The 288,358-nt window shown below is 35.0% G+C and overlaps 10 protein-coding genes and 1 long non-coding RNA gene across 11 annotated transcripts; 7 read left to right on the forward strand and 4 right to left on the reverse strand.

Annotated features, from left to right (window-relative positions):
* Nucleotides 1–39,649: 39,649 nt before the first annotated feature.
* On the reverse strand, nucleotides 39,650–43,837 carry LOC132552288 (uncharacterized). The gene is made up of 2 exons (XM_060216454.1): nucleotides 43,744–43,837; nucleotides 39,650–40,485 (listed from the first exon to the last, which is right to left on the reverse strand). Exons 1-2 carry the CDS (start codon nucleotides 43,835–43,837, stop codon nucleotides 39,650–39,652), a joined length of 930 nt encoding a protein of 309 aa, XP_060072437.1.
* Nucleotides 43,838–60,389: 16,552 nt separating this feature from the next.
* LOC132552192 (glutathione S-transferase P-like) lies at nucleotides 60,390–69,899 on the forward strand. Its single transcript, XM_060216344.1, has 8 exons — nucleotides 60,390–60,481; nucleotides 61,908–61,948; nucleotides 62,602–62,702; nucleotides 64,302–64,389; nucleotides 65,431–65,534; nucleotides 65,858–65,914; nucleotides 66,818–66,859; nucleotides 67,679–69,899. The coding sequence occupies exons 2-8, from the start codon at nucleotides 61,921–61,923 to the stop codon at nucleotides 67,865–67,867; spliced, it is 609 nt and encodes a 202-aa protein (XP_060072327.1). The 5' UTR covers nucleotides 60,390–60,481; nucleotides 61,908–61,920; the 3' UTR covers nucleotides 67,868–69,899.
* Nucleotides 69,900–77,995: 8,096 nt separating this feature from the next.
* Nucleotides 77,996–91,390, forward strand: LOC132552362 (uncharacterized). The gene is made up of 8 exons (XM_060216527.1): nucleotides 77,996–78,982; nucleotides 82,789–83,011; nucleotides 86,198–86,578; nucleotides 87,172–87,687; nucleotides 88,195–88,554; nucleotides 88,893–89,079; nucleotides 90,172–90,511; nucleotides 91,166–91,390. The coding sequence occupies exons 1-8, from the start codon at nucleotides 77,996–77,998 to the stop codon at nucleotides 91,388–91,390; spliced, it is 3,219 nt and encodes a 1,072-aa protein (XP_060072510.1).
* A 6,163-nt stretch (nucleotides 91,391–97,553) lies between these two features.
* LOC132552299 (uncharacterized) lies at nucleotides 97,554–98,562 on the reverse strand. Its single transcript, XM_060216464.1, has 2 exons — nucleotides 98,512–98,562; nucleotides 97,554–98,126 (listed from the first exon to the last, which is right to left on the reverse strand). Exons 1-2 carry the CDS (start codon nucleotides 98,560–98,562, stop codon nucleotides 97,554–97,556), a joined length of 624 nt encoding a protein of 207 aa, XP_060072447.1.
* Nucleotides 98,563–101,034: 2,472 nt separating this feature from the next.
* Nucleotides 101,035–111,697, forward strand: LOC132552310 (uncharacterized). Its single transcript, XM_060216474.1, has 12 exons — nucleotides 101,035–101,128; nucleotides 102,081–102,192; nucleotides 104,326–104,361; nucleotides 107,345–107,489; nucleotides 107,738–107,830; nucleotides 108,156–108,222; nucleotides 108,537–108,693; nucleotides 109,419–109,529; nucleotides 110,110–110,385; nucleotides 110,872–110,967; nucleotides 111,308–111,403; nucleotides 111,598–111,697. The coding sequence occupies exons 2-12, from the start codon at nucleotides 102,134–102,136 to the stop codon at nucleotides 111,695–111,697; spliced, it is 1,236 nt and encodes a 411-aa protein (XP_060072457.1). The 5' UTR covers nucleotides 101,035–101,128; nucleotides 102,081–102,133.
* A 1,186-nt stretch (nucleotides 111,698–112,883) lies between these two features.
* LOC132552082 (uncharacterized) lies at nucleotides 112,884–121,477 on the forward strand. Its single transcript, XR_009554318.1, has 2 exons — nucleotides 112,884–112,913; nucleotides 120,705–121,477. It is a non-coding gene; the product is annotated as an uncharacterized LOC132552082 (long non-coding RNA).
* A 7,999-nt stretch (nucleotides 121,478–129,476) lies between these two features.
* On the reverse strand, nucleotides 129,477–139,651 carry LOC132552088 (serine/threonine/tyrosine-interacting protein-like). Its single transcript, XM_060216233.1, has 10 exons — nucleotides 139,498–139,651; nucleotides 136,840–136,872; nucleotides 136,475–136,528; nucleotides 136,004–136,101; nucleotides 135,616–135,676; nucleotides 134,579–134,655; nucleotides 134,121–134,171; nucleotides 132,394–132,466; nucleotides 132,147–132,210; nucleotides 129,477–130,845 (listed from the first exon to the last, which is right to left on the reverse strand). Exons 1-10 carry the CDS (start codon nucleotides 139,540–139,542, stop codon nucleotides 130,769–130,771), a joined length of 633 nt encoding a protein of 210 aa, XP_060072216.1. The 5' UTR covers nucleotides 139,543–139,651; the 3' UTR covers nucleotides 129,477–130,768.
* Nucleotides 139,652–140,124: 473 nt separating this feature from the next.
* Nucleotides 140,125–149,236, forward strand: LOC132551987 (dnaJ homolog subfamily C member 18-like). The gene is made up of 7 exons (XM_060216136.1): nucleotides 140,125–140,177; nucleotides 140,993–141,119; nucleotides 144,626–144,746; nucleotides 145,577–145,707; nucleotides 146,931–147,161; nucleotides 147,523–147,577; nucleotides 147,740–149,236. The coding sequence occupies exons 2-7, from the start codon at nucleotides 141,052–141,054 to the stop codon at nucleotides 147,845–147,847; spliced, it is 714 nt and encodes a 237-aa protein (XP_060072119.1). The 5' UTR covers nucleotides 140,125–140,177; nucleotides 140,993–141,051; the 3' UTR covers nucleotides 147,848–149,236.
* Nucleotides 149,237–152,059: 2,823 nt separating this feature from the next.
* Nucleotides 152,060–186,944, reverse strand: LOC132552320 (ALK tyrosine kinase receptor-like). The gene is made up of 16 exons (XM_060216485.1): nucleotides 185,992–186,944; nucleotides 184,955–185,108; nucleotides 184,331–184,519; nucleotides 183,661–183,756; nucleotides 182,897–183,049; nucleotides 182,559–182,681; nucleotides 181,233–181,461; nucleotides 174,648–174,738; nucleotides 172,494–172,558; nucleotides 171,082–171,211; nucleotides 161,402–161,502; nucleotides 159,212–159,304; nucleotides 157,158–157,259; nucleotides 156,369–156,503; nucleotides 155,795–155,885; nucleotides 152,060–154,904 (listed from the first exon to the last, which is right to left on the reverse strand). Exons 1-16 carry the CDS (start codon nucleotides 186,166–186,168, stop codon nucleotides 154,254–154,256), a joined length of 2,580 nt encoding a protein of 859 aa, XP_060072468.1. The 5' UTR covers nucleotides 186,169–186,944; the 3' UTR covers nucleotides 152,060–154,253.
* A 9,789-nt stretch (nucleotides 186,945–196,733) lies between these two features.
* LOC132552331 (uncharacterized) lies at nucleotides 196,734–197,174 on the forward strand. The gene has a single exon (XM_060216494.1). It carries the CDS (start codon nucleotides 196,734–196,736, stop codon nucleotides 197,172–197,174), a length of 441 nt encoding a protein of 146 aa, XP_060072477.1.
* Nucleotides 197,175–197,181: 7 nt separating this feature from the next.
* LOC132552342 (keratin-associated protein 4-6-like) lies at nucleotides 197,182–198,336 on the forward strand. Its single transcript, XM_060216503.1, has one exon. The coding sequence runs from the start codon at nucleotides 197,182–197,184 to the stop codon at nucleotides 198,334–198,336; it is 1,155 nt and encodes a 384-aa protein (XP_060072486.1).
* Nucleotides 198,337–288,358: the final 90,022 nt, after the last annotated feature.

Consider the following 288,358-nt stretch of genomic DNA (forward strand, 5'->3'; position numbering starts at 1 on the left):
AAAAAAAAAAAACAAACAAAACACACAGTGTCAAAACACGAAAATATGCTAACAGATTGTCTACATGCATGGGAAAATGAGATCGTATTGAAATACGGGTACAAAATAGCGACAGGGAAATATCACACAGTGTCAACGACAAAGGCAAGATATACCACAGCGTCAACTACAAGAGAAGGATAAACCACAGCGTCAACTACCAGAGAAAGATATACCACAGCGTCAACTACCAGAGAAAGACACACCACAGCGTCAACTACAAGGGAAAGATATACCACAGCGTCAACTACCAGAGAAAGATAAACCACAGCGTCAACTACAAGAGAAAGATATACCACAGCGTCAACTACAAGAGAAAGACACACCACAGCGTCAACTACAAGAGAAAGATATACCACAGCGTCAACTACCAGAGAAAGATAAACCACAGCGTCAACTGCAAGAGAAAGATATACCACAGCGTCAACTACAAGAGAAAGACACACCACAGCGTCAACTACAAGAGAAAGATAAACCACAGGGTCAAATACAAGAGAAAGATATACCACAGCGTCAACTACAAGAGAAAGACACAACACAGCGTCAACTACAAGAGAAAGATAAACCACAGCGTCAACTAAAAGAGAAAGATATACCACAGCGTCAACTACAAGAGAAAGACACACCACAGCGTCAACTACAAGAGAAAGATATACCACAGCGTCAACTACACCGACCAATATTTATCATATAGATGACCCACATGTACACCGTATGTACATATCAGGCGACACTCTATCACAGGAAAGACCGAGGAAGAAATTTTAGTAAGTACGATACACGATATCCTCGATTTGATATAATGCATCATTCTGATGAGTCTTCGAGTAGTTTTTCCTGTCATTTCAGTTGTCTATATTTAAAGCCAGTTTTAAGTACGTAGTTTACAATTGTTTTAAGTGGGACTACACACGGTACAACGTTACATGTGGTACTGAAACAAGTTGAGGGTCCAGGAGAGGGAGAATGGTGGCGGGGGAGAAGCTCGCGCGCTTGCGTGTGTATGTGTGTGTGTGTGGGGGGGGGGAGGGGGTATAACCGAACACTTAAGGTTAATTGAATAACCATTTCAATAACATTTTTTCTCAGACATTGATTTGATTGATTAAATTATATCGATTATATCGTCAAAATCGAATGCAGCAGAATTTTACCGGATGTGTTAAACGATAAAAAAAGGCAATCATATTGAAAATTTGAGAAATTTAGACGTCCACTTGGCTTCAGAAAAAGATTACAAAAAATCTCGGATATAGTTATTACTAATTTTGAAATTTGTTGAAATATCACATCAATTTAGAAATGTCCTTGATCATGTCATCCAACGAGATGTTGAAAGACCACTTATTTACATATAATGTATGTTTTTTATTTACAAGAAAAAATCTTTCACTTTCAAAATTTATAAAGTACCGTACGTACTTCAGATCTATATATATAACATGTAATTATGATAATTGTGATGTTTATCGCTTTTTATTAATCATTCAGATCACTTCAAATGCACCTAAAAATAACTGATGATTGAGCACTGATGGGAGACAGTGTAAAAAGCATAATGAATTTGGCACAAATCCCCAACCCAAAAGTTCTGTAAACAGACATTTATTGTATACAATTTTATATGTGCATTATGACGTATTTGATATACAGTTTTTTTTTCAGGATTTTTCTCAAGTGTCCAGGATGAAAAAAATTGACAGCTTCCTGGAAGGAGATTACGGATACAGATTACGGGGTCAATAGAAGCAAAGTCATGAGGAAGTGATGATTATATCAAGAATTTGTAAATCATATTATTCTGGGGAAACCACATATCCATATCCTGTATAAACAAAACAAACTCACGAGGGCAAGATCTATACAACGTCTAGGTCAATGGATAGTTTACAAATTTTTGATATAATTATTAATGATATTGTGGAGTTTTGATTTTATAAAATATGTGTAAAAATTGAGAAGTTCTATTCGAAAATGTTACTTTAAAGTAACAAGAATCTTACATCGTGAATGACCATGTCATGATTGAAATGATCGATGAATGAGTTTTAATCATTTGATATGACATGATTCAGTCTTGTGGCCTAGTGTCATATCTAGAGATTATTGAAAGAGTTTAATACACTCACTATAACATTTACACGAGTGTGATATTCTATTTATCACATAGGTCATATTTCGTATTTAATATTCTCACAGTCCAAACGATACCATTATATAATGTGATCGACACTAGAGAGAGATTCTATTTTTCACACAGTTCACGTTTATTTTCCCACTGTCAAAGCGAATTTCAACTAAATATGCGGTCAACCATTGTTGTATCTCTGACGCTGCTTTAGACCTAATGCAATATCTAAACTTTAAGCGACCACAAGAATGCCAAGTTTGAATTGCGTGTAGTTTTAAATAAACCATCTCTATTGTATACGTTACTATAACATATCGGCACGCATACCCAACTCACGGTCCAAGTAGTTAATTCGTACATATATATATATGAATCGTGGGTTAGGAATTCTTGCCTGTGGTGTCGTTTATATGTCCATTAAATTGAAAAATAACTCAATCCAATTCAGACGACACAGAATGCTATACATGCGGTGAACACATACAATTCTGACTTGGTCTGATATACATGTGTATAAACAGCACATCTATGACACAGGTACGCTTCACTATCGTGTACATTGTTAATTCATTAGTCTGTCCCTATTTCATTACATGCCCAATGAGAGAGGTTTATATCTAATCGGTGTTTTTTTCCTTGTCGATAAAACTAAAATGAAACAAAATCTATGTAAAACCATATCTTTCTGTTTCGATTTTCCACATGTAAATATAACGCCGGAAGTAGATCATCTATCAGGGCAATATCTTTTATGAAAACGTCCTGAAATAAAACGGTAATTTCTGTCATGTATTATGACCCCGGACTAAATTATTTCATTGGTACCTTGAAATCACTCAAATCCAAAGTTCCCATATCTATCTTTATCCTGTTCCGATTTACACCTCCTCTTCACCATGACCTCTACCTGCCTAGCATCTGTCCTAACTCCGTATCCCTCTGTACCCAGACATTCCCTTTCATCTCCCTGTACATTGATCAACTGTCCGTCAACCTCCGTACCGATAGATATACTCTCCCTGTGCCTGCCGAGTACACTATACTCTCCCTGTACTGCCCAGTACAATATACTCTCCCTGTACTGACCAGTACACTATACTCTCCCTGTACTGCCCAGTACAATATACTCTCCCTGTACTGACCAGTACACTATACTCTCCCTGTACTGTCCAGTACAATATACTCTCCCTGTACTGACCAGTACAATATACTCTCCCTGTACTGTCCAGTACAATATACTCTCCCTGTACTGTCCAGTACAATATACTCTCCCTGTACTGACCAGTACACTATACTCTCCCTGTACTGTCCAGTACAATACACTCTCCCCGTACTGTCCAGTACAATATACTCTCCCTGTACTGTCCAGTACAATATACTCTCCCTGTACTGTCCAGTACAATATACTCTCCCTGTACTGTCCAGTAAAATATACTCTCCCTGTACTGACCAGTACAATATACTCTCCCTGTACTGCCCAGTACACATTATACTCTCCCTGTACTGCCCAATACAATATACTCTCCCTGTACTGTCCAGTACAATATACTCTCCCTGTACCTGCCGAGTACAATATACTCTCCCTGTACTGTCCAGTACAATATACTCTCCCTGTACTGACCAGTACAATATACTCTCCCTGTACTGTCCAGTACACTATACTCTCCCTTTACTGTCCAGTACAATATACTCTCCCTGTACTGACCAGTACAATATACTCTCCCTGTACTTCCAAGTACAATATAATCTCCCTGTATTGCCCAGTACAATATACTTTCCTTATATCGTTCTATACAATAAACTCGCCCGGTACCGACTTGTACAATATACCCTTCCTGTACCGTTCTGTATAATATACTCTCTTTATACCATTCTGTACGATAAACTCGCCCGGATCCGACTTGTACAATATACCCTTCCTGTACCGTTCCGTATAATATACTCGACCAGTACCAATCTTTACATTATAACCGCCCAGTTTACTCCCTAAATATCTGTTCCCTTTACTCCCTAGAGATCCGTTCCCTTTACTCCCTATTGATCTGTTACCTTTACTCTCTAAATATCTGTTCCCTTTACTCCCTAAATATCTATTCCCTTTACTCCCTATAGATCTGTTCCCTTTACTCCCTACAAATCTGTTCCTTTTACTCCCTACAAATCTGTTCCCTTTACTCTCTACAGATCTGTCGCATTTACCTCCATGTACATTGGCTTGGACCTTTTGATACCTAATGTTCTTCTACACCTCCATGTACATTGGCTTGGACCTTTTGATACCTAATGTTCTTCTACACCTCCATGTACATTGGCTTGGACCTTTTGATACCTAATGTTCTTCTACACCTCCATGTACATTGGCTTGGACCTTTTGATACCTAATGTTCTTCTACACCTCCATGTACATTGGCTTGGACCTTTTGATACCTAATGTTCTTCTACACCTCCATGTACATTGGCTTGGACCTTTTGATACCTAATGTTCTTCTACACCTCCATGTACATTGGCTGGACCTTTTATACCTAATGTTCTTCTACACCTCCATGTACATTGGCTTGGACCTTTTGATACCTAATGTTCTTCTACACCTCCATGTACATTGGCTTGGACCTTTTGATACCTAATGTTCTTCTACACCTATGTACATTGGCTTGGACCTTTTGATACCTTATGTTCTTCTACACCTCCCTGTACATTGGCTTGGACCTTTTGATACATAATGTTCTTCTACACCTCCATGTACATTGGCTTGGACCTTTTGATACCTAATGTTCTTCTACACCTCCATGTACATTGGCTTGGACCTTTTGATACTAATATCTTCTCCCTGTACATTGGCTTGGACCTTTTGATACCTAATGTTCTTCTACACCTCCATGTACATTGGCTTGGACCTTTTGATACCTAATGTTCTTCTACACCTCCATGTACATTGGCTTGGACCTTTTGATACCTAATGTTCTTCTACACCTCCATGTACATTGGCTTGGACCTTTACTATGTAAAACCATATCTTGATACCTAATGTTCTTCTACACCTCCATGTACATTGGCTTGGACCTTTTGATACCTAATGTTCTTCTACACCTCCATGTACATTGGCTTGGACCTTTTGATACCTAATGTTCTTCTACACCTCCATGTACATTGGCTTGGACCTTTTGATACCTAATGTTCTTCTACACCTCCATGTTTCTTGTAACATGAATTCTCTGTAGCTATGTAATACCGATACTAGCCTCATACCTTTCCGTCCTGATCTGGACCGATCTGAACGCTGTACTTCTATTTAACCTTCATGTATTCTGTGGCGATCTGTATTTTACTCTTTGTACCCCTACTCCTTGTTCCCTGTACTGTTCTATGCTCTCCCTGTACTGCCCAGTACAATATACTCTCCCTATACTGACCAGTACAATATACTCTCCCTGTACTGCCCAGTACAATATACTCTCCCCGTACTTCCAAGTACAATATACTCTCCCTGTATTGCCCAGTACAATATACTTTCCTTATATCGTTCTATACAATAAACTCGCCCGGTACCGACTTGTACAATATACCCTTTCTGTACCGTTCTGTATAATATACTCGACCAGTTCCAATCTTTACATTATAACCGCCCAGTTTACTCCCTAAATAACTGTTCCCTTTACTCCCTACATATATGTTCCCTTTACTCCCTATATAAATGTTCCCTTTACTCCCTAGATATCTGTTCCCTTTACTCCCTAAATATCTGTTCCCTTTACTTTCTACAGATCTGTTACCTTTACTCCCTACAGATATGTAACTTTAATCCCTACAGATCTGTTCCATTTACTCCTTAAATATCTGTTCCCTTTACTCCCTAGAGATCCGTTCCCTTTACTCCCTATTGATCTGTTCCCTTTACTCCCTAAATATCTGTTCCCTTTACTCCCTAAATATCTGTTCCCTTTACTCCCTACAGATCTGTTCCCTTTACTCCCTATAGATCTGTTACCTTTACTCCCTAAATATCTGTTCCCTTTACTCCCTACATATCTGTTCCCTTTACTCCCTATATATCTGTTACCTTTACTCCCTATAGATCTGTTCCCTTTACTCCCTATAGATCTGTTACCTTTACTCCCTATAGATCTGTTCCCTTTACTCCCTATAGATCTGTTCCCTTTACTCCCTATAGATCTGTTCCCTTTACTCCCTATAGATCTGTTACCTTTACTCCCTATAGATCTGTTACCTTTACTCCCTAAATATCTGTTCCCTTTACTCCCTATAGATCTGTTACCTTTACTCCCTAAATATCTGTTCCCTTTACTCCCTACAAATCTGTTCCCTTTACTCTCTACAGATCTGTCGCATTTACCTCCATGTACATTGGCTTGGACCTTTTGATACCTAATGTTCTTCTACACCTCCATGTACATTGGCTTGGACCTTTTGATACCTAATGTTCTTCTACACCTCCATGTACATTGGCTTGGACCTTTTGATACCTAATGTTCTTCTACACCTCCATGTACATTGGCTTGGACCTTTTGATACCTAATGTTCTTCTACACCTCCATGTACATTGGCTTGGACCTTTTGATACCTAATGTTCTTCTACACCTCCATGTACATTGGCTTGGACCTTTTGATACCTAATGTTCTTCTACACCTCCATGTACATTGGCTTGGACTTTTTGATACCTAATGTTCTTCTACACCTCCATGTACATTGGCTTGGACCTTTTGATACCTAATGTTCTTCTACACCTCCATGTACATTGGCTTGGACTTTTTGATACCTAATGTTCTTCTACACCTCCATGTACATTGGCTTGGACCTTTTGATACCTAATGTTCTTCTACACCTCCATGTTTCTTGTAACATGAATTCTCTGTAGCTATGTAATACCGATACTAGCCTCATACCTTTCCGTCCTGATCTGGACCGATCTGAACGCTGTACTTCTATTTAACCTTCATGTATTCTGTGGCGATCTGTATTTTACTCTTTGTACCCCTACTCCTTGTTCCCTGTAATGTTCTATGCTTCTCTTTAACCTTCCTGTATCCTGTACCCTCCGTAAATCCCTACATCCGGTACCAATATGGTCCCTATACCTTTAGTTAACCCCGTGTATCCCGTAAATCCCTACACCCGGTACCAATATGGTCCCTGTACCTTTAGTTAACCCCGTGTTCCCCGTAAATCCCTACACCCGGTACCGATATGGTCCCTGTACCTTTAGTTAACCCTGTGTATCCCGTAAATCCCTACACCCGGTGCCGATACGGTCCTTGTACCTTTATTTAACCCCGTGTACCCCGTAAATCCCTACACCCGGTACCGATACGGTCCCTGTACCTTTATTGAACCCTGTGTATCCTGTAAATCCCTACACCCGGTACCGATATGGTCCCTGTACCTCTAGTTAACCCCGTGTACCCCGTAAATCCCTACACCCGGTACCGATACGGTTCCTGTACCTTTATTTAACCTTGTGTATCCCGTAAATCCCTACACCCGGTGCCGATACGGTCCCTGTACCTTTATTTAACCCCGTGTGCCCCGTAAATCCTTACACCAGGTACCTATATGGTCCCTGTGCTTCTGTACGTTTTAAGCCCAAACCCCATCCAACCCCAACTACAGTACCCTTCATCATGTACCCTTTCCCCGAGTATCCTTTACCCTCTTCAGTGTGAACATTACCCTCTTTCGTACCTTTTGACCTCTAGATTCCTTGCAACACCTCGAGTATCACGTTCCCTGTCTGTACAACATCTGTCAGGACACTCTAACTTTCTGGGTTAGTGTGATAGTTATGGTAAACAAGTATTTCTAATTGCGAGTAGTTGCGTGTAGTCTATATCTATGTAGGGGGGTCCTGTGAAATCAGGTATACAGCCTCACGATATTTAATGCTTTTGTTTTGCGTTGGTGTCAGTGGAATGTCACCTGTATATGTTGGGCGAATCACGTGCAGATTATGTTTGATACACGTCGTTACACATTATAAATTTGCTTATTTTCTCTCTTGTTTTATAAGACTAATGATTATGTACCAAACATTTGGTCCGTGCATCAATAAATACGTTCCTCAGAATCAATAAATCAATAAATATGCGCGTCAGCAGATCAATCAATAAATCAATCAATCAATCAAGCAATCAAACAATAACCAATCCCCAGATTTAATCTGATAAGTTGTGATAAAATGTTTGAAATACAGACGCCAGATATGAACAAAATAATTGACTGAATTACCTACGTTCTATATATATAAACTTATTTGTAGGTTTCCAGAAGTATTGCGTCAGATAAGCAAGTCAATGATAAAAGAGTCGTTATGCTCTAACAACAGTGTATGTATTCACCACGTTAAGTGTAGAATAACTCACGAACTTGCTGCTTGCTGTCATTCGACAAGCAAATTAACATTCTTTATTGCATTTTTTTATAAATATTTCAGGATTGTGAGTAACACAGAATACGGTCAATGTGAAGGTTCGATGACTACTGTGAGGATATTTACATTTATTGTGAACGAAATGTCATATTGTAATAATACTTCGTTAACCCTGTGTGCCCCGTAAATCCGTACACCTGGTACTATACTTCAGAGTTGAAAGATCAACTATCGTGCTGTATAATTAATTTCAAGGATATACTGTTTAGTGTATATCTACACTCCCTATCAGACTCCGAAATGATACATATATTGATTGGAAGAAAGGTTAACCACAATATTAGCGAAGAAGAGTTGATCTATTTTAGATTAATATCAATCACGTATGTTTACAAAATGTGCAAGTATTACTATACCTAATGTATGAATCAATTATGTTAATTATGTCATAAATGAAGATATATCGTATGTGTATGACATATTTACATAATTTTGTGTAAATTTGTGGGTTCCCCATCCCCTGTGTGATACTGGCCCACAAATTTATGTAAACTCTTCCATATATACTCTATGATAATTTATCAATTTGATGTGTCACGTGCATGTGTACCTATATATACATGTATATACTATTTATAATGTATTTATGTTACCAAATGTTTTGTATCCATGTTCTATACTCTCTGTACTCTTCATTTTGGAGGCAATAAAGAAAATAATAATATTGTAATAATACTTCGTTCGCAAGCAACAGTGTGGAGTTTCAAATTTTTCGGAATAATATTTTTTTGTGTTGTGTTGGAGATACCAATTTGGGCAGTTTCGAATCTGTACACGTGAAAAACTAGCTTTACAGGAAGTGAAATTTCCATACTGTTTACAATCGGTCATGTTGTGAAGATGTTTTGAACTGGAATTTGCTGAAATATAAGTAGTTTGTTACCATGACGACAATGTTGTTGATTTTAAGACAGGTGACCAGAAATAAATTTTCTCGGCAAAATTATAGTGTTAGATTGGATTTGGTTGTATTTTTGGATTTTTATCATTTTTTGAGTTGATTACCATGGCAATCACATGTCAGGAATCAGGATTTTTTTTTCACACATTTTTATTTTTCTCTTCTTCTAGTGCAATTGTTATGATGTAAATATAAATACATATAACGGTGTATTTTTATAAGGAATCTGCTATACCTGTATATCTAAAATATGACAAATTATTTAAGGGGAAATACAAACTAAATGAGACTATAACTATAAGACATTGAAGATGTAAAATGTGCTATACTATCTTAGTCAAACTTAATCCCATTCATACTTGCTATAAATACATAAATAAATAAATAAAAAAACACACCCTGAAACTTGTTCAGTATTATTTCATTTTTATTTTATCTTGGGTGGGTAAAGGGAGGTAATTAGAGTATTGTGGTGAGAATTTTGACCACGTATCAGTTTGAAAACTGTTCTACAGTATGTAACAGGTATAAAATAGGTCAGTAACAACCTCAGAAAGACTGGATTGCAGGGAAATTGGAATTTTTAATATGTGATGTTCATAGTAACTAAGAAGTAAAATGTTAGTTTTTTAAATTCTGGATAAATTTTCTGTTATGATAATTTTTACTCAATGATGTGTGTGTATTTATCATAAACTGAGTATACAATCTTGTCAATATTGACGGTAAATAATATTTCCATAGTTACAGCTGTAAAAATAGTATTTGTCGAACAAGATTGGAATGACACAGATTCTGATAATCACAGTGGAAGGAGGGTGGGGGCAGTTAGCATAAGTGTTTGTGATCTCATATCCATTTCATTAAAGGATATGCGATGTCATATCACTGTTACTTCTAAAAAATGTGTCAGATGCTAACCTGAAATTTTTGCATGTAGAGGAATTGGCTCATCCAACTCATTAATATTTTCATGAAGTAATGACGTCAAAAATTGTTCATCATATAATTTTTCAAGGCGTTCAGAAATAGATTGGAAGAATTTTTTTTCTCCCTCTCAGGGGGCCTAGACCCCTTTCGACTAGGTGAGCAAAAACGAGATATCTGAAGTGAGATTGGTATATATCTACAACAGTGGCGATATCGGTATGGTTTTGAAGTTATCTGTAAGGTAACTGGATATCTGACGTTTGATTGGTATATTTACAACAATGGAGATATCGGTATGGTTTTGAAGTTATCTGTAAGGTAACTGGATATCTGACGTTTGATTGGTATATTTACAACAATGGAGATATCGGTATGGTTTTGAAGTTATCTGTAAGGTAACTGGATATCTGACGTTTGATTGGTATATTTACAACAATGGAGATATCGGTATGGTTTTGAAGTTATCTGTAAGGTAACTGGATATCTGACGTTTGATTGGTATATTTACAACAGTGGGGATATCGGTATGGTTTTGAAGTTATCTGTAAGGTAACTGGATATCTGAAGTGAGATTGGTATATCAATCGATATTTGAGATATCATTATGATTTTGAAGTTATCTGTAGGGTAACTGGATACCTGTAGTGAGTATATATTTTATATTGTTGAAAGTGTCTGTAAGATTCCTGAATATTTGAAATACATTCGGTATATCTGAGTGCTATGTTTGTATAGTTCCGAAGTTTTCGTTATATTCCCAGGTTATTGAGATGTATATAATTATTTGACGAGCACCAGTTCTGTTTTGTGTGCCAACAATGTAAAATAAGAATTCTATGAATTTGGTTGATTGATGTTATAAATACAATCTTTATTTTGAACGGTGACTGGAATATTGTAACAAGTAATAAATAAAATCAGATTATCCTATCACAGACAACCTTAAATCACATTTTGAAAAAAAAATGTATATTTATGAAATAACATTTGGTTTTTAAGGCACCCCAAAATCCTCAAGGGGGATCATTAAGAAATAATTCCCCACTCTCAACGATGTTTCAAACCAAATCTGGTTGAAATCCATTCAAGAATTAAGGAGGAGTAGTGTTTTGGGACCCCGCCCATCCCCAGATCCCTAGGGGTCAAATCAACCTTCTGAATTGAAGAAATGATTCCCCACTCTCAGTGATGTTTCAAGTCAAATTTGGTTGAAATCCATTCAAGCATGAAAAAGGAGTCGCGTTTTGAAGCAAAATATTGTCTTATTTTCACTTTTAGTGCCCAGCCCCGAAGTCCATAGGGATTAAATCAAATTTCTGATTTTAAGAGATAGATGCCTAATCTAACTGATGAACCAGGTCAAAACTTGTTGAAGTCCACCCAGACAGAAAGGAGGAGGGGTAAAATCTAGTTTCAGCACCTTCCCCTTTGGGGCACCATCCCTCAAATCCTAGGAGCAGAACCAAAATTCTGAACTTAAAAAAAGATATTATAACCCTCACCCAATGATGCATCAGACTAAATTTGGTTGAAATCCATCCAAGTAAGAAAGAGGAGTAGGGTCATAGAGAAAAAGTTTACGTACGGCCCACGGCACATGACTCTTCGGGTCAGATGACCTAAAAAGTGTGCTTCACAATACACATAAATTTTGACAATATTGACAAATAACGATTATTGTACAAAAAGCTTTTAAAATCTTGTATAAAATCAAGTTTGATAAATCTTATATTGATTTGTTTAGTCACAGTTTAACAATATAAAATTTTGTTACATTTATTACTATTGATATGTTAGTCCATAATTTAACATAAAATATAGTTTTGTGATAAAATCAACATATCAACATCATCAATATCACCGACCTATAGCATTTGAAGTAATTTCTAGAGCTTTCCCGATAGAAAGTTTTTTTTTTTTTTTTTAGTACTCAGATTTTGGCTCTATTTTCCTCTAGACGGTTGATATAGTCTATAATCATGTACATACACTTTTCTTCTTTCTTTTTTTTACACAATATCAGGGTTTTCTTTTTGTTAGTTTTGTTAATATTGGTTATTTTTGTGCAGTATTAGTGAATACATGTTTTTTTACATTCTAAACATACAGCATATTCGCTATGCTAGCCCATACGTCACTTCCTGTTAGTAACCGAACGAGCTGGTTCCAAACACTCTGAGAGCCCTGTAGCTTCATCACAGGTAGAGAGATGAGCCCCGTAGCGGGGGGTCAGATTATTGTCGCCATCAGTGTAATGAAGGATGCTCAAAAACAAAGATGGTGCAGTGTTTTGTTCCCGATTGTAACCAAAGAAGCGAGAACACAAGTTTCAAATTCTTCAGATTTCCTAAATATGACCGAGAAAGAAAAAGATGGTTGGACCTTAACATATAATCCTAGTGATATTGGGCTAACTGAACTACTACTGTAGTTTTAGTTGCCGAGCCATATCATCATCGTACTTTTTCCTTTTTTTTCCCATTTACTTCCCCCCCCCCCTTTTTTTTTTTTTTTTTTACTTTTTATTCATTCTTTTTTTCTGATCAGTATTTTATTACTCGAAAAATAAATCAACAGAGCACATATTGTATACAGTTAAATAAAATGACAGGTTTAAAGTGCAAAGTGAAAGATTAGTATCAGTTGTTCGGTTGTAAAAGGTGTACCAGGCTAAGCTAGTCCATAATTTGGTAATAGACTGGATAGCTTATCATTGAAAAATACGCGCACGTGCTCGAGTATATATGGATTATATTTGATGGAATCAACGATGCTCTCGTTTGGATATAGCGTACAGAAGGTTTTCAGCCTATGTATGCACGTGTGTATTGTATAATCAGGTAAGTAATCATTCAAAGAAGATTGCATCTGCTTTTATAAAAGGCTATAGGAGTAAGTTATTTACAGTTAGCCTACGGAGTACATTGTTTACAAAGGGGGTCATTTCAAAAGATTTATATTGTTTTTCATTGATAGTAAAAACGTTCATTTCAAATGTTGTCTAACTATGGAGGGGTCGTCTCAAAAACTTATAACAATTCTACTATTTCCTGAAGATGTATCCATTCGGGTGTTAGCTGTTTCATCCATTTCTTAACCTGCAGCCTGTATTTAACTTCATGTTTGAACAATGATAAAACATTTGTATTCTTTGTTCTTTGCTCAGTAGTGTAGTAGTTTTTGTAAATAGTGTAGGCTATAATAGTCATGAGGTTATTTATCATTATATACATGTGGTTATCTTTTGAAATCTTATAGCCTAGAATTATTGTTTTCAGCGATATTAAGGATTCATTTGTCACATGTAACTGTTTCATAAGTGTCTTGATCTTTTCCCAAAAGGGTTCAACATATTTACAACTCACGAAAAAGTGATTCAAGTTTCTTTACAGTAATTACAAAGAGGATTATCAGTTACATTCCATTTGTACAATAGTTGTTTACATGGAATTATCATATGAATCAATTTCCATCTAAATTCTTTCAGCTTGTTTTCTTGTATGTTTTCTTTTATAAATTCAAAAGTATCTTTAACTTCAGTTTTTGTAGCTTTGAACAATTCTGACAGTTTCATTAAGTTTAAAGGTTCTGTTATCCTTGTTGATAGTATTGTTTCGTATGTATCTCTACTTTGCAGTTCATGCAGCCTTATGTATTTGTGTTTAATGTTGTCATAAAAGTAAAATGGACAGTCAGTTTTCACTTGAGTCTTTCTACTATCTTCTTCTTCAAGAATTTTAAACTGTCTTTTCGGAAAAGCTCTTTTCAGTTTATTTATTTCTGATATTCAGTTTGTTTTTATTTCCAATTTGGTTAATATAAATTCCTCAGATATTTTTTTCTCTTGGTTAAGAATGTCTTCAACTGTTATTAAGTCATTTTCTATCCAATTATTGTAAACTTAACTTTTCCCTTTGTATTTAATAAATTGATTTCCCCATTATATTTGTTTTCTGATTATGTGATGTGTTGTTGGGGAAAAAATTGTTGTTGACTGTGTTTTATCCATGCATTTAATATGTCTCGATAGAACTGAGGTATTCTCTCTGTCCTTTCTATTCTTTTTTCAGAATCAAGATTCATTTTGAAAATTAGAAAATTTTTTCCATATTTCCCATAAACCCTGCTGGGGAGAGTCCTTCAGTTTCCTTCGTTGTTATCTGTTAACCATTTAACCTATTGAATTCTGAGCATTTCTATATGAGATTCAATGTCACACATGTTTAAGCCTCCCTCTTCAAGTTTTCTTACCAAATCTGTTCTTTTTAGTTTTTCCCTTTTTCCTTCCCATATGTACTCAAAATCAAATATCATAGTTTTTAACCTTTTAATTATGAGCTTCGGCCCGTGTATATTAGCTGCTTTATATGTTATTATTGGTATGATTAGTGATTTCACAATCTGAATTCTGCCTAGTATTGTAAGTTTTCTCCTTTTCCACTGTTGCAACTTTCCACTAATTTTTGATTCCATTTTTTCCCAGTTGAGCTCATCACAAAGATTCCTATTGGCACCAAAATATATTCCCAAAGATTTAATTGGTTGCTTCCAAAACTGAATTCCTTCATATACTGCTTCTCTGTTTTTCCATGATCCTAACCATATTCCTTCAGTTTGCTTTTTGTTTAGCATTAGCCTAGAGTATTTACCATACTCATTAAACAGGTTGAGAGCCAATTTTATTTCAAAATTTGTTTTAGGAATAGCGTAGTGTCATCTGCGAATTGGGAAATTACCTTATATTTTATATTGTGTTTTAATTGTATAGGTATTCCTCTGAGGTATTTGTCCTCTCTTATTCTTATTGCAAGAATTTCCACAGCTATGACAAACATCAAAGCCGACAAGGGACAACCTTGCCTTATTCCATGTGAAATATTGATTTTTGTTGATAACCAACCCTTATTTAATATGTAACCAGAGACATTTTTGTACAGAGTTTTTACCATCTAATAAAAGGATTATTAAAACCAAATCTCACTTGTTACTACTTTACCGTGTATATAGTACCTACGCTCGTTTGGGCATTTAATTCTGGGGAATTATACCCCCAATTCATTTTAGGTTTGTTTTTTGTATTTGCATTTGTTAACATAATTCAATTTCCATGTTGTTCATAAGTCTATGTACCTGTCAGGGCTTGCCCTGTAAGTCATGTGCAAACACTTTACTCGCAATGAGTATTAATTACACAATTCCGGGATCGCTCGGTGACTCGCAATGAGTTCTTACTTATCACAACTCCGGGATCGCTCGGTGTTGCAGTGGGATTGCCCACTTCACCTTATAACCTTCAGGGTCGCCTAGTGGTTGTGTTAGCTTTTGAGGTTGCCCGGGGATCGCCCCACTTTCACTTAATTATGTTGTAAGTAATAAATTTTGCTTATTTGTAATTAGATAGGTTTTTGTATCTTTGCTTTGTACCAGTTTATATTGTCTTTTTTTGTAATTTTAGTAAGAGCGTTAGATAGTGAGTAGCCCCTAAGATTGCCAAAACCTAGCTTCGACTTTTTTCCTATGTCCTGAACAAGGTAAAGTTAGCATTGATGTTGAATGAATTTTCATTTTCTCTGTCAACTGCTGTTTGTGTCATGTATAAACCCTTATTTGATATATAACCAGAGACATTTTTGTACAGAGTTTTTACCATCTAATAAAAGAATTATTAAAACCAAATTTTGTTAGGGCTTCTAGCATGAAAGGCCATTCTATTGAATCGAAAGCTTTCGAGAAGTCGAGGAAGAATAAAGCACCATTTGTCTTAATTTCTTCTGTATATTCTATCATATCTTGGATTTGTCTTATATCAAAACCAATGTTTCTATTTCTATATAACCAGTTTGATCTGAGTGTAGAACAGATTTAAGTCTTTGTGCTTAAGCTCTTGCTGGTATTTTATAATCGACATTAGGAATTGTAATAGGCCTCCACTTGTCTAATGATAGTGGGTCACCTTTTTTGACAATCAGAGATAAGAGTCCTTGTTTCTGTGTAGTTGACATTTCTTCATGTTCATAACCACTATTGAGTGGATTTAGTACCATGTCACTAACCTCATTCCAGAAAATTCTGTAAAATTCTATAGTTAATCTATCTAGGTCGGGGCTTTTATTTAATTTCATTTCAAATAATGCTTTTTTACATTCTTTGAGTTTTAATTTACCGTCGCATCTTTCTTTTTGTGATGTGTTGAGAAGTTTTCTAGTGCGAGTTTGCTGAATGTACTCTTTTATCTCATTTTCATTTAGGCTTTTGGATTGATACAAGTTTTCATAATATTGTCTTTCTAACTCTAGTATTTCTGTTTGACTTGTAACTACTTTCCCATTTTTGTCTTTTAATTGAGTTATGTTCTTCATACTCTGCTTTTTTGTTTCTAGTCCAAGAAAGTATTTGGTGTTTTTTTCTCCTTTTTCTAGCCATTCTGCCCTAGCTCTGATTTGAGCCCCCCTTGCTTTGTATTCATAAGCATCCTCAATTTCTTTCTCTTGTTCAGTCAGTTTTGAACTATCTGCTTCACTCAAAGATTTTTTTAAAGTTTTGAAGAAGTTTTGAAGTGTTTTCTCCATTTCTACAATCTCGTTTTTTCTTTTCATTGCCAGGTCCCTGCAAAATTTTATAGTGTACTCTTTTATTTCTTTTTTGCATGTGTCCCACTGTAGTCGTTTTTCAATGTTATGTTTTGCACAGTACTGCTTGTGTTTTGTTATTAAATCCTTAATTTGTGCTTTGTAGAAATCATTGTTCAAAATACTGTTGTTTATTTTCCAGTACCCACAACCCTTTTCTTTAATTTTACTAGCAATTTTTAGTGAGATTCCCAAGTGTGATGTAGATTTTATGTGTGCAGGTCTAATGTCACATGACTTTGTATACTGTATAATTTCTTTATCAGTTATCCATAAGTCTATTTGACTTGCTTCAACATTCAAATTTCTTTGCCATGTATATTGTGTATCTGATGGGTGCTTTTCTCTCCACAAATAAATTAGTTTGTTTGTTTTCAAAAGAGAATTTAAGCTATTTACTGTTGTTTTCTTTTTTGGTTAGGGTTTTTTTACTTTTTCTGTCTATCGGCTTTAGTGTGTCATTAAAATCTCCACCTATGATTAAAAATCCTGTTGCATTTTTATCAACATATTCTTTTACTTTCTTAAAGAATGCGTTACGCAATATTTTATTATTTGGTGCATATACATTACCAATACTGTAGCCCACATTGTCTTTTTCAATGTCTAACAAGAGGAATCTCCCATCCTCATTTTTCACTATTTTTATAGGTTGTATTTGTCACTCTTCATAAGAATTGAAATTCCTCTGCTGCTACTAGTTCCAAAATTATGCCAAACAGGCTCAGTCCATTCTGCACTTAAAAAGGGTTCAAGCTCCTTCGTGAAGTGTGTTTCTTGTATGAGTATTATATCTGCAATTTGGTTTTTTAACCATTCATAAAACCGGTTACGTTTTTCCTTATCCCTTAACCCCTGTACATTCAAAGATAATAGATGTGTTGTCATGTATATGTGTGTTTTTACTATTTTTTTTTATACAGATTTATTTTTATATAAAATATACATATATATATATATTTTAACTTTTGCATGCTCATTTTTTATGCCTTAATATTTTGTTAGTTATTAGTCTTATATAAGTCTTATATACTAGTAATGAAACATGCAAGATATGTCTTTACTAGAGCAATGATTGCCCCTGCATAGTCTTGCAAGATTTTCAGTAGTCTACTTTTTATTGCCAGTCTTTTTCTCTGTTTTTGAACGTTTATCATTGGCGTTGAGGACTTCTGAAGGTGTGGGAGGAGAACGCTCGATGATAGTATGTGCCTGGTTGTTCCCTTTGTTGCCTTTAGGAGTGCCTGTGACCACCTGTCCATGTCTGCATTGACCAGCTATTACTGATACTTCTTTACCTTTAGGTTTCTTTTCTTTTTCTTTTCAGTGATTGTCGTGAGTATTGGTATCGTGTGTCATATCTTCGTTGTCGTTACTTTCGTTGTCATCTTCGTGCATTTCGTCAGTTTCTGTGCCTGTATCACTTTCTGTGGGACTTGGACAGTCTACTTGTTTGTGTCCCGTTTTACCACAGTTTTTACATACCCAGTCGTTAGTACATTGTCGGAAGGCGTGTCCCTCGGACAGACATTTCATACATTTCAGTTCCATGTCACCCGTGTTGTCCCTAGGTTGTCCCCTGTAGGTAGCTATCGCTCTATATTTGCCGATCATGATAGATTTTGGAATGTGGGATGTCATTTTATCAACTACCACAAGTCTATCCCCAGGTTGACAGTTAGTTAACAGACCATCAACCCTAAGTCTCTCCCGATAGAATTGTAGTATATTGCAACCTCGCAGAGAAATTTCCCTTTGAATTTGACCGTTGTCGGCCGACAGTGGCACGTTTTTAACCCTTATCGCTGTCGTATCGTTCCTGTATTGAAAACGTGGATTTTGACTTTGTAGAGTAATATGTTTTTGCCTCAAGTCAATTCCAGATACAAGTAAATAGATCCATATATAATGTTTAAAATTTTCCCGAGACAGGATGCATGAATTTTCTGGTCTGTATACAGTGCACATTGATGAAATTTGATGAGCCATTTCAATCTGTACCCAAATTGTTTTCCCACCCTGGAATTCAAGATCATCTCTCCAGTATGATACACTAATGAATTCGAGACTAAAATACCACCATCGGTAAGACTCAATATATCCAGGTAGAACTCATTCAGGAGGAGGCACATCTTTGTCCAGTGAAATATAGACAGTTCATTTTCAAAAGGACATGAATTCATTTCTACATCCATGTCTGATATAATGTTAACTATGAACCCATCAGACACAGGATAACCAGACATAATTTACTTGATCCCATTTTATTAGGTAATTGATCCACATGTAATTTCTATTGGTTGCGGTATCAGTGATCACGAGCCATGTGTAGTATTCTTGTCTATTCCTGATAGCATTTCTCATACATATATCTGAGAAGTTTTAGCATATAAACATACTAATTTTAACCAGTTACTGTTACATTTGACTTGGTAACACTGTTTCGAAATTGTATTTCAGCTGATATGGCAAGTCTTAAAGTTACTGTATTTGCTGAGAATTGTATTCCTAGAACAAAAGGCCCAGAAGGGCTGTATCGCTCACCTGGATATTTAAGTCAATATTGCAAAACTTAACATTTCTTCAAAAGGAAAATATTTCCCCTGGTGAGCCTCATCCCACAGATACAGCGTCATATTCCCTAGCGGAAGGGTAAAGAAAGAGTTGTTTTAAAGTACATGTATAATTTTTTCCCTGATAACTAATTGTTTTATGAGAAATAGTCTGGTTTTATGATGCAACATTCCACTGTCCACCAATTGATAACAATGTATCATAACATATGCTGCTCCCTTGAAGAAAGAAAGGATACTTGCCTAACATTTTGTGACATATTAAAGGCATTTGTCAGGGTTTGGCACAAGGGTTTATTAATAAAATTGAATACATATGGCATGAAAGATTAAATTTATTAAAATGGATAAAAAAAATATATATCTGATAGGTAACAACAGGTTATTGTTAAAAAGGAACATTCAAATATAGGGTATACAAGTGTTGGCATTCAACAAGCAAGTATATTTGCACCACTTTTGTTTTTAATATACATAAACAACATTGTTGATAACTTGAATAGCATTTTTGCCTGTACGAAGATGATACCTCTTTGATAGTGATGGTCGAACGATTATTTATACCTAATTCTGAATACGTTCCACCTTTACAGCTCTTGTTTGGTGATAAAAAATTAAGATGTTGAAAGTCAAAGGCACATAAGTGGTAAATACATATATACAAGAAATTCAAAGATCATGTTTGAAAAAGTTATCAGTGTTACGAATGTTTTTTTTTCTCTCTGAGTAGGAAAACTTAATAATATATAAAGCATTTGTATTGCCTGTGTTAGAGTATGCATGTTAAGTATTGGATGGTTGCTCTCTGTCAACTATAACAACTTCAGCTAGAAGCAGCAAGAATTATTATGGCATGCCTTCTTTTCCTAGGAAAAATTCTGTGTATTAAGAATCCTAGCTTGAGCCGCTTACTGAAAGAAGAAAGATTAACATCCTATTCTTATGTATAAAATTCATAATAACTTTTAAACATAAAAAAGTAGGCAAACAAACAGCTTACAATGTGAGAAATGCTGACAACTGTTCCTAAATTCAAACGATCAAATTCCTTCCAATCTTTCTTCTACTATGAAGTTGTGGAACGATTTAACAAATAATGTCAGAGAGCAACCTTCCATCAACATTTTTAAGCATTGAATTCAACAAAATATCAATTCTTCACCAAATGTCTATTTAGTTGGAAAATCAAAATTAATTATGCAAGGTTATGACATTCATGTAGTAGTTTAATTATGATTCATTAAGAGTTGATATTATAAATTATCCATCTGTCTGTGAAAATGATTGTGAAGACGTACAATATTATGTTTTTGATTGTAGCCTGTATACAAAACTATATCAATCTTGGGATATTGTGATAAAACTTTTGGTGTTAAATTACATGTATGTGGCTCGTCAAATTTGTCTGATGTGACAAACTTTCATTGAAGACCGTAAAAAAATTCTAAGGTCAAGTCTATAATAAGTAACCTTCTTTTTCCTTTCTCCTTCTCTCCTTTCCTGTACTTTCTATTCCAGTTTTTTAATTATACATGTTTATTCATGTTTTCTTACTGCTGTCATGCACATTGTATCATGCATTACTAAAAAGAAGGTAATACATGTACTTAGGTGTGATAACTTAAACCAGATCTGATCATAATTGTACTATAAAATATGTTTAAATCGAACACCATTTTGTATAGTCATGACCGGTCTGAAGTAGGTTACAGTAAAGTTTGAATTGTTTTGACATATAAATAATATCATCTTCCCCTAATAAAAAAATCAATATCTTTATGAAAAAAAATGTTTTAATGATTACTGTAGACCTTGTTTCAAATGTCTGTTTATTTCCCTTTCCAAGCAATGAAAAAAATAACGAAAGTCAATTGTTATGACCCTGAAAAAATCATTTTCAACAAACTGAGACACATGCTCTCTGCATCAGTCACTAGGAACAGGTATGTTTCAATCACAATTCCGAGTGTTTAGTTACTTGTTGACTGCAGTAACAGAAATTATATTTCATATAAAATAATAAACACCTTTTTTTCATTGTTAAAACATATTTCCTATGGTCTATCATTTGTCTGAATAAATAAACCACACACACACTAGCTTGCACACGCAGGCCCGTTGCCTAATTGGATCTATAGTAAATTTATGGAATGAAAATTCAAATTATTTATATAGTAATGCTTTAACAATCTCACATCTAAAATGATACTGGCCTGAATTAAAGCCATAAAATACATTTTAAGATAAATTCAGATACAATAAAGAATGCAAAAAATTGAGCCTCAACATATATAATCCATGTTTTATGTTTCTGTTAGCTCGACTAGCCATCATTAGAACAACAATATATATATATTTACATAGCTTAGGAAGGAATTCTGCCCATGGTGGGGCTTGAACTAGCAATCTTTTGGTCCCTACCTGTACACTCTACTACTTCACTAAATGGAAATTCCCACTAGCAGTGGCTAGTAATTAATAAGGTGATCGATACTTTCTTCTCACCAGCAGAGACTAGTAATTTATCCAGTGACAGATACTCTCAATATCTACATTGATATGTATGAAAAATATGTTTAAACCTGAATTGTATTGATTGAATCTAGTCTTGAAAGCTACTTTTTTTTTAAATTCACCAATATATATATATATATAATGAAATTGCATGCTGCAAGAAAAAAAAAGAAGTTTCATCATTATGAAGCAGACATAATTGACTAAAGGCGCCACATTTCACTAAGCTTAACTATAGTTGTATTTTTTTGCAAGTAGGTAAGTCCATCACACAGATGTTGTCGATCTCTGATCTTGCAGCCCTGAATACATGAAGTGATGACATTGCAGGACTGTTCTTGTATGTCCTCACTGTTGTCAACGGAAATATTTTGAATAATTATTTCATCTAGACCAAAATATCGTGCTAGACTTTGGAAATTCTGCGTTAACTGTTTTCCAACCTCTCGTGCTTCACTTTTGTCAACCTTTTGTGTCGGGTTATTGATTTTATGCGGGTACTTGAAGTCCTCTCGTCTCGGAGCCTTTCTCTCCATCAGTTTTTTGGCTAGGTCTACACGACCCGATTGCTCTAGAGCATTGTTAATTTGAATAATTTTTGTTTCGTTATCAGGGTTCTTTTCGTACCACGACCATAAGATATTGAAACATCGTTCATGAGGATTACGTAAGAATCGATTTTTAATACTGTTCACTTCTCCTGGCTCCAGTCCCAGGTATACAGACATTTCTGATATATTATCAGTTACGTCTTTGGCCAGGCAGTCAAGATAGAACTGCCAACCTGCAGAAAAATACAACAACAATACAAAATCTTGATAATCTGACTATAACGACCTATACATGAAAGAGGCAAGATAAGCCTAAAATAAATTGCTAAACAATTCAACTGCTTACATAGAAGACATTCTTGGTTCATCAAGATATTTTCTGCAAACTTGAAATCATATTCTTTATACATTCATTACACAATTGCTTAAGCATTTCAACAAATTTGACACCAGTGACCTTGAAAGCTGCTCCAATATCAGCACCCTGGTCCTTTTAGTTATTGAGAAGAGGTAATTTCAACATTTTAACACTTTTAATACCTGTGATCTTGAAAATGGGGTCAAGGTCATTCATATTAACAAAATTCGTAGGCCTTCATCCTAGCATGCTGGTTATTAGGTTATTGAGAAGAGGTTATTTAAAGATTGTAACATATTTGATCCCTGTGACCTTTCAAGCGGATAAAAGTCATCCTAATAACTAGGGGTCAAACCAACTATCTGAATTTAAGAAATGAGTTATAATCCATTCAAGCATTAAAGGGACTAAATGGTTTGATATTCATTTCACAACTGATAAAAAACATTATAAAATTTAAACATCTGTTTAAAATTGTGTACTTTCTGTTAATGACAATATTTTAAAGTTTGCATAATCGTTTTATTAATGTCAAAAAATTAAAATAAAATAGGAGCGACCCAATATTGATTCATAACATTTTTGTTTAGAGAGTGTAAACAATGTCTTTGCGCATGCAATTTTAGATTCAGATTATTTCAAATTAATTTATTTCGTCCTGTCACATGTATAAAATGAAACAGCAGGTCATTTTACAAAGTAAGAATTGAAAAATGGCTAATAACATATTTATACTTCGTGAGAAATCATATCAAAACGGACCGGTTAAAACGAGGCTTCGAAAGGTCACATGATGAACTCAGTTATCTACAATCAAAACTACGATGGGTGGTAGACATAGTTGAGTAGCATTAGTTTGAAGCTGATAATCTTTATCAATTTCTTTATCAAAATATTGTCTAACTTCCCTTGTAGGGGCCCCGGTCCCAAAGTCCCTAGAGGTCTAATCAACTTTCTGAATTTAAGAAATGATTCCCCACTCTCAAAGATGTTCCAGACCAAATTGGATTGAAATCCATTCAAGCATTAAAAAGGAGTAGCATTTTGAAGAAGTTAAATATTTTCTTATTTTCACTTAAGTCCCTAGGGGTCAAATCAAATTTCTGAATTTAAGAAATAATTGCCTAACATAACTGATGAATCAGGCCAAAGCTTGTTGAAATCCACCCAGGCACAAAGGAGGAATAAGGTTTTAAATTTAATTTCAGCACCTCCCCCTTTGGGGCCCAGTCCTTCAACCCTGTGGGATCAAATCAAAATTCTGAAATTAAGAAAGGATTACCCACACCCAATTAGTTTTCATCATTTTGTGGAAAAATGAATTTGGATTAAAATTTAGAGTACCCATTTAAGAAAATAAATCCCGTCTAAAATATATATATATTTATTTTGTCTACCTTAAATTAAAAAAGATGTACACTGCATATTAACAATGAGGCTTTATCTATCCATATCAATATTTGTTGGACTAATTGTACAATTTGTATCCATGTATGTAAATAGACTTTCATCCAGGTGCTCATATCACATTATTAGTCAATTTGCCAGTATGATCATGTTGAGCATTTCTAACTGTGTATCATTACAACGGCAAAACATATTTTTTGTGGATGTTGTGGTGTTGTGATGGTTAGGCAGTTTGAAATTTCCTGGGAAGGCAATGTGGTGCCATGGATAGTGAGTATGTGCTGTTGTGATTGTGTCCTTTGGCCTGACAATTTACTCTAATTGTTCTGTTAGGCAGCAATAATCTATTACAAAGAGACCTGCCTCAAAATAATTCATGCCATTCAAAGAGTGCTAAACTCAACAAACACAGTGAGTTTAAGGTCAAGCATCAAACCCTCACCTGAGGCATCACAGGGTTGATCTCCTTGGGTCCTTTCCAATGCTGTCACTGATACAGCTAAAGGATGGGCACTACTGCTAGCCCCAGCATAATTTGTTATCGGCGGATCATCAGTTTCTTAAACAAAAAATGAAATCATACAATTCTTCACATCCTGCAATAATTCCATGAGGCATAAAATTTATCTCAAGTGGAGGTGGGGAAGGTGGGGGTTTCGTCTGCATGTTCATGTCCAAGGTAGGATTCCCGGAAAGGTAAGGTGTCAACTGCCTGGACATGTAAGTATAAGTTGAATTATTTGTTTTGCACATTTTGTAAAATTAAAAAAAAAAAATTAAACAATTCACCTTTAAACCTAATTCGTTTTTGTCAATGAAATCACAGTCAGAACAAGAGGCTCAAAGGGCCTGTATCACTCACCTGGATCTTAAAGCCCAGCAATGGTATTTATGCCTACAGGTTGGGTATTTCAAATATTTCGAAATTAAAGCTCAGTCACTTTACCCCTTTGATTGCCAATTTGTAAATTCTTATATTATGACTGTCTTTCTCTTTTGATGCCTAGTAAAACTTATCAGGTTGGTATCTCAACTATGTCAAAAATATGACAATAAAATAACTAAATGTATGCCACACCCAAAGGTCTGTTTTCACAAAACAAATGTGTTTATCTCTTGATGCCAAGCAATTCTGTATATATGGATATAGGATGAGGATTTCAACGGTTTCAAACATATAACACATAAATTAAGTCCCTTGAGATGGGGTACACCCCAGGGCCAACTTTACATCATGGTTGAGTTTATCTCTTAATGTCTTGCAATGCTTCATATGGTTATGAGGTTGGGATCCCAATGGTTTTCAACGATATAACCAAGAAATTAAATACTTAGTGAAGGAGCCCAAATCCAAGGGTCAGTTCTTACATTATGAATATACTTATGTCTTGTGCCAATCATTGCTTTATACGGTTATGAGATGGAGATCTCAACTTTTAAAAGATATAACACTTTTCCACTATTGAGTCCTTCCCTTCCTGCCCTAGGGGGCAAAGACCAATCATTTATACAAAATGGACTGCACTTATTCCAACCATGCTTCGGACCAAATTTGGGCAAAATCAAATCATTTCTACATGAGGAGTAGAATTTTAAAGAATTTGCGCTATTTCCCCATTTGGGCCCTGTCCCTCCCGTTTCTGGGGGCCACGACCCACCATTTATACAAAATTCATTCCCCTTAACCAAAACATGCTTCAGACCAAAATCAAATAATTTCTATATGAAAAGTCGGATTTTAAAGAATTTGCTCTATTTCCCATAGTGGGTACTTCCCCTACCATCCCAGGGGGACAAGACCAACCGTTAATACACCATTGATTCCCCTTTCCCAAACATGCTTCAGACCACATTTTGGCAAAATCCAATTATTCCTACAGAACACGGAAATTTTCCCAATTTGAGCCCCTCCCGTCAAGGCCTGGGGACACGGACACATCATTTATAAAGATTATGTTCCTCTTCCCCTCCATACCAACTTTGGCCAAAATTCATTCTGTCTTTCATGACTTGAAGTGTTAAGTAAACAAAAGTTGACAGACACCACTATTGCCAGGAGAACTAAAAAATATCACAATTAAGAAATTTAAACAAAATGTAATGTTTTATTTGGTAAGTAACAGGCATTCAATTGTTATTTCTATGGTAATTGTTTTCAAGTTATGGTCAAGAAACAATTTTGGCCATTTTAACTGTTTCCATGGTAACCAGAGAAATAACAGAAATCAGACGCACAAAGGGATGGACGGACCCCGTTTGTATATTCCCTCCAACTTACCGTTGTTGGCTGGGGGTAATAACCTACCAAGTACCACACACTTGAATGTGTGGTAATGTGGTTTGACCATATTTGATGTATTTAAATCAATACAACATATATTTGGTTATTTTCGACCAGTCAAGGAAATAAACATCTACGGGGAAAATTGTGGTCAGAATGGTGAAGTACGGTCTAAAGGTATATGTGTTAGATTACAGGATAAATATAATTTGACAGTGAATTTCTTGGAACGGAAAATAAATAAAATCAGACATTAATTTGAACAAAGTTGGAAGTACTTCATCCTAGCATACCACATGTCGATCATCAGTACCTTGTGTCTTTCAGTTAATGGGAAGACGTTGTTAACCTTGAAAGTGGGTTGGGGTAATTGATTTTAATCAACTTTGTAGCCCTTTATCCCAGCAAGCTACAAGCCTAATATCAGTACCCAGGGACTTTAAATTATTGAGAAAAAGTTTTTTCAAGATTTTAACATATTGGCCCTCACGACCTTGAAAGTGGGTCGAGGTCATTCATTTAAATATCTTGGTAGCCCTTTGTCCCAGGATGCTACTGGCACAATACCATTATTCCTGGCCTTTCCCTTACTGAGAAAACGGTCATTTGAAGTCAAAAAGTTGACGACGGACACTGCACCACGGCCTCTTTTGGCCTGGTGAGCTAAAAATTGAATAATTTTGTTAGGGGGGGGGGGTAAAAATGCAAAATGCATCTGGATATTCTTGAAAACTGTAGATCTCCAAACATATTTACGCGATGGACAAACAGAGCATAATACATTCACTTGTATAAGGATTCTTCCTGACAGGTTTGAGCAAAATACAAGAAGATAAGGTTTTAAAAATGTTGTCAAGGCACCAAATATATTTTTAAGATGGCTGCCAAATGTGTCTGTTTGTTTTTTATAGATATTTAAATGATTTTTAATCTTGGATATTTTCTCAAACATTTACATTTGCTTTGAAATAATCTTATGATGAAGAGAAATAAAAAACATTTGAATACATTCCATATATAAGACTCATTGAGACATCAGAAGTTAACAATGTGAACCATACACTAAAAAATTACTAGTATGAAATGTAGTCTCAAAAAGATAAAAATAAAACATTTTAAAAATTAAACCCAAGAGACCTTGATCAATAATCATTATTTGAATGAATTAATAACTCTCAACTTAAGTTAAAGAACCAATATCAACAGCATGGACTTTTTTATTGTTGAGAAGCAGTCGTCTGAAATAAATAATTGACACCTGTGACCTTTAAAAAGAAAAAAGTCGAAATATGAATAAAATTGGTACCCTTTAGGCCAGCATGCCACAAGCTCAATATCAGCATCCTGGGCCTTTTGGCTATTGCGAAGAAGTTATTTAAATATTTTACCACATTTGACACCTGTGACCTTGAAAAATTGTCTAGGTCAATAACATGAACAATCAATATCTCTTTCAGAATTGATATTTGTTTTGTCAAAACAACATCTTACCTTTCAAGCTCTTCAGTTCCTGTGCCATATCTTTAACGTGTCCTAACATAAACAAACAACACATATTTCACACAGTCTATATGGAATGAAAGGATATATAAACTGAATAATTAAAATCAAATAGGGACCAAGAACAAATTTGATACCTACAACCTTGAATTAAAGTCAAGGTAATTTCTTTTCATCAACTTTGCCATGTTTAATTGCAGCAAGATACCAGCAAAGTATGGTGTTATTTGGATTTTTGGTTAGAGAGAAGAAATCATTTAAAGGAAAAGGAAAACAAAATATCCGTTGGGCATGTATTTCTTCAGTTCCATTTACATTGAAGATACAAAATGGTTGTTTCTGTTCATCCTTGAGTGCGATGCACAAGACTAAATCTTTATTTGGACTATAAGAATTTGAAGCAGTTTATTCTGTTCCCCATTGGAACACAACAGCTAACACTTATGGAGTCTAGATCAATCTTTTACAATTAAAAACAATGCAGATTGAAATTTGACCAAATCTTGTGATAAAAAGGATATCTTATTGAGTCGAGGGTGCTAAACATTATTGACCTATGTAGTATGATGCAATGGTGTAAAATTAACCAAATGAGCACACTAGATGCAGGCAAAGTGATTACTATATAATCTTACCTACTGTAAAACCATTCATTTTTGCGGGGTTTTTATTTTTGTTGAATTCTAAATCCAGTATTTCAAACATCCGAAAGTAATAAACAGATACCAATTGACATGGATTATGATACAAGTGGTCTATGTGAGCAAGATTTATCCACAAAAAACAAGTGCCATCGAAAATGTATTTTTTCGAAAAATATATGATTTTACAGTAAGTGCGGTTATAATTATTTTGATAAATAACACAATCTTTACACAAAGTAATTTGTTTTGTGTTCATATGTGTAGAAAAATACCAACATTTTGCAATTTTGAGCTAAAACTATGAAATGCCAAACAATATTGCTTTAAGAATTCGAACTGATATTTCCTTTGTCAAAACATCATCTTACCTTTCAATTCCTTCATATCTGCAGCAATTTCTACCTGTTTCTGTGCTACAACTTTAACACCTCCTGCCATAAACAAACAATACATATTAAACACACTCTTTGTGGAATGACAGAGTATATAGTCTGAACAATTAAAATCAAATGGGGACCAATTTAAGGCAATTGGGTCATTTTGTTTCATCAATTTTGCTTTGCTTCAAAGCAAACTACCAGCTAAATATGGCCTTACTTCGCTTTTTGGTTATTTTTGGAAATCATTTAAAGGAAATTAAAATGACTCAATGGGCCTGTATACCTCAACAGCAAACTTGATCAAAATAATGTTAATTAATATTCAGTCTTTACCTTGATGATCCAAAAGGATTTTAACTGGCTACCTCATGAGTATATTGCACTAACTAAATTTTCATTTTATCTAAAAAAATCTTAGATTAGTGTATTTTGTTCCCTCCTGTTAACACCTGTAGTATCCAGATCAATATTTACAACTAGAAATGTTTCATTTTGCAAAAAAAAAATAATTGGCGATGAGGTATTGATTTTTATCAATTTTTCAGGCAACAAAAAAAATCTCTGATTATTTAGTAAAATCTAATTGAAAGTGAGCAAATGAACAGTGTAGTACTAGGTCTCTGACAGGCAGCCCAGGGCATTGGGGTCATCACATAGATGATTAAAAGAAAGATATCACAAGCATCCTACCAATTCTGATAACAAATCCATTTAACAAACACTTGGTTTAGAGTAACAAGAGGTACAGAGGGTCTGTATTGCTCACCTTGATATTTAAGTCAATAATGCAAAACTTCACATTTCTTTAGATGGAAAACATTTCCACAGAAGAGCCTCATCCCAGCTTCAAATTCCCTAAGGGTGGGGACAGAGATCAGTTGTTAATCTCTTGATTGCCAGCAATGTTATTAACTTATGGGATTGTAATCTCAATGGCTTCAATGTTACAATCTGTCCTGGGATGGAACCAGGCTCCAGGACAAATTGTTAGTTAGCTTGTGTTTGTTTCTTGATACTCAGCAACGCAATGCTGTTATTCAGTGGGGATCACAGCTGTTTCCAATAACCAAAGATCCAAATGAGTTGTTGATGGTGCAAAACAAGGATATAAAAATGAGCTAAGTCTACTTGGGGGGGGGTAGATCTTTTCTGCTTGGCCCCGCCCATCTGGCCCAATGGAGCCGAAACCCATCCTTATACAAAAGTGATTCCAAATATGTATAGTATCCAACAACTCCCGAAGAAGATACATTTTACAGAATTTAATAGATTTTCCCTATTTTCGCCCATCTGGTCCCAGGGGACACTTTATACAAAACAGATTTTACTTCATCCATGCATACTTCATACCAAATATGGACGATACCTCCACCTTTGGACCCGGGAGCCAGATATCCACACAAAATTAGTTCACACTTTCTCATAGAATATTTCAGACCAAATTTGGTTACCAAGTAAGACCCGCTCAGTTGTTCATGAACAGTTGCAATGTATAGGACGCCGCAGTATCCCTACAACTGCTTGGCCCTTCTGGCCAGATGAGCTTATAAAACTCAACAGCTCAATATAAAGACTTGCATCCACTAAGATTGTGTAACAAGCCTGTCGCATAAACTCACCTTCCATTTTCTTCATGGATTTTTTTATCTCTAAGTCATCTTCGCATTGTCTTTGAAGTGTCTCTAGGTACAACTTCGCTGTTTCAGGGTCCATACTCCTGTTCCTTATATCATCCAATTTTTTCACATATTTGTCTCCTTTCAGTTCATCTCTTTCTATTTCAGACACACACTGATACATGTCCTTCCATGTTTCCTTAAACAGATCATCAGACAGTGACGCTGATGGAAGGTGTCCATACAGATCATTACGCAGCAATTTAATCCGTACAATGTTTGCTGCTAGCGATCTGTCTGAGGTGTGTGGTGGCGCATGCCAACCTGAACTAGGAGGTTGAATTTTAATATCGTGTATGTGGCGAATTAGTGCACATAAAAGTGATGTATCGGCATCCTCCAAGGAAAATTCTCCTGTAGGTGGATACACAATCAGTTTCTGATGGTTCATTAATTTACCAAGGAAATCTCCTTTTTGAATTTTAAGAATGTCAGAAAGATCCTTTGTAAGGTTGGCTTTAAGTACTGGTCTGAGAATATCACAGCACACATCAAGAATTGCACAGGCCAATCGGTTAAAGTTGGTAGTTTCAGCTGAACAGGCGTTCATGGAGGCCATTTCTCAAGTGATTCAGGCAGAACTGGAGACAGGAGGAAGCGATAAAGCTGGAAAATGTAGTGTACATTTAGTATTATATTTCATTTCTTAAAGGTGACATATTATTGTCCGATCATTTGTTTGCTCCAAATAATTATTTAGTTATTTAAGCTGAAATTCTGGCAATTATCAAATATGATAAATATGACAATATAATATATACTCAAGGGATAAAGAAACGCAGGGTAAACTTAAAAAATGATACTAGACAAGATACTAGATACTAGATACAAGACGTCGAGTATAATTTTCAATATTTTTAAGTAATAAGTGAAGATTAATCCATACAAAACAAACTTAGTGATTGCAAAACAATTGAGTACTGGGGATGCTTCGTTCTCGATACTGGGATAAAAATATCTTCTTTTTAATCAATAAATATTTTTGATAAACTAATTCTAGTGTGGCAAGTGTTGTTTACCTTAATTGTTCATATTCATAATTATTGCAGCACTTCCTGGCTAAAACCAGAAGGCTGCCGATAATTTACTAGTGCTAGTAACATAGAGTGTTACGTGATAGTGTTGCAGACATGGTAGAATGTCATCTCAATGTTCAGTGTATCATCAGGTTTATAAAAAGTCACGTATTAGAGAGAAATCCAGCCATTCCATGAATCTTTTGTTTACCATTTTCTCATACATTTCCTGGTTTCAATCGTAATTCGCCAGCGACTTCCACATTAAACATGCAACGTACATATTCTATTTTTAGACAGGTGGTTCCGAATGTCATTAGTCATGTATTTTTAAATTGACAAAGGCGACGAACTGAAATACGAGCTCCGTCACAGTAAAGCTGTTCAAGGTCAAGGTCATTTCTTTTTTTACAAACTTTGTTGGGCTTCATCAAAGAAATCTTCCAGCCAAATATAACTCTACGCCTTTCGGTATTTCACAAGAAGTCGTTTAAAGGTTTTGATATATTTGACCTCTGTGACTTTGAGTATGGGTCAACGTCATTTCTTTTTACAAACTTTGTTCGGCATCATCAAAGGAACCTTTCAGATAAATATCATGATTCTAGGCCTTCCGATATTTGGAAGAAGTCGTTTAAAGGTTTTAACACATTTGACCTCTGTGACCTTGAATATGGGTCAAGGTCATTTCTTTTTCGAAATTTTGTTCGGCTTCATCAAAGGAACCTTTCAGCCAAATATGATAACTCTACGCCTTTCGGTATTTCAGTAGGAGTTGTTTAAATGAATAGTTGACTGACGCAGGATGGACGGACGGACGACGGACGCCACGCTATGGCATAAGCTCACTTGGCCCTTTGGGTCAGGTGAGCTAATAAAAAATGAATATATTTCAATCATGTCTGCATCGTACACTTATCGTTAAAAATGATTGTGCATGTAAGTATCAACGTCAACATACAATTGTAATATATACACTGTACACTTTTTCAATAATGTTTCAATGATGTGTCATTATTGTTTTATTTATTGTAAGTAAATCGGTCAGCATATATTTACTCTAATAGTCACAATTATCGGTCATAAATTGCACATATGCCTTTGAAATTGTATTTTATACAGACGACCGAAATATATAGTGATAATCTCATTTTAAAAAATACAGAGAGAGAAAAAAGAAGAAAACAAGTGGCGAGTTCTAAAAACAAACTCCAGTGATTGTTGACATTCACATACTGTGAACTATGTTTTGGTTATAACTTTGTCGCTATGTGAAAATGTCGTTTACATCTTATTATCCATTTCGTGAATTACATAAGAAAGCATTTATTTCGAAGATATCAAATGTATTTTGATAAAAAAAGTATTTACTTCATTGTATATATAGATAGGAATCCGTCTGAATGACAACTACAAGTACATTATGCCGTGTTTACCTGTACAGAAATGGGACAATTTCCGTGAACTGAAATTATGTACCATTTTCACCTCAAAAATCACAACTGGTTTTTCATTCAAGCTTGTCAAAGTTGTGTCAATATATACTTGATAATCAGAGGCATACATTTGGAGATTTTATATATAATAATGCTTTTATTCAACAGTGAAGTTGTCAAAATAATCGTTTTGTTAAAATTTAGGTAAGAATATGAAGGCGCTTCAAGTGCAAGTTCCATCTGAAAAATGTTACAACTACCTTTTCATCAATCACATATATATATATATATTTGTAACGAAGAAATATATTTAAATTTAAATTCAGAAGGCATATAGTTGGGATTTTTTTAATCTACAAAACGATATAGTAGTATTTATTCTGAAATGCCGCTATATAATCTTTAGTTTAAAAAGATCGTTCACCTGGAGCGAGAAATCTGCGCATGCGCGATGCGGTATGACCTCAATTATCTGAAAATGATTTGATGATTCATTGGGATTTCCAAAATATCTACTTTCAATTTTGGTAGATAAACAGTACGCCTAACTACAATTTTTTAACAAAGTTGTTTCTTAATAAATATACTATTTGTTTCAACAGGTTATAGCAAATGCAAGTTTTGATTCTCAATATTTGGCGAAACACGTCGTAAATTAATAAGTAATAAAAGGATATGACGGGGTCAGGTACTGAAGTAGGACGGGAGACGCCTTCGCCCGGAATGAAATCGCTATGGGACTCGTTCTTTGCGAAGCGTAACTAAGAAGTAAAATCACTGTTTGAATAATTTACCTATATTAAATATCTTGTCTTAATTACCTTGTGATATATATTTCTCCGAATGGGATCCTTCTGTTATACACCAACAAACTGGTAACGTTGACTGGTCAGTCCAAAAATTTCCAGTTAAGGAACGACAACTCTGTGAGAGATTGTAATAATCAAGGTATGATATCACCTTTTGTATATTGGGTGTGTTGAGTAGGCAAGTTAGCATGAGCACATTCTCACATTGTTTTAACTGATATAGCTGGTCCGTGTTGTTTTATGTCTACTTTATATTTTTGGCACGGCGTAGCTTTTCTTCGGCGTATGTTTCCTGTTGATCAGCTGCTACTAATCAATAGCTGTCTGTTTGTTGACAATGCCGTGCCACATGCACGGTGTAGGGCGTTTATCGGTTAGTTGTATCTTACGGGACATGTTTTTAAAAACAAGCACATTAGCACAAATTGACAAAAGTCCGTAAGGTGAAGCAATTTATGTTGAAGGGACAAATGGAAATACAGAAAGTCATAGACATTTTGGAAAGCAGAGCAGTTTGTTCGCAGTGTGGTCAGAAGGCTAAGCAGATGGGACGTATATGTATATATATTTATAAACTATATAACAATGAAATTATTTGTCATGAGATATACAGGTATAGCAGATTGGTTAGAAATGAAATTTGTGTAAAAAAAAAATTTCCTCTGATTTCTGACATTTGATTGTCATGGTTACCTACAGAAAAAATGCTAAAAATGCAAAAATACTGCTAATTCCAACCCAACACTACAACTTTCAAGGAGAAATTTAATTCTAAACACCTATCTTACAATCAACAACACTGTCATGGTAACAAAGTACTTACATTTCAGCAAATTCCAAGTCGGAAATTCTTCATAACATGACCACATGTGAACACTATGAAAATTTCACTTCCTGTAAAGCTAGTTTTGGTGCGTAGACACAGATTCGAGACTGCCCAAATAGTAATCTCCAACACAAAGCTAAAATATTATCCTGAAAAAAATGAAACCCCACATTGTCCACTTTAACATGACAGGACCAATTTTAGCAAGGATTTTTTTTTTCATTTTTAATTAAAACCTTTATAATGGGGTAATCTAATGAGCAAAAAAATCACCCATGGCCACACCGAGAAACTGTGTACTGCTACCTTATACATCACAATTAGTTTTTTTAATTTCATTAAAATCCCTCTGAGTGTCTAGAAAACGATCACACGAACAAAACGATATATCGCTTTACTGTGTATCTCGAATAGCTATCGAGTAATATAGATTTTCCCGCAGGGTGTGTTTTGACCAATTCTGCTCTCAAATTAGGAAGAAAGGGAGGTAATTTGAAAAATTAAAACCTCAATAAGTCTTAAATTTACTTGAATAAAGTTGCAATTGAAACTGAATCAAGTAGTTTGTGCTTCTGTGAATTTAGATAACTGAAAAGCAGATTGATACTACACATATAAAGTCTGATGTTTATTGTTCTATCAGCCTTGTTTATTGTTCTATCTGTCTTGTTTATTGTTCTATCAGCCTTGTTTATTGTTGTACCTGCGTTGTTGTCCTGTCCGTCTTGTTTATTGTCCTATCGGTCTTCTTTAATTTTCTACCAGTCTTGTTTATTGTTCTATCAGTCTTGTTTATTGTTCTATCAGTCTTGTTTATTGTTCTATCAGTCTTGTTTATTGTTCTTCCTGCCATGTTTATTGTTCTATCAGTCTTTTTTTTTGTTCTGTCAGTCTTGTTTATTGTTCTATCTGTCTTGTTTAATTTTCTATCTGTCTTGTTTATTGTTCTATCAGCCTTGTTTATTGTTCTATTAGTCTTGTTTATTCTTCTATCACCTTTGTTTATTGTTCTATCAGCCTTGTTTATTGTTCTATCAGCCTTGTTTATTGTTCTAATAGTCTTGTTTATTGTTCTATCAGTCTTGTTTATTGTTCTATCAGTCTTGTTTATTCTTCTATCACCTTTGTTTATTGTTCTATCAGTCTTGTTTATTGTTCTTCCTGCCATGTTTATTGTTCTATCAGTCTTGTTTATTGTTCTATGAGCCTGGTTTATTGTTCTATCAGTCTTATTTATTGTTCTATGAGCCTTGTTTATTGTTCTATCAGTTTTATTTATTGTTCTATGAGCCTTGTTTATTGTTCTATCAGTCTTGTTTATTGTTCTATCTGTCTTGTTTATTGTTCTATCAGCCTTGTTTATTGTTCTATTAGTCTTGTTTATTCTTCTATGACCTTTGTTTATTGTTCTATCAGCCTTGTTTATTGTTCTATCTGTCTTGTTTATTGTTCTATCAGTCTTGTTTATTGTTCTATCAGTCTTGTTTATTGTTCTATCACCTTTGTTTATTGTTCTATCACCTTTGTTTATTGTTCTATCAGTCTTGTTTATTGTTCTTCCTGCCATGTTTATTGTTCTATCAGTCTTTTTTTTTGTTCTGTCAGTCTTGTTTATTGTTCTATCTGTCTTGTTTAATTTTCTATCTGTCTTGTTTTTTGTTCTATCAGCCTTGTTTATTGTTCTATTAGTCTTGTTTATTCTTCTATCACCTTTGTTTATTGTTCTATCAGCCTTGTTTATTGTTATATCAGTCTTGTTTATTGTTCTATGAGCCTTGTTTATTGTTCTACCTGCCTTGTTTTCCTGTCAGCCTTGTTTATTGTTCTATCAGTCTTGTTTATTGTTCTATCAGTTTTATTTATTGTTCTATGAGCCTTGTTTATTGTTCTACCTGCCTTGTTTATAGTTCTATCTGTCTTGTTTATTGTTCTATCAGTTTTGTTTAATGTTCTATCTGTCTTGTTTATTGTCCTATTTCTCTTGTTTATTGTTTTATCAGCCTTGTTTATTGTTCTATCAGTCTTCGTTATTGTTCTATCAGTCTTGTTTATTGTTCTACCTTCCTTGTTTATTGTTCTATCAGTCTTTTTTATTGTTCTACCTATGTTGTTTATTGTTCTGTCTTGTTTATTGTTCTATCTGCCTTGTTTATTGTTGTACCTGCGTTGTTGTCCTGTCTTGTTTATTGTTTATTGTCTTGTTTATCTGTCTTGTTTATTGTTCTACCTTCCTTGTTTATTGTTCTATCTGCCTTGTTTATTGTTCTACCAGTTTTGTTTATTGTTCTACCTGCCTTGTTGTCCTTTCTGTCGTGTTTAATGTTCTACCAGTCTTGTTTATTATTCTACCAGTCTTGTTTATTGTTCTGTCAGTCTTTCTTATTATCCTGTCTATCTTGTTTATTGTTCTATCAGTCTTGTTTATTGTTCTATCAGTCTTGTTTATTGTCCTATCTGTCTTGTTTATTCTTCTATCAGCCTTGTTTATTGTTCTGTCTTGTTTATTGTCCTATCAGTCTTGTTTATTGTTTGATCAGTCTTGTTTATTGTTCTATCTGCCCTGTTTATTGTTCTGTCTTGTTTATTGTCCTATCAGTCTTGTTTATTGTTTTATCAGTCTTGTTTATTGTTCTATCAGTCTTGTTTATTGTTCTACCTTCCTTGTTTATTGTTCTACCAGCCTTGTTTATTGTTCTATCTGCCTCGTTTATTGTTCTATCTGCCTTGTTTATTGTTTTATCTGTCTGGTATATTGTTCTATCAGCCTTGTTTATTGTTGTACCTGCCTTGTTGTCCTGTCCGTCTTGTTTATTGTCCTATCTGTCTTGTTTAATGTTCTACCAGTCTTGTTTATTGTTCTATCAGTCTTGTTTATTGTTCTACCTTCCTTGTTTATTGTTCTATCTGCCTTGTTTATTGTTCTGTCTTGTTTATTGTCCTATCAGTCTTGTTTATTGTTCTACCTGCCTTGTTGTCCTTTCTGTCTTGTTTAATGTTCTACCAGTCTTGTTTATTATTCTACCAGTCTTGTTTATTGTTTTATCAGTCTTGTTTATTGTTCTATCAGTCTTGTTTATTGTTCTACCTTCCTTGTTTATTATTCTACCAGTCTTGTTTATTGTTCTATCAGTCTTGTTTATTGTTCTACCTTCCTTGTTTATTGTTCTACCAGCCTTGTTTATTGTTCTACCAGCCTTGTTTATTGTTCTATAAGTCTTGTTTAATGTTCTATCCGTCTTGTTTAATGTTCTATCAGTCTTGTTTATTGTTCTACCTGCCTTGTTTATTGTTCTATCAGACTTGTTTGTTTTTCACAGCTAAGTTATTCATAATTACCTCAGTGTTATCGACCTCAATGTGACAATTAAACAAAAAGACACCACTGGAGAGGTACCTGATGAACCCTTCTCAAATTTCATATGTTGCGGTTCCCTTTGTCCATAGATGTGCATTATAGAATACTAGTAGTGATCAGAAAGATGAAATAGCTTACGAGTGGCCACCGTTGATTTTGAAAGTAGCGGTAGATTTCTCAAGCCTAGCTATGTATTGTGCATAATGCGGTATCTGACTTAGGATTGGTCGGAAGAAATCGCGCCGAACGGAACACATCCTGGCTTTTAATGGTAAAAGTTTCCTTTCGCTATATCTGGAAGAGAATTGAATTGGTCATTCTTAAATTTCAAATGTGACTTACCCTTAGTCCCTAGTTGTGTATTGTGTATTTTGGGACTAAATGGAAAAACAAAATGGCCGGCAGGTAGCCATCTTGGATTTTGACTGTTATAGCTTGTAATCACTATTTCTTAAGGAATCTTTCTACTATATATGTAGGTTCCCCATTCTGCCTATTGCTCAAGTTCAGTGCCCAGACAAATAAGAGAACAAAAGAGAAAATAAAGACTGAAGACTTATTGAAGATCACACTATGTTGGGCACAAAAATGATTCGGGGATTTCTTGTTGCTCATTCAATTTGGTATTCTTGATCTTCCTACACATATTATTTAATGATTTATCTATAAATACAGATACATGTAAATAAAGTCGATAGTATCGATTCTGTGGTTATTTATTTTCGTTTGAGAGTACTGCACATTCTTTAATAACATACAGAAGCGGATGTGTATATATATGTATATACAATTATAATTGTCATCTGTTAAAATAAACGTAATATCAATAATTGTTCTAGATCAAATTTTCAGTCACTGATGAAACTATTATTGTTTTTTTCACGTTTATATCATTTGCTTTCAAAGACTGTATATGATAAAAAAGTAAAAAATTACAGAAGGTTAAATATTTGTTAAAGAATGAATATGCAGTTTATTAAAACATGAATGAAATATAATAAGTTATTTTAGATAAAAAAATATAAAGACAGAAGAAAAAAGAAAGTTATGTCCCTTCATTCGAACAAAAAACAACATCGTGAAGCAACTTCTTGGAATTATTTCAACAATTCTAAGTATAATGATAATTGTTATTTGAAAACAACAAGATAAATCGACTTTTAGCAACCAACTTATTGCAAAAACATTATAAAATGTAGCAGGGACGGATAATGCATACATTCCTGATATTACACGTGTCTGTTATTTGTTAATAAGGTGAGAGGGACCTCCCGGGGGAAAAAGAGGTTGGTGTTCTATTCTTGGGGAGGGTGCTAACAGACATAGGGCTTGGGGATTTTGGACGTTGTTGCTGCGACTGCGCACTAGAAGGTGATGGTATCATATAACTTGATCTACCCTTATTCCATGGCCATTTTGCAGGATCGAACGCATCGTCTCTCAATACCGTTCGGAAGTCTATACCATCGGTTTCCTGGTCAAGTATATCTATTTCCATTTTCAGATTCTGTATTCTAGATGTTATTGTCATTCCGCGTTTCATTTCCGGTGTAAAACAAATTTCAGGAGTCGGCGTTCGCTTGCGTGGTAACGTAGAAACTTCTTCTTCCGGATGAGCGTCCAGTAAGAGCGGATAATTTTTATTATAGAAAATATCTTGCTCTGTAGATGTGGCAAAGTTTTTTGCTTTCAACTCCATACTTTTTGTAAAATGTTTGAACTGTGAGTCCGTTTCTTGTACAGGTGGGGTTCGTAATGGTGTCGGACGCCTCAACAATGGTCGATCAGTGTTTGGCTTCTTTAGGGTTCCAGGGTACGGAGTGGGTTTATAAACGAAGGCGAGAGAATACCTCCTGTCGTTTTTATTCTTGTTTTTTCGACTGAAAGCTTCCAACCGATCTCGGTCTGTGAGTGGTCTTGAAGTCGGACTCATTTCAAGTTGAGTGTAAAACCGCTGGAATGGTTTATTTTGAATCAACTGGAGTGTTTTGGACCTTCGTAGAAAGAATGGAACCTGCTTCTGGCCCGGATGTGGATCTACTCCTTGCTTTACATAGCTGTCTACGGCCCATCGGTACTTCGGCTCTTTAATTAAACAGACATTAAATGTTATTAATATGAGTTTCGTATGAATTAAACAAGGTCATAAGAGAAAACAGATATAAAGAGGTAACAGATCTAGACTTGACTAAAACACTTGATCATCTAATGCGCAAAGTCTACATATTTATTACAAACTGTACTTAATTTCATTTTGTACAAAAGACACACAGGTGAGTAGCACCTTTTACTACAATCTAAAATTGTATCAAGTTATGAATTAAATGTATCATAATCAATGGTATTGTAAGTGAAACTGAGGGCGTAATATTTTGAGCCTAGGGTGAAACTGAGGAAAATCCGAGGTGATCAAAAATTAAAAAAAAAATAAAAGTCAAAATATACATGGGAAGGTGCATTTGTCCAATAATTCAATCAATTTAGTAATTTTGTATGTCTGATAATTTAAGAAGACCGACAAGTAAATGTGTATATTCTGAAACACGTCTCGATTTGAATTAATTCAAAGGTTGCCTGCAGGTTACGGCTAAATGTCCACCAGCATTGTCTAATACCTGTTATTTCGGATATTCATGCTTTGATATGCAAAGTGAAGGAATTTCAAACTGGATGATAGGCAAAGTTGTAAAACATTGTCTTCTTTCATATCAGCATGAAACTTTAAAAAATATTCCTATCAAAGCTAAAATTTCTTCTGTATGTTGCAAAAACAAAAATTACAAATACACATGAAATAAATTTGATAATTTAATGAAAGATTATTTTATGACAAACCACTACGCGTAACAACTTGTCAGACGTCATGTGACAGATAATTCGCGCCATTTTCTGCCAATCATTCATCAGTGTGTCTGTCAAATCCCAAAAGGACATGTATAGTGCCAGACATTGGACGGAGAGACTCCGAGCGCGGTTTGTTTACATCGCTAATAGGAAGAAAGATTACTGTTGAATTAAAAGCAGTAACGAATTGTGAGAGTGGTGAGTGAGAGCTGATGTCGCCTTTGCCGCAAATTCGAGTCGAATCTTATCTAAAATCATTTTCGGCATCAAAGCAAAAGACACCACCAAGATTGAAATCCATCCTGTTATCATATAGTGTATTCCGGACAAGAAATTTACAAACAGACGACGTTTTGATCTGATGGTGTAATACGACTTTCAGTCCGAAATTCAAAATGTTAAAAAAAATACATTGTATAAAATATCATATGCCCCACCCCTTCCCGATATACACATCAGGTGATTGTGTAAACATATTCCATTATACATGTACAAAAAAGGAGTTCCAACAGACCCGCCGATTTTGCCATTGACTTCTCCTATCAACATGAAGTGGGCGGAGCTATTTTTCTTTCATCAAGAAATGAAGAGTGAAAATCGACGAATCAAAAAGCTACATTTTGCGACGGAAAATTAATCATTGTACAAAAAGACTCACAAGAACAATCAAAGGAAAGCAAGATAATTTCTGTCTGAATATTTTAGTATAAAGTTAAGTTTCGAAAAACAAAATTATATATTGTAAGATATAAAGTTGACATGTCGATTCGTCCTGTTGGAGATGGCCGGATCGTAGGCTGACGAAGTATCTTATTTGTGATGTTAATCCGAGCAATTGTGGAAAATTCTATTTGTGTAAATGACAAACAATAATAAATAAAAGTTAAATTCAATTCATTTAACTGCTGCTATAAGATTTAAACTAAACAAGTTCTTTGGTATTCAGATGATTTCACTCTGAAAATCCTGAAATCGCCAAACACTACTCATGAAATAATTGGTAGCCGTCTTGGTCTAGAGCGTTCACCAGTTTATGATATAATGGCTGTTGAAATCAAAGACTTGTAAATTAATTCTGAGCCTACATTAGGAAATCTTTTCCGCATAGTGGCAGTCATTGTGAATATGCTGGAAAGTAAATTCGTCGAGGAAAATGGATAGAGATACTTTAAAAACAACATTTAATTGCTTTGACACATATACAAGTTAATAGAAAAATTATTTATCTTTCCATCGATGTATGATGTATAACTATCGCGTTGTTGTTTATTAAACATTGCTTGAATGCCGACCCTTGAATGGCGGCCATGGCGGCCATTTTGGATTTCAACAAAAATAACAACACTTGGTCAGGACCATTTCAGGATCATTTCATGCAAGTTTAAGCTCAATCCCACTTGTGGAACTTGAGAAGAAGTTTAAAATGTCAACATGTCAAACGGTGACGGACGAAGCTCGATGAGTTAATTCGTTAAAATATTTTGTGAAATTCGATGAAAAATCAATTGTAACCTGGCCAGTACCTGTGTAATAGTCTTTTTTCAGAACTATTAATATTACAGGCAGTAAGAATTAAGGTGCCAGCTGTTTTTGTGCCTCTGTTGTCAGTGCATCAAATACGAAAGTTCGGTTTTAAAAGGGACAATATGTTTCAGTATAAAGTACCGGGTTAAGTTAGTGCTGATTTTGTTTTCAAAAGCGTTAGTTGATATAGATATTTTTACATAGAATGTTAAGACGTGTTAGAAACCATGACAACCAGTACTTACTAGGTATGTAGCGGATAGTTACGTCTGAAATGAATACACAAACAATACCATAAACCAACAAAATACAGTGACGTCACCACAGAAATGACTATATACGTAACATCAGAACAGGGATAGCGTTTACCGTAACCAAGGAAACAAAGAAAGTCCTCAAAATCACACGTTCAAAAAATCAGGGTCTGCAACGTTTTAATAGCTACTGGATTTTTTTCGGTTTCATTTTCACTTCATGAATTTAACTGTACAGAATGTGTTTCTCCAGTAGAAAAAGGACACAAGAGAAAGCAGTTTCCTACCTTGTCCTGAAGTGCAACTATGCTATATATCATTTCCTTCAAATGTCTATCTGTACCAGAAAAGTGGACACTTTCCACTCTAGCTGTAGATAACTTCAGGAGGGACCTAAAAATTCTATTTCATCTTTTAATCTTTCGTTTGGAAACCAGACACAGTGTTCTTGAAGTAATACACCGGTAGAGCTTTCATCTGTTACATCTGTTACAGAATGGAATCACCACTGCATTTGAGGGGATACACCGTAACTCAGGTTCAACGCATCCTCTCATTATATGCACAAGATAAAAGTCCTCTAATCTCCGGCGCATTTGTGTACAGGTAAGTCATAAAATTTCATTTTATTTTACAAATGACCGAATATTAAAACGTTACTGGCCCATGAAGAAAAAAAATCAAAATTATCCCCATTAACCATCAGATTTAAAAACCTTACCTTCAAACTTCGGTCCCGTGGGTATAAACCCAGCCCTTCCCAAGCCACGCAGACACCGCAGACGGTGAAGTGGGACCTCGGAGTCATTCTCCATCGGCTTCGTACCGACATGGGGAGTAGGTGCTGAAACAATCAACCAGTCGCGTGGTTACGGAATCATGACGTCATAAATAACATGACGTCATAAAAGCACTACATGAAAACAAAAGTGACGTCATAAAAGTATTACATGAGGTGTCTTAATCTTGGATGAATTTCAGTAGTATTTTACACAAAATTCGAATTGTCTGGCGTAATGTTAGGAGAAGCCTTCCGATAACAAATGAATGGAACTGAATGTGTTGACGTGATAAAACAAATCAGTGCAGATAAACAGATAGAACAGAAGGCCGAATAGTGCTGTCTATATATTGATTCGTAGGCATGCTTTGTATTAGGTACACGTACTTTGGATTTTTCAGGTCAAATATTGCTACTGTATTTACTCGGGTTTCAGTCCAAATAAAAAATTCAAAGCATTTAAATACACCTATTTGATTTCACTTCAACAAAACTGTCGTCTATTGTTCATTTATTTCAAATTCGTTTAATTACCTCCGGGAGCAATTACGACGATTTTGAAATTGTTTTTAACTACTGTTACGTTTAAAGACGCACTTCTCTGGTCATCATACTGTACAAAATAAATCTATTTTATCATAATTCATATTGATTACAATATCATAACTTTGTAATAAAATAAACGCTTTCACAAAATAGAAAGAATTTCCTGTTATAGACTTAATGAAACAATAAACCACAACAGTATACAGTCCCGTAGTCTTCCTTAAGCTGACAATAATTGAGAACACTTGAAATAAAGGACAAGATTCTATCGTCTCGAATTTCGAACACGAGTTTAGAACAGTAGGGCTACTATAAAACTGTATCAAATTCCCTGTCACTCCAATAAATCGATTTGAAAACAAGTTAATCATGGTCTTAGATTGTGAATTGCCTTCCATCCAATCCAGTTTCTAGTATAATGATACTTCCATCATTCTTCATATTTCTCAAAGGGGAAAACATTTTCGGCATCTGTGAGATATTTTTTTCTACCGGATTTTATCATATATTTAAACGGCACATGAAGTGGGACCGCTTCCTTTTAACAAGTACACTACTGTATACTGAAATACAACCAAATCAAACCCATGATTTTAAATCTTAAACAAACAAGTAATATGTAGAACTCGTGGAATTTGGCCTGAGGTAGGATTAAACTCACTTCTCCAGACTTTCTGACTGTTTTTCCGAGATTTTTTCCGAGATTACCACACAAAATCAAGTTCACCATAATCTGTTCAATTCATACATATAAACTCCCCTCCCTCTCTCTCTCCCTTTCTTTAGCCCTCTCTCTATCTCTTTATCTCTCTCTCTCTCTCTCTCTCTCTCTCTCTCTCTCTCTCTCTCTCTCTCTCTCTCTCTCAGTGTCTTCTTAACAGCTGTCGACGTTATTTTACCTACCTTTTAAAACGACGCCTTTCATACTTTTGTGAGCAGACGACAACATACACGCTAGATATTACAGTCCGAACCATGACCCCTGATCAACATACTGGTCACAGGTGAGTCAATTTAATGTTCTATGAACATAACTGCATGTAATTGTAACCTCCCTGTCTCCTCGAGACTCGGCTTCCTTTCACTGCTTTTGCTGTTGTCACGCAGACGAACATTAGCATTCAGACAACGTTCAATATACGGTCTGTAGTATCTTATAACTTGCAGTACTCAATACACTCGAACAGGTGGGTGATCATAAATTTTAATGATACAGGAAATAACAAGACATTTGATTGGTCAATGAAAATAATTTGCGACAGAATAACCAGGATAAACTGTCACATTTGCATGTCTAGCCCGGATGACGATTGTTCATGACATCAACGACCCCGATTGACCCCCAAAACGTCATGAAAATGACGTCATGAACAATTGTGTGACCCCGAAAGGTCGCCAGATTTTGAAAGTTACTCGCTTCACGAATCCTGAGCAAAAAAAAAAACACATTTCTGAAATAATGTACAATAAACGACATTAAATTATAAATATATATATATTGTTAAAAGAAATTTCAAACAGGGATAGCCCTACTGTGTTTCGAAATTAGTGGCGATACATCGTGAATATACTGCGGTAAATATCCGATTACTATCTCCGATAGGCATATCGCAAGTGAAACTCAAATTTGCGGCAATTTAATCACGGTATATACCAACGCTAATTTGAAAACGCTGTAAAGCTGTCCCTCTAACAGAAATGAAGATGTCCTATATGAATAGTTCACGTCAAGTATACGTTGTCACTGACATCTGTAGGCTCTTTACTTTTTCTTCAATGGACAGAGCTTAGCTCAATTCTCTTGACATGTTCATCTAAGGAATCTTGTGACTGGCTACAACTTTCTTATGTCCATCGTACCAAATGATATCAAAATAGTACAAAAGACACAAGTGAATAACACATTTTGATACAACTTTAGAGCTAGAGCAAACCTCAACTAATTAAACTGCAGCATACAGCTGTTCCGTCCTTCTAGTGACTCGTCAGCGATGCTAAAGGCCTATATACATAATTAAAGCAGGGGTTCTGGGGCCGCCTTAAGGTCCCCAGTGGGTCCATGCGAAGCCCACTTAAGCTGGTGGGTTTTAACATTGTTTGGTTGCAAATTTAAAAGCTAAAATACACATAAAAACTAAGCATTATATTGAAAATGACAGAAAATTTGTTCCGCACTCTTCAACATTCGCATATGTCCGCTTCTGAAGGCCAGGAACTAGCGCGTGGTACTATCAAAACTTTTGAAAACATGAGGTCCGGAAAGTTTGTTTTGGAATTCTCTTTGTTGGGAGAAAGAGAAACTGTCTTTACCGAAACCTTGTCTACCGGGGAGTAGACGAACCCCGGCACGCTTTGAGACAGGTAGAGCCGAACCTGAAATTCCGTCATCTCCTGAGGATTAATACCACAGAATCGGGAATTAATCCTTTGACTGTGCAATAACAGGTATCAAAGATAGGTTTGATCAAACCAGTTATGGAATTCTATCGGACATGGAATTACTTGTGGCCAATGCTGCCAATGACAAGCCCTTCGACAAAGAGCTGTTAAGCATGGAGTCAGCATACTCAGATGACATTGACTCTACTCACTTGAAAGTCCTATTCTCTTACGTAAGAGTGTAACTAATTGAACGCCATGGAAATACTCAAAAAAAGTATTTTAGTGGAAGGATATCTTGGAAATGACACGGAAAATGACGCCAAATCAACGAGAGATTGTTTGCGAAGTTGTAAAACTTCTGAAATTGTTACTATTGATACCAGCAACCAATGCTGTGAGTGAACGGTAAGCAGCAGCATTGCGCAGAATCAAAACCTATCTGCGATCAACAATGACACAACAACGTCTGAACAACTGCATGCTACTTCATGTCCACAAAGAGGCAACTGCATCTATTCATTTATTTGATGTTGCAAATGAATTTGTAAACAATGAAAACCGTGAGAGGGTATTTGGAAAGTTCACATCAGGTGACAGATTTCGCATAGTTTCTTTGTTCGATAAGGTCAATTAAAACTTTTCATATTATGAAGAAATGAAAGAAATGAATATATACTATATTGTCACTACTTTCACGAGCAGACGACATACAAATACTCACCCTCACATCCATCATGCTTCCAAGAGCAGACGATATACACGTACTCATCCCTCACATCCATCGTACATTCACAAGCAGACACGATATAAACATACTCATCCCTCACATCCATCGTGCTTCCACGAGCAGAAAATATCTACATGTTTACCTCTCATATCCATCGTGCTTCCACGAGCAGACATTATGTACATACTCACCTTCACATCCGTCGTGCTTCCACGAGCAGGCGATATGTACATACTCACCTCTCACATCCATCGTGCTTTCACGAGCAGACGACAGACTCCGACTTGTGATGTCATCCCCAACTTCATCCGCTTGATCCTCTGTCAGAGGAATCCATACTCCAAAATCCATCCTGGTTTCACCTGGCGATCAATATAGCTATCCTCTTATACTTCTGCACCAAGTCAAATGATAATTGACCGTAATTGGCCGTCCAGAAATTGACCACTTAGCGGCAGCTTTTGGACCAAGATAACATTGTAATGAACCGTATGACCATAATCTCGAGGCTAAGCTTCTTTGGAATGTCGTGTTGACTGAGGAAAATTTGTCAAACCGAGGACCAAGCTAGCCACACATATCATATAAGTACTTTGTTTTACCTATATACATCTGCTATAGTAGACACCCTTATTTTAAAAAAATCGTAAACTCAAAACGCTTTGTTAACTTGCCGATAAATAAAACGTGTTGGTGATGTTTACCTTAACGCATTCGTGAAAGCGAAACGGAAAACATTCATTGATATTAAATTTGGTAAACGAATAATAGTTGTATTTTAAAAATCTTATTTCAGCAAAATATGTGTGCATACTTTTTAAAAGTATTATAAAGATGACAGGACGTATTTAAGAACAGTATACGTAAAACACTTCGAGTTAGTTATACCCTTAAAATGTAGAATATATATACAACTAGGCGTAGACATCACCATTGTTTTAAGAACAGACAATGTATATTATATTTAAATACGCGATTTTGAATAATAGAAGCGGTGTTCCGAGACGTCAAATCTGAAGGAGTATTCTTGATAAGCCGAGAATACAATATGGTCACGCTTGCCACCTTCAGGAAAGATGTGAACAAAACCTCTTGATATGGATTAAATATCTGTACTCGAGATTTAAACTAAGTGTGGACTGTAAAAACTCTAAAGTCCCAGTGACGAGATTTCAACAATGTCCCGAGAGATAGCTTTATCAAGACCAGATTTTTATTAAAAAGAACACGTGATAAATTTACATTTATTAATGTACGTGTGGAAGTGCAATGTGCGTTATACTGATATTCTCCAGATATCAGAGGTGATTAATCGTACTAGCAGGTTTAATAAATATATATATTCACCGATGTCAAAGCCGTATGTGTCATTATAATTCAATATCTCGTCTACTTTTGAAATTAAGAAATGAATCTGGCAGAAATGAAAACAATTGTCGTTATGATAGGTATAAAGAGTATCAGGAATCCGGTTTAGAACTTTTTTTCATAGGATATAGAATCCGTAAGTTGTAGTAACCAATGCTACACTGGAAGACAATAAAGATGTTGTCCACGTTACATTTATTGACATTGTACCTGAATGCACAGCAAAGGTACACCAGATCAGTTCATGTTCCATGGCGCCCCTGTAGAACATTACACATGATTTATGGCTCCGCTGGAGAACACTGTACATTATCCATCGAGGCGCCCTGGAATAAATTATCTATGGCGCACTTGGAGGTCATGATCCAAGGTGCCCCCAAAGTACATGGTCCATGGCGCATTGAAGTTCATGATCAATGGACACTTGGAGTTCAAGACCCATTGAGCCCCCAAAGTACATGGTCCATGGAGCACTTTAAGTTCATGATCATAGTGTATACATACGGATGTCGCAATATGTAATGCTACCTATAATAGAAGGACTCACGAGTTATTGCCCTTGGATGGATGAAAAGTTTTGAGTAGTTTGCCATCGGAAAGGGAATTACTGAAGCAATACAAAAATAGGCATTACTCCTTCACTGTGCAGGCTAGGAAGTACAGGATATTTTCTACACATAACCAACCAGAGAAGGTGAGTCAGTCTATGACAAAACGAACGATGCATTGCGAAAACATTTCAAGGGGAAAATAAACATTCTATATGAACGTTCCTGTTTTAGAAACATGTGTCAAAACGATGATAATATATGGCGATTCATCACGAGCAAGCTAAACTTTGTGAGTTTGGAACAACGGAAGATGAACAGATTAGAGATCAGATAATTTGAAAATGTACATCTCATCAAATTACTTGAACGGGGACATGATCTCACGTTAGAACAATTACAGAGAATAGACCAGTCTCTAGAAATGTCTGAAACGCAGGCTAAACGGATGGAAACTTCCGGTGTAAACAACAAGGGTTCATCAGTACACGTGGTAACCAGCAGAAAAAGTAAATCACAAACAGGCCCGGTATGTTTTAGGCGTGGATATACATGTCACATATGCAAGGACTGGCATTGTCCCGCGCGAGATAAGAAGTGTAAAGGGTGTGGTAACATTGGGCATTTTGCAGCGAGGTGTAAAACAAAACCGAAACCGAAAGCACAAAACAAGTAAAAGGGGAGTAACTCTAACGGAAATACAATAAATCAGCAAACAAGAAAAAGGGAAATGGGAAGGCACACGCTGTTGGACCTACACCCTATAGACATATTGATGATGACGATGATAGTGATGAATTTGCATTCCAAGTAAATTACAAAGTTGAGTCATCAGCTGTGGTAATCAGAATCAAAGTGGACGAACAATTTGTATACTTCATCATTGACAGTGTAGCACCAGTAAACATAATGGACAAAAAAACAGTGGAATGAGCTCAAGAAAAACAAATTAGTGTGTCAGTCTGAGAAAACACAGAAGAAACATTTTCATATGGACCCATTACCTCTCATTGGAAAATTCACAACATCACTTTGTACACAGAATGGACAGACATTAGACAGACAATTTTGTGTTAGATGGCAAGGGGCCTGCACTATATCACAAAAATACCCAGAATGTTTCGACGGTATTGAGAAACTGAAAGATTTCCAGTTAAAACTACTTAAGGATTGTTTCTTATTTTCTGTAGCTGCATCGAATTGTATTCACATTGGAGAAAGTACATATTGCTTGGTGCACGTTAGCGTAAGAAACAATCCTTATATTTATACTTGGTCACTTTGAAATTTAAAAAAAATCACCTTATACACATTGTTCGAACAGCCGCCCGCTTTATAGAACAGCCAAGTAAATTAAAAAACACTAGGTGGCGCTGCCTGTGACATGTACATTAAACAAAATAGTTCTCAAAGATAAGAGTACAATCAACATGTTTTATAATATTTATTTAAATATTTAGACATCTTCTTTTAGTTTTAAGAATCAATAGTTCATCATTTACACAATATTCCTCTATCATAGTACACAAATTCATTATTTAACACCGCGCAGGTATATCTATAAATATGTGATCACGGAGACGAAAAACTGCCAACAACAACAACAACCCGATCAGCTGATCGAAAGAGCGGGAAAACGATGAACATAACACGCCATTTCCTCCACGTTGATAATGCTAGTGCGTGTGTTGAATGTGAACGTGCATCCATGAAAGGAGGAGTTAGATAGAAACCCTGATGATATGTTTGACTGAAAGGCTGCAGCAGAATAATTCATATTGATGTAAGGTTGTGCATTTTCTGGCGACATAACTATAATGTCGTTTTGTAGCGTTCGCAACTTGGACAAGTAGTTTTTATATATTATTTGATATCTATGCGCAAGCCTAATCACCGTACGTAAATATCGAAAATTATTAACATTGGATTGGACTTACTTCATTTAGAGAGAATGCAACGCAAGTGTAAATATATAGATGGTGACATTCAACCTGTTGCTCAGAGTATGTATGTGACAGAATTGATGAGCTTGAAAACCTCAACATCATTGTGAAGCCTGTAGGTGGATACACCCAGCCAGTGGGTAAGTCCTGTCATAGTTGTACCCAAACCGGGCGGAGACATCAGATTGCGTGTAGACATGCATCGCGCGAATGAGGCAAATATACGAGAAAGACATCCAATTCCTACCCTGGATGAGGTTTTACATAAAATGAACGGTAGCAAGGTGTTCAGCAGACTAGATTTGCAGTACGGTTACCACCAGATTGAACTCGAGGAGAATTAACAAAGTATCACTACTTTTGTAACACACAAAGGACTCTATCGGTACAAACGGTTAATGTTTGGCATTAACGCTGCCCCTGAGCAATATCGACATGTTATCTCTCAGATATTTCACGACATTGAAGGTGTGCACAATGTATCCGATGACATTGTTGTCTATGGTCGTGGTATGTATGAACATGAAAGTTAGATGTCAATGAAAAAGACAAATGCATTCCGTTCGTTGAACACAAATGTGATCATTTCATTTTGTATTTTGCTCGTTATCAGTGAGTCTTTAATGTCTTCCGTATGGATTTAAGTCAACTATATATGTTTATCATACCTCCATTTGACGGGACCTAACACGAGATACAAAGATCTTTGTAGTCCATGTGAATTTTAATTTGGTGTAATAATTTGATATATGCTAGATCCGGTTTTGACACAACTACAACAGGTATCAAACATACAGAGGACCAGTGTAGATCCGGTTTTGACACAACTACAACAGGTATCAAACATACAGAGGACCATACATTGTCTTTTTGGTATAGTATTTACAGTCTACAAATAACTCCAAAATACTTGGAAATAACTCGTCGTCAAGGGTATTTGAAATATTGGCCTTTTGACCATAAAAAAACAGCTTATCTATTTGCTGTCAAAGTTGACATTCATTGTCGGTTTTTTAATGTGAAAATTGAAGTTTTCGCGAGAGTTGCAGACATCATCACTACTAATCTTAGTAGTGTGCTACTGAATAACTTCACACGTGAACTTGAAATATCCTATCGAATTTTACACTCCCGTCTACGGAAAATATGTTTTGATATAAAATGCTGACCTTCTCCCTCACAAACACACCGACTCACTGGCTGGGAGAGTTACACAAAGCTCTTTTTTTGGATGAGCAGCTCACTGCACATTCACATTGCCTAGAGAGTTACAGGGAAGTGTGTAGACTGGTTCACACAACACTCACAGCATAGAAGAGCTATACACCAGTACTTTTTGACTGAGCAGCTCACTGTACACGCGTACGTACAGTTGGAGGGGTAGTTGTGCATATTTCGACATGTGAGCTGCAAAAAGTACAAAGAGCACTTTTGTGGTGCACCTTTTAAAACCATATATGTGAGGATATTAATCCAAATATACGAGGTGTGCCCAGTATCACTTTTGTTAATACGAAAAAAAGAGAAAATACACCATGTCAATATGTGGAACAAATAAAATATATCCTGCACGAATACTGCTTCCAATAAATGATAACTGACGTTTTTCCAACAATATATTTGTCGGTTTTCATGAGAGAATAAAATTATAAATTGTGTCTTTGTTAAAACTATGGTGGATTATGGACAGGTCATTTTAAACTTCACGGACAGTTTGGAACAGCTGATGCTCACAACTAGGTATAAGTCATCCCAAACATCACAGCTGAATCACCTCTGATATTGTCAACTGGGCGATTCACTTCAGATATAACAGTCGGCAACTTCCTGAATTTAATAGTAATTTAAGCCCAGAATTATGGACAAGTCATCTTACACATCATGGATGAATCGCTTCAGATATTGATAACTGGACGAATCACCTCAGATATTCCTGACCCGTCATTTTCTTGAATACAACTGGTTGAAGCCCACAATTATGGACAAGTCTTCCAAGAATTTACGAATTAAACTCCGGTATCGCCAAATGGACAAAAACACCTCAGATATATCTGCTATCATGATCATAAAATATCGCAGTCATCAAACATATAAATGAAGAAAACTCATTTTTGTAAATGATCGATCTGTGGACAGGTGTTCACCCCAAAATGAATTTATTTTTTAATGGCTTACATATCAAAGTGCAATTAATTATAAATCAGTATCATGCGACTTCATGATTTGCTGGACCTCATTTCAAGGGGGGTGGGGTGGTGGTAATGAACAATATACCCCAGGATTTACGCACTTAATTTGTAGAGTGAATAATATGTGTGAATACATATTGCCAATCTATTAATATAAAAATTACCACACGGCAGCAAAATGACACAGGAAAATCATGTGCACAATAAAAGTATGCCTCGATATTTACACGAGTAATTTATAAATAATATAATCCCACTGGCTACTTTCTTGAATTTTGGTGCATTATGAATGAGGAGACAGCAGCAAAATAATGTAAGGCAACATACAATCGGGTCTCGCTTACAGGCGATTCTAATGAAGTGCAGTATGTTGTTTGCCTTCACATTGAACATTCACATACATGTGTAGAGAAGGTAAAAACCTATAATCCAATAACTGTTTGAAATTGATGCAACAACAATCACATTCATGACAATAATGAAAACAAGTGTGACCTTGCTTGAAGTGCAAACTACTTTATCTTAAGTTGCACCAGACAAATAGAAAGTATACACTCTCTTCATATGCAGCATTGATACCATAAACCAGTCAACAAATCATATCTTCTGTCTACATGTTCTGTATTCATCACTAATAAGCCCAAGATCACTATGTATTGTACAGGTTATAGAAGGCGTCACTAAGTTGTTTTAACTTGTGCCAAATCCCGCTTGTTTGATGACAATAAAAATATGTTTAAATCAACAAGTTATAGGCTAGTTGCTTATTTAGTGACCAAAACGAAACTACTGTCAAACACTAAAGGTAACTGTAATAAATCACACTACTTTGCAAACATGTCAGTGCACAGCAGCATGTTACAGCAAAATAAAAAAAAACTACTCCTGACATCAGGCGAATGACCATCTCTTAGTATAGCTGCTCAAATACTTCATAATAGTATTTCAAAAACCCCTTTCATCATTAGTTGAAACACTGCCTGTTACAATGACATCTACAACTCAACACTATATATATGTTCACAAGTCAAAATGAATAGGTCCTATCATACAAAGGTGAATCGGATAAGGCACACATTCTGTAGAACATCAGTTTGTACATGGTAGTAACTTAACAGCTTGTACAATACCTTCCCAAGATGGCGGACCGCTAGACACGTCACAGGCGCCATCGCGCGGCATCTAGGATTATATCTATGCCACAGACAACGCAGAAAATGAAAAAAAGGCATTTCAGCTTCTGAACATGCAAAGATTTGACTGTTTCGGTCACAAGATAAATCTTACTGTTAAAAACTCTCTTGTTGAATTCAAAGACATTGCGAAATTGCTTGGGAAAGGTAGGAGGCTTGTTACTTTACTACATACTGAATCTAGCGTGAAAGACAAACTGATGGATAAACAAAAACTTCTGACTGAAGGTATAGGCCATAAACTAATAGCAGATGTTCAGACCTGGTGGAATTCCTCATTGTTTATGCTTGAGAGATTACTTGAGCAGATACCACCTTTAATGGCAGTAGCCACTGATGAGACCGTCTCAAAAACTGCAAGAACAACTATGTAAAACTGACTTTTTTCATTTGAGGAAACAACTCTTGCCGAAATAACAGTCAAACTTCTACAGCCTTTGCACAAAGCCACAGAGGTAGTCAGTGCAAAAAAGTACCAACAATTAACATTATTTTGCCAGTAATTGCAAAACTTAAAATTGCGCTAAAGAAGAAGAGGATGATCCTGTAATTATAAAATCTATAGAATCCAATATGTTGAAAGATCTAGAAAGGCGATCAGAAGATATGGATTTACTGATACAAGCCTTGTTATAAGTGTACTGACAGATGAGGCTGGTACCTTCTATGCTCTGACATTTTGGGGAAATGTTATTCCGGAATTAAAATACGGGAGTGTTCCGAGTACATTTTCGCGCGCATTTTGCACGTGCTAGGTGCCGCGTATATTGCCCGTGGATCCTAAGCCCTACGGTAGCATATATGTATTGTAGGAGAAATTTAGGGATTAACAGAGTACATTTCACTAACTTAGGTATTGTCAAAGTCAGTTGCGTGGTTTAGGGTAGAGTATTTTATTAAAAGGTGAAGAAAAAAATCTTTTTTTCTAAAAATATCCTGTGATTTTTATCTGAGTATCTAACTTTTATCTGAATATTTGTATGAATCTGCCTGTAACCAGATTCTCCCAAGTATGATTAACTTTAGTTCAACTTATATTTTCGATAAAAATGTAACATATCAGCATTAACAACAATAAACAGTCGGTACATGTACACGAGACTAAATACCTATAGTTTTACTTAGCATCGGATATAAAACAGTAGAGCATTTGCTTCCACCTCTTACAAGGTCATTCATTATCTTCTGAATAACAGAGCACACTCTCCAGCGAAAACGCTTTGTTATTTCCTATTATCATTATCTATGACGATTTTCATTCGTCAATGAGATCATGTGACTGAATTTCATACGCTTACCAGTGTCGCGCATTCACACTGTTGTAAAATAATTACCAAATGAAGTGCGTCAAAAATTCTGGTTTAAATCACCAAATTTGATTTTTATGGCTTAAACGAAACTTAAAATTGATAAATAAAATGTATGTATACATGTATGTCACTTGTTCAAATTACGAATTTTGGTGATTCAATTCCTCTATTTGAACATTTTTGTGTATGCATATAATAATATATATTGTAGGATTAGTATACAGGGTGTCTAAGCTAACGTCACAACACGCCGTGCACGTGATTTTCAAGTCACTGAACATGAATCGCGCTTTGTGACATTCATGATATACGTGTTACAGGAGAAAATATAGAGTTGTATACCGTGGTGTATAAATATACATATTTTTATAAAGATTGATGTAGATAAAGGTTACTTTAAAACATCAGCGGTTCAGATCACTTAAATTCGATCTTTGAAACTATTATATTTGGCATGCGAGTGTATTTCGTTTAAGATTGCATAGCGGGAAATACTTGTCCTTTGAGATATATACAGAGTTACTGTTCTTGGCGAGTGAACAGTTTCTTGTGCATGAAAGCCCGAGTTTGTTGAGTTTTCCGTCCGTTGTTCGCTATCGATGAAAAATTAACTCTATTACTTTCGGCGAATTATAGTTGAAGTATTCATGAAAATGTACAATTAATTTCTAATTTAAAAGCAAACGGAATTTCACCGTCAAAAAAGGTTATCGTGAAGTCAGGAGATAGTCCGTGACTATACCGAGAGTACGCCTTGCAGGGGTTCCCCTGGTTTCGCGTTTATAACTTTTATTTTTCTCAGCCAATCGCATATTACTTTTAAAATGACGTAGGACAATTATCCATCATCTTATTATACCAACCAATGAAATCGCTTGAATAAAGCAAATGTCGTCATTTCGATCTAATTTAGAGTCGGGAAATTCCAACAAAGGGAATTTCTTACCGCGGTATTTGTCACGACAAATCCAGAGCTTCGCATGCTAAAATATGAGCGCATATGAGTTTTGAATAATTTCTTGATATAAAAACAGTACACTTACTTCACAATAAACGAGAAAAAACTTGCGAATAGCATGAAACTGTGTCTCCGTCCGGGCGACGAATTCGGCTTGAGCGGGCTCCTATCATGCTTAGCGTTGTAGTCAAGAACGACAACTCAATACCGCTTCAAGTTCGCGGGAGTGTAAATATTTCACGATATGAATATGTCATTTATAACCCAGAGTGATGTATTAATCTGCTATGATCCGTCGATCTCTAGTTAATAATAATTTGGTTGTACTAGTGTATTTATAATATAATGTATACTTCAAATAGGTGAATCATGAGTGTTGGCTCAAGATTTCATTCCTTCACTCAAGCAACCTCGTGCAACACGTAAACGTGTGTAACTAGAGGTCGTAAAACAGAAGATGTACAGCATTAATAATTGAAGATACACGATCCAATGGTACATTTGTGTAATACTAATTATATAGAATTTTATTCAATCTTCATGTCCCTAGGGAAAGTTTTTGATTTGGGGTTCTAAATAGGTTCGGTCATTTTTATAAAGTTAAACCAGATGAGGTTCAAAATTGAACTGATGTTGATCAAAATAACACAATGATATCAGGAACGCCCTATCATACGTCCCACATGATATCTAACAATATCAAAACAACACATAATATCATGGACGCCCGATCATACGTCACAGATGATATGTAACAATATCAAAATAACACATAATAGCACGGACGCCCTACCACACGTCACAGATGAGATATCATAATATCAAAATAACACATAATAGCACGGACGCCCTACCACACGTCACAGATGAGGTATCACAATATCCTTTGGAGAGGGAACATATAATAATTCTATACTGTGTGTTTTTTTACTTCAAAATGTTCTGCATCTTTTTTGGAAGTCAAATTCAGTAGTACCCATACTTTGTGTCACACAGGTACCTCCCTTTACACTTCACGTAAAAGGCCAAAGACCATATAGTTCCCCTATGATAAATGATTACTCAGAAATGCAACTGGTCAGAATCCATCATCCTGGAAGCCTTGAATCCTTGACAGTTTACTGATAACAATTACAATGCATACAAGTCTTGGCTCAACATTATTTCAGGAACCAGTCTTTATTTCATTAGAATACAAAACAAGAAAAAAATCAGTCACTCTATCATTTCATTTATTATGTCACATGTAGCAGAAAGCATCAGGCTTTATAGAATGTGTACAAAAACAAGAGGCCTATAAGGTCTGTAACGCTCTGGGTCTGAAAGCCCACCAATGACATACATACCTATAGGTTGGATATTTGAAATATTTCCAAATTAAAGCTCTGTCACTTAAGCTCTTTGACGGGGCAAAAACAATGGGTAAATTCTTATATCATTACTGTCTTTATCTCTTGATGTCCGTTATTGCTATATATTGTTAAATATAAACCTCGCAAGTTCCCCCTAGATATTTTTTTAAAAAACATCATTATATGTATCCCTCATAGATAAATGATAAATCTTCAAATTAAATATCACAGTTGGCATTCACATTTCTCGTGAATGCAAATTAAAGGTAATTAATTGTTCCTGTATATAATTTCCAGTATTCGGTTTAATTTGTTGTAAGATGATACAACTTCTTTGTTAATTTACATGTCGGTGTGGCGAGGAAATGAAACTCGGAACAAAGTTCATAATTATTTCCGTTTTAATGCACTGACGCGAAATCCTACAGAGTCAAAGAAAACAGTAGCACATGCGCATACGAAAAATACACAACATCACTACTGCACCATTGTCAACCTACCCAGTTTCTATCTGATAACAGTAAATACATACACCAGCTTGCGCCGACGCCCAGCAACAGAACGATGATTTGGAGAGACCGAAAACCAGAAGAGGCGTGACATAAGCAGGTGTGGAAACGCATTAAGCATGCAATGCAAGTGCATTTGATAAAATGCTGATTCTACACTCGGAAATACGGGTTCCATGGCGCTCCGTTGTAATAAAGGACAACTCTGAAGTACATTATTCATGGCGCCTTGAAATACCTGACCAACGGATAGCTCAAGAAGTGCATGGATATTGGCGCTTTTGAACTATACGAGCTATGGCGATCACATCTTCGATACTCCAGGGATCACGCTCACGGTCACTCTCTGCACCCCTGAAACATGTCATGGCAAAACTGAAGGTTCCATGTGCGACACCTTGTGGATGAGACACAAAGAGACTTGTTCGATCCTTTTGATGTACATCAGACGAAACTTGAGGTCGCATAACGGTATATTATAATGACTTTCAAAATGAGCGTAACAGCCTGTGATTGGTGAGGTTTTTTTTAAATGTTTTTTCCCCTGAAACCAATCAAGTATCTTCGCTTGTGCCTTAAAATTTTCCATGACATGTTCCATAGGTGCAGAGAGTGAAACTGGTCGTAACTCCTGGAATATCGAGGATGATGTACCTCGTAATAATACCTAAGTTGTGTTTTATCATGTTAAAAAGTAAGATAAAATTATCACTGTTAATGTCATAACCATATTTGGTATTTTCCTAACCTCCATGCGACAGCTGGATGCTAACTTCCACAAATGAATCTGATGAGGTTCATCATATGCAAATAAATACCAAGATACGGATTTTTTTATTTGCTACACGAAAGACCGTTACGGCCCAATACCTGCAAAAATACGTTCTCCAACCGCGTAACCAATTCGTGGAACAATTTGCCGGATAGTGTTATTATATATATCATCCGGATATGTTCACGGTCTAGTGTAACCGTCAAGCTGTTTGGGGATTGCCCCGCCACTTGACCGCTACCGCCCAATACTAAGATAACAATGTATAAAAGAAAGTATAAATGAAGCTGGACTTTTTGTACTTGAAACAAGATGAACAGAGGCCAAGTGAGTAAATTAGGAATACAAATATAAGACCCAAATTATTGTTATATTACCATATTAACATCCCTGTTTTTACCTTTTAATCCTTTTAAACTTGTGTTAGAATATATAGTGTCAAGGTGTCTGGAGATCGTTCTGCCACATGTCCTTTAATACCAACTACGTGTTAGTTAATGTTAATCAAGACCTAAAATTCATTTTCCTAAATTATATGACTTAATATTTTTATAATTTGTACAATTTTTTCTACAATTGTAATAACCGTGCGCGTGCGATCGGGACTCATAGTCGGTGTAAGGGGGAATTAAGTTTCCTATCGAGTACATCGCAACAAGAAGATTGAAGATGTCTCTCTACAGGCGAAGCTTTCAACCGAGGCAACATACCTGCGAAACTGTCTAGATTTAAGCAGATATCAGATCGCCGGAAACAATTTTGCACCCTGGGAAGACAAACACACGTGTGTACACGCATACATCAGCAACTGAGAGGACAGTAGTCATCGTTCTGTCGTGTATAGCTGTATTCTGTCTCACATCGACTTAATCTTCCTTCTGGTAAGATATTTGTATCATACGAAGCCAAAATGTATCTTGCAACTGTTTACGAGACGATGTCATTACTCTGGTATTGTAAAACAGTTTCCTTAGATGGACTGACCTAGATTTTCAGTCGAAGAGGACGACACTTTACTTGCATTGACAGGTGCCAAGTGCAGATGTACTAACAGTAGCTAGTCCTAAGGTCATGCGACGAGTTTTTCAGCGGATGAACGGAAACTTTTATAATTAAAGACTTATCGCAATGGAACAATATCGACGAGATACGAAACATCTAAACGCCCTCGCTCTGTCACATAATTTCAGTCGGTTTAGATTTGTGACCCATAGGCATAGACAGTATGATCACGGACTTGCATCTGTATCTAAGTCCGTATTTTAACTAACATTTACAGCTGATTGTTATTGCATCCCAAATTTCACATCGATTTACTGTTAAAGGAATACGAAGGGATTTCCCTTAATAGGTGGAAGAATTTCCACATATGCTTACTTCTTAGATAATGTTGGAAAAAACCACACATATTAAAAGGAAATAGCATGTATTTGACTATAATACAGTCTGGTAAGTGTCATGTCCTTCTGAATTTAAGTCAAAAGCATCTAATGAAATACAGCTATTCTTTCATTTGATTTAGTATTGAAATATTTTTCAATTAAATTTTAATTACCAAAGTTTGAAATTTTAAGTAGTCCTGATTCATACAATAAAAATATGATTTTAATATAGATGGCCTGGCTAGCATTTTGTAGTGAGTTTAAGGCGTAAGAACTATGAAGATTCACTTTTAAGGTCCAGAAAGTTAAATTTGTTCTTGTTGAAATCAGATTTGTTAGATGGATATTTGAGAAGTGGTACTGTTTGAAGTTTATTTTTGAACAAATGTCCTTGACTTGTATTCTAGATCATAGTCTTCAAATTAGTTGAAAATACCTCTTTGAAAATTGAAATAAGAAAGTCTGAAACTTTTTAAAAAGACAAAAATATTTGACATGAAATTTGTCAAAGATCATAACTATAGTAAAGAACCTACAACTGTCAGGTTCAAAAGGATGCCTCCACTTTGATCAATTTTGCTTATTTTTTTTAACAGGTCAAAATCAAACTGATATGGAAAAAAAAAACCTTTTGAGAACCTTTTTAATAAATTCATTTTTCGTTAAAATTTGAAGGTAAAAAAAGTAACACAAATAAAAGACCCAGGTAAGAGATATAGAAAAAACAAGGTCAGTGTCTCGAAAATTTTTGCTGTATTTTGACGAGGGTGAAGAAAGCTACTTTTGTCTTTCTGCCATAGCCAAAATGCAATTTATTTTTCTAGACATCGACCATGTATTTAGTTTTTCTGCAACATTGATTGAAAATTCAGACTATGGAAACGTCAACAGTTTACAATTATTCTTTTCCCACTTTTCGTTACAGATCCAGTCATAAGATGGAGTTGATATACTTTCCATTGAAAGGTAGGTTACCTCTTTATAACAACAAACTTTCATCTCATTTGAAGAATTTTATACATAATCCTTCTTCCAACTTTAATTTGTGGAATTTAGCTAAAACTTGCCTGTAGTGATTCTGACAAAACAATGAAAATTTCAGATGAAGGATGTCGTTAAAGTGTTGTTATTTTTCATCTATACTTAATGTTTGACATGTCAGCTTTGACATAAAGTTTACTGCATGATTGCACGTTTGTCATTTCTAGAACAATATCTATTTTAAACTTCTGCTTAAGTTCCATTAATGGGATTGAGCTGAAATTTGCCTGGATACTTATCAGGTTTTCCTGAGTGATGAAGTGTTATGTTTTTGGTTGATCTGAAATCCAATATTGCTGCCTTCTTGAAAAATGTATTTTAAACTTCTGTAGATCAACAGGTGTCATTGGTTGGAATTTTGGGACACAGAAATAATTTTCTTGTGGTCTTAGTGATCAAAAATTTGAACTGTTTTACTTATTCAATATTGCAGTACTGAAACAAAGGAAAGTAATTGAGAGAGATCAGAATTGAGTGCTTATATATTTTCAGTCAGATAAACATTGTTATTTTTTTGTTTTTGTTTTTTTTTTCCAAATTAAAATGATTGACATTTCACCGTGTATTTAACCTCTCAGGCCGAGGTGAGGTGATCAGACTGCTTATGATCGAAAATGATGTCAGCTACACTGAAACAAATTGTGGAAATAATTGGATGACTGAATGGAAGCCAAAAATGGTAAGTCAAATATATGACTATCACATATTTCTGCATGCTTACTAAATTTTTGAAAGTTCCACTGGGGAGAATGTACATTATCTACATTTCAACTCTTGATTGAAAAAAAAGACTGCTTTAAAATAATCAAAATAGAACTCATTTTGACAAAAAATACCTTGAATCTACATCTTTTAATTTTAATTTTTCTAGTGTTCTTAATTCATTCCTAAAAATTAGGAATAAGAGAAAAGTTTTTATAATGATTTTTATAAAACTTGATGTGAGGTTTGAGAAGGAAAGCCATACCCTAGTGTTCTTTACCATATTCAGTGCAAAATCCTTGCTTGAAAATAGGCCCATCCATTTCTATTGCTATGCAGTAGAATTACCAATAGATACCATATTAAGCCCATCGTCTGACTTAGTGGCGGATGGACTGGTAATTTGTTGGAAATTCAGCCATATTGTCAAATAGATACAGTAAACTCAATTTTAACAAATACTACTGTGAGATATAGATATTCTACCCTAGGTTACTGTGGGGTATGGATATTGTACCCTAGGCTACTGTGGGGTATGTATATTCTACCCTAGGCTACTGTGGGGTATGTATTATCCTAGGCTACTGTGGGGTATGGATATACCCTGGGCTACTGTGGATAGGGATACTACCCTAGGCTACTGTGGGGTATGGATATTCTACCATAGGCTATTGTTGGGTATGTATATTCTACCCTAGGCTACTGTGGGGTATGTATATTCTATCCTAGGCTACTGTGGGGTATGGATATTCTACCCTGGGCTACTGTGGGGTAGGGATATTCTACCCTAGGCTACTGTGGGGTATGGATATTCTACCATAGGCTATCTACCCTAGGCTACTGTGGGGTATGGATATTCTACCCTAGGCTACTGTGGGGTATGGATATTCTACCCTAGGCTATTGTTGGGTATGGATATTCTACCCTAGGCTACTGTGGGGTATGTATATTCTACCTGAGGCTACTGTGGGGTATGTATATTCTACCCTAGGCTACTGTGGGGTATGGATATTCTACCCTAGGCTACTGTGGGGTAGGGATATTCTACCCTAGGCTACTGTGGGGTAGGGATATTTTACCAATGGGTTTTGAATTTGAGTTCAGAATCCGCAGTTTTGATACACATTCCATTATGTGGGATGTAGATTTTTTACAGTTGTATAATGAATGTTGGTTCAGAATTTCAGTTCTGACACAAATTCTTTAGTGTTTGATCATGGATATACTGTATCCTCAGGTAGAATACTGATATCCTACATACCTTCATGTCATTGAATCTATTAATCATACCTGGCTGAAAGACCAAGAATATCCTGAAGTAATGTAGGTTAGTAATGTATAAAACAAGGCTGATCCAATGGGCTTAGGGACCAAGAATCATTTGGCTGATCTGCTCTTTTAGAGTTGATGTTATTTCTGAGACTCGTAGCACATTTTGTTGGCAACACTTTTCCATGAGACAAAATGTCTCACATCTACTAAATAAGTAGTGTTGGACCACATGGTCGTGCAATTTCATCCTTGTTTTTGTTATGTAAGTAACATAATTTTCTGATGATTTTTGTATTTGCATCAGGCCTTTGGACAAGCACCTTGCCTGAAAGATGGCAGTTTGACACTTGTTCAATCAAACGCAATCATCAGACACCTTGCCAGAAAATTTAGTAAGTTTTGCTATTATTATATTATTATACCATATATTGTCCTATGAGGATGAACTGGAACTTTGGGGGAGAGAGGGGAGGATGGGGGTGGGGGGGGTAATGGATATTGAATTTGGCTTGTCTGTGCATCACGCGTCCGTGTTTGTGTCAGTGTGATAACCGCCATTCCTCAGATAATAAATACCTACTCTTCATGGATGGAAGTGTCTTATGGTGCTTTATAAAAATTGTAAATATTGTGACCCCAGGGTATCACACTTTTCCCAGTGGAGAGGGTAAAATTTATTACATTTTATGTAGGAAATTTACATTTTTGAGCATAATTTGTTCTTTTTTAAAATAGTTCAAACATAGAAAGAATTTCTTTTATTATTTTTATGAGCTGACAATTTGATGAGATACACATATTGACCTTGACTAATCCCCAGGGGCTGATGAACGGGGCCAGAAATGGGTCAAAATTGACTGAAATTTCAAAGATGTTCTACAGTTTTAATCTTGAGTATAATTTATTTTTAATTCAAACTTGGTTAGAAGCCTAAGCATAGGACAGCACAGTTAATGTATACACAATTTACATTTGTGTACAATAAAGTTATATTACTTTCCCCTTTTTGATGTGAGACATGCTTTGGAATATGGGGTCAATTTTGCTTGATCAATAGGTTCTGGCCCATTTGAATCAGAGGGGTGGGGCCAAATACTGGACATAGAGCAAATTCTTAAAAAATTTTATCATGTTGAGAACTAAGTTATTTCAAACAGCTGCATCTAACCCCATTTTGTCATTTGCCCCTAAATTCATATGATAAATTCACAAGATATAAATCTTTTGAAGTCCATCACATGAGGTTCAAAGAAAGAAATGAAATAACTCCTCCCCAATCTCCAGAACTTTTTATCACAAATCTTACAATCACCATAATATCTGGCTAACTTAAAAGGTATCTATTATGCCTGAATTAATTGTTTTTAAGTTTCATTGAAGAGTTAGTGTTGACTTGCTAACGAAAGCCTACTACAGACATATTTTGTTTTCAGATTTGTATGGAGCTAATGAGGCGGAGGCTTGTCAGGCAGATATTGTAAGTGACAGCGTAGAGGACCTCCGCGGTGCTTATGTGAATCTTATCTACAAGAATTATGTAAGTATTTCACAGCTACCAAATTAATTGTCAAAACATTTTGATTTTAATAAAGTTAAAGCATATCAAAACCATGTAAATTTTTTTTTCAACTCTCTCTCTGCATACAGTATACATTCTAAAATTGTCCTTGTGTCCAATTTGTTTTGAAAAAAACAATTGTTAATTTTCCCCATCTTTGAAAACCCCATTCAGAATCCTGAAGTAGGAGTGTTAACACCAAACCATGACTTGAAGAGGAATGGATTTGAATCCATCAGTTAGATACCTTTGGGTTTTTATTTGGACTTTGTTATGACTTAATACTTTGTTTGCATTGTCAGGAGGCTGGTAAGGAGGATTATATTAAGGCACTTCCTGAAAAACTACGTCTTTTTGAGGTGAGGCATTCCATCCATTAACATTTCAATCCAAATTGTCTATTGACTTGATTAACATGTTATTTCTGCAAAAATAACGCCTTCTTTAGAATCAACATTACTATGGGGAGTCTTGTTTTAACAAGAAACAAGACAAAAGTGACTTAGTAATTAACACCTCGGTTACTCTGTATTCCAAAAGAATTGATCAACAAGGTTTGAAATGACATGTTGTTACAGATGTATGATAATATTTTCTTTGCACTCTTTTGAAAAAGTTAAAATATATTTCGTTTACCCATTATGTACAGGTGTAATTATTATTCACAGTTTCCATTGTTATTTATTGTAAGGTTATTAAGCCACTAGGTGAAGGTGTATATTGGGAAGATAGTTTATTCATTTCTAAAAGAAGTGGGTCGATGTGGCTTATACATTGTGTTAAATATGGTTTACCGAGGTATATGTCACTCAGCTGACAGGACATGCTCCTTAGGGTTATCAGGCCCGTTTTGTTTTGTTCATGTTGGTGTGCTTGGCGAGAATGTGATAAATTTGTTTTGCTTAAGATTACTTTGTTAACTTTTTACTTGCTCAAAATATTTTCAAGTGCTGATTGAAGGAAAATGCATTGCTCAAACTTACTGGTTTTACAAAAATGAACATTTCCCTCGGGGCCTGGTATCATAGACAAATCTTTAAAATCATGAAATCCACAGGTACTTCAATCCCTTGAATTTTCATCTGTGCATTATTTTGTGGACAAATTCATGGATTACAAGTAACTATAAATCAACAGAAATAAATCCCCCGCGACCAAAGTATCCCCCTCCCCCAACCCCCACCCCTTCTGAAAATTCATGATGATACAGTATTCTGTTTGACAATCATGCAGTAAATTTGTACAATGTTGGTGTATTTCAGAATTTCATCAAAGACAAGTCACCCTACATCCTTGGAGAAAACGTAAGTACTTTTAAAGTTGTACTCATCTGATTTACGATCAAATGAAATATCTTGGACTTGTTTCAATGTACTTGTAGCTGTACTTCTAAGCTGAAAAAAGATTCTTTATAGGAGGTTTTCCAGTAATGTTTGCTTATGGACTACATTTTTATTCTAATTTCAAAATTCTTCTTTTCAACACCCAGATGAGGTAGAACAAACACTCATAATGGATGAAAGGGTCTTGAGGTGTTTTGCCAAAATTGTGAACTCCATTATTCCGTTGTCAGACATTTCACCCTTGAGAGGGGGTAATGTTAACAATAATTTATATTTTAGGAAATTATAAATTTTAACCTAGATTTGTTTATTTTCTACTGCAAATATTAGAATCATTAGTATGACAGGATGATGGTATGCATATATTGTCCATGGTTGTCCCTTGGGGACTTTAGATATTTGTTTTACTCTCATCAATGTTGCAATTTCTTTTTCATGATGCTCGAGAGCTACTTACCTTAAACAATGTTTTACCTCAGGTGACTGTCAAGGCTGCTAAGCCTATTGATGACACACTTTTTATATACTGTTATTCATTTATGTAATTTTGACTGTTCTAATTTGTTTGAAATAAAACAGGACGTGATTCCACAAAAGATAGAAAACAGATTACCATTTATCTCGATATCAATGTATCTCTTATATAAAAAAAAATCAAAAAATAAATGAAGCTCTTAAGAATTTTTCAAAACTTTCATTAAAAGTGTATTTGACAGTATATTTCTGTTTTATATATAATATTGCAGATTTTTTTTAATCAATTTTGGGTTTATTTTCCAGATATGTTTTGCGGATTACTGCCTTTTTGATCTCCTGGACATTCATTTGGTTCTGGCACCATCATGTCTCGATAGTTTTCCAGCTCTGAAGGCATTGTATGCTGCCGTAGGGTCACGTCCCAAGGTCAAAGCTCACAGGGAATCAGACGCATTCAAAGCAATGCCAATTAATGGCAATGGCAAACAGTAGACATTCCCTGCTTAACAACGAAAAAGGAGTCATAGACTCAGCTGCCAACAATGGTTGTAGTTTTAGCTGCCAACAATGGTTGTAGTTTTGGCTGTCAACAATGGTTGTAGTTTTAGCTGTCAACAATGGTTGTAGTTTTAGCTGCCAACAATGGTTGTAATTTAGCTGTCAACAATGGTTGTAGTTTTAGCTGCCAACAATGGTTGTAGTTTTAGCTGCAAACAATGGTTGTAGTTTTAGCTGCCAACAATGGTTGTAATTTTAGCTGCCAATAGTGATTGTAGTTTTAGCTGCCAACAATGGTTGTAGTTTTAGCTGCCAATAATGGTTGTAGTTTTAGCTGCCAACAATGGTTGTAGTTTTAGCTGCCAACAATGGTTGTAGTTTTAGCTGCCAATAGTGGTTGTAGTTTTAGCTGCCAACAAAGGTTGTAGTTTTAGCTGCCAACAATGGTTGTAGTTTTAGCTGCCAATAATGGTTGTAGTTTTAGCTGCCAACAGTGGTTGTAGTTTTAGCTGCCAACAATGGTTGTAGTTTTAGCTGCAAACAATGGTTGAAGTTTTAGCTGCCAACAATGGTTGTAGTTTTGTTCAAAGTTGTATAATCAGATTAATACATATGTACTGCCTGTATGTCCTAATAAAGTGTTTCCTTGGTATATATAACTAATGGTAGATAATATTTTTTCAATCAGAAATTTTTGTATACTTTTTCTGGATGCCAAGCAAGTGCTTTTAATGTTTTTCAAAACACCACAACTTAAAGGACATTGGACACGATTTTTCATAATCCTGTATTTTCTTTTTATCTGATGCAAAGGCTCTGCTCAAGAAGGAACAGAGGCTTTTTGAAAGTTAAACTTCACATTCTGTAAAGCAATTGACAATCTTACCTCTAAAAAAGGGCAGAGGTGATGCAATTAAGGTATAACTTTGGATTGTCGGGTGGCACAGTGGTGAGACACTTGCCTTTACCAGGGGCAGACGGGGTTCAGTTCCCCAGTTGGATGTGACAAGGTATTTGGTCACCTCCCAATCACGTAGATTTTCCCCAAAATACTCTGCTGCACCACAAAAATACTCCACATGTTTCATTTCAGGCTAAAAAGTGATGGCTTGTTTCACTTTTGTTGTAAAATACATAAATATTTTAGTGCTTAACACTATTTTAGTGGTTCTCATATTTGAGTTTGATTACCTTGGCACACTAATTTGCAGTTTGGGTTTGTTTCTATTATAACAATTTTTGTTGATATGCACTTTACTATTTTGCTATTTTGTCGAAAAGGACAATGTGGAAAAATTACTTGTGTCTTATTAAGTATGATTAAACTATATAAATAGTTATTACTTTTTCAGCAATGTCAATGGGTTGTATTTAGATAAGTTCTGCAGTCAAACATAACACTGTAATAATCGAGATACCAAAATTGAATAGTGCTTATTTGGTTGTGCCAGTACCTAGCCAGTACTTTTGTTGATAATATGGTCAATGTCTTCTTTTTGTCAATAATTTGGTCAGTAACTAAGATGTTCATTACAAAGTTACTTTTTGTCTTGTTTCTTTTTATAACCAGACTCCCCATAGTCCCATAGACTCTAAACTGACGATATTACTGTTTCTTATAATACACATATTTTTTTACATACATTTTCCACCCACATTGGTACTGGTAATGATATTACAGAAACATAATGGTTGTTATTTCAATTTCAAAATTTTGAATACTTTTGCTTTGGCAATTTTTTTTAAAATAAGAGAATCAAAGTTGAGAGGTTAAAAAAGCAGAGTAAATGATCATTAATAATTTTGATGCTTTTCTGTCATTATTAATGGGTTGTATTATGTAACATAGATGAAAATATCCTATTGTTGTTAAAAAAATTATTCCGGTCAATTAGATATATGTGTATAATACTGATCATAGATCAGTTTGAGATTTGATATTTCATGAAATACCTCTTGATTTGCTTATGTTGTCTTACCACAAAGCTTCCACTGTTACTAAAAATAAAAAGATATTAAATTTCAACAGACTTTTGTTATATTTTAAAGAATTTTGCTCATCTACAATTTGAATATTAAATTTTGATAATGAAAAGGCCAGTAAGAGTGCACGGCTCAGTTGGTAATCATTTCTTATTTTCATTTCAAATGGGTCTCAATTAAATTTCTTTTTATCAATTTGGAAAAAATTGCATGCAACACAAAAGATTAAATATATGTATGAAAGTTTTTGAACTAACATTTAAAAAAAGCTGCATGATATGTATTTTTTGTTGCTCGAATGTCTAGGTTTTGGCTTACCTTGTGCCATGAGTTGTCATTAATCTAACATTAACTGATAAGTAATCAAGAAGCACAGGGTCATGATTTTAGGTGGTTTGCAAGCTGGGGTAAAGGAGTCCCAAATTTGTTCAAATCTATGACCTTGACATCATTTTAAGGTCAAATGTATTGAATGTGTTTAAACCTTTAAACAACATCTGGTTAACTAAATGCCCAAGGGTCGTGGTACCAAGTCTGTAGCATGCAGCTTGCTCAAACAAATGGCAATGACCCACTTTCAAGGTCATAGGTCAAATGTGTTAAAACCTATAAGCAGCATCTAAATAATCGGCCATATTTAGTCAACCGAATATGAAAGAATAAAGTACATTGACATTATAGTAAACCAATTATGTGAACAAAAAAAAAGTCTTTCCTTATTAACATATTTTCTGTTCTCAACGAAAATGTTTTCCACTGAAGAATTAAACTCAACTTGATCTGACCCATAAAAATAACCTATTGTAATATGACACCTTATTTAATTCTACTCATCTTTCATTCCTTATTAATGAAACAAAATTAATACCAGTTGAAATATATAAAATTTGGTCATTGATCGTGCACTTACTCCATTCTGAACAAATTTTTTCCAGTTATTACAAATCCTTGACCATTTTGAAATGTAAAATTTGATCATAACCTTTAACACAATGACCTTGACTGTTTGTTTGCTGGGTTTGTTACCTGTGAACAGACAGGGCCATTTAGAGGTGGTTTCTCTCGAATTTGTTGTTCTACATACGGGAAGTTAAATCAGCATCTTGTAGATACTATATTGCATTTTCTGCTTTGTTTTAAAGCATACTGATGATGCCCAGTGTTGTATCTAAAAATAACATGATCCCTGAGGGATCTTGGTGCCCAACATTGTTTAATCTTTATTTGCTCTTTGAAAGTTGGATCTTTTCTGTCTTTTCTATTCTCTGCTTTTGCTCTTAAGGATAAGAAATTTGAATATTCCTTTGCAGAAATAGCAATGATAATCTTAAACTGCCAAATCCAAGATGGTCGCCTACAAGCCATTTAGTTTTTCTGGTCAGTCCCAAAATCAAATGGGCACAACTAGAGACCAAGAGGCCCCTACATTTGCAATTTGAGAAAGATCCATACTGTAAATCTCTAGAAATAGCAATAACAAACTTGCAAAGTGAAAATTTAATATAGTCGCCTGTCAGCCATTTTGTTTTTCTGATCTGTCCCAAAATCAAACGGGCACAACTAGGGACCAAGAGAAACCTGAACATGAACATTTGAAAAAGATCTATGCTGTATTTCTCAAGACTTGGCGATAACAAGTTTCAAAGTCAAAATCCAACATGGCCGTCTGTCATTTTGCCTTTTTGATCAGACCAAAAATCAAGTGGGCATAACAAGGGACTAAGAGGAACATACATATGAAATTTGAGAAAGGTCCATTCAGAACTTCTCAAGAAATAGCAACAATTATCTTGCAAAGTCAAAATCTAAGATGGCTACCTGTCCGCCATACATTTGTTCACTTTGGTCTCTACTTGTGCCTGTTTGATTTTGGGACTGATCAGAAAAAATTTAAAGACTTCCAGACAACCATTTTGGATTTGGCAGGTAAAGATTATCATCGCTGTTTCTGCAAAGGAATGTTAAAATTTACCATTGCAGTGGTTGATTTAATGATGAATTTAAAAATCCTCAAGCATTTGTTTCAAGGTTCAGAAGTTTAACATAACACTACCAAAATAATTTACTCTTCTTAATAGTTGTCTTCTGTGATATTGAATTTTCACATAAAACCATCTGGACATTAGGCATCTTGCACTGAATGGAATCGTAAGTAACAAGTAAATTCATGCAAACTATCAAGTTTTTTGACATTTTACACATTACGATCTTTCATAGTTTTACCAAAATCTTGAGGTCAACTGGGTGTATTTCACATTGAAATCAGGTAAGTTCAACACTAGAATTTCATCCCACTATGTCCTTGTCTATACAAAATTTGCATAAAACATAAAACCAAATACTGAGCAGAAAAATCCAAAATACAGTGGAAAGATAGAACTGTGTACTGTTCTTAAATGTAGTAGTGTATACAAACTTATTTTGACACAATCCAATTTTAGTGCATGATGACATTAACGCAGTGATACATTTGTGTGAAAAGTGCTGAAGAAAAAAAAAATACTTTTAAGGTAAAAGAAAAGGAAGACACAGGTATACATTTAAACTGTTTATGTAGGTAATTTTCCTTTCAAATATCACAAAAAAATGTCACATGCATACAAAATACACTAATGGCCATCTCTGTCTCTTTTGTATTTACAATGACTTAATGGCCAGCTATCAAGATTTCTTCTAATCCTCGTTATCAGGGGGAATACCAAGTTCTGCATCTGTCCACTTTAATGGGTCTGGACATATAGAATGAACCTGTGGGGGAAAAAAAAAGAAAAATATTTAGCATGATTTATATACTCACTTTCACATCAACAGACATCTTAGCATTATCAATTTCAAATTAACATTTTTGATCATTTGGTCAGATATTCCATACCTCCTTTTCATTCATTTGGATCATGTGGAAGAATATGAAAAGTAAAATGGAAATTGTCTCATTTGAGATTGAAAAAATAAATTATCAGAATAACTCGCCCAAGTCTTTGTTTGTTCGTTCTTCTCTTGTTTTGGTTTTTACTTTTTATCTCAGAGAGTTGGGGGTGGTTCGCAGTTAGAGTGCGGTTAGGATTTCAGAAAATATTTTTGTTTCTATTACTCTTATGAAGTATGAAATAACATGGCTGTGTTTAATATCAAAGTAAGATGTGAACTGCCTTAAGACTATGCACCAAAACCCAGAACATTTTTTGGACAGGTATTATATATTCTTAAATGTTTAAATACATAAGAAAATATATAAATTTCATTAAGATTGCCTATTTTGAAGGAAAAATATCTTTACATATTAAAATTGACACTTCGTCAAGAAAAAGTTAAATTATCCACAAATAGAATGCAGGTCACACATAATTTGGCTTTTCATTTATAAAGAAACATCCAATAAATAATTACAAAATTTATATGCATCATTTCCATACTAACAGTTTTCATATAATTTTAAACTATTATGTAATTAGTCCCAAATAATTCAATTATCACACAATAATGATGCCACAGTTACTAGGTTTTAACATGTTCATCAAGTGTTATCGCATTGTGCTGATGCCAAGAAATTTTCCTTGTCTATATATATATAAATTTGCTATAGATATATGGGGGTACTAAATGAACCTAAAAGTAACCCAGCTGGTAAGCCGCAACATACTGCTCTCTAGCTCAACCAGATGAGCGTAAGACTAGCAAGACAGAGGTCCTGGGTTCGATCCCAAAACTTCCTTACACTGGCACCCACAAGAAATTCCTCTAACCTAGCAGCTAGTATTTGCAAAGGTTAAATTTATTGACGGGTATGCTTTTGAGGTTTAATTAATTTATGATTATAAATAAAATTTCCTGGCAAGTTGTGAATTAAAATTCAGAAAATTGCTTGATTAAAGTCCGACACCCAACTTGTGATTCTAAAGAGTTGATATATATATATATACTGTGATTTTTTTATATATATTCATACACAAAGCAGACAAAAAAATATATCCATTCATCATCATTTTGGTTAACATTTTTTGTAGTGTTATTTGTTAATAAATTGCAGATTTATTGTATGTATATGGTAACCGAACAAACTAAACTTCTTTTGTCTTTTAATTTACAAAATGTCATCAAGACGTTTGGTGCTTGTGACAAAACAAAACAGTTGAATGAATTTTTGCAGCTCTTTTGTTGATTTTCTAAGTACTTTGTTTCCATTAATAGCAAGCTGTTCAAAAAATCTGACATGAATTTTAAGAAAATTTCATGTTAAAATCAAGTACCAATAAAAATGCAGTTTTTTTAAAACATGAAATTTAAGCCTGAAGAAAATACATGACTTTACATATGTTTCACACAAACCTGTTATAGAAATTGTTTTACTCATGACTATGTAATTCAAGTAGTCGTGGCTATCAATAACACTTACCTGAAGATGATGATACCTTGTTGCATATGCATAGAACAGAGCTGTTAATGTCGCATAACCGATAGACTCATGCTTCAACATTTCAATGTCTGATTTTACACTGCAATTCAAAGAAAAGGAAATAAACAAAATGCAGACATGATGCACACAGCATTGAAGAACCTATTTAAAGGGTTTTTTTTTTTTTTTTTTTTTTAATTTTTTCAGTTTTTATTTTTCAACCAAGAAACATTTATAAACATCAGACAATAATATCAAATTGGAAATCTGGACCTGTCTGTATATATAGGTGTACGATACTTGACATCACTGTATCTGTGAGAAGCCTTATCAAATGCCTTCACAAAATCCATATGTAACATCAATACATCCAATATCCTAGTCAGAAACATAAAAAACCTGGAAAATTGCTGAATGGCCCTCCAGGAATAAATGTTACTGAACAGACTGTTTTATTTCATATATCAGCTGAAAGATTTTAGCTTTGAAAGTTTTTCCATTGTTTTCACTATGACATATACTTATTAGAATTGCTGGAAAATAATTTTCTGTGTCTGAATCGGGTCCCTTTTTGTAAATGGGTTTGACAAGCATCTTTCTAAAATTTCAGTAATTTCCCTTCTTTCAATGCTTTATCAAAAAATCTGTAAGTCTGCAAGTTCTTTCAAAACTTTTGGGTGCATATCATCAGGCCCACATGGTTTATTCCTGTCCAAATTTAGAAAATGTTTTCTTATCTTGATCAATTTTTAATGGTTAATTAACTATGACTGTAGATAAGGATACACCCAATCATATTTTATTGGTACATATTATAATTCCTTGACTCCTCTAGATCAAGACAAGTCATGCCTGGCATTTGCTTGGACTAATCCTATACATATAAGAGGTATTAGTCATAGTGGCAGACAGATATCAGAGTAGGCTAGGACTACAATTAGACACAGGGGAGTGGCCTTGAAAATTACGGGTCATTCTCTGTATTCCACTTCCTCCCATTGCTTGACACTATTTCCTCTACTCATTTTCCTATCGTTTCTCATCCACTGAAACCGAAAGGCTGTAATAGTGGATGTATGTAACAGAACAGGTAAAATACATATTCCTGTTGCACTCCAGTCAGAAAACTCGGGTCTCTGGCATGATAATTGACTAGCTCTACAAATTGAGCAAAAGAATCGTGCTTTATCAGCCTCGTGACAGAGACTGTATTTAACAGGTACTGGAGCAACTGCAGATCCAGGATTATAATCAAATCTGACTATACATATATTGGGCAAATGTAAACAACTGAGCCATACCTGGTTGCGACCATGGTGTGCACAGAAAAAAAAGATGACAAATCTAGCGAGTTGGTAAAACAAATTTCGCTGTAGCAATTTTTGGTACTTGCAACCCTTTATCCACATGTTTCGATGGTAAGCGTGAATTTTCCATAATTCATTATTAAAACACATCATATTTCACTTGCACCCACCACACAATTTACATTCCTTGCGGGTTATGATGTTTTTACACGAAAACATCATGCTGAAAGTGAAAGAGTACATGTGGCCAAAATCTGCATCAAAGTGATGCTTATTTGCAGACGCCACAATAAGTGAATGACGCAACATTGGATGGACTCGCTATAGAGTTTGTTACATTGTATCGTAGTACCAATGGAATTACCAAAAATTGTCTGAAATTGAACAAATATGCCAAAAACATAATATGACCGACTTACAGGATTCGTCATCCATTTTTTCGATCTTCACGACAGAAATGTAACCGGACTTTGTCTGGATGTTTAAATTTGTCCTATATAAGTATAGGCAGATTTGACTATATAGCAAGATTGATTTGCCGGTACTCCAGCACCTGTTTAACACTATATACAAGACCTTTGGTTTTATTTTTGGCAATATTGTCTGACCCTGTGTTCTATAACTTAACTAGTCGTATCTATCAAAAATCAATTACCGACACTTGAAATTAAACTTAATATTAAATTCATTCATTAAAAAAATTGTTCTGGACAAAGCCATCACTTACAATTTAGTAAAATTTGCCCAAGTTAAGGGTTTTTTCGATGCCTCAGCGATACCCTTTACAATCGACGCCATCTTGTCAAGGACAAATACATATCGCATTTTCGTATTAATCTATTTTTTACTTTTTGACCAATCTTAGTTTACGTTCACGCTGAAGATAAGAAACGTAAAACAGAATAATAAATTATTATTTATTTGTCAAAAAAACACTATGTACGAAACTATTAGGACAACTCCTAGCTCTCGATGAGACTTCCTTGACAACTACATAACAGGTGCTTGGTCTGTTCGGTAAACGGAATCAGCGGCAAAATATTGAAAGACGGATATTTAAGGCATGATGTGAAGCGCTCTGGAGGTGAAGGTAACGATTTCGATTTCAACAATAATTGAAATCGGGTTAACCATGCTATTTTTGTGGGAATTATGCATATGTATGCGTAGCTTTATAATTGAGTCGGTGCTGTCGACATGACACTCTTATTGACAGTGTTATATGGCCGAAAGTGTGATCGAGAGCAGCTACATTATTTGCATGTACTCCATTGCTAAATATTAAAGTCTTTACAAATATGGATTTCTTACCCATTTTAAAAAAAGAAATGTGTTAATTCCGCTATTGCTGTAGAACAGTATTTAAGCTAACCGAATCTGATAGCATTTTTCATATTTATCACTGAACACCAGTTAACAAAACATAAAACACATTGGCAAAAATAACACAGGAAAGAAAGTCGTTGAAGCAGTCAAAAGACCATTACAAAAAAAAGTGTCATTTCTTGCATAGTTTCTGTAAAAAATAATCCTTGGCACTGTAAATGAACTTTCGATATAACTTAATTATTGCTGACAATAGTAGAACATAATCCTGTAACAGATGGATAGGCAAGGACTTACGTGTAGCTGTATGGATATATGACTTCATGTGAACTATACATCCATTCATTCATCTGACAGAAAATACTTCTTTGGCTTAGTTGGTACAGTGTTGGATGTCCACACTGCAGACCTGAGTTTGATTCACAGTACTCAACTCATTGTGTCCCTGTTCTTCGCCATTCTTGTGTTTTTAGTAATGTTAGTATTAAGGCATTGAAACTATTTGGTAAAATTTGTAATTCTGTACACTTTGCACATACTTGCCAATCTTCTATATTTAGGAAGAAGAACCCCAATTTTGAACTCTGTATTTTGCTATTTTCGACAAGGAAATTCGCTAAACCATTCTTATATTCTAAAATCTAATGATTTCATTTCAACGAAGAATCCAAATTACAAGCGTTGTTTCTTGGCTGGAGGGTATAAGTACATTTTCTTTATGTTTTTATAATTGAACATTTAAAATTAAAATGTCTCCCATGAAAATTTTAAAAAGTTGTCAAGTATCTTGTAATGATGGATTTTCCAATTTTCAATAGGTTCTAGTGGCAAGGTTACGCCACTAATATAAAAAAAAAAAATTTTAGCTTCTCAAATTCACTTCATATGCATCTGGTATAAATCCCTTTCAATGTTTACTTTGTAAATACATAAATCCATATATACCAAATGAAACCATAAGTGTTTTATTATGAAGTTCTATCATTGTGATTTGCACTAATAATTTTATTCTTTAGAAAAGGCTCTGATCATCTTTTGCATGAAATTCATTTTTTTTTTTACAGATTTAGAAACATCAAAGCTGTGTATATTGCTGATTCACACAACACAAAAATGGCATTGAAACTAAAAGGAATTCCCACAATTTTTGGGGAAACTTTTGAGAAAAATGTCACCTTCTGCGTGGACACATCGGGAAGTATGTTTAAAGGCCTGGATGTGGTCAAAGAACATTTGGTGGAAACTCTGTTAAAACATGCTCAGAAGAGTCAGCCAACATCATTTAATATAATAGAGTTTAATTCAGAAGTGACACAGTGGGCAGATAAGATGGTAAAATGTAGTGCTGAAACTGTTGAAGTAGCTGCAGAATGGGTGAAAAGACTAAGTGCAAAAACTGGGACCAATACCATGGATGCATTGCTGACTGCACTCGAGGATCATGGTTGTGAGGCAGTCTACCTTGTTACAGATGGCCTGCCAGATCAACATCCTGTGGACATCCTTGATCAGGTGACAAATGCTGTGCGAGGCCGTCCAATTCACTGTATCTATCTTTGTTCAGAAGATGCCATGGACACATCTGCAATTGAATTTCTTGAAGATCTATCTGTCGAGTCCTATGGATCTTTCCATATTATCACTTTGACCCAACATGGCTGTGTAGAACGTATCACTCCAATCTACAGGGCAGATCATGCTCACGAGCGAATTATAAGAACATTAAATGGAACGTTACATAACCATGCAAAACAATGCAGTGTAGCCACGACTCTAAAAGTGGATCCTGAAGAATCCCTCGCACTTACACCACGGGTTTCCTTTTTCAACCAGTACCCGGGGTATCCCGGTTATCCTGGTAACCCCTATGTTCATCCTGCATGGGGCAGTTGGTTCATGCAACCATACCGTTATTACTTTCCTAATGGATGGAGTCGGTATCGCCCTGCACGAGGATGGCTTAAATCACAAGAAACAATGTTGGATCACATCGAGAATTCTGGTGTATCTCCAGCTGCTGGAGCCCTTTTGATTGGCAAGCGAGTTCTGGCACGTCGAATTGACGATGGATATTTCTATCTCGGCACCATCAAAAGCCAGGTATGTATTCTGAAACTTTTTAATAAGTAAATGCAGGGGTAGATTAGTTTGAAGCTATTTATGTGTGCACTTGTCATACTGCCGATTTGTCGTTTGTCATGCTGCTGATTTGTCGTTTGTCATGCTGCCGATTTGTCGTTTGTCATGCTGCCGGTTTGTTGTATGAAGGGGATCAAGTTTAGCCAACACATAAAGTCTGATGTAATTAATAGGCGATGGACTTATTTTTTGGACATGGTCTACCACTTAGTGTTATCCTTTCTATGGGAACAGTTGACTGCCACAGTTTTTGGATGGACTTATTAAGACATGGCTAGGGCTTTGGGATGAAGCAAAAATGGCTCATCTCAAACCAGTGGGAAAAAGCCCTAGCCATGTCTTAATAAGTTCATCCAATGAATTTGGAAGGAAATTTTCAACTTGGCTTCAATACAAAATAATTTCAGTTGGGACTGCAGCCCATTATTACAAAAAAAAAGAAACTTATATGAAAGCCCTGCAGTACTTTCTCCAGTTCTCTAAAAGCCTATTTATTATGTTTTCATACTTCCGTTGCTTACCAAAATGCCAACATATTTGTCCAAAAGGTGATAATTAACTCTACCTTATTTACCAAATCATGTGTACCCCAAGTGTTTGTTAAAACACTGCCTTATTAAACAAAATCATGTGTACCCCAAGTGTTTGTTAAAACACTGCCTTATTAAACAAAATCATGTGTACCCCAAGTGTTTGTTAAAACACTGCCTTATTAAACAAAATCATGTGTACCCCAAGTGTTTGTTAAAACACTGCCTTATTAAACAAAATCATGTGTACCCCAAGTGTTTGTTAAAACACTGCCTTATTAAACAAAATCATGTGTACCCCAAGTGTTTGTTAAAACACTGCCTTATTAAACAAAATCATGTGTACCCCAAGTGTTTGTTAAAACACTGCCTTATTAAACAAAATCATGTGTACCCCAAGTGTTTGTTAAAACACTGCCTTATTAAACAAAATCATGTGTACCCCAAGTGTTTGTTAAAACACTGCCTTATTAAACAAAATCATGTGTACCCCAAGTGTTTGTTAAAACACTGCCTTATTAAACAAAATCATGTGTACCCCAAGTGTTTGTTAAAACACTGCCTTATTAAACAAAATCATGTGTACCCCAAGTGTTTGTTAAAACACTGCCTTATTAAACAAAATCATGTGTACCCCAAGTGTTTGTTAAAACACTGCCTTATTAAACAAAATCATGTGTACCCCAAGTGTTTGTTAAAACACTGCCTTATTAAACAAAATCATGTGTACCCCAAGTGTTTGTTAAAACACTGCCTTATTAAACAAAATCATGTGTACCCCAAGTGTTTGTTAAAACACTGCCTTATTAAACAAAATCATGTGTACCCCAAGTGTTTGTTAAAACACTGCCTTATTAAACAAAATCATGTGTACCCCAAGTGTTTGTTAAAACACTGCCTTATTAAACAAAATCATGTGTACCCCAAGTGTTTGTTAAAACACTGCCTTATTAAACAAAATCATGTGTACCCCAAGTGTTTGTTAAAACACTGCCTTATTAAACAAAATCATGTGTACCCCAAGTGTTTGTTAAAACACTGCCTTATTAAACAAAATCATGTGTTCCCAGAGTGTTTGTTAAAACACTGCCTTATTAAACAAAATCATGTGTACCCCAAGTGTTTGTTAAAACACTGCCTTATTAAACAAAATCATGTGTACCCCAAGTGTTTGTTAAAACACTGCCTTATTAAACAAAATCATGTGTACCCCAAGTGTTTGTTAAAACACTGCCTTATTAAACAAAATCATGTGTACCCCAAGTGTTTGTTAAAACACTGCCTTATTAAACAAAATCATGTGTACCCCAAGTGTTTGTTAAAACACTGCCTTATTAAACAAAATCTGTACCCCAAGTGTTTGTTAAAACACTGCCTTATTAAACAAAATCATGTGTACCCCAAGTGTTTGTTAAAACACTGCCTTATTAAACAAAATCATGTGTACCCCAAGTGTTTGTTAAAACACTGCCTTATTAAACAAAATCATGTGTACCCCAAGTGTTTGTTAAAACACTGCCTTATTAAACAAAATCATGTGTACCCCAAGTGTTTGTTTAAACACTACCTTATTTACCAAATCATGTGTACCCCAAGTGTTTGTTAAAACACTACCTTATTTACCAAATCATGTGTGCCCCAAGTGTTTGTTAAAACACTGCCTTATTAAACAAAATCATGTGTACCCAGAGTGTTTGTTTAAACACTGCCTTATTTACCAAATCATGTGTACCCCAAGTGTTTGTTAAAACACTGCCTTATTAAACAAAATCATGTGTACCCAGAGTGTTTGTGAAACACTGCCTTATTAAACAAAATCATGTGTACCCCAAGTGTTTGTAAAGACACTGCCTCATTTAACTAAATCATGTGTCCCCCAAGTGTTTGTTTAAAACTCAAGTTTTTTTTTAATATTTCTCAAAATCATGTTATTACCTAGTGTCAGTTAAGATAGATTGACTAAAATACTTCCCTATCTGACAAAATTATTCAAATGTCTATCTGTTACTTAACACAGGTTTAAAATACAATACCTCTCTGATGTCAGTTAAAACAGGTTCAATGAACAACTGCTTTATCTGAACAAATAATGTGGGCCTTATGTTAATGTCAGTGTATCGGGGTATATATCCATATTTAAACAACAAGAGTCTGCTCCCTATTTACGGAAATATGATTGATGCTTCGTGTGTAAATTATCAATATTTATGAATAATCAATAAAAGTCAGCATGATCATAAGAGAAACCATGGCAACATATAAACAATGTAACAATATAAATTACCTACCTATAATTAATGAAATTGTACAATTCTCAGGTTACCATGGCAATAGTGATACAGGTATTGCTGTCCATTAATGGTATAACAAGTTATCACATGTGTGTCATTAAATCATTACTAAAGTATTGGATGAAAATTGCTCCAGAAAGAATCAACCAAGTGAAGAAGATTACATTACAATATACTAATAATTATTTATTGATAGTTTTTTTCTCTGTAAACTAATACAACAAGGCCTTAATACATGTACATCCACTTCTACAAACATATCACAAAAAATAGGGTAGATCAATTTAAGTATCTTTTTATTTTCATGCCCATCATTTTATTGAGGGATGGGGGACATATAGTGTTGCCTTTGTCTGTCCATTCTGTTGCGTTTCAAACCAATGTCATTATTTGAGAACTACTAAACAGATCTGGTTCATGTTGTCTAATGGTATTGCTGCCACTGGTTTTTGACTGAATTGTTGGATGCACACATTAGGCAAACAGAAACATTTGTTTTTAGTATTTTTAATTCCAGAAAGTACCTGTGTACATTTCATAAGTGAGCACATTATGCTGGTTTTTACGGTATTAATATCAAGCTCTACACCTTATCATATTAAGTTGGTCATAGGTCAAGGTTAATGGGTCAAAGGTCACATTTCATGACTTACGAAAATTCAGCAGACAATGATGCTGAAATACATTGGGCATTTGAATGACCATCATTAAAAATATCATATCAACTTTGGTTTTGACAACAACATAAAGGGTCATTCAGTTGAAACATCATGTCATTTGATTTTAATTTTGTATCAATTTTCATCAATAAAACTGCTCAGTTTGTGAGTTTCCATTTATTCTCTTTGCATCTGTATATTTTGAAATAAAATAAAAATAGAATTGCTTTTTGAATCTATTTCATTTTGATATGAATATGAATTGTTGAACTATCGCTTTATTTCAGATTTTATCCGATAAATTCTTGGTCGCTTTTGGTCCATGTAAACACGGAAAATATAAGGAAACAACATATCAGGACACATTTGTTTACGATCTGGTGGACTACGAAGACGCCAAGCGCCATACTATCATCACCTCAGACAAAGTGCTGGCCCCATGGGAACCCCAAGGGGAGAGGTTCGGGCCTGGTGTTGTCATAGAGGGACACGAGAAAAGGGGTTCTGAGGGTATGTAAATTCTTATTAGCCAATATGATTAGTTTATATCTAAAACATTTCCAGTGAAATGTTATTTGATATGTTTTTGATACATATTGTGTATATATGTTAAATGCTTATTCCATTGCTGTTTTTATTTGTTATCTATTTAGAATTTTTTGCCAAATTTAGCGGGAAGTTGTGTAAATATTTTCAGGGATAGACTGTGTAATTTGTATCAGAATCAGAAAAAAAATGTGTTTTTAGAAATTGTTTTCTGAAAACATTGTAATTTTTATCCATTCCTATACATGCATAATTTGATTACACAATAATATACACGTATATGCAAGATATATACCTGTATGTGTGTATGTAAAAAGTTTTAGAATATTTGTTTCACATCAAATTGCAAATTCAAATGGACAAGAAGTGTATATATATCTTTATATGTATTCAAAATTTTAGAAGTTATTTTTGCATTTATAAAATAATGAATTTATTCCCCCACGACACAAGTAAAGCTAAGTGCATGTCATTAATGTTATGGGAGAATTTTTGGGTTTCGGAAAAGGCGCATATATGATTATCCTATGTAATATAGTACATGTTGAGGATTTCAGTGAGAATTTTGTCAAAACACAGGGAAATATCCCTAAATCTCGCCCCAAGTGATCATCCCTTAGAGTGATGCACCAATTTTTTTTTTCTATTTTATAAAAAAAAAAAAAAAAATGAAATGAATAATAAGTAAAAAGTTAAAGAAAAGAACGAAGCTGTTTGTAAGATGATAATGAAAGCTATGATAGACCTGTTTGATGTAAGATCACTTCTGGATTCAATAAATCTAAAATGAAACACCCCAAGATTTTTATTACACTGATAATATGAATGTAAATACATGTGTACCCTGTACATTATATCTTGAGAGTTTTGTTGTCCCAGCTTTCTTCTCGGTAACCTTCAGATTGGAGTGCGTGAATATTTTTCTGATTTCTTCAGCAATGATTCCTTACAATGTTTCAGTTATAAGAATTTATGCTAATTATAACTATTCTTTCTGAGAAACTTCTGCTATGAACATGTCACATTAATTTCATTTGATATTTAAGAAATACATATATATATATACATTAGACTTTCACAGAGAAAGTATTTTTAAGAAATTAAATTGAACATACATTGTATGCCAAATATATATTGAAAAGATTGTACAAAAAACACAAGTGAATGACACCTTTTGATGTAAATTTAGAGTTAGATACAGCAGAGCCACAGATTTAATCAAACAGCATCATACAGCTGTTTCATCCTTTAAGGACTCATCTTGATTTCTATGGGGTTTTTATGTTAAATTTTTTTCCCTTTTTTTCTTTTTTTTTGTTTGTTAAAGTATTTATTCATAAATCACATATTTTCAATATGACATTGATACAAAACTCTATTTCTCTCTCTTGTCTACTAGAGATAGGTTTGAATAATGTATTATACTTAGCAATATTGATTCAATTGATTTTTTTAACTGTGTACAACACTCATGTTTTCTGTATCCATGGGCCCAGACTGGATGTTTGTCAGTGTCAATATAACCTTGTATGTATAAAGACAGAACACGATCGCTCATACAAACCTGCTTGGGACCAAACAGATCCATTTCAGTCTTCTTTTACCTGTTTCCCTTACACTTGAACCAACAGTGGTCACGTACATATATAACCACTGTTCTGTATTTTAAATCACTTTCTAAACGACCAAAGTATTGCTACCTTGCTAGTTTAAATGTCATATTGGCAGGAACTTTAAACATTTATTCAATACCACAATTTGTTCTTAGTCAGTGATTCTTTCAAATTTATTATTTACTTTCCTGATTGAATAGAACAGTTCATACAAATGATCTGGAGTTGGTCTAAATTTAATGTTTAAAAATACTGAGGGTGAAAATGTATCTATGAGAAACCCAGGTATAGAGTTACATTTTTTTTCTTTCAAAATGTAATCCTGTTTTATTTTAATTATTTTTTGATGATTTTAGACAGATTAAAGCAGTTAAAAGATCTAGAGACTACGAGAAACAGCTCTTCATATTAGTTTTTATAAATTAGTCAGGTTCCTGCCAAGAATCTTAACAAAGAGCTAGTTTTTCAAGAGATTGATTTGGCCTGGTAAAGGTCTTTGTGTAATGCAATTTTAAAAACGGGTACAAAAGTGTTATTGGTATTAAACACGATATTTCCCAATAACTGGAGAGGTAGAATAGTTTCTTTATTTCAAACCCAAGATGAATAAAGCATTGATATGATATTCTAAACCAATTATTTTTTCATGATTTCAATCTCCCAGATTAATCTGCCACAATATTTTTAAGTGAGTCTTCCAGTCTTGGATTAGGGTGTTATTTCACTGCCCCAGCTAGGATTCAAACCCAGTGTAGCGTTGTGTTGTGAAGCATGGTAAAATGAACTGGAATCAAAATGATGATGTGAATCATGTATCTTTTCACAGTTATGGTAAAGTGAACCTCCTTATGGTAAAATGAAGCAGCCCTTATAATTTGTTTTCAATTAGTTTTTCTTAGCATCAAGTTTTTTTTGTATCAACAATTTTGTTCCTTCATATTTGATATACAAAAAAATATCAAAAGGGGTGATCTGAAAATGATTTGGTGAAAAAAACTTCAACAGTAAGATAAGTATATAGGTGAAAAATTTATCTTAAAAAAGAAAATAGAGATATAATTCATTTTACCATAATGGTAAAGTGAAGCTCCTTAACAAACCCTAAATGTTCTGATCTCTGACATAATATTGGTTGTTTATGTGTTTTAAAGAATGATTCACGATAAATTCAAATGGGTGTAAAAAGTGAATTAAGGTAGTAAGAAAGTAATGGTATGTTTCACTTAACCATGGCCATGGTAAGGCCCGTTGTCCCATCATCTGTTTCTCATTCCTATTTATTTTGTTGTTGTTTATTTTAACATGTATTGGGGAGCATATTAATTAAATCAACTGATAAATAATTAAATGAAAAATATTTGAAAAAATATATCAAGTGGCGTCATTTTACTATGTCGGCCAGATGGGATGGAGGGGTCATTCCACCATAATAGTACTACACACTACTGAGAGTTTACATACTCCCTCTTAGGAAAGAAATTGTTCTCAAGTTTAAAGGGACTATTTATTTATTTATTTATTTATTTATTTATTAAAGGTCCTGATGACCTACAGATTACTGTCACATTCTCTAATGGACGAACAGAGCGAGTTGCTGCAGACACTGCACTTTGGGTCCCAGAGGAGGTATACGAACGTCTAGTACTGGAACTGAAAATGCCACGAGAAGCAAGAGAAACCCTTCAGACTCACCCTCACTACCCACTGGAGAACCTCCCAGGCTATCCCACCTCTGGCCCCCAAGCTGAGCCTCGTGTATTTGAGCAGCCCCACCCAGTGACCTTTGATGTAGACAGTACTATTGGGAGTCTGTCTTGGCAGTACCCTTACACTCCGGGGTACCCTGTACAACTCAAACAGCCACAGACCTCCATCAAATCTGCTGTTAGTAGCAATGACATGAACAAACTTGTACCAGGTAAGTGCATAGGGTTATATGTGTATATCCAGTAATAAGCCCATGTCTGATAATAAGCCCACTTGTTCACATTACAAAAAAAAAATCCTATTTAGTGTTATGCAATAAGCCACCTCCACTAAAAAAGTCACGGTTGTTGTTTGTTGACTCTCTGGGCTTATTGTCAAATAAGCACAATATATGGGATAACCATACAGTACTTCTGATATTGATGATATTTCGTCTGATACAGTCAAAAGTGTTGAATACACTGAAATAATTTTAAAACTATTTTGCGGTGTATTTTCTAACTAAATACAATTTCCCAAATCACCTTTTAGTAAATTATATTCAGCATGAATCATCTTAAAACATCTGATTTTGCAAACATTTTGAAAGTAGTTTCTTGTCCCATTTTGATATTCATCGTTAAGTAAGTGTACTTGTGTCTCAGAAAAATTACCTTTGGAAATTTTAACTTTAGGGATTTGAAAATTTCAGCTTGAATATTTTTAGCTTCTTCTAAAATAAGTTAAATCCTGAATTTGCTTGGTTCCAGGGGCTCTTGTTAGGTAAATATTGGTAATATGATAACTTTGATGTTTTCTTTGTAGGTACAGACATGACTCAGGGACAACTTGATGAAAAAATCACCTCACAACTGATGGAGCATAAGTTAATCATAAATACAAAACAGAGTGACAGACAAAATGAGGAAAAAGCTGCCCGAGAGGAGAAATCATTAGATATAGAGAAGGAAGAACAAAAGAATGAAAAACAGTTGATGGAAGAAAGTGAAAAAGCTTTGATCAAGGCACAGCAGAAGGAAAGAACAGAGGAAGATCTGGCAGCAAGAATTCAAGAACTGGAACAACAGCTGGAGTTAGAACGACAGAAAGAACAAAACAGACAAACAGAGAAAGATTTAGAGTTAAGACAACAAATGGAGGCTGATCAGTTAGAGTGGGAACGACAGATGGAAAGAGAACGTTTACTGAGGAAGCGAGAGAAGCAAGAAGAAAATATTCTTCGAAAGTCAGTCACTTTTAAGGATGATGTGCAGTTGGAAGATCTCGACAAGTCAGCTGAGGAACAAGCCAAAGAGGAAAAGATGGAAGAAGTCAAATGTGGTAAGGGTCCTTCTTGGTGTGTCAGCAGAACTGTTACATATAGCATACACATTTCTCGAGAGTATACAAATCCAAGTGTTGTAACAATTTAAGTAATATTTGATATGCATGACCTCATATCATATCAACATTGGCATAATTGATACATATGTAGGTTTAGTTTTAATTGCTTGCAAAGCAATTACCAGGTAGAAGATTGTATACAGCTGAAATTTCCTTTGTGTAAACACATGAAGAAAACTACCCACAAATATTTGATCAAAATCACATCAGAATCTGTTTATCATGTATCTGTCAAAGAAAAAAAATTTTTCCTTTGATATGATTTTTTTTACTTCATGGAAAAAAGTTGAAGCATGTGTGTTGACCTTTTTGTGACTTTCTTAAATTCATTTATAATTTCCTTTTTGTTAAAATATCATTATCAACACTAGAGTCAGGAATGGATTTTGGAGATGTAACAGAGTAAGCCAGCTTTTGAATTATCATGTTAAATTCTACTTCCAGAAACTCCTCCTCTGCCCAGGGAATGCTTTGATTACAAATTCTTTGCTGGTGAAGACAACAGATTTGCTGAATCTCTTCCACGGCGTCGAAGGGAATCTCCCCCAAGAAGGTCTCATTCCCCTCGCCAAAGATCCAAGTCCCCACCAAGAAGAAACCGATCTCCTGCCAGGGATTTTAATGTAATCTACCGCCGCCCAGGGTCAGCCAAAAGGAGCCAGAACAAGGCCCCTTGGATAAAATACTGGGGTAGTGACTGTGCCCCTGAAATGATTGGTCCTAACAGACCAGGTCCATTTAGGGAAACAGCCCTTCAAGCTCCCTTAGAGGCCAAAGATCACAGCAGAATGCCACCCTATAGTGGTAAGTGTCATTAAGGATTATAATTACAGATAATTTTCAAATAAACCCATACCTGGTTATATGCCCAGTCCTCTCCAATGCCTTTCAATAGAATATCCCCCTCCCCCATTTCTTTTGTTTCCTGTATTAAGCCCACCCCTGGCTTTAGATGTAATTATAACATACTTGTAAATTCCCCTGGCTTTTTTTCCAGAGTAAATATAATCAGAACAGAGTTTATAAGTTTAATTTCTATTCATTTATTTACTAGAAATGTCCTGAGTAACAAGTTGTCGTCCTTGTTATACTTACTTGATTTTATAATGTCTTACACTCAATAAAAATGGTGTTCTTTACAGTTGAGTGGGCAAATTCAGCATTCAAGTATGTTGACCCGTACGCAAAACACTGTCATGCATCTAATGTGGAGATGTTAATGAAACCCAAGTACCAGAATGCTATGTTCCCACCTCATCGCCCTTCACAGCCCCAAGTCACACGCAGCATGTCAGCAGACGCCAAGGAGGCAGCAAGGAGGGAGTTCAGGTTGGTTATTATACCTAGCATTTAGGAAACAGGGGAGGGTGTATAATTATTGCCTTATCAATGCATGTGTGTGTTGGTGGTGTGTGTGTGCGTGCGTGTGCGTGTGCGTGTGCGTGCATGTGTGTGTGGTGGTGGTGGTGATGAGGGTGTGTGTGCATGTGTGTTGTGGTGGTGTTGGTGGTGGTGGTGGTGGTGCGTGTGTGTGTGGTTGTGGTGTGTGTGTTGGTGTGTGTGGGTGTGTGTGTGCATGCATCCAAAACTAATGCGTCTGAGAGATCTCCAGTTTCTCTCAAAAATTTGCTTTATATTTAGATTATAACATCACAATGTTAAGTTCTATACTAATATTTATGTGGTCATTTGACAAGGTTTAACTTGGGATCAAAGGTCACACTACGAAATAATGACCTTGCATACATTGATATCCCATGAACATTCCTAACTGATTCAGTTCATATCAACACCTCAGTATCATAACTCAAGTTCTACACATGATCAGATTTTGTGGTCATTGGTCAGCATCAAAGGGTTAAAGGTCACACTTGACTACGATATAAAGAACTCATATATATTGATATCTCATGAACATTTCTAACTGATTCTGTTCATATCAACACCTCAGTATCATAATATCAAGTTCTAAACATAATTAGATTTTGGTGGTCATTGGTCAGCATCAAAGGGTCAAAGGTCACACTTGACCACTTTTGAAATAAAAGATCAGAAGAATGGAAATGGATAAAAGTGATGTTGAAGTGGATATTGTTACAGTGTCAGTGATTTTCAGGACTCAAATATTTGAGTCCTGGACTAAAATTGTGAGGACTCACTATATCTCTTATTAATGAGACTCATCAAAATTTTTTAAATGGTGTTCTGGACTCACTTGCAAAAATTCTTCAAAAGTTACTTGTTGTCAAATGTATGATCTTTTCAATCTTTGATATTAATTTTACACAGTGATTTTTAAGTATTTAAAAATTAGTCTAATTCAAAGTTTGGAATTGTACAAAGTTGGTTGGCCCCAAGGGATAGAAGTAATGAATTGATTTTTAAACAGACTATGAGTTATACAATGTTATATAATTACAGGAGGAAGAAAGTTGTCCAGCGACAGGTTGACTGGAATCAGCGACTCTACCAACAGGATCGGATGAAGGAGCTGATGCAGGATAACCATCGGGAACGTATTATGGCTCAACTGGAACACGACCGACAACGGCTAATTAATGAGGAAAGGATGGTTCACCAGTCAAGAGAAGCCAAAAAACAAATTAGTGCTGAGCTTAGGTCAAAACGTGAGGAAGTCAAAAAACAACAAGAAGAACTCCGAATTAAACGAATTGCAGCAATGAGAGAAAGAAGGGAGAAGAGAGAAATAGAACATGTAAAGAAGGAAGAGGAAACAGTAGCTCTAGCAGAGCAGAGACAGGTATAGTTTAAATAACAGAAATTCTTCAGATATATTCTTGTGATAACTGAATTATGATTAGATTCTCTCAGAATATTGCACCCTCGATAATCCAGGGGTTACGATCACTTCATCCTGGAAACTCAAGGGGTTACAGCCACTTCACTCTCTGTACCCCTGGAACATTTAATGGCAAAGTTGATGGCACTATAGAAGTAATTTGATTGGTTCCAGAAGAAAAAACCTGGCCAATCACAAGCTGATTCACTCCTTTTGAAGATTACAAAGGAGTGAACTACAAAGCCATTACATTGTACTGTTATGCGACCTCGAGATTTGTTTGATGTATAACAAAGGATAAAACAAGTATGTTTGTCTTGTCCACAAGGTGTTGCACATGAAAACTTCAATTTTGCCACAAAATATTCCAGGGGTACAGAAAGCAAACATAATTGTAACCCTTCGAGAATCGACGATGGGAATATTGAAGAACCAGGGGTTGTGGTTTGACAATGAATATACATTTTTTTCTATTGTTTCTATTTCAATACTTTCAAATGTTTTGTTTTCTGAGAATGTTCATCAAAAATATTTTGTAATACATACATGATAATTTATATACAAGTTCTCATTGCATGGTATAAACAGTGGTCATGTGATTTTTTTTTCTTACAGCAAGCTCGAATTCAAAACTCCCAAAAACGCTGGGACCAACATCAACAACGCCTTGAATCGGAGCAAGTTCAATTCAGGCAGCATGCATCACAAGTCCTAAATGCTAAGGTGAACAGGATTGAACATTTCCGGAGTCTAGAGGAAGAAGGACAGCGAAGAAAGGATTTGCGCATAGCTGTCTCAGACCAGCACCTAGCAAATTATCGTTCACAGGTTTTGCCATGAGGCTCCGTTCATATCTGTTCATAACTGTTTTTATTTAGAACTTTTTATACCTTTGCAAATGTAGTAAGTTTTCTTTTAGCAAAATAATGAATAAATTAATCTACTGCTTGCTCAATTGTCAACTTAAGGAATTCTTCATGAAAAACGACTTAGATGGGTGATGGTGACATTTAGGAGATATTTCTGTTCAGAACTTTTTTCTTTAAACATTGTTAATACCCATCTCTGTTTTAATTTGCTAGTCAATATTTCATTCCATGTATGTATGAGTCAGTTTCATTTGGAGTTTATGTACTAGTGTGTTGTAAAAATTAGTTGTATGTTCGTGTCATAGAAGTGTATGTCAATTAATGACAAACTATATGTATTATATTAGTTCTAAAACCAGTGCTTTATACTGTTAGCCAGAATTTGGTTTCATTGAAACATATTCCAGCATATGCTTTCCTCTTTGATTAAATTTTGACTGGTGGTCTTAGAGGTTGCAGAAATTTAGCACTTATAGAAACTAATATGTATTTAAAGAAATATATTTTTCATCTGTAACTCAACACATTCTAAGTTTGAATTTAAGTTTTATTAAAAAAAAATTGTGAAATGGGCTAGGTATTGAACATCTAGCTTATCTTTAAGTGAAAAGTAAATCTTCGCATTCAGACATCTAAAAAATTTGATTTGGTCATGAATGTCAATATTGTAGATAATTACATGCCTCAAAATAGCATCCCGTCAATTACATTTCTCAATAAAACTGTTTGTAAAAAACCATCTGAGACTGAATACTCTATTAAGCTTTGTGAAGATCATAATGTCATTCAAGTTTGACTATATGTCACAAAAACAACATTTTATTTGAAAAGGATGTTTTTCTTTGATAGAGTGATTGAAAATTGTATTTCTGAGCTTTTAAAATGTATGTTTGCTTTGTCAAGCAAAAGATCAAATGACTGAATCTTGACAACAGTTTTCTAGTTGGCAAGTGGAAGAAAATGTAAAGTCAGCTGTTGAATTGTCGTGATGCATGGTTTTGCACACATGTTTTGAGTATGTAACTTATTTGTCACTTTTGAAATAAGGAATGTAAAGTTTGTTTTGAAGTCTAATACCGGTAAAGACTGATTTTTTTATGAGATTCATGCTGAGCTCAATTTCGCATCAGTGTTGGTAAACATTTTCGTGAGCCCATGAGATCATCTAAACATAAAAAAAACAGAATCATCTAAATATAGATTATTTGAAAATTTCTATTTCTTATCATTGTCATACAGTAGTTGATAAATGATTAAGCTAAAGTAAAGATTCAAATAATGAAAAAAATGCCATTGTATGTACAGGTTTTCTTTACCCAGCTAGAAAGAGCTAATAGTTAAGAAAAAATGATAACTAATAATACTTTCAATACTTTAAAAAGATATCTGTTGTATAGAATGGATGGATTACAAATCTATTTGACCCGAAAAAATTTGGCATATTTCCAAACCTGTTTTTGTATTTACATAAAATTTTTGTAGAGAGTGCCAATACATTGGTTAAATTATATCTTTTAAAAAATATGCCTTAAATGTTTGAGTATTTCTACCTCAGAAAATCAAATGAATTTAACCAAGTTAATCAATATTTATCTTTTAATGTTAACAAATAAATATGAAATGATAAATTCAAATCTTCCAAAATTTTGTATATTTTAGAAATACTTACCTATCATGCAGATGATATATATATATATATATATACATATTTTTTTTTTTTTTGTAAATAAAAATGTTTTTCTTGATTTCACCACCTAAACAGACAGAAATATTCTGACACATTCATATGTAACTATTTTACTTTTGTTTGTTTCCTTGGTTTTTTGGGGATTAGAAATTATCTAGACATGAATATTGCTGAATTGAAACACGATAATGAAATGGCCTAAACAAACTAACAAAAATTGAAATGTTATATTTTCATAATTATGCTGATCAGGTTTATTTTTCATTCCATGATACTGCTCAATTTGAATTGTTTTTGTGTTTTATAAAAACACAGTATGGATTATTAAATTATCATATTAAGAAATTTTTGTCTTTTAAACGATTCGGAAAAAACATTTCACAGTTGTACAAGATAATAACAGTATATTCCTTAGATGCTTGATAAAAACACTGTTAATTGTGATATACTTAATTATTTGTTGGACTTGTTAGTGCTTAATACATTGTTCATGTAAATATGTTTTTGAATTTAAAGATAAGAAGAAAAAAGGCTGTGGACTATTCATTGCAAGTTACATCATAATTCAATAAACCCACATGTTTCAGGCGAAACCAGTAGTCGTATTGTAATACACTAATCATATCATCCTGAGCTTGTTGCGATTGACTCAATACATGTCCATTCTTAGTCCGTCCAATACACAGGGATTTGTACATATATATAAAGCTCTATTTGGGGAGAGTGACTTTTGTGACATATCCCTGTGGTCACATTTGCATTTCCCTTCATTTTTCTGTCGCCTTATAACATGTTCTTAAAAACCATTATTGTAAAATCAAATATTTTCGTGGGGCTCAAGTTTCTTGGTTTATCAAAATATCACTATTTTGTGAACATTCAATTTTGTGAATGAAACAGGGATGGTTTTCAGGGATATTCCCAGTTATCTTCCCTTGTCTTGGTCCGGAAGGATTTGAGTGTATCATAAATTAAATTCACATACAAGTCACCAAATATAGATATTAAGTAAGTGTTGTACAAGCTTCTACGAAGTGAACCGATCTCTTTATACCAGAGTTAAATGTTGTAAGTGTGGAAAGTACACCTAAATTAGCAATACATATTGAAGTTCATTTCATAATTTCATCCAGTTCTAGAAATGTACATTTTCATTCCTATATATTCCTCCCATTTTTTTTTTTTTTTTCCCCATCTTTAATACTATAGAACTCTTTATTTTACAATATACTGAAATGCTTTTTCAATCATGTTTTATTCTTTATATTTTTTATTGTTTTCAGGATGGAATAAATACACTATCTTATTTTTGCTTTTAAGTTATGGTAATTTATGGAAAGTTTGAAACATAGAAACAAAAAAACTGACTTTTCAGTAAAGATGTTCTTGTAAACTACCATACAACATACAGTGTGATTATTGTTGATGTATCACAGCATTACAGCAATTGAATTGAATGACACATTTTGACATTTTTTTTTAAAATCTAGAGTGAAATCTTTCTCCCTGTAACAATATTTTTACAATAGCTTCCTCAGCAAAGAAAATATCATACTTAGGTAATCTTTAGTAATATTTCATTTATTCATAAAATGCATTGTGAATTTCATATTCAGAATTCATCAACTGGCTTGACAATTTGTCATATATATTTAGTTTCATTTGAAGCAGTGATGTTTTTGCTTAATTTGTAGATGTGGAATTTCAACTGGTCTGAAAAAAGGGTAATTATTTTTCTGTGTTAGATGTGTAGTCATGCTGCCATTATTCTGTGTGAGAATGAGTTTTTCTCTCATCACATATCCACTTTGAGCGGAATGTTTTCATTAGTACATTTTTATGTTTTTGGGACTAAGATCTAGAAATCGACATTTGTAATGTAATTTTATTGCAAAAGCTCCAGTTCAATAATTATAATAGTACTGATATTATTTTCAACTTGACTGTACTAAGATTTTTTTGTCATTATTTTCTTTTTTGTTTATATAAAGATACTTAAGAGTAAAAAGAGAAAATATATGACAGATACCAATTTTTTTATTTATTCCTTTTGTTTTTAAGTCTGTGGTCATAGAATAGTCAACCCTCAATACCAAAGTTAAATATATTAGTAGATACACACATATTTATATTGTTTGTATGAATGAATATAAGTGGATTTTTTTTCTTCCTTTTTGATTTTCAATTCTTTTGAGTTAGAACATGGTTATAGTAAGACTAGGTACCAAACTTTGACATATATATATATATATATATATATATATATAAGTTTTCATTTCAAGAAACATCATATTGATAAGAAATGAAATTTGATGTTGTTTATATGAATGTTACAAGTACGTATATCATGTCTGGAGTGTACAGGCCTAATGGACCTCTTTATATAGTAATACTGGCTGTGAATGGCTTCTTTTATTCATCATAGTTTTATTAGATAAACATATGAAATATTCTCTTATGCCTAAATCAAAACATTCCTTTTCTTTAATGTACTTAGCTTTAAACTAATGTAAACTTTTCGTACATGTCCCAGACAGTTTAGTTCAAATGGTATTAGTGTTTACGATTTTGTATTTTATAAGGAGAGATTTTAATTTCATGCAATATTATTCTTTGTAGTTTTTTTTTTTTTTTTTAACGTATACTGACCAGGCTGTGATAAAGATTGTATATACTCTGTTAAATATCTGGATTTGCTTACTAGACGAGTCGGCTTTCTCTAGCAGCTATAGTGGAACAAATAAAACATCCATATACATGGAGATCATTGTGTTGTTGTTTATTACAATCACCTGTGTCTTTGGGATATACAAATGAGATCAGATTTCTACCTTTATTATAAATATATATTCTTTGTTTGCTAGGTTTCTTGTCCCAAATACAGCCAGGGTCATTTTGAGGTGGGGAGTCAGTTATAGAACATGGTCACTATTTCACTGAAGAACATATGAGAGACCCATGACATGCCTTTATAGTACAATTTGTAATTGCACAGCTTTCTTGTATAACATTTGTATGTATCTGATGGCAACCTTATTGAACATCATGCAGAAGGTCAAAATTACTATCAAATGCATTTTGGGTAAAGTCATCCAAGATTTGTGACCACAAAAATCTAGTTCCTGTACAACTCTGATCTTCACCGGAGTCTCCAAAGATTTAAATAGCTGCCATTTAAACCATTGTGGTTCTTTCTTTCTCCGACAACAAAAAATGTGTTTAAACTTCCTCATTCATCTCTTGTCCATAGTATTACTCAAATGTGTAGAAATCAGAATCTGTACCATCAGAAGGCAGAATTGTCTGCCTGAATGCAAAAAGAATAGCCATTACCAAATGCAAAATATACTTCTCAGAAACTTTCATTTTACATGGTCGTCCTGGCTGGGGGTCATCTGCCAAGCTAGAATTCCTTCACTCAGTGTTTGATGGTCACAGAAGAAACGGAAGATTCCCAAGAAACAGCAACAGGAAAAAAAATGTAAGACACATTTTGTTATCTCCCTTTAGCTTAGAATAACGTATTGGAATATATAGAATGTGCACTTAAATTTCTTAAATCAATGAATTTATTTTCTGGAGATATCTTAAAAGTGTTGAATCAGGCTGATAGAAAGTCACCTCATGCAAATTTGACTGAACCAGTTAAAATTGTTGTGAAATCATTATTTTAAAAACTAAGAAGACTGTTGAGGGTTATTAAAGTTGAACTAAAATTTTATACACTGAATTCAAAATTTAAACTGAACTTATTCTATTCTAATGGAGGGGGTTGGGGGCACAAAGTCAGGCAGGTGACCCCACACTTTTCACCCATAGGAGCAATTGATTAGGCATAAGGGATCAAAATTAAGTATGTATTGATAATAAACATGTCCTTAATAGATGACACAAGACATTAACTCCCAGATGGGGATACCTTTATTTCTGGTATTTCTTCTGTGGTAAACATCTTTGCCTGTATGCCGCAGATTTTAACTTCCACTACAGAAAGATCTTATATAGAACACTACAGAATCTTCTTTAAAACATCTACAGCGAAAAGAATATTAGGTATGGGGTGGCTTTCAGCAGAGACGTATATATGTCTCTGCTTTCAGTGACAGTTTGCAATTTTCAATCACGACATATATCTGTTACATGATGTATTTTAAAGTTGCATTCTTGACAGAAAATTATATAAAGTTGTCCTCTTTTCAAAACTATCGATTTTCTCTTAAAAATAAGAATAAGAAGACGACAATTATCAATATTTTATTGGGATATAGCTATCATGGTTTGTGTATATGATAAAAATAATTATCAACAGTTCACATTTGACCAGATGATCACATCAATTGGTCGGTCAATGGTCATCTGGTCAGTTATTTGACAATCAAAGCCGTGAGGCGATTCAACCAATTCATTCCGATTGTAGCCATCACGATTGTCGTGGAAGCCGGTCTAATTACACAGAGCTGGTCCATCCGAGAGTGGATCGGAACCATTCATATCGATGTACGGATACATCCGGGGTCTCTTTAACTGATTGTTGATTACCTACATCAACGTCGCCATTGGCTGTCGACACGTCGGATTGTTCCATGGTTCCCTGCACACTTTTCTCTGACCTTGCTAGTATATAACCTTTGGCGTGTTCATAAATCGGACCGTCTGATCCTAGCATCTGCCTAGAAATTAAAACAGCTGGGGATTCCGATTCGTCCGGTAGCTGGCCTGGTAGCTCGACCGCAGACCTTTGATGGCTGGTAGATGGCGCCAGGTTGCTGGAGAATACCGTAGACATGAGTCGCAGTGGCCTAGATTCCACTAATGTGTCGATTACCACTTCGTCGTCTGATTTAACGTCAGTCGAACGGGTGCCAGTCCAAACGGGCTCAACAAATAATGTTGGGTCAATCTCGTAGATAATGGGTCGTTTACTCGGTCTGAAGAAATAGTAACATCCCAACAAACACCTTCCCAACAGTGGAGCTGGGCACCCTTCTGTACCATCCAGACTGGCCACATCCGCAAGTTCCTACAAATAAGAATAATGGAAGGATTCCTTGTGTGCACACAAAGTAGTTTAAACTTTGTAATTTCTTTTCTCAAGTGTCCGAAATGCCTAATTCATTCCCGTTGATCATGATCCGATACAATATTTAACAATTTCTTTTATATGAGTAGACTCCTTTCAAAGTTACATGGCTCTGTCTTATTGTCAAAACGTGCAGGACTCGGAGCAATATTGTCTACAATGAAATATGTCTTTGTGAAGCAAAATTCAAAATACAAATGTATTTATTGGTGTCGTTTCATGTGTCTTTCCAGGTTAGGAGCCACCGACAAGAAAATTTACAACACAAGCGTTTATATTTGGTATTTTAAGTAAATTATTCATAATGATTGTGAAGACAACATACCTTTGGATCTATAGAAGAGGGGTCTACTACAATGTGGCGTCGCTGAGTCATGACGTGAATTCAATATAACCAGATCGTACAACTCCAAAAAAAAAAATTCTGAAATAGAGGAACTTCATTTAAATGCATGACTTTTCCCAAATACTCTAAAATCGTACGTGTTACGGTGAGACTAAAAAATTGTTGGTATTTTCTTTCATCTGAATTCCGCTTCGGCTATCAACGAAATAAACAGAACTTAAATATGCTCTCTCTCTCTCTCTCTCTCTCTCTCTCTCTCTCTCTCTCTCTCTCTCTCTCTCTCTCTCTCTCTCTCTCTCTCTCTCTCTCTCTCTCTCTCTCTCTCTCACACACACACACACACACACACACACACACATTTAAGGGGTACTTTTCAGTAGTTTAAATAAATCACCCTTAATCAGAAAAATGAAATACAGCTCACCAGTTTGTCCACCGCGTTGTGAGGGGAAATCACCGTAGTACAATGAATATGACGTCACCTAATTGTGACGTCATAATGTATTGACAACAAGCGGAATTATGGGTATTTCCTTATGATGCACAAATCGAACTATGCGTAAACCCATTGGGAAAATAAAAATTAAGTTAGAAAATATCGTGACAATACAATGACAATCAGCAAATTGGTGCGATCCCATTCAAAACTTGTCATATCAGAGGTTTAATTATTTTTTTAAAAATCCGTGAGTTGATAGGGGAAGGGGAGGGAGGGGGCGGCGTTTCAGATCCTGAAACCAATATATACCGGGCTTTTGCCATGGACCCGCTGGAAGCCTGGAACCCCACAATCCTTATTGTATATGTTAAGAATAAATCATTTTCTTTCGATAAAAACATGAAATTACAGAATGTTTCCTTCCAATCAGTCTCAAATTTTGTTTTCTATCAGTCAGCAAATTTAACATACACAACCAGGAACCAAGAGAAACCCACTTTTAAAATGTAAACAGCTATGACAACACAGCCATAACAACTTGTAATTATCAAAATCCAAGTTTGGTTTCTTACCTGTCTCTAATAGCATAACACAGCGAAGGTCACCAGCACTATCTGATAAATAGCACTGTATCACAAAGGTCCAATATTCCGATAATCACAATTCTCCACAAGTATTTATCATTTTTTAAATGATTGATAATTAATTACTAGGCTTAAAGAAAAAATGCAATTTATCTTTTACATCTATCAGGAATGTACTGATGTAGAAATACATAGATTAGTCAGAAAATTAAAGGGAGACTATGAAATTAACACACAAAGCCCCCTACAGAAAACAATATACAAAAACAAAATCGCAAATACTTACGATCAGAGTTTAATTGTTTCGTAACGTGAGACAATTATTTATCTTGATACATAGTTTCGTATCTGTTAATCCGACATTGGATGTATTTATTTGCACATTTAGAGAGACGTAACCAAGTATCCACACGATTCCGGCCTGCGTTTTTAAAGTCGCGTAGTTTGAGTCAACTTGAATAACTCTGGCTGTCGACGAGACATTAAACTCCGATCAATTCAAATTCACTTAAAGTTGTCGTGCATTCTTCAGGAAATCGTAAATGTCATCAAATACGATCGAAGCTTGGTCAAACTTGACCCTGACTAAACCCAATCTGAAGTATAATAGGATAACAATTTGGTCCTTTCTGGAAAAAAATACCGACAAGTAAACAGAACCTTAATTCACAAATAAACTCTATGAACTAATGTAAAATATGAAAAAAGACACATTTACCCTGAGACTTAAAAAAATAAATCCATTGAGAATCAGACGAAATACTTCGGAATGGGAAGACATTCTGACGGACCAAGTACGAGGGAAGACTTACTTAAAGAGCACGTCGTGTATCTATATCAGAAACAACATAACTGGGCCTAAAATGACCTGCTGTTTAATGGCCAATGGGTAGAAAATATAGTCACGGCTGCCGTTTTCTTAACGCCAATAAGGGAAAAGCGAAAGAACAACAATATCAAGATCGCCTGTAGCAAACGAAATTTTGTTTAAAATATGTTTGTCTAAAATTGTAATTCTCCTTACGATATGATATTGTCAGAGACTTATATATACGTCTCTGGATATTGTCCATCCGACCGAGTATGGAAACATACACGCATGTTTGTTTCCTAAATATTTAACTAGAATTTATTTATTTTTCTTTATCTATTTAGCCACATGTATTCAATAATCTTGAAATATTGATTAAGCATCTTCATATCAACATGCGTGAAAAAGGAAAGTGACAAAAGTGATAGGCTTACTTTCAGAGTTTGGACCCTCAATTTTATATTGAAGATGTGTCGGCCAGCTTAAAGAAAAAATCGATGGGGAAAGATAAGTTTTAGCAGAAAAAATATTTCGATTTCTGAAAAGGTTAAATTTATGTCTCTGACGCGCGCCGAACCGCGAGCATCAACCGATGTACCCCCTAGATTTGCCACCAGGTGGCACACGTGCTTAAGAATTAATCTTCAACACTGAAGAGTTCCAATGCAACAACGACGAAGAACACCGGTTTTGTGAAGATTGCATTATTTATTTGATCGGATCGTGAAACACTTCCTCGCCGAAGTTGTTTCTTTCTGAATGGTAGACATATTTACATGATATGATTGCATTTCCCAAGTATCTAATCGAAGCTTTGTTTCACATTCTGATATTTAGTTTTGGGAGTAAGGTCAAGGTTGGCAAAATTACTAAATCTTCCATTTCCGAAATATTTGCATTTTGGTAATTGCACCCGGGAGTTTGTGCTTGGATTTAGATTTGCATTTTAGGACATCTAACATGACGTATTTCAGATTTTATTTTGCGGAATGTATCATTTTGTAAGAACAGCAAATATATCTTCAGTCTGAGACCATATTTAGCATCCTGGAATAAAAAGAAGTGGAAAGTCGAAAGGAAACCCGTCGAAAGAGTCGATTTCTTCTTTGATCTGTTCAATATTTTCGTTAGGAGAACTGCTAACAACCAGTAGGCTTTATATCCATAAAATATTGCTGACATAGCTTGTATATAAATTATCCATATCGACAAATTTGTGGCATTCATATGATATTGCATTATTTGAACTCATTTTATGCTTCGGAGGAAATTTTGTAATATACCAGTTTACCTCAACATTTTGGTTGAAAAACTATTAATTGTTTTAGTTGCCTTGCCATTACAGGCATTACAAATAATGTTCATGATCATTTGCTTTATATATAGGTAGTTACTGTGTGTATTTCATTGCAACTTTGTGTGTTTTGGAGCTGATCAGTCACCAGAGGAGATATTCATATTTAATCTATGAACTGACACAGCTATTAAAGTGAGCTGGTTATGTTTATATCTTATAAAATCAGCTGTGATTAAGAAGTTAATTGTGGCCATTGTTTTCCTTAGATTTTTCTATTTAAGTGATTTTGTCAGGACAATATGTCAGTGTTCTTGTACTCTAAATGACCTCTGGATTACAATACATTGATATGAACATGAAAAGAACTAGAAGTAATTGCTTTTACATTAATTAAACCTATCATAATTATCATTTCAGGAGTGACTAGACAAATTATACATTGAGCGGAAGACAGAAATCTGGACGCTGAAATGGCAGCGTTTCGCAATAACTTGGACAATAATGTCAATACCATGGCAGGCATGGGACAGTAAGTATTTGTGTATCAGAAATCGGTGCTAACTGTATTTATGGTATAGAATGGTAGAGTAATTTTGAACTTAATGTACTCATTTATTAATAAGCCCATGCCGTTTGAAATTATTTATTGACCTGAAATAAGCCTCCCTTAAGTCAGCAGTAATGTTCAGGCTCTTGACATGGGCTTATTATAGGATCACTGCTGTATTTATCACTTGTTTTACTTGAAAACCAACACTTAAGTGTTTACGGTCACCAAAGTCGATATGTAAAACCTCCTGTAAATGTAATACAGGCAGGAAACACAAATGTAGGAAATCTATCTCTCAAAAACCAGCCTTAATCATACGTCATTTATGTTATCATCTGATTCAATTTGGTGAATATTGCAAACAGAACAAAGGTTAAAACTATCATACAAGCACAGATAAAACCCCCTCCACCCCACACACATTTTTCTTACTGTGATGAAATCTGCCAAGTAAACTGATTTTTTCATTGACTTTTGGTTAGGGCTTATGTAAATGACAGTGATATCGTAGCCATAAATAGAGAGTCAGTTTAGTTTAAACAATATTATTATTAAGTTAACACATACATATGACAGGTATATGGGGTGGGAAAACAAGCTTAGAGCTTATATTAAATCCTTTCTCAAATTTCTGTACTTAATAACACCTAGTTAAGGTTGGTTCTAAAGATGGAGGTAACACAGAGTATTCGTAATAAATAGTGTATTGCCATGGATGATATCATCACCAATGCTAACATGTAATAAGTAAATTATAAATTACAACTGTCTTTAAAATATCTGTTTTGTCCAGTTCTGTACATGACTGATCTTTACAAAAATAATGAAAAATTGTAACATATTTTGAAGCTAGAATTCAAGTCCAGACCTTGGGTCATTTCCAGAATGTTGATTACACATGATAATCATTATTTGTTGGGAGAAAGTTCAGAAGAAATTGAAAATTGGCCTTCTAATACTTATATGGATTTGTATCCCATTTCGACCACCACACTAGATAATTCAACACTTGATCAGTTACCTATACACACAGGGTAAATTTTACAGCTTTATGTTAATATGTATGGAAATGGGTCACTTTCACACTAAATAACACTACCAATTACACATACCAGTATATTAGTTTGTATTATAAAAAATGTATAACTGGTAACACAAATGTTATTTTGGGCTGTGGAACACTAGATACATAACTCCTTGATTGATTCTTCTTTTCCCCTCATCCGATGAATTTTTGGTTTTGGGAATTACATAAGTATTTTGCACAATATTGAAAACTATTGAATTGATGTGGTTAATTCTAACTTCGATCATTGAGTAGTTTGGGGAAAACTCCAGACACATTAAATTGATAAAAAAAAAAATCAATTTATTTTTCCCTGTTAGAATTATACAAAATCTTTTTTCCTTGACGATATAACTTTAGATGTATTAAAGATTGTTATCTGATGATAATATACACAAATACATGTATTCACATGTTTTCATTTAGCTGTACTTCGAGAATTTTCTTCAAGGATTTTTTCTAATGCAAAGCAAGTCATTTTGTAGAATTACAACATTAATATTGCATTTTCACCTGCTTCTCCATTTCTGGTGAATACATCACAGACTTTTGAAATCATGAACAACCGATAATTTATGTAAAAAAAATGGGGAGTTTCTGTCATAAATAGCAAAAACTTGTTAGTTACCTAGAATGTATATCATAAGAAATGTGATATAAAGTGAAGTTTTTTCAGCAAAAACAAAGAATTTTTCCCTCCACACACAACACCTGATGACTTGCATATTACCTGGGTATTTATATAACCAACAATTGCTATTCAATACAATGCCTAAGTGGATAGATGTAGACCAAAGTCACCGTTGGCTGTGGACAAATTAAAATGTTCACAATATACATTTATGAAAATGGAACTAGAATAGAACCTCTGTCATAATTTGTATTTCACCATTTTCATGGAAACTGTTACATTTTTGACAATACATTGTACACATTATGTATGATATTAAACAGTGTTTAAGATGTGATAATGAAGTCAAAATCACTATTTTGATGATATAAGGGATTTAGGAAGACATTTTTAACACTCAACTCTCTTGCTCCAGAAGGTTTATGACAGATCAGTTTTCCTGGAACTCCCAGTAAGTAGACACATCTTTAATCTCCTATAATTCATTTGCTGCAGCTTCCCGGCTTTCTGTGGCTGCATGACAACATTTTTGCATGCAGTGATATCCTCGTTGCTTAATCGTAAAATCCAATCGTAAATATTATGTCAGACGAAATTTCCTTGTGTTTGCAAACTTTCCCTGCAAACCTTTGAACAAAAATTTCACCTGCAGCTGTGATGTGGTACAGGAACACTGCAGTAAATAGTTTCCTATAGCGGTTTATAAATCATGTGGTACTTGCTCTGAATTAGATTTAAATTTTCCAACAAAATTGCGTTAATCTCATGTTCTATCAAATTACCATTCACATACCAATACAAATGATCAATGCATATACCAATCACTACAGAAACTTAACTTTGAGATTGTCTGATCTATAAAGTTATGAATATATTTTCTTAATTTACAAAAAATTGTGGACTTTTCTGATACATCAGTTGATATGCCTCTATCATCATTACTGAAAGTTGCGTTTATATATAACATGTACAAAGCTCATGTGTTGATATTATGGATCGGTACATTATACACAGAGTCTCGTTACACCTGCACATACGGTATCATTTAAAACACAGCATCACTGTCTGCCAAGGTCTTTGTTAGCAGGCCTTTTCCTGGTCAGAAACTCTTACTTAATATACATTGAAATGAGATAAATCACAACTGAAAAGAAAAATAAACTTGCTTCAGGAATGCTTTTCAGCATCATACAAAACATTGTTTTGACGTTATGTGTTCTGATTTTTCAGACACAAACTTGAACATGGATCCTATATTGGTTGTGACCATTTAGATTCTACTCATCTTGTTGATGTTGATAAATATTTGACCTAATTCTTACCGCGGATTTGTTTTAGGATTAATGATAAAATTAAGATTGTTTTTCTTGTTCACAAAATTCTGAATAATCATTGTTTCTATGTAACTTAAAATTGGAACAAAAGTTTTTCTTCTTTTGTTGTTTTTATGTTTCGCGAGACTCATTTAAAAAGCCTTTGTGGTATCATGATTTCAGATCGTCAAACATTTGTATGCTAAGTTCTTTTCTATATCCTGTTGTTATTAAAGAAAGGTGGATAAAACAGACTTTGTGTAAACTAATTCATACCTTTTATGAATTTATGATCTGCCATTCTGGTCAAAATAATCTATTACAGATTATCTATGTCTTCTTTTTTAGACATCTTGGGTTGTGTTCAGTTTAACTGTTGCAGGTCTGAATTTTTAACTTGCATAGTGTTAATACTGGTACAGTTACCGAATATATGATATATACTTGTATTGGCACCAAGAACTTCCCCTTGTTCCAGCATTTACTCAAACTCCCAAAGCTTCATGTGCCCCTCATGTTGATGCAATAAATTTTACAATTGAATATGTGATGTTTGACTGCTAATTTGTCGTAATTTAATAACCAACCGTTTATACCGTAAACATGATTATTCAAAACATAATAAGACAAATTACATTTTACTGAGTGATTCATAAAGTCCATACATCCTTTTTTGGTCTCAACATTTTCGGCTCATTACAGAATTTTTTTTTGATTTTGATATTTTTGAAGAGGCACATGGTAAGAAATAATTCCTCTTGGGTTTATTGGTATTTCTTGTACATCAGTGATACTTTTTTCAGTGGAAATATACTTATGGGGATGATTGATCTTTGCTTTAAAGTGCTTCTTTGAACATTGTCTTCTACTTACTTAATATTTTATTAACTCTTAATTAGCACAATTTGAAAAAGGGACGCTAATGCATGTGTTTGTTAAGACTATACACTAAATAGTAATTTCTAAATTGGTAGAGAAATATGTGCAGCCATTTGTATTGTGTATTGTAATATATGAAATACATCAATTCATTATGTATTGTGATATATGTAGTGATAATTATATATTACGACATATAATTATTATTTTATTGAGAAATTGATATTCTTTCATGTTTTTGAATAATGAAATTTGAATTCAGTGTGATAATAAAAGGTTTAACATTATAAAAAACATTCAAAATTCATGTTCATAGGGGAAAAAAAATATCAGGATTTTTTATTTAATTTAGATGACAGAGTTTTCAATCATCTGCATCCGTTAATCTGTGAAATCCGAAATTTTTCAATTCTGTGTTTGGGAGCTCAATTTATAAATTCAGAGAGGAAAAGAAATGAACTCTATTAGATGCACGGGTATAATACTGCTGTTTCATGATACTAAACAGTTTTGTTTAAAGTTTGGATTAGTTATCAGTTTTTGCCTTGTTCGTTTCATTTGGTTTTTTGTTGGCATTTTGGGGTTAAAAATTCTTTACTTTGATTGAACCTGATTTTAGAAACTAATGATATTTCAGTGAAAAATGACTGTACATGCATATGATCAGACACTGTTAACAGTATATTTGATAGTGTTTGTTAACAGCTATGTCCAATCATATTACAAAGTGTTTTTCTGAAATGCTACTTGTATATTGACATCTGGTTGAAATGATCTGTCCTGAATTTAGATCTGTATATGTGAAGTCTAGTCTTTGATCGCTTTATCAAAGCATGTAAAGTTAATACAGTATGATGGTGTTGATAAAATTAGAGCTGAAGTTTACATTATTTCCCTATGACAATTAACCAACCTGTTGTTGCTCAGTAAAGTCATTAGCTGATGCTGTGTAATTGTAATTCTGTGATAAGCCCACCCCCTGAATTTGAGAAAGATGTAATGTTAAAATGTGTTAGCCAAAGGTCTTATTACAGAAAAGATTTCAGGAAATAATAAGTACTACACAGCCTTGAAATTTAGGCAAAATACAAAAAATTTGACAGTTTTTATATTGAAAGATTTTAGGACATAAACAGAGAGATGACAGTGGTTTTCCATACAAATAAACTTGTGTAATTATATTTAAATTTTACAGTAGTTGTGTAAATGATATTAACTACAGGTATGGTTTGATATCAACAGGTATGGTTTGAATAATCTTGGAAGGAAAACAACAGGTGAATTATCACCAGGGGCCAGAAAAAATCTAAATATGTCAGGGATGTCGTCGCAGCCACCGCAACCCAACCAGCCACCTCACCCATCACAGCCCTCCAAACCCAGGAAGGTAATCAATACCAGAAAACAAGATTGAACATAGATATGTGATAATTTTTGGTAAAGTCCCTCTACTTCAGGAAGCCAATTTTTTAAAGAACAGAAACCATGGTAAATTTTAAATTAATGAATCAAGGAAGGCAGTTGAGAAATTTGGCTAACTAAAGTTATGAAAAGAACTGGTAAACTGCAAATCTTTATTAGGTTTAAGTTTGCATTGTTTGTACATTAGGATTCTCTTGTGATTATGTATTTCAGGGTTTGTTTGGGGAGGATGACGACAGTGAGACAAGTATGTATTTCCCACAGTCCTCCAGTCTACAATCTTCAGTATTTCGACCCGATAGAGATGTAAGTACAAAGTATTGATTTTATGATGTTTGATCCATTAGAATATAAATAGAATTGTTATTTGTTTTGTAATAAACAACTGAGCATATGTTACAAAACTTAACAAAATCTGTTGACCAATCATATCCTTGTAATGATTTTGGAATAGAATAATGAGCGATGCCAAATAAGGACAACACAATAATTGAGACTATGACCACATTCCAGTGAACAACTACATATTGATAAAGATATTCACCATCAATATATTGAAATCCCTGGTGGAAATGGCTTAATCTTTCTTTCTTTACTTCATTTCTCTACATTTTTTTTTTGTACCTTCCAGGTTATGAATTCTCAGTCACCTTCACAACTTTCGGGTGGATTTGGCAATAACTTTTACAATCAAGGAGGTATTTCATTTCATGTTATCAGCAAAGATTATCACAAAATCTGTAACTGGAGCAGACATCCAACATAAAGTTGTGTTTTGATAGCAAGAAAAAAGATAAGAGAACAATTTAGTTTTGTAACATGTTTGTCCTTTCACCTTTTATTAAGATTTGGAGTATATATGCAAACAAAATATTTTGATTTTTCAAAAAGAATTCAACATTTCAGACATGAACATTGCTTTTTTAGTATTGGCATTAGGATTTAAGAAATTCCTGGAAAGGGGATGAAAAGATTTTTTTACTGTATTTCAATGTTTGTCTTCTGTCCTCAGGTCTGAACAACTATGCGCTACAACCACGAGGCCCTGTGTCTGGTGTGACAGGGCCACAGTTTCGAGGCACGAGTCAGGGACATGTCACTCCCACCAGTATGAATCCAAACTTTCCGATGAATCTGCAACAGCCTCCACAGCAACCTTCACCAAACAGGTATGGAAAGATCATTTGAATGAGTCTTTATAGTAACAAAAGGTGTGACGTTTCTGTGGTGCATATATTCTGTATCTCAGAAGATGTGAAAACTGACACAACCAAACTTAAGCACGACCAACTATTCAAGATAAAATTCTTACAGGGATCGACCGTAAAACCATCCAGTCGATAAGCCGTCCATGTGTGGCAATTTTAGATTATTTTCACTGAAATGTACAAAGGATGCAAAAATATGTATACATACATGCAATAATGAAGTACTCAGTGGTAGGTAGTAGGAGAATTAACCATTACAAAATTTAGCTAGTGTAATGTAACAATGTCTATAGGAATTGGACATTCTGTAAGTGAAATATAGCTATCATAATGTACTAAAAATAGCAGGATTGATAGATAGGAAATTCTTATATATAATTCCAGCTAGAATGTCCGATATTCCACATTGAACATCAGGCCCTGTGTTATACTTCTGATGTTGACATGGCATAGGCTTATGATCAGTTGGCAAAATAAAAACCCCTTAACCAATCGTCTTCATCCTGGGTGGTAATTTGGTCCATATTTTTGCTAAAATTTTCATAAATTTACATTTAGCTGCCCTTGCCAGCTTTCCAGTAGATCATGGTACTATCATAACTAAGAATTGGTTTTGATTGTCATTTTGTGTATATGCTGTGTGTTGTAATCTAGTTTAAATTAATTATTTTTCTGATTTCCTCCAGGAATGTTATATCTGCCATCGGGGGACAAAGAAGTGTCATGAATCAAAACCAGGGCAATCAGTCATTATCAAATCTTCAGAAACGAGCCCTTGGACAGTCCGGTCTCCCAAAGTAAGTCAGACAGAAACAAATCCTAGAGAAATCTGATCATTTAAATAGCTAAGTTATATAGACACAAGCCCAGGGACAGTCGGATCTCCCACATTAAGCAAATTGTACAGAAATGAGCCCAGAGACAGTGTGGTCTCTCAAATTAAGTAAGTTGTACAGAAATGAGCCCAGAGACAGTGTGGTCTCTCAAATTAAGTAAGTTGAAAAGAAATGAGCCCAGAGACAGTGTGGTCTCTCAAATTAAGTAAGTTGAAAAGAAATGAGCCCAGAGACAGTGTGGTGTCCCACAGGAAGTCAGTTATACAGAAACAAGCCCGTGACAGTCTGATCTCCCTAAGGCAGTCAGATATACAGAAATGAGCCAAGGGACAGTTGAGTATCCCCAAGTTAGTCGGTTATACAGAAACCAGTCCTGGAACACTCTGATCTCCCTAGGGCAGTCAGATATACAGAAATGAGCCAAGGGACAGTTGAGTCTCCCCAAGTTAGTCAGTTATACAGAAACCAGGCCTGAGACAGTCTGATCTCCTAAAGTAAGATTGTTATACAGAAACGAGCCTTGGAACAATCTTGTCTCCAGAACTAAGTCAGTTATACAGAAACGAGCCCTGGGACAGTTTGGTCTCCTTAAGTCAGTTATACAGAAACGAGCCCTGGGACAGTTTGGTCTCCTTAAGTCAGTTATACAGAAACGAGCCCTGGGACAGTTTGGTCTCCTTAAGTCAGTTATACAGAAACGAGCCCTGGGACAGTTTGGTCTCCTTAAGTCAGTTATACAGAAACGAGCCCTGGGACAGTTTGGTCTCCTTAAGTCAGTTATACAGAAACGAGCCTTGGAACAATCTTGTCTCCAGAAGTAAGTCAGTGATACAGAAACGAGCCTTAGAACAATCTTGTCTCCAGAAGTAAGTCAGTTATACAGAAACGAGCCTTGGAACAATCTTGTCTCCAGAAGTAAGTCAGTTATACAGAAACGAGCCTTGGAACAATCTTGTCTCCAGAAGTAAGTCAGTTATACAGAAACGAGCCTTGGAACAATCTTGTCTCCAGAACTAAGTCAGTTATACAGAAACGAGCCCTGCAACAATCTTGTCTCCAGAAGTAAGTCAGTTATACAGAAACAAGCCCGTGACAGTCTGATCTCCCTAAGGCAGTCAGATATACAGAAATGAGCCAAGGGACAGTTGAGTCTCCCAAGTTAGTCAGTTATACAGAAAAGAGCTCTGCAACAATCTTGTCTCCAGAAGTAAGTCAGTGATACAGAAACGAGCCCTGCAACAATCTTGTCTCCAGAAGTAAGTCAGTGATACAGAAACGAGCCTTAGAACAATCTTGTCTCCAGAACTAAGTCAGTTATACAGAAACGAGCCCTGGGACAGTTTGGTCTCCTTAAGTCAGTTATACAGAAACGAGCCCTGCAACAATCTTGTCTCCAGAAGTAAGTCAGTGATACAGAAACGAGCCTTAGAACAATCTTGTCTCCAGAAGTAAGTCAGTTATACAGAAACGAGCCTTGGAACAATCTTGTCTCCAGAAGTAAGTCAGTTATACAGAAACAAGCCCGTGACAGTCTGATCTCCCTAAGGCAGTCAGATATACAGAAATGAGCCAAGGGACAGTTGAGTCTCCCCAAGTTAGTCAGTTATACAGAAACGAGCTCTGCAACAATCTTGTCTCCAGAAGTAAGTCAGTGATACAGAAACGAGCCCTGCAACAATCTTGTCTCCAGAAGTAAGTCAGTGATACAGAAACGAGCCTTAGAACAATCTTGTCTCCAGAACTAAGTCAGTTATACAGAAACGAGCCCTGGGACAGTTTGGTCTCCTTAAGTCAGTTATACAGAAACGAGCCCTGCAACAATCTTGTCTCCAGAAGTAAGTCAGTGATACAGAAACGAGCCTTAGAACAATCTTGTCTCCAGAAGTAAGTCAGTTATACAGAAACGAGCCTTGGAACAATCTTGTCTCCAGAAGTAAGTCAGTTATACAGAAACGAGCCTTGGAACAATCTTGTCTCCAGAAGTAAGTCAGTTATACAGAAACGAGCCTTGGAACAATCTTGTCTCCAGAAGTAAGTCAGTGATACAGAAACGAGCCCTGGAACAGTTTGGTCTCCTTAAGTCAGTTATACAGAAACGAGCCCTGCAACAATCTTGTCTCCAGAAGTAAGTCAGTTACCGTAAAAACCCATGTAATGTCCGCACTTTTTTTCACCGAAAATCAATCCAAAAAAGGGGGTGCGGACATTACAGAGATATAGAGGAAATGACACTTTTTTCCTTCCGACAATTCATATCATATCTCCTTGAATTGTGTTCTTAAAAGCCAAGCATACCTGATATTATCGTTCTATGGTTTTTTCTATGATGTTTCCTCAACCAAACATGATTATTTATGATTATTTATTATAGTTTCCATGGTTAATTCCTTCCAATTTCTCGTTACAGGTTCGTATTGTGTCGTCCTTCGTAATAGGAAGCCATTTTGTTTGACTTTGTCACATGAATAAAGTTAGAGTTATTCCCCTTTCCCCATTGAAAAAGCATACCCATGAGCATATACAAAATAACACAACATTTTCATTCTACATTTTATTTACAAAATAACAATAAATAACATGTACAAGAATATTACATAAAATAAATAATCAGACGTTTTATTGATTATGGATCGTTTATCAGAAAGTCTTAATACATAGCAGGCCGGTTTAATAGCGTTTCTCGAAACCCCAGAAGTCGTCGTCGTCACTGTGGAAGAACTCCTCGGCGTTGAAGTTGTCTTCCTCTGTCTGGTCGTTGTAATAAATGGCGTTCTCGTCGTCTGATGGTGTGTCAGTAGGGTCAGTGGCGCCGTGGGTCATGGGCGGGTCATGTTACTGTATAGTTATCGTTAATTGGCTAATCACACGCTGTCACTCACTCACACTCGAGGTGAGGAGACGACCCAAGCTGTTTATAACACTGCTGGGCTAACCCTTATCAAAACACCAATTATCGAAATGAGGACTTGTCATACTGGTAAGCTTACTGTACCATTATGGAGAATAACTGTTGTTATAAACAATTAAGTGAATTCTTGAATGGTACCTGTAAGTTATACACAATGCGACATGCTCTCGGCCATTACGACATTAGCGTACGTGAAATGAAATCGGCAGCTTCAATTTGCATTTTTTACCCGCGGACATTACATGGAAGGTGGGTTTTTTCCCCAGATTTTTGTGTCAAAAAAGGGTGCGGACATTACACAGATGCGGACATTACGTGGGTTTTTACGAATGATTTAGAGTAGCATAAAATTTTGACGGAAACAGCCGGGGTGCTCTGTGCTGCTGGACCCTGAAAGAAGACGGCGACTGAAAGAAGATGGCGGGTAATTCATGTAGGTAAGTATCACTATATATATATATATATATATATGTTAGCTGAATTTGAAGTCAATACTTATACTGAACTATCAATTGCATTTTTTGCAACAATTCATTTGGAATGAGCCTTCGCATCTATTGAATTTAGGCTTGACGGTGACGCGCAAGCTGGGCACTGCCGCCATAGCACTTTTTTTTCAAAATATTTTCAAGACTTTTCCCTTGAAGCAGTATGCATTTGAAAAATGTTATGTAAGCATCTAGCACATTTTTGTTGCTTCGGTAAAGTATTTCAGTATTTTGAAATGGATTTATTTTGGAATGATCGTTTCATAATGGTCTCATCGCAGTCACTTCTGTCAGTGGCCCAACAGATCGGAAATTAACCAGAAAAAAAACTTATCCGTAATATTGTACTGTACTACTTACGCTACCGTGAATAGATCTAGGAATCTATCTGGGTAATATATCGATTTTACTTTAAAATATCTGTCACTGTCCGCGCTATTGTAGGTCTAGCTCTTTCAAATTTCTGATCGGAGATAATTTATAAGTACCCCAACGGCCAAAGGCCAGAGTATGAAATCGTACGGGAACTCTACAGCTATGCTAATTTTAAGGTTTACATGTGAAGTTAATATATATAGTTTTAGCTTAATTTTAGTTTTTGTCTTTCTGACATGATGTCTCGTTGATTCTGTTGAAGAGTGATGCATGTGAACGGTTACAATATGAAGATTAGGAATGATGAAGATGTAGATTATCATCTGATTCCCGGAAAGTATTTTAATAAAGATTAGGATAAACCTAGCAAAGTGTTAGGTCCCAGTGTGAATGTGTAAAGTTCCAGTGTGAATGTGTAAAGTCCCAGTGTGAATGTGTAAAGTATTATTGGTACAATTGAACTTTTTGATATATGTACTGTATTTGTTCATCTCAGAAATTTCAGTATTATGTCAACTGCGTCCACTTTCAGTTCAACACTTTTGATTCATCAATTTTACCCAGCCCTAGGCTCAATATTTGTCATTAATTGTCGACTGTTTTTTAGAGTTTTGTTTTCATGGTGAATGGAATGAAATGAGATAAATAGTCTAACCAATACCCCTCGAGAGCTAATTAAGACATTGCAGTATTATCATTTTGGGCCTTATTAAAAGTCAAATTGCAACTTTTAAGAAACTCAAGTGACTGTAAGTACAACAATAAGATGTCAATAATCAATGAAATTGATTGAGAAGACATTTTCTTAGTACAGTTAACCAGGCTTTGTAGTGGTTTGTTCAGAACTGTAGTTCTGGTTAAGTAACCATTAATTGTGTCTTTTCAGTTACAATGACATACATTTTTGAAATACCTCTACTGTAGCTAAATGTGGCATTTGTAATAGACAGCCAAAGTTAATTTTGTGATAGACGTAGCCAAAGTTAATTTTAGGATCAGTTAGGACAGCTACTGTTTGTAACAGGCATGGGTTCAATTACATAATGATGTAATTAATTAAATTACAATTACATTATGAAAATGGCATTGCCATTACAGGTATTTTCAAATTAATTAAATTACCATTACATGACGGTCCAGTGTAATTAATTAAATTACACATTACTTTTCAAGTCAAAATGATTTTTGAAATACAAACGTCAAAATAAATTATCATACTGATCAGATTTATCACACAAATTTAACTTTATGATTCAATCTCTGTATGACCATGGTCAAGATATTGTTTTGCTAACTGTCCATCGCTTAATAATTTGACAGTCCTGAACGTCAAAGTAATTAATTACAGTATATTTAATATAGACTCCTATTGGGAAGTTCAAGACTATAAGCTTATACAGAAGTGTATATTTCTTGCACATAATCATAGCAATAATGAAATATAGTTATTTATTTCCCTTACTCTCTTTCAGCAAGTGGATGTCCCTGAAGAAATGAAATCTGGAATGGTAGAAGGTATCTCTATTGATTCTTCTAACTTGGAATTGGCCATTGTGACCAACAATGGATTTGAGGACCTTATGGTGGAGAAAAACGTCCTTCTTTCCGGCCTCCATTTAGATGTTGAAGATGATTAATCACTTGAGGAGATGCTAACAACCATGTTGCCTTTTAATGTCACAGTACTCTCTAAAGGCGGCAATATATTTACCATCACAAAAGAAGAATCAACAAATCGCGGAAACTAAAAAAATGTGGAACAGATCATTGTATACTGCATTTGTAGTAAATTTGTATACAATCTTCAATTTATTTGAGTAGAAAGATTCACTAGTTATACCAAGTTTGTGTAGAAAGGATCACTGTATACTGAGTTTGTAGTGTACATAGAAAGGTTTACTTATTTATTTTTTTCTAAGTTCAGTGTATACAATATATAAAAAAAAACTTTTTGTAGAAAAGATCACCGCATACTGAGTTTGTTGTTTACAAATGTGTAGAAAAGATCGCTGTATACCGAGTTTATAGTTTACAATTGTCTAGAAAAATCACTGTATACTGAACATAATATGACTTCTGTTTAAAACCTTCATTTAAACTTAGGCATGTATTTTTTTATGTATCTGAAAAGTCTACCTACAACAATTTTGTGTATGCAATCTTGTACTAGGATATTGACATGACAAGATTACATTGCTGATCAAAGTATGGAAAGAATACTGTATCTAAAAACTGAATAAAACAAGATATAAGCATCTGTATCATGTTTTTTTTTTTATTATTATTATTTTTCCATGATGTCTGTCCACATGGAATCTGTAAGCACTCTTTTGCATTCTTATACCACCAAAAGGGTGGGTAAACTGGAATCAGGTTGTCTATCCGTCCATCCATCTGTTTGTCTGTCTGTAGACAGATCTTGTCTGGACAACTCCAATGAAACGTTTCAGTAATGTTCAGGACAATGTGTAGATGTGCATGCACCATTTTCCCTTGAAATATTGATTGCTATGGCAATTGGTCAATATAGACGGGTTTTGCTTGTCGGTCAACTTCTAAACCTGTGGACCAATTTTAACAAAACTTTGCAGGAATGTTAGGGAACATGTGCACATGCCGCTGTGTTTCAGAGGATGTTTCTGTGCAAAAGGTCACCATGGGGAGATAACTAAGGCTGTGGGTGATGGGGGTATTGGTTATCATTTGGGTTACAGTTTCAGTTATCCCTGGGCAATGTGGAGAGGATATAGTAATGATTTTGAGGATTGACTGTAGAGGTCACAGTACTTGCATCAGTACTATATGATTACCTTGTAAACGCATTGAGACTAAGACAGTATACCTTAATCAAATTTGGAACATGTATCCCTTATGAGGAGAAGTCGGTTTCTTTAGAAATTCAAGGTCAGATGTCAAAGATCAAGGTCAAAGTCAAAAAACAGATAGATGCATGGGGGTGTTCTCCTTTGCATTACCCTCATTTTTCTATCAAATTTCACAGCCTAAAAGATATTCACACCTTGCAAATTTCAAGGTTCAAGGTCACTGTAAGGATGTTAAAAAAATGATAATACAAGAGGAATAAAATATCTTGCGACAAGTTTTAGAGAACAAAGAATATATAAACATGAAAAATTGGAACGAAGTCAATATCTACTCGAAGATTCCCTGAAAAAGTACAAGGAGAATAAGACCAGGTGTTCCGGAAGAATAGGCATCTTCTATTTTAAGTTACGTTGACATATGATGTTTGTTTTAGAAAACTGGCACTCTTTTGCAGTCATTTACAAACAATCTGGAAAATGAAGCTGCCCAATATTTGTATGTAGCATGTTATTTGCATGATGGTCTAACTAATGGTCTTAAACCAATAAGATACGCAGTCTTTAAAGTGATAATATGGTGTCCAAGATCAATATTTCCTACAATGTATCCAAAGAAATGGACAACTTCCCTATCATTGCATCTTGGAGCCTACTGTAAAAACCCATGTAATGTCCGCACTTTTTTTCACCGAAAATCAATCCAAAAATGGGGGTGCGGACATTACAGAGATATAGAGGAAATGACACTTTTTTCCTTCCGACAATTTATATCATATCTCCTTGAATTGTGTTCTTAAAAGTCAAGCATACCTGATATTATCGTTCTATGGTTTTTCCTATGATGTTTCCCCAACCAAACATGATTATTTATGATTATTTATTATAGTTTCCATGGTTAATTCCTTCCATTTTCTCGTTACAGGTTCGTATTGTGTCGTCCTTCGTAATAGGAAGCCATTTTGTTTGACTTTGTCACATGAATAAAGTTAGAGTTATTCCCCTTTCCCCATTGAAAAGCATACCCATGAGCATATACAAAATAACACAACATTTTCATTCTACATTTTATTTACAAAATAACAATAAATAACATGTACAAGAATAAAATAAATAATCAGACGTTTTATTGATTATAGATCGTTTATCAGAAAGTCTTAATACATAGCAGGCCGTTTTAATCGCGTTTCTCGAAACCCCAGAAGTCCTCTTCGTCGTCACTGTGGAAGAACTCCTCGGCGTTGAAGTTGTCTTCCTCTGTCTGGTCGTTATAATAAATGGCGTTCTCGTCGTCTGATGGTGTGTCAGTAGGGTCAGTGGCGCCGTCTGTCCACAGTTCATCGTCTTCGGAACCATCTAGTTTGTTAGATATGCTGCATTTCAGGAATGACTTAACTATAGTCTGAGGGTCGAGTTCCTGCCACGTCTGTGTTAACCATTTACAAATGTCAGTCATCTCAGGCTTCTTCATCCTGCCGCCATTGGTGTATGTGTGGGCGTCTCCAGTAATCCACTCGTTCCATTTTTTCCTCATGGCGTCTTTGATAGGCTTGTTGATGCCGACATCTAGGGGCTGTAAAATGGACGTCATCCCGCCGGGTATAATAGCCAGACGTGTGTTGTCTTCCTGTAGTATGTCGTGTACATACTGAGCCCTGTGTACCCACATACTGAGCCCTGTGTACCCTGAAGCTGTCTAGTACAAGTATCGACTTCTCTCTGGTGTTGGTACGGCTTCCCCACACAACCCTAAGCCAGTCTTTCATAGTATTTTCTGACATCCATCCTTTCTCATGGACACGTACATGTATGTTACTAGGAAAGTTTCCCTTTGGCATTGTCTTTCTTTTGAAGATGATGTAGGGGGGAGCTTGGTTCCATCGGCCATGCACGATAACATCACAGTAAACCTGTTCTTTTCGTTGCTGGTTGTACGAATGGACACACTCTTCTCATTTATATGGGTCACTGTTCTGTCGTAGGGTAAGTCAAAAGTGAGGGGTGTTTGGTCTGCATTTCGATGCGGGAGGGAGGAATATTAAATTTCTTTCTGGCGTTGATGATGAAGCTCTGAAATGATGTTATTTTGTCTTCATAATCATCAGGGAGGTGTTGGGCAATAGTGGTTCTTCTTCTCACGCTCAGAAGATGACGTTTCATGAAACGGTAGCACCAGTTCATTGAAGCTTTGAAGTGGGTTACCCCGTGTTTACGGCCAATGTAGGATGCTCGGAGTCTGATCTCTGTTGAGCTTACAGCAAATCCGTCATCTCGTCTATCACATACCCACTGGTAAAGATCTTTTTCTATTTCTGGGAACTTTGCAGGTGTACCACGATTAGCTTTCTTGCCAGCCGGCATTACGATGAGGGTATCTTTCTTTCTTCTCCAGTTTCTGACGTTCTTGTCATCAGTATCATACTTTCGGGCAGCAGCTCTAGCATTTTCAATGCTCTTCAGCATGTTGCTATCGCCCCTGAGGCTGAGTATCAGTACTTCGTTTTCATTGGTTCATAAATCGAAAGTTTACTCCTACTCCATCTGCCGGACATTACCGTAATCATTGGATTATCGCCCCTACAAGTTGCTGATGCTAGTCATTAAATGAAACAACCTTATCGACATTTTCTTCATTACCTGTACATCAAGAAAATGTTTTGTGTTGTGTATTAATGATAATCAGACATCGAAATTTGTAAATACAATGACAAAGACTCACGTTTATGGTGGTAAATTTTGCGAGGCGATGCCAATATGGCGGCTTAACTTTCCATTTGGAATGAGCCTTCGCGTCTATTGAATTTAGGCTTGACGGCGACGCGCAAGCTGGGCACTGCCGCCATAGCACTTTTTTTTCAAAATATTTTCAAGACTTTTCCCTTGAAGCAGTATGCATTTGAAAAATGTTATGTAAGCATCTAGCACATTTTTGTTGCTTCCGTAAAGTATTTCAGTATTTTGAAATGGATTTATTTTGGAATGATCGTTTCATAATGGTCTCATCGCAGTCACTTCTGTCAGTGGCCCAACAGATCGGAAATTAACCAGAAAAAAAACTTATCCGTAATATTGTACTGTACTACTTACGCTACCGTGAATAGATCTAGGAATCTGTCTGGGTAATATATCGATTTTACTTTAAAATATCTGTCACTGTCCGCGCTATTGTAGGTCTAGCTCTTTCAAATTTCTGATCGGAGATAATTTATAAGTACCCCAACGGCCAAAGGCCAGAGTATGAAATCGTACGGGAACTCTACAGCTATGCTAATTTTAAGGTTTACATGTGAAGTTAATATATATAGTTTTAGCTTAATTTTAGTTTTTGTCTTTCTGACATGATGTCTCGTTGATTCTGTTGAAGAGTGATGCATGTGAACGATTACAATATGAAGATTAGGAATAATGAAGATGTCAATTAACATCTGATTCCCGGAAAGTATTTTAATAAAGATTAGGATAAACCTAGCAAAGTGTTAGGTCCCAGTGTGAATGTGTAAAGTTCCAGTGTGAATGTGTAAAGTCCCAGTGTGAATGTGTAAAGTATTATTGGTACAATTGAACTTTTTGATATATGTACTGTATTTGTTCATCTCAGAAATTTCAGTATTATGTCAACTGCGTCCACTTTCAGTTCAACACTTTTGATTCATCAATTTTACCCAGCCCTAGGCTCAATATTTGTCATTAATTGTCGACTGTTTTTTAGAGTTTTGTTTTCATGGTGAATGGAATGAAATGAGATAAATAGTCTAACCAATACCCCTCGAGAGCTAATTAAGACATTGCAGTATTATCATTTTGGGCCTTATTAAAAGTCAAATTGCAACTTTTAAGAAACTCAAGTGACTGTAAGTACAACAATAAGATGTCAATAATCAATGAAATTGATTAATTGAGAAGACATTTTCTTAGTACAGTTAACCAGGCTTTGTAGTGGTTTGTTCAGAACTGTAGTTCTGGTTAAGTAACCATTAATTGTGTCCTTTCAGTTACAATGACATACATTTTTGAAATACCTCTACTGTAGCTAAATATGGCATTTGTAATAGACAGCCAACATTAATTTTGTGATAGACATAGCCAAATTTAATTTTAGGATCAGTTAGGACAGCTACTGTTTGTAACAGGCATGGGTTCAATTACATGATGATGTAATTAATGAAATTACAATTACATTATGAAAATGGCATTGCCATTGCATGACGGTCCAATGTAATTAATTAAATTACACATTACCTTTCAAGTCATAATGATTTTTGAAATACAAACGTCAAAATAAATTATCATACTGCACAGATTTATCTCATGAATTTAACTTTATGATTCAATCTCTGTATGACCATGGTCAAGATATTCTTATTTTCTAGCTGTCCATCACTTCATAATTTGACAGTCCTGAATGTCAAAACAATTAATTATATTTAATATAGACTCCTATTGGGAAGTTCAAGACTATAAGCTTATACAGAAGTGTATATTTCTTGCACATAATCATAGCAATAAAGAAATATAGTTATTTATTTGCTTTACTCTCTTTCAGCAGGTGGATGTCCCTGAAGAAATGAAATCTGGAATGGTAGAAGGTATCTCTTGATTATTCTAACTTGGAATTGGCCATTGTGACCAACAATGGATTTGAGGACCTTATGGTGGAGAAAAACGTCCTTCTTTCCGACCTCCAATTAGATGTTGAAGATGGTTAATCACTTGAGGATATGCTAACAACCATGTTGCCTTTTAAGGTCACAGTACTCTCTAAAGGCGGCAATATAATTACCATCACAAAAGAAGAATCAACAAATGGCAGAAACTAAAAAAATGTGGAAAAGATCATTGTATGCTGCATTTGTAGTAAATTTCTTTACAATCTTCAATTTACTTAAGTAGAAAGATTCACTAGTTATACCAAGTTTATGTAGAAAGGCTCACTGTATACTGAGTTTGTAGTGTACATAGAAAGGTTTACTTATTTTTTTTTTCTGAGTTATGTATATACAATATATAAAAAAACTTTTTGTAGAAAAGATCACCGCATACTGAGTTTGTTGTTTACAAATGTGTAGAAAAGATCGCTGTATACCGAGTTTATAGTTTACAATTGTCTAGAAAAATCACTGTATACTGAACATAATACAACTTCTGTTTAAAACCTTCATTTAAACTTAGACATGTATTTTTTTTTATTTATCTTAAAAGTCTACCTACAACAATTTTGTGTATGCAATCTTGTACTAGGATATTGACATGACACGATTACATTGCTGATCAAAGCATGGAAAGTATACTGAATAAAGAAAACAAGATATAAGCATCTTTATCATGTTTTTATTTTTATTATTATCATTATTATTTTTCCATGATGTCTGTCCACATGGAATTTGTAAGCACTCTTGTGCATTCTTATACCACCAAAAGGGTGGGTAAATCGAATCAAGTTGTCTATCTGTCCATCCATCTGTTTGTCTGTCTGTAGACACATCTTGTCTAGACAACTCCAATGAAACTACAGTAATATTCGGGACAATGTGTAGATGTGCATGCACCATTTTCCCCTGGAAATATTGATTGCCATGGCATCTGGTCAATATAGACAGGTTTTGCATGTCGGTCAACTTCTAAACCTGTGGACCAATTTCAACAAAACTTCGCAGGAATATTAGGGAACATGTGCACATGCCGCTGTGTTTCAGAGGATGTTTTTTTGCAAAAGGTCACCATGGGGAGATAACTAAGGCTGTGGGTGATGGGGGTATTAGTTATCATTTGGATTACAGTTTCAGTTATCCCTGGGCAATGTGGAGAGGATATAGTAATGATTTTGAGGATTGAATGTAGAGGTCACAGTACTTGCATAAGTACTATATGATTACCTTGTAAACGCATTGAGACCAAGACAGTTAGTATACCTTAATCAAATTTGGAACATGTATCCCTTGTGAGGAGAAGTCGGTTTCTTTAGAAATTCAGGGTCAGATATCAAAGATCAAGGTCACAGTCAAAAAACGGATAGTTGCATGGGGGTGTTTTTCCATTGTATTACCCTCGTTTTTCTATCAAATTTCACAACCTAAAAGATATTCACATCTTGTAAATTTCAAGGTTCAAGGTCACTGTAAGGATGTTAAAAAAAATGATAATACAAGAGGAATAAAATATCTTGTGACAAGTTTTAGAGAACAAAGAATATATAAACATGAAAAATTGGAACAAAGTCAATATCTACTTGAAGATACCCAGAAAAAGTACAAGGAGAATAAGACAAGGTTTTCTGGAAGAATAGGCATCTTCTATTTTAAGTTATGGTGACAAGTCATGTTTGTTTTAGAAAATTGGCGCTCTTATGCAGTCATTTACAAACAATCTGGAAAATGAAGCTGTCCAATATTTGTATGTAGCATGTTTTTTGCATGATGGTCTAACTAATGGTCTTAAACCAATAGGATACACAGTCTTTAAAGTGATAATATGGTGTCCATGATCAACATTCCCTACAATGTATCCAAAGAAATGGACAACTTCCCTATCATTGCATCTTGGAGCCTACTTGGGACATGTATTACATAAGTAATACTACTATGCTTGTTATTTCTGATATCTGCTGGTCATTTTTTATGGGCTGCAATGATTTACTGATTGCATATATTTTCAGTATATAGCAAGCTAATAACAAAGAATTTATTTTTTAATGGTCTTAGCATACCAGTACTTTCAGTACTTTGATTCAATGCTGTTATGGTCTTTCTTTGCCAGTTTGGGCCAAGTTTAATTAGAGACTTGTCTGAAAGAACTAGAAAAAATCCTATAAGTGCAATAATTTCTTCTTATGTAATATTCATTGACATTTCTAGATATAAATCATACTGGAAAAACAAGTAAAAAAAATGCATTATGTGAAAAAAACCCCAAATCACATGAAAGATGTTAGTGCACCAAATTAAACAGGTTGTTATCTTGTTTGAAATACTTTGTTTCCTGTTTGTATTATAGGGAGACTATGTTCGCCTTTGGGTGCCGGAGTTACAGAAAATCAGGGGAGGAGCTGTTCATACAGTGTGGACTCTAAGTCCTGCAGCCCTGTCCAATGCTGCAGTATCTCTTGGAGAGACTTACCCAAAGCCTATTGTTGTGGCACCTGAATGGAGTAAATACATTGGCAAATCAAAGGTGAATACTCTCTAATGCATGCCTATCTGTTTGGTTGGTCAATGGTAGTAATCACAGTTATATAAAGTTGTGTATTTAGCCCTTCATCATCAGATGGTAGGCTATTTTAATTATCCTACGTCTGTGGTGTGTCTGTAAACACTTAACGGGTACTTTTATCACTGTATCTTGAGAAGTGCATGATGAATATTTTCATAATTTCATATGTAGGTTCCCCTCTGTCCTTAATTGTACCCATTTGATTTTTGGACTGATCAGAAAACAACATGACAGGCAGCCATCTTGGATTTTTACAATGAAAGTTAATTTTTTGTGTTATTTCTTTACAACTACTTGATTGATGTTTCTGAAATTTCATACATAGGTTCCCTTTAATCTCTGATGTTTCTTAAATTTCATACATAGGCTCCCTTTAATCTCTTATGCCCTTTTGATTTTGGAATTGATTAGAAAAACAGAATGACTGACAGGTGGCCATCTTGGATTTTTTTATCGAAAGATTTTTATCAAAATTTTGTGTGAAGTACTTGAAAGATTTTTTCTAAAACATTTCCCTCTGTTTCTTTTGTGTTCTTATTTGGATACTGACAAGAAAAACAACATGGCTGACACCTAACAAATTAAATATTATTATTGTTGAAGATGAATTTTCAGACTTGATATAATGACTGGTTAGAGCAAAAAACCGAGGAAAAATACAAAAGAAGGAAAAATATCACTTTTAAAGAACAAATATGAAGACAATAAACAAAGATGGGTGCTAAGGTCCCTCTGAGACCTTTAGTTACTGAAGCACAGTATACATCTGTGTATGCAATGATGATACCAGAAACGCATCAATTTGTATGAAATGTCAATGCAGGTGATATGTTGATTCTAGTTATGTTTCAGTGAAGGTGATATGTTGATTCTAGCTATGTTTCAGTGAAGGTGATATGTTGATTCTAGCTATGTTTCAGTGAAGGTGATATGTTGATTCTAGCCCTGTTTCAGTGAAGGTGATATGTTGATTCTAGCTATGTTTCAGTGAAGGTGATAGGTTGATTCTAGCTATGTTTAAGTGCTGGTGATATGTTGATTCTAGCTGTGTTTCAGTAAAGGTGATATGTTGATTCTAGCTATGTTTCATTGAAGGTGATAGGTTGATTCTAGCTATGTTTCATTGAAGGTGATATGTTGATTCTAGCCATGTTTCAGTGAAGGTGATATGTTGATTCTAGCTATGTTTCAGTGAAGGTGATATGTTGATTCTAGCCGTGTTTCAGTGAAGGTGATATGTTGATTCTAGCCCTGTTTCAGTAAAGGTGATATGTTGATTCTAGCTGTGTTTCAGTGAAGGTGATAGGTTGATTCTAGCTATGATTCAGTGAAGGTGATATGTTGATTCTAGCCCTGTTTCAGTGAAGGTGATATGTTGATTCTAGCTGTGTTTCAGTGAAGGTGATGTGTTGATTCTCTCTGTTTCATTGAAGGTGATGTGTTGATTCTAGCCATGTTTCAGTGAAGGTGATAGGTTGATTCTAGCTATGTTTCAGTGAAGGTGATATGTTGATTCTAGCTATGTTTCATTGAAGGTGATATGTTGATTCTAGCTGTGTTTCAGTGAAGGTGATATGTTGATTCTAGCTATGTTTCAGTGAAGGTGATATGTTGATTCTAGCCATGTTTCAGTGAAGGTGATGTGTTGATTCTAGCTGTGTTTCAGTGAAGGTGATGTGTTGATTCTAGCCATGTTTCAGTGAAGGTGATATGTTGATTCTAGCCATGTTTCAGTGAAGGTGATATGTTGATTCTAGCTATGTTTCAGTGAAGGTGATGTGTTGATTCTAGCTATGTTTCAGTGAAGGTGATATGTTGATTCTAGCTATGTTTCAGTGAAGGTGATCTGTTGATTCTAGCTATGTTTCAGTGTTAATTAATTAATGCTTTATGTGTTCATTCATTAGTGTGACAATTAGACTTTTCTATCCTTTTTCCGATTCAGTTTCACATCTCAGTTTTTACCAGTTGGGTAGGATTCTGAAATTCATCTGAACTTGAGAATTTCTTTTATCTTACAAATACCACACTGACTATTTTGTTTTTCCACAGGGAGGAGCCAGGGATGGACCGACCACACAGAAACAGAACAGGGGAATTGACTTCTACTTTAAAGGCTCCCAGCACAAATAAGGATACCATCAGACATTTCTGGTGATCTTACAGTATTAGTCTTACACAGGAAAACTGTTTCTGGAATCTGCCTAGCTATGTTTTCATAGAAAGAACAAAGCTGGTTGTCATGAAGTGCTGTTACACTTTTGTTTGGTGCTAATGTACTTAACACCATTGTATCCAAACTTCTATACAAGTGCAATACATGTTGAAATTGAATTTTTTTTTTAAAATTGTTTGTATTGCAGATGATTGATCTCCATTGAAACTGTTTTGGACTGCTTTACATATTTGTTTATATTTCTATAGTGTTAGATCTTTGATCAACTTTATTATACATTTATTACAAGTTCCATACATAACCTAAAATAATTTAAGTGGGGGGTGGCGGGTTGATTTTGAGGAGGGGAAATTTTTTTTTTCTCTCTATATACATGTATATCTTTGTGTTCAATATTACAGAATTTCTGAAATAAAGTAACACTAAATATGTAAGATAGTGTGCTGTGATTTGTTATTATGTAAATGGTGTTGTAAACATGATCTAGTTTAAACTAGAATTCTAAGAAACAGAAAATGAAATGTTTTGTAGATGAACAACAACTTTATTGTAATAAAGAACATATTCCAACATATGACATTTTAACATCCAATACACATTAACTACAACATGTTATATTTTATATATAACATACTATTCCGTAATTTGTTTCACATAGCTATTGATTTGTTATCTCCCTTGTAATTTAACATTATATGTCATATTCTAGATATGAAGACTAACATTTAGGTTAATTTTAAAAACTCATGCAAAAATATCGCTGGTTGATCGAAGGTTTAAAAATCCCTTAGTAATATATTTTGATTTGTAAAAACAGATTTATCTTCCTCTTTGTAAATGCAAACCTATTTATTGCAAATTAAAGAGGAAAAAGGTAATTCAATTTCAGGAAAAGTTAAACATTCAATTCGTTATGTATTTCCTATTAATAGTAATTTTCTTTCCAGGTGTTATAGGTAGTCACTGATTTACTGTGTATCTGTTATAGGTAGTCACTGATTTACTGTGTATCTGTTTTAGGTAGTCACTGATTTACTGTTATAGGTAGTCACTGATTTACTGTGTATCTGTTATAGGTAGTCACTGATTTACTGTGTATCTGTTATAGGTAGTCACTGATTTACTGTTATAGGTAGTCACTGATTTACTGTTATAGGTAGTCACTGATTTACTGTTATAGGCAGTCACTGATTTACTGTTATAGGTAGTCACTGATTTACTGTTATAGGTAGTCACTGATTTACTGTGTATCTGTTATAGGTAGTCACTGATTTACTGTGTATCTGTTATAGGTAGTCACTGATTTACTGTGTATCTGTTATAGGTAGTCACTGATTTACTGTGTATCTGTTATAGGTAGTCACTGATTTACTGTGTATCTGTTATAGGTAGTCACTGATTTACTGTGTATCTGTTATAGGTAGTCACTGATTTACTGGGTATCTGTTATAGGTAGTCACTGATTTACTGTTATAGGCAGTCACTGATTTACTGTTATAGTAGTCACTGATTAATGTGTATCTGTTATAGGTAGTCACTGATTTACTGTTATAGGTAGTCACTGATTTACTGTGTATCTGTTATAGGTAGTCACTGATTTACTGTGTATCTGTTATAGGTAGTCACTGATTTACTGTGTATCTGTTATAGGTAGTCACTGATTTACTGTGTATCTGTTATAGGTAGTCACTGATTTACTGTTATAGGTAGTCACTGATTTACTGTTATAGGTAGTCACTGATTTACTGTTATAGGTAGTCACTGATTTACTGTTATAGGTAGTCACTGAATTACTGTGTATCTGTTATAGGTAGTCACTGATTTACTGTTATAGGTAGTCACTGATTTACTGTTATAGGTAGTCACTGATTTACTGTGTATCTGTTATAGGTAGTCACTGATTTACTGTTATAGGTAGTCACTGATTTACTGTGTATCTGTTATAGGTAGTCACTGATTTACTGTGTATCTGTTATAGGTAGTCACTGATTTACTGTGTATCTGTTATAGGTAGTCACTGATTTACTGTGTATCTGTTATAGGTAGTCACTGATTTACTGTTATAGGTAGTCACTGATTTACTGTTATAGGTAGTCACTGATTTACTGTTATGTGTATACTGTTATAGGTAGTCACTGATTTATGTTACTGTTATAGGTAGTCACTGATTTACTGTGTATCTGTTATAGGTAGTCACTGATTTACTGTGTATCTGTTATAGGTAGTCACTGATTTACTGTGTATCTGTTATAGGTAGTCACTGATTTACTGTGTATCTGTTATAGGTAGTCACTGATTTACTGTGTATCTGTTATAGGTAGTCACTGATTTACTGTGTATCTGTTATAGGTAGTCACTGATTTACTGTGTATCTGTTATAGGTAGTCACTGATTTACTGTGTATCTGTTTAAGGTAGTCACTGATTTACTGTTATAGGTAGTCACTGATTTACTGTGTATCTGTTATAGGTAGTCACTGATTTACTGTTATAGGTAGTCACTGATTTACTGTTATAGGTAGTCACTGATTTACTGTGTATCTGTTATAGGTAGTCACTGATCATAAAGAAGACTTAACTTTTAAAATTTGGTGCCAGGCAATACATTGTATATTAATTTTCAGATTTAATGTGTATCAATTTCAATGCTTTGGTAACAAGTTGAAAGACAACATAAGGCACTTTCTGACACACTACACATGACAATGCATTTATCCTGGCATACACTGAACACTAGAATAAAATGTGGTTCAATTGATGCACTATTTCAGTCACCACATATAAACATAATTTACCACTGCTGTGCACACAGACTCCAATTTTATCTATACTCACAATACCTCAATAGATGATACCTCAATGTTATAACCAAACAGCACTAGCACAAACATCAGATATCATTTCTAATTAACTCGAGTGCATATATTTGAATGTTCGCTGATTCCTTAAGTTACTGTAAAATCACACATTTTCATGAGGTTAAATTTTTGTGGTTTCTGAACAATCATAATTTCATGAACATTAGATTCTGTGGATTAAATAAAGGTTAATAAATGTCCTTTAACTAATTATATATAGTTTGTGAGTATAGGAATTTCTGGATTAGGAGTACCCATGAAATCAATGAAAATAAATCTCCCACAAAAAAGTATGATTTCACAGTATATTACCATATTTATACAGCAGTCAGTCTATTTGGCAAACATTCTCTTGTTGCAAATAGGGAGGTGGGTTTATTACAAGACATTCATATTGTAGATGTTGGCACATCTACTCAAACTGCTTATTATCAGAAAAATACAAAATACAAAAACGAAAATTTTAAAAATGTTTTTCCGCATTAAACCTCAAGATTTTACGTATATATAGATGAACAGTCTTCCATGCGATCCCTTTCATAAGTTATTCATCAAGTAAGACAAAAATGTTTTCTGAAGGATGTACTCCTTTATGCAGAAGTAAGACATAATTCAATAATAACTGAATTCCAACATAATATATCTGACTCTTGTGTCCTCTTTGTTATCTATAGTTGTACTTATAAACTTAAAAGGATGATTTATATGATGCTTTGCAGAAATTTCACTTGTGGATTTCCTGACGGCGTGATTTGGTAAAAAGCGTCAACCATTTTAATGTTTGCTGGTTGCACAGGAATTCTCTTGAATATTAGATTTCAACAAAATATTTTGCATGAATTATCACCAAAAATCACAGATTTTAAATTTGTGAATTCTGACTTCATGGACCACTTTCCCCAATTTTAAGGAAAGGAAAACAAGTATTTCAGTTTATTTTTGAAAATTCTAAAAAATTGCAAAAATTAAAGCTCAGAGATATCCTCATTTTAATCATGAAAAGTATCCTTCAAAATTAATTTATCATAAATTTGTTTTTTTAACAGTATAATACTAAAAGTGGATCAAACAAAGAATTAAATCAATTTGGAATATTTTCATATGTTGGTTGCTGTGCAGAAAAAATAGTAATAATATATGAAAATGAATTCACATTTACTAACACCTATTCCTGAAAAAGTTTTGCAGCAACATATTAATTTTTTGCTTTCAATCTCTTTTCTAAAATCATCATCAGGAAAAAAAATCTAATATGATTCTTTAACTTCTTGGAAGAGTACATCCTTAATAAAGATTGTGGGGCAGCTCGAAAGAATACTTGCTTTGGAAACATTCTTTTTATTGGTGCATCAAATTTTTTTCTGGTATAGGTACTGTACATGTCATGAATATGGGGGAATCTATTTTAAGCATTTTATCACTTTTTGGCAAATGTGCAATGATAATAACTATAGTATAAGCATAAGAAAACTGCAATTACGTCAACAATATTTTAGCACTAATGTAATAATGCATGAAAAGTGCCTAAATTTGATCATCACTAAAATTTATTATTTAAGTCATCCAGTCTACAAGAGTTTGACATCTTATTATCATTAGGACTTCACATGCGAATCATATTACACAAGTTCACACACAGAAATACAGTACAGGAAACTTAGAGATCTGACCTTGGCTGTTACAGGCTGGTTAGAGATAAATGGTGATAAGTGAAAATTTTTAAACCTGAATGAAACAAATTCTTATCATTTCATAGCTGTAGATTTGCTGAGACAGGTCAGGTTGATATATACTGAGTGTCCAATTTGCCTACCATTTAGTTTTTTCAGCAACAACAATTTAAGTATTTCATTAACCGATGTTTAACTCTAACTTTCAGCATTTGTGGCCTAAGTGAGACAGACCAGGAGAGCCTGAACATTTATTTAATTTCAGACAAAACATAACTATATTAAACCCTGTATTTTCAGAAAAAAAACTCATCAATTTTATAAGTACAGAATGAATAATTGGATATCATCCTCAAAATGATGGAAAAATACAAGATATTGCACAGTTGATTCAAATTGAATAGAGCCACTGTCAGATAAAGTTATATACCTATCTTGATGAACAGTAGCCAGGTAAGAACTCACATAATATGGACAGTGAGTTAAAAATTGATTTGTCATGACTTAATGCAGCTATACACAGAATAAGGTGTTCTTCCATCACAGAATGCCAGCTGTGATGAAGTCTGCATCAGGTATAATGTATAATATATAACCGCAACCTATGGTTCACTAAAGTAATACTGGCTATATCTGATCTGACGTTCACCCACTTGAGCAGGCAGCTTCCATCTTATTCTTCCTTGTTTTATGTAATTTCATCCATCATCAACTCTCATTTCCTTTACATCATCATCTGAGGAATCATCATCGGGATGTTTCCTCTTAAGGTAAGCTACAGGAAAGATAAAAAGGATGTCATACAAAATCATGTTCCTAGAAAGCAAAGTATTTACAGTTTTTCTCCAATACATGATGTTAAATAATATTTCTGTCCAAAACAAATGCATTCTTTATAATAAAAACAATAAAAAGCTAAAGTGCAAAACACATTAAACATACCAGTAAATATTTAATAGAACGAATCTAAAGACTTTTAAAAACAGTATCAATTACTGAAATCAACTCAATATCTCTTGGTGCTGAAAATCATTAACATATGGTTCAACCAATGTAATTAAATTTTCAATTTGCAAAGAAAAAATTTGGTAGGAAATAAGAGGCCTGTATCGCTCACCTGGATCTTACATTCCAGCAATATAATACATGCGTATAGTTGGGTATTTCAAATATTTCAAAATTAAAGCTAAGTCACTTATCGGTTGATATCTCAACTATATCAAAAAGTGTGACCCAGAAATAATGTCCCTTGAGGTATGCCACACCCAAGGATCAATTCTTAAATAACAAATGTATTTATCTCTTGATGCTCAGCAATTCTGTATACATTTATATAAATGGTTATGGGGATTTCAAATGTTTCAAAGATGTCACCAGAAATTAAGTTGAGAGGAGTGAGGCCACACCCAAGGGTAACTTCTTACATTGTACATGTGTTTATCTCATGATTACCAGCATTGCCATATATGGTTTAAGGGTGGGGATCTCAGTTGTTAGAAGATATTTGCATGAAACTGAGTCCCTTATGCCGCAGGGGGCTGAGCTTGAGATCCACCATTTTTATGAAATTGATTCCTTTACACCAAAACATGACTACCACTAAATTTGGACAAGATCCAATCATTCCTATAGGAAGGGTAGGATTATAAAGAAATTGCTCCAAATTGCCCATGGTGGGGGTTGGGGTTGGGGTGGGGGGGGTGGGGGGGTGGGTGGGAGTCCCAGTGTTTAGTCAAAATTGATTTCCCTTTACCGAATTGCTTTAAACCAAATTTGGCCAAAATCCAATCATTCCTACAGGTGGAATAGCATTTTAAAGAATTTGCTTCATTTCCACTATTGGGCCCCGAGATCCATCGCTTTTACAAAATGCATTTCCCCTCCACCCAAAGATGCTTCTGACCAAATTTAGGCAAAATCCAATCATTCCTGCAGGAGAAGTAGAATTTTAAAGAATTTCCCTCGCAGTGAGAAAAGCAGGCCCATTGGGCCTTACTGGACGAGCCCTGAACATATATCAACAATCCCATTTCAAATCACCATCACTAACAATATCTAATTTCAATGAAGACTTACAATTATCCCTTGATCTGTCACCATACAGGAAGTTCAGTTTTGCTCTATAAATGGGTTCATATCCCTGTAAAATCAAAAAGAGTTAAATCAACTATTTACCTTTAAAATGAATATTTGTATTTAATGTGTAGTTATCAAATACCATTAGATGATGTTGATTTAGAGAAACAAAGTTTGAATCAACAAGATTACATCGTTATATACATAACACTACAGATCAATCTACACTTAATGTATCTTTACTTACAATCAATTGTTGGACAAAGCTTTCATTTGGGTTGATACAGAATCGTCTTTGTTGTACATATATAAATGCACTGCTGAAATTTTAAATAGGAAACAAGAGTATCAGTGAAAGTGAAGACAAAAATTTGACAAAGAACAATAATTTTGTAATTTTGGGGTTGCAGGCCCTGAATTTATGTATACTGCATACTTTCATAGTATGATCAATATAAACCATAGTTTTCATGATCCTAGTTTTAATGAAAGCAAAGCTGTGCTCCGCACAATTTTTTTTAACAAAGGACAATAACCCTGTAATTAAGGAGTTGTCATCTCTAACATTGGTGCACTACACATTGTCTTTGTATGATTGATGTGTACACCAAGTTTCATTATCCTAGCTTAAATGCAATCAAAGTTATGCTCTTGACAAGATATTTTTGATAAAAAACAAGATGCCACAAAGCATGGCATTATCCCCGCGCACAGGTGTTGGTATGGAACCCAAATATGCTATATATAGCACTAATAATTTGAGACTTCACACACTTATGTATCAGTACTTTGCACGTGAAGGTCTATTACAGTGAAAGCACTAGTAGAAAATAAACTCACATCTCCTCAACTATATTATAGATATATATATATAGAGATATAATTGAAAATATAGCATCAACACAACAAATGTATTTCAGTAACGTTTTCAGGCATAATAGCTATCTTCAGACAACAAAAGATTTACTATGTAAGAGATGTAAAACATGTAATAATAATGATAATGATCACACTCTGAGGGGCCAATGCCTTGAAGTTGTAGCTCAGAAAAAGCCTTCTTTTGAGGTTTTTAACTATATTTTTGCAAAAACTGAAAAAATATAATAAAAAAATGAAATGTTAATAGCAAAAGGTTCAATTATGGCACTGAGTTAACATGTGCAGAAAGTTTTGTGAAGTTGAGAGGAACAGTTTGGAAGATATAGCCTGGAAAATCCTCTTTTTGTGTTATCTGACTTTGTTTCCATGGAAACAGAAAAAAAAATATATAAAGTGAAATGACGGCAATAGCAAAAGGCACAAACAGGGCACCAACTATATATATATAGGAAGTTTTGTGAAGTTGAGTTGAACGGTCTCGAAGTTATAGCCCGGAAAAGCACTTGGACGGACGGACGGACGGAGCCTAATTTAATAACCCCCGCAAACGCGTTTCGCAGGGGATAACAACAAATCTGTAAATGAGGAGTTAAGGACCCTGAATTTGGAACACTGCATATTCTTTTAGTATGATCAATGTATCCACAAAGGTTAATTATCCTAGTTTGAATGCAAGCAAAGTTATGCCCAGGACAAAACATTTTTAACAAAGGGCATTTACTCTGTAATTTCTGAGTTGAGGGCCCTGAATTTGGTACATTGCACATCGTCTTAGTATGACCAATATATTCACCAAGTTTCAGGATCCTTGTTTAACTGTGGCCAAGTTATGCTTCGGATGGATGGAAAGACGACAGACAAATGGACAAGGTGGCGATTTTATGCTACCCCCAATATTTGTGGATGAAACATATGATAATTCATTCTAAAAGCACTAATTTCAATTATTTTTCATCAATTCTCTATCACAGATAAATTATATGTCAATAATTACTGGAACAAATTATGATCCAGGAATATTTCAGCCCGACGACAACTGTGATTTGCATTTGATTGGGATGGCATAGCTAAGATATGATTAAAGATCACATTTACCGGAATGATAATCCATATGTCTCCATTATAAAGGCTATAACCAATGCAGCACTGAAATCAAAATAAGAAAAGTGATATTAAAACAGCCTGGTAGGGTTTGTTAAAGTAGAAAAGATATGGTCTGGACAATGTCAAGTCCCAATACACAGAGATATATTTAACAGAAACTTGGGCATTACAATCATATTTTGATATTCAGGAATATCTGTTATATTGATTACGATTGGCTGAATGATAATGTCATTGAGATGTTAACTGAAACCTGACTGGTTGCATGATTAACTGTAAGCTACCATGCTTTCTGTGTAGCATTAGCAATTAGTTATGTATATTACCTTCACAAGATTCTTACTGGCTAAAACATTAGCTACAGTAGGTATGTTTATAATTCAAAGCATAATTTTCCATTAATAAAATTTAAAAAAATTGAAAATATTGACGAATGTTGACAAAAGTACCTCCTTGAGATTCCACCATTTCCATGCACAAGAGCTTTACCACCGCTCTGGAAACAGTCATTCAAAAATTCTCTGACCTAAAACAATTAACATGAAACATTAAAATATAAATCTTCAAAACGTAGTCTCCATCTTAAAATGTCAAATCTTCAAAATGTAGTCTCTATCTGAAAATGTCATTTAAAATTGATGCCAACCATTAACATTGTCCTGTATCTGAATAACCAGTCAGGTGGTAATTATCATGCATCAAAATGTGACACAGACAAACATTATAATATAAACAACCTTTTCATTGTCTGGTATTTAATAACACTAACAGGTTATACATATTTACAAGTTAACTGGTTATGTACTTCAAATCATTAGGGTCAGCCTAGTAACATTAAACCAGTTTCTGTCTCATCTACCATCAAAACTGTTCTGTAATATACAGCCAACTTAAAAATTGTGAACATTTATATACATGTACATACATTCAAATAAACATATGTCTATAATCAAAAAGTTCTTGTCAAGTTGTATAATTTTAGACATTAGATTAACATATGAGAAGATTAAACCTAAACAAAAACAGTCAAATAAATGGACTGCTTACCTGTGTGTCATACAGGAGAAAAGGTACAAACAAACCTACCTACCTGTGTGTCACACAAAATGCAAGATTCCAGAAAATCTACCTACCTGTGTCAGAGACTAGGCACTGTTCATTTACCTACCTATGTTTCATAAAGTAGGCCTAGTTCATCTATAATTTGGTGTCATAACATAGGTCAAGTTTTTTTTATAATTTACCTGTGTGTAATACAAAAGGTAAATTTCATTATAAACTACCTACCCACATATCATAGACAATGTTCATCTAATGCTACTTACCTGTGTGTTAAACAGTAGGTAAATTTCATCATAAACTACCTACCAAGTGTCATAGGCAATATTCATCTAATGCTACTTACCTGTGTGTCATACAGTGGGTAAATTTCATCATAAACTACCTACCCACATATCATAGGCAATGTTTATCTAATGCTACGTACCTGTGGGAAGAATCTGATGATATTCTCTGTCATACAGTCTGCTATGTCTAATACAAGGTACCTGTAAAAAAAATTATAAATTTCAATAATTTCATTTCACTCAGTGAAAGTGAAATAACTTCATGATAATATAAAATAATTATTGCAATAATGAATGTTATTACAATGATGATGATATCTGACACCATTGGTTTAGCTGTAATAACTACACATCTAAATCAGACCACAATGTGGCATTATCCATAATTATTTATGAATATAATACTTGTTTCAAAGAAGAAAAATGTTCAAAGCAAATAGTATGGTAGAATAACGATATAATAATTTCAATACTGTCAATAAACCAGTGTGATGTAATGTCTTCTACACCTGTAGTAAATCGACTTACTTAAAATATTCTGGGAAGTTTGGTTTTACAAAGTTAGCTTCAATGCTTTGCCTGATGCACACTATATGTGTGATGCCATGTTGTTGTAGGGATGGCAACTGAAAATTCCAGAAAACATATTTACATTAAAATAGGTAACCTCTTTTTTTCTTCAGTAACACATGACTTTATCATCAAAATAGTAATGAAAAAGTCCTGGTTATTCTTATCATCATTTTTATCCTGCTGCAAAGTGACGGTTTATTTTATTCCAATCCACTTTGATTAATTTTATTTGGGCATATCTATAAGTCAGTCAGCCTTATGACCTTTACTCTGACTGTAGATGAATTTCTCACTGACCATATTTACTTCATAATGTTACTAGAAAATATTTACCAGTTCAAAGATAAAAAATGTGACCTTGACTTTGAACCTATTAAGCTTAATAGTTGATCAGGCACCAAAATTAAAAAAACATCTTAACATTACCTGTGATTTCATAGCTGCAGCATATGGTCCAAGATACAGGTTTGGTACAATCTCCTGTATTTTTGGAATAAAAAGGGCTCATTTCATTATGCAAGTTGTGGTAAAGGAAAATGAGGTACAATAGCCCCCACCCTTTCTCTCTCTTTTTTTTAAACATTAATATACATGAAGTAGGCCTTCAAATGTACAAATACTCAATATGGGAAATTCAACCTTCTTCTCAGAAATTAATAATATGATACATGTTTATTGACCTTTTACAAATAAAAAATCTAGAGAGTGTATCAAAGTCCTTATTTTGTGTTATTCAGCTATCAATATCTAAGAATTTCTGACCAGAATCATTCTCTGTACAGCTTTCATACCTGCATCTGCCTTCTCATTACATATCTCCAGTCCTGAAAAAGACAATTAAGGACTGCATTAAATCTTCACTTTCTGTACCTGCTATCAAAGTGTATAACAATGGAGTAACTTCATACTGTTCTGGGCTAGCTCTGGGTCAAAATTCAGTTTCGCCAAACCAAATTTTTTTTTCTATAAGCGTGCGAACAGATTCCGGAACTCACCCTTGAGCCCTTAATTTCCTCATATAATAAAAACACATATGCTAATTATATAATTACATTATTTATTCACTGTTTTAACAACAATACATCAAACATAACACAGTATATGGTAAAAGAGTTTATAAACATGGAATTATTACAGGCCTTCTGCATCTCGACAGTTTGCTGTTGTGTTGCCAAAGCAGCAGAGTGAGAGTTCTCATCTGTAAAATTGAAAATAAAATTTAGAATAGAATTGGACATTTGCAGAGAGATACAGGATTACATTGAACCTTATTTTACACCATCAAAGTATTATACTTATTACAGTAACTTCCTAAGTAATATATCTCTTAAAAACACTTCAGAGATAATAAAGACATAATCGTTAAACTAAAAGATTGTGTTTCTAATTCATGTGCCAAGCAGGCTGTAATGAGTAACTACATTGTACCATCCTCCAGGCTGTATAGTATTTCTGAATTACTTAATCTAAATTTACATAATTTTCTGTTCATAAATGATGAATAGTTGTATATACTGATCCTTTCTCATGCTTAACCAAGCACTTCTTCTTCATGATACTGCAGCCATCAGTGAAACTATTTCTAACTAATGCCTTAATACATATGTCACAAAACATGAGCTTTTGCTCTGGGTCATATTTTAGCCATGGCCTGCCAATTTTCCAACTATCTAGAAACTTTCTTGAACTACTGCCCCTGTTAGTAACCTGATCAGGACTATCATTTTCCTTTTCAATAGATGGTGTCTTAAAACCAAATGATGACAATCTGGGTACTTTCCCATCCCTATCACTAAAGGGGAGTTTACGTTTTCCCATTTCATCTAACGATCTATCTCAGTGAAGGGCCAAATCTGATGTGACCAAAATATGTACAAAAATATAAAACAAAATCGGCAACATAGTGTTAAAACAACGAAATTATATCTTGTGTTTCTTGCTATTTTGATTGTCGATCAAAAAGCCCATTTCGGGCCCTTTCAAATACACTAGTTTACTAAGTTATGTCTGCAGAAATCACAAACTCGTGCCCAATTAACAACATTGACACACCTAATGATCCACCTACCGTAAGCCAATTCCCGATAAAACAACATCTTTCCTTCAGCTAACTTACCTTATTGTTCACGGCAGAGGCTATCTCGGATTGAGACAATGGAGACATCATTGGATAATTGGCGATTTTCTTTTCAGGCGTGTTGCTGTTTAGACAGGTAAACGTTTCTGTCAAAACACAAAAGAGTTCCGATAGCTGACCTTGCCCCAGCGGCGTGAGTCAGTCAACCGTGAAGGTGTAGTACACAATGATGTCGGAGCAAAATTTACCTGTGTCACTCGTTACAAATAAGTTAAACGCCAGTGACATCGGTGACTGGAAATGTCTGTAATCGGCATTTTCGCCAATAGATATTTGAAATCGCCAATCTCATTTCACTTTCGCCAATGGCGCCATTGGCGATCGCCAGCGCGAGCCCTGCTGTTGGTGCACATTATTCTTAAATTCACATTTGATAACCACATTAAAAAAAAAAAACAAATTCAACATCAGAGCAGCAGCAAGTTAAATTTAACAGCTGGAAACATTAAGTAGCACAGCTAGAGTGTGAATGACAATGCAAATGGTGACTTTATAGTTCTACAAGCAATTTACTAAACGGATGATTTTACTTACTTTTTGCAAACAAGTATATTATGTTACACTATATCTAGTTGTCTTATACTTCTCTTTACATTCAAACCACATCAAAATTTAGAGATGTAAGCAAACAAGTTCATTTACAACTCCATCATTTTGTCTGAAAGGTTTTGACTATCTATCTGCCATTGATAGTCAGAATCCCCCCTATAGACAGAGAAACATCGTATTCTAGTGACCCTTGCAAAAGTTGGAATTCAGGCAATGTTTTATACAGTTTACAACGGGGTATGTAGTTATAAATCATACAATGACGGATTGATAAAGCATCTGACTGCTAACTGGCATATGTTACTCACTTTTCACAATATCTTTACTTTTCGGCATATTTACAGTCGCTACCACTATATACTGTACCAAATCTCTCTGAATTGTCCCTGTACACCTACCAAACAGTAAACTATCACGAGTTTGGTAGAAACGGTAGTTTAACAAAGGCAAATACAGAGAGCTTTCATCTAGCAGAAGCCAATGTTAATATGCTGTGATAAATGTGTTGAATTACTTAGGTTACAACGCCTAATTTCTTTGACACATATTAGCTTGTTAGTAGAAAAAAGTTTTATCTTTTCAATAAATAAAAAATGCCTGAATGCCAGGCCATAGTTCAGTATCAGTATTGATGCTATAATGGATTGGATTTTGTTTATGTTATTTACATTCCAGATATAGGTGCCCGTGGACGGGCCATGCTTCAGTTTTGTAGATACATGTATGGTCAGAACATTTTTTTGTTTTTTGTTTTTCGACTTACCACTGCTTCATATTTTGGAATCTCCGGAAACATAAAATTATCCATGTGGCAAAAATTTGTGTCACATCAATTGCTGTAATGAAAAGTCGCGAAATTTACTGGACATCATTTTTGTCGAGAACTAACGGTGCAAATGAACGTAGAAGAATCATATTAACGTACCGGTGATCCTCTCCTACTTTCTTTTTCATTTCGTGTGCTCTACGTCACAAATTTTGTAGCTTTGACTAAATACTAAAACAGTTTAGCAACCAAGTCCGGAAATAGTTATTATTTTCCTTTGTGTGCAGCAAAAATGAGATACAACAATACATGTGTAGTTCCCATCATAGCAATGACATAGTTGTATATCTATCCCTGATCTTATGACAATAACTGAATATGACTGGTGGACTTCACAGTTGCTTTATCGGCAAATTAAAAAGAAACAATTCTGATGTTTCGTCCAGATACATTTAATTAATTTCGTTGGTCGATAGAGCCCCAGGTAACATTATGTTATGTCGTAGGACTTCGCTCCTCGTATATAATTTTTATTTGCTGATGGAAACACAACCAACTCTCCATATTATCCGGGCTTCATATTAAATCCGGATCTAGGTTTTAGACGTCATAGTATAGTTTCCGGAATTATGTAACACAAGAACCAAATTGCAGCGAAATTCTCTCTTCGTGTTTCGGTAGTATATTTCATTTGCATACGTTACTTTTGTCACCAGTCATCTTAAAATTGATTTGACGAAGAGGTTTCAGTCATGTCATTATCGACACTATCGTTAAAGAGGTGTTTTCAGAAAGTTTCTATATCCATCTGGTTGAAGGTGACTTGCTCAAATGTGAAATGATCATTTATCAAGTTAGATACATACTGGTCAATATATCTTTTCTTTTCATATGCATATATGTATGCATATAACTGTTCTGTCAGGAACAGTTATGTAGGACGATCAATTTTTAGCCAATTTATCGTTAAGTCAATTTGAGTACCTGTTCTATTCAGAGTGTGGTGGTGGTGGCCAAGCAGTCCTATTTAATGTTGGAAAAGTGTATTTGCACAGTGCAATACATTGTATTATGTGTAGTGTTAGTCAATTGGCCATTGGTATGAAAGTTTTTTACTGAGTAGTGTACCTTTGTTTTTGCCAGACAGAGACTGACTGTTCAATCATGCAGGCATCTGTTTGACATTCTATTCTTAGATCTTTCACTATGTACTCACTGCGTTGTAGAGTTTCTTTCTTATACTGTATATATTCTGATACTTGTAAATCCCTTTTGCTTAATACAGCTTTTAAAATACACAAATTAGTGTCTTCATCCTTTTTCACATTAGTTTGGGTTTTATTTAATAATGACCCGAATGAGACCTGCTTTTTCATGGAATATCCAGTTTACAAAGTTAAATGTAAAAAGTTCTCATAGTACATCATAATTTACAGTTACAGTGACTATTTTGCTATATTTTTTTAATTTAATTTCATACTTCTTTTTTTAGATCAGTTTGAAGTGAGAGCTGGAATTTCTGAGAAGTGTACAATGTCATGAAAACAGGAGATGTATGTGGTTTCTAAGAAAGGAATACCATTTCTAACTGTGAAGATGTTTCGACTACAGAAATTACGGTAAAAAAATTTAGAAATGATAATGATGATTCACATAGACTTGTATTTGGGCCACTTATGTGCAAGTCCATACTCTTCAAATGAATGCCTATATGGGCTACAGTCCCATGAGCCATTACGGCAGAGACATCGAGTGATCTTCCTTCCTCATTCCTTTATGGCACCTCTGATGGCAGACATAATTCAGATGAGTTCTGGCATTTTCTTGCCTTTCAGTCACTCATTTCTTATCTTGCTTTTTTTGCTCAGTTTGCATTATTTATGCCCATCTGCTTGTTATTTAAATATATTTGGCTTGCTTAATTGTTTTTTGTGCCAATTTTTGGTCATTTCCAGCAGGAGAGGGAAGCCTATTAGTTCTGTTTCTGGCTCTGAGCCACTCAGTGATTTAGGTGTGCCTGGCTGTGTAGGTCTTGTTGCTTCAAGTTCATCTTGTGAGTAGGGGTGATCTCTCCTGTCCAGGAACTCCTTGGAATAGAGGAGGGACAGTCTGGCCCTGGTCTGGCACAGTCCAGGGGACTTTCAGGGTTTCCGCCTCTCAGGTGGACCCCATTGGTCTTTGGGTCCAAGATATTTTCCTTAAGTTGGTTCCTCTGGCTGGCCCTTTTCTGGTTATAACAAGATGGAGGATGTGAACTGTGAGGGCGGTGGTGTGGCAGAGCAGGATGATGTCATCTCTCTCCTGGATGATCTTAACAAGTTGTCAGATGAAGATTCTCCGGAGGAAGACGATATCCAGGAGGAGGGTGGCCCTGAGGCTGAGCATAATAGGTTGCTATGTCGCTGTTAGGCACTTAGGTTTTACCTCAATAAAACTAGGGATGGGGGGATTCTTTGATCCTATCTGTTTTTGGCCTTCAAACAGGATCATCAGGATATCTACTCCAAGTCGGTTTCAATATGGGTTTGCCAGGACATTAGGTATGCTTTTGAGCTTGAAGGTGCAGGCATGTGAAATTAGGGCCCTGGCTGCATCTTGGGCTTTCGTCAATGGGTCATCCTTTCAGGAGGTCATGTCGGCTGCCTTCTGGTGGGACAGGAATACTTTCACAGGTTTCTATCGGAGGTCCTTGGCTTCTCATTCTGAGGGTCAGTACTCTCGTGGATCTCTGGTGGTGGCTCAGTCCGTGGCTGAGCCTCCTTAGTAATCTGGGGTATTTTTTATTCTTGTGCGTTTAGACGCCACGTTGGAGTGCCTACTCCTTCATAGGGAGGTACTTTTCCAATTTTATCTGGCACTGTTGAGGGGTTTCTTGAACCTTTCCCTTCCTACTTAAAGTTTTCACAGGGTGGTACTAAGCTGTGATGGGCTGTCTGGCCTTGAAGTTTCCATTATGGTAAGACCTATTTGCATACTTAAGTTATGGTAATTATTACTGAAATCAAAAACCAATTTTATGATGATCTTCTCTTTTTTGGGCTCCATTAATATTTTGAAGGAAGGGAGATTACTCTTTGTCTCTGTTGTAATGGCTCATAGAAATGTAGGGAGAACTATAGGGAGGGCAGGACTTTTTGATCTTTTGTTTTTGGGTGCAGGTACTGTATTTGCATACTAAGATTTTTAGGTCATCGGACCCGAAGGGTCCGATGACCTATAGTCATCATGCTTCGTCCGTCGTCGTCCGCCGTGCGCCGTCCGTAAACTTTTCATTCAAACGACTTCTTCTCAATAATTGGAAGGCCCAGGCAACTAATATTTGGCCTGTAGCTTGCTTTGATGAAGCCCTACCAAGTTTGTTAAAAAGAATGACCTTGACCTTCATTCAAGGTCACAGGGGTCAAATGTCTTAAAATCTTCAAACGACTTCTTCTCAATAACTGGAGGGCCCAGGCAACTAATATTTAGCCTGTAGCTTGCTTTGATGAAACCCTACCAAGTTTGTTCAAATGAATGACCTTGACCTTCATTCAAGGTCACAGGGGTCAAATGTCTTTAAATCTTCAAAGGACTTCTTCTCAGTAATCAAAAGGCCCAGGCAACTAAAATAAGGCCTGTAGCATGCTGGGATGAAGGACTACCAAGTTTGTTCAAATGAATGACCTTGACCCACTTTAAAGGTCACAGGGGTCAAATATGTTAAAATCTTTAAACAACTTCTTCTCAATAACCAAAAGGCTCAGATTGCTGATATTGTGCCTGTGGCATGCTGGGATGAAGGGCTATCAAGTTTGTTTAAATGAATGACCTTGAACAACTTTCAAGGTCACAGGGGTCAAATATGTCAAAATCTTTAAATAACTTCTTCTCAAATACTAGAAGGCCTAGGGGGCTAATACTTGGCCCATAGCATGCTGGCATGGAGCCCTACAAAGTTTGTTCGAATGAATGACCTTGACCCACTTTCAAGGTCACAGGGGTCAAATATGTTAAAATATACAAAGGACTTCATCTCAATAAGCAAAAGTCTATGAGTGCCGATATTGGGTCTGTAGCATGCTGGGAGGAAAGGCTACCAAGTTTATTTAAATGAATGACCTTGAACAACTTTCAAGGTCGCAGGGGTCAAATATGTCAAAATCTTTAAATAACTTCTTCTCAAATACTAGAAGGCCTAGGGGGCTAATACTTGGCCCATAGCATGCTGGCATGGAGCCCTACAAAGTTTGTTCAAATGAATGACCTTGGCCCACTTTCAAGGTCACAGGGGTCAAATATGTTAAAATATACAAAGGACTTCATCTCAATAAGCAAAAGTCTATGAGTGCCGATATTGGGTCTGTAGCATGCTGGGAGGAAAGGCTACCAAGTTTATTCAAATGAATGACCTCAACTCACTTTCAAGGTCACAGGGGTCAAATATGTTAAAATATACAAACGACTTCTTCTCAACAAGCAAAAGTCCATGAGTGCTGATATTGGGCCTGTAAGATGCTTGGAGGAGAGGCTACCAAGTTTGTTCAAATGAATGACCTCAACCCACTTTCTAGGTTTGGCTTGCTTTTTGTCAGATGACCGTTAAGGCCCATGGGCCTCTTGTTTTTTATGAGCACCTGTCGGTCATGTGCTTGTGATTGAAACAGGTGGTATAGAACTGTCATTTGCGATCATATGCAGGATGATTTGAAAATTGAAATAACAATGACCTTTTTTGTACAAACAGTATATCTAACCCCTATGGGGAGGAGGAGGAGGTCTTACTAGGGGAAATAGACATAGGTGTTTTAAATACTTTTCCTTTAATTTAAAAATACTTTTCCAACACCTAATAGAGTTGAGCAATACAGGCCCTTTGGACCTCTTGTTTAAAAGTAAAAATAACCATAGAAATTTCTGCAATTCACCTAGTGTTAACTATATATTTTCCCATACTTTCCCATTTCTTTAAGTTTTGAGTTCCATTGACAGGTGATGTAATCTAAGTTTTTTTTCAGTTTTACATTATTTGAATGACTAACTTAAAAGTTTCATTAGTTATGTAGACTTTATCTTATTTTACATTTAAACATAATACATGTACATGTGTGTGATGTATTTTAAGGCATATTCTTTTTGTCTTTCACAGGCGTTTGGCAAAAATACCGAAAGTGCATCTTGAACAGGCCTCCTTGTATGAAGTATTGGGTGTTGGTGAAGATGCCACAAGTGAAGAAATAAAAACAGCTTATTTTGCTTTATCAAAAAAGGTAACCCATTATTTAGTTGGATCAATATGTATTGTTAAAGAGGTGACAGTCATTAACTGGTACCTTTTGACTAACACAATCAAGTTGAGAGATGGTTTACACTTTAATTAGTGTTGGTTGTACATTGAACAGGTGTACATCACTGACAGGGCCTGTATCTGATGGTGTTAGTTAGTATTGATTGATTTTGAAGTTGTAGATTAGTATGTGTATTTTATCTCCACCAATATATGATGGTACATGTATGTAAAGCCTCACTAGAGAGCTGTTTCTTTCAAACAGCTTTCCCTTAGATGACTTGTCATGGTTCCTCTCTGTCCTAGCTAGGTCAAACTTTCAGAATTTGCTTATCTTCCCAAGGTTTCCTGTATGGGAACTGTTTGATGACAAACCTTCTGGTTTGTCTCATAGAGCTGTCCTTGGATGAACTCTTGGATTTTTGAGATCTGTCATTTGTCAGTCTTGGAATGATAGCTCTCATGGTTGCTGTTGGAGATGTGTCATCAGTCTGTCTCTCAAGGTTTCTTTGGAACAAATTTTGCAAGACATCATCTGTACATCTCTCTGAGAACAATATTTGAAAGAAAATTTCATAGTTGCTGTGGGAGAGCTATTATTAGTCAATCTCTCAAGGTTTCTTTGGTTCAAGTGCTGCAGTAGTAACTTTTCTGGAGCTATTTTTGAATGCACTGTCAGAACAGCTGCTGCAAAAATGCTTATACATGTACTGACTTTATGTAAAGGGAGACAAATCAAGAATGAACTTGTAAACTGCTAAAAAAATAATATATGATAGAAACATTTTTGAAAGATTTTTTTTTGTTTTGCAGTTTCATCCAGATTTCAACATTGATTTTGACACAAAATTAGAATTTATGCAAGTCCAAAATGCCTATAAAATATTAAGCAGTCCTTTGCAGAGATCAGCATATGACAATGCCTCTAACAGTTTAAGTGGGAGGTAAGTCCATTTGGAAGTCTCAATGACAGACACCTGTGATAAAATAAAGTTTCTGTGATAAGGAAGACTAGAGACAGCTTTCAGTAACAAGTTAGTATAAGGGCAAGATTGGTGATCATATAAGGTCAGCATTTTGATGCTAAAATAAAGTTGAAATATTCTGTAACATTTTCAGGTTATACTTGTCGATGTTCAATCAGTTAAATGATAAAAATGAATTAATTTTGATACTGAAAATATTAGACCATAGTATAAAATAGAAATAACATTAAATTCTATCATATTCTTTTTCCTGTAGTTTTTTGTCACATACATGTCATTGTTGCCAGCTATTTTTTGGGTGACATTTGTTGAAATGATATGGGACAGTACTGTGTAAAAAAAAATTGTTTTTGAAAAGGTTAAAAAAACCTATCTTTTGGTAAACATTTTAACAGAATGTCAAAATTTTGGTTATGAATTTGAAAGATTAAATGCATTGTATCTTAAAAGGGTGGAAAAAACAGAAAGATGAAGATAGAAATAGATGAGACTAAGTTTGACATTGTTTACAATATTTTCAATATGTAATGTACCGGTAGTTTTAATTTTAGAAAATACTTATTGGCTTACCTGATTACTTTTTTCTAACTGTTGCTGCTAAAAACAGTGATATTTTGGTATATAGATTTTGAGGCCCAAGTCTGAAATGTCCCCTGAGATGGCATTACCTTCTGGTCATCGTAAACTAACAACTATTTCGTTTATCAGAAAATGATTGTTTGAGTGGTTGATCAAATTTGACTACTGAGACCTTAAATATGGGCAGAGGTTGCTTTTTGCTCTGAAAACTGTTATTCCGTTCAATATTATTTTTACTGTTAATTTGACAGCTTTTAAATTAAGTTTAATTCAAATTATTCAGAAATTGATCCATTCCTTGTAGATGAACAATATTTAACTAAGAGTATAAAATTTCTAGTGTTTAGGTCACTTTGGTGAAAGAAGTTGGTTTAATCTGAATAAGACCTATTTAGAATGTTGATAATGCATAGTGAAGGTATTGTGGAAAATATTGAATACCATATGTCAGTAATGCAGGCCTAAAGGGCCTCTCGTTATTATGTTATTATAATGATCAGACGTTTATTTTTTCACAAATTTCTCTGATATAGAGAAGGTTTATATGGGAGAAATGTCATGCAGTTCTTGAAAATGAGTGTTTTGTATATTTTTTTTTTCAGGGCTCAGTACCACAACATATATAGCACTCATGTACACCAACCTAGTGCATCAGAACACATTAAAACCCCAAGTATGAGAGAACAGCTTCATCACTTCCATCATTTCAACAAGCACCAGGCTTCAGATCCGCCACCTGAAAATCCCCAGAAGAATAAGTGGGAGCAGTTGTCGGGAACTAAATTCATTACAGTTATTTCCGTTATGGCACTTTCATTTAGTGCTGTTATGTTGTAAGTGTGAAATGGCCTCTAATATGATATATTAGATAGCGACCTACTGTATTTAGGGACATATTCATACCTGTTAAGGATCAGAAATAGAAATCTGGAGACCCCAAACTGTTGGATGTAGTTTAATTCAATAAAAGCAGAGCTTACACATGATGTAACAACTTAATGTTCTCTAATCATCTCAGGTTCAAGGTAGCATATGTGTAAGAGAAAGTATTTTCTGTTCTTCATCCTGTTTTAACAGCAAATTGCAAATTTTGTTCGTGGAGAAATGAACCTGTAACATGGAAGCTATATATCTGTTGTAATTTTAATTATCTCAGATGAATGGTTTTTATTCATATATTGCATTTGTTTACAGATATTTGCTAAAGTATAAAATAGAGGCTTTCGATCAGCTTGGTGCCAGATCAATGGTAAGTCTGATTTTATTAATCTTGTTTTTTTTTAAACTGAAACATCAGTATTTGCATTTGTTTGTATATACAATATATTTAGTACAATACGATAGGCATAGGTCACTATATACAGGGCAGTGTGTGTGAACACTCATCAGTATCTATGTTTGATAATTTCAGACAAAGGATATAGATGTTGCGGTCTCTCCTCTTCGTGCTCGACAGGAGGCAAAAGGGAGAGATATTGCCAAATTGAAAGAATTTGACATTCCTAGAAGAGACGGCTGATGGATGTTATGCCTCTTGTTTGAAGTTTCAGTTTATTACATTCTTCTGGGAAATCGACTGATAATTTTGTATGCAGCAGACCCCCTAGGGATTCAATTATGTAACTTTGTTTTGATTGATGAAAAAAAACAAAAACCAAAATATCATATATGGCTTGTAATAAGATGCATTATATCAAAGGGATTTATTTGACGATCATGCCTCTATTTATATTAATGTACAGGATTGCTTTAATGACAATCTTTTTATGGCAAACTACACACCAGTAAAAACCATCGTAAAAGAGACTTCATCACTGAATATCATAACACATTCTGGTCATTTTAAAAGAAAACTTTTTCGAGCATATACCTTATTATCAACTGCCTTCGTATATCGTGGGTATCGGGTAATATTTTCAATTTATTTTCAAATTTTTCAACATGAATATTAATGAAACTTCAGGGTATATTGATTTAAGTACTGGTATGTTTGCCATCATAACGATTTGTCTTGAATTTTAAAAAATCATCTTCGGTAAAGAAATTCTGTACATGATAACAGTGTTTTTACCGATCAATCTTAGCCATATATTCTCAATCAAAGCTGAATATACAGTACATATGTGTGATTTGTGATTTTATTTGTAATTGGCTGTACTTGTGGTTGTATGAAAGTCATTTGAATGGTTACTTAAATCACAATTTAAATGAAGTATATGTGTGATGGTCAGAAGTATGTTTAGTTATCTGTACTGTGTGTGGTGTATGTTTAGTTTATCCGTACTGTGGGTGGTGTATGTTTAGTTTATCTGTACTGTAAGTGATGTTTGTTCAGTTCACTTTGAGCAATGCATATCAATTTAACAGTACACAGCATTATTAAAGTAAAGATATATAAGTTATGAACCGTTATTAGTTATTATAACCTGATTGTGCTAAAATCACAGCCAGTTATCCACTAGTAATTTCTGATTATTTGTTCTCAAAATAGATGACACACAGATATGTTTTAATTAGCTTCCTTATGTGGACAACACTTTATAACATACTGTGACTTTTTAGAAGGTGTGGTACTCAGTTCTTAAGTAATTTCACCGTGTGAAGTGCATGTCTTCACAGACCTGTTTGGAGGGTGTTGAGCATCATACTCTTCCTATTTTGCCCCATTTTTATGTAACATGTATTACTGTTTTTTTTTGGGTTTGGTCAGTTTTATAGGAAACACCTAGCTGGATACCAGATCTTTCAAGTCTTATGGGTATTTGTAGATGTGCATATAACAAGGAATATTTTTTAATTTGCCAAGCACTTTTTATATTACCATCACAGCCTCAGATAGGATCCTTTGATAGTATTATTTATGAGCTTTATCAATAACTCAGGGGTTAGTTATTTGTGTGTGTGTGTGTTGGGGTGGGGGGAGGAGGGGATGGGGGGGCTGTCCCTGTTTTATTTCAAACTTATTTTATATTTTAAGTTTTTTGAATAGACTAGACCTTTTTATGCAGACAAGGACACATTTGAAATAAAAATAAAGTTTATTTCATACCAATAGTGAAACAAGTTAATATCTTGCATCTGTCAGTCTTGTTTGATTTAATGAAAACATAGTATGGATCTTACTATAGGAGGAGAATGAAATGCCGATGGAAAAACTCGTTTCATATCTGGTTGGGGAATTAATTAGATAAATGGCTTGTGTGTTAACCACTGTGCTACCCACACCCATTGCACATTACTCTGTGAACACATTTTTATTGATGTGTTGTATTGAGACATTTTCAAAGTTTTTTTTGTCTAAAGTTGACTTCTATATTGTGGCTAAAAGTCATGAAAAGTGTATTTATCTGGGAGTGGATTCCATGATTAGCTTTTTTTATCATCTGTATACAGTATATGTGAATAGAGGTTGAAAAAACTTTAATCTGTCCAGTATCAGATACACTGGAAACTGAATGTCTTTCATAACATTGTGTTATTGAGTACTTAGCAATGTATACAGGTGAAAACAGATTATATATATGCATGCATGGCTTGTAAAACTGGATAAAAAAATCGTTGTTTGGATTTTTTTCACTTTCCTTCACCACATTGTGTGGGAACTTGGTTGCCATCCAATGTATACTTAACAGTCATCTATGCTATCAGAATGGTAATTATGAATTTTGGTATACAGTGAAATGATACACAATACATTTCTGACATTCTTTAGGAACTCTCTGCTTTTCAAATGGATATCTAGCTGTTCTTTGTCAGGCATCCTTGATACTCAAGGGGTTACAATAACTTTCGCTCCCTGCACCCCTGGAACAGATGATGGCAAAATTGGGGGGAGGGGGGCTGAAAGCGAAAGTGATCATAATCCTTGGAGTATCAGTTTTATTATCTTCCATAAATTATTTGCTGTCATTACTATTTTAATAACTATATTTTTACAGTATGTTCTTATTTTTGTTAACATCCAAAAAATCAAAGTTTATAGCTTTTGATTGAATCATTCTAAATAATGTTCAACATATGTATTTTGGATCCATTTAGCTGTAATTGTTGTGGAAATGAATGTCTAGTTCTTGTCTTGGAAAAAAAAAGTTTTGCCTTCAATAATAATTTTTCCAAATATCCAGAATATTGTAAGAAGATGTGGGTTGAACAAGAATTCAACTTGGTTTAGTCAGATTTGAAAATAGGATAAAGAATGTCGCCTTAACTGAAAATTCTGACTTAAAACTGTGGTCTTGGTGACAACACAAATGTGTGAATTTGAATGTTTTGCTTTGTTGAAATGTTAATGGTAATGGGTGTCGCATGCTTACAGTTGTGTATACCATTAAATATTGTTAAGTTTGAAAGTATTTTAAATCAGTACCTTTTGGCATATGTTATTTTGTATCATTAGAACAATTGTTACTATATGTGGCATTGGAAATGTTACTAGATAGTACTGAAAATGTTTCTACGTAAAAACTTCAAATGTTACGATGTTTCACATTATATTTTTTTTACATGAAAATGTTTCATCGTATCATTTGAGATGTTACTTTTAGGCACCTAACCAAGAAACATGTCATTTTAATGGGTATACTACACACTGTATTGATAACACATTGGTTGGAGTATGATGTGTGAATGAAATAAAATATTCATTTTTTTCATATTTTCAGTGTTTTACTTTCAGAAATTGTTTATTTCTAAATTATAATGAGCAGGTCTATACCACTTTACCATCAAATACAAATAAACTTTGCTCCTATAACTGACTCCATTCCTGCACAAATCTCTATATCAACAGTAACATTAGAAAGCATGTGTGTCCATAATTGGGTCATTGTTATCCCTTGTGAAACACGTTTGCAGGGAAATATTTATTTGGACTCTTTTCACCCGTGTGTTCATGCATGCTTGCATCTGTCTGAGGGATTTCCGGGCTATAACTTCAAAACCATTCAACTGAGCTTAACAAAACTTGCTGTATATATGAAGTAAGAGCCCTAGTTGTACCTTTTGCTATTGACAACATTTCATTTTTAATATTTTTGTCTTTCCGTTCCAGGCTACAACTTTGAAACCATCCACTCTACTCCACTAAAATTTCTGTATAATTAGGTTAGTGCCCTAGTTGTGCCTTTTATTATCGAGGACATTTTATTGTTTATTTTTTTTTACCATCAATTTTTTTTTTATTTCTTGTGACTTCTTGTAAAACCCAAAAGCTTATAGAGTGTTGCATAAATTTGTCTGTGGACAATACCACACTCTATTCAAATATCAGCTGTCAAACACACAGGATCTACATCAAGATATGAACTCTTAATATGTGGTTTGATATACAAGATATTTATGCATATATATACATATATATATATAATGTTGAAGAGTTGCAAGGAAATTTAATTGATAATTGACAAAAGAAGACCTGTTACATTTTGCTCTAGTGCTTTCACTGTATTGGATGATAGTAGCAGTACATAATTGAGTGATGTCACAAATTGTAATGTATATCGGTATATATATATATATATTTGGGTTTGGGGGATAATGCCACATTTTGTGGCTTTTTGTTGAAGTAATTTACTGATGTCAAAGATTAGACTTACTTGACTTGGTAAATCTATTTTTCTGAAGTTACTTCATTTCCTACATACATGCAGCTCATCTTTTTATTAGAAAAGTTACTAATGAAAAACTGTAATATAACAATTATGATCAAAACATAATTCTTTAATTGGTATCTTTAATATATCTACAACATCTTCAGTACAATTTTATATAAAGGTAATTGATGTATTCAATACATGTGTCTGCAAAAATAGATAGCCATAACAAGGGATAAGTATTAAGGGATAAGATATGTCTTAGTCCTTGAACTGAAGGTCCAATTCAATCTATCACCCATTAACATTTTATAACTTGACTCCAACCTTCAATATATGTCGCTGAATAAAAGAAAACAAAAATCACAGCTGTAAGGCCTCTTAGGCTATTGGTCAAATGTTATCTGAGCACATCATATGATTATTTCATAGTTCTAAAGAGGAAATCTTACTTAATGTTTAACATATGTGACCAATTAAAAAGTGCTTGATAAAACTATGTGACCTAGCTTGCAAGTAGTTTGAATTTATTAACAGAAGTTCACATGATCTTCAGGCCCTCACTAGCTCAAAAAAGATAGACGTTGTTATCTTTGAATTATAATAAGTTTTTAAAAGGTTTGTGTGTGAATATTTGTAAGTCATCAGGACACAGTAAATACTATAAATTTTTTATTCCTGTCCCAGTTTACTGCAGTTAATATGAAAAAAAAATCAAGAATTGCAAAATTTGAAGAGGCTTCTATAACTTTGTTCAAAATTACATGTTTAAAGTATGTAAATGATACATAGAGTGATAAATGTATAACATTTTGATTGTTAAAGGAAGTCCACAACTAATGTATTCTCTGTTAAGGAGGAATACTTCCTTATTACATTCTCAGCCCCCATTGGCTGTCAAAACTTGTCGCTGATAGAGTGAAACAAAGGGCAGTAACTCTGGGAGATCAGAATGCCTTATTGAAGAAATTTGTCTCTCCTTGAAAAGTTCCATTCTAAACAGTGTAAATAATATTTGATAGAAACTATATTGTTTAGTTTGGGAGTTTTGTTACTTGAAATAATTTGAATAATCTTGGTCTTATATGATGTTTAAATGTGTAAAGATGACACAACAGTAACCTAGATACACTCATACATTTCAAAACAATCTGGAAATCTAAAATAAATAAATAAACAAATAAATAAATGTGAAGCAATACAAAAGATTATTTGTGTAAATGAATTATCAAAAGAGAGACTCCAAATCCCACAGCTAATTTTCTCTACACTTCATGGCCACCAATAGAGAGTTCCAATAGGTGTCTCATAATAAGCCTACAGGGCCCACTGCTTATACTGGACATAGCTCCAGTTGAAGACTATGAAAAACTCTGCTCACTGTTGGACATTTAGAACCACACAGCTAGCCTAGAGATGTAAGGACTAATTTGTGTCCTTGACAGAATGTATTAGAAAAGAAACTAAAGGAATCAAGCATAGAAAATAAAATGAATGAAATGAAGATGTAAAATATTAAAAAAATTCATCCCATACAAATTGCGGAGAAGCCACTGGAGTGCTGACTAGGATTTTCAAAAATTGTAAAGATGACCTTTTCTCTCAGACCCTGAATTCCAAATTTTTCTGCGATATGATGGTACTTTATGATGATAACCTTGACCCCAGGATCCTAAAATTGGTTTAAACAATATTTTATTTTCAGATTTTCATTTACAACATACACATATTATAAAATTGAAGATGGATCTGGCAACAAGATTATAAATCTTTTATTAAGCCATCTCCAAATCCTAAAATTCAAACTTGTCTGCAATATGATGATACGTTTTAGTTGTGTGAGGCTTGATAAAATCCGTTTGGAATGAGGCTGCTCGAGTGCTGACAGAGAATTTCTTAATCATGTAATCATGGTGATCTTGACCTTAGAACTTTGTGTAAAAATGTAAAATAACCCATGAGAAAGAAAAATTAAAACAATTCAAATTATTGTTAATTTGTGAAGGTTCATGATATGCACAGTATTGTGGTAAAATATTGAAGAGATCAACTATTTACTATTAACACCCGTAAAACTTTTGCTTGAAGAAAAATTTCAATAACAATTTATTTCATCTTTTTAATGCCGTACGTTTTCATGTATTTTTTCCTGTAGGGAAGGGAGACAAGTCACAAACCAAATTAAGAGATACAGTAACAATGATCTAAAAATAAATGAAAGTTCAAAGATGTGTTTTTAACATTTAATATACATGTTTATCAATTTAGCATTACTTAAAAAAAAGAAAAAATGATTAATACAAGACATTTTCTTGGGAAAAGTTTGGTCTCTGCTTAGTTTTTCTTCAAGCTTCCCTTCCTCAGTCTCTCAAATATAGAGGCAGTCATTTTATGGTCCGTTGATTTGACACTACTGCTATCTGACCTTGACATTGTGTTACAGTTGTTGTCATGACTACCCTGACTTGAGTCCTCGTCCTGCAGTAGCAGAGGACTGCTCTCAGCATGCGTTTGTTTAAGGTGATCCTTGTTCACTGATGTATTGTTAGTTCTAGTTTGCTTCATATCACTACACTGAGTCGTCGCATCCAAAACGTACGTTACTAAAGATGCAGTTGAGCAGTCTGATGTTGATAACAATTGGTTACTTTTCTGATGAGTTGAGCTTTCACTGGCTGATTTGGAAACACTGTCAGGTGGTGTAAGTCTGACCACTAGGTTCGGACACTGAATTTCAGCATTGTCCACGACTTTGGAGCCGTTATCATTGTCACTAAATGTGCAGTTCTTATCATCTTGGTGACAGCTGGAAGGTGTTAACAATGGTTCCCTGGAGTCCGACTCATGTACATCTCGATGAAACATTTCTTCCGAAAGCGTTGCCAAGGGAGGTAAGTTATCTGGAGGACGAATTATTGTTCCTTCTTTTTCTAAGGCAGGTATGGGATAAAACACAGGTAGCTGAGCATTGACCACATCTGGATTCTGAGAAATATATAAAAGTTTATCTGTATTGGTATTTTTGAAATATTTACAGTACAAATATGCCAACTTTTTCAAATTTTCTTTGAAGAGATTTTGAGATCAATAAGAGATCCCAGAGCGATCTTAGCGCCCACCATTGTTTAATCTTTACTTGCTCTTTGAAAGTTGGATCTTTTCCCTTCTTTTCACTTCTCTTCTCTGTATTTGCTCTTAATGATAAGATATTTGAACATTCCTTCGAAGAAATAGCGATGACAATCTTCACCTGCTAAATCCAAAATGGCTGCCTACAAGCCATTTTGTTTCTTCTGATCAGTTCCCAAATCAAAGGAACATAAGGAGACACCAAAGGGAACATAAATATGAAATTTGAGAGATATCCATTTAATACTTCTTAAGAAATAGCAATAACAATCTTTGCAAGGCAAAATACAATTTTGTTTTTCTGGATAGTCCCAAACTCAAACATGCATAACTATGGACCTGAAGGAAACTATGCATGAAATTTGAGAAATATCTATAGAGAATTTCTCAAGAAATAGTGATAACAAACTTTTGAAGTCAAATTCAAGATGGCCGCTTGTGGGCCATTTTTTTTCTGATCATTACCAAAATCAAACGTAATAAATTGGACAATTAGTCTTGGAGGACAAATGGGGGTTGTATATAAAATTAAATGTAGTCAGTCTAGAAGTCAAGGAGAAGCTTTTAGAGCAGACAAGCGGAGGTACAGATACATAGATAAACTGCCAATTCCTCTAAGTAAATCCTTGCAGAAGGGTATGACTTGCTGCCATCTTACTTTTCATGGTATTTCAATGTCTTCTACAACACATAAGAAACTACCCAGTATGTATTTTGATTCATCTGGGTTTAAACAGACCATTTACCTGTATACATCTCCCTAAATGTTCCAGTAATTCAGTGAAGATAGGTCTTGTTTCTGGAATGGCTGCCCAACAGATTGACATCAGCTGATAACTGTAATATAATTAATAAATGAGACAGACTTACACTTAACTGTAACAAATGACAAGTGTATTTCTAAATAAATCAATTTTCATAGCAATTAGGGGACAAAGTCAACTAAATCTATTCTATTTTTCAATCGCTCTATCCCAGAATTAAATAAACACAGGTAGGGCTATGGGGAACCTCTATGTTCCTTACTCTCAAAATTCAAGATGGCCGTCTGTTTAATGATACAAAATGCTACTGGAGACCCAAGAACAGTAATGTTTTTCAATGGCTTTACCAGTTAAAGTTTTTAAAGAAACCCTGTTCAAGACAATTAAAGCATTTCACTATGGTTTGGTTTTGAGTATGGTGAAACACACAATAGCATTTTAATTCAAATCCTGCAACAAACCCTATGGGGTTTATGATCAGACATGGGCTTAATGTCTGATAAATAACGTACAAGTTAAGGACAGTAGTTTACTATGTTAATATCAAAGTACTTACATGGGCAGTGGACAGTTATCTGGGGACTCTAAACGCCCACCTGTTGTCACAAATTGCATGACGTCTTGATTTGTACGTCCTGGATAAGGCATATATCCCATGGAAAAAATTTCCCACAACAAAATGCCAAATGACCTGTAACATAAAACAATTGTAATCAAGGATACAATCACAAGGGTTCCATAATCAGCCTATAATACCTAAATAAGAACCAAATCTGTTGAGAGGTTCTCAAAGATACTGATCAAAATTGAAACAAATGTATATAATGTTGATTGGGAACTTCTTGCTACTAGTGGCTTACTTTTATTGAGAAATTTTGAATTTTGACAAAAAAGATAAAAAGTCATATTCATCTAAGGTTATGGGGGCATTCCTTTGATCAATGTCAGAAATATGATATGCTGTTATTTTTTTCCCTAAATTTTTCCCTTAAGATCTCAGATTTTAAAGCAATAGAGTTAACATTATAATCATGAATTTTGTAAAGTGGTCTTCAGGTTTAAGTTCCCAGATCTTTCTATAGGAAAGTGAAACTGTAACACACAGCGTGTCAGTGATTTAGTGTGTGTGTGTAAATTGCTGGATTCTTTACTTCAGAATTACAAAGATACATTCTACAAAAGTAGACAAACAAGCTATTATCAAATTTCCTTGCTTTAACATGTGGAAAAAAGAGGTAATGATTTTGACAGGAGTGAGGTCATCGAATAGAAACAGAAGATGTCAGTAAAGTGAGGTGTTGGTTTAGACAGGTATAACATTTATCACAGATCACATCATCCTTACCAGACATCTGTTTTTGTTGTGAAGAGACCATCCAAGAAGGCTTCAGGTGGCATCCACTTAATGGGAAGCATAGCTTTACCGCCTTTTTTATAATAATCAGATCTAAAGTTGGGAGAAAACACAAATTGTTGTATCAGTACAAGGGATATTACCGTATCTGTCTGAAAATAAGCCCTTGCCTATAAATAAGCCCTTGCCCATAAATAAGCCCTTGCCCATACATAAGCCCTTGCCCATACATAAGCCCTTGCCCATAAATAAGCCCTTGCCCATAAATAAGCCCTTGCCCATACATAAGCCCTTGCCCATACATAAGCCCTTGCCTATACATAAGCCCTTGCCTATAAATAAGCCCTTGCCTATACATAAGCCCTTGCCTATAAATAAGCCCTTGCCTATAAATAAGCCCTTGCCTATACATAAGCCCTTGCCTATGAATAAGCTCCCTTAATTTTGCAGAAGCATTAATTTCAAAATAGTAAGCTAAGTGAAGTTGAAAAATAAGTCCCCAGCCAAATTTTATTTTTAAGCTTTTAAACTCGGGGATGGGGCTTGTTTGAGGATATATACTGTATGTGCTATGTATCAAGAAACTAACAAACCCAGCCCTTAAATGACATTGTCACCATGTTAAAGAAACAAAATCATGGAATCGCTAAGAAATATATCTCGGCAAAAACTGAATATCAATTTTAACAGGTGTTGATGACGTTAAATATCAATTTTAACAGGTGTTGATGACGTTAAATATCAATTTTAACAGGTGTTGATGACGTTAAATATCAATTTTAACAGGTGTTGATGACGTTAAATATAAAAGTGCTTTCTACTGTATATCTATGATATGATATTGAAGCCCTGAGACATTCCATAACATGTTTTTCTATACAACTTTTACTTGATCTGATTGGTCATGGCTTCCACTTTTACAAACTTTTTTGTCTAGGTTTTGACAAATTTATTTTTAAGATATATCTTTCTCATCCAATTTATTGCCTTTTTTTTCAATTTAAAAGCCAGTTGAAACTTGAAGCTTGCAGTTATTAACTTCAGAGGGAACATCAGCACTCTTTCCACAAGCTGTCATTTATAACATTTGATATCACAAAAATATCATAGTAATATGATATGAATATAAATATGAAAATAATGATTTTGCTTATGAAAAAGTCAGTGAATGATGCAATACCACTGTCTACGCTAAGTTGAAGCCCTTGAAAACGAAATAAGTTTAAAAAAAAATTCTGTGTTGCTCTTTAATGGATTTGTTTGACTTTTCATATAGCACATGGGTCACTTCTGAGTTCCAGTGTATAAGGTATTGTACACAGAATAGGGTTAACCTTAGTCATGTTATGGTTAACTAGGATTAAACAAAAGATCTGCAATTGTCAAACAAATATCACTTTATGACAGTATGTGAAATGAGATTCATTAATGTTTATGACATTTATACCTGTGAAGACATAAAGCACTCAGCCAATGGCTCCACAACTGAAACTCTGACTAATAACAGCACATCGCATCTATCATATCTCCTTGGTAACATCCTACCTATACACCACCTGGCCACATCTTACTTATATATACCTGGTCTTACCTTACCTATATATCTGTCCACATCTTACCTATATATATATATATCCCTAGCCACATCTTACTTATATATACCTGGTCTTACCTTACCTATATACATCTGTCCACATCTTACATATATATATATATATATATCCCTGCCCACATCTTACTTATATATACCTGGTCTTACCTTACCAATATACATCTGGCCTATATATACTATATATATATATATATATATATATCCCTGCCCACATCTTACTTATATATACCTGGTCTTACCTTACCAATATACATCTGGCCAAATTTACCTATATATACCTGTCTACATCTCAACTATATATATATCCCAGGTAACATATACCTATATATACCTGTCTACAGCACAGATATATATATATATGACAGGTCATATCTTACCTATACATATCTCTAGCCACATCGAACCTTTATACAAATATCTGGCTTCAACTTACCTATATATATCTCTTGCCATACCAAAATCTGCTATTTTTGCCATCCTTCCTGCACCTTTGCATGTCAATAAGCAATTCCGTGCTGCTATATCCCTATGATGAAAATAAAAAAAATAACAGGAAAAAACGCATAATTCTTCTTAAAAGGAAGTCTAGGGGTTTGATAGATTCACATCAATCTTCCAATATATATATCTAAGACTTGAGTTTTAGAATTTAACAACTGAATTTGACTGATTTCCTAGTTACAATTACAACTCAGAGTTACATTGTACTCATAGAATCATCACAATCAAAGATACAAATCACACTTACACCTCACTCTTAGAATCATCACAACCATAGACACAAATCACAGTTACACCTCACTCTTAGAATCATCACAGTTACACCTCACTCTTAGAATCATCACAACCATAGACACAAATCACAGTTACACCTCACTCTTAGAATCATCACAACCATAGACACAAATCACAGTTACACCTCACTCTTAGAATCATCACAACCATAGACACAAATCACAGTTACACCTCACTCTTAGAATCATCACAACCATAGACACAAATCACAGTTACACCTCACTCTTAGAATCATCACAACCATAGACACAAATCACAGTTACACCTCACTCTTAGAATCATCACAACCATAGACACAAATCACAGTTACACCTCACTCTTAGAATCATCACAACCATAGACACAACTCACAGTTACACCTCACTCTTAGAATCATCACAACCATAGACACAAATCACAGTTACACCTCACTCTTAGAATCATCACAACCATAGACACAAATCACAGTTACACCTCACTCTTAGAATCATCACAACCATAGACACAAATCACAGTTACACCTCACTCTTAGAATCATCACAACCAAAGATCACAAATCACAGAATCATACAACCTCACACTCTCACTCTTAGAATCATCACAACCATAGACACAAATCACAGTTACACCTCACTCTTAGAATCATCACAACCATAGACACAAATCACAGTTACACCTCACTCTTAGAATCATCACAACCATATATATAACTCACAGTTACACCTCACTCTTAGAATCATCACAACCATAGACACAAATCACAGTTACACCTCACTCTTAGAATCATCACAACCATAGACACAAATCACAGTTACACCTCACTCTTAGAATCATCACAACCATATATATAACTCACAGTTACACCTCACTCTTAGAATCATCACAACCATAGACACAACTCACAGTTACACCTCACTCTTAGAATCATCACAACCATAGACACAAATCACAGTTACACCTCACTCTTAGAATCATCACAACCATAGACACAAATCACAGTTACACCTCACTCTTAGAATCATCACAACCATAGACACAAATCACAGTTACACCTCACTCTTAGAATCATCACAACCATAGACACAAATCACAGTTACACCTCACTCTTAGAATCATCACAACCATAGACACAAATCACAGTTACACCTCACTCTTAGAATCATCACAACCATAGACACAAATCACAGTTACACCTCACTCTTAGAATCATCACAACCATAGACACAAATCACAGTTACACCTCACTCTTAGAATCATCACCACCAAATGTATAACTCACAGTTACACCTCACTCTTAGAATCATCACAACCATGGACACAACTCACAGTTACACCTCACTCTTAGAATCATCACAACCATAGACACAACTCACAGTTACACCTCACTCTTAGAATCATCACAACCAAATATATAAATCACAGTTAAACCTCACTCTTAGAATCATCACAAGAGGAGATAAAACTTATTAAGGTGAATTAACACCACTGAAAAAGCATCGAGATGGCTACATGTGTATCAACAAATCACATATCCACCTTGGTTCCTTACTGTGACCTTCATCTTTTTATAGTAACATGCTGTTATTACAAGGATACAGAATGGAACAGAAACTCCAAGGGAATTTGTAAAATTTAAAATGATAAATCCTTTCAAAAACCAGTGTCTTTCATAATAAAAAATAAACGTAAATTAAAATGCAAGACTTATCATAAATTTGAAGAATCATTTGCTACTAATGGCATTTACAATACCATATTACACGATACTGATGGGAAGGTGACATTAAGGAACTATACTAATGCTCTACCAGGGAACAGGTCTGTATACAACAGCCATGTAAGTTTATACCTGTGTATGAAGTGACATTCCTCCAGGTGCTGGCAGCCCTTTGCTATATCTATGGACAATTTGAGAAGGTCAGCTATGGACAGTAATGGTGAAGTCGCTCCCTGGATTATAAAGATGAATCTTATTAGAATGATGAACGACTGATATCAATTAAGCTCTAACTGGTTCATATATCTGATAGTTATCAAAAGTTACGTAAACTTATCCAGATGAACTCACTTCAATTAAGATATAACACAGAACTTTTAATTAATTACTAGTAAATAAACTCCCTACCCAAATTTAATTTGTTTATCTTTTAAATACTGTGTTAGTGGAATGGTTTTAAATTTAAAAAACTGCCATAGCCTTCAAGTCAAATATTCATCATAGGTACTGTACCATTTAAATTGACTGTTGCTAACACCATTGCACGATAGGTCTATGATAAAATTTCCAAGTACAAAAATGTATACCTGGTAAGTAATATTATATAAAACAATTGTGAATTTATTCATTGTTTGTCTGTTTTGTTATTTCAACATCAGAGTGAATCTAGATAGCGACATAATAAATTTGAACATGTCGGAGTGTTACAGGAAATAAAACAATGGCTCCTCACAAGTATCGCAGAGTATTGTAGCTATATTTTGTTGTAAATTATGTTACTAATGTTGTGCAGGAGTCTAAAACTCGGCTAGATCCATCTTTAGACCAAATACATATTCAGTGAAAGTCCTGTCTCAATATGACTTCCTCTTCAAGAGAAAATGTTTCAAGGTGGCAGTTGTTTGAATGTGACACTGCCAGGGTTCCAGATTTTGATAAGGATAACTAGTTTTCAGAGAAGGCCATTAAGATAGCCATCTTGAATGTGACTTAATTTTTACATGAATTTCAATTAGGATTATCTGTTAACCAACACCACTACAATGCAGTAGATGTCCTTTCTTAAATAGGTCTTTCTGCTTACTGTAAAATCATTCATTTTCATGGGAAATTTATTTTCATTAATTTTGTGAGTACTCTGAATCCACCAAATTATGTTAATGAACTGTTGAAATAAGTATAAGTAAATTCATTAAGCTATATTTATCCATAATATCATGTATCTAGGAAATAGTGACATTTAAAAAAAAACAATGAAAATTGGGTCCCATGAAAATACACGATTCTAAAATACATAAACTAAAAAGGACCTTAATTTGTATCAGAATAGAACTCCGACTAAAATGCTAAAACAAACAGGTGTAAGTAATGTCATCTATTTCAAATAAAACCAACCAGCTGCAATACTTTTACATTTAACATATAACGTACGTAAAAAAAACCAAAAAAAACCATTAATTATCCAAATGCAAGAAATTTGGTGATTTTAAGTAATTTTGCTTTTCCCAAAAGTTTTGATATCAATAACTTAATGGATAAAATGCATCTTCTAGGTTAATTGTAGATTTTATTGGGTTTGCTGTATCTTAATAGACTTTTAATGATGTTTTACAGAGATTCATAAAAGAACCAATGGTTATGGCTTTGAACTATAAAAATTTTAAAAAAAATTAAGTGAATAAGCATTTATATAAGAATTATAATTCTTATGCTAATGACCACAGCAACTTTAAAACAACTGATCCACATTGCCTAAATTAGATGATCTGACCACACGAGAAAACTTACTTGCTGAAATTTTTATTAAATTCCAATGTCCTCTGTCAGTCTACCATTTGGTTTTAAATGCTACATCATATACTAGATCATATGCCACTTGGAGAAGTCAGTATTGCAAAGCTTCTACATGACTCGGAAGTTACTCCAGAAATTTATCTGTTACTTTTTCCTGATGTAGCAAGCAAATACTGTTACCAGATTGTTTATAGGTTAGCTGCTTGTGTCCTGTGCAGCAAACAATACCATAGCTATATATACTACTCACAATTTGATAGGGATCACACCTAATAATTAGCAAAATTTTCTTTTAAAATAAAATAATACGTATTCCTTATATTTGTTGGTTTATATCTGCACTTCACGTGTACACATACTGGCCTTCTACGTGCAGATTGTCATCAATACGTTTGTGGCAGAATATCTTGCTTTTTGCTTTACATTTTGAATTTTAGTGGTTTCAAAATGCCCCGACAGCAGGCTAGAAGATGTCTAAGCACTTCAGATATGGACAGGGGCATTGGTATGATCCAATCTGGTCGGTCACAAAGGGAGGTGGCCAATGACCTTGGTGTGTCCCAGAGTGTTGTGTCCCGTATGTGGAATCGTTACCAAAATTATGGAACTGTCTCCAGAAGACATGGTGGGGGTCGGGAACGACTTACCTCGCAGCATCAAGACCGCTATCTTGTTATTGCAGCTCGATGTCAAAGGTTCATCAACGCTACGCCACTACGTAATGACTTCCAGAATGCCACCAGAACTCATATCTCCACACAAACTGTGAGAAATAGACTTCATGATGCTGGTTTAAGGTGGTGCAGACCTGCTGTGAGAATTCCTTTGACGTTACGACATGTTCAAGCTAGACATGCTTGGGTTCGTGATCATGTGAATTGGAACCTCCATGACTGGTCCCCCGTACTTTTTACAGACGAGTCTAAATTTTGCTTAGATTTCACTGACCGACGTGCCAGGGTGTGGCAACTACCAAATGAGAGGTTCCATGCCACTAAAGTTTCCCAACATGACCGATACGGTGGTGGATCTGATATGATTTGGGGTGGCATTAGCATGCAAGGCAAGACCGACCTTCATGTGTTCCTTAATGGCAGTTTGGCTGCACAGAGGTACTGTGACGAAGTCCTGGACGTGTACGTCAGGCTTTATGCTGGTGCTATAGGTCCGGAATTCATTCTTATGGAGAATAATGCGCAACCACACAGAGCTTGTGTGACTGAACAGTATCTGGAAAGGGAAACAATTGAGAGGATGGACTGGCCAGCCCGATCTCTAGATCTCAATCCTATAGAACACGTGTGGGACATGCTTCAGAACGCTGTTTCGGCGAGAAACATCCAACCTAGAACGCTTCAGGAACTTCAAGCAGCCCTTGTCGCTGAATGGACAAGTATTCCCCAAAACTGGATACGAGACTTGATCAGAAGCATGCACCGCCACTTCCAGAGTGTAATTGATGCTCGAGGACATTATACTTGATACTAACACTGTATTTTTTGCTGAATGACACTGTTTCGTAGGACTTAATTTTTCGCCCCTTTTGTCGTAATTTGCGATTTTCGGGGTATCTATATACAATGAGCATTGAAGCAAATTATAATTATATTGCCAAAATATATATAAATTGAACTGTAGAATATATTCTTAAAATAGATACCGTTACACATTAAATAAAAAAGTGATCCCTATCAAATTGTGAGTAGTATAGTATGAAACAGGGCACTTGGTTATGGCTGGTGATTCCGAGAATTTTTAAGATTTCTAAGACATCTTGCATTTATTTATTTTTCTATTTTTTCATATCTATTTAATTATTTTCTCCTGGAATTCCTGGAATGTTTTACAATGAAATGGGGAAAAAATTGTTTCCCAATACAGTCGAATCCCGATAATCCGGACACATTGGTCCCCAGCAGTATTTGTCCGGATTGTGAATCTTCTGGATTGCTGGAACATGACCTTGATGACCGTTGAACTTGTCATTACCATCCAGAGGTGTTGATCATGTATGCCGTACTGAGTACGTTTGCCTGCACATGGTACATGTTCACATCATGTAATCACTGAACACCGTTAATCCAATCATCCTAGTATTTACACCTAGGTTACCGAACAGGTTTTATACCACTGATCATTGTCCAAGCCGAGTGGTCGCGTATAATAACAACCTGCATTGATTGATTAAACGCATTCCCAAAATAGTGTTTGTTCCTTTGAAGAGATCGACATTATGGCGAAAGGATAAACAACGCCAATTTCAAAACAAACGCTTTTATTAATTTCATTCACCCTGGAAAACAGTTTATAATAGGACGACTTAATAACAGTGCAAACATTTTACGGTGACATTAGACAGAGGTCAGCTTGGTACAATCGATATACAATCATGTGTGACGGACAATACCCTCAGTCAGGTAAGATGAAATAGCGGTCTATTTTTTCTGGAAAAAAAAAATTTCTTTTGTATTTTCTCCGTCCAGATTATTGACTCAAAAAAGACCATATTTCTGGGTTTGGTTCCCGGAAATTGTGCCCGGATTGCGAATCCGGATTTCCAGATTAGTAGCTCAAAATAATGTTACGGAAATCCGTTCCCGTCGATTCTCATCCGGACTGCAAGATTTCCGGACCAACGGAGCACGGATTATCGGGTCTCAACTGTACATAATATTTTTTTTAATGTTTTACTACGACCACTGTATCATGTGTCAACAGACCCTGCGGACAATAGAAGGATACTTTAGAGAAAAATCTATCATTTCAAAGACTCAGTTGCATTTCAAATACATTAATATGTAAACATTTAATGATAATAATAGTCTTTATTTATACTTGATAACAGAATGAGTCAAAGACTCGTCTACCTTCTGGTCAAGTATACATAAAATGTACAATAATTACAAAATGTACATAAAACAGAGAAACATTTAAGAAAACAAGAAAAAAGTGCATCAGTTAAAGAATCCACAGCAAATTAAAAGGAGTCCATAAAAAACTTTTTGGCATTTTGTTTAAAAGATGATGATGCGTTTCTCATGGAATCTGGTAAAATATTCCAGGTATATGGTCCCTGATAGGTAAAAGATTTCTTATACAATGCAGTCTTAAAAGCAGGTAGATAAAATATGTTATTAGATGATGATCTAGTAAATCTGGACTGGACTTCAGAAGTATATCTAAAATTGTACAGATACTGGGGAGCTAGACCATGTAAAACCTTGTACATTAAAACTGATTGGTTGTACATCACTCGCTTTGTAAAAGGTAACCAGTTTAGCTTCTTATACATGTCACTGGAAGGAGTATTGAAATCACACTTCAAGATAATTCTAGCAGCTCTTTTCTGGAGTTTTTCTAGCTTGGCTATATTATTATGTGAAGTATCACCCCAGATATTTACACAATAGTTAAAGTGTGGATTTACAAAACAGTTAACATATGTTAAACAGGAAGACTGGCTAAGGAACGCTCTCAAACGTTTCATTTGAAAAATGTAAAAAGACAGTTTTTTGTACACATTGTTAACTTGGGTATTCCAAGACAAACAATCATCTACAGTGACACCAAGAAGTTTTTTCTGTTTTTACATTTTCAATCACAGTGTCATTGATTACAACATTTAATTGGCGATATTTATTAATTATTAAATTTAATTATTAAATATTTATTAATTATTTTCCTGCATTAATAATAAATGACAAAAAACAAAGAAAATAGAAATCTTCAAACACATCACTGATGATTTCCATTGCTATATATAGAATGACAGCATGTCAGTATCAGCTTGTGATATATAGCTACCAACCAACATACATCCAATTAAGACACTTTCATTTCCCTCTAAAAGAGAGAATAAGGATGAGACTAATGATTAAAGGCAAAGATTTTAGAAATATTAGGAAAAATAATTTTGATATGTTTGACTTTGAACCTATGACCTCTATCGGGTACACCTCAGAACAAAGTGTCTAAAACTATCAATGTCAAACGCTGGAGAATGAACCTGCAATGACAAATCATTGACATCACCACCAAAATACAGTCAACACAGTAAGAAAACTGACAGGTCACAGACACAAATTGTCTGACAGCTGATGTACCTGGAGAGCAATAAAAGCCTAACCTGATCTGAATTAATTTTTGAAATGCCTACTGCTAGCTTTCACAAGTCACCACCTCCCTGACAGGTGTTCTTAGTCGGACAACTCGCTGTGCTGCTCACTTGTTCATCAATCACAACAAGACATTTCTACAAAATTAACAACTAGAGTGAATGTTGCTGTTAATCATGAAATCATCAATTAATGTATACTTTTGCATTTTGTATATAAAGATTTCCTTGTGTTTAACCAGGGTTTTTAAAATTTTAAATGGAATGTCACTTAGTTTCAGTATAAACATTGGCACTAAATCAAGCACCTGAGTTAATCTTGGAACCCTATGTTGGGTCTATGTCTACACTCCTAAAACCAACACCATTGACCTAATGGCAATTAACATCACAAAGCCCTAAAAAGGATGGTAATAGAAACAAGTTGCTTTCATCGAAGCAGTTTTTGTTAAAAATATGCAAATATTTAATCTGTTAAATAATGCAGCAAGTTATTTTCAATTCATTCCTCATGCGAGGAGAAAAAAAACAAGAGGCTTGTGGGCCTACCAGTCATCTGATTATATATATACCTATGTAGATATATGTAATGGTAGCAGCAGTAGGAAAGTCATCGCATCATTAAAACAGTTAAGAATGTTTTAGCTGTGAAGGCAGAAAACACTCTTAATATCAGTTTCTCCACATTCCTACAAAATATTAGGTCAATTGCATCAATGGAACTTATGAAGAAGTTTCAAATGTGGTTTTCAATATTTATGGAACATGAGACAAAATTTTAAGAGCAAACAGTTTACACATGGTCCTTTAGGGAGACAACAAAAAACACAGGACAATGGGCAAAACTTGATGACTAATGATCATCTTGACCCTTTGGGTCACATAACTAAAAATCAATTTTTGCACAATATCTTTTCTGTCATCATAAAAATCATCATTTCATAACTTATTGTACAGCAATATGATAACACTGACATATACAAATATATCTGAATCTCTTTGACTTTGTGATGAGAACCTTTTTAACAGCATTCTGTCACAAGTACCTCTTCTGCTAAATAGGCAAAAAGATACAATATCTGTACTTGTATTATAATATGTCACTAACATATCACTAACATATATAGGTTATTATGTCACTGACATATATAGGTTATTATGTCACTGACATATATAGGTTATTATGTCACTGACATATATAGGTTATAACATATAGGTTATATGTCACTAACATATATAGGTTATTATGTCACTGACATATATAGGTTATTATGTCACTGACATATATAGGTTATTATGTTGACATATATGTTATTATGTCACTGACATATATAGGTTATTATGTCACTAACATATATAGGTTATTATGTCACTAACATATATAGGTTATTATGTCACTGACATATATAGGTTATTATGTCACTAACATATATAGGTTATTATGTCACTAACATATATAGGTTATTATGTCACTAACATATATAGGTTATTATGATATGTCACTGACATATATCAGTAGGCCATGGTAATTTATTTAAACTCATTTAATCTTTTCCAAAAGTACATTGTATGTCACACATACCTAAACATGACCCAATGCTCATTGTCCCTTAGACAAAGCTGTTGAAGAAACCACTTTATTACAATTATCCTCTCCCCTCAACTCCTTAAGGTTCAGGGAAAAAAGTCACATTGTTTCTCAGTTTTACACTGTCAGAGAGACAGCTAATGTCAGGTCTGTTGAATAAGTATTTATTTATCTGTGTGTCTTCTGCTTTTAGAAAACTGGCAAACCTACCAGTATACATAATGGGCTGGAGATGATGTACGTTTTTTTGTTTACCAATAGGCCATAAACAGAGATCACTTTCAGAAGTGATTTTTTGCTTTTATTTCAAATATTTCATTGTATAATAATCATCACCAATTCTTCTGTTGTTGTATTTTAGACATTCTGCCGTAGCAGCAATTTGTTACTGTTTTAAACAGGCTTTGCAATCACACAAGTTCAATGCTATTTCTCACTTTTGCTTGTTTTGTTTTCAAAAGATATATCTAAATCATGAACATTTTTATAAAATTCTATGTCTTAAGATTCATAGAAAAGCACACATGTATCTAATGATTTTGAAACTTAGGTTAGAAATATATCTTAAGTTGATTGTACTCTCTAACTTTGCAAAATAAATCTTTAAGTCTTCATGTCATGAAATGTATACATATATAGTCAATTAAACATTATAAGGAGTGTCCTCTACTCCTCTGTGTTTATGTTATTGAAGTCTTAATCAGAAGGACCAATTTAGATGAGGCTGGTCTGTTTAGCAGTTCCCTCATGACAGATCTTTTCTCAGACAGAGAATGGGTGCGTGACCAGTCGACTGAATAATTCTCATACATCAACCTATCATCTTTGTATTATTCAACGACACAATATCTGCATGAATGACCATTAAGCCTGAACTATTCATTCGAATCACTCTGCTTCAATGATACTCCAATGAACAGCTTCCTTGTGAAGCACAAAATACTGTACAACATTCAGATCACTTTTACGTTATTACAGCTATCTTGGACCTAACACATATCCTACAGATTAATATTTTTGTTTTCCCCAGGAGACAAAGCTGCCCAGCTGACTTATGTATACAGCAAACTATGAACAGGGAAATTCATCAGGATAATTACATCCTCAGACTGATATCACAGCTCAGTAAATTGACATGAAGGTTTCTATTAATGGTTTTTGTTAAAAAATATTGATTCCGCATTTTGTCGTGTTGAAGCACACATCAACATCTTTCCATTTAAGAGTGTGAACAGCTATCAATCGATCTATATAAAGTCTGCCATCTACCACTAAAGTCTTATACCTCCCATGTGTTGTATTCAAAGCTCACTTTATGTAAATTTCTACACCTACAAATGAAGGCTGAAATATATACTACTGGCTAATTTCAAGTTCTTCAAATGGTAAAACTTCAATAAAATTCCCAAAATGATAAGGGAGATCTGTATTTCAAAGCAATGAACATGTGTGCCCGTAAGTAAGTAATATTTCATAAAAATAAGCCGAGGTTTTTACTTGAAAGAAAGAAAACAAACTGAAAGGATTCATCAAGTGCAACAAGTTTTCAATATTTTGACAAGAAAAAAGTTTAGCTTATAAAAAGACTTGAAGCAGCATTGCCAGGTAACAACTCTGGGGAAGAGTCACACAGAGGGAAAACGTATAACTAACTTACTCACTCTGGAAACCTGTAACTAACTAACTAATTCAGGAAAACCTGTAACTAACTAGCTAATTTGGGAAAACCTGTAACTAACTAGCTAATTTGGGAAAACCTGTAACTAACTAGCTAATTTGGGAAAACCTGTAACTAACTAGCTAATTTGGGAAAATCTGTAACTAACTAGCTAATCCTGGAAAACCTGTTACTAATTAACTGATGGGATTGTTGCTATGATGGAGGTTTATGTGTAAGTTGTCAACCAATAAGAGGCTATGACTATTGGAAGACATCTTTGAACAAGATCTGAAGTTTGTCATTTGTAGTTAAGTGCATTGCTAATATATTCTCAGATTCCTAAATAAAGAAAACAGTTTATACAATAAAACTTGAGATAAACAAATGATGAGTTGACCAAAACTTATCAGTAGTCAAAGAAGTTCCAAAATCTTCAAGTTAGATTTTGATCTCAAGGACAACCTTACATAATCTAGAAAAGTTCTGATTAAATATTGGCAAATAGAAATCAAGTTAAACTGTTAATGTGTTCAATTTTTCATACAAGTCACAGGAGCCATGTTGGTTTACAAACTCTTTGCTAATTGGCAGTATGTGTTGGACACATATAAATGATACACCAGTTTATTGTACCAAGTATAAAGAGGATTACTCACTGGTTTCGGCCGACTCTCCCGTAGAAATGTCTTGAGGTCACCCCCTTCAAGAAGCTCTATAATGATGTAGCGTGGGTGGCTTTGGAAACACACTCCAAGCAATTTAACAATGTTTGGATGATTGAATTTGCTGAAAGTAGATAAAGATATTCAGTGACTTATTTCTGACCGTTTAAGAATGTGTTGAGTAATTTCAAGGTTTACAAAATTTTGTTGATATTTTGGTGTAAAAAGTGTAATTAATTTTTCTTAAATGTGAGAAAATAAATTAACTTTATTCATGATTTTGAACAGCTTGACTGATTCCAGCAGTTTGAAAATAATAACTATAACAGAATAAGTGATCTATAATTAGCATCAAACTTAACCTGGACCTCATTGGAAAAAATTCCAGTGTTAATTAATTATACAGAAGTATTCTGAAATATTCAAGAAATCACCTTAACATTTTTAAATAACTGAACTCTTTCAAAACATATTCCAAAATTTAAAGTGGAATTTAAAACTCTTTGGTTGACCTTCAATATGACAGTGGTAGTGTAGCATTGACCTTTGATGTGACAGTGATATTGTAGCTCTGACCTTCAGTAAGACAGTGGTAGTGTAACTTTGACCTTCAGTATGTCAGTGATAGTGTAACCTTGACCCTCAGTATATCAGTGATAGTGTAACCTTGACCTTTATCATGACAGTGGTAGTATAACCTTGACCTTTATTATGTCAGTGATAGTGTAACCTTGACCTTCAGTATGTCAGTGGTAGGGTAACCTTGACCTTAAGTATGTCAGTGGTAGTATAACCTTGACCTACAGTATGTCAGTGATAGTGTAATGTCAGTGACAGTGTAACCTTGACATTTATTTTGATAGTGATAGTGTAACTTTGATCTTTATTGTGGCAGTGGTAGTGTAGCATTGACCTTTAACCCCTGTTTAGACATAAACTCATTTTTTGTAAGTAAACTCGATATTAATATCTCCCTTCATGCCTTCACTGTAACCTTAATAACTTGATAATTATATGACCATGATGACTGTCAATAAACAGTGTTAGGTATAAAGGTACAGGGAAACACATCATCACAAAAGCTTATAGTCAAATGAAAATTTTCTTTGGTCCAACGGTAAGATAATCAAAGCCCCAGAATGGACAGCTTTAATTTCTCTCCATTACTACATGATTTTGTTTTTAAGTCAGGCTGTTTTAGGGGTTCCAAGAGCCTTTGTGAAGTAAAGGGAGTGCTGTGTAAAGTTTAAGTTAAGAATCTGCTGTTAGTAGAGATTTGTTTGTAGCACTGCGATCAGGCATTTGTTTAGAGAAAAGAGAAAGGTCACCAGTGAGATCACCAGAGTAAGGAGAATATTTGTTACTGTTACATTTGCAGGTAAATAGACAAGAAGTTCTGGACTTACCTCATTATCATTGCTTCCATAAGGAAGTCCATTTCTGATTCTTCAGTACTGTAAACAGGCAACGTCTGTAGATCAAATCAAGTATAAAAATCATTCACACATTATGTGAATTTCTGTGGTGCAGAAAGACTGATAAAGTTAAGCATGAAGTTATGATCAAAGTCATACAATGTGGGTGGTTTGAAAATCTGTCCCAACAGCTCTAAAGGCAATATGGGTAAAGCAACTCTATAAACAGATGCGAATTTTATTTCCATGACTGAAAACTTAATTTATAAGTCCTCTTTATCTAATTATGGAGGTCATCAATTGAAAACTACGGTAGAAGGTTGTAAGAATTTATTTTGGAAAAATGTTCTGGAAGCATGGTATCAAACAAGATGTTTGTCAAGTAATACTATGAAAGCATGTGTAAAAATCCCTTGTGGTATAATCACAATATCAAGATAGACAATGGATGTGTTATCTGGAAAGATTGGTACAGGAAAGGAGTCCTTTTATCATAAGAGGATGATATTTCAAACAAGATCCTTTATTGTTCAAAAGAGCCTCTTTTTACCTATAAAAATATACATTTTTTGTACCTTTAAATTTGAATTTTATATACAGGAAGGAAAAAAAAGGCTTGGATATGTATGCTGTTTTATGTCGTAATGAGGTGAAACTGATGTCACAATGGAAATGGTGCACAGTATTTAACATTCAGGATAAACGATGGAAAAAGGTTTATGCATAATCTTTTAACAGTCTAACAGTATCACTACAATGCCAAATTTAAAATTAATCATAAAAGCTTAACTTCAAATGCTCTTCTGCACAAAACAGGTATAAACAAAATTACTTTTGTCCTGTTTATAAAAAAATTCCAGAGACAATAAACCAGTTTTTTTTGGGCTGTAATAAAGTATGACATTTTGTGACATTTTCAGCTCTAATGATGCTGATCTGATAAAAGACAATCTTCTCTTAATATCAATTAAACAAAACATCATAAAAATAAATGGAACTTAATTTCAAAAGTAATCACATTTTCTTTGAACTTAAATTTTATAAGTGCTTGATATTTAAGCATAAGGCCACCAAACATACTATAGATTTTCAAAAATGAAGTGGAACAAGAGGCAAAAAGGCCTGTATTGTTCACCTGGATCTTAATGTTCAGCAATGGTATACATTCCTATAGGCTGGGTAATTCAAATATTTCCAAATTACAGCAACACAGCTTGAACGCATGGGAAGTGACATTTTAGGTTTATGTAATATTGAATGACATCATTTTTATGGTGTGTCAGGGTTAGCTGGGGTCATTAAAGTCTGGGCCTAAAATGCAAATGACTAAACTGATGGTTATAATGTCACATGTATATCTATTTGCTTATTTATTTTTAAGAGGAAAAAGGGGTAGAAAAAGGATATTACCTACCTTGACGGTAAAACAGAGAATTCTTTACCCTTGGAGGAGATTTCTGACAGCCTTACCATCAGCAAAGCCTCTGGTTAGACAATCAAGAATCTCCTCCTCAGGTAGAGATTATTCTATCTTACCCTCCAGCTAGAGAAAGATCCTATAAACTTAAAGCCTCAGACAATTCTTCTGTCATGTGTGGAACTCCTGTCAATCTACCTTAACAGCCACAGACAATTCTTCTGTCATGAGTGAAACTCGTGTCAACCTACCTTAACAGCCACAGACAATTCTTCTGTCATGTGTGGAACTCCTGTCAACCTACCTTAACAGCCACAGACAATTCTTCTGTCATGTGTGAAACTCGTGTCAATCTACCTTAACAGCCACAGACAATTCTTCTGTCATGTGTGGAACTCCTGTCAACCTACCTTAACAGCCACAGACAATTCTTCTGTCATGAGTGAAACTCGTGTCAATCTACCTTAACAGCCACAGACAATTCTTCTGTCATGAGTGAAACTCGTGTCAATCTACCTTAACAGCCACAGACAATTCTTCTGTCATGTGTGGAACTCCTGTCAACCTACCTTAACAGCCACAGACAATTCTTCTGTCATGAGTGGAACTCCTGTCAACCTACCTTAACAGCCACAGACAATTCTTCTGTCATGTGTGGAACTCCTGTCAACCTACCTTAACAGCCACAGACAATTCTTCTGTCATGTGTGGAACTCCTGTCAACCTACCTTAACAGCCACAGACAATTCTTCTGTCATGTGTGGAACTCCTGCCAAGTAGCCTTTGTACACCTCACCAAATGCACCTCTTCCTAAAGCTCTGCATAAGAAAATATATAAATAAACAACATTTAAAAAAAAAATGTAAATCTAAACAAGAGGCCCAAGGGGCCTTAACGGTCACCTGAGGAATTGCCCCAAAAAGTTAAAACACTTGCCAGGACCTTGTGTAGAACATTCGTATCAAGTTTCTCCTATTGGGGCCACGCCCTTTTTGTTCGCAAACTTGAAGCGGCTTCCCATGGGGATGCTTTGTGCCAAGTTTGGTCAAAATCCTTTCAGTGGTTCTTGAGAAGAAGTCAAATATGTGAAAAGTTAACGACGCACGGCGCACGACGACAGACAAATCATGATGGCAATAGGTCAACCTACCTTAACAGCCACAGACAATTTTCTGTCACAATTCCATAATTCTTCTGTCATGTGTGGAACTCCTGCCCCATGAGCCTTCGGCTCAGGTGACCTAAAAAGAAAGTCATTCTTAGTTTGTCCCTTTACTCCAATTGCCCTGCATACAGATAGATATCCAAGCAAGGGATTAAAGGAACCTACCACACCTTCCTTAAAGTAACAGTGTTGACTCTATCCCAGTATCCACATCTGATTACTTTTTATAATCAGCGTCCTCGACACGGAAAAACCAGTACAATATCTAGCTTATGAATTCCACGAATATGCCAAGTACAACTGAATAAATCTCGTATGTAAAATTTATAATCTATCATAATTTAATCCTAAACAAGAATTTTGAAAGGTTATTTTTTTATGTTACCATAATTTTGTAATGTCCTGTTTGATTCGCTAATGCGATGATGTTGTAAGGAATAATCAAAGAAAAAAGTCCATGTAGTACATATTCTGTAGCGGCACCAGCCATCTTAAGTTGAAAGCTCGTGTGAGGTTCAGATGCATGCCTGTATATTGTAACACACTGATGAGACACAAATGGTACATAAGAAATAAAGGGATGCTCTCACTTAGCTTCAGCTTGTATGCTGTATCAATGATAAAAGCCAAACTATGAATTCTGACAAAGTTATCGTTCACAATCTCAAAACTGATACATTACAACAGAACACCACAATACAACATGTATTTATTATCTGTAATGACTGGTTTTAAAAATCTCAAACAACACGATGAATCTTATACAGAATGAAAACCTGAATCTGTATCTATTCCATAAGTGTTTATCAAGAATCCTTGTATATCAAACCCTGCAGTATTCATGTTTTGTACATGTCTCTAAAATTTCAATAGATATTTGTACTATAAAGCTGCTGTGAAAAATTATCATGACAAAACAAAGAAAGTATGTTGAACAACATCTGAATTTTCATGTGAAGGATTAACTTTCTCAGATTTACAGTTTTCTTTGTTGATATGCTGTTTCATTTTTATTGATTCCAAAGTTTACAGACACAAATATAACGAAAGCAATCAGTTTGTCAACCTAAACACTACTGTCATAGAAAAGTCTACTGTTTCACTCTTTCTGATAAACAGTGTATTTTAATATTTCACATGTTTATACAAATAACACCAACGCTCAAGTGAGATACAATTTTTTGTATTGTAAAAAATTATCTCTTATAACTAAACAATCAATAACAGGTACCAGACTTACATTTATAAACTTTGGCAATCTTAGGGGCTACTCTGCATGTTTATTTCTAGACATTTAAAATGACTGAAAATCCTGATCAACATAGATACTGGGTGAGCCCAGCATGTTGTGGCTGTATATCTGTGGCCAGGTGAGGCCACCAGGTATATGCCACTAAAAAGAAATGTCAGATAAACCATCAGGTTAATATTGAATACTAAATACATTAAGTAAATTGTGATTTATAACTGTAATAACTATATCTGAATTGGGGTAATCACATGTATTCATAAACCATTTTGTAAATACAAACTGATTTGTCATAAACTCAATAAACCCTTTCGGCCACACAAGCAAAACTCTTAGTATGCTAACCTTGAAATATACATTATGTATGATTGAAAAATTGATAACAGTAAACCTGCCTTGTGTGAACACTCTGGTTGTAGAAGATAGGTCTATTGTTACTGGGTAAACAAGAGTGAAATTAAACTAACTCAAAACAAAACAAGGTGGCATGGATCTCAACATCTGGTCTTTCTTATTTGTATCTTGGACAAAATATCGGAAATTGGTATATTTTTTTGTTTTAAGTATGCGCACGTTGGGATGTATGACGTATTGTACATCCTTGGTTCATGATAAGTCCTAAATACTTTGATTAAATCCTATTTGTTCTGTAATAAAAATTTATGTTGCTAAACCTTTGATATATTGAGTGGAATATCACTCTCCTGCACCCCGACACATGAGAGAGTCCTATAATATTGTATCTACAGCATTCCACAACAAGTCATCATGGAGATGAAATGAAGATGTGGAAAAACTTTAACTTCTTTGATTCTAATTTCAGTAAAAGATTACAAGAAGGCAGTCAACTTTGCAATAATGAACAAAACACAAGGTTTGTCCACATGTTTCTAATTCCAACAGAGAGAATCTCAGTAATATATTTAAGTAATCATACAAACCCATCTCTGAGTTACAGTACCTGCTCTGCATAAATGTGTGCTTGTCAACATTTAAACCTTACAGGTTTATCAGTGCTAAGGTTCTTTAACCAACAATGTCACTTGTCAGTAATTTTTGTGGGATTTTTTTCAGGTTAATCCAGAAGATCAATTCCAAAATTTCGATGAGTCCCGATACTGAGAAATATAGTGGGTTCATGAAAATTAGGACGAGTCCCAGTAGAAAAGCATGAGTCCAGGACTTAAATGTCCTAAAAATCACAGATCAGTATAATTATTGCTTCTTTGTAGTGTCTGGCTTCAGCAGTTGCTACATTATTTCTGTAAATACTAACTGCTGGTAATACATGACGTAAACTTTTTGCATTTCCGCGGCCACCAGTTCAATACCAATTGAACAACGTATTTCAGTGCGAAATATACTTTGTTTACGACACAAATTCCATATAAATCCATTATAGAACCAATATCTACACATTCAGTCCCCAAACACACAGTCTCCTGTATATCTGTATTATCTACCTAATTATGAACAATTCTACACTTTGCTGATTTCCATGTAGAAACTTTATAACTTGCAAAACCGTCAATAAACCGACCCAAGAGCTCTACTTTTCTACTATATCGGAAATTGATCTTTCTAGTTCTTCCGTTTCCTTTGTAGAACTAAACTGTTCAGCTCCTTCCAAACTGGCCCACAGCTTTCCTCCTACATCTTCTTCTTAAGTACAGATAGGACAGTCTACAGCAATTATCTATGGCTATATAGCTACTCCTTACAAATAAAACTTTGACACTGCCCACAAGCCAGACAAATAAATAAAGAGTAAATGTGTACCATAGTAAAGTGGATGTCTTCTAAGTGCTTAATAGACAGACTTCATGCTTCATCGCTGCGGCAGTTCCTTGAATATGACATGTACGTCTTTTTTATGGACATTGAAGGAGAAAATGATCTTATGGGCTGCATGCCATCTGGATGATGACACCATTCAACTTAGGGTTACATTTGTATGTATAAATCATGTAGGTGCTTTTACAGTGTTAGTACATTTAAGTACTCAAAAGACTGAGAACAACTTAAGTGCCTACATGCAGATGTTGATGGCTGTTTGGTAAAATGACCAGACAAACAGTCAAATGTTAAAAAACATATCATTTTGGCCTGTCGTATCAAATTTATTCTTCCTTTTACTTCGCACATAGATTTTTGAACTCATGACCTTGAATTTGCAGCTTTAAGTAAATTTACCACACGTTTCACAGAAAAATTTAGCTTTTGGAAATTAAAGTCACATCTAAGTACCTGAATTTCCAAATATTTTCACAAGTGGTATGACATTTGACCTTTAAACCTTCACTGATGACAACCAAAATCTAATCTGGTGCAAAGCTTAACAGCTGTGTTGAGGGTAAAGGACCTGACCCAGTGTAATGGCAGTGAATCTGTGTAGGGGTAAAGGACCTGACCCAGTGTAATGGCAGTGAATCTGTGTAGGTGTAAAGGACCTGACCCAGTGTAATGGCAGTGAATTTGTGTAGGTGTAAAGGACCTGACCCAGAGTAATGGCAGTGAATCTGTGTAAAGGGTAAAGGACCTGACCCAGTGTCATGGCAGTGAATCTGTGTAGAGGGTAAATGACCTGACCCAGTGTCATGGCAGTGAATCTGTGTTGAGGGTAAAGGACCTGATCCAGTGTTATGGCAGTGAATCTGTGTAGAGGGTAAATGACCTGACCCAGTGTAATGGCAGTGAATCTGTGTAGAGGGTAAAGGACCTGATCCAGTGTAATGGCAGTGAATCTGTGTAGAGGGTAAAGGACCTGACCCAGTGTAATGGCAGTGAATCTGTGTAGAGGGTAAATGACCTGACCCAGTGTAATGGCAGTGAATCTGTGTAGAGGGTAAAGGACCTGACCCAGTGTCATGGCAGTGAATCTGTGTAGAGGGTAAAGGACCTGACCCAGTGTCATGGCAGTGAATCTGTGTAGAGGGTAAAGGACCTGACCCAGTGTAATGGCAGTGAATCTGTGTAGAGGGTAAAGGACCTGACCCAGTGTAATGGCAGTGAATCTGTGTAGAGGGTAAAGGACCTGACCCAGTGTAATGGCAGTGAATCTGTGTAGAGGGTAAAGGACCTGACCCAGTGTAATGGCAGTGAATCTGTGTAGAGGGTAAAGGACCTGACCCAGTGTCATGGCAGTGAATCTGTGTAGAGGGTAAAGGACCTGACCCAGTGTAATGGCAGTGAATCTGTGTAGAGGGTAAAGGACCTGACCCAGTGTAATGGCAGTGAATCTGTGTAGAGGGTAAAGGACCTGACCCAGTGTAATGGCAGTGAATCTGTGTAGAGGGTAAAGGACCTGACCCAGTGTAATGGCAGTGAATCTGTGTAGAGGGTAAAGGACCTGACCCAGTGTAATGGCAGTGAATCTGTGTAGAGGGTAAAGGACCTGACCCAGTGTAATGGCAGTGAATCTGTGTAGAGGGTAAAGGACCTGACCCAGTGTAATGGCAGTGAATCTGTGTAGAGGGTAAAGGGCAGTGAATGGCAGTGAATCTGTGTAGAGGGTAAAGGACCTGACCCAGTGTCATGGCAGTGAATCTGTGTAGAGGGTAAAGGACCTGACCCAGTGTAATGGCAGTGAATCTGTGTAGAGGGTAAAGGACCTGACCCAGTGTAATGGCAGTGAATCTGTGTAGAGGGTAAAGGACCTGACCCAGTGTCATGGCAGTGAATCTGTGTAGAGGGTTAATGATTTGACTCAGTGTTATGGAGAAGACAGCTGTGCTATAAATGCTAGGCTCAGCTTCAGCTATACTACTAACCAGTTATTCCAGTATAATCTCTTGCATTGATCAACAAGGCCTATAGTGACCACTGACCACTACACTGTCCACTTTATAGGGGAAATGTCAAGATTATTAGATTGAACTTTTATTGTACTTTTTCTCTGTCTATATCTCTTCAGTACAAATCCCCTCAAGCAAAGTAGTCACAACTTGCTCTTAAGTCAGATGTATTGATAACAAAACCAAATTCATAACGTTTAGTAACAATATGATTAACTGATATACGGTTATAGATGAAAGAAAATTACTTTCTTGTAAGTTTTCTTCTTCATAAGAACGAATCACCTGAATTAAAATTACATTGAATCAGGAATTCAGTTTGACCCCTAATTATATGAATGTCAATTATGTAAGTTTTTCTTGGTTGGCAATTTTCACGGGTCAAAATTATATTTCACAGATTAAATTCTCATAATCACTCTAATTTACTGTGAAATAGTGAAAACATCCCCGTGAAAATACTTGGCTATACGGTAGGTTAAAGTGATCTTGTGTTGTTCTGTGAATTACATTAATATTTGTATGTTTACTAATTCACCTTGATGACTATCCACTATTTTTCCTCAAAGCGTTTCAAGTATTAATAGACAAATTGATCCAACTAAGACCATTGTAAGGTCATTAAGGATGCTTCTGAAAGCCTGACTTTGATTACCACTACGTAAAGGAGTCCAGTCCTATATTTAGAAACACAGACTTTAAATTTAGAACTGCTAGAACCATATTTCAGAAGTTAGCCTTCTACAGTGCTGAGAACTTTTGTAAGGGGTGGGAGAGAATAATACATTGATGGAAGTTGGAGTCAAGGATACCAAATTTTGATATTTCTCTGTGATTCATTGATTATTGCACCTGAGAGCACATAGCTTTCATATTTGATGAACTGAATTTTGGAAAATTTATAAATGCTGACAATATGGGTAACAACCCATTGCATTTGAATCATTTTTGAAAAAAAGTCCTCCTATTTCAAAAAGAAAAACGAAACAGCGACTTAGGTATAGAAATTAGGCTCACATCTGGAATTAACTCCATAAGACATTTGGAATCCATGTGCCAAGATATACAAAAAATAGAGTACTTGGTAGTTTTTTGAGAACATACCTTGTTAGGCGTAGTTTATGCCTGTTTAATTCTGGAAGGTGTTTCTCAGGGTACTTGGCTCCTACAAAGTCATAATTAGGGTTGTATTCAGCCATCATTCCTAATGGGGGGACATTTCGGGGCTGAAGAGTGCCATTACGTGCTGATGTATTGATCGTGTACTGATGATTAGAACGGTGGCCTAGTTCCATGGTGATGTTGCTCTGTTTCTGCCGCTGGTGTTGACGATCTGTAATTATACATATCGGTACTGACATAACCCTCTGACACTATGAACCTTATACTATTACTGACTCATTCTTTATGTCTTTATCACAATAAATTAACATCTACCCAAAGAATCTGACTAATGATATCTATATTACTAGGATAAATAAAATTCTAGTCAACTGTACTGCTGTGTCTCTTTTCTCAAATCAATAATTTTTTAAATGTACCAGATAACCTTCACTATAAGAGAACTTCAAAAACGTTTGAAATTTCCTTCATTATCATAGGATTCTTCATTAACCTTAGGCTTGGAAAAGTTTGACATTTTAAAGGTTCTATCACAGCAGATAAAATCAAAGCCTGATCATTTGCAAAGATCTATTTATGTCTAGTTATCGGAAAGCGACATTTTTAACAATTTTTGTCTATTTAGAACACTAAAAATGGATTGAACATTTTATTCACAATAGCAAACAGTGTAATACATGTGAAAGTTATCCTACAGGCTAATGTTGACTACTTTCTGGCATCATTCAAGAGGAAATAATAAGATGAAAATCAAGGCTAAGAAACTGTATTTCACTTCTTAGATTTGATAAAAATATGTCAAGTGTTTCAAAAACCTGCTCTTATTTTCCCAGAAGGAACAACAGAGGCATTGTCTTTTCACTGTTAAGTTTTTGTTCTTAAATAACTTTATCAAACTTGATGTATAGCTAGATTACACAGTCGACGCTCCAATGAATTCATCTGGTACAAGTGCTATTCCAGTCAAACTTGGAATGTTGTTATACTGTAATATAGACATCTGAACACATCTAATGTTATTCAAATTTTATTTTCTTGGTGTATTTTTGGAGCATGAACTCCAGATTTTGAGAAATGACTACAAAGTCTTGTTCTATTCATGTTAAATTTTGATTATAATTATACTGACTAAGTATCGTAAAATATCAGATGAATTCTGCTTTCCCTTTTGGGGAGAATGATATTTTTGGGACAAAGATGCCATATTTAAATGAATTTTTGAGGGAGATTTATTTTAATATTAATTAATTAATTAATCATTTGATATCATTTAAAGCATTAATGACATAGAACATTAAGGTAACTCACACAGACAAACAACTGTTGAAGAGGCTAACAGCAGCAAGAGCGTTGATCCTATTGCTATTATAACAATGTATTTTAGTTCTAATCCCTCATCCTCTGCCGCCTTCTGCCCACTCTTGTTGGACTCTGTTGAAGAAAAGGTAATATTATAGCATTTCTAGAATCTAAACAGATAAACAGGTGTGGAGGATAGTGTGTTATATTCTTAAAGTTCTTTTAAAATTTCAAAAAGATTTATTTCAATTTGCTGGTATTATACATAATAAGCTATACTTGGAAAGCTGACAATTTGAAGAAGTCATTTGACATCACTGCTATTATTTTCTAGGTACACCACCTACCTAGACAGTTGTGGAGGTCTGGAGCTAGTTGCTGTTCATCTTTACATTTACAAGTGTACTTCTTCTTGTCAAAGTCAGTAATGTTACACCAGTACTGGCATCGACAGTTCATCAGGAGGATTACTTCTACAAGGCCATAGCTTTGTCCTATATCTGGCAAACAAACAAGTCCTCGTCATAATTCTGTCTCAAATACTCAACACACAAACCAAACACATCCTCATCATAATTCTGTCTAAAATACTCAACACACAAACCAAACACATCCTCATCATAATTCTGTCTAAAATACTCAACACACAAACCAAACACATCCTCATCATAATTCTGTCTAAAATACTCAACACACAAACCAAACACATCCTCATCATAATTCTGTCTAAAATACTCAACACACAAACCAAACACATCCTCATCATAATTCTGTCTAAAATACTCAACACACAAACCATACAAGTCCTCTCAATCAACTTTTCCATAAAACAATCAAAGCAAAAGTTAAAGGCATATTGTCAACTGTCCCATCCAAAAAAGCTCGAAACCAACACAGTCGTATCTGTCTTTAGTATACAATGTGGAACCTTACATGTATTTTCTGCACACATTATGAGAATGCCTACATTAACAGTGTGTGTATGTAATATTGAATCTATTTACGGTACCTGGGTGTATCTCAGGGTTAACGGTACCTGGGTGTATCTCAGGGTTAAGGGTATCTGGGTATTTCATAATGTGACCTTTGATATTGAATCTGTTAACAGTACCTGGGTGTATCTCAGGGTTGAGGGTATCTGGGTGATAGTAAGATGTACCCCCTCCTCCACTGTGCTCCAACCCATCCTGTAGGGACACATTTCCACCTGAAACATAAAAACATTTTCAACTACGAGTTTTCAAACAGGTCATCTAGCATTGTCTGTTAATCCAGTCTTCATTAATTGTATATACAGACCAGAATGAAATAGTGATAGGATTTCACAGCTTTATATGATATTCAGAAGTCATGTGTTGATGTCATTATTATATAAACACATTTATTTATCCAGTCATATTGTTTTACTTTGTACTTATGTGGCGTACTATTTTATCTATCTATAAAAACAATAATAAAAAAGATATTATACAAATTATACACAAGAAATGGAACATCACTAAAGACATTCAATAAAATCGACCTCTTTGACATTAAAAGGAAGCAAAGGTCTTTTTTAAATAAATGAAAGCTCTGTAATCCCATGTATATATAACATGTAGGATTGATGAAAGATCCAAATGTCAGGCACAACCTAGCAATAAATATCGAGATAATTAAAAGTATTCTCTTCATCAAAATCTACACCCCTAATACAGTTTATGACATAGGCTTAAGACATTGAAGGTAACAGCCGTTTTGTGTTGGGTAAGCTCAACTTAAAACAAAATGATTAAACTCACCGGAGTAGCCACCTCCACCTCCCCCAGATGCACATGGTCCTCCTCCCCCACCAAATCCTCCCGGAGTGTTCCAGTTCAGAGATGCTATGGATTTGTTGCAGGAGCTGCCCCCTACTGCCCCTTGTAGAAGGGACTGACCAGCCTGGGTGAAGGAGTTAGTGGTGTTACAACTCCAACCTCCCCCACCCCCTACATAACAAATAAAAAAAATAGCACATTGGAAATGTAGAAATATAAAAAATGGCCAAATTACAAAAGTTCTGTATTTTTTTCTTTTTATTTTCTTCACTAGATATTAGGAAAATTATACAGTGTTGTGTCTTTGCTGTTCAATTTGATTCAAATTTAAGTATTATGTCAATACAAAATACTGTAGTTCATCATCATCTTTAACATTTTGATAAAAAAAGTAGCTTGGAAAAACTTGTACAATTCTAATCATCAAATCATCACTATATTAAAGGTTATTCTGTAATTCTACCTTTTCAATTCACAAAATTAATATATGCCGTTTTCATGCTACAAAATTTCAATAAATTTTTACATTTCACACAATGTTTAAAATAGTTCTACAGAACTATCTGTTATTAATTAATAGTTTTCAGCCATAAAGCTGAAATTTACCTGCTCCTTCTGGATTTGTGATGCCACAGCTGGAAGAACCAGAATCAAGTTTAACTTCCTGATGTCTGTCTTGTGATGAGTTAGATCGATAAGCAAGGCCACCACCTCCACCCGCGACAAGTAATGGTACAAAGTGTTCTGAACTGCTGACTTTCTGAGGGCGGAATTTAAACAATCTCTTGGAATATCAGATCAAAAACAATCGATATTATCTACATAAATTTTCTTTTCAAAGATGAAGTTTTATAATCTTTACACTTTTGTAGTCTACAAATATATAGGTTTTATCTTGCAACATGCTGGCATTGTCAGAATACACCTAACACATATATTTATGCTGTATTTGGCAGTGACGGAAAGAAGCTTTAAAATACCATGTGCATTAACTTGACAGAATTTCTGCCTGATTTACTTTAATATTGCATTTAAAAATATAAAAAAAAAACTGTTTGAATAAGCAATTTTATTTCTTGTAACAAACAAAGTTTATGTATGATAATTCATAAAATTGCTTTTTATATCCAATGAGTTGTGGAACTATATTTCAGCACGGAGTCATTATTTTGATGTATGTGTGTCATCAGGTACGTTTTAGTGTATTGTCAAATGTCAGGTAGATGATAAATAGACCAAATGACTGATCTAGTTTCGATAGCCTACATTTTTAATAAATGTTGCAGGATAAATAGAATACATGGTCAGTGTCTTAAAATATAAGCTGCATTTTGGCTCAGGACAGCGAAAAAAAAAAAAAAAAATGGCACAACACTTTTGTCTTTTTTCACCCTTGCCACAATAATGCTTATATCTCAAGACACTAGTCCTGTATTCTCTATCAGGACAAAATAATTGAAGATTGTTTCACACAAACTTCTCTGATAAGTCTTGTCTAGAAAGCTGCCTGGAATTGAGGTGCTTAAGCACATCAAAATAGTAAACAAATACTGTATAAATGTATTTGAAAAAAAAAAAAAACATAAGCAATTTTAATAGTAAACAGATTGACAACATTGACCTTGAAATTGGACAACATTGACCTTGAAAACAAATGAAGCACCACCTCCTCCTCCAGCACCTCCTCCATTTGTAGCAAAAAAATCTTCTTCATTTTCAGCTCCTGGCTTCCCTTCTCTACAAATATCATTCACTGTTTCAGAAACCTGTAATATATATTGTAATACAAAAATACCTTCACAAATATTTCTTCTGGTCATCATTTTATACGTAAATTATCAATCTATTATCAAACAACTGAAGTATAAGACACTGTTTTTTTATATCTATTTAAGAAAGTTCAAATACTGCAGTGAGAATTGAATAGTTATCCCAGTGAGTCACACATGACAGGTGCACTTCCTTGGAATTTATTCCTTACGTTAACAAAATGGGCTGCAAACACATGAACATTTTTACATCCAGTCAAACCATTTTATGGTAGCGTAATGGTCTTATGGTAGACTGGAAACATTCAGTGTAGCACAAAGAGTATCAATTATGGTTTCTCACTCTACAATGTTTTTTGTATAAAGAGGCAAAACAGTAAAGTGTCTGAGGGACTCCAAGGAAAAGAGAAGGAGACAAAGCCTGGACGATTCCTAGAAAGCTTGCTTCACCCTTAGGATGTTCAGAGATAAGAGATTAGCTGAATATAAAATAGATCTTGAAAATTATGAGAGAAACTATGATTTAAGTTTTGAAAGAAGACGCGTAAGACGAAAAAAACACAAATATAATTGGATCTCTATATTCTTACCATTACGATAAACTTTAGAGCTTTACACTTCATTCCCAAGAGTCATGGTAGGATACATATAAGTCATACATAATTATGTTGCACCACTGATCAATCACTATGTTCACTTTTGATTTAATTAGATTCTGAGTTAGGAAGTATATGAAAGGTTGTCACACATTTATGTTAACATTGTACACATATTACATCTTTTGTTATTAAGTTGGAAAACTGATCTGAAGTTCAATGAAAAGATGTGAAAGTCAGATCCATAGTCAGGGTGGAAAAATAATTCACTTATTTGAAATCTGATCAACTGTCATAACTTTGATCTCTAGAATATTACATGAAAAGTGTGTGTTTATGCCCTGAATTTCACGGAAGGGTGGTAGCATATGGGACATGGGTACAAATTTAGATCAGGTTATAAAGATTTTCAGCAAATCAAGAAATAACACTACCTGATTGGGAGGATTATATATCACATGAATGCCTTGTTATTCACGGAATATATGCATGATATATTTTTGCATATTACAAAAATGTAATATAACCAATTGTGATCATATCTATAAAATTGAAATGTCTTTAAGTTTGATGTGGAAATGTTCATTATCTACAAAGTTTGTCGGAACAGTAGAATGGATCTTTGATTACTCTACATTCAATATTTTCCTATAAGATCCTATAACTATTATACAACAGATACCAGGTCAGAAATTGGGAGTACTTACCATCTGACTACTACAGGCGTTTGTACCTTCTTGCCCCACCAGAATGTACAAGCGTTCTCCAGTGGTAAGGTTGTATCGTCCAGATACGTAGCCTCCCTTTAACTTGGACTGGATATCACTCTTCACACCAATGCCACCTGCTGCCCCAATAGCGGTGATCCTACAACATATCAGGTTGTTATTTAATGAACAAACTGAATCCCTCTCACCCATGGCTACTAACAGCCTAAGGCTTAGATATGACATTGGTTTCTAATTCTTTGCAGCCATTATCCTCCATATACCTGTGAAAAGATAATTTCCAAGATGTTGTTTAAACATCTGACAATGAACCTAAAAAATTAAAAGTCCAGGTAGTTCATTTACATTTGGAATTAATTTCAAGTTTTTCTTGTAAAACCACTGGGCCCACGCTTCTTGAAAAGAATGTCAGAGGCCATTGAATCCTCCTTCAGATCACTCTGAACTGCGGGTAAAACCCATCTGAACAGAGTAGGTCCAATGTACAGGACCATCAAAAGGCAAGAGCAGAAGGGCTTGCTAACTTGAATGTGAGAACACCGACAAGTGAGCATTACATTGGTAAGCAGAGAGCACTGCAACGCCACCACCAAATATAATATTCAGGGCAGACGTGAGTCCTGCATATCATACCCCGTCAGAAAGCCAATCCTCAGGCAGATCAGTCTGTAGAAGGATACAGTGAAAAAATCCACATATGACAGGACATTGTGAGGCACAACATTCTCTCAACCTTGTGATATCCCTTTGGCTTGAACACCACCTGTTCTACTAACTTCCCAGGCCAGGAAGACAAGTCCCTCGATTCCAGCTTGGCCATATGAGTAGCAAGCTTCCCATCATGGATGGCATAATCAGAGGGCTTCAACTTCCAATAAGTTGATCTCTCCGGGTAGCAACCCAAGAAACCCAGAATCAGGAGTAGAAGAGGAATTCTTCTCCACAACATGTATATGGGCAGTAGTCAGAGCAGAGGACATAATGGTGTCCTCAGGCAGGGTCCTATCACTGGGAGGAGCAGGTTTTGGAAGTACTACAGAGCTCAGCAATGTAGTGGCCTCTAAAACCAATGATGCAGAAGTAGGTGGGCAATCGTTCTCACCAAAGAGAAAGGCAACATAGTAGCACAAGGCAGACATGCCCAAAACGAGGTGGGAAGCCTCAGTTGCCACCTCATCCTCAGCAGGCTTGTCTGATGACTGGGACTTGCCATCAGAAAGAGTACCATCTGTAGAAGGGGCTTCTGATCAAAGGTCATCAACCATAAAGCTCCCCATACAAAAGGTTGAGAACATCACACTCTGCTGTGCCCAATCCCTCACAGTCGATAGGTTCCGAGGTATCCACATCCTGATGGAAGGGATGACTTAGGAACAGAAAAGCAAGCCATTGGAGCCACCTCCAGCCTGAGTTGTGTGGACTACAGATGGGAATGTCTGCCAGAACGCTTACCAACCATGGCTGCAGACGCCCCAAGCCCCTTGGACTGAGCAGACAGTATGGCCCTAGAAGTCGAAGCACTAGAAACCTGGTGCTGCTTGGTAGTGCTAGTCAATAAGGCCCCCGAGCGTTGTGGGGAAGGAGGAACTAACAAACCTCTGTATATTGGGGAAACCAAACCCCAATACTGAAATCAACTACAAAAACAAAGAACCAAACAATAAGAGAAATCATACTAAAACTTTTATTCAATTGCTGAAAGGTAAAGATGCTGGAATTACATGAAGAGATTGTATTATAAATCAAAACTGACATGTAAATAAACAGCAAACCAGCGAAAAACATCACAGAAATAACGAAAAAAGCAATGTAAACTCACCGCCACATGTGTGAACACAGATGGAGGAAATGGGGCCAAAAATACACAGCCAACTCAACAACCAACCAACGGGAATAAAAATGATAAACCAGCTACAAAAATGAACCAAAAGCACACAACAAAATGGTGAATACCGCTCTGTATGTGTGGAATGTCACCAATTCAGGTAGTAAACATCCGCCCAGCTCAGCATCATCAATAAATAAGGAGATATTTGCATTCGTGAGTAGGTATGAGGGGCAGGTACAGGGGCTTCCTACGGGGGTTTATTGGGCTCTTTCTTTCCATTAAATTATATACAAATGAATGGGAATTACTGGAGGATATGTATACTAAATTTATGGTAATTATTACTGAAATGAAATTGTCCAAAACTATGTCACGTCCACATCATTTGTTTTCAAAGAGATTCAATCTCATTTTAAACTTAATTAAAAGCCGGCCTTTCTGCATGGATATTTATGTCAAATTGTGTGGTGTCATCTAGTATAATAGAATCTGTCACTAGTATACACTTTAGGAATGATAAATCTTAATAGAGAACTGATATTCTGTGGCAAAATCTCATTTGAGGCCAAGCTGAGAATCATGTCACATAATGTCAGGATATCTCCAAGACAGAGAACATACAGGTCTGAACAAACAACCATTTGGGTTTTTTAAAAATGTTTTCTCGCACACCATGGTGTCAAAAACCTATATGGACTATTTTTATATCCAAATCCTTCTATAGGACAGCATCAGCTTACTGGCAGTTTATACATCAAAGTGTAAATGTAAGATAACTAATTATAAATATGATGTAACTTTCGGCTGAACATAGATAAACATTAAAAGACAAACGTTTGAAGCAATAACATCTAGCGCAGATATTGATTTTTTTGGTCTTAAATGTTATGGTCTAGAGTTGATGCTGTAAATTTCATTTCTGAAGATAAATCTTATTTTTTCATTTTTTTTTTACATATTTACGATTTTACTTAGCAGGAATAATTGCTCATGTGGAAGGTTTTGTTTAAGTTTATTCCGAGTCCTGTCATCAAGTAAAACCGTATCGTGGTATTGTATAGCTTTATAATCGGCTTTTGAATTCCTGGAGAATTTTATCCCCCAATTTGAAAATCTCCTTATAGCTTGTTTTATACATGTCATTATTAAATTTTACTATATCTTTATCTTTAACCAATCAGCAATTACTCCTTAGAGGGATATCAGTATTGGCATCCATTGAGTTTCAGTGTTTGATGAGCGAGAGGAGTGTTTTATTTTTTGTGCCTTACCCACCCGCCATCCCCTTCATCACCTTTAGGACAGATGGTTGTAAGTTTTACTTATATTGTATATACCTGTTCATTGTTTTGCTTTTATTACAAATATATTTAGTTCTACTTTATTTGCAAATGTTTGTATTTTGACTTCTATTTTAGTTGGGCTACTCACTCTTGTTGAGGTTTGCGTTGGCTTTTAACTCTCTTCCCCATGAATTTTAAATTCCTGGGGAATTTTGTCTCCTATTTAAATTTTTTTTTATAGGTTGTTTTAGACATATCGTTCATAAATTTTAATATACTGGATGTGCGTTAATGGGGGTCAAGCTTCTTGACAGGGTCCTTTCATGAGTCAAGTCACTGCTCTGTAACGGTTCAGAGTCCAGAGTCTTCTCATTGGTTACCCTGGCATCAAGTTTGTCCTTGTATTATGCTAGCTGCTCTGTGAGTCAGTGTCAGAGTCAAGCCACTTCTCTAGAACCTTCTGAGTCTCTTAGAGTCAAGTACTTCTCTATACTCTTACAGAGTCTAGCCCTATCATTCCTGGCTTCTCTGGCATCAGCGAGTCTAGTTGCTTCTCTGTTCATCAGAGTCAAGTGATTTCTACTGTTCCGGAGTCAAGCACAGTTCACTTTACTTCGCTTGTCTGATTCGCAGAGTCAAGCTTGTCGCAAGTAAGTTTTCAATAGTTTGCTTATGAGTGAGGAGCCCCTGTTACGCCAAAGAGATTGTTCTTTGTTGCTACAGAAGACTTCTCGTTCATTATCAATAAACAGCTTAACTAGTAGTCAAGTCTTGGGTTGTTTTTTGTATAAAACTATATATATGTATAGCCAGGACAGGTTTGAAAAATCTACTTCTAGTATTCCTTATAGATGTACTGTCCTAACATATATTTCAAAGCTATGATTTCTCCTTCATATTTTTTATGTTCTACGCATTTTCTGTTATTTTTTTATACATCTTGCATTACAGCAACATCAAACCTATTGTTGTTGACCATTATATTAACAAAAAACAAAAGCCAAGATGGTCACAACACCTGGTGTAACTACTCATCCTGGAACATAAATTGCACATGTGACCTTGAAATATTGTGGATTGTTATCCAAAATTATTCCCAAAATACATTATACTTATACCAGAGCATATAAAACTGATCATAAATTGAATTATTTTATATTTTATAGCCTTCAGCTGCAGCAGCTGATAGATTTATGCTTTGAATCCAAGCAGACTTAATCTATAAAACTAGGGACCATGGGAAGCTTACATTTGAAATTTGATAAATAGATTCATCGAACACCATCCAGCTAATTTTTGCAAACATGGGTTGCTTACCATGGCAACAATTGCTGAAATAACAACTTAATATTATCACAACGGTATACAGAAAGTTTCCAAAATTTGAAATACAGTGCTTTGCGACTTGAAATTTTAACTTTAAAATCTGACATATTTTGGTGCTAATAAAGGCCTAAACCATACATAGAACTTTGGTTGAATTACACTTGAGTGTTAAGGATGAGTAGTATTTTAAAGTCTCCAGTGGAGAATCAAGTTTGTTTATTATAGAAATAATTGCCCTCCCCAAATGATGTTTCAGAACAATGTGAAGAAGTCACAAAAAATTCCCCTAATGCACTCAGACTATGACACTGACAAATTTGGACTTTGACAAAGCTGAGCTATGGAGAACAATGTTTTGGGTGAAGAAGTGACACGACAAATTCTCACATTGCATAGCCTCTTACCATCCTGCTAAATCAACACCATTACAGATAGTATCCACCACAGAGCTACAACACCAGTCAAAACTCTTCTGATAAATTGCTGAATCTGGTTCCACCCTACTTCTTATTTGCATATGAATCAGGGAAGCAAATAAAATTTAAACAAGACGTGTTAATGAAACACTGCGCCCCCAGCAACAAAATTCTGAAGTGGAACATTAAAACTCTTCTGTGCTAATTGCATGCACACTTTGTGATATACGTCTGTCTTCAATATGCAATAGTTAAGGCCAATGTTAAATTTTTTTAAATGTAGGTCAAAGGTCACAGTCAAGGTCAAAGAGTCAAAAATTTTCATACCACCAGAAAGGTCACAGAACACACATGCCAAATATGAAAGCCCTACCTCTTATGATGCAGTAGTTATGGGCAAGGTTAAATTCAGTTTAAATCAGTAGAAAAAACAATGACTTCATTAAAGAAATTCCTGTTTTTGTCACGCTACTATCATCCATTTCAAGAAATTCCTGTTTTTGTCACGCTACTATCATCCATCTCAAGAAATTCCTGTTTTTGTCACGCTACTATCATCCATTTCAAGAAATTCCTGTTTTTGTCACGCTACTATCATCCATTTCAAGAAATTCCTGTTTTTGTCACGCTACTATCATCCATTTCAAGAAATTCCTGTTTTTGTCACGCTACTATCATCCATTTCAAGAAATTCCTGTTTCTGTCACGCTACTATCATCCATTTCAAGAAATTCCTGTTTCTGTCACGCTACTATCATCCATTTCAAGAAATTCCTGTTTCTGTCACGCTACTATCATCCATCTCAAGAAATTCCTGTTTCTGTCACGCTACTATCATCCATCTCAAGAAATTCCTGTTTCTGTCACGCTACTATCATCCATCTCAAGAAATTCCTGTTTTTGTCACGCTACTATCATCCATTTCAAGAAATTCCTGTTTTTGTCACGCTACTATCATCCATTTCAAGAAATTCCTGTTTTTGTCACGCTACTAACATCCATTTCAAGAAATTCCTGTTTTTGTCACGCTACTATCATCCATTTCAAGAAATTCCTGTTTTTGTCACGCTACTATCATCCATTTCAAGAAATTCCTGTTTTTGTCACGCTACTATCATCCATTTCAAGAAATTCCTGTTTTTGTCACGCTACTATCATCCATTTCAAGAAATTCCTGTTTTTGTCACACTACTATCATCCATTTCAAGAAATTCCTGTTTTTGTCACGCTACTAGAATCCATTTCAAGAAATTCCTGTTTTTGTCACACTACTATCATCCATTTCAAGAAATTCCTGTTTTTGTCACACTACTATCATCCATTTCAAGAAATTCCTGTTTTTGTCACGCTACTATCATCCATTTCAAGAAATTCCTGTTTTTGTCACACTACTATCATCCATCTCAAGAAATCAATAGAAAAAACAATGATTTCATTAAAGAAATTCCTGTTTTTGTCATGCTTCTCAGATGATTTCAAGAAATTCCTGTGTTTGTCACATTACTGTCATCCATCTCAAGAAATTCCTGTTTTTGTCACGCTACTATCATCCATGTCAAGAAATTCCTGTTTTTGTCCCGCTACTATCATCCATTTCAAGAAATTCCTGTTTTTGTCCCGCTACTATCATCCATTTCAAGAAATTCCTGTTTTTGTCACGCTACTATCATCCATTTCAAGAAATTCCTGTTTTTGTCACGCTACTATCATCCATTTCAAGAAATTCCTGTTTTTGTCACGCTACTATCATCCATTTCAAGAAATTCCTGTTTTTGTCACGCTACTATCATCCATTTCAAGAAATTCCTGTTTTTGTCACGCTACTATCATCCATTTCAAGAAATTCCTGTTTTTGTCATGCTTCTCAGATGATTTCAAGAAATTCCTGTGTTTGTCACATTACTGTCATCCATCTCAAGAAATTCCTGTTTTTGTCACACTACTATCATCCATGTCAAGAAATTCCTGTTTTTGTCACGCTACTATCATCCATTTCAAGAAATTCCTGTTTTTGTCACACTACTATCATCCATTTCAAGAAATTCCTGTTTTTGTCACACTACTATCATCCATCTCAAGAAATCAATAGAAAAAACAATGATTTCATTAAAGAAATTCCTGTTTTTGTCATGCTTCTCAGATGTTTTCAAGAAATCCCTGTGTTTGTCACATTACTGTCATCCATCTCAAGAAATTCCTGTTTTTGTCACACTACTATCATCCATGTCAAGAAATCAATAGAAAAAACAATGACTTCATTACACCATTTTCACCACATCAATTTTACAAAGATACTTTTTTCATCACATCAATTTTACAAGCATCCTGTCATTCAATGTTATATCGAACATATAGGTTTATCTCTATGCCATTTAGTGCGACAAATTGTTTTGCAATTATTTAGTTAATACTCATTTTCCTTCCATATGAAAAAGACAAATATTGGAAATTGGAAGTTCAACTAGCAAGGAAAATACTGAATCTGTTATTACAAAGCTATTACAATAGCTACAAGATTGTTCAGGGTTTGTTTTTCATCATATTAGAACAGACTTTCTCAATACTTGCTCCCACACCTCGGACGATATAACATTGTTGTGTTATATTGCGACTGTTGTTCCAGTTTGGCTCCTAATGGAGGCACGAATAGAAAGGATTACATGTATTTCAATAAATACATGGTCAATCTGTTGGAAACTGCACAGAGCAAGATGTTTTCTAATGTTAATAAGTTGAGGAAAAGTTCTTCAAATCAGGTGGATACACACAAACAAACCAATTATTATATCTGACAAACAACATCTATGGAGATTTCCCATTATCTCTACTGGTGCCTGAACTGAGAGACAGATCGGTAGTTTCGTTTATGATATGTGTTAGGGGACTGGGTTTTTTTATTATCAATATCTGTAGATAGATTTGACTTTAATGCTTAGTTATCCGATCAGGAAGATATTTATTCTTATTGCAAAAGTAAATAAATTTCTTTTCAAAATAAACAGAAGAAAGCCTTTTGAATTTCAAATTGATTGTGTTAGCTTTTGTAGCAAATGATATCAAGTAACTTTTGATATTTGTAAATTAAAATGCAGGTTTAAGCTTTACAACTGAAATAACATTATATATATATATATATATATATATATCGGTATTAAGCCCACCCCCCATTTTTGACCTCAGCCGACCTGTCCCGGTCGGAAGAACCGATCGGGAGAATGAACTGAGCAAACTGAACTGTTATTCTGTCGATGATTGAAAGACTTCTCATAGAATTTCTGTCGTGTTTGTTGCATCATATGAATAAAAAAACAGTCTTGTTTTGTATTGTGCCGGTGTTTGTAAGAATGTTGCATCATAAAAAAAACAGTTGAGTTTTGTATGAATACATTAACCCAGAAAGTCGTCTGCCGATGTTCATCGACGCAGTCATGCGTGTACATCTGTGTATACACAAGCACATTAACGGGTGGCCAGGTTACCATAATTAAAGGTATAAACTACTCTGGCTATAATACCTGGTATGTTTTCGTAGTGTAAGAATAGTGGGAGTGTGAAACAAAGGTGGCTAATTGATCAACGTGGTCACTGGACGAGTATAACCCCGGAAATGAATGTAGGTCAAATACGTTTTATAGACGCGGAGGGAGGCAAAAGTAATAGCAAAGATAAAGGTTAGCTTGGGCTAGTGTCACCGAGGAGACCATATATATCACTTTCAACAAAAATTATAAAGAAAATTATCTTTTTAAACAGTTACCATTTCAAAGCTGAGTGACTTCAGTAAGTTTTCTGATATTTTATCTGATTAGTATTGTTTTCATTACAAACATGAGAATCACTTATGGGGTTCACATCTCAATGGCGGACAAAACGGCTCTGGTCAGTTCTTTCTTAGTCCATACTAATTACAGCGTAAAGACACAGTTAAATTAGATAACATTAGTAACTGGGACTGTGATGACTTCATTGCTTGGTGAAGAAACACAAAAAGGTAACAAAAGTCACCACTGGGCCTTACTGTTTCTTATCCCTATATATTGTGTGTCCCTGCCTGGTACTATCTCCAACAGATATATATCTATCAATACTTAATTATCGTGATGTTATGTTTCCTCATTTACAAGAACCGACTTTAAATAGAAACAATGGATATTTTAACAGATGATATAAACAAAGCAGGGGAAGACTTGATGTTTCAACAATAAAAAATATGCTTAACACCTAGAAAAAAAATGGAAAATAAGAGTACATCAGCGAATGCTAGGTACGCTTACCTTATTTATCACACAAGGCTCTGACAATGATGTGGAATGTCAGCCCTATTGTTTATACAAAATAATGACAAAGGTGTGAGAAGTCAGCCCCATTGTCTCACACAAGACAATGACAAAGGTATGGAATGTTAGCCCCATTGTGTCACACAAGACAATGACAAAGCTATGAGATGTCAGCCTCATTGTCTCACACAAGACAATGACAAAGCTATGAGATATCAGCCTCATTGTCTCACACAAGACAATGACAAAGCTATGAAATGTCAGCTTCATTGTCTCACACAAGACAATGACAAAGCTATGAGATATCAACCTCATTGTCTCACACAAGACAATGACAAAGCTATGAGATGCCAGCCTCATTGTCTCACACAAGACAATGACAAAGCTATGAGATGTCAGCCTCATTGTCTCACACAAGACAATGACAAAGCTATGAGATGTCAGCCTCATTGTCTCACACAAGACAATGACAAATCTATGAGATGTCAGCCTCATTGTCTCACACAAGACAATGACAAAGCTATGAGATGTCAGCCACATTGTCTCACACAAGACAATGACAAAGCTGAGATGTCAGCCTCATTGTCTCACACAAGACAATGACAAAGCTATGAAATGTCAGCTTCATTGTCTCACACAAGACAATGACAAAGCTATGAGATATCAGCCTCATTGTCTCACACAAGACAATGACAAAGCTATGAGATGCCAGCCTCATTGTCTCACACAAGAAAATGACAAAGCTATGAGATGCCAGCCTCATTGTGTCACACAAGACAATGACAAAGCTATGAGATGTCAGCTTCATTGTCTCACACAAGACAATGACAAAGCTATGAGATGTCAGCCTCATTGTCTCACACAAGACAATGACAAAGCTATGAGATGCCAGCCCCATTGTCTCACACAAGACAATGACAAAGCTATGAGATGTCAGCCTCATTGTCTCACACAAGACAATGACAAAGCTATGAGATGTCAGCCTCATTGTCTCACACAAGACAATGACAAAGCTATGAGATGTCAGCCTCATTGTCTCACACAAGACAATGACAAAGCTATGAGATGCCAGCCCCATTGTCTCACACGAGACAATGACAAAGCTATGAGATGCCAGCCCCATTGTCTCACACAAGACAATGACAAAGCTATGAGATGCCAGCCCCATTGTCTCACACGAGACAATGACAAAGCTATGAGATGCCAGCCCCATTGTCTCACACAAGACAATGACAAAGCTATGAGATGCCAGCCCCATTGTCTCACACAAGACAATGACAAAGCTATGAGATGCCAGCCTCATTGTCTCACACAAGACAATGACAAAGCTATGAGATGCCAGCCCCATTGTCTCACACAAGACAATGACAAAGCTATGAGATGCCAGCCTCATTGTCTCACACAAGACAATGACAAAGCTATGAGATGTCAGCCTCATTGTCTCACACAAGACAATGACAAAGCTATGAGATGTCACCCTCATTGTCTCACACAAGACAATGACAAAGCTATGAGATGCCAGCCTCATTGTCTCACACAAGACAATGACAAAGCTATGAGATGCCAGCCTCATTGTCTCACACAAGACAATGACAAAGCTATGAGATGTCACCCTCATTGTCTCACACGAGACAATGACAAAGCTATGAGATGTCACCCTCATTGTCTCACACAAGACAATGACAAAGCTATGAGATGTCAGCCTCATTGTCTCACAAGACATGGAATGAACATAAATGTAAAATATCATCAGCCCCATTACTGAAACTCTAACAAAGTTGTGGAATGAGAGCTCCAATATCTTGCACAAGACATAAGATTGGAATCTGATAACGTTTTCCTTAAAGAAACATAGATATATTAAACATCAAGAAGTCAGTTATAAGAGATATCATTTTTATCACAAATTTAGAATTGTACTTTTTCATAAAGATAAGCTAAGGCATTTTGATAATTACATGTTATCTAATGGGTGAAACATACTCAAAATATAAAGTATTTCATTCTAAGAATTCTATCTACACAAATTTCATATGCACTGTATGTTGGTTATCTCCCCTTTTCATCACACTAAACTGATGGTTAAAGATTTCCTTTTTGTAGTTACTGTGACTCTCCAATGTAACGGGTCAACTGTTACTTTACATCCTATTAACAGCCAGGGTCGTTAAAGGATGTGCCAAGTTTGGCTGGTTGAGGAAAGTCATAGTTCCAAGTACTTTACAACTGCCCCACAGGACTCGAACCCACGACCCAGAGGTGGAGGGCTAAGGATAAAGATGCTTAGAGACCTGATCCACTTAGCTGTTTATTGCCACTCCATTCCAATGTAAGGGGGAAAGATATACAATGAAATGTGATTATTAAAGGATAAATAATTTTATGACCTAATTCTTTACTTTTGAAGTTATATCTGAATCATCCTGTGTTATACGCCACAAAATGAACAATGTTTATTTTGTATATAAATTTTAACACACGTAAACCTTTCAAAAAATCAGTGTAATAAGTTCTTAATGACCATAACACTGAATTTTTAATTTGAGTTAGCTGTCTCATCAGTCACCACAGAATAGACGTATCACCCCTAAGTGGATCACGGATAATATGTTCTCGAACGTAATGCACTCTATTAGACATCAAGCTCCTTCTAACGTCATTCAAGACTGTCCAGAGCCGCTGTGAAGTCGACTGTAAACTAACACATCATTTATTACCACTACTGTTTTATTGTGAGGGGTGTGAATTAATAACATGTTGTCCATCAGGCTGGAGGATTTGATTAAAAGTCAATAGTCGTTTGACCACTAGTGTGGTGGAGCTAAGGTTTTTGTAGGTCTGTTGATGTCTGTAGGAATTTGCTGATGAACTCAACATAATACCCAACATAAGTGATAAAATGACTGTAAGGTATTTTACAACACAAGTACGTAATCATCACCAATGAATCAGACAGGGATTGTTGCTCCCCACGCCAATAATGCTTAACATTGAAAGGGGACATGTCAGATAACCTCGTATAATGAATCCTGTGTATGTGATTATAGATTAAGATAGTGAACCGATTCCCATCGATAACAAACCTTACCAAGATGAAATATATACATATCATATACTGAGGCCACAAATTTAATTCATTGTTGACGTGCCAGGTTAGGGTGGTGGAAGAAAGCCAAACTTCCTACAGAATAACCAACAACCTGCAGACAGTATCTGGTGACTGCCCAAAGTGGGCAACAAACACACAACCCAAGGGTACAGGGCTAGTTAAAAAGATGATCAGATGCCTTAACCACTCTGTCATGGTGGCCGGAGGTCACAAATATGTTTTCATCAACTTATGTACTATTTATTGGGAAATTAATTTTTCTGTCTCTTGTCCATTAATCTTTCATGAAATGAGTTGACTTTAAATCATCAACCATTTTGATAAATGTCCTATGGAAGACTGATTTTTTTTCTTTTCTCTCAAATATAGCCTGGAGTTACAACCATCCCAATAGTTGAGGAATCTAGTGGCTCCATGTTGAAAAAAGTTCTTTCGCTGTGGTTGATTGAAAAGCCTCACAATTAGAAAAAAATGTTTTTAAAACAAGTGTGAACAAACATTAAAAAAACTCTGTTCAAAATCCAAATTAGCTACTGACTGTCATCTCAAGCATCATTTCGGAATAAAAATAGTTGGAGATGACGCTGAAATTTTGGCGAGCGTTACTAAGATTACCATAAGGAATCAATTCCTGTGGTTTCAAGATGATCCTGTAGTTAAGTCTTCAGAAACAGCAGCAGCAAACTTGAGAATAACAAAATGGAAGTTCAAAATTCAGCAGGTCTATGTTCACAATGTAACAAGGCAACCCATCAGTAGTTCTTTAGAAATATCGTTGTATTTTCCAAATTATCTTACAACCTTGCAAATCCTTGGAATTTTCCTGATGTTTCATACACTAGTCCACGCTGAATTTCTCTCCTTTGGACTATTTCCTGTTAAGAATGACCATAACCATGGAGCTGATTGTCCTCAGAAGTGATATGGTTTCAGTTTGTTGATTAATCCATTGTGTTTTGATACCAACACTGATAAGAACTGTCAATTGTCAGTGCCTCACCATCCAGCTAGCTAGTTTATATGTTGAAATAGGAAATCATCTTTTATGTACAACTCATATAGCATATCTCATATCGCGGGGATGATATTTTTTGTTTTTTCACGAGTCATTGACATGATCTTGAAAATCTTATCATGAAATATTAAGAAGCACGGAAATATTGTCCGTAATATTAACTGCTTCTGTGAACACTGACATATTGTACAGATACACATAGGTATTTTCTTCCTCCAATAGTTGTTTTCTCTTTGGCTTCCTCCAATAGTTGTTTTCCCTTTGGCTTCCTCCTATAGTTGTTTTCACTTTGGCTCCCTCAAGTAATTGTTTTCTCTTTGTCTTCCTCCCATAGTTGTTTTCCCTTTGTCTTCCTTTCATAGTTGTTTTACCTTTGTCTTCCTCTCATAGTTGTCTTCCCTTTGGCTTCCTCCCACAGTTGTCTTCCCTTTAGCTTCCTCTCATAGTTGTCTTCCCGTTGGCTTCCTCCCACAGTTGTCTTCCCTTTAGCTTCCTCTCATAATTGTCTTCCCTTTAGCTTCCTCCCAAAGTTGTTTTCACTTTTGGCTTCCTCTCATAGTTGTCTTCCCTTTAGCTTCCTCCCATAGTTGGTTTCCCTTTTGCTTCCTTCCACAGTTGCCTTCCCTTTAGCTTCCTCCCATAGTTGTTATCCCTTTGACTTCCTCCCATAGTTGTTTTTTCTTTTGTCTTCCTCCCAAAGTTGGTTCTTTCTTAAACTTCCCTAATCGTTTGATCTTGTCATCCATAAATCAAAACTGATTACATCATAGTTAATCTGTGATGATTAGTTATTAGACAAGATTATTAACTGATGTACAGTTTATCCTGGATCTACCTAATGTCCACAGTACTTACATCTCTCTTCAATGTTTTTATTTCAGATACATTTTCCTCCAGACATTTCACTTGCTAACATAAAGTTCACGAATACTTGATTACATTTATTGCATGTTCATCCTCCATCTTCATTGCTGTTATAGATTTTATTGAATTTTGTAGAGCTTGTACTTGATATTGACTGTAGGTTGTTTTAACCAATTAAGTTTTGTAAGTTGTAGATCTTTATCAATATTTTAGCTCTGCATGGTTACGGACATCTTCCAATCTTTATTGACAAAATTTGCAAGATAATCACATTATATCAATTTGTTATTATTTGTCATAATTCCTGTGTTTAGCTTGCTGTGGTTTCCCTTAGCAACACACCATTGTTATAAAATTCACAGTAGACAATTTACATCAAAAACTACTTACAGGTATGTACCATCCTCCGGTACTGTCCAAATCTGAATACCCTTCAGATGACCTTCAGCGATAACTTCGACCTTGACTGGTGTTGATCTATAAGACTCGTCACACTTAACTTGAGTAGGACCTTCTGCTCCCATAGCATTGCATGGATGGAATTCATAACCTGGAACACAACAAATGAACACATAAATCCAGCGTTCACTGTCTGTATATTGTAGAACAACTTTAAATGTATCACTCATACATGAACAACCTTACCCTAAAACACTAAATACTAACCCGAGATATTAACTTAATAAATCTTTATAATCTTCATTCACAGTGTCTCTGCACACCAAAGAAATTTTTCATAAGTAAACTGATATCGAAAACAATCATTTTAAAAATATTTTCTAAGACTCAATTAAAATTGAGGCTAATATGAAAATGAACCTAACTGTCGGGTTTAAGGTAGTAAATGTCTTGGACCATATGAAAATTGTCTGTTAATTTGTGTGTTGAAGAAATTACATAGAAAAACCATTTTGCCATTATTATAATGGTAAAAAAGTAAAATATTTGTGAACTTTTTCTTTTTTTAATTTCTTGATTTCAGTTATCACAGGGTTTCCAGAAAACTTTCAATGAATTGATAGTACATTACTACCACCAGACTCTATCCTACAGGCAAAGATACAACCAATTCAAGGCAATATCAAACACACCATGTAATAACTAAAATAAGGCCATGTCAGAAGACAAAGTCACCACCAACACCAGATCATGTCAGAAGACAAAGTTACCGTCAACACCAGACCATGTCAGTAGACAAAGTTACCACCAACACCAGACCATGTCAGTAGACAAAGTTACCACCAACACCAGACCTTGTCAGTAGACAAAGTTACCACCAACACCAGACCATGTCAGTAGACAAAGTTACCACCAACACCAGACACCAGTTACCACCAACACCAGACCTTGTCAGTAGACAAAGTTACCACCAACACCAGACCATGTCAGTAGACAAAGTCACCACCAACACCAGACCTTGTCAGAAGACAAAGTCACCACCAACACCAGACCTTGTCAGAAGACAAAGTCACCACCAACACCAGACCTTGTCAGAAGACAAAGTCACCACCAACACCAGACCATGTCAGTAGACAAAGTCACCACCAATACCAGACCATGTCAGTAGACAAAGTTACCACCAATACCAGACCATGTCAGAAGACAAAGTTACCACCAACACCAGACCATGTCAGTAGACAAAGTTACCACCAACACCAGACCATGTCAGACAAAGTTACCACCAACACCAGACAAAGTCACCACCAACACCAGACCATGTCAGAAGACAAAGTTACCACCAACACCAGACCATGTCAGAAGACAAAGTCACCACCAATACCAGACCATGTCAGAAGACAAAGTCACCACCAACACCAGACCATGTCAGTAGACAAAGTCACCACCAACACCAGACCATGTCAGTAGACAAAGTCACCACCAACACCAGACCATGTCAGAAGACAAAGTCACCACCAATACCAGACCTTGTCAGAAGACAAAGTTACCACCAACACCAGACCATGTCAGAAGACAAAGTCACCACCAACACCAGACCATGTCAGAAGACAAAGTTACCACCAACACCAGACCATGTCAGAAGACAAAGTTACCACCAACACCAGACCATGTCAGAAGACAAAGTAACCACCAACACCAGACCATGTCAGTAGACAAAGTCACCACCAACACCAGACCATGTCAAAAGACAAAGTCACCACCAACACTAGACCATGTCAGTAGACAAAGTTACCACCAACACTAGACCATGTCAAAAGACAAAGTCACCACCAACACTAGACCATGTCAGTAGACAAAGTTACCACCAACACCAGATCATGTCAGAAGACAAAGTTACCACCAACACCAGACCTTGTCAGAAGACAAAGTCACCACCAACACCAGACCATGTCAGAAGACAAAGTTACCACCAACACCAGACCATGTCAGAAGACAAAGTTACCACCAACACCAGACCTTGTCAGAAGACAAAGTCACCACCAACACCAGACCATGTCAGAAGACAAAGTCACCACCAACACCAGACCATGTCAGAAGACAAAGTCACCACCAACACCAGACCATGTCAGTAGACAAAGTTACCACCAACACCAGACCATGTCAGAAGACAAAGTTACCACCAACACCAGACCATGTCAGAAGACAAAGTTACCACCAACACCAGACCATGTCAGAAGACAAAGTTACCACCAACACCAGACCATGTCAGAAGACAAAGTCACCACCAACACCAGACCATGTCAGAAGACAAAGTCACCACCAACACCAGACCATGTCAGAAGACAAAGTCACCACCAACACCAGACCATGTCAGTAGACAAAGTCACCACCAACACCAGACCATGTCAGAAGACAAAGTCACCACCAACACCAGACCATGTCAGAAGACAAAGTTACCACCAACACCAGACCATGTCAGAAGACAAAGTTACCACCAACACCAGACCATGTCAAAAGACAAAGTTACCACCAACACCAGACCATGTCAAAAGACAAAGTCACCACCAACACTAGACCATGTCAAAAGACAAAGTCACCACCAACACCAGACCATGTCAAAAGACAAAGTCACCACCAACACCAGACCATGTCAGTAGACAAAGTCACCACCAACACCAGACCATGTCAGAAGACAAAGTTACCACCAACACCAAGTCACAAAGTCACCACCAACAAAGTCAGAAGACAAAGTTACCACCAACACCAGACCATGTCATAAGACAAAGTTACCACCAACACCAGACCATGTCAGAAGACAAAGTTACCGTCAACACCAGACCATGTCAGAAGACAAAGTTACCACCAACACCAGACCATGTTACCACCAACACCAGACCATGTCAGAAGACAAAGTTACCACCAACACCAGACCATGTCAGTTACCACCAACACCAGACCATGTCAAAAGACAAAGTTACCACCAACACCAGACCATGTCAGAAGACAAAGTTACCACCAACACCAGACCATGTCAGAAGACAAAGTCACCACCAATACCAGACCATGTCAGACAAAGTCACCACCAACACCAGACCATGTCAGTAGACAAAGTTACCACCAACACCAGACCATGTCAGTAGACAAAGTTACCACCAACACCAGACCATGTCAGAAGACAAAGTCACCACCAACACCAGACCATGTCAGTAGACAAAGTTACCACCAACACCAGACCACGTCAGAAGACAAAGTTACCACCAACACCAGACCATGTCAGTAGACAAAGTTACCACCAACACCAGACCATGTCAAAAGACAAAGTTACCACCAACACCAGACCATGTCAGAAGACAAAGTTACCACCAACACCAGACCATGTCAGAAGACAAAGTTACCACCAACACCAGACCATGTCAGAAGACAAAGTTACCACCAACACCAGACCATGTCAGAAGACAAAGTCACCAACACCAACACAAAGTTACCACCAACACCAGACCATGTCAAAAGACAAAGTCACCACCAACACTAGACCATGTCAAAAGACAAAGTCACCACCAACACTAGACCATGTCAAAAGACAAAGTCACCACTAACACCAGACCATGTCAGTAGACAAAGTTACCAACAACACCAGACCATGTCAGAAGACAAAGTTACCACCAACACCAGACCATGTCAGAAGACAAAGTCACCACCAACACCAGACCATGTCAGTAGACAAAGTTACCACCAACACCAGACCATGTCAGAAGACAAAGTTACCACCAACACCAGACCATGTCAGTAGACAAAGTTACTACCAATACCAGATCATGTCAGAAGACAAAGTTACCACCAACACCAGATCATGTCAGAAGACAAAGTTACCACCAACACCAGACCATGTCAGTAGACAAAGTTACCACCAACACCAGACCATGTCAAAAGACAAAGTCACCACCAACACTAGACCATGTCAAAAGACAAAGTTACCACCAACACCAGACCATGTCAGTAGACAAAGTTACCGTCAACACCAGACCATGTCAGAAGACAAAGTTACCACCAACACCAGACCATGTCAGTAGACAAAGTTACCACCAACACCAGACCATGTCAGAAGACAAAGTTACCACCAACACCAGACCATGTCAAAAGACAAAGTCACCACCAACACTAGACCATGTCAAAAGACAAAGTCACCACCAACACCAGACCATGTCAGTAGACAAAGTTACCACCAACACCAGACCATGTCAGAAGACAAAGTCACCACCAACACCAGACCATGTCAGAAGACAAAGTCACCACCAACACCAGACCATGTCAGTAGACAAAGTTACCACCAACACCAGACCATGTCAGTAGACAAAGTTACCACCAACACCAGACCATGTCAGAAGACAAAGTTACCACCAACACCAGACCATGTCAGAAGACAAAGTTACCACCAACACCAGACCATGTCAGTAGACAAAGTTACCACCAACACCAGACCATGTCAGAAGACAAAGTCACCACCAACACCAGACCATGTCAAAAGACAAAGTCACCACCAACACTAGACCATGTCAAAAGACAAAGTCACCACTAACACCAGACCATGTCAGTAGACAAAGTTACCAACAACACCAGACCATGTCAGAAGACAAAGTTACCACCAACACCAGACCATGTCAGAAGACAAAGTCACCACCAACACCAGACCATGTCAGTAGACAAAGTTACCACCAACACCAGACCATGTCAGAAGACAAAGTTACCACCAACACCAGACCATGTCAGTAGACAAAGTTACTACCAATACCAGATCATGTCAGAAGACAAAGTTACCACCAACACCAGATCATGTCAGAAGACAAAGTTACCACCAACACCAGACCATGTCAGAAGACAAAGTTACCACCAACACCAGATCATGTCAGAAGACAAAGTTACCACCAACACCAGACCATGTCAGAAGACAAAGTTACCACCAACACCAGACCATGTCAGTAGACAAAGTTACCGTCAACACCAGACCACGTCAGAAGACAAAGTTACCACCAACACCAGACCATGTCAGAAGACAAAGTTACCACCAACACCAGACCATGTCAGAAGACAAAGTTACCACCAATACCAGATCATGTCAGAAGACAAAGTTACCACCAACACCAGACCATGTCAGAAGACAAAGTCACCACCAACACCAGACCATGTCAGTAGACAAAGTTACCACCAACACCAGACCATGTCAGAAGACAAAGTCACCACCAACACCAGACCATGTCAGAAGACAAAGTTACCACCAATACCAGACCATGTCAGAAGACCTACTCAGTCAGTAATGACTCCAGACCTTATTGAATACACCCCTAACAGCAAACTACAAAAGAACATGCTTGTCCTGCTCAATGTCATTTCAGCAGCATGGAGTATCATATAGATATGAGGATGGAAATTACTGATGTAGAATACATATTGTGGAATAACCGTGGACATGAAAAGGCACACTTATTTTATTGATTTTTATCAAGTCAGAGAAGATTTCAGGAAGGGAATGGTTTCTCATTACTTTCTATAGTACGCTGACTGTCAGGCAACACAAGCATGCATCATATGTATGATTGAATGAACCGTTAGCACCTATACTGTTATAAACCTAGGGATTACATGTTGTTGCTTTTATCATCATTGGAAATGCCTTTTTAAACACAGTGTTTATGATTTCATCAATCATTCCAGAACACATTTATTGATACATAAAAATCCCAGTGATTATTTATCATTTTTGTCTCCCTTATATCAAGCCGTATTGCATTCAAATCCAAGACCTTATAACAATGGAAAACTTAACGGGTAATCACAGGTTAATACTGGACTTATTTTATCAATATAAACACGAGATATACAGTAAAGACAGGTTAATACTGGACTTATTTTATCAATATAAACACGAGATATACAGTAGATACAGGTTAATACTGGACTTATTCTATCAATATAAACACGAGATATACAGTAAATACAGGTTAATACTGGACTTATTCTATCAATATAAACACGAGATATACAGTAAATACAGGTTAATACTGGACTTATTTTATCAATATAAACACGAGATATACAGTAAATACAGGTTAATACTGGACTTATCAATATAAACACGAGATATACAGTAAATACAGGTTAATACTGGACTTATTTTATCAATATAAACACGAGATATACAGTAAATACAGGTTAATACTGGACTTATTTTATCAATATAAACATGAGATATACAGTAAATACAGGTTAATACTGGACTTATTCTATCAATATAAACACGAGATATACAGTAAATACGGGTTAATACTGGACTTATTCTATCAATATAAACATGAGATATACAGTAAATACAGGCTTATACTGGACTTATATAAACATGAGACATACAGTAAATACAGGTTAATACTGGACTTATTTTATCAACATAAACATGAGATATACAGTAATACAGGTTAATACTGGACTTATTTTATCAACATAAACATGAGATATACAGTAAATACAGGTTAATACTGGACTTATTCTATCAATATAAACACGAGATATACAGTAAATACAGGTTAATACTGGACTTACCAATATAAACACGAGATATACAGTAAAAACAGGTTAATACTGGACTTATCAATATAAACACGAGATATACAGTAAATACAGGTTAATACTGGACTTATTTTATCAATATAAACATGAGACATACAGTAAATACAGGTTAATACTGGACTTATCAATATAAACACGAGATATACAGTAAATACGGGTTAATACTGGACTTATTTTATCAATATAAAAACTTTATCTTATGTTATATGTATGGTGAGGGAGAAAATGAGCTGAAAACATCCTGTACTTTGACAAACAAAGATATAAAATAACAATAGAATACAGACATCAAACAAGATATATAGTAAAGCTATGTGATATTACCCCTTTGCGATGTTGACGCTTAATCGTAATGGAATATTGCCTCAGTGTCAATAACCTCACAATGATAGAATTAAATCTTTCATCACAATCAGAATATATTGATCATTTTGAAGGATCTTATCAAATGACAGGATCGATTACACAATGATTTGTTTGAAGTCATTGTCATATGGTAGGAAGAAGAAATGAATAAAAGATTCCTGACAGCTGATCAATATCCTGGACTGTTACATATTTGTAATATTCTCTGTAAGAAATGAACTTAGTGACTCTAAGCAAGTCCTATAGTTTAATGTCTTCAAGTGATGAAAACTCCCGGTTATTGATCATGTTATTTCGTTCTCATCGTTTCTTTTTATTTTTTGTTATCTGTTATTCCAAAGCTTGTAAGATCTAGTGGGGGACATTGACTGACCAAAGAATAATGATTATTGTATAAATATATAAATTTTGATCAGATTGATTAGAAATTTCTTGACTACTTCCTACCAAACCATATATGATTTGATTTCATCATTGTTGTGGAATTAAGATTTTTTTCCAGCCATTGAGAATTGAACTTTCCAGTCAATTGTCCAGTTCAGTGACATCTACTCCACAAAATGTTGTGCAGCAGACACAAATTTCTGACAAGTATGAAAGCTGCTCTCAAATTTCAGAGCTTTTCAGTATTTTTGCAACCAACAGAAATGTTCATCTTATGGCAGTGGTAACACTATTATCACAAAGAACACCTCACAAAATACAAAAAAATAGAACAGTTACAAATGGATTGACAGGTTATTAGGTGCAGACTACCGTAAATTTGCGGGTATAATGCGCACTCGGGTATAATGCGCAGGTACTTTCTTGGGGTCAGATAAAAAAACAAAAAAAAAATCCTGATTTTCTACAGAAAGTTTAATTCATTACTGGTTACCGCGATGAAACAGTTGATGTGATTTGACCCATTGATAATTAGGAAACCACAATGAGCGAGACCCTAACACATGTAATTACATGAGTTTTGTAAACAGTTAACATACAACAATGTATCTTTTTTTAATGCATTAATGAGCCAGAGGCAGACTCAGCAGCATTAAATATATGCGTTCCATCCAGTACTTTTCCAAAAGTAGCAATAACAAACATTGACTGCCACAAGATGGCCACCAGACTCTTGGTCATTTTCTATTTCCGATCAGACCCAAAATAAACTATGCACAACTAAGGACCAATTAGGAAAGCCTACATATGAGATTCCAGAATGACCCATCTAGAGCTTCTCCTGAAATAACGATCACAAATATTGATGACTGGCAGATGCCACCCGTTGTGGTAAACTAAAAACTGTTTGTAGTCACCATTTCACATCACATGATGGATTAATTTGCCCTTCTTTGATTAAGGCAAGACATACTTGTTAAATTTTTCTAAATGTAACATAAACTCCTTAAAGGGTGGCCACCACCACATGAGATTAACATAACGAGTCCATTAATCGATGCCTGCTGCAAATTTTTGTCACTGCAGTGCACACAGAGTATGATGTAATGAAGTTATAAACCGATTGCCAATTCACCTGCTGCCAAGTATCAGTAACCAAACCAATGTTACATTTAATCTGAATTTAAATTGAGACCAAAATTATAGATGATGTCATTAGATATGTATTTCTTGTACATATTTTTGTCCCTTGTATATAAAAAAAATTGTAATTCTGTGTTTGGATTCCATTTAGTACAACCAAACACTAATACTAAATTCTTTTACTCATTAGACGACCTTGACTGATGACCTCTGAAATCTAATCAGGTGTAGACTTTAGTGAGGTGATGTTAAGTTGTGAATGAGATATAAATCTGTCCATGATAGGTTTATAGGATATACACCAGGTTATTACAAACACAGCACTAACAAACACAGTGATCACTATATATCGTCCCTTTCATCAGTGGGTATAAAATCAGATTTGTCAGGATCGGAAAGTGATATTCACTAAGACTGGACGAACTTTTTCCTTAATGATGTCTATTAATATTTGAATATTCATTAAGTAGTGTAATATTAAAAAAAGTAAAGCAATATTTGAATATTCATTTTCACAAGTGTTGGATATAAATATTTAGAAAATTGTTAAAAATCTTTTGTATTCAGTTGAAAGTGGCATTGTTCATTCTAAATAGAATTCTGTCAGCTAGCATGTCAAATGTAATAAGTTTACACCTGTACAGTTAATTTAACTCTAATTAGCCCAGAAGTGTGAGGTCACTGCTATCCAGAAAGTAAGTTTAAAACCTTGTACACATGAAACTACAAACATCAAGTCTGAAATATTTCCTGATCTTGTCTTAACGCACGACCAGTCACTTTAATCATTTTGATATGATTTAATTAAGGTTTTTCTTCGGGATGTTTACAAAATACTTGTAATTTCAACATCGAATGGCATTTTCCTGCAGACATTTTAATTACTACATCAATCAAATATTAATGATGATGTGCTTTAAAAGTACTCATGATCGTGTTGGCACCTAACGAGAGAAATTATCGATAATTTTAAAAGCAAGGAAATGTTGCATAATCACTCATTTAAGTATTAGTTTCATTAACATGTTGTTCTGGCCTCATTAACAGGTTGTTCTGGCCTCATTAACAGGTTATTCTGGTCTCATTAACAGGTTGTTCTGGCCTCATTAGCAGGTTATTCTGGTCTCATTAACAGGTTGTTCTGGCCTCATTAACATGTTGTTCTGGCCTCATTAACAGGTTATTCTGGTCTCATTAACAGGTTGTTCTGGCCTCATTAACATGTTGTTCTGGCCTCATTAACATGTTGTTCTGGCCTCATTAACATGTTGTATTGGCCTCATTAACATGTTGTTCTGGCCTCATTAACATGTTGTTCTGGCCTCATTAACAGGTTGTTCTGGCCTCATTAACAGGTTGTCCTGGGCCTAAAAGCACAGATAACCATATACTGCACTATACTTGCACTACACCAATAGTAAAACTATATATGTTTTACAGTACTACAAAAGTTATTCTATCTAACAAGGCATTTATACTTTTTTTTAATAACAACACAAAGTTCAGAGGTCTGAAACATCAGAGCCCATACAGTGGTTAAGCTGTATACTGCACAACCCCAACCTCACCAATGATTTTCTCTGTAAAATAAAATCTGTTAACCACTATCCCCAACTACTGCAATATATATATAAAAGTGTCAGATCCCCAACCATTGTTAATGTGTCTAAAACTATTGTAATTGTATCATCACATCTTATAATTTTCCTTGACTTCCATTTTTCTATTATTTTTGTATTTTTAAAAACAATTTCAGACAAATTGGCCTCAAAAGTGATCTTATTTCTCAAAGTTTATATTTCAGTAAAACTAGTTCTGTGTTACATTCATCACACTGTAAAAAAAAGCCGAGCCAATCTTTTAGGTATTGTACTGTGCTGTATTGGAATTCAGTTTCTTACTATAGGGAATGGACATGAAATGAATATTCAAATACTGAATAAAAAAACATTCTGTTAGTAATTTCTATCCATTTGACATTCCTACTTGACTGGATAAATCCTTGTACTAACCTGATGAGAACTCTATAATTGTATACAATTGATGAACTTGAGGTCAAAATACATGAAAAATTGTCACATGATCAAACCTTATTGCTAATTGTTAGCCATTTTTGAGATTAAGTGTAATACTTTATAAAGACTAGAATTATATTGCTCTCTGTACACAGTCTTTATAGATACAACGTAAACAGTAAAGTCTCTCTATAGTATCCTGATAAATCAGCACACATCACCCTAAAGCATGTAGAAAATAAAACGCTAAATCAATTCAAATCTGCTATAGAAATTAATGGAAATGTATTCAAGACACGAAAATGTACCTGTTACAACCAACTGGATCATCAAAACTAAGTAGCATCATAATGGACGTTTTAATGTTAAAATGTATTAAGGTAATGATATGCAATGAATATGTGCCTTTCAGATTGTGGAAGGTGAGACCACCGGGCGTATTTGGTAAAGACGCAACCATTTGAAATGGCAAAAAATGTAGGTCACATGATCTGCCATATGTAATCCTAACAAAGGAATGTTATCATTTTTAACCGAATCTTTGTTACTGACTTTCTCTGTGATATTCACAAACACTTTTGGGCTAAATTTTCAGAAAAAGTGATTCTGAAGCATCACAAAACACAATATATCTACTGATTATACTTTATTCGCTTCATAAAACATGTAGAACAGCAGTTCTCATACCACTCTACCACTAAGTTTCTTATTGGTTATGATATATATAGTCAGACACAAGGTTCATACAAAATTGAATTCCCTAAATCCAATAACACTCTTGACCACATTTAACCAAAATACTTTCACCATTAAAAAGTCAACAAAAAGAATTTTGAATGTACTCATATTTCTCCTACTTTGGGCCCCATCCCTCAGGCTCCAGAAGGTCCTGACCATACAAACCTTCTTTGATATGCTTATATAGAATTGATTTCCTTTCATCAAAGGATACTCTAAACCAAAACTAATCAAAATTAGTTATTAAAACAGAACAAAAGATATTTTCTGTTCCTCAGGCCCAAGGGTACCCTACAACAGGTAATGGCTATAAACAAGTATGGGAAGTGACAATTGGAAAAGAAATGCCATCTTTATTAGTGTCTAGGACATACCTCTCTCACGATATAATATGTAACACAATTCTTGTTTCACAATGTGATATGTACCTCGATGCATGTCACAATACTCTTGTGATACAATACGTTTCACCATACTCGTCTCATAGTTTGATCTTTGTCTCGCAATACAATACATATCACTAAACGTTTTCCTCAGGACGTAATAAGTATCACAATACTTGTTTCACGATACAATATAATGCATATCACAATATGATTCCCGCGCAAAACAATACGTATCACAATATTCTTCCCTTGTGATACTATCTGTATCGTAGTATCACGATACGATACACATCACAATATTTGTGTCATGATACAATATGTTTTTCACAAAAATAATCAATAAATTCAAAGGAAGTTTTTAAAAATGCCTGTTTCTGTGTTTGTATTACTGTTTCAGTGTGCAAATAACAGGTTGAAATTGGGATATTGGGTGAGATGGAAATACCACCTATTTCTACCCCCAGAAGGGGCACTTCAAACCAGAAAATGTTTTCCAAAATGTCCTAAAAAACCAAATATGATAATCTTTTTGTTCTCACACCAGGTTTATGGTTCCAAATCAGAAAATATTTATTACATTCCAAATCTGTGCATAAACAAGACACCATTTTAGTGATAAACAACAGATCCTGAAGGAACCTTGGAACCCCCATTGTTTGTTCTTATTTTTTCTTCTGCTCTTGATTATGTGAACTTTGCAAATTCTTCTTAAGAAATACTGATAATATTCTTTCATTTTCAAAACAAATATGATCTAGCACGCACCTGTCATGCAGCCATTTTGTTCATCTGACCAGTCCCAAAATCACAAACATGCCAACTAGGACTCAAGGAAAACCACAAGAAGAAATTTGAGAAAGATCTGTCCAATACTTCTCATGATCTAATGATATATTAATAGTCCATTGTAAAAATCTAAGATGGCCATCTGTCAGCCATTTTGTTTATCTGATCAGTCCCAAAATGAAACAAGCACAACAATGGACCAAGGGGAACTTGGATATGATTTCTGTGAAAAATTCCTCCAGCATTTTACAAGAAAACAGCAACAACAAGAATTGTTTACAAACAGAAAGGCTTATTATGGACGTGAGGGCAATGATGGTGAGCTAATGAAATGTGATGCTTCAGACCAACTCCCACCATTATTGTGCCTCCTTTGTGAAGATTTAGCCAGCTTTACAGAAGCAAGTTCAACAAATTTGCCGACCTTTTCACGTCTAAATTACTTCAGTATTTGTGGCCCTGTCAGAGAAGTTTTAGGTTGTAATTTACAAAACCTGCATGTGAACCATTTACACTTTGACATTTTCTAAAAGCAGGTAATTTGTGAACCTAAACAAAGTAAACTAAGAGAAAAAATACATTGACTATAGCAAACCTATTTCCAAAACCTTAATGGCATGTATGCGAAATGTCTTTTAAATTCAAACATTCAAACATTTCACAGCAAATAAAAAAACCTGACACTTTACAATTCACTTGCTTGAAAGATTATAATTTTTAAGAGTAATTTCTATTCATTTAAGGTAAAACTTTTAAAAAAGATATCAGTTCAAATACCATTAATCAGGGGTTTGTTGGTAAAATGGAACAAATACAGTTAGAAATAGAGGAAAACTTAACAAGAAATTTGAAAATGATTCACTATACGTCTCAGAAAATATTTAAAATATTTACAAACCATAAAAGAACAGCAATTTATCCCTTTTTTATTTTTTTATTTTGAATTCACATATTTTGTTTAGATACATTTCACACTAAAGACTACACAATATCTACCACAAAGTGATTTAATAATTTGACAGCTATATTCTCATTTGGTTGAATCTCAATACACATATTCAACTTCGTATTGTAAAGCTGCATATTTGTGGTATTTTCTAAAATCAATTGGCATCGGACATTTATCAAATAAACGATAAAAAAAATAACATTAAAATTTTATTAATACGGGACGATAGAAAAAAAGGCAGATTACTGCATCAGACGGACAGCCAGACAACGTTCAACTGCAGGGTACTGTAGAGTATGTTACACAGGTATGAAATTCTTCAGTATATACCTGGTGTCAAGTGACAATTTAATACCACTTCTTATAACAGACAAAGAACAGCACAGAGAACCACTGGGCTATTTTCAAAGTATACATACTAAAACACAATGGTTTGAAAGTTTCTATCCAAGATATTTGTATTTACAGTTTTTGATAGTGTTTCATTAGCTTCACATTCCCTGATAGAGTTTGAAATCAGAAAGAAAACGCAACTTACGAGTAGTCCTGTTGGAGGTCGTTGACACTTGTTCCCAAACAGCTGTGGTTGCCGTGGTTACTAACACAGAAATACAACAGATTTTGTATAGAGTAAGCATGACGAATTCTGTTCCATCTATAAAAACATCTTATATATATATAGATAGACTTCCACTAACTTACGTAGGTGTTGATGCCATCATTTTTGTCAACAGTTTTCTTGTTCTGTGCGACCGTTGAAAGATTTACAACCTCTTGAACAAATCAAGGATCATTTAACTAGCTCCAGCTCCCACCACTTCACAATTTTTTTAAGCGAAAGAAAGCTTAATAGTTAAATTCATTTAAATAATACCAAGTATAAAAAGTTATAAAAAAATGTTCAATTAACAATTTTTTCAATTTTTTTCCCTGTTCTGTATAAGAGGCACAAAATACTATGAAACACTATATAGGTCTGTTGTATTTGCTGCTTGTAAATAAATATATGTAAATTCCTGCACTGCTACTGATTTATTCAAGTCTTTAGGTACAGTTTCGTGAGTACAACCAAAAAAATGACACTGCTGATTAAATTGCTGGTAAATGAGAAACACTGAATACTTTCCCCTGAAGTCATTATGTGTATGAGAGTCACTGTAAGCCAGGCTTGTCTCGGCTTTCTTCACATCCCAACAACATTGATTAGTGACAATATATCATTGACTATGTTTACTACACTAGTCTGCATTACCAGTTACAACACCATTCTACAAACAACCAAGTTAGAAGTCTCCGTAAGACAGAACCACATGTCTCTTTTTGATGGCACTGCGAGTGACCGGTCAGGCACGAACACTTGCCTGTCAGTGACTCAGCTGTCCTTGTGAGGATGGTATGACAGTATGCTTAATCTCAGCAGCGAATCACTGATCTCTGATTAAGATGATAATTCTATGATATTAGTGCTGAGTACTGAGTACTGAAAACCCCCCCTCCCCACCATGTCCATGTCCCCACCTGTGGCCATTCTACGTGTGGCTACGATCCATCCTTTACATTCATATCATAGTGCAAAGATTAATTTTATTGCAATCTGACATTTACCTCTATTTTATTTTTAGTGACAAAAGTAAATTATTTTGAGGGAAATTTCCAAGTGAAGCAAAACAAGTAACTCTGAAATTTCCATTAATTAAATTAACCTTCAAGATCATGAAAAATATGGTAAAAATCTGTACGAATTTCTCTATAAACGTGAAGGAGTATTATATAATATTTAGGTGACAAATGAAGTCATGTTTATCATCAATTTAGAATTTAAACAGTAAAACCTCCACTGGCCTGTATTTACCTGAAAACATCAAATAACAATCCTTCATTTTACCATGTGTTTTTGTATAATAAGCATGTAATTTGGTATGGTAAGCAAATATGTCTGCAAAACAGCTTGACCAGACTGAATGGTGAGTACAGAAACCTAGCTGTTTCATGTCTGTAGATCCGAAGATTCTAATGAATATGGCACAATTACGCACACCGAAGGTCACTAAACTGAATGGTACAGAAGATTGATGGAATTTTTTGTGATAGAAACATGTATAAATATTGATTCTAAGGTGATAATAAATGGTTATATTTGTCATACTGTTGTTCAAATTGACTTTAAGTGCATGACCAGCCGAAACTTCATGGGGGCTAATGTGGGGTGCTATTTTCTGTCTCAGAATATCATGTAATTTGCTCAATAACTTCTAAACCATAAGATGGCAGTAAATGTCTGCCACAAATGGAAACAGTAAACATATTATCACCAAAACTCCATATTCATTAGAATTTGGCATTCTTTGTGAGATATCTAGGTTTCTGTACTCACCGTTAGACCTTAAAGCATCGTTTTGCGACCATATTTGCTTATCCTACTAAATTACATACCAAACATGTTGGACCCCCTGATTTTGAAAATCTTTGATGACCACCACAGTCAGCCAATTGGTTTTTCTCATGAGTCCCAAGATAACAAGAGGACCCTGGGACCTGTATTGCTCTGACCTGGATATATTAACACATTTTCCCCCAAAAGATGAGGAATTCTAAACCTTCATACTATATTCGAAGCAGAAGATTTAAAACTCTTACTTCAATATCTCATATTGGGGTTTGCCTGAGACTTTGCAGACCATTTACTTATTGTGTATATAAAGCTCCCTTCACCAAGGATTATTGCAACAGAACAATAAATATTCCAAAGTTTACATCTACATATGTATTTACCTTTTGTACAAACGCCCGTATACCCCCAGCAGTGTCAGACCCATTACTAATATACCAGATTGAGTCCCTACACCAAAGGATGCTTTAGACAAATTTGGACAAAATCCTGCCATGCATGCCTGCAGAAGACGAAAGCTTTTGAAAAAATTCCTCCATTTCCCCAATCAGGTCCCACCCCTCTGGCCCAAGGAGGGAATGTGTGTGTCAGAATCACTGTTTATACAAAAATGAGTCCCCATCTTCCATATAGGACCTGAACCTCTACCACTAAGGGGGTCAGATTAAATTGTTTGTATAAAATTCAGTCTCCCTTCACCAAATGATGTTCCATACCAAATTTGGACATAACCCTGTCATTCTCACACAAGAAGAAGGATTTTAAAGAATTTGCGAAACGTTCCCTCAGCCCTATGAAGGGCTACACTTAATCGTCATTTATATACAATTTATTTCCCTGCCCTCAAGGATGCTTCTGACCAAATTTGGTTAAAATCTGTTCAGTTATTCATGACTAAAGTAGCAATTTTCAGAAATATGTTGATTGATGTCGGATGCCAGACGTAGGCTGGACTCTGCACCATGGCATGAGCTGACCAGTTCTTAAGGCCTGGTCAGCTTGAAATAGCAGAACTAAAGATCATGTGGAACACACACCAAGAAAATTTGAGAAAGATCTTTTTAGTACTTCCCAAGAAAAAAAACAAAAGCAAACTTTCACAATCAAAATATAACACTCTCAGCCATTTTGTTTTTCTAATAAGTCCCAAAATCAATGGGGCACAGCTAGTTGCCAAAAGAAATATTCATATGAAACTTGAGAAAGATCCATCCAATCCTGCCCCAGAAATAGCAATAACCAACTATGAATGCTATAATACAAGGTGATTGCCTGTCAGACATCTTGTAATTCTGACCAGTTCCAAAATCAAAGGACACATCAAGGACCCAACATAAACTTTCAAGTTATATTTTGAAAAAGATCTACCGAGTGCTTCTTAAGGAATAGTAATAACAAACTACGACTGTCAAAATTAAAGGTGGTCGCCTGTCAGCCATTTTGTTCTTCTGATAAATTCTTAAAGATCACCAGAACACAATCAGTGACCAAAGGGAACCTTCTCTTGAAATTCAGGACAGATCCATCCGGTGCAGGTATTTTCATTGTGTCCTAAATATATCTATATAGCAGCAAACATCCAAATGGACTAAGGACAGAACTGATCATAGCCAAATATAGATAAAATATGGACAAAGCAGAATTAAGCATTTAGGATTTATCAAATACAAGTACCAGTCAGCAGATGAGGAACGGATGTGGGTACTTAAGTATATATATATATATATATATATATATATGTATGAGCTTCTTACAAATACAAGGTCGTGTCATATTAAAATCATAAAAGGTCATTGATATTGTAAAATGACACAATTAAGTGTATAGTTGATTGTTAAAATAAATTATTTGACAAGTTTAAAAAAATTTAATATTGATGTGGACAAAAGTTAAACATTATTACATTATTCATATTTATAAAAAAAAATTGAACAAATACTCTCTCATTTCCGTAGTTTCCAAAATAGTCACTAGTGAAAGTTGAATCATGCTGTTTTTTAATTTGAAGGCATTGGTTTGACATTATGAAATACTTATGGAAAAACATGTCATTTGATTGTGTGTTAAGACTAAGACATGTAGCTTACCTAGATTGTCCAGGGTAGTGTTAGATGGAGGAAGACTAGTTGATGGGAGGCAACATGTTCCAGGTTCTGTAGTTATGTTTCCAACAATTCCTGGCAACAATCAATAATTAAAGTTAAAGTTTCACTAGAAAAAAAATTAATCACATATTTGTGTAGACTGCAAATGCAAGGCAGGTGCGTTTATGCATTCCCACATGACCTGTGACGTAATTTCCAAGCTTTGGGAAAAGCAGCTTACATCAGGCCAAAAGTTTAGGAAGATCTCCCTCAGAAACCATTAAGGTGTGTCTTGCCTTAAAAGTTTTTCAACATGGATACCATTGAAACTTTAATTCTTCAACATGAACAGATACACTCATAATTCTCTATCCAGTGAGGTGATATAGACCTAAAAAATGTATGAGGTAGTGGTGGGTTTATCTGATAAGTTTAAATTTTGAAGAAGTCAATCTGACTCCAAAAGCTTCCTGAATGTGTATGCTAACTGTAGTAGAGAAAAAGGCATATGGACAAGCAGTTTGTCCATTTACTATCACACAAGTACAATTATATCTGTTATTATGTTATCTGTTGTTATATCATTTATTTATTACATTTGTCTTTTTTTCTCATGCACAGTCCTATAAAACTCTCAACTCAGGACATTTTCCTATAATAACAATCAGGGTGTAAGATTGCATCCGGGACATGTATCAGATTCATCATCATATTTCCAATTTGGGTTTTCCAAGTGTTTTTCAAGTATAGTTTTTAAAAAAGAATCTATTCCAGGAGAATGTCTTGACAAGATGGAGGATGAAGGTTTCATCTCAAATTTCAAGTCTAGGATTTTGAGGGAACATTGTAGGTACCCTTGTTCTAGAAGAATTCTCAAGTCACGAAACAGAAAATGGAGGAGGAGGAAAGAAAGGTGGAACGATTACCAGATTATAAAGGTGCAAGGTCAAAGGAGACATTGTTAGCATCACTACCTATAATGATGCAGCAGAATGAGTCAAGAGATTATGGAATTATCTATTGCACTTGACTGGAACAACAACATGCAGCAGTAAGAACCGACCAATCCCTGATCGGCATTATCAACCCAGTCAGCACACCTCTGGAGACATGGAAAGTGCTGAATTCTCTGAGGAAGAGGAATTCATCAGATGATTTGACTGGCTAGCATTCACCTATTTCTGTGTACTTCAATGTATGCTGAATTATTACCCCGATGTTTTTTTGAGTAACAAATGGTATCTTCAGTTTTCATGATCTGTTAGGATGTATTTTACCACAGTAATGGACAGTCATTCCTCCACCTTTAGACATAAGAATCAACTGCTAATGATGATCTGAAGAGCAGGTGCGAGTCCTGTAATGACCACTGTCTAATCACCATTCATTATCATCAAGGTCACCATTTTAAGCCTGATGTCTAGACTGTTCAAGCACAGGGATAATGTAACTCTCATTCACCTTTTAATCCGCAAATGAGGATCAAGTAATGGTCAGCTGTGTCTTTAAGTCTAGGATTAATTAAATGTCCTTAAGAAATGTTGAATAACGTATCAGCCTTTCATTAAGTTTGACTTAGATTTCTCACACATACTCAGCCTTGGGAGGTATTACCAATTCTCACACATATTTCCTCAGGGGAGGTAATACCAGTTCTCACACATATTTCCCCAGGAGAGGTAATACCAGTTCTCACACATATTTCCTCAGGGGAGGTAATACCAGTTCTCACACATATTTCCCCAGGAGAGGTAATACCAGTTCTCACACATATTTCCCCAGGGGAGGTAATACCAGTTCTCACACATATTTCCCCGGGAGAGGTATCACCAGTTCTCACACATATTTCCCCAGGGGAGGTAATACCAGTTCTCACACATATTTCCCCAGGGGAAGCATAGCCATTAATTGCTGGTAATTTCACACTCGGAACTCCTCGGGTGTGCTTCACAACACCTCGGATGTAATAGGTGTAAGGATATGTAGTGAATTCAAACATTTTATTAGCCGGAAAACTGGTTACGCCCTTAATGCGCGTAAAAAAATATACAAGTACCAAACTCTTGAATTGCAGTCTTCCACAATTAGTGGATAAAATGTGAAACACGATATGAATTGATGCCAATTTACGACGTAAAATTAGCTGACCATATTCTGTAATTCGAAGATTTTTACAGCTTTTTTTGTTATGAAGCTAACAGCAGATGAGCATTTTTTAGCACATGACTCGCACATGAAAACAAACGGAATGAGGTGCTCCTCGAGCTGTACATCCAGAAATCTTTCTAAATTTGAACGATCTTTATCTTGAATTGCCTTATTCTGAGAAAGAGAATGTAACCTTTTACTCGATGAACAACATAAGAGGCAGCATTGATGAATTGACGGTTTTTGGGGTGTACCGTCTGCTGCACTGCTGTGCGCCATGTTGTTTATGAAAGTAGTCCCCAAGTTTCAATATGGAAGTTTTCATATCACATCCGAGGTCATGTGGTGTTAGTCACATTCGAGGAGTTCTGAGTGGGTAATTTCATACAAAGTTATTAATGATCTATAAAATATTTTTTGTACTTTTTATACAAAACCATGATTTGTTGGTAAAACATCCTCTGTCTCCTGGGGTATATAACACATGCTAGACTTGTTCATGATATTATCCATCTCACACATTTTCCAAAGTCTACAACAACATACATTTTATTTGATCATACCGTTGAGCGCTTGTGATACACAGGATAATACCTATTTTTTATTTTACCAGACAAGATCTTTAATTGTCTGATTCTATATAGGTACAAGCAAAGCTCACTAGTCCTAATTTAATTTTAAAAGATTTAGTTTAAAAATCAATAGTGTGAACACGAATTGATAAATCTTCTTATCGCAGACCAATTTTATAACATCTGCAAAGTTCATATACAATAGCATCTAGTAAATGAGAAGTGAAACTGTCCACATAGCACTAATATCTTGTCTGAAATAGGGAGAATATTAAAGTACAAAATGTAATTTCCTTTATTACAAAACAAAGAGATTCCAGGGGTATATGGAAGTTCACCATTGTTTGATATCAATTTGTTCTTTAACAGATTTCATCTATCTTTTTTTCATCGTTAGTCCTCTTAATTGTAGGAAATTTGAAAAATCCTCATCAGGTTAACAGCAAAAATAATCTTATCTGCCATACCAAAGATTGCCACTTGTCAGCCACAATGATTTTCTGATCAATCTCAAAATAAAAAATGTACAACTAAGGAGTGTTCATAAACTACATATGAAATTTGAAAAAGATCCATCCGGTACTTAGAAATATCAAACTTTAATTGTCAAAATCAAAGAAGGCCCTTGTCTGCCATTTTGTTTTATCTGTTCAAAAATCAAAAGGGCACAACTAGAAACCAAAGAGAACCTGCATATTAAATTTGAGAAAGATCCATCTAGAATCTAGAATCCATCTGATTCGTCCTAAAAAAAAAAAAAAAAACAACAACAACACAACTAGGGATCAATGGAAACATATTGTAAAACTGGATTAAGATTCAAGAAATATAAAAAACCTTTCATTTTCAAAATCCAAGATGGCTGCCAACAGTGTATCAGAAGAACACAGATTATAGACAATGGGTATTCTTTCTATGAAATCTGAGAATTATTCTATCACTTATTTTCAAGAAATACTAACAAGAAAAATTGATTAGGACTGACGACGGACAGATGATGGACCGCAGACACAGGATGATAACGTACAGCCCACAGGACCTCAGACACAGGATGATAACGTACAGCCCACAGGACCGCAGACACAGGATGATAACGTACAGCCCACAAACTGATGATAATGGGATGGAAAAAAACCAAAATGGGGCCGATTGCTAAATGCTTTTGTCATCACATTCTTTCCAATAACTGAATTAACAACTGAAAAATCGATAAATGTGAGCATACAGTCACTATGCCTGGGAGAACACCTGTATTAAATAAACAGTCACAAAGGAGAACATCTGTATCATTGCTCTAATCTTACAATATCCAATCTGAGGAAAATGCGTCAGACTTAAATTTTTAAAATCTAATCAAAGTACAATAAAAAGCACCTGTGACATTTTTATAGCTTGTACATATCTATAATGTAACCCATTCAATCCTGTATGTATACAAATATCTACATTTGCTCCTCTTAACCGCCACCCATGAAAACAGTAGATAGACAATGTAACAATGATACTCTAATTTCAATTGTTCCACTGTATTCTGGCATCACAATACCATAACTTGTGGTTCCATGTTTTGCATTTATCTGATCATTTAAGATGAGAATTTTATACCAGTATAACAGACACCTACATATTGTAATCTGTATTGTTGAAAATATTGTTAATGTCGTTAAATAGATATTTATATAAAGTATTTTATAAATGTAATTATAGTGAAATTAATTTCAAGATGTTTTGGTTTGGCTTTGTTCTTATGTTCTAATCTACAGTTATCAGATGATTTAAGGATGGGTATCGATTTCATACTGCTAAGATATAACAAATAAATATATTTATCAAACACTTTTAATATCTTACATGTCAATATGTAATATTGTAGATGTATGAATCTCAATCTGCTCTGAATTTCACACCAAACTTTTAAATCTATAATTATATAATAAATAAGTATGTGTTACAGTGTGATTTCATCTGTTTTATTTATTTATTTTTTTTTTTTTAATTTTGAAATTAAGGAGGTGAAATTTGCTTCTCATTCAGTTTACCTGTATGTAGTACATAAGGCTTTTCTCCTGATGAGGTCTTGAACGGTAAAAAAACATTTGATACTCACACGGCAGCAGACTCTAATAAGTATAGTGTGTTTCACAGAAGCATTATTGCCTTCGCATTAATGATCAATTTCCCTCAGTTTACCACTAAAACGTTCCCGGAAATGACAGAAACACTTACATCAATATTCATTGCTATTTCTCCAGCATGTGTCAGCTTTGGTTTAAATTAGACATAATTTGTAAGAAATATACAGTGGAACAATTAATAGTAGGAATTTAATTTTAAGTATAAATGCACATGTGTCCCCTCATAGACTCTCAAATATAGCTTATTCTTCAGAACTAAACCATATAGTGAGATTGAAATTCTTGAAAGCGACATCTTGTGAACCACCAGTCACTGGAAATTAAGCTTCCTGCTTAGCTCCTCTGTTGGTAATATTAGGAAATTTAATCTGATAAACTTGTATTAGATTATCATAGAGCTGCTCATCAAAACTGACAACAGTGATATAGCTATACTAACAATTTTTTAGTTGTGACCTGCAACATCAAAGACTTTGAAAAATTTCAAAAATTTCTATTTGCAATCGGTCACATCAAAGTGTGATACAAGAAGTCAAATTAATATTTCATTTCATCTAATTGACAAGATCGTATAGTCAGGTGGATTGAATAACAGGCAAAACCTAAACAGATTCTCTTAATCAAAAGGCAAAAGTAGCATAAACAATGAGAGATTAATAAGTAATTAATTAAATGACGTATTTTTAGACAATTTTGAAATGAAGATTCAACATTAAAAACAAGAGACCGATAGCAGCCTTGACGGTCACCCGAGAGTCACGGTGGTCATGAAGAGCATTTGATTCTATCATAACTTGGTGTTGAACAGAAGATTTTTGAAATTGTAGTCAATTTGACCCCTTTTTGATCCAACAGTCTGCCCCTTGGGGTCAGTCAGGTTCAGTATGTACATACCATCAAGCCGTCATTCTTTGCTAACAATTCTAACCATGCTTGAAATATTTCCAGAGGAAATTAAACAAATTATCTTTGAAAATGTACTTTTCCTATCTAAGCTGTAATAAATCTTATCCCCTCCCCTTGGGGGAAATGTGAGACCGTGGGATTATGAAATTCACAATTTCAGTAGTACCTTAAGACCTTTCCACCATGCAGAGCATTTAATTCTTCTATATCATAGTGCCGAGAAGAAGATTTTTGAAATTTTGATCACACATTTGTCAAGTTTCAAGGGTTTGGTCAAGGATTCAATTTACAATATCAAATTTCTGCTAATTGTGTTTCTTTATCCTCTCCGTATACTTATTAACTCCTTTATGAGTCGAAGTTTTATAGTTTAATCAATATCTGGATACAGATTTAAGTTCCAGTGCTAACTTACAAGCCATGACATTTAATTAAAGTTAATGGGATGTCGTGAGCCGTTCATTGTGGTAATAGCATAGACTGAGGTCTAATTTACCAAATTGTGAAAACAATCGAAAGAAATTTTATCACTAGTACGATAATTTATTTAATTCCCAAAGTGTCACTTTTCACTTTTAAGCATAAAAGCATGAGAAACATTGTGATTTATCTGTCAATCATGTGTTCTCCTATTATTTAACACTAGCCGTCTTCAGAACATCGGCACACACCCTTGTAGTTAGCGATGTAGTGTCAAAACATTGGCACACACCCTTGTAGTTAGCGATGTAGTGTCAAAACATTGGCACACACCCTTGTAGTTAGTGATGTAGTGTCAAAACATCGGCACACACCCTTGTAGTTAGCGATGCAGTGTCAAAACATCGGCACAAGCCCTTGTAGTTAGCGATGTAGTGTCAAAACATCGGCACAAGCCCTTGTAGTTAGCGATGTAGTGTCAAAACATCGGCACACACCCTTGTAGTTAGTGATGTAGTGTCAAAACATCGGCACACACCCTTGTAGTTAGCGATGTAGTGTCAAAACTTCAGCACACACCCTTGTAGAGAGCGATGTAGTGTCAAAACTTCAGCACACACCCTTGTAGTTAGCGATGTAGTGTCAAAACATCGGCACACACCCTTGTAGTTAGCGATGTAGTGTCAAAACATCGGCACACGCCCTTGTAGTTAGCGATGTAGTGTCAAAACTTCAGCACACACCCTTGTAGATAGCGATGTAGTGTCAAAACTTCAGCACACACCCTTGTAGTTAGCGATGTAGTGTCAAAACATCGGCACACACCCTTGTAGTTAGCGATGTAGTGTCAAAACATCGGCACTCACCCTTGTAGTTAGCGATGTAGTGTCAAAACATCGGCACACACCCTTGTAGTTAGTGATGTAGCGTCTGGACAGAATATATTTTTTTCTTTTGAATTCATTAGTGCCTATAACATTTATGTATCAGTCTTGAAATAATTACTGTAACACGTGAAGTCCACTTGCCTTCTGGAAAGAGAGGGGATATCAATTTGATGATTGATCAAGGGATTTTAAAAATTTAAAAAGTATTAGGTGAATGTAAATGAATAAATTTTTTTTACATTTTTTGATTGATGTTAGCGTTTTTGCGAAAAATTTGTATTCTGTATGAAAAGACATCCTGTTGTATCATGTTGAAGTGGAACTCTGAAGTGCTGATGTGATATTGTGTCTGTAATTTTGCTATTTTTGGTAAGATAATGGAGAGAGATGAGTTTTCTAGAGAATGTGAATGATGTAGTTTCATTTGGAATAAATTTACTGTGCCAGATAGCTGACACTTCACATGTGTTATTTTAAGATCTGCACAGAAAGAGGGTGGTGAATAATCATATATAATTACATGAAAGGAAGTGCGTCATCTGCAAAATATTGTTGGAAACATAAGAAGTGATATTATTGACATAAGGAAAAAATAATAATGGTCTGAGGACCTTGAGGTAGCCCTGCATGCATTTACATTCTTAAATCACAGAAAGTAACTTCAAACAATGAAGTTAATTTCCATTGAAGTCTCAGTTTCCTAGGTAATTGAACAAGAGGCCCAAGGGACCTGCATTGCTCACCTGACTAATTCAGCTGTTAAGTCATATAGCAAAGAATTTTGCATATGACAAATCAAATTGCTTCATCCTTGCATGGCAAAAGGATTTTTAAGAAATTGCATTTCCCGTATTGGGCCCCATCCCTTCCATCGCAAAAGGGCCGGAATCCATCATCCATACAGAACTGATTTCCCTTCACCCATGAATACTTCAGACCAAATTTGGGCAAAGTCTCATTACTGCAACAGGAGTAAAATTTAAAATAATTTCCTCCTTTGGTGCTGCATCCCTCCCTCCCAAGGGGGCCAGGAACCATCATTTATATAAAAATGATTCCCTCAAACCCAAGAATGCCTCAGATCAAATTTGGGAAAAATCAAATCATTCCTGCAGAAGGAGTAGGATTTTAAAGAATTTACTATATTTCCCCTGTTGGTCCTATTTTCCCTAATGGACCCTCTCCCTGTTGACCCAGGAAGCCAAGCCTTACCACCTATACAAGATTGATTCCCCTTCACCCAAAAATATTTCAGACCAAATTTGGTTAATGTCAATTCATTCCTTCAGGAGAAGTAGGATATCAAAGAATTGACTCTATTTCCCCTACTGGGCCCTGCCACTCCCACCCCAGGGGGCCAAGTCACCCTAGAATGCTTCAGACCAAATTTGGGCAATATCCTCTAATTCCTAAAGGCCTTATTGATATCATAAAAACAAAATAAAAGTTCATTTTCTTATACATTACCAACGATTTCATTATTATAAAAGAAAAAGAAAAAGGCAAGCTAATTGACAATAGAATTATCAAGTAAAGTCAGACCGATGGTTAATAATGAGATCATATTCAATTAAAAAGTTGTAAATTTCATTGAAATTGGCATCATTTAATGCCTCATTAGATGAACCATTTCCTTTATAAATACCATCAACATTATATGCTTCCAGCGAATAGGTATTACAGCAGATTCTAATGTTTTAATGAATTATGGCAAAAGTGGTAATGAAGAAGTGCACATGAAGCTTTTTCATGATTTTTGGAAACCATCAGGTCCTGAGGCGTTATCAGTGCTGAGAATATCATAGAAACACCATGATCAGTGGTATGGATGTTTAGTGTGAGGTGGAGGGGTATTAGGTTGTGCTATTTGGGAGGATTCAAGATCAATTGTTTATACAGAAATATCAATTCAGTGTTTGTTAAGAAGCTCTGCTTTGCTAGTCAGATTATTTGGTCATTGGATTCAATTTGTGGAAAAGAAGAGAATTTATAAAAAAAAATTAGTATTAGATTTTAATATCTTCAATATTTTGTATGTAGTAAACCCATCAGTATCTAATTACTTTTTACAAGAACTTTGATATATTGCTAGTTTGTGTTTCCCTCTGCGGATACGTCCAATAGTTTCATTCAGTATACTTCCTCTAAACTGTTTTAAGTAATGAGGATTTTTTGTTAATTTCATTTTTCTGTGAAGTCTACTATGTTATTTCAATTTCAGTGTAATTGTATCAGTCACCCATGGTCTGTCATTACAGCACATGTTATTACTCTGGTCTGAGATTGCATTGACTACACAGTAACAAAAGTAATAGAATTCTGAGCAAAAAATAAATCAAGCCTATTCACTTGTAATAAAACATTCTATCAAAGTTCTCTTCTTCATATTTCAATCAGGTTTTTAGAGCTTACTTTTTTGAGAACAGAATACAACGTTTAAGTATGTACTGAGGAGTGGTTACTACAAAATGGAGAAGCTACATGGTCTATCTGTATATACATGTAATGTCAAACCTACCTGTATATACATCTAATGTCACACCTAAGTCTACCTGTATATACATCTAATGTCAAACCTAAGTCTACCTGTATATACATGTAATGTCAAACCTAAGTCTGTCTGTATATACATCTAATGCCAAACCTAAGTCTGTCTGTATATACATCTAATGTCAAACCTTAGTCTACCTGTATATACATCTAATGTCAAACCTAAGTCTGTCTGTATATACATCTAATGTCAAACCTACCTGTATATACATCTAATGTCAAACCTAAGTCTGTCTGTATATACATCTAATGTCACACCTTAGTCTACCTGTATATACATCTAATGTCAAACCTACCTGTATATACATCTAATGTCAAACCTAAGTCTGTCTGTATATACATCTAATGTCACACCTAAGTCTGTCTGTATATACATCTAATGTCAAACCTACCTGTATATACATCTAATGTAAAACCTTAGTCTACCTGTATATACATCTAATGTAAAACCTTAGTCTACCTGTATATACATCTAATGTCAAACCTAAGTCTGTCTGTATATACATCTAATGTCAAACCTACTCTACCTGTACAACCTAAGTCTACCTGTATATACATCTAATGTCAAACCTACTCTACCTGTACAACCTAAGTCTACCTGTATATACATCTAATAGCAAGTCTACCTGTATATCTGTATATCAATCTGCAGTAGTACAAATATTCATGATTGCTTTTATTCTGCTCCCTCTCTGCTATAAGTTGCTACCCTCTTTGTTTAAATGCTGGTAATGGAGCATGTATAGTGTCACCAACCTCTGTCTTGTCACACCCATTTAAAATCAATACCATAATTTGACATCCTCTCAGACCTGGTTCATATCATTTATCCCAAAAGTACCATAACCTCGACCTCTACACCTTACCATATAAGAAGGTTATCTTGAAGGTAAAAGGAGTGAATGTCCACAGTTGACAACTTCTGCAAATTCACTCAACCATTACACTTGTATGCATGGTCACTGGAGCATGTATGTCTTACATTCTTTTTCTATTCAAATCATAAAATAAAAGGAGTTTAAAATGGATGAACAGACCCACAAAAAGTGATGTTGTGCTGAAGTACTGCATTTGGTAACAGCAACAATTTTGATAAGAGATTATGCAGACAAACATATTCATGGAGTCTAATACTGGCAGGTCACCCAATGGTCAAGGTTTACAGGACTAATCTAATTTTGATGGGCAGACTAATACTGATACAATCAGTCACTGGTTGACAAGAATTACTGGTCAGAGCTCCTATCAACTTAAAGTCTATCGCTGCCATCTGTAAATTCACAGGGGGCCAAACAGTAGAATTATAGAGCAGGTTCAGATTGTTAGTTTTCAGAGACTAAGATAACAAATACATGTGGTGTTGTACGTAAATAATAGATTTTTACATTTCGTAATTGCCTGAAAGCTTTGTCAAATAATTACATTTACGTTTTTTTTTTTACATATTTCATAACAGTATCGACCTTGTCCCTGTGTAGTTATACAATAGCATGAAGCCCAATGGGCCTGAATTAACCATCTGTTCTGCAGCTTACAGAGAATATTTTGCTAGTTTATTTATAAACCAATTTCTTCAAACCTCAAAGCATATGACAAATTCCAAATTTCAAGACATTTCAAATTTCTTGTTTTCACATATTTGGCCCATGTGACATTGAAGTGAGTCAAGTAAATAATTTTAACAAACTTTGAAGTCCTCCATCCCAGCCTGTCACATAATGGTCATATGATATAAAGACCTATATGTGAAAGTGGCCAATTAGGCCAAAAATAAATTGCTCAACTTCAATACAGCTTACACTGAAGTCATTGGTTGGGTTCATAGAGATATTTTCTGCAAACTTGAAAATATATTCTTTACATGTGCACTACACAAATGCCATTATGCCAGACATATTGCTTGTTGAAAAAGCATGCAACAGGTCCATTATCAAGACCTTTGGACTTTTGGTTATTGAGAAGAAGTTGCTTAGGCATTTCAACACATTTGACCCTGGTAACCTTGAAAGTAGATCAAGGTTATTCATATTTACAAACTTGGCAGCCTGTCATCCTATTATGTTTCAAACCCAATATAAGTACCTTGGCATTTTGGTTAATGAGAAGGAGTAATTTCAAGATTTTTGAGATATTTGACACCTTTAAACTTGAAAGTAGGTCAAGGTCATTTATATTAACAAACTTGGTAGCCCTTCATCCCAGCATGCTAAAGGCACAATATTAGTACCTTTAAATATCATTTAAAGATTCTGGCATATTTGACACCTTTGACCTTGAAAGTAGGTCTAGGTCATTCATATTAACAAACTTGATAGCCCTTAATGATTTATAACTCAGTCTTTGAGATTGAAGGTTTAAGACACTGCTGATGGACTTTAAGTCTCAGAGATTTGCTGTAACCTGCATGCCACATTTTAATTAATTTCATTAGTGGCAGGGTTCAGACTATACACATGCTCTTGAGGCTCTTTTGAAGTTACCAGATATATCACAAGAGGCCATAAGGGTCTGAATTGCTTACTTGCTAAAGTTCACTGAAATTCATTCATGTAAACTAAATGAAATGTATTTAACAGATGTATATCTATTTCCCCTTTTGACCCTGCCCCTGGGTATGTCCAGACCCACTTTTTATTTGAAATTGATAACCCTTCACCCAAGAAACCTGACATTCCTTCCAAAGAAGAAGAATTTTAAAGGGAAAGGCCTATTTCCCCTATTTTGCCATGTGCATCCCATCCCAGGGTGTAGTGATCAATCTTTTATATATACTACAATCAATTTCCCTTCATCCAAGTATGCTTCAGACCAAATTGGGACAGAAAGCTGGAATTTCTACAAAAGTCAAAAAGGAGAATTCTGAAGACTAAATTGCTCCTATTTCCCCTATTTGGCCCATTCCTTCCAGCCAGCGGGGGCAGAGATCCACAGTTTATACAAAACTGATTACCTTTCATTCTAGAATACTTCAGAATGAACTTGAAGACCTGTAAAAGAAGGCTATCAATTTTTACTTCTTTAAAAATTGCTCGATTGGTTCCTTGCCCCAAGGATGCTTCTAATCAGATGACATCAAAATGCACTTTGCCATCTAAATTTATACATATGTTTTTTAATCAATTTTTATTTACCTCAGTCACCTGATAATTTCCAAAAGAGGACAAATCCTAGATGAAATAAACAACTGTATGATATTGTTTGATTCACAATTTAGCTCTACTGTATCTAATTCTAAATTTGTATTGAAAGGTGCTGATCACATGTACAATCATAAAGAAGGCTGTCATCATTAGAGAACAATACATATGCTATTTCTATTGTGGTATAAACGAACAAGTGCAAAACTACTGAGTGTAACATGTCTTACAATTACTTTGGGGGTTTCACCGGTGATATAAGCAATGAAAACTTCTCAAATCGTTTGCAATAATTTCTCAGTCATAGCTGTCAGCGATCATATAACTATTTTAATTTCATGGAGGACAACTTTAGATACAAGAGGCCTAGAGGCCTTGACAGTCACCTTGGATAAGCAATATTGTGTATAAAGGTTAAAGGTTAAGTAGCTTACAAGTGTCATGAAAAAGCAATGGTGACATTGAAGATAGTAAGACTTTAGTGATATGTTTTAAGCCCATAGGCTCTGAGCCAGTGTCAAAATGTGATTCATTAAGCTTTCATCTTTGCTTATAATTCAATTCTAGTTTTAAATATTTCCAATTGAAATAAAACAAATTATGCTCAAAAATATTTTTTTCTATAAAAACTAAAGTAAACTTCACCCCCTCCCAATGGGGAAATGTGAGATCCTGGGGCCATGTAATTCACAATTTTTGTAAAGCACCTTAAGATGCTTATATCCATGAAGATTTTTGAAATTTGAGTCAATTTGACACTTCTGGCCCTGCCCTTCCTGTGGGATGGGGACAATATAATTCATTCTTTTGGTTCATCTTAGGCCGGGTTTTAGGTTTCACCAAAACTTCAATAAAATTGGTTCAAGGGATTTTGAGAAAAAGTGGAAAATGTTAAAAGTATACAATTAGCAAAAATCTTCAAAATATATTATTTGCAATTTTTGCCTATTTCATTTTTTTTGCAATTGCAATTTCTCAGAAAGTCAAGAGAACGAGACATAAAATTCTTACCACCACTTATACTTGTTTTAAATACACACAAACACAAATATATATTCTGATGAAAAATGAATAATCCACAGACTCATCAGTGCTACATACACATATATACAAATAGATATTATTTTTTAAAACAAAATTTCACATACGAAAATCTTTTCCATGGATTATATTACAAATTTTGACTTACACACATAAACAGTGAGTAACTTTAACTGGTTTAGTGTTGCCCAGGCCAGGTGAGATAAAAGTATTCAAACAATCTGTGACATCTTTTTATTTTACTGTTATATAATGTACATTGTTAAGGAGAGTCACTAAAACCATGGTACTTACCATCTAGACTGAAGCACTCTCTACTGAACGATATGTTCGTTATCAGCATTATCAGGTCATCTCTTGAAAACAGCCCACCCACAATAAATTGTATATTGAAACTGAAAGTAAGAAAATATTTGAATCATATTTATAATAATTGAAAAAAAAATGTCTAGGTCTTAATATGCTAACCACTTGATATCCTGTCCTGTTCAAAACACCCATGTGGGATAACTCTTTTTGTTAAGGAAAGACTTAAAGAATCTTTCACCCCCTTGTGAGATAAGCTGATCTAAACCTGAGCAGTAAGCTGATTTTATCTCTCCAGGGAAAAGAAAACCTGCCTATCTCAGAGGAGAAAAGAAAGCTAAAACTCATTTTCATTTTAACACTAAGAACTGTATGGCAGATTAATAAATACAGATCTCATAGGAATATCAAAAAATTACAGTATTGGAAACAAAAAAAATAGTTTTTTAAGAAGTCAAAAACTGAGGAAAAAACCTCCAAATAAGACTTAATAAAAGATGGGACAAACATTTTCACAGCCAAAACACTGTAATTAAACCGTTACATCTTGTCATGTATTCTTATCAGAGAACTAAATTTCAAAGAAATAAAGACTAAGAGAAATTGATATACTGACAGGACAGTGCAATAACACACTAACCTCGGAGAAAATTCTAGCTGTTAAAAAGTCACTAAAGTCTTATTATAAGTTAGGTAGCCAAACAATACCACACGCAAACAAGAAATCCCAAAGGGGACTTGGCAGCCATTATCGGATGACCTTCATTGGTTCTATGCAACACTTATCTTTCCTTTACTGTTTTCTTTCTTTCCCTTTCTCCTCTTAATCATATGACAACTAGGGAATCCTGCCTATGAAATCAAAGGAAGATTGAACAAGAACCTTCTGAGAAATAGCAATAACAAACTTCAACAGTGAACATGCATGATAGTTTCAGATCAGCTAGTTTGTTTTCTTGAGCAGACACAGAACTGAATAGGTACAACTTGGAACCAAGAGGAACCTGTGTATCATGTTTGAGAAATATCATTCCAGTACAGTGAACTTAAGCTGTCAAAATACAAAATAGCTACTTGTTGATCGATTTATCTCTACTGAACATGCATGATCAGCCTCAAAATTAAATGAGTACACTAGGGGCCATTAGGAACAGACATGTTGAATTCATGAAATGTCCCTCTAGTACTTCTTGAGTAAGTGATTACAACACATTTTAACCATCAAAATCCAAGATGGCTGACTGTGGGTAATTTTGTTTCACTGATCAGGCTCAAAAATTGAATGAGCACACCAAATTTTAACAGTGAAAAAAACAAAATGGCCGAAGTGTGAGAAATATATCAATATTAATAGCAATCATATAAATTGTTCACTGATGGGTTAAAAATGTTACCAATTTTGACACTCACTGCCCTCTGGTCATTTGGATCATCACACATCTCACAGTATTTCATAATCCAATACCACTCTGTGATGTTCACAGAATCATCTCATATCTTAGGGTCAGATCTTTATACAGGACAGGTGTACATGTTATACAGGACTGGACAGGTGTACATGTTATACTGGACAGGTGTACATGTTATACAGGACATGTGTATATGTTATACAGGACAGGTGTACATGTTAAACAGGACATGTGTACATGTTATACTGGACAGGTGTACATGTTATACTGGACAGGTGTACATGTTATACAGGACAGGTGTACATGTTATGCAGGACATGTGTATATGTTATACAGGACAGGTGTACATGTTAAACAGGACATGTGTACATGTTATACTGGACAGGTGTACATGTTATACTGGACAGGTGTACATGTTATACAGGACAGGTGTACATGTTATACTGGACAGGTGTACATGTTATACAGGACAGGTGTACATGTTATACTGGACAGGTGTACATGTTATACAAGACAGGTGTACACTGGACAGGTGTACATGTTATACAGGACATGTACTGATGAAAATGTGTCATGGTGTATATTATGACGTTTAGGTAATACTAAGTTTAACTAAAATCCCACCTTCCTTTGGGATCTGGAAGAGGCACAACCACATAGTCCCAATTCCGAGCTTCATTTTGATTTCTGTACAGGTCTTTAGGTTGTTCTCCACAGAATGTATTCATTTTTAACACCAAAGGTATAGCTGACTTCCTGAGGAAAAACTTGAGCTGAAATTGACAATAAAACAAGGTAAATAATTAACATGTTATGTTTCCTGGTGAGTTGTCACCATATTAATAGGTGTTTACTATTCTTGTACTAGATATATTCACACTCATATCCTACACCGGTGAACTTTGACATGATGATGGTACTTAAACCAGTACTACAGATTTAACTTGTATGTATAATTTTAATTTGATAAAAGAAGGCCAAAATGGCCTGTACAACTCATGAGGAACACTCATCATTGTCAAAAATTTTCACTAAAAAAAAATGCTACATATATTTAATCTATTCAATCTGGGATCTGCTTCTAAATGTGTAGAAGAGGATAAACTTCTGTTACATAACACTTATCTTTCTATATACAAACATTTTTAAGACATGTACAAAATTCTTTTCCGCGTGTTATTTTTTCTACTTTGAATGACATCTTACTAAGAAGCTGTTTTTCATGAAGATGGTAGTTTTGGTGAGGAGTAGGTAGCTGTAACAAGTGTTACCTATCTTTTGACAGTAAAGTTGGAGATCAATGCAACTGGTGAAACTTGAGAAGAAGTTTTAAATAGGTGTTGCACTGGAAAGTCATGATAGCATAATCATGTTACAAAATGGCTTCCCTGGCTGCTGTGTCGAAGTTTTGACACAGTCAAGAAATAATAACTCTCTGTTGGCTACCTTTCCTTGACGTTCCCACCAAACTTTAGCTCAATGGCACCAGTAGAACTGGAGAAGAAATTTAAAATGTTTTTTAAGATGGCGGTCACGGTGGCCATCTTGGATTTCAGACATACATACATAATAACACTTGGTCAGGACCATCTCAGAATCATTACATGTAAGTTTGAGCTCAATCCCACTGGTCCAACTTGAGAAGAAGTTCGAAATGTCAAAAGTTTACACACGGCGAATGGCAGATTGTGTCAGGTAATTAATACAACCATTTAGTTTTCTCTACAGATCAGCACGCCTGGACAATTAAGAGGTTTTAGACGTAAATCCATTTTAGTTATCATAAAAAATAAGTTTAAGTAAGGAATCTCACTTCCTCAATTCTGTAATAAATGTAACAAAGTTGTAGGTCTAATCAAATTAAGTAAATAAAACATAATTTTGACATTGAAAAAGGGACAAAAAATAAAATCAATAAACAGATAGGCTATCAATTTTTACTTATATTTAGTGGTGGAAAAGTTATTGAAATAATTTATAAGCAAAAAATGGCAGCTTTTTATCAAAATTAACTGATTTTTAGAGGTATTGTATTAAAATACAAACATTGAATATAAGAACAGATATTATATAATACAATGATATTTTAGTAGTAATTGTATTAAAAATTTTCCCCAGGTTATGAACGGATAATCATGTCATGTCCAAAATACAACAGACATCCAATGAATTGTACATATATTACTTAATTGATATCTGCTTTTAAAAAGCATTTCTTTTATATATATTATATATATATATTAAATATATAAACCTTCATTGTAGTTCACGGTTTAAAACGCAGTAGTTTCCATTACATCACAGACTACATTTATGGCAACTCATTGTGTTTCTGACTAATTAAAACAACGTAAGTCAAAAATATTTAATGAGTAACTAGCTGCTCAACAATGAGTTTTGATCAGCTACAGCACCTGATAAATGAACAAGCTTTCATCAGAACTGGTTTCTGGTACAACACTACCTCTCCCTGTTAACATGTTTTACCTAGGATGTAGCCAGTATGTAATGACTGGTTATCACTACAACCTTCAGCTGTGAACTTTCACACTTGTCGAATAATTGTAATTCCCGATATTTGTCTCATCAGTGTTTGTGTTGGCAAGTTGAAACATTCTGGTGAAACATAGGCCATACTTAATCCCCTACACCCATGTGACACTTACAGAACTAACTACCACAACATTTGACACTTGCTGTATATGAATCTATATAAAGCAGCCACAACCAATTGACCAAATTTGGTTAAAATCACTTCATCTGTACAGGAGGAGTAGAGATTTAACTAGATCTATCCCTAAGCCAAAGCAAGTAAGGGAGGGGGGTTTAAATAGGTTAAAATCACTTCATTGGTACAGGAGGAGTAGAGGTTTATCTAGCTCTATCCCTAAGCCTAAGCAAGTAAGGGAGGTGGGGTTAAAATCACTTTATCTGTACAGGAGGAGTAGAGATTTAACTAGATCTATCCCTAAGCCTAAGCAAGACAGGGAGGGGGGTTAAATAGGTTAAAATTCCTGCATAATCACAAAAGAATTTTCACTCTGGATCTTTATAGGTTCTGTTATGGATGCCTTGTTAAAACAGTAATGAGTCCATGAAATAACCCAAGGATCATTTATTAATATGTACAAGCAGAATATATAAGACAGCAAATAAACAAAAAGACAAAAAAACAAACAAAAGGCTAACCTAGCTTGGTCTGGCTGAAATTTCTTTATCCAATTAAAGGAAAGAATTCTAATGGTTTATATCTATTTCTTCATTGCCGCCTAACTCCCAGTGGGTCAGCAAAACTCTTTTTTCTGCAAAAGTCTCCTTTAGTCTAATTATCTTCAGACCAAATTTAGCCTGAATCTCGGCATTCTTACAGAAGAAGAAACACCTTGGAACCAGGTAAGCTAAAAAAAAAACCCAGAAGATTTAAGCTATAATACACAATGAACTTTCACCATTTGTGCCCTTATATATCACCATTGGTCAAAACTCATCTAGCCATTCTGAACAAGTAGCACTAACAAAGCATTAAGCATAACTTGACATTTTCCTTTAAATATTTTTCTTTCCCATCTTAAGTTCAAAGAAAGCTTTCTCTTAATAACCACATGGATACTTTACAACCTGATGCTTGTAATACGAAGAAATACCTTGCACATATTGAAGTAAGGTGAGCTGGGATCAAAAACAGCAGCAGGTGGGCAGCCGTAGGTTACACTCTCCAGAATAGCTCTGTATCCTATCCTAAACTTCAACTCGTCAGTACGTATATAACCTGGAAAATCAGAGTAATCAAGAGTACTGAAATATCACAAAGGGCCCAACAATGTGTCTGACTCTAAACCATCAGCTTATCAGGAAGGTTACAATGATAAAGAATTACTGCTTATACGTTCTAAATAAAAGATATAATTGGTATTCATATAGACCTTTCCTAAATTTGACCTTCATCATTAACCTGTTGACCTTGATGTTATAAGTATCAATTAATATTCAGATATGATATAATTTTTGTTGTTAACTATCATTTCTTTTTTTTTATAGTTATTGTGATCTTGACTATTGACACCTGAAAACAAAAAGCCAATGAGAGCTAACACTTCCTGTGAACAAGAAATGAAGAAAAAAAACTGACTTTAATCATCAAACCAGAACTGTATAATGATATTTTGAAGAAGCCTATTTTCTATTTATAGTAACAGTGACCTTGACCTTTGACATTTGGCCCCATGTAATTACTTCCTGCAAGAAACATTAGGTAAAGTTTGAGTGCAGTTTGTGAAACAGAGCTGGAGATATTGTGATAAAACCAAAACAAGAGGCCCTTAAAGCCTGTAACACTTACCAAAGGATTTTAAAGTTTTCACTCTATTTCCCCTAAAAGGGCCTTGCCTGGCATGCACCAGGGGGTTGAGATACACTGTGTATATAAAATTAAATCCCATTCATCCTAGGATGCTTCAGACCAAACATCCCTTGATGCTTCAGAGCAAAGTTAGTCAAAATCCAGTGGTTACTACAGGAGCAGAGACTGTCTGTTGATACAAATTAAACTCTCTTTATCTTTGGGCAAAATCCAATCATTCCTGCAGGAGGAGTAGGATTTTACAGAATTTGCTCTATTTTTCCCATTAGGCCCCATCCATCCTGCCAAAGGGCAATGGGACCTACAGATTATACAAAACTGATTGCCCATCACCCTAGCATGGTTCAGGCTGAATTGGGACATGATTCAGGCATTCCTTTTAAACAAAAGTAGAAGGGTTTTAAGTTTGCTATTTATTTTTTTATATTTATACCTGTCTTACCTTTCCTGTACACTGAGAGACACCTGTTTTAAAATAAATGTACACAAACACATGTCTTACCTATATCATTTATCCAGGTGAATGTTTTGCTATTCCCTACATTGTGCCATCCACACATACTATTTCTAAATGAACACATTATTTCCTCAGGTAGTGACCCTGAAAATAGATATAACATTGCTGTGAATACTTACAACCTATTGGCTGTCATACTGCAATATCAGATCTTATTTACAAACATACAGCCCACAATACATTAAAATATACCAAAAATGTTTGTGACACTTAATATCCTTACTACTGATGTAATGAAATACTCAGCAACTTGTAGATCTTGGTCCTTAAAATTTCAAAATATGTCTGGAAATGGGAAAAAGAAATACAAAAATGAAATATCTTATTATCAGTAATGGTTATCAGTGAGAAAATCAAGACTTAACACAAAATCATGTATCACATCATCAAAAACAAGAGATCCCAGAGCGATCTTGGAGCCCACCATTGTTAGATCTTTATTTGCTATTTGAAAGTTGGGTCTTTTCCCTTCTGTTCTCTACTCCTCTCTGGTTTTGCTCTTAATGATAAGAAATTTGAGCATTCCTTTGCAGAAATAGTGATGATAATCTTTACCTGCCAAATCCAAAATGGCTACCTGGAAGCCATTTTGTTTCTTCTGATCAGTCCCAAAATCAAACATGCACAACGAGAGACCAAAGGGAATATATATATGAAATCTGAGAGATATCCATTCAGTACTTCTTATGAACAAAAGGACAACAATCTTAACTATGTGAAATCCAAGATAACTGCCTGTCTGCCATTCTATTTTTCTGATCAGTCCCTCAAACAGGCACAACTAGGGGCTGAAATGAACCTGTACATGAAATTTGAGAAAGATCTATACAGTAGCTCTCAAGAAATAGTGATAAAAAACTATCAAGATCAAAATCCAAGATGGTCGCTTGTGGGCCATTTTGTATTTTTCTGGTCAGTACCAAAATCAAACAGGCACAAATAGGGATCAAGGGAAACATTCACATGAAAGCTGAGAAAGAACTCTGTTATAACAAACTTTCAAAAACATAACAAACTGATAACAAGCTTTCAAAGTCAAAATCTAAGATGGCCATCTGTTGGCTATTTTGTTTTTCTGACCTGTCCCAAAATGAAGTTGGCACAACTAGGGACCAAGGGAAATCCACATATGAAAATTAAGAAAAATCAATCAAGTGCTTCTCAGGAAAAAGCGATAACAAGCTCTTAAAGACAAAATCCAAGGAGTCACTTTTTGCTTTTATGCAATTTGAGAACGATTCATCCGATACTTCTCATGAAATAGCGATAACAAAAATTGTTTGCTGATGATGGACAGACAGATCATAGACCACGGAACAGGGTGATTTGAATTGAGTACCATCTGATGACGGTGGGCTAAAAATCTCTACTTTTATGGAACTGTATTGGTGCAAGGGCAGTTACTCTCAAAACAAACATTCAAAAGGAATACTTGTTATCTCCCTTTGTTCATGCCATTGCCATTGTAACAGGAGTGATAGCTATTCTATAATGATGTATTTGATTTTTAAAATTTTGAAAGTCATGTACAGTAATTAAATACATTTGACAATCTGTGCTGTGTGAGCTTTCACTGGTATATACCCAGTCCTTGGTATCAGTTTATATCCATGAAACAGGCTTGGCATGAGGGCAAAATGATGCTTATGAATAATTATTGTTAATTTTTATTTGTTCTTATTTCATGAAATTTTAAAATTCCTCTCTACAAACAATAATAATAATCTTCAACTGTCAAAGATGGCTATCTTTCAGCAATCACCAATCCATGTGATACCTTTCAGAAAGAATGATAACAAGGATTGTTGTTTAAGGACAGATGGACCACAGCTGCAGGCCCATCTCCCTTTGTTCATGCCAGAAGTCATTCTTTTTGGTACAAAGCAAAAACTTAGCAAAATAGACTCTTTTGAAGTAACTATCAATGACCAACCTATTCAAACATCAGATCGAGTGCGCTATATCGGTATCGATATAGATAGTTAAACATACATGCTACTTATAAAAACTCCCATTGAAATATTTTTGGTTTTTTCAGTTACTGCTTTTCCAAATTTCATTTAAGCTTATGATTTCAACTTTTTCAGACAGACAGATTTCGGTCAAATTATCTAAATTTTAAGTCTGATAGTCAGTCCAGTTTTAAAAAAGGATTCCCAGGATACAATGATATTCCTGCCAAACTTTTAGTTTAAATAGTTTTAGGTTCTTTACAAAATATATATTTTATATCAATAATACATGAATCGTTTTTTATGGAAAGGGACCACAGCGGAAATAAGTCTTCGGACTTTACTGTGTTATCCTGGTTCAACAAAATTGTTATTTTACATGTTTGTATGTATTTTAATATTGTGTTTTACCAAATAAAAAAATCTAAAAATTTATACAGCCAACCATCCGATGATAGTTAAACATACAACTTTTACTAAATTTTAAGTCTGATAGTCAGATCCAGAAGTAAAATATTTGTGAATTTCTAAAACCTTGAAAGAAATAAAAACATTAAGCTATGTGAAGTATAAGGTTATGAATTTTGTGATAATTCTAGGTATGATGCTACAACTCCTCCTCTTATCACAGCACATTTTTATCTCATTGTGATCACATTTCTTGCTGAAGGATATCAATTATTTATCTCCGGACACATCTAGTTACTGGCTTAAGTATTATACATGTAAATATATCAATGCTTATTTGGTTGCTAAGGGACAATAGGTAGACTCCAGCATGTTTTGTGATAACTACTATCTGAGTTATAATTGTAAATTGAAATTTCTAATTTGTTTTTTTTCAATAATTTTCTGGGAAAATTGTTATAATATACTATACTAAAATACAAATATCAAATATGATGTGGAGAATGATTTCTTTATTCTATTTACTTCAATAGAAAGAGTTACTGCCCTTTGAACATCTAACTTTGTAATACAAACCACACAGAATTTGGTCCTCATCAGAATATTCTGCTCCGTCTGGACAATCCACCACCAAGTCACATCGTTTGTGTGCTGGAATACACACTCCAGCCCCACAGTCAAATTCTGAAAGGTCACACACCTCTTGTGCTTCATCACCTGTAACAAACAAGACATTTTGTTCCTTATTTTTATCAGATATTCCTTATTTTTTAAAGTTAAATAAAGACTTGAACTGACAAGCTTAGTTTCTGCTGTCCATACAACCTATCAGTCAAAATTCAAAAAGAACAATTTTTATCCTGTTTCCATCAAAACTGTTATTACATTACCATGTATTGTCAAAAATACATGTATAATATATTGGATAAAGATGGGACAGATCATACACTAAATGAAGTGTGAAGAATGTATGGAAGCTTATATGTACAAGCCATTTATACTTGAGACTTATTTTATGAAATATTGAGGTTTTAACCAAATTAGGTCTTGTATGAAATAATTGATGGCTTAATGTAAATATTCAAATATATCAACCCCCTACTCTACCCCTTTTATCTCTCTTTTTTTTTCTCTCTCTCTCTCTCTCTCTTTTTTGTTAATTTTGATAATTTTGTTCAGTTCAAATTAATTTAATGATCCCTTTTTAATCCACCCACTATTATCAACATCAGTCTGAAGCCTTCAGTTTTTTCACTGCATTTGATTTTTCTTTGTACCATATTCAAATTATTGTTAAGCAAATTACCTTAACTCAATTAATCTAATTCCTCAGAAAATGACAAATTCTACAGTAGGGAACCTTTGTATGGACAAACTGGACAGTAACAAAGTACATTTATTATCCAAACTAATCATACCACAAGCTGATTTATCTTACAGATAAACAAAAAAAAAAAAAAAATGTGATTTCCTTGCGTAACAATATAGCACCAAATATTTCTATACTGTTTAATGACCAGTCAAGTTGAAGGTATTGTGTCTTCAGTTTGGCTATCACAAATGTTTGGAGGTTTGCAGATGACTGACGTCATTTTTGCCAATAAGAGCTCTTCGAACTGAAAATCATGAATGGCCCAGACTATCAAAGTAAATGTCAAATATTAACTACAGGGATGTCTTAACGACCTCTCCCTGCAGTCATGAGAAGTTGTCAATATTATTATAACATATCGAGTGCTGAATACATTTGCATTTGTCACTTTTTCATTTTTTTTATTCTGAAAGGTCAATATTTGTCACTAAAATACAGTAACCCAAATCCATATCATCTGTGAAGAATGACCCAAATCTAGGTGTAAGGCAGGAGGTCTCAATAAGACAGAGGCACAATTATTTATTTCAATGCCTCCACTGGGATTTCAGCAAGTTAACTCTCTGGCTTGCTAACCTGAAGATCTCACTTACAGTCAGAATGTCAATTGACCTTAGAACATTCCAAATTTAAACCCAAGAAATCTACCATGTTGTTAAATGACTGTCTCTGGGAGCATTTGTTGCAAGTCAATATTGTTTTACAATGATGATATCATCAGTTCAAGATCAATTGATGCTATTTGACGGTCCTGAATAGGCGATATTGCTGAAAGCACAATCAACAAGTGATATCCCCTAATCACTTCAGTGATACACTTAAATGGAATAAAAATTATCAAAATAGTGTCTCACGCATTCACGGAATTAAATAACCAAAGTAGTTGCCAAGAGCTGCAAAACACTTTCTCAAAATCATAAAAAATTGATAACAGTTGTCATCCTTATCAACAATCTGTTGACACAATACTGAACCATGTCATTGATCAGGCCACCAAGAGACTTGAAAGGCTAGAAAGCATCGATACTCCGGTGTCACCAGTGGGCAGCAATTATTTAGCAGCTAGAGATATGTCATTTGTTGTGAAGTACAAACATCGATAACTTGTAAATGTAGTTGTCATATCATTCAGTCACGATTAATGACCTCATTGCAATAATTCAAAAGCCAAACAAAGCATCACACATAATATAAATACCCTCATGCCTCAAATTTACAGTAAACAGAAACCTACACATGTTCACAAACATTACCACTTGTAAGAGTTTACATTTGTACCTTCGGCAGTGCAAACGTAAGTTACAGTTACCGTAAATAAGTAAAATTGCGTACCTTTCACTGAAATGCTTTATAAAGGGCAGTATGGTCTGTGTAATACTGGAAGATTGTGTCAAATTAGATGGTGTGAATGTCTCTGGTGTAAATGGGGTCTAATAAACTACCAAAATGATGGGTAAGTGAGTTGAAATGCTGCTGGTAAGTTTCTTTTTATGGATGACAATGCATTTGGTGTTTTATTGATGTCAAATTGCAGCTTATAGAGCAGTGACATCTAAATTACAAACTCTGGATTTCAAGTAAAATAAAATATAAAAGATAACAGTGATTAGGTAAGTAAGATAACAGTGGTTAGGTAAGTAAGATAACAGTGGTTAGGTAAGTAAGATAACAGTGGTTAGGTAAGTAAGATAACAGTGGTTAGGTAAGTTATATAACAGTGGTTAGGTAAGTTATATAACAGTGGTTAGGTAAGTTATATAACAGTGGTTAGGTAAGTTATATAACAGTGGTTAGGTAAGTAAGATAACAGTGGTTAGGTAAGTAAGATAACAGTGGTTAGGTAAGTAAGATAACAGTGGTTAGGTAAGTAAGATAACAGTAGTTAGGTAAGTAAGATAACAGTGGTCAGGTAAGTAAGATAACAGTGGTTAGGTAAGTAAGATAACAGTGGTTAGGTAAGTAAGATAACAGTGGTTAGGTAAGTTATATAACAGTGATTAGGTAAGTTATATAACAGTGGTTAGGTAAGTTATATAACAGTGATTAGGTAAGTAAGATAACAGTGGTTAGGTAAGTAAGATAACAGTGATTAGGTAAGTAAGATAACAGTGGTTAGGTAAGTAAGATAACAGTGGTTAGGTAAGTTATATAACAGTGGTTAGGTAAGTTATATAACAGTGGTTAGGTAAGTTATATAACAGAGGTTAGGTAAGTTATATAACAGTGATTAGGTAAGTTATATAACAGTGGTTAGGTAAGTTATATAACAGAGGTTAACAGGTTAGTTATACAACAGTGGTTAGGTAAGTTAGCTAACAGTGGTTAGGTTAATTGAAAACAGTGGTTAGTTAAGCTTTCTAAAAGTGGTTAGGTAAGTTATATAACAGAGGTTTAAGGTAAGTTATATAACAGAGGTTTAAGGTAAGTAAGATAACAGTGGTTAGGTAAGGTAACAGTGGTTAGGTAAGTTATATAACAGTGGTTAGGTAAGTTATATAACAGTGGTTAGGTAAGTTATATAACAGTGGTTAGGTAAGTAAGATAACAGTGGTTAGGTAAGTAAGATAACAGTGGTTAGGTAAGTAAGATAACAGTGGTTAGGTAAGTTATATAACAGTGGTTAGGTAAGTTATATAACAGTGGTTAGGTAAGTAAGATAACAGTGGTTAGGTAAGTTATATAACAGTGGTTAGGTAAGTAAGATAACAGTGGTTAGGTAAGTAAGATAACAGTGGTTAGGTAACTAAGGTAACAGTGGTTAGGTAAGTAAGATAACAGTGGTTAGGTAAGTAAGATAACAGTGGTTAGGTAAGTAACAGTGGTTAGGTAAGTTATATAACAGTGGTTAGGTAAGTTATATAACAGTGGTTAGATAAGGTAACAGTGGTTAGGTAAGGATAACAGTGGTTAGGTAAGTTATATAACAGTGGGTTAGGTAAGTTATATAACAGTGGTTAGGTAAGTTATAACAACAGTGGTTAGGGTAACAGTGGTTAGGTAAGTTAGATAACAGTGGTTAGGTAAGTTATATAACAGTGGTTAGGTAAGTAATAACAGTGGTTAGGTAAGTTATATAACAGTGGTTAGGTAAGTTATATAACAGTGGTTAGGTAGGTATAACAGTGGTTAGGTAAGTTATATAACAGTGGTTAGGTAAGTTATATAACAGTGGTTTGGTAAGTTATATAACAGTGGTTAGGTAAGTTATATAACAGTGGTTAGGTAAGTAAGATAACAGTGGTTAGATAAGGTAACAGTGGTTAGGTAAGGTAACAGTGGTTAGGTAAGTTATATAACAGTGGCTAGGTAAGTTATATAACAGTGGTTAGGTAAGTTATATAACAGTGGTTAGGTAAGTAAGATAACAGTGGTTAGGTAAGTTATATAACAGTGGTTAGGTAAGTAAGATAACAGTGGTTAGGTAAGTTATGTAACAGTGGTTAGGTAAGTAAGATAACAGTGGTTAGGTAAGTTATATAACAGTGGTTAGGTAAGTAATATAACAGTGGTTAGGTAAGTTATATAACAGTGGTTAGGTAAGTTATATAACAGTGGTTAGGTAAGTTATATTGGAGGGTAAGTAAGATAACAGTGGTTTAGGTAGGTAAGTTATATAACAGTGGTTAGGTAAGTTAGATAACAGTGGTTAGGTAAGTTATATAACAGTGGTTAGGTATATAGTGGTTAGGTAAGTTATAACAGTGGTTAGGTAAGTTATATAACAGTGGTTAGGTAAGTTATATAACAGTAGTTAGGTAAGTAAGATAACAGTGGTAAGGTAAGTTATATAACAGTGGTTAGGTAAGCTATATAACAGAGGTTTAAGGTAAGTAAGATAACAGTGGTTAGGTAAGTTAGCTAACAGTGGTTAGGTAAGTTATATAACAGTGGTTAGGTAAGTTATATAACAGTGGTTAGGTAAGTAAGATAACAGTGGTTAGGTAAGGTAACAGTGGTTAGGTAAGGTAACAGTGGTTAGGTAAGTTATATAACAGTGGTTAGGTAAGTTAGCTAACAGTGGTTAGGCAAGTAAGATAACAGTGGTTAGGTAAGTTATATAACAGTGGTTAGGTAAGTTATATAACAGTGGTTAGGTAAGTAAGATAACAGTGGTTAGGTAAGTTATATAACAGTGGTTAGGTAAGCTATATAACAGTGGTTAGGTAAGTTATATAACAGAGGTTTAAGGTAAGTAAGATAACAGTGGTTAGGTTAGTTATACAACAGTGGTTAGGTAAGTTAGCTAACAGTGGTTAGGTTAATTGAAAACAGTGGTTAGTTAAGCTTTCTAATAGTGGTTAGGTAAGTAAGATAACAGTGGTTAGGTAAGTTAGCTAATAGTGGTTAGGTTAATTGATAACAGTGGTTAGTTAAGTTTACTAACAGTGGTTAGGTAACTTTTATGACAAGTTAGGTATGTTAGGTGACCAGTAAATAAAACGGTAGAGGTAATATGTTAGGCTAGAATGGAAGAAACAAATAACTGAGACTTCAAGAAAGAAACAATGAGTGAAACCAAATGTACACAGATATGACCTTACCCATTGTAAGTCTATATTTATATACCAAATGTACACAGATATGACCTTACCCATTGTAAGTCTATATTTATATACCAAATGTACACAGATATGACCTTACCCATTGTAAGTCTATAAATATATACCAAATGTACACAGATATGACCTTACCCATTGTAAGTATATATTTATATACCAAATGTACACAGATATGACCTTACCCATTGTAAGTATATATTTATATACCAAATGTACAAAGATATGACCTTACCCATTGTAAGTCTATATTTATATACCAAATGTACACAGATATGACCTTACCCATTGTAAGTCTATATTTATATACCAAATGTACACAGATATGACCTTACCCATTGTAAGTCTATATTTATATACCAAATGTACACAGATATGACCTTACCCATTGTAAGTCTATATTTATAAACCAAATGTACACAGATATGACCTTACCCATTGTAAGTCTATAAATATATACCAAATGTACACAGATATGACCTTACCCATTGTAAGTCTATATTTATATACCAAATGTACACAGATATGACCTTACCCATTGTAAGTCTATATTTATATACCAAATGTACACAGATATGACCTTACCCATTGTAAGTCTATATTTATATACCAAATGTACACAGATATGACCTTACCCATTGTAAGTCTCTATATATATTCCAATGTACACAGATATGACCTTACCCATTGTTAGTCTATATTTACATACCAAATGTACACAGATATGACCTTACCCATTGTTAGTCTATATTTACATACCAAATGTACACAGATATGACCTTACCCATTGTAAGTCTATATTTATATACCAAATGTACACAGATATGACCTTATCCATTGTAAGTCTATAAATATATACCAAATGTACACAGATATGACCTTACCCATTGTAAGTCTATAAATATATACCAAATGTACACAGATATGACCTTACCCATTGTAAGTCTATATTTATATACCAAATGTACACAGATATGACCTTACCCATTGTAAGTCTATATTTATATACCAAATGTAACAGATATGACCTTACCCATTGTAAGTCTATATTTATATAACACCATCAAAAGGGTAAACTGATATCATATGTAACAAATATAAAAATGAATGAGGAAAATGAAGGAGCTTCCTGAAAATGTCGAACAAGTCTACAGCTATAGATTTTTTTATCTAGATTTGCTTTCTGATTCAATTAAGTGAATTTTTAAAATGATCTGAAGATACAAACTAAGTCATAACACTTAGCTTCACTATCAGAGCGATAAATTTGTCTGAATTTGGTCTAGAGTAGTTGACTTAGATAGATTTCACATTCTCATCTTACAGAGGCAATTATTTATTTCAATGCCTCTGCTAGCATTTGAACCCAGGACCTTTGAATTACTAGTCTGTGCTTAACCAATCGAGCTAAAGAGATGTTGTCTCCAGCCAAGCAGTATAATGTGACAAGTATTTTACCACGGTTACTTATGTCTAAACACTAAAATTGCAAAGATAACTGGCTAACCCCGTTTCATTTAGACCAGTATAACAAAATCATAGTCAATAATAACCTTATTCTGGTTTCAAATTCTCCATTTACATACTAAATAACAGCTTTTACAAATTATCCATATTAAAGATAGCCATGCATTCCAATCTAGAGACTTTCAATAAACAGGCATATGCCATTTTTTCTTTCATAACAGAAAATCTTAAGATGAGGATTCCTATAAATAAACCAGAAAGTGATAAATCAATTTGTATTTATATTCTAATTTGATTTATGCCCATAAGGCATTTCACTGTTACAAAGGACAGAAAAAGATAAAACCTTGTGTAACAGGTTATCCTTTGTTTCAAATGTCATATAACCGATCCGTTGTATAATTTCCATGACAACTAACTTAATTCCCAATCACCACAAGACTAAACAAACTAATGGTTCTGATTTGGAGATCAGAATAAAAACATCATCTCCTTTTGTTGTCTTAAATACTGGTCCCATTTGTACAGAGCAGAACAGACAAGGGAGGACCAATTCTCCTTAGTGTGTCCCTGTTGGTCAATACTCTCAATGTAAGACGTGGAATTTCCATGGTGATCTGACAGTTATACTCTGTGGGTAGCATTTTAGTTTCAGCTGAGCTAATAATCTTTGTCAGAACTGTTGTACATGACATTCCAACCAAATAAACTCTGGTTTAGACCTTGACCAAAAATCAGTGGAAACTAGAATTTCCCGAGAGATTGTTGTTGAGTATCCTATCCAGTTGTCTATATCTCTATAAGAAATAAATATTGCTATAAAAAAACCTTGTAGTTCTCACAACAATCATAACCAATACCTTCTAGATATTCTTCATGAATAAACACCAGTTTTACTGTTTTAAAAGTCCAAGTGTAAAATTCTGCAGTTCTTTCAGAATTCTCCAAAATTATTACAGCAACGAGATCAAGTGATGTTTAACTGGAACAAGGACTTACAGACTAAAGATTATGAATAAAAGTACTCAGCTAAATACTGATTAAGTACAATTTTTAGCTTTTTCATCCTGATAATATATCAGATTTTGTTAAGCGTTAAGTCAAATAAAGAGATACAGGTTTTTTTCTGATGAGCACAGTGACGAAGCGGTTAGTGATGAAGATGTAGAAAGTGATAGGGTTTCAGGTATTAAGCAGTTTGGTAAGCAAACTACACAACTGTCTTTCATGTAGAACAGCATCCTTTTCACAAGACCTGGTTTCATTCTTATTTCTGTCAGATAAGTAAGAACAGCCGAAAGTTCCACACTTTTCTTACACATTATAACAAACATGCATTTGAAGGATGGAGTGACCTAACCCTTGCATGGGATCGTGTCCAGAAATTGAGGTAAACAAATGAAACACGATCCTCGCCGTGAGCATAATTAATACAAGATAAATGAGAATTGTGCCTCTTTCCTTCATGTACATTTTTATTTCAATCTGTAGTTAAAAAATGCACCGTAGTACGTGATTAGGAATGCTACGCTAATGAGCAAGCATGTTGACAACTAGGAGCATGGTGTTCTGTGTTAAAACTTTCATTTTGATGAATAATAGAATACATTGAATGGTGGAAAACTTTCACAACAAGATTTATAATAGATCATATCTAATACAGATTCTCCAGTGGAGATATTGTGAATAGTTCACACATTACCAATCTCTGCTGAGAGTTGTCGTTTTGTACATTCAATAACCTGTTTGACAATTGATGTCCAGTCGAAACAGCATTATTGCAGAATGCCTCAGAACTAATGAAAAATTAGCCTTTGGCACGAGTATGATACACCACAGCTTTAAAATGATGGCCGAATTAAGCCTGGATGTCAAAATCTCAACTATTCAGTCATTATTTTTAACTTTTTATACACTCCGTATACCAGAGTCACAATCCTATTTTTGTCATAGCATATTCATATCTGACTTAACATAGCAGAAATATTTGTAGAAATGGAAGTGGTTGTAAAAAAGATGTTCTACTTTTTTCAATTAAAGAAATGGATTTTATCATATGATTACCTCAATATTCAGTGATTATACCCAGGTCATGTATTAGCTATATTACACATAAGTATTATAGCTTATTGTGATGTCATTTTATCAAATGAAATGACTCCACACATTCATAAATTGCATCGTGTGGTAACAATGACCACCACAGTCCAATTTCCATCAATATTTACTTCAATAATTGATCATGTGATAAAAAGGATTTTAAATTGTGAAATTCCACAAGAACAAATTTTTCATTTTAGCTCGCCAAAGGCTCAATAAATAATCAAACAAGAGTTCTATAAGAAATCTTGGCACAAGAATTGTTTGATATTTCCTGCAAATAAATTTTCGCATGAAATTTTGGTTGCCATGGAAGCCAACTCACTATACACAGGATTTTGTGTAATAGTAGCTCATCAGTCCTTAGATCAACTTTGATGAAACTTTATCAAATTGGCAATCTTAATAAAGCCGTTTATTTGTAGAACTGTTACTATATAAGTGTCATGGAGGCTTCGACCTGTTTGGTTGAAATTGAGATTTTGTCCAATTGTGCTGAAAATTGATATATAAGGAATTTGAAATAGCCACTGGTAATTACTAAGGTACTGTTTTCTAAAGACCTGTTGCCATGGTACCAAATAAGACCTATGATTACAGGCCTACGGATCTTGTCCAGACTTCTCCTAAACTTTGGAACCAATTTCAATGAAACTGTACAAAAATATTATGTACTTTATATAGATGTGCTGGCAGTTTTTCCTTCTTTCCTTGGAACAATCCTTTTCAACTTATATTAAGTTGTGTCGTTTAGCAATGCCTATAAGGTAATACATCACAAGTTTCAAGAATTGTTACTGTAACATGTCATAGAAATGATTTTGTTAAAAAAAGAATATAACTTTAACTATATTGTACACGTAATGCAAAAGTAAATTGTGTATACATTAACTGCTATCCAATGCTAAGGCTTTTAACAAAGTTTGATTTAAAAACAATTACATTCAAGTTTTTATTTTTCCAATATAAAATCTTCTAGCTTGTAACAGCAGAGCATCTATGACAATTCAGTCAATCAGACCAATTTTTGGCTCCGCCCATCAGCCCTTTGGGGTCAGTCAAGGTAAATATGTGCATCTCATCAAAATGTCAGCTTATACTTTCATATTTCTCATATTTCAATGTCCCATCTTTGACCTGGCTTCCCTGCAACCAAACTTGAACCAAGACTCCCGATATACACTGAGTCAACTTCATCAAAGGATTTTCAAAACAAAATTTGGTCAAGATATCTTTATTGCAACAAGAGATGGATTTTAAGAATTTCTCTTTATCTGTCATTAGCTGTTTTGTCTTGTCCCTCAAGAGGGTCATACCTGTCTATGCAAAATTGAGTCACTATTATCCAAATTGAACAAAATCCAATCATTCTTACAATAGCAATGCAAGATTTTTTAAGAATTTGCCAACTTTCAAATTATGGGCACCACTTCTCAAGGCCCAGGGTTATATAAAATTGGTTCCCTTCCCCTCAAAGATCTAAGCAGAATCTGCTCAGTGACACTTATTACAACATGAGTTCACTTACCCTTTGAACCAGTTAGGTAAGCTAAAGATATTAAGATCTGACACTCTTACCATGTTCACTGAGCTTCTCCAGGTTGATCTTGTCCACCATGATGAAGCTGCTTGCAAATAGAATTTGGCCTTGAAGTAAGATGTAGAATTTGTCACTAGTGTCCAGTGTAAAGTTGAATGTCTCCAGTGTCCATCTATAAGGTAAATTATATAAAGGTATTCAGCTTAATGTCTCCTTAGAGGCATTCATATGAAAACTTGAAAAAAGGAAGCCTTTGTTTTGGTACATTGATCCTACAAAGGCAGCAATTCTTGGCTGGAAAAATTACTAGTCTGTTAATTAAAACAAGAGGCCCATGGAACTGTATCACTCATCTGGGTATTTGAACTTTCATACCAAAACAGTTATTCATAACGACAGTGTTCACTTTTTCACAAAGTGAAATATACAAATTACATCTATCGAGGTCCATGTGAAATATTCAACACATTCTGTCCACTCGATAGGACTTCAAAAACTGACGAATATATATTGAAAATGTGATATGATATACTGGTTTATAAGATAGGGGGAAACCAAACCCTAAACCTTTCAATACAGCTGACATTTTCTATATATAAATGACCAAAGGTATACTGGAAATGGCAAATATTCTGTAGGATAATTAATACACTACAGGACTTACAGAACGAAGACACATCAAACAGACACCAAATTCTACCAATAAGACCATAGATATTCATTAAAATCATCGTTCACAAAGAAACAGAAAATTTTCCTACGTATAAGTCCTGAGGCTGAACAATTTGTGATTGTACTTTAACAAGTCTCGAGGATTAGCTTGTTAACAACATTATGTATCTCTGTGTCAATACTTGTGATACATTAAGTATTAATTAAATACGAAACTGACACTATCATTGAAGGATTGACTGTCAATAAATTCACCAATTCTATGTTATTAATGAACCCTTTAGCTTTAGAACAGAGGAAGCCTTAATCCATCAAAACAATTATTTGGGACTTGTTTGTAGAAAATAGATGGTGATGAATTGAATTCTACATCAGTAAGTAGAACATCATTGAATTGTCATGGAAACAAATTGACTGTACCTTTGTTTAAAATAATAAACCACCACGATTAACACTAAAATGTGAGTTAAACCTTCTGGTGAAGTATGTAGCTATAACATGCAGAAAAATAAAATATTATGGCTAAAATCAAGTTTATGGGCTCCTAGATGTTATAAGCTCAAGCTTAAGCTTATAAGGACCACCTACTTGGTGCACCCATAGGAACGCTGATCATCACTATCATATCTACTCACAGCAACCAATTTTACAGAATTTTTCTTTTTATTGTAGTGTGCATTGAGGTGATATAAAATATTCTTTCATTGCATTTCCAGTGTTACAGTTTCAAAACCCTGTCCAGTATTGTTCTTTTGGGTGATCAAATATTGTCTAGCTTTACTGCTGGCAGCCGTCACAGTGAAAACGTAAAGTTCTATGTTTGGTTTGAATAAACTCAGCAAGATGGCCAAATATATCAGGTTTACATTTATTTACACTGTGATGGGTTGCGAGGGACATGAGCAACGCCTCAGTCTCCCAATTTTATGATGAGGGCATAATAAAATCACTTCTATACATGCAATGAGTGTGTAACAAAATAAGGGATCTAGAAATGTACTTTCATTTAAAAAGTTCTAGAAATGTACTTTCATTTCAAAAATTAAAGTAAGATCTAAATGATGCAAAAAGGGAAAGTAAAAATCATGGTACAATTTTAATATTAGAGGCCTAAAGGGCCTGTATTGCTGACATGGCTTTGTTTGGCAGAAATTGCTTCATCCAAACTAAAGAAGCAGAAATTTAAGAGGTATGTTTCCCAATTGGCTCCAACCTTCTGCCCCCAGGGGGTTAGCTAAACTATTTAAACACAAGCATGCTTCTGGCCAAATAAGGACAGAATCTTGCCAATTCAACAAAGGATATTTTTTTTATTTGATCTATGACATCTATTGGGCCCTATTTCACCAAAGGATGCTCCTGACCAAATTGGGATTGAAATAACACATTCCTACAGAAGAGAAATTTTAAGAATAAGCTGTACTTTCCCAATTTGCCCAATCCATCCCATCCCAGAGGGCTGAGACCAATCATTTATACAAAATTGATTTCCTTTCACCCTAAAATGCTTCTGATCAAATTACGAAAGAATCCTGATATTTCTTTAGAAGCAAAAACTGGCTGTATTTCCCCTATTTGGCCAGACCCTATGTTTATGTGAAATTGATTCCCTTTTATCTGAAGATCCTTCAGATCAAATTAGGACTGAATTCATGCAATCCTACAGATGTAATGGGATCTTAAAGATTTTGCTCTATTCTCAGTATTGGCCACTGCTCCTCTGACCCCAAAGAAATCAGACCCTCTGTTTATACAAAATTGAGTTGCCTTACCCCAGGGATGCTTCTGACTAAATTCATAAAACTCTGCTCAGTTTTTCATGACTGGAAGTGATTTGTAGGAAAAGTTAATGGACAGACAGACAATGCACAGACAAAGGACTCAGCATTATGTCATAAGCTCATTTGGCCCTTGTTAGTTAAAAATTAAATCCAAAAAATCAAGCAAAAGGCACAACTATGAAAAGTATCCTTTTCTGCAGTTTTCATAATGTACAACAGAAATCTAGCAAAGTTTAAGAGTCAATTTTGTACTAATGTCTATGTTTCCATACATTCTCTCACACCTATATACTTTAACTTTGTTTTGATAATGATCAGTATTTTCTCAGAAGAATCTATAAATTGGGTTCAGTTCATCCAGTTAAAAGCTAAAAACATTCAATGACAGCCAACTGATGTAAGCGAGGTGAATGATTTGTGTGTATGTGCTTTTGGGAGGCTTCTTTGTATATTGTGCAAGCCTTCTTGTGATAGGGTGGAACTGAAGATAACTTTAAAGTGTTACAACACTGAAATGCTTCCAGAAGGACACTCCGTCTGGTCACATGACACTTACAATTGACAAAGCTGCATTATCTCTCCACCAAAAAAAAAAATGCTAAATTTTATGTCAGGAGTATCAGCTACTCAAAGACTCTGATATAAATGTTTACAGTCAGAGAATAAAACCCAAAATCCTCCTCACATGGGTGAACACCCTACAAAAGGCCAAAACTGACACAGTGTCAAAGAAGACATTTGGAAGAGAAGATATATTCAGAAAAGAAAGAAAACATAAAGTTTAGTCATCTCTTGCAATCATGTAATGTGGGCAGCAGGCTCTGTCCTACCTGCAGGGTAGTATGTAAGTTGAGACAGTGACAAACATCTATAAAGATAGAAATAGTCAAGAAGTAATCAGGTCTGGGAAAACCACTGTCGATTGCTTCAGTAAAATGCCTTTCCTCATCATAATGATTTCTATCTAACATCTGATACAACCAATTAATTAGAATTTAGCATTTGATATGACACAAGTTTTTTTTTTACCGCTTATGGATGAGACTGGTTGTTTTTATATAAGTGAATGATATATAAACCACGACGAGATTAATTACATAGCAATAAATTTAGAAAAATGTACTTTATTGAAATGGTCATCACACTTGATTACACATGAAACAAGATAATACACCATTTAATCTCTTCACACAGGAACAATGGGACAAAACAATAAGATAATTGCTGGATAACCATGGTCTGTCTCAATAACACACTGATTCTGTTGACATGGAGTGGTATCAGGTTCAGACATACAGTCCTAGCTTTTTCTTTGTCTGCGTAGGAACCAACCACAATATAACAGAGTATCCTAGACCCATGCTTATCAAATAATGGAAGATACAGCTTTTAACAAATTACATATAATTGATATTAGGGTAAGAAAACACGGCATGAAGTCTAAATTACATGAAATTCTCAGCTATAGCGCTCAGCTTTTTTACAAAATTGTGAAAAAAATCAAACTGATGGAAAATTCATTTATTTAATGTATAATATGCTATTAAATTATTAAAATCAAAAGAACTTGAAAGTCTCAATTTTTTTTTTTTTACTTTTTTTCTTTATGAAGATCAAATACCAAAAATAGGTTACAGTGACTTACTTCTGTTCTACAAACATACAAGTTATCCATGAAATGTCATATGGCGAAACCACTTTGCCTAGCAAAGGTCAAAGGTCAAAAAGGCAGGTCATCTATCATGCAATACAGGTATTGTATATATAACAATATAAAGTCTCAAACAGACGCAATAAAGTGTAAACAAACATTAAACTGTTTGTTTTTTGTCAAGGTCAACATACAGGTATCAGTGACCTACTTCTTGAAATTTACACAAACCCATGATGTTCACACATACAAATCCTGGGAGACTTTGATGTCAATTATCAGTGACCTACTTCTGATATGAATATGATTTTTCTTTTTCATAAAGAGGAGGGGGCAGCAGGGATTACAAAAAACATACTAATATTATGATCCTTAATGATTTGTCATGTTCATATTATCAACTCATCAACAGCCATACCAAGCATCAAACGTCAATAGAATAAATACGTTAGCTTGCTGTGTCAGAACATTAGCATGCTTGGTAGAGTGGACATCAACACCAATGATAATACAATATACAAGTAATACAGCTGATAGGATTTTCAGAAGATTAAAAGAGTCACTTTTTTAAATGCAACATTTACACTAAACCAGTAACTCTGATCAATAATTGTTATCTGACACAACAATTTTTTTTAAACATTAAGCTAGGTGGGATTCCAGTAAATGGCTGTCACCAACCTTCAGCACCAACACAAAACATTGCATGGACTAGGAAATCACATCACATTTGCATCTTACTTTTCTTTTATTGCAGACAATCTCATATTCATGTATGCCTTAGGCAGTCACTAGCAACAATTGCTTCACTGAACCTGTGTCTAACCCAATCATTTTACAAAGACCACTCCAGGGTCATCCTGGACACGAAAATCCATTGGCATTCTCCTGAGCACTTCTAACATCACCCTCAGATATATTGTACATACCTAATCCAACACATGTTCATACTGATTTACCATGTACAAAGTCAAAATATATATACTCCAGGTTATAACCCTAAAAAAACTGTCCAAGTCACAACCTTAACAACACTCAAGGTCACAACACTAACAATATTCAAGGTCACAACCCTAACAATACTCAATGTCACAACCCTAACAACACTCCACACCAAAACCCTAACAATACTCAATGTCACAACCCTAACAATACTCAATGTCACAACCCTAACAATACTCAATGTCACAACCCTAACAACACTCAATGTCACAACCCTAACAATACTCAATGTCACAACCCTAACAACACTCAATGTCACAACCCTAACAATACTTAATGTCACAACCCTAACAACACTCAATGTCACAACCCTAACAACACTCCACACCAAAACCCTAACAATACTCAATGTCACAACCCTAACAATACTCAATGTCACAACCCTAACAATACTCAATGTCACAACCCTAACAATACTTAATGTCACAACCCTAACAACACTCAATGTCACAACCCTAACAACACTCAATGTCACAACCCTAACAACACTCCACACCAAAACCCTAACAATACTCAATGTCACAACCCTAACAATACTCAATGTCACAACCCTAACAATACTCAATGTCACAACCCTAACAACACTCAATGTCACAACCCTAACAATACTCAATGTCACAACCCTAACAATACTCAATGTCACAACCCTAACAACACTCAATGTCACAACCCTAACAACACTCAATGTCACAACCCCTAACAATACTCAATGTCACAACCCTAACAACACTCAAGACCAAAACCCTAACAATACTCAATGTCACAACCCTAACAATACTCAATGTCACAACCCTAACAACACTCAATGTCACAACCCTAACAATACTCAATGTCACAACCCTAACAACACTCAATGTCACAACCCTAACAACACTCAATGTCACAACCCTAACAACACTCAATGTCACAACCCTAACAATACTCAATGTCACAACCCTAACAACACTCAATGTCACAACCCTAACAATACTTAATGTCACAACCCTAACAACACTCAATGTCACAACCCTAACAACACTCCACACCAAAACCCTAACAATACTCAATGTCACAACCCTAACAATACTCAATGTCACAACCCTAACAATACTCAATGTCACAACCCTAACAATACTTAATGTCACAACCCTAACAACACTCAATGTCACAACCCTAACAACACTCAATGTCACAACCCTAACAACACTCCACACCAAAACCCTAACAATACTCAATGTCACAACCCTAACAATACTCAATGTCACAACCCTAACAATACTCAATGTCACAACCCTAACAACACTCAATGTCACAACCCTAACAATACTCAATGTCACAACCCTAACAATACTTAATGTCACAACCCTAACAACACTCAATGTCACAACCCTAACAACACTCAATGTCACAACCCCTAACAATACTCAATGTCACAACCCTAACAACACTCAAGACCAAAACCCTAACAATACTCAATGTCACAACCCTAACAATACTCAATGTCACAACCCTAACAACACTCAATGTCACAACCCTAACAATACTCAATGTCACAACCCTAACAACACTCAATGTCACAACTCTAACAACACTCAATGTCACAACCCCTAACAATACTCAATGTCACAACCCTAACAATACTTAATGTCACAACCCTAACAACACTCAATGTCACAACCCTAACAACACTCAAGACCAAAACCCTAACAATACTCAATGTCACAACCCTAACAACACTCAATGTCACAACCCTAACAACACTCAATGTCACAACCCTAACAACACTCAATGTCACAAGCCTAACAACACTCAATGTCACAACCCTAACAACACTCAATGTCACAACCCTAACAACACTCAATGTCACAACCCTAACAACACTCAATGTCACAACCCTAACAACACTCAATGTCACAACCCTAACAACACTCAATGTCACAACCCTAACAACACTCAATGTCACAACCCTAACAATACTCAATGTCACAACCCTAACAACACTCAATGTCACAACCCTAACAACACTCAATGTCACAACCCTAACAATACTCAATGTCACAACCCTAACAACACTCAATGTCACAACCCTAACAACACTCAATGTCACAACCCTAACAACACTCAATGTCACAACCCTAACAACACTCCACACCAAAACCCTAACAATACTCAATGTCACAACCCTAACAACACTCAATGTCACAACCCTAACAACACTCAATGTCACAACCCTAACAATACTCAATGTCACAACCCTAACAACACTCAAGGTCACAACATTAAAGGTAACAGCCCTAACAACACTCAATGTCATAACCCTAACAATACTCAATATCACAACCTTAACAACACTCAAGGTCACAACCCAAACAAAATTCAAGGTCACAATCTTTACAACATTCAAGGTAACAGCCCTAACAACATTCAATGTCAGACCTTACTAACTTCATACTTTTAGCAACATTCAATAATCAGAGCCCCATTCATACAATACACTGTCATACAATGAATGCTTGTTTTTGTTACGAGCTATTAACTACCATTCATCAGAGATGATAACATTTCCTTACCCCTGTGTGGTAGATGCGTTGAATGTGTGTAGGTGACGTGTGCTAGTCTGTGTACATAGAGCGATGGTAAGGGCACAGGTTTCTTTAGACCCGTACAATATACTGTAGAAGGATATCATCAGTTTGCGTATAGTTCCAGGTTCATACCACGCACTCCGGATCACTCCCTCAACATTTACATCAATGGACTTGGAATGGTTGACCATAGACTTGGTGCCTGCTAGTAGAGCATATGTATCTGAAAATAAGAAAAACATGGGGCTTCAATAATATATCATATCTAAAATTAGTAAAAAACTATACCAAAACAGATAAAGTCACATAGTCTAATCTGTCTTATTCCTTGAATGTAAACAAAATTTTGAAGCATATAGTTGGTTGGGAAGTGCACATATTGCGAAGTCCTATATAATGATTATGTATTTCCCCTACCTATTTATATTGTGTATTTCCCCTACCTATTTATATTGTGTATTTCCCCTACCTATCTATATTGTGTATTTCCCCTACCTATCTATATTGTGTATTTCTCCTACCTATTTATATTGTGTATTTCCCCTACCTATCTGTGTTGTGTATTTCCCCTACCTATCTATATTGTGTATTTCCCCTACCTATCTATATTGTGTATTTCCCCTACCTATCTATATTGTGTATTTCCCCTACTTATCTATATTGTGTATTTACCCTACCTATTTATATTGTGTATTTCCCCTACCTATCTATATTGTGTATTTCCCCTACCTATCTATATTGTGTATTTCCCCTACCTACCTATATTGTGTATTTCCCCTACCTATCTATATTGTGTATTTCCCCTACCTATCTATATTGTGTATTTCTCCTACCTATTTATATTGTGTATTTCTCCTACCTATCTATATTGTGTATTTCCCTTACCTATTTATATTGTGTATTTCTCCTACCTATTTATATTGTGTATTTCTCCTACCTATTTATATTGTGTATTTCCCCGTGTATTTCCCCTACCTATCAATATTGTGTATTTCCCCTACCTATCTATATTGTGTATTTCCCCTACCTATTTATATTGTGTATTTCCCCTACCTATTTATATTGTGTATTTCTCCTACCTATTTATATTGTGTATTTCCCCCCTACCTATTCTATATTGTGTATTTCCCCTACCTATCTATATTGTGTATTTCCCCTACCTATTTATATTGTGTATTTCTCCTACCTATCTATATTGTGTATTTCTCCTTTCTATCTATATTGTGTATTTCTCCTACCTATCTATATTGTGTATTTCTCCTACCTATCTATATTGTGTATTTCTCCTACCTATCTATATTGTGTATTTCCCCTACCTATCTATATTGTGTATTTCCCCTACCTATCTATATTGTGTATTTCCCCTACCTATCTATATTGTGTATTTCCCCTACCTATTTATATTGTGTATTTCCCCTACCTAATTATATTGTGTATTTCCCCTACCTAATTATATTGTGTATATCCCCTACCTATCTATATTGTGTATATCCCCTACCTATCTATATTGTGTATTTCCCCTACCTAATTATATTGTGTATTTCCCCTACCTATCTATATTGTGTATTTCCCCTACCTATCTATATTGTGTATTTCCCCTACCTATCTATATTGTGTAATTCACAGGTTAGAATACATACATTTTATGTCAGATTACATAAACTTGGTTCTCTAAGTACATTTGATTTACATTAGATCTAAGCTGCAAATTGCAAGACCTGCATGATTAGAATTAAAAATAAAACCATAGCGTGTATGGGCCTGGTATATGAAGCAATAATGACACTTGTTAAATGTTAAAAGTGCTAAAAGAAACTGGTTAAGTACTGTATGGCCCATGAATGAAGGTTTCCATCTCTTTGACTCCTTGCTAGGTATTGTGTCCTGGTAACGTATCTACTTAGCCCCTAAATTCCTGACATTAAGAGGGGAGGTATATTGCAAACCAATGTATAGGCAATTTCAGCTGATTGGTCAACAATTAGACATGATTGGCAGCTGTTGGGGTCATTTGTCCCCAGCATCCCTTTTCACTTACAAATGAGAAAAATCTAAAATCTAGTGGTGATAATTTGGCTGGACAATGAAACTCTGTCTCAGTACCCTCCACTAGGGGGTTTGTTAGATCTATCAGATTTCAGCATGAATGCAGTGCTAAATCACATGCAGATCAAGTGATATCAGTTTGAGAAAATCTTTGAAGTACTGAATTCATCTTATTGTTTTCTCATTACATGTAGGAATATGCAATGTAAACATGGTATTTGTACAAATCTCAGATCTGAGGACAAGATGAAATTGCCTCTCCACAAAAATCTTCCATAATAACATGGCTGTGGTATTGATCTTCAGACCTTGGGGGACCACAAGCCAAACCATTCCTATACCACAATCATCCTCCTATAACACAATCTTAATTTAATGGCAGAATTCTAAAGGTTATTTATCAATGGGCAGCATGTAAATATTGTTTGTGGGAACACAATATTAACAACAGGCCCAGCTGGCCTGTATAACTCACATGCATATTACAGCTAAATAGGTGTAAATTACACTATTTGTGACAACCATTAGCACCATAACACATGTAATGTTTTCCTTAGCTTATGTAAGGTGCCACTTTCATGAGAAATGAATTCTTGTCTGTCTGATACAATAATTTAGATAATATTTTCTATGATTTTTGATATATTTCATCTTTTTGACCATGAAGATAAGTCAAGGTCATTTGTGTTGGGAAACAATCGCATTGATGAACCCAAGTTCTTGCCGACAAAGTATCATGGCTCTAGATTTTCTCTATTATATGTTTGTAGCTTATTTGATCCAGATGACCCTGAATGTAGGTCAAGGTCATTTATATGAGGCCACTTAACAACAGTCTTTTCCATGTACCTACTGGCCAAATTCCAGTCTTTTTAAACTTGATAAGATGACTTTTCATCTTTTAAACATTTTAAGCAATAAAAAAAATAGGAACATTTCTAAGGCAATGACACCGGTTGTTGGTATTTTCATTGAAATTCCAATAGATGTGGAAGGTACTAATACCAGCCATGGATTTACAGATGAATTAATACGGTAATTTGCCTCCAACTAGGTTTCTTAATATACTTATCAAGTTAAAATGTTAAAGTCCATGGACCAGTGATAAGAGAGATTTTCACAAAGTTGCATTTTTCTGAATTCATCTACAACTAGGGTTTTAGTATACTTATCAAGTTGACATGTTAAGGTCGATGGACCAGTGACATGAAAGACTTTCACAAAGTTGCATTTTTCTGAATTCATCTGTTTCATTTCTTTATCTGCCAGACACATGTGTCAAAATGTTGTAGGTTTCTCACAGTATTTTCCTATCAAATACTGCACATACACAGAGAAAAATATCATGTGATATTGGTTGCTATGGAGAATTTCAAAGCAGGGAAAAATATTTTATCAGTTATTTTCAAGCTTGGCATTGGGTGCAGAATTAGGTTGCATCAGCTGTAGCTAAATGAAGGACTAAATTTACTGGAATGAGAATGACGTCTTTTCCAGGCAGTGACCAACCAACTATTCTTCAATCCTTACACATTTCCAAAGAGTGAAAGACAGACTTAACATACAATGATCCAGATCTAACAGCAGGTTTCACACAATCTATTGATGTAAAATTTCTATGTTGGATATGTACAGCTTCAACACAACATTTTTCTTTCATGGATTCGCCCCTTTAAAAATATCTTTCACAGCAAGTCAGTTCAAAACAGTAAAAAGAATCATTGACGCCAGTTTTATAGGATGGCAACATAACGATTTTATCATCAGTGCTAATACTTCACTACAAAAGAGATCACAGCACTGTACAGGATACAGATACAATAGGGATTCAACAATGAGTGATGTGTAATAAATACAGCTCAACATTGGTAAGCATGTGTTCTTGATCAAAATACTTCCAGGAAGGACGCTGCTTTGAGCGCTCAAAAGGAATTTCTAATTATAGTAATGGGGACCCTGAAAATATTGAAAACCATCCCTTTTTAAGATATTATGGTCATTTATAAGTGTATAAAATTTGATAAAAATCTCTCAAGGAATGAAGTCCCCAGAATACTGACATGTATAAGTGTTATATAGTAATATTCCTATATCCCCCTCCCCAACATTTGCTGTGATGGGATAATAAATATACAAGTATCTACAGTTTAATAGATTTAGGGAAACCTATTCTGAGTTATGATTAGAATCTGATCGTATACCGGAGTTGTGATTGGTCATTTTTTGGAGTCCCAATAGATTTATATAATTCTCCAATGTTTGCAGTGTGATCACACACATAAGAAACAGTCGAGCAAGAGAAGACGATGGGAGGTACATGATAGTTTAGATATATATATATATACATATATATATATATATCAAACCTGCTGATACAAGTTCAGCTATGTCAAGGACAAAAAATCTTACTGGAAACTATGAAATCTACAACCATAACAGTACATTAATGTTCTTGTAAAAGCACTGCAATCGTCACTTACTATAACACACCATTTATCCAGAGAATATCTTTCAATATCAATCAATGAAATGCTCATCTTGTATCGTGAACGGTGCCATTTTCTTGTCACAAGATAAAAGTATTCTTATGTGGATAATACATGTCAGTATGTGTTATAACCCTGTAATTATTACTGATGTCTTATCAGATAACTGACAGGAGGAGATGGTACAGACTGTGGCAACATGGGAGTGAAAAGATCATGTCACACCAAGAACATGTTTTGTGTACTAGGAACATGGGACCACTCAAACAAAACCAGACAACACCAACAGATTATTTAGTCTAGGTACATGTGACCTAGTATGAACTACAGGAAGTCATGTGATGTTGTGCCATGAGGAACATTTCAGATTCTTTAGTCTAGGTACATGTGACCTTGTATGAACTACAGGAAGTCATGTGATGTTGTGCCATGAAGAACATTTTCAGATTCTTTAGTCTAGGTACATGTGACCTTGTATGAACTACAGGAAGTCATGTGATGTTGTGCCATGAGGAACATTTCAGATTCTTTAGTCTAGGTACATGTGACCTTGTATGAACTACAGGAAGTCATGTGATGTTGTGCCATGAGGAACATTTCAGATTCTTTAGTCTAGGTACATGTGACCTTGTATGAACTACAGGAAGTCATGTGATGTTGTGCCATGAAGAACATTTCAGATTCTTTAGTCTAGGTACATGTGACCTTGTATGAACTACAGGAAGTCATGTGATGTTGTGCCATGGCGAACATTTCAGATTCTTTAGTCTAGGTACATGTGACCTAGTATGAACTACAGGAAGTCATGTGATGTTGTGTCATGAAGAACATTTTCAGATTCTTTAGTCTAGGTACATGTGACCTAGTATGAACTACAGGAAGTCATGTGATGTTGTGCCATGGCGAACATTTCAGATTCTTTAGTCTAGGTACATGTGACCTAGTATGAACTACAGGAAGTCATGTGATGTTGTGCCATGAGGAACATTTCAGATTCTTTAGTCTAGGTACATGTGACCTAGTATGAACTACAGGAAGTCATGCAACATTAGAGAAAATAGGTTTATATTGAATAGACTTAACCCGATTCTTGACTTTACAATAAAGGATGATCAGCAATTTAATAACCACAGGTTGAGAGTGACATAACGTTCAATAATAAAATAGACTTAAGATCTTCAAGGTCACACAAGTTCAATTTTTATTGTTGTAACATAGAAATCATCATGTTACCAAAATAAGATATTACACGTATAAATGGAGATGTGTTTAAAATCAAACTTCCTTAGACATACAATGTTAATAATTCTAACCCTATTTGAATTATTTCCATTGGAAAGACAACAAATTATATTCAAAAATGTATATTCCCATATAAGCTGTCATAAATTTTACTATTCTCTCCATGTATGATACTGGAACAATGCTATCCATAACATGTGATTTCCATAGAGTATAAAGTCATTCTGTTCACCCATGACCTACAGGTGTCACCAATACAGGACCATCAATGGGAGCCTCGCTGTCTCATACATGGATAAGACTTGAGCGAACCTTGTCATAGGTAAATATAGGTGATCTCAGTTTCACCTATATAACTGAGTTTTAAGCTAAAAAACACGTACATTAGACTTATTTTTTATATCAAGATAATATCAAATTTCCTAAAATACGTCCATTTATACATTATCCATTCTATTTATAGGCATGTAAAATACTGGCACATTCTGCCTTTATATCCCTGCATTTCAACGTGTGGTCCAAAACTCACCCATGACGCCATACATTATATTTATACTTGATAATATAAAAACCGATGTAATGGTAATCCGTTAATCATTTCTTAATTATTCAACTTGATGATGTATGTTTATGAACTACAATGTTATATATGTCAATTGACTTATGTATCGTCGTGAACTAATATTACAACTTAAGTATTCACATATCGTGTACCTGTATGTAAACCACAATGCACAGGTAAGGTTAGGGTCACTATTATATAGATAGACTGGTGAAATCTATCACAGAGTGATAAGATATAGATACATGGTCCGTCCGACTTAACAATTCTCATATGTGTGACTCACCACAACCCGTAGTTTGTGCTTGTTTTTTTTTAGTGTCATATGGTACCTTTGTAATGTAGCTACTTGTGGCTAATCTGTCCATCCTAAGACTAAATCATAAACAGATGAGAATTCCATCTCGGTAATTAATTGAATAATATACATTACTTATAAAACAATAAAAACAAATTTGATTATGTAGAACTATAAAAATGTGTATGTGTGACTGCAACACCTCCCCAGGGGGAATGCAAGACCCTGGGGTCATGAAAAACTCACAGCCTTGGTAAAGCACCTTAAGAAACTTCTGTGAAAGAAGAGACTATTTAATTCTACAATTCCTGGTCTTGGCCCTGCCCATCAAAACTCTGCAGGCAAATTACTGTTATGGTAAACTTTGATCATGGAAGATTTCTACAAAATTTAATTCTATTTACTTCAGTGGTTTTTGAGATTAAGTCAAAAAATGACAAATGTTTGCTAGATGGATGACGCACAAAATGTAGTCTAAAACATCCTAATGTTTGTGCATCGTAGGCCATAAAAAGTTATAAGTAACATTGGCTGTAAATCTCATTCTACATATTGCTTACAACCATAAAATAAACATTTCTTTAAGTCCATAGACTGCTAGCATAATCTGTATCTTAAAACTCTTGTCTGACAGGAAATTAGGTTACTGAATTCAAAGAAATTTTCTCTACACAGATTCTGCACCTCTTCCATCCTATTAGTGCCAATCACATAGAACAGCTAAGGGCATTTGAACAATGAAACTACCTTCGACCACTGACAGCAGTGATCACAAGGGTCCGTGTAACTGGTCATTGTTAGACAGAATTTCACATGGAGGCCTCTCTTCATCCATAAAATGAACGATTCATGTTTTCTATACAAGGAATCAGAAGTTGTTAGAATGTAACAAGAAATGTTTCATTTGGGAATACTTTCTGTTGATATGAGTTTTAAATGTCTGCTGATTATTTAAAACCCAGTGGCAGTTTTAACCTCAATTTGACCTTGATACAACTGTGACTTTGAAGTGACCTTCAAATAACATATATAGTTTTATGAGAGGCCTGCAGATATTTTAGCCATTAAATATCATCTTAAGATGTCTGGCATTGTGTGTGACTGTCAGTTTTTTGCAACTGTAACCTTTACAGATTTAGTCCTTTTGTGACTTTGATACAATTGTTGTTATGATATGACCTTCATAAAGTAAGTTAAAAGACCTGGATGTGATGGTTCAGTATACATGTATCCAGTATATTCAAAATAAGTTGAGGTACGTAATTACAAATTAAGCTTTTTGGCATTTTAATGATAAATAACAAAATATGAAGGAATTCTAAATCGTAGGTACTATTCTATCTCTGTCATGTTGCCTTGAAAGTAAGGCTAGGTCATTCCTGTTGATAAATAAACCTGCAACATTTAACTATCGGTTTAGCCTGGTATTGTGAAGCATGGGGTCAAATTACCATAATGGTGAAATGGACTGTGGTTCACTTTACCATGAACTTCACTTAACCATACTACACCGGTACAATAATTTACCAAAAGAAGGTTCCAGAACATAAAAGTCCAAAATTGAACAATTCAACAATGAAAACTTTCAAAATAGCTGTGAAGCTCAAAATTGTGCAGACTATACTATAAAAAATTACTTTTTCTATATCTATTTATTTTCCATTTTCACTTTTTGGTGTTAAATGGTGCCTAGACAGTTTTTACTCTCACTAGATCCTGTAACACGAAACATTTCATTACTTACAGGAAATTTCTTATCATCCTTATTTCCTGATGGCACTCAAACAAATTCAGTATTAGCTAATCTAGTCTACTCATTCACTCATCATGGAGGCAGTATTCAGGAAGAATATGAGATACTTAAACTGACTTCATCCCTATTTTACCTCTCTAAACAAGCTATTGAAGACAATACAAATACCTTCATGCCCCAAAGTTGTGGAAAATGCCAAGTGAAAATGGAAATGTAGAGTTATTTATTTGGTTTCCTGAGCCAGTCTGTCATGTGTAATGAATATTGAATGTCTGTTACCTTTTATCTTAAACAAGAATATTGAAAAGTTAATTTTAAAATTCTGGCAATTTCAAATTAAAGTGACAAATATTTGGAGTAGCAGTGACCTAGTTTTTTACAGCTGAATGTTTAAAAGCAAACTCTTACAAAATACTTATGAACATGTAGGTGAAGTATTGTGACAATAGGAAAATAAAAAGCAACCTGTATAATGTGCTGACCTCAAAAATTCTGTCAATTTCATGTCGAAACAATGACCTAGTTTTTGACAGAAGGTTGAAATACAGACTTATCAAGATGTACTGTTTGTGAACACACATGTGAAGTATTGTGACAATCAGATAAGAAATGTATCCTGTTGAGAGGTGACATCCCTTGGGACAAAAGCAAACAACCATACACACACACAGTTAGATCCCTATATACCCTTGACAACTTCTTTTAAAAAATGTAGATCAAAAGATGTCTTGGGAAGAAATCACACATGGTTCTTCAATAATTATGTATACAAGCCAGGAAGAGGAAAAAAGTTACCTGTATCAGTTGGATTCTTTAATATTTTCTGATTTTTTTCATTCTGATAATCGGATTAACTACAATTACAACTATAATTACGATCATGAAGCACTTTTGTGACAGATATATATGTGATTAGCCTATTTAAACAGAAGTTTAGCAATGAACTTTTAACCTCTGATAAATGTTTGTAATTGACTGCTGTCTCACTCTGTTTTGAGGTAGAGTGCAAGTGCACAGCAATGCATAGATAGGTAGAGTGCAAGTGCACAGCAATGCAAAGATATAAATTACTTCCAGCATCCACATATAAAAATAGCTAAAAAAAAAAAAAAAAATACAATGGCTATAATCTTTCACTCAGCAACATTTCATCGAGATCAATGAAGAACAATAGATCATATTTTAACTAGATATGTCATTATGACAAGAATGCACCCACAGGGACAAAATTCAAGGGGCATAATTCTATTAAATATCATCTAACCCAACCAACATGACATGCATATTTCCGTAATACATGTATATACCAATTTCAATTCAAAATGTCTGAATGAGATAATGTGCAGAAGCTGATAATTGCTTGAAATTTTTGAAGTACAAGGGACATAACTCTTTCAAAGTGAATTCAATCTGTAATGAATAATCTTGAAACTTTTAAAAATCAAAACTTAATGCAGATTTTTATTAGTGACATTAAAAAGAATAGATTTGATTATAAAAACCTTTTAGAAGTTAATGCACTGAAACCTTACTTTTATGGATTGCAATGAGAAACTTAATTAATTTTATCAGCGTACGCAACAAAAATATTATCTATTTTTATTGAGGCATTCTAAAGTTATGGTGCGGAAAGTCATGAAAGGGACATAACTCTGACAGATATTGCCAGTAAAAATCAAACTTGCCCAAATCTAAACCAAAAATGTTAAATCCAAATTTCATTTCAAACAGCATTATCACATCTAATAATGACATCCAGTAACATAGATCCAGACAGAGATTCTGTCAATGAAGTAGAAGACGCATACCTTTTGAAACAGCTGATCTTATTCTCTTCATACTTTTTCAAGGGTGTCCGTGTTAATCTTTTTTGTTCATTTGATTACATCCTGTAAGTGGCTTAGAATCAACCTTAACATGATCAACAGAGCAGTAGTCCATTTCTTTACTTTGCCTTTATTTCATGAACTTCAAGTTTGAATTATAATTTTGTATATACATTTTGATATTTCTGTGTTGCTTTTTCAGTCTATCACTATTGATCTTACAACAAATTTATGACTATAACATATTATTTCCTATTCCCTGCCATGTACACTATTACTTGTAGGTAAAATTTCAAATCTATAACAAACTTCATCATAACTTTCTAGGTCTGTCCAACACTACATTCTAATCATATAACATAGTGGCCCTTGGGCGGTCGTCACACCTGTCCTGATGCTAGCCTTCTGACACTGTAGTCTGACGTATACATATACATAGAGAATACATGGTCAGTATCTTAAAATATATGCTGTATTTTGGCGAGAGTGAAGAAAGAAAAAGAGACTAGCCTCTGGTGGGCCACTTTTGTCTTTCTGTCCCGAGCCAAAATACGGCTTATATTTTAAGACACTGACCATGTATTCTGTTTATCATGCAATATTGATTGGCCAAAACTTTTGTTTACCTGGTATTAAAAGTCAAAAAAATGGCTCACATAGAAATGAAGTTCCAAACTTCAACAGATATGACAGCGATTTTATGAATTTTCGTAAATAAACATATTCATTACAACATACCAGATCACTTATTTCAACAGTTATTTATATCATCAAATGTAATTTTAAAGTCAATTCAGAAAGAAATTCTGTTAAATTACCAAACATGCTAAAATACAGCTGTTACTGCTGAATAAAGCAAAAATTTATGTGGTGTGTTTCAACAACAGCACTGCAAGCTGCTGGATGAATCAGTATTGATACTGATGACCAGGTAAGCATCTAACACAGATAAGCTGTACAAATAAAGTTGTTATATCACCTGGTCCTCTATTATTCTTAGAGTTTTGAGTTACTAAACTGTTTTAATCAATAAAAAAAACTTTATGATGTCATCGTTCCAGAAATTACAGTCCTCTCCATTTCATAAGAGAAAGGCTTTAATGCTGGAGACAAAATATCAAATTCTTGGTGAAGTTGACAATGGAACTCTAGCTAAGGAAGGCCAATTTTGAAATTCCAGCTACAACACTTTTAAAAAATTCCACTGAAATCTTGTAAAAATACTTTGCTGTGAATTCATCGCAGAGCAGGATATATATCACTGAAGTGCTACTCATGTTGAAAATGCTAATTACAATTAAAGGTTTGTGGTAAAAACAAGGAATTGGCACATTCCTTTTTTTGGGTCTTTCTTGTTTGCAAAATCTGATGAATTTGAAAAACAACTTGGAGACCATTATTTCAAAGCTAACACTGACTGGTTGGAATGTTTTGTAAACATATCTATCCTTTACTATATCAATGTTTGTGATCTGTTTGTGGGTAAAGCGCTGTTAAAAGTCCAGAAATAGAGGACAAGTAACAAACAAACCCCTGAAAATGGATTAAACAATAAATCCAAAAATATATTCATAATACAAACAAAACTGGTCTTTTTTATCATCAGCTGACAAATAAAACATTACAACTAAAAGGAGAAAGTTATCATGGCAGAAAAAATCCAAAGAATGGTTGACAGTTATATAGACTGGAAATATGGATAGATCTGACAAACTAAATCCTCTTGTAATAGGCAAGCTTCAAAATCCAAGGTGTTCCAAGGTGTGAAATCCTTACCTGTTGTCCATAGGGAAAACAAGAAGTCTTGAATGACGTCAAACAATTTTTTAAGTTAGATTAGAATTCTCGATCATGAAATGACTGTCCTACCATCTGAGTGTAAAAAATTAACAGTTTATTTAAGGTAATTGTGTTAAGTATTTTAATGTCGATGATGTCAGAACATTTTTGGAGACAGATGCCCAACAGGCCTATGCTATCTTGAATGACATGACAGTCCTGCTTTCCGTCAATATAATAGTGATAATGTTAGTAGTGATATTATGAATAACAAAATAATTCAGTTTCATACAAATATGCATCTGTATCATGTGACTTTATTAAAAATACACTTGAACCCATAAGTGCTAGTGATAAAGCATTTCAGACTAATCATATTGGGAAATAAGGATGAAAAAAAGAAAGACTTTTTAGCAAAGCACAGTACTTGTAAAGATTGCAAGGCATTAGCAACATCAGTTGAACACCAAGTGTTATCTTTAATGAATATCATAATATCATATTTCAGTGCCATAACTGAAAACAAGATTATGGCATCAAATATTAATGGCAAACATATATGCTTTATAGTGCATAGAGAGATGATTCCCCTACATGCGTTGCAAAGAAAGCAGATTTTTCGAAAGATATAATATTTTATGGAGAAAATGAGTTACCCCCTGCCAGACTTGCAGATGACGAACATGGTAATTAATGAGAGAAACAATGATTTGGAACTGAGAGACAATGTGACAATGGCACATGTTGCTCATGTCGTTGCTGACATTGTCAGTTCTGTAGAAATGTCTAGATTCTGACATTGCTGCTTCAATTGTTTAATATGGAAGATATCATGTAGAGACTGTCGGTGATGACGATTTCAGTGACAACGAAAATGACACACTCTCCAGAGTATCACAAGAGAAAGAATAGAAAAAAAAAATCTATCATTTATTCATGAATGGCAAGGGGATACTCCAGTTTCTGCTTTAAACGCTTTGCACACTATTCAAAATGTTCTGTAAAATGAATTGGAAAATTTGTAAATTGGAATTAAACAAAAGCAAACATCTCTAAATCGTGTTTAATGGTGTTTATTTGGAAATGCCTGTATTAATACGTATCAACGAATACGTTGGTCTTTTGGTGAATCGTATTGGCGTTTCTTATAACGAATTACGCTTGATTTTTTCCAAAAATTGTTATACATGTAGATATCTAAATAACTAGGCTTATGTAACCAACTTAATTTTTTCTTGTTTGCTAAAAATTACTTATAAACATGTTTACTGTATCATAAAACACCAAGCTGTTGTCCAGTTGATTTAAGATTTAAGTACCTATGCTAGATCTTAAACATGAAATATTACTCCAGAATTCTGTTGTTAATTTAAGGTATTCCATAACAAAGCCAATTAAAGATGTCAATTATCAATAGACAAAAAGCGTGTCCCTAGTGACACGAGATATAACACCCTTGTGACAGTGACATTTAATTATGTAGCATCACTTTACCCAGATGTCTGCACTCCAGGCAAAAGAATCCCACACTCAAGTGTGATGGATTTTCTGGACCAACCACCAGTCTCATCCCTATTGATAATGTTATTTGTAAACTACATATATGGTGTATACAATCAGCTTAAAAAACACTGGAATCGTTCATACATTTAATTACATCCTGTAAGTGTCTTAGTCCCTGCTTTAAGTAATGAACAGGGCATTAGGGTCTTGTGGAAGATGGGACTTTGATAATGGAAGTGCCCTAATGATTAAAATCATGAAGCAAGACGTCTTAATTAACACGATATATCTCTCCATACACCATCCAATGATTGTCCACGCTGAGTGGACAGCTTTTGTTAAGTACAGAATATTGATAGGACAACTTCATCACACCAGATTGATCAAAACAAGCAGCAGAAAAGCATAACAATAAAGGCTGTGTTCGAGTGGTTACCAACACATCCTATTTCTTCAACTGAAGTAATACACCAAAGTGGAATGGAAATTACTTTTTGTTGGAGAATAATTGTTGAAAATGACCTTGACATAAACGATTACTCACTCCTGCAATAAAATCTTAACAGAATCATTAAATACACTATAGATTTTCACGTCATTAAATCTTAAGGGCACATAAATGATTCTTGCATTTATATAGATAATAGTTTTTTCTGATACAAAAAAAAAACCAGTATTAGTCTTTTCAAAGTTAAACAATAACATGACCTTTAGAACTATGTCTGTATGTATATGTATGTCACAGCTTGTTTCACCTATAATGATTAAATATTTGGCATTCAGAAAGTGATTAGAGCACAAATATTTTCAAAATCCCCCACATGTTGCATCTTCCAATTCAAATATAGAAAAAAAAGTATTCTTTTAATATCAAATGCCATCTGAGGAAGGTGGCAAAAAAACAAAAGTCGGCAGTTGGAATCTGAACACTAATGACAAACTGATCATGTGATATCTTAAACAGAAAACTCCAAAGATTCAGAGAGTACTCTGAGACCAGTAAAACTAGTGATCTGATAAGAAATTCAACCCTCCTTGTAGAAATGATCAAGAAGTAGAGACTTCATGACTACCAGCCTGCATTTGTCATATCTTACATACAATAAGAATATCTCTTTATAAAGTGATACACCAATAAAACAGAAGAAATCTTGGGAATACATGATAATAGTCAAATCGTATTGCACTGAATAAAAATATGGAAATGGAAAAAAAACTGTCTGATCAGAAAAGAGTGGCCAGGTGGCACAGTGGTAACACACTTTCCTTACACCTAGGTTACGAAGGTTCCATTCCCCAAAGAGATGCAAAAAGGTATGAAGACACCTACTGGACCACAGGGTTTTTCCAGGCTTTACTCCAGTTTCTTCCCCAAGCAGTAAGAATCCTCATACACTTCTATAAGGCCAACAAGAATGATCAATATGAGCTATTGTCTGTTCCGCAATGTTGTAAAGTAGATAAAAATTATAGTTCAATCAAAATTCTACAGAGAAAGCACAATGTTTTATGTTATTACAAATTGTATAATAATCCCATCAAATACGCTGAAATTGGGGATTTCAAGGCAAGCTCAAAAGGCAAAAGAACAATAGGCAGCTGTCATTATTGGAAAAATTTGCCAAATAAAAAAATCCATTGAGGATTCCACTGGGGAAAACGGTTCTATATTCTAATTTAAAGGGAATCAGTCAAATCCTGAGGGAAGAAATCTCTGGATATGATTTAAGTGATGAAAAAAGCAAAGGCATTATTGATAAGTGTTCATTTATCGTTGAATCAAAGTTCAAAGTTTTTTTTTTTTTTTTTTTTTTTTTTTTTTTGTTTTTTGCTTTTTGCTGTTTTTCAGTTTTCAAACTTCATGTCAGATTATTTAGTGCTAAACAGATTGAGATCTTCTGACAGACAACACTGACATAATGGGGAAAAACAAAAGGCAATAACTCTTCAAAAATGTTGATTTAAAAATTGTCGTTCAGGAATACACTAGTCCATTTTATGCTGATAAAACCAAATATGTTTAAAAACGTTCATGAACAAGAAGCCCAGAGGGCCTGTATCACTCACCTGGATCTTTATGACCAACAGGACTATATCTGTAGTAGATGCTTAAAGCAATATGACTATTTTTTCACACACAATGTGGGCACCATTAAGGGAACCTTTTGGCCAAATATTATGATCCTAGGCCTTTAGGTTAATCAGAAGTTGTTCAAAGGTTTAACACATTTGACTGTTGTGACCTTGAATATGGGTCAAGGTAATTTCTGTTCTTAAATATTACTGGGCATCATTGAGAACCTATTTTAGAATAATATCACTATCCTAGATGTTTTGGATAATCAGAAAATGCCATTTAAAAGTTTAACACATTTGACCCCTGTGGCCTTGACTATGGGTCAAGGTTATTTCTTTTTGCAAACTTTCTTGGACTTCATAAAAGGAACATACTGGCCAAATATAATGATTCAAGGATTTTTGATATTTCAGAAGAAATTGTTTAAACGTTTTTTATTTGACCCCTGGGACCTTGAATATTGGTCAAGGTCATTTCATTAAGCAACTTTGTAGGACACCATAAGAGGAACATAGTAGCTTAATATAATGATTCTAGGCCTTTGGGTATTTGGGGAGAAGTTGTTTACAGTTTTTAATAATTTGACCTCTGTGACCTTAAATATGGGTCATGGTCATTTCTTTTCGCTAACTTTATTGGGCTTCATCAAAGGAACCTTCCACCAAAATATAATGATTCTAGGCCTTCCGGTATTTTGGAAGAAGTCATTTAAAGTTTTGAACACATTTGACCTCTGTGACCTTAAATATGGGTCAAGGTTATTTTTTTTTTTGCAAACTTTCTTGGGCTTCATCAAAGGAACCTTCCATCCATATATAATGATTCTAGGCCTCTTAGTATTTGGGAAGAAGTCGCTTAAAGTTTTCAATACATTTGACCTCTGTGACCTTAAATATTGGTTCAGGTCATTTCTATTCACAAATTTTGTTGGGCTTTATCAAAGGAACCTTCCAGCCATATATAATGATTCTAGGCCTTCCGGTATTTTGGAAGAAGTCGTTTAAATGAAAAGATGACGGGCGCAGGACAGACAGACGACAGACGATGACGGATGCCGCGCTATGGGCCAGGTGAGTTAAAAATCTACACGAGGAAATTTCTGGAAAAAATAAAAATCCATGATGGATGAACAGATGAACAGACAATGCCATGTTTTAATTTACTCAAGGGATAAAGAAATGCAGGGTGACATTATTTGCAATATCTTGCAAGCGTGTTGTTCAAAAACCATGAAAACTGGTCAAACAACTCTCTAGGTTACAGTCTACGTGCACTGTATCAAATGTTGCATTATTGTATTGCATGACTATGTTTTCCGGGGAAAGCACAGAGCAGGAACATCTGCTCGTCATACCATTAGGTAGTCCTCATAGAGACACATCATTTCCGATATTTTGATTAATTTCTGATATCATTATACAGTTGGCACAGCTGATGGAAGTTGAGAGGGGTCAGGCCATACCAATTATTAGGTAGTTATAACTGTCCTATCCATGAAAAAACTGTACAGAAACCATTGCGGGAAGTTGGTCTGTGGGCACATCACCCATTTGTAGGTATTTCTGAGATGTATATTAACAGCAAATTTTTTTTTAAAGAAAATGAGTGATTTTGTAAAATGATAACATTTCTTACAGTAAGCTGTAAACTGGACCCACATATGGACACTTGATCTTTGAAACCATTAGGACTTAATTGCTTTTTGAAAATTTATTACTGAAACAACTTCTGGAAGATTTAGCCAGGAAGCAAGGCCAGGTTTCATACAATGTAGTCATGTGACAAAGCTCAAATTTCAATATCAATTATGGTATATAGATTAAAAGCCTACTTTCAGAAAATTCAGCAAAAAAACAAGCCACACCAGGCTTTTTAACAAAGCTACATTTACTATAGTCTGACAAGATGGCATTCATAACCTCTAGCCTGGAAAACAAATAGAAATATATTAGGGTAAGATGTAACCAAAGCTTGATCAATCCATCAGGACATTTCTCAGCACTGATTTGTAGGAAAACATGTGAATGTACAAACAAATTGTATTGAAAATTTTCTCACTCTTCAGTAATCTGTACACAGCCTGTATATGGCTTGACACTTTCAGAGAGCCTTACTATCGACATGGCAATGGTAACAGAGTTGATGTATGGTGTTACGACGTTTATCTAACTGATGTTGAGAGCGAAATCCTCCTCAAGAAATAAGTTGAAGGTTTTCTGAGAGATCTGTATCTTATTAACAATCTCAAATTACATGAATACCAAACACATGTTATTTGTAGCTGAACCATTTCAGTCGGCCACTTATTATATTCAATACGAATGTAAAATGAATATGATATATATAGATAATGAAATGTGCTTCCTATACTTGAGTTGGATCACGAAATTCATTGAAATAGAAACTTCCATGATCCACATTTAGGAGGGAAAATGCTGCAATACAGTCAAATCTAAAAAAACATTTGGAAAGGAATAGAGGACTGCAACAAAATGAAGTCAAGTCTCTTGGAATTTTACAGACAATGCTTTGGATTTTTTTCACTTTGGGGAAGATAGGATCTTATAGCTCTGTTCCCTAGTAAACCCACAAGAAAAAATATATCATACAGCTGAACTCTTTGATTCTACAGCATGGTAAAGGTGGTGACATGTGACAACTTAAGATAGATATATGTACTTTTATAGGTTCTCTAAAGTTAGGCTGGGTAAGGACAAAAATTTATTCTAGTGACAAATGAATTTGAGTCTAAAAAACATTTGTTGATCTAAACATACTGCTTAAGTGTAGAAATTAATTGAAAATTGAAATATCAGACTTTGTCAGACAAATTCCTCAAATTTATCCTAGCAAGATCATAAAGCATGGATACTATAAACAAAATGTCTTTTGCATATAAATCTCACAATTGGCGCAGAGTCATGCAAATTAGTCGCCATCAATTAAAACATAGATAATGAACAAAGATTTTCATAGTTAAAATAAGCTGGTTTATAATTATGAATAATTACCTTTTATGCAGTTATCCTGTACATGTACATATAGCTATAACACATTTCACAATGTCTATGGTTAAATTCAGTGTAAAGTATAACACATTTCACAATGTCTACGGTTAAATTCAGTGTCCAGGACAATTTTATCCCCTTGAGTTTTTGATTCTGAGGAATTGGACTGTTTGGTTATTTAAACACTCCGGTGACACATTCTGTTATACATCATCGAAGATAATTGTATCAATATTCCATGAGGTTTCCAGAGCAAGAGGACCATGGCCCTTAACAGTCATCTGACGAATGACGAATGGATTTACCAACCACAGAATTTCTTGACAGTAGTCTGACAAATCTGATTAATTTAAATTTCCAAGATTCCTTAAAAGCATCAGAAATTCATAAATGGTAGGTTCTGTGCATGAAAAACACTTGCACCATCATGTTACAAAATAACTTCTGCGGTTACTGTGTTGAAGTTTTGATCAGACTGAAAAACAACAACAAATCATCTCTTTCTGTTCTTTATAAAAACTCCAAACATTTTTCTCATCGGTGTGAATGAATCATGAGAAGAAGTTCTGACTATTTGTTGTAGATGAGTTCAGTTGGATTTGGACCAAAGCATAAAAGTAGGATTTGGTCAGAACAATCTCAGGATCATTTCATTCATGTTTGATATCATTGTTATCCCTGATAATGTTTCAGGCCAAATTGGGTTGAAATCTACCCAGGCATTTATACAAAAACAATCAAGCATGACTGAAGTTAAACAATTTATTAATGATTGTAAAAGTGTTATTATATGTATATGGAAAACATAATTTTGGTGCAAACAGGGGCAACTCACTCATAAGCACCTAATAAAGCTATGTTAACAAGCTTGACTCTGCGACATCAGAGAAGCACAGTGAAGAAGGCAAATGGCTAGACTCCATATAAGAGAAGTACATGACTCTGAAGAGACTCGGCTCAAAGAGAAGTGACTTGACTCTGGGACTTACCACGTATACGGAGTAGCCGCCTTCATACACAGGACAAACTTGACTTCTAAGGTAACCAATGAGAAGACCCTTGACTCTGTAATGGTTCAGAGAAGTGACTTGACTCACATAAGGTCCTTGGAGAAGCTTGACTAAACTTCTAAAAATAACTAAGTATATGAAGTGATTGTGGAAAAAAATTCCCCAAGAATTTAGAAGCCAAAAATGAGCGAGTAATTCAGTGATATGAGTGAGTGCCCCAAATCATGGTAACCTCCTAGCAGGAAAGAAGATCACAATGTCATGATAAGTCCCTAGGTTAGCACACACTGATTAATATTCGGGAAGTAATTGAATGATATAACATAATTAAAGTCAAAACATCCTCTTGCTCAACAACCGCTGAAACTGAAAGACTAGCAATAGGGACACCCCTCTAGGACACAATGATGATTGGTCAAAACAAGTAAGACACACTAATTAGCATACTGATAACATACTCCAAGAACAACACATAACTTCCTTTCCATTATATACACATTACAAGTAAGCTAGACGATCAGAGAGAATCAGTTTTTGTATAAACTAAGATTTAATTAAAAATTAAATTGACATTTAAGAAGGACTAGCATTTCTCAGCAAAATATTGTCTAATTTCCCGTTGTGGGTCCCTGCATCCAAGTCCCTAGTGGTCAAATCAAATTTCTGATTGCTACTGATGTTACTGACAAAATTTGAATGAAATCCGTTCAAACATTACAGAAAGAATAGCATTTTTAATCAAAATATTGTCTAATTTCCCCTTTCGGGGCTCCACACACATGTCACTCACAATGAGAAATTGGGATAGCAAATTGTCTCCACTGTGGTTGAATGAATGAAGATAAGTGTTCAACTTTGCCTGTTTGCAGACAAACTTTTCAATCTCCACTCCAAACCCTGTCATGATAAATCTGTTGAGATGAGATAGTGATCTATTGTTGTGTCCAAAACAATAATAGGTTGTGTTAATAGAAAGGCTCACATTCTAGCAATCTTAACTTATAACATACCTTTTTTTTAATCCAAAATGACTTTCTCTGACAAATAATGCCTTCAGCAGGACCAATAATCTCTATCCACAATCTGAATTGCCAAACTCATACAATAATCTTGACGAATTGTCAAAGTCTTGTTTCCTCTTGATAACCAATTCCAAAATGTGAAAATCTCTTTTATTTTTAAACAATCTCTTGGAAAAAGCACTTTGATTCATGGCAGCCACTGGCAAATGTAACAGTGCGTAAAGCAAAAGAACTGTTTTATCCTCATCAATCATCCATTATCTTTGGCCAGCCACATTCCTGAGGGCACTTAAAATGCTGATATGGTATAATCAAACTGACGTTTATTACAGAAATGTTAATAATGTAATCCAATGTAGAACTGCTAGCTAGAGTAATCATATTTGTCAATTAAAGTCCGCAAAACAATGACATTACACCGGAGAGTATGGCAATAAGTCTTCTAACCAATCACATGACATTGGGGCAGTATGGGATTAAGTCTTTAAACCAATTACATGACATTGTGGCAGTATGTTAGAATGTCTTCAAACCAATCACATGACACAGGGACAGTATGGAACTAAGTTTTCAAACCAATCACATGACATGGGGGCTGTATGGCAGAAAGTCTTCAAACCAATCACATGACACTGGGGCAGTATGGAACTAAGTCTTCAAACCAATCACATGACATGGGGGCTGTATGGGATTAAGTCTTTAAACTAATAAAATGACACTGGGGCAGTATGGCAGAAAGTCTTTAAACCAATCACATGACACAGGGGCAGTATGGAAGCAAACCTTCAGACCATGACAAGCCATGGGACAAGTGTACATGTGTACTGGTCTATCCCATGGTTTTTATTTGTTGCTGTTTGTTGTGTAGTTTAGTATTCAGGACAGGGAAAAGCTTTGTAGGTTTTTTATGAATTGATGAATTGAAACTGCAGCTAGATGATTTTTCATGGCAGCTAATGCATGCGGAAAGACATGTGCAGTTTGGACATTTTTGGGGTTTGAAACCTGCAGTCTTCTCTTTGCTTTAATACATTAACTGAGCTCATCATTTTCCCAAGCATATCTCTATGCATAATTACACTACACATACCAAAGTGTATAGTATTTGTGAACTAAATTGTTCTCAAACAAACTTTCTACATTAACTACCAAAATACTCTGATTAAAATGGAAAATTCATATCAACATGTTTCTTTATCCCCATCTTTATAGCCCACACTGCCATACCATATTTATCTTGTTATAAGTCTGGGTGACACATAACTTATTACTCAAAATTAAGGAATGAACTTATAACATGGAAATCAAGCAGCATTAGTAATGTACTATGAACTTACTAAGAAGCAATATAAAAAGTTTATTTCATTACTAGCCATGGTTTTATTGATGATGAAAGTCCCCCCCACCCACCCCAACTGTTGCTTTACGTCTCTATTAACAGCTTTGGGTCATTTTAGAATGTGCCAGGTTTGGGTGGTGGAGGAAAGTGAATGTGAGTTCCTCGAGAAAAAATAAGGACCTGTGACCAGTACCTGGTTACTGCCCCTCGAATGCCTTGAACCTGCAGCCCTGAGGTGAAGGGATAGTGATAAAGGTGATTAGACGTCTTAACCACTTGACCACCGCAGACCAGTTTTTTTCAAAGATTCCCATCAATGTCAGTAACTACAGCCAAACCTGTCTAAAAAGGCCACCTCTATATAAAAGTTATCTGAAAACAAAGGCCGACCTAATCCCTTTAATGGCCTATATAGACTTGTTTATATATGAATAACAAGGATACTGAACTTATTTATGTACCCAGTCACTACGATTATAGATGTATATAGACAACTCATTGCATATACCGTTATGATTCCATCTATTAAGCACAATATAAAGAAGTTGGATAACCATGTGATGTTTGATCAAAATCCCACAAGTCATGAAGCCACCTGGGTGATGACATTGATTTTCTAAAAATAGTAACGGTGACATTGACCTTCACTGTACAACCCAGAAGCTGCCTGACATTAAGATTATAATACTTAAATGAATAGAAGAATGGTTAAGTCTGATGACATACCTCCAGCACAGGTCACTCCTGCATCCTCTTTATGACCTGGACATCCATGCAGAGATTTTCTGGTTTTGCAGGCAAGAATGTCTGTTTCTGTACCATCACAATGAACCTCATCCACCAAGCCAGCTTTACCACTTCCTGGCCCAAAGTGGGATTTGGTGTATGCTTTTCCGCCACTGTAAGGAATAAAGATGTGTTGCCAATACCTCAAGATCTTGTGGAATTCCAATACAAAGATTATCTGATGTACAATAAAGACAATTTTCAAACACTACCATGGGGCTCCTATTGCTGACTTGATCTGCTGGTTATGATGACAAGTCTTTGTTGAAAATGTTACATTATAGTTGATCTTTTGTCATTAATGCTTATATGTCAAACTTATCTAGATTTTCTTTTCAGTATGTTAAAGGTTAAATATCATAAAACCACAACATTTTTTACAAGTTTTGACCTCTCTGATATAATTCATCATTTACTAAACTGAAGAGGAGCTGCAATAGTTAAGTTGGTAGAAAGGGGATCTACATAGCCCTAGGTGAAGATTTGAGGTGCGTGGTTCAATGCTCCTTACCCAGGGGTTATTTGTAGTTTTCAGTAAGCATGAGAAAAGACCAGTTTGTGTTGGCCTTGGACAAGACTTTTACCCTAGTGTGGATGGTATAATGGACCTCCTCTATGCTGATCAGTGATTTCTCAAGGGTTGTCCTGACCATCATCTTCAATGTGACACTGGTCCTTGAGGACAAACAACTAACCACTTCTAATTGTCTAGTAAAAGCCTTGTCTCTTAATCAACACCTAATCAGGAGTAATAATGAACTTTGAAAGTGGTTATCTCAAACATATTGCAGAGTTCAAATTTCATGACCTTACCAAGCTACACAAGGCCAAAAGAATGTTTTGTTTCTGAAATCCATATATTTCTTTGTCTGATATCAACAATCTAACAGCAAAGGAATGAATTTGCTTGAATAACACTCCTAGTTTTATGATGTACTTTTGCATACCATATCTATAACTGCAATAACTTATATGGCTAGAAAACCTCTATCAGAATTAGATACCAAAACAGGACACCCTGACCTTATTTTCAATTACCAGAATAATTTATCCACACAAGGTATACTCTACAGACTGACTAATGCATGTTTGTATAAACCAGATCAAGAGTCCCACAAGCCTTAAGGGTCATCTGACTATAAAGACTTATATATGAAAGAAAATGAATTGCTCAACTACACTTCAACTTATACAGAAGACATTGGTTGGTTCATAAAGACATTCTCAGTAAACTTGGAATCATATTCTTTATACATGCATACACAAATGCCACTACACCAGATATATTGCTTGTTGAAAAAGTATGCTATAGGCCCAATATCAAGATCCTTGGCCTCTGGTTATTGAGAAGAAGTTGCTTACGCATTTCAACACATTTGATACCGTGACCTTGAAAGTGGGTCAAAGTCAGCAAACTTGGTAGCCCTTCATTCCAGCATGATAAATACCCAACATGAGAAGACATCATTAAAAATTTTGACATGCTTAAAAGTAGGTCAAGGTCAATGATATTACTAAACTTGGTAGCCCTTCATCCAAGCAGGCTACAGGCCCAATATCAGCACCCTGGGCATTTTGGTTATAGAGAAGAAGTTGTTTAAATATCTGATATATTTGACCCCTGTGATCATAAAAGTAGGTCAAGGTCATTTATATTCACAAACTTGGTAGCCCTTCATCCTAGCATGCTGTAGACCTAATATCCTCATCCTGGGCTTTTTTGTTAATTGAGAAGAGGTTGTTTAAAGATTATAGCATATTTGACCCCTGTGACCTTAAAAGCATGTCTAGGTCATTCCTATCGATAAAATTGGTAGCCCTTCATCCCCTCATGCTACAGATTGGAAATCAGCACCCTGTGCCTTTTGGTTATTGAGAAGAATTTGTTTAAAGATTTTAAAAATATTTTACCCTGTGACCTTGAAAGTAGGCCAAGGTCATTCATATTAACAAAATTGGTAGACCTTCATCCCTTGAAAAACTTGAAACAGCCTTATATTCATGTAATGTTTTAAAAGTCTAGACATTCTAATGCTACATTAATGGGAACAAAAAAAGAAAAGAATTTTCTTTCAATTTTTTGAGACAGCCAAAACTACCAAAATTCTTTATAAACATATGATTTCTTTGTTAATAAGACATTAGTATTTACATCCTAGCAGGGCCTTTATATAGGAATTATGGTTCTTAAAAGCTCTCACTACATATTAAGTATATGGTACATACTGAAAGCATGATGCAGGAGTAACACTCGCCTTTCACCTTGCCATCTTGAGTTTGATTCCCCGAATGGATTCGAAAAGTTAAGAGATCATCTACCTGCTCTACCACATCAACTATCTTCATGGTTACATATGGGCCACCATTTAAGTCAAAATACCTTGAAATTAGTTTTGCAACTGTTGTAAAATAAATAAAGTTTATACTGTTACATGATAAACATACAAAACTGTTCTGTTGAGAGACAATTCATAAATACCTGTATTAGGTATCTAGTCATACATGTAGATAGAGCTTTCCCAATTAAGTGGTTAAAGTACAAATAACCTTCGGCAAACATAATCACTTATCACATGTACCTATACATCTTGCATACATATAGAGATACTGTGTTTAAATATAGTAATGTTAGTCAATATAAAACCTATTCTAGCAGTGAACACAATATGGGAGGTGGTACTAAAGATCAAATTTGTTAGCCAACTGCACAGGTAAATCAAAATGATAGGGAAAAAGAGAAGGTTATTTGATTAGGAAGTTTAAAGGAAAGAGAAAGAAACAGGAATGAATCCAATGTCGTAAGAGGATTAATGAAGACAGGAGGTAATGGGTGTTTGAAGTGTGGAACGAGATGGAGAAAACCTGGAGGGAATAGATTTTAATGAGAAACTTACAGTTAGAAGAGGGTCAGATTTAATGGCAAAACAAGTTGAAATGTGTTGATTGAGGAGAAAAGAGAAGATGGAATAGTGATGGAAACTGATAAGTTGAGTTATATGACATACAACTCATTGAAAATGTGACATTTATTGCTTACCTGTATCCGAGCATCCGACAAACAACAATGGCATCAGTATCTTTCCAAGAGTCATCACAAACTGTACCCCATACCCCTAACTTGCGGATTTCTACACTGCCCTCTAAATGTGATCGCCTTTTATTGCCAACAAGTCGCACATGATCATTTCCTACAAGGAAAAAAACAATCCTGGTTTAACTATAGCAACATCAGTTATTTTGTAAATGTGAAAAAAAGTCTTTATTTCACATTTGCAGTATCATGTATTTTTTCTTTTCCTTTTTTCTCTCAACCTTGTTTATACTATACACAGCTAAAGAAATATGCTTGAAACTTGAAAATGAGATGCAGCTCATTTTCTTTAACTGTACACAAGTGCAGATTTATTCATAAAAGAAATTACAGGCTTACTTCTTATTTATCTAGACAATTATTGGTTGAATAGCATTTCATACTACAGTTCAGAACAGTTTCCTTTCTACACTGCCCTATAAATGTGAACGCCTTTTTATTGCTAACAAGTCGCACATCAAAATTATAAGGTTTGAAACAGTTTCCAGACGAAAGGCCCATGTATTGCTCATCTGGTTTAGTTTGGTCACCAATGCTTAATCCAAACAGGAGGAGACAGATTTTAAAAATTGTAATGCAAATGGAGTCAGATCTTTAGTTTAAACAATATCTTTATTCAATAATCAACATATATATCATACTTATGGGATGGGAAAACAAGCTTAGAGCTCATACTAATTCCTATCTTTGATTTATGTTTGATTTATATATATATTCATCACAACAGAAGACAGGTTCAATTACCAGATTTTCTTCTATTTCAACTATTTGACACCTCTGGGATGCTACCCTTGATTAAATGAAAATGAGTTCCCTTTACCCATAATTGCTTTAGATCAAATTTATACAAAATCTTGTCATTTCTAATGACACAGAATTGAAAAGAATTTGGCCTCTTCCCACTATAGAACCAACACCCCTGGTTCACTGGGCAGACACCTATTGTTTGTACAAAGCTGGTTTCTCTTCACGCAAGGATGCTTCAGATCAAATTGGGCCAGAATGCTCTTATTTCTACAAAATGATTTTAAAGAATTAGCTTTATTTCCTCTTTTGGGCCACACCTTCTTTTTACAAAATTGATCTTCTTCACCCAAACATGCTTCACACAACATTGGGAAAAAATCTAGGAAATCCTACTAAAAAAACAAGATTTTAAAGAATCTTCCCTGTTTCCATCAAGTGGCCCAATCCCTACTGCCCAAGGGAGCCCATGAAACACAGTTTATACAAAATTGCAAATCCAATCATTCATTAATGG

The sequence above is a fragment of the Ylistrum balloti genome, unplaced genomic scaffold, assembly GCF_031769215.1.
Source record: "Ylistrum balloti isolate Yb309-2 unplaced genomic scaffold, AGI_CSIRO_Ybal_v1 Utg369630, whole genome shotgun sequence".
NCBI lineage: Eukaryota > Metazoa > Mollusca > Bivalvia > Pectinida > Pectinidae > Ylistrum > Ylistrum balloti.

What these genes read in the sequence shown, in the direction of transcription:
- LOC132552088 (XM_060216233.1), bottom strand. Translation starts at nt 139,542, where the DNA reads ATGGATAATTTTATGTTTCCGGAGATTCCAAAATATGAAGCAGTG. An exon ending in AACTTCCCAGAATATTTTAA is followed by an intron (nt 135,677 to 136,003) that starts GTAAGTCGATTT and finishes TTTTTTTTACAG; the next exon opens with GTACCTTGTATTAGACATAG. An exon ending in TGACAGATCAAGGGATAATT is followed by an intron (nt 130,846 to 132,146) that starts GTAAGTCTTCAT and finishes TCTTTCCTGTAG; the next exon opens with CTTACCTTAAGAGGAAACAT.
- LOC132552288 (XM_060216454.1), bottom strand. Translation starts at nt 43,837, where the DNA reads ATGGAGAATGACTCCGAGGTCCCACTTCACCGTCTGCGGTGTCTGCGT. An exon ending in CACGGGACCGAAGTTTGAAG is followed by an intron (nt 40,486 to 43,743) that starts GTAAGGTTTTTA and finishes GTTTAATTAAAG; the next exon opens with AGCCGAAGTACCGATGGGCC.
- LOC132552192 (XM_060216344.1), top strand. Translation starts at nt 61,921, where the DNA reads ATGGAGTTGATATACTTTCCATTGAAAG. An exon ending in GATATACTTTCCATTGAAAG is followed by an intron (nt 61,949 to 62,601) that starts GTAGGTTACCTC and finishes TTAACCTCTCAG; the next exon opens with GCCGAGGTGAGGTGATCAGA. An exon ending in CTGAATGGAAGCCAAAAATG is followed by an intron (nt 62,703 to 64,301) that starts GTAAGTCAAATA and finishes TATTTGCATCAG; the next exon opens with GCCTTTGGACAAGCACCTTG.
- LOC132552299 (XM_060216464.1), bottom strand. Translation starts at nt 98,562, where the DNA reads ATGACTCAGCGACGCCACATTGTAGTAGACCCCTCTTCTATAGATCCA. An exon ending in CCTCTTCTATAGATCCAAAG is followed by an intron (nt 98,127 to 98,511) that starts GTATGTTGTCTT and finishes TCTTATTTGTAG; the next exon opens with GAACTTGCGGATGTGGCCAG.
- LOC132552362 (XM_060216527.1), top strand. Translation starts at nt 77,996, where the DNA reads ATGGCATTGAAACTAAAAGGAATTCCCACAATTTTTGGGGAAACTTTT. An exon ending in CGAGAAAAGGGGTTCTGAGG is followed by an intron (nt 83,012 to 86,197) that starts GTATGTAAATTC and finishes TATTTATTAAAG; the next exon opens with GTCCTGATGACCTACAGATT. An exon ending in CATGAACAAACTTGTACCAG is followed by an intron (nt 86,579 to 87,171) that starts GTAAGTGCATAG and finishes TTTTCTTTGTAG; the next exon opens with GTACAGACATGACTCAGGGA.
- LOC132552310 (XM_060216474.1), top strand. Translation starts at nt 102,134, where the DNA reads ATGGCAGCGTTTCGCAATAACTTGGACAATAATGTCAATACCATGGCA. An exon ending in CAGCAACCTTCACCAAACAG is followed by an intron (nt 108,694 to 109,418) that starts GTATGGAAAGAT and finishes GATTTCCTCCAG; the next exon opens with GAATGTTATATCTGCCATCG. An exon ending in GGACAGTCCGGTCTCCCAAA is followed by an intron (nt 109,530 to 110,109) that starts GTAAGTCAGACA and finishes TCTTGTCTCCAG; the next exon opens with AACTAAGTCAGTTATACAGA.
- LOC132552320 (XM_060216485.1), bottom strand. Translation starts at nt 186,168, where the DNA reads ATGACCAGAAGAAATATTTGTGAAGGTATTTTTGTATTACAATATATA. An exon ending in CATAAACTACGCCTAACAAG is followed by an intron (nt 174,739 to 181,232) that starts GTATGTTCTCAA and finishes TTTCTTATGCAG; the next exon opens with AGCTTTAGGAAGAGGTGCAT. An exon ending in ACAACAAAAACAGATGTCTG is followed by an intron (nt 156,504 to 157,157) that starts GTAAGGATGATG and finishes TTTATGTTACAG; the next exon opens with GTCATTTGGCATTTTGTTGT.
- LOC132552331 (XM_060216494.1), top strand. Translation starts at nt 196,734, where the DNA reads ATGAGATGTCAGCCTCATTGTCTCACACAAGACAATGACAAAGCTATG.
- LOC132551987 (XM_060216136.1), top strand. Translation starts at nt 141,052, where the DNA reads ATGTATGTGGTTTCTAAGAAAGGAATACCATTTCTAACTGTGAAGATG. An exon ending in TTTCGACTACAGAAATTACG is followed by an intron (nt 141,120 to 144,625) that starts GTAAAAAAATTT and finishes TGTCTTTCACAG; the next exon opens with GCGTTTGGCAAAAATACCGA. An exon ending in TCATTTAGTGCTGTTATGTT is followed by an intron (nt 147,162 to 147,522) that starts GTAAGTGTGAAA and finishes ATTTGTTTACAG; the next exon opens with ATATTTGCTAAAGTATAAAA.
- LOC132552342 (XM_060216503.1), top strand. Translation starts at nt 197,182, where the DNA reads ATGAAATGTCAGCTTCATTGTCTCACACAAGACAATGACAAAGCTATG.